General features: G+C 34.4%; 12 protein-coding genes and 1 long non-coding RNA gene across 23 annotated transcripts; 9 read left to right on the top strand and 4 right to left on the bottom strand.

Moving 5' to 3' along the window:
• Positions 1–51,506: 51,506 nt before the first annotated feature.
• wds (WD repeat-containing protein wds) lies at positions 51,507–59,263 on the bottom strand. Of its 2 annotated transcripts, none has more exons than XM_073079069.1 (8): positions 58,912–59,263; positions 58,693–58,789; positions 56,730–56,875; positions 55,043–55,187; positions 54,436–54,538; positions 53,866–54,097; positions 53,211–53,408; positions 51,507–51,826 (listed from the first exon to the last, which is right to left on the bottom strand). In XM_073079069.1, the coding sequence occupies exons 1-7, from the start codon at positions 59,038–59,040 to the stop codon at positions 53,220–53,222; spliced, it is 1,041 nt and encodes a 346-aa protein (XP_072935170.1). In that variant the 5' UTR covers positions 59,041–59,263; the 3' UTR covers positions 51,507–51,826; positions 53,211–53,219. The 2 variants fall into 2 exon arrangements, with proteins under 2 accessions (XP_072935170.1, XP_072935171.1); XM_073079070.1 differs by having other exon boundaries at positions 51,507–51,823.
• Positions 59,264–59,506: 243 nt separating this feature from the next.
• Pgk (phosphoglycerate kinase) lies at positions 59,507–66,213 on the top strand. Its single transcript, XM_073079068.1, has 10 exons — positions 59,507–59,665; positions 59,755–59,958; positions 60,201–60,427; positions 60,744–60,861; positions 61,162–61,300; positions 61,521–61,655; positions 61,951–62,072; positions 62,395–62,495; positions 63,093–63,191; positions 65,730–66,213. Exons 1-10 carry the CDS (start codon positions 59,604–59,606, stop codon positions 65,768–65,770), a joined length of 1,248 nt encoding a protein of 415 aa, XP_072935169.1. The 5' UTR covers positions 59,507–59,603; the 3' UTR covers positions 65,771–66,213.
• A 2,336-nt stretch (positions 66,214–68,549) lies between these two features.
• Pdzd8 (PDZ domain containing 8) lies at positions 68,550–97,182 on the top strand. 7 transcript variants are annotated; one of them, XM_073079064.1, is made up of 16 exons: positions 68,550–68,750; positions 73,506–73,688; positions 78,764–78,946; positions 79,254–79,446; positions 79,566–79,776; positions 80,520–80,685; positions 81,036–81,236; positions 81,996–82,193; positions 82,429–83,072; positions 83,405–83,627; positions 84,000–84,108; positions 88,106–88,231; positions 94,874–94,985; positions 95,473–95,596; positions 96,178–96,367; positions 97,005–97,182. In XM_073079064.1, the coding sequence occupies exons 2-15, from the start codon at positions 73,530–73,532 to the stop codon at positions 96,325–96,327; spliced, it is 2,799 nt and encodes a 932-aa protein (XP_072935165.1). In that variant the 5' UTR covers positions 68,550–68,750; positions 73,506–73,529; the 3' UTR covers positions 96,328–96,367; positions 97,005–97,182. The 7 variants fall into 7 exon arrangements, 4 of the variants coding, with proteins under 4 accessions (XP_072935165.1, XP_072935164.1, XP_072935166.1 ...); XR_012102829.1 differs by lacking the exon at positions 94,874–94,985 and having other exon boundaries at positions 96,182–96,367; XM_073079063.1 differs by lacking the exon at positions 94,874–94,985.
• A 3,861-nt stretch (positions 97,183–101,043) lies between these two features.
• On the top strand, positions 101,044–109,900 carry Sclp (leucine rich repeat containing protein 20 sclp). Of its 2 annotated transcripts, none has more exons than XM_073079060.1 (4): positions 101,044–101,382; positions 108,056–108,199; positions 108,722–108,889; positions 109,229–109,900. In XM_073079060.1, the coding sequence occupies exons 1-4, from the start codon at positions 101,220–101,222 to the stop codon at positions 109,393–109,395; spliced, it is 642 nt and encodes a 213-aa protein (XP_072935161.1). In that variant the 5' UTR covers positions 101,044–101,219; the 3' UTR covers positions 109,396–109,900. The 2 variants fall into 2 exon arrangements, with proteins under 2 accessions (XP_072935161.1, XP_072935162.1); XM_073079061.1 differs by lacking the exon at positions 101,044–101,382 and adding an exon at positions 107,174–107,555.
• A 1,353-nt stretch (positions 109,901–111,253) lies between these two features.
• Positions 111,254–120,096, top strand: LOC140746908 (uncharacterized). The gene is made up of 4 exons (XM_073079059.1): positions 111,254–111,443; positions 117,719–117,723; positions 118,775–118,862; positions 119,812–120,096. The coding sequence occupies exons 1-4, from the start codon at positions 111,351–111,353 to the stop codon at positions 119,884–119,886; spliced, it is 261 nt and encodes an 86-aa protein (XP_072935160.1). The 5' UTR covers positions 111,254–111,350; the 3' UTR covers positions 119,887–120,096.
• LOC140746909 (uncharacterized) lies at positions 117,842–118,686 on the top strand. Of its 2 annotated transcripts, none has more exons than XR_012102828.1 (3): positions 117,842–118,234; positions 118,342–118,414; positions 118,532–118,686. It is a non-coding gene; the product is annotated as an uncharacterized LOC140746909 (long non-coding RNA). The 2 variants fall into 2 exon arrangements; XR_012102827.1 differs by having other exon boundaries at positions 117,842–118,238.
• Positions 120,097–122,826: 2,730 nt separating the features above from the next.
• On the bottom strand, positions 122,827–172,312 carry HERC2 (E3 ubiquitin-protein ligase HERC2). Its single transcript, XM_073079057.1, has 89 exons — positions 171,900–172,312; positions 171,654–171,828; positions 171,244–171,388; positions 170,519–170,680; positions 169,958–170,227; positions 169,691–169,846; positions 169,297–169,425; positions 169,088–169,208; positions 168,690–168,858; positions 167,302–167,512; positions 166,519–166,667; positions 166,008–166,167; positions 165,509–165,606; positions 165,273–165,428; positions 165,037–165,142; positions 164,846–164,951; positions 164,090–164,306; positions 163,499–163,643; positions 163,298–163,380; positions 163,137–163,213; positions 162,909–163,045; positions 162,438–162,634; positions 161,938–162,154; positions 161,262–161,499; positions 160,741–160,911; positions 160,073–160,309; positions 159,651–159,813; positions 159,449–159,567; positions 157,814–157,986; positions 156,772–157,358; positions 156,544–156,668; positions 156,068–156,435; positions 155,638–155,804; positions 155,332–155,468; positions 154,818–155,001; positions 153,679–153,897; positions 152,919–153,037; positions 152,257–152,479; positions 151,209–151,360; positions 150,859–150,949; positions 150,559–150,710; positions 149,745–149,898; positions 148,672–148,797; positions 148,429–148,593; positions 148,230–148,334; positions 148,042–148,143; positions 147,429–147,658; positions 147,266–147,334; positions 146,509–146,680; positions 145,723–145,818; positions 144,921–145,075; positions 144,206–144,436; positions 143,804–143,923; positions 143,601–143,705; positions 143,364–143,519; positions 142,898–143,059; positions 142,353–142,583; positions 142,014–142,137; positions 141,616–141,734; positions 141,197–141,352; positions 140,632–140,872; positions 140,186–140,322; positions 139,615–139,782; positions 139,373–139,492; positions 139,118–139,253; positions 138,595–138,747; positions 137,664–137,831; positions 137,190–137,287; positions 136,011–136,167; positions 135,194–135,378; positions 134,233–134,522; positions 131,952–132,172; positions 131,704–131,798; positions 131,521–131,627; positions 131,256–131,433; positions 130,904–131,027; positions 130,646–130,775; positions 130,431–130,537; positions 130,033–130,160; positions 129,341–129,490; positions 128,883–129,005; positions 127,872–128,079; positions 126,986–127,180; positions 126,534–126,706; positions 126,277–126,407; positions 125,748–125,911; positions 125,259–125,413; positions 125,039–125,151; positions 122,827–124,847 (listed from the first exon to the last, which is right to left on the bottom strand). The coding sequence occupies exons 1-89, from the start codon at positions 172,200–172,202 to the stop codon at positions 124,676–124,678; spliced, it is 14,619 nt and encodes a 4,872-aa protein (XP_072935158.1). The 5' UTR covers positions 172,203–172,312; the 3' UTR covers positions 122,827–124,675.
• Positions 172,313–174,319: 2,007 nt separating this feature from the next.
• Positions 174,320–182,864, top strand: Atf6 (bZIP_ATF6 domain-containing protein ATf6). 2 transcript variants are annotated; one of them, XM_073079053.1, is made up of 13 exons: positions 174,320–174,474; positions 174,786–174,978; positions 175,883–176,013; positions 176,236–176,345; positions 176,692–176,782; positions 176,914–177,179; positions 177,456–177,634; positions 179,059–179,209; positions 179,546–179,643; positions 179,719–179,810; positions 179,891–180,100; positions 180,292–180,693; positions 181,042–182,864. In XM_073079053.1, exons 1-13 carry the CDS (start codon positions 174,450–174,452, stop codon positions 181,416–181,418), a joined length of 2,325 nt encoding a protein of 774 aa, XP_072935154.1. In that variant the 5' UTR covers positions 174,320–174,449; the 3' UTR covers positions 181,419–182,864. The 2 variants fall into 2 exon arrangements, with proteins under 2 accessions (XP_072935154.1, XP_072935153.1); XM_073079052.1 differs by having other exon boundaries at positions 174,336–174,492.
• Positions 182,865–183,786: 922 nt separating this feature from the next.
• LOC140746904 (uncharacterized) lies at positions 183,787–184,835 on the top strand. Its single transcript, XM_073079054.1, has one exon. The coding sequence runs from the start codon at positions 184,006–184,008 to the stop codon at positions 184,657–184,659; it is 654 nt and encodes a 217-aa protein (XP_072935155.1). The 5' UTR covers positions 183,787–184,005; the 3' UTR covers positions 184,660–184,835.
• mRpL30 (mitochondrial ribosomal protein L30) lies at positions 184,830–186,489 on the bottom strand. Its single transcript, XM_073079056.1, has 3 exons — positions 186,265–186,489; positions 185,942–186,068; positions 184,830–185,180 (listed from the first exon to the last, which is right to left on the bottom strand). The coding sequence occupies exons 1-3, from the start codon at positions 186,384–186,386 to the stop codon at positions 184,884–184,886; spliced, it is 546 nt and encodes a 181-aa protein (XP_072935157.1). The 5' UTR covers positions 186,387–186,489; the 3' UTR covers positions 184,830–184,883.
• A 604-nt stretch (positions 186,490–187,093) lies between these two features.
• LOC140746901 (uncharacterized) lies at positions 187,094–190,822 on the top strand. Its single transcript, XM_073079051.1, has 5 exons — positions 187,094–188,914; positions 189,159–189,219; positions 189,308–189,432; positions 189,543–189,739; positions 190,603–190,822. The coding sequence occupies exons 1-5, from the start codon at positions 187,329–187,331 to the stop codon at positions 190,692–190,694; spliced, it is 2,061 nt and encodes a 686-aa protein (XP_072935152.1). The 5' UTR covers positions 187,094–187,328; the 3' UTR covers positions 190,695–190,822.
• Positions 190,823–194,022: 3,200 nt separating this feature from the next.
• On the bottom strand, positions 194,023–269,543 carry LOC140746899 (GTPase-activating Rap/Ran-GAP domain-like protein 3). The gene is made up of 24 exons (XM_073079049.1): positions 269,313–269,543; positions 225,707–225,776; positions 220,265–220,357; positions 219,635–219,716; positions 214,491–214,594; positions 212,898–213,029; positions 211,098–211,224; positions 210,251–210,349; positions 208,463–208,566; positions 206,174–206,279; positions 205,256–205,398; positions 203,186–203,308; positions 201,244–201,403; positions 200,832–200,972; positions 200,224–200,487; positions 199,313–199,422; positions 199,039–199,152; positions 197,810–197,921; positions 197,473–197,562; positions 197,268–197,389; positions 196,438–196,586; positions 195,816–195,952; positions 195,253–195,379; positions 194,023–194,936 (listed from the first exon to the last, which is right to left on the bottom strand). The coding sequence occupies exons 1-24, from the start codon at positions 269,474–269,476 to the stop codon at positions 194,828–194,830; spliced, it is 2,982 nt and encodes a 993-aa protein (XP_072935150.1). The 5' UTR covers positions 269,477–269,543; the 3' UTR covers positions 194,023–194,827.
• Positions 269,544–281,493: 11,950 nt separating this feature from the next.
• Positions 281,494–283,162, top strand: Atac1 (Ada2a-containing complex component 1). The gene is made up of 2 exons (XM_073079048.1): positions 281,494–281,666; positions 281,835–283,162. The coding sequence occupies exon 2, from the start codon at positions 281,843–281,845 to the stop codon at positions 282,794–282,796; it is 954 nt and encodes a 317-aa protein (XP_072935149.1). The 5' UTR covers positions 281,494–281,666; positions 281,835–281,842; the 3' UTR covers positions 282,797–283,162.
• Positions 283,163–288,358: the final 5,196 nt, after the last annotated feature.

Below are 288,358 nucleotides of genomic sequence, written 5' to 3'. Positions count from 1 at the left end.
CCCATTACGGACCTGCTACTGGGCACGGGTCTTCTTTTAAATGAAAAAGATGGTTCCTTGAGTAGGCCAAGTGCGATTTGATAGACATCACATACATTTGAGAACTTTTTATAAAAATCTCACACACACCAAGACACACACATGCACTATTGATGTACAGGGTACTGTCCTGGCGTACAGGGCAATATTATTAACAGCCAATTTCGATACTAAAAACAAGATAAAAGTCTAAACCTTAACTTATCAGTCAAAATGGACTAAAACCTGTAAACCTTTTATTCAAATCATAACTTCTTAGATGAATCCAATCACATTCCAGCGCTCAACTTTGTCCCTAAACTACAATTCTAATAGATTCAACTGCACCCCTTCCTATTTTACTTTAGAGTTATCTCGTTACCTAATCCGATCCGAATAACTTGTCTTATAAAAATCCTTACTAATTTCTTTAACAATTAATTTCCCTTACAGATCAGCGAACAAATTAATCCATGGCTTATTCCTCCCAGGGGATAGACCGTTCCTGATGGCTCTTGACCCCAAGGGTCTTCGTAATACACGAATCCTCGAACACAAAATTACGATGGAATTAGTTTTCAGACAAAGAACAAACATTTCAATAGGAAACCGCATGCTACAATCCAGCTTTGAAGGACTTGGAATATTTGAAACGCAGCACTGTTGAAAAGCTAGTTCTGAAACTAGATACCCAGTAATTCAAATAGGAATTGTAATTTTAGCTCGAGGATTCGTAATTTAGATGCATTGTGTACTTAATGCGCATTTCATCTTTCTGAATTTATGGACCGTTGCACCCCACGTTTTTCGTTTAATTTACGACTATTATCAACTTTTTAGTACGTTTTAAAAATATCGTATAATGTTTTATTTTTTACTTTAATTCTATAGTTGTTTTATATTTTTTAGTGTTGGAGGGAGCAATTTTTTTAGATTTTATTATATTCATATTTACTCTTCGGTAATTTCAATGGTATCTATGTTTGTGTAATATCAAATATGTAGCTCATTAAAAGGGTAACATAAACCTGATTTCATCATTATTCCTTTACCCGTCTGGTCGTTTATTATCGTTTTCCTTAGCCGTTACAAATAAGAAAATAAATATAGTATTAGTCCAAGATTTTCTATTAAGTACATTGGTGGTTCACCAACGCTCTTAATTAGTAGTATTAGAAGCCGCTGCTCAAGTCACTTGTAAACGATACCGCCAAGACTCTAAGTAGAGTTTATAAAGTAAGCTGATCAGTGCTAACAAGATGTTTAACAACACATTTCTGCGTTGTCTAGGTAAACACTAGATGCAAGTAGTTTTATTCTTGGTAAGGTAAAAGGAAATTAATGGTTTTCTAGACTGATAAACATCACAACAATACATTTATTTTTAACCTCGTGCAAGGACTTCTCCATATACACGTTTGTCTTAATATCAAATGGGTTGAATGCTCGTTTCCGCGTCAATTAGCAATATAAAGTTATTCGAAGGCCAAAAATAAAAACGAAGACTAATTGTTCAAAGAACCTCCAAACCTCTTCGACGATTAAAAAAAATTACCACAAGAGCCCACGCTCAAAGCTATATTACGCTTAAGTTGACATTTTATCGAGTGCCAAGCGCAAATATATTCCACGTAATAAGCCCTAAAATGAACTCTCTTCCTACATAACTCATAGCAAGTACGTGCGTGGGAAATTTCCTCAAAATACGCCCATTGAATAACAGTCGTGAACTTTTCAAACCCCTAAATTAACCCGCGAGCTCACGTATTGGGGGACGCCGTTGCGTTCCACTTTTCCGTCAAAATCATTTACTCCCAATTGGATTTTGAATCTCTTAAAGCGAACTCTGTATGAATTTATGATATGGCAAGAATATTTACGGGTTAACTCATTACTTGTTTTAATGAATTTTATGCGAAGCAGTCTAGTAGAAAGGTTAACCCATCGTTGTTCAAATGCAATGACCAACCATTCCGCGATAAGATTTTTTTATAACAGCAGTGTTAATCCTATTCTTATTTGAGGGCGTAATTAGACAGAACTTAGTTCTTCTAGGTAAAACTTCAGGGTTACCTGAAGTTGACCGTAGAAGTAACGTAGAAGTAATCTGTGGCAGTGACAAAGTGTTAACTTATAGGTAGACGGCATTTTTGTTTGCTTCATTTCTATAAAACAATTATCGTCATCAGCGATCACGCTATCATCGTGAGTGTTTAGTAAACTCACTTGTCACATACGGTTAAGAATAATTTTGATATCTTTTTAAATTAGCTGACAGTAAAATTATTTCAGCAAGCGCTGAATATGACACATTATATTATTTTGATCTATTTATCAGAATTTAAGTATCTATCATAAAAATACTGTGAAGAGAAATTTCCACATATTCCAATAAATTATTTACGTTCAAATACCAACCTGTAGCACAACACATAGACGAGACAATAAAATAGACTTCCAGTGGACAAAACAATCACACAATAAATAATATACAGTAAATTTTTTGTGGTAAATAGAGAACTGGACAATTGAAATTAAACGCGTGAAATGAGTGAATGATTAGTCAGTACTAATATATAAATAAACGATTTTAACGTGTACATTTTGCGGTTTTGCATCAAAATAGAACTGAAAATCGGACGTTTATTTCGCACGTCTATTTCGTTACTATTTCTATGTTATTCCTACAATTCTTTATTTTATTTGGCTCGTTTGTTCTCGTAGTAACTCGCTGTGTCGGATGACGACGTTTATTACCTCCGCGATAAACGATGAGGCGGGGCCGAGAAACTTCAAGTCAAGTGCTGGTTGATCATTTTTATTCCGCTTTTACTTTTATTAACTGATCTCTTTTGCTATTTGGATATTATTACATTTACTATTGGATTGTATTAAAGGTGGTAGAACCTTTTGATTCCTTTGTGGTTCTACTACTGGAAGCGCTATCGACACACCTATTTCTGCCTAAAGACACCAATGTTAAGTCCTCTGTTTCGTGAAGAACATGGTAAAAGATACATAAGTATCAGACGTGTTTCAACTTAATCCTCATTGGTAGCTTCTGTAGTCAACCTCAGGTAAGACTAGTCTTCTCTGGGGTTGATTACAAATGGTGGCAGTAACCACCTGCCATCGGCGGCAGTAACCATTTACCATCAGATGAACTACATGTTCGTTTACTAATTCCGTATTATAGAAACAATCTAGAGAATCTAGTTACCGTCAGAAGTAGTGTATTTACTTGGCATTAACCTTGTAATATAAGATACAAACAACACACCTTAACCCTTACGGAATACGCAGTACCAAAATTCCCTAAATATGTTCGACATAATATAAATCTAAATTCTCTGATAATGTTAAATCTATACACAGGACGGCAACCACATACACCATTAAACGCCGTATCGGCCTATTTATCAGGCCCTTATGGGAATATGGATATACATAAGTAAATCGTTTTCGGATAAAAATAACTCCTCGTGAAACAAAAGTGACAATGTATTTTTTAGTCATCGTCTAACCATTGGAGAATAATGTAGTGTAACTTTAAAAAAAAATTTTTTAAGTGACATAAAGAAAGAAAAAAAATTAAGATATAATTTTCACAAGAACGGCGGAAAACGAATAACATTTACGAAAGATGGCGTCCTCGGACAAACGTAGATAAAATAGTCATAAAAATTGATTTGTCGAAAATGGAAAAAAACAATAAATCGAAAATAGCAACTTAGTACGAACGTTGCAATTAAAACTATTTAAACAATAAAATATCGTTAGGTTATTCCACGGAAATGCTGCGATATTTTTTCAAATATCGAAATATTTTATTGCTTTTTTGTGCAACATCTTAGTTCTCAATTTAATCAATATGAATGTAGTTGCCAGTATAGTATCTATTGTGAGTGTATTATTATCCTATAACCGTCCCACTGCTGGGCACGATTCTTCACGATTATACCATAGTTGACCGCTCTGTCTATGTTCAGATTGGTAGACTTACTTTTATTGATCTATCAAACATAAAGTTTCCCTTCACCGTTCAAGTAAAAATGTGTGTGCGAGACCGAAATTCATACCACTTAACTAATATATATTTTTTTTTATAATATAGTGAGGTCGGCCACAGATGCGCCGCTACCCTTGAGGACTAAGCTGGAACGCCTCGGAAAAGTATGTCTCCCTCACCACACCCTTCGAAACGAAACACAGCAGCGCTTAACACTGCCGTTATTAGGCAGAAATAGGTGTGACGGTGGTGCCGCCGGTGTCGAACCACAAAGGGTTCTATCACCTTCAAATTAGTTGGTAGTAATCATCTTTATTGTTATATTAGTAACATGTTACGCTTAGTAATATCTACAATATCAATTGTTTTTGATTTAATTCCTCTTGCCTAAGTATTGGTCTTTTGTTTCAAACTTTGTGGGATTTCATTATTTAGTTTGCTACAAGAAGTTAGTAGCTAGTTAAGATAGCCAGAATTTGAATGTACAACTGTTCGTTTTCAGATTGTGACGGCACGAAGGCCAAACTATTTCTGCCTTAAAATCGGAGTACTCTATTGCTGCTCCGTTTAGTTTACCTTTAAAACTTCAATTCAAAGCACCATACAAAACTAAGTGAGCTTTTAACATAGTAGAGTGCATGCATAGGTTCATATGCTTCACTAAATTTTTTCCCAATCTCGAAGCATATATACAACAAATTTTGCACAAGTAGCAACTTCCTGTTAGCTAAACCTGTGTTTACTGGAGTTTACTATATTATGTAAAATTTCAATTCACAACAAAATGTGCATTCTGAAGATCGAATCTGATTGAAAAATGTTTTATCAAAATGTAGTAGCAATAAAATTCCTACGTCTACGCCGCGTTAGCGCTACGATTCGCAACCGCGTATCTACAAGGTAGAGCTGGCAAAAATAGTTTTCTCAACGTCAATACGTGACTTAACTATTTTATTTATATAGGTACTAGCTGTCCCGGCAAACGTTGTGTTGCCATATAAATTAAAAAATGTTAAGGGTGAACAACCCTTATCACTTAGGGGTATAAAAAATAGATAGTAGCCAATTCTCAGACCTACTGAATATGCATATAAAATTTGGTGAAAATCGGTAAAGCCGTTTCGGATGAGTACGGTAACTAACATTGTGAATTTTATATATAAGATTTCGTAACCGCCTATCTATAACTCGCCGTTCACCGTTTACTCAACGTTGTTAAGAATAAGTGACTTGACTATTTTATTTATATATATATATTTTTTTTTTAATTTTTTTTTTCTTAACGAGGGGGAAACCTGTAAAGGTACCCGACGACGTGGGAGCGACGCCGGGTTATGTGGGATTCTTACCGCACTAAAACCCCCCCGGTGGCCGTCCTCAACGCTTGTTGGAGAACTCCGGGATCTCCGACGGAACGCAACCGGAGTCCTCCAAGCGCGATGCCCCGATCGGGCTCTGCCCTAGGGGAGCAGTTTTCGCTCCTCCCGCACCATTTGGTGTACACGACGCTATGCGACCACACATACCGCCGTCCTTCCCGGGATCGCTTACTGGACGGCTAGAGCTCCCACTCTTGCCGCCCGCAACCCCGGAAGCCCCCTTTTAGTCGCCTCTTACGACAGGCAGGAGTTACCGTAGCCCTATTCTAGTCCCGGAACTACAGGGACAATATTTTTTTTTTGCATACCTAATAGTTATTGTATAATTTTATTTAAGTATTTTTTTCTAAATTTGGCCCAAATTGAGTTACATGGATAGATTTTATTCAATATATATCATAACTCTCATGATATAAAATAAATGAAGAATATTTTTAAAACGAACATTTCATATTTAAGACTAGGTGAGAAAGTCCTGTTTAAAACTTCATTATGACCGATATGTACTCGATAACTGTACAATATACTAGCTTAATGGACTTACAAATATGAAAATAATTATGCCACTTGTCTCTCACACACACACACACATACACACACACGCACAAAAGCGAATTAAAAGATTTTCAAACGAGTACCTTAAGAAATGTTCATACATATAAAAAATATGAAATCCGCGTAGCATCCTTTACGTTAGTGCTTCGACTCGCAGGCGCATTCGCTACGAGCAAGCTAACGCTTTATCTTGTTGTTCGATAACGGCATTTTCTCCAACTGACACAAGCAATAAACGCCGTCCAATACAAGTGATAAGTGTCAATAAATGTAATTGCACTACCGTTGTTAGAAAGGAAATAATACATTTTGTCATTATACGTATGTATATCGAAAAAGTAGAAGAACATTCAGTTATCAAAATTGCTCAAAATCTATTCTATAGGAATAATAATAAAAGACTCGTTGCTAAAATTAACCTTACATATGAATACCAATTCACACTTCCTCAATAATATTAACAGTATCCTGTACATTATACTTCATTTATGCTCCCTATTGTGTGGCAGAAAGATGACAGACACAGTGATATTCGTCTGACACGTAACAGCGTCGTACCCATCTCTTGCCTAAAACTATCCTGTTTCAGTTTCGGTTTCCGTTTAGTTTAAAAAGGGTGTAAATACCGGCTCTTATTTAAACGATCATTTTAGTCCTTAGGAATGTCAACGCATCTGTGAAGTTCAAGTTAAAACCATATGTAACAGCATATGGAGTTAATCAAAGATATTCATAGGCGGCCGTGATCACTTATCATCAGTAGCCTTACCATGAGTTTTTACGTGTCGACAAATATGACTGTTTTGGTATTTGTTTACGTATTGGCCCACACTATTTCAAATCAGCGCCCCTAGCGGATTGTGTCGGAACTTGGAAATAGTATGGGCAAATACGTAAACAAATACCAAAACAGTCATATTTGTCGTCACGTAAAAACTCATGGTTAGGGTACAGGTCAGAGACACTTATCTACATAAGGTAGACTGCAAGCTCGTTTGCCATCCTAATCTTTAACAAAACCGCCCCAGACGAAACACGTTGTATCCTTAATTTTAAAAATATATCTCTCTATTTTATATATATTATTTAAAGAACCTACCTGCAGTCTTCGCGGTCGAGCGGCGTGAGGCGCGGCGGTTCGCCGTCGTCAACTTAGCGGCATGACTGCCCGGGCGGTCGGACGCACAACACCACGGCACACCACCACCACTCACCACATACTCACTGCACCGCACACACACTCACACACTGCACTTTACACCTGCAACAAGATTTCATCACTTAGTAATCGATTCTACGAGTAAGTTCATTTAAGAAGGATGTGTAAATTTTATATTAAAAAAAAACAGAAACTTCTTTGAAAGTAATTACAAATGATATTTTTGGAAACAAAAAACATGTTTTTTATTTAATTCATTTAAACGGAGAAAAGGTTATTCCGATAAAAACACTTAAAATAATGTTTGTTTTTGTGTTCGGCTCGTTCACTTAAAATAATGTTTATATTTGTGCTCGCTATATTGCAATTAAAAAAATGATTTCTAATATCAATTTCAGAATGATATAAGTTATTGAAATATAACGAAATTGATCGCTTTTAAAATAGCCTAATCACAATTGAATCATTTTAAATGGGATCTTTTATATATAACCTTACATCAAATGAAATTTACAGCTATAAGATTCAATTTAATTAGTTAAAATCGTTGGAATTGAATTATTCGACGAACGTTCTCGATACTGCCTCGGTGAACATCGTGATTTTATGTTTAAAACCAATTAATTAATATCTCTGTTATATACGTTTCTGTACCAATATTTTATTGATATTTTGGAGTACATTTGTTCAGTTTACATCTCCATAAATTGTGACAATTATTGTATGATATTGACATAGATTAGTAAAGATACTTCGCCGCCTTGAAATTGAATGATACCCCAAAAGGCTTATTTTAGTAAGTTCTTTTTTTGAATTCTTGACAAAAAAAAACATTTTTAGAGAAAATTTACGAATAAATAACCAATTTACGTAATAAATAAATAATTACTTCAAATATTTTAGGGACATTTTAGCACGGAGACGTGGCAAAACTTTTTTACGAAACTATTTCATTTCTCCAAATTTTCTTGTTAGGAGTGAGTGATCTTTACTAATCTATGGATATTGAATATAACCTGGACAAAAGTAGATAATTTTCTACCGATCGAAATTAGGATCGTGGTACAAAATCAATAAAAAAACATACACTTCAATTTGCGATAAAAACAACGATAAATTACGTAAATTCAAAAAATACTTAGCAATTCTAAAATACATACGTATGTATTTAAAATAGTTCCATTTGTTATCTGCTCTGATGCGTAACTGAATAGGTATACGGCTGTCATAAATGCGTCGGAATCATAAAATACTTCCACACGTAACGACGTAGGGGAACCGCTGGGGAAACTGTTTCAAACATATTGCTATCGTCATTAAAGGCTCGAACCACCCTCCTTGTTAGAGTTGTTTGACGAATTAAATGTACCCGTTTACGTTTAAAATGATATTGAAGTACGTAGGTAACATTGGAACATTATGTGTACTAACTAAATATTAAAAATAACAAAAAAATACAACCGACTTCTATTTCATTACAAAATAAAAAAATATTGAAATAAATGTTGATTTAGTACATATTTCTGAAGTCGGCGCTCAATATATTTCGTTGGATAACGATGTAAACAGCGTGTCTAATATGAGCACCGACTTCAGAAATATGTAAACTTTCGAAACATTGTACTGAAGCACAAGTTGACTTTGTGTGACTAATTGCTGTGTTAAATTTCGTGAACATTGTGATGTGAACCTTTTACCGGAGAAAAGTATTTTACTACTTATCCTTTTGGGGTCTGACTACATAAAATTGTTATCATTATTTCTTGTACCTACAATAGTTTTAAGTATTTGCTTTAAGGATTAATAATAAAGTGTATATATACAAAATTAATGATTTTTACAAGCAAAATAGTCTACACACTATACAATGTTATTCTTGCTTATGTAAATAAGTTCTTTTTATGATATAGGAGAAGCAGACGAGCATGCAGTCCACCTGATGGTAAGTGGCTACTGCCGCCCATGGACATCTGTAATCAACCCCCGATAGGATAAGATATTCCTACGTAAGGTCGGCCACAGATGTGCCGCTACCTCTGAGGACTAAGCTGGAACGCCTCAGAAAAGTCTATCTCTCTTATCACACCCTTCAAACCGGAACACAGCAGCGCCTAACAGTGCTGTTATTAGGTAGAAATAGGTGTGGCGGTGGTGCCGCCGGAGTCGAACCACAAAGGGTTCTACCATCTTCTAAAATTGGGGTCTGACTAAATAAAATTGTTATCATTATTTTTTGTACCTACAATAGTTTTAAGTATTTGCTTTAAGGACTAATAATAAAGTGTATATATACAAAATTAATGATTTTTACAAGCAAAATAGTCGACACACTTAATGTTTTTCTTGTGTATGTAAATAAGTATTAAACATCTCAATATCACCGACAACCTCAAATAATATGTCAGTGGCGACAACCTCATACTTAGAATTATTTTGCTAAGAAACTTCGGCTACAACCCAACTAAAAACAATAAACATATGGCTTGATCTCTTTGATTGCTTTGGTTATAACAAATTGCCACTAGTAACTTTAGGTTCACACTTCAATATGATGATGTTAGTAAACCAATATTACGTACCTAATACAAATGTCTCCGACAACCCCAAGCGGACCCTTGATAAGGGATAGTCCTGAAATTTTGGTGCGGAATTTATAATGGCAGTAAACAAAGGTGACGTTTGTGTAACGTATCTCCATTTTAATAAATTTGACAAGAACAACGTCTTAGAAACGTATAGAAATTCCAACTAGTTAATGTAAAATGTCGATTCGAATCCGAAGTATTTTAAACTATATGTGTATTATGGATGCTTTGACCACTCACAAACATTCAAAAGTAGAAAAGAGACCTAAATGTCTAGGGAAAAGAACATGAAAATTTATGTAGATTTTCAAGATTGTATTTATTATTTATTTTATGTGTTTTATGTTTTATTTTAATGTAAGTACATCGCCATCTTATGATTCTAAACTAATCTAGAAAGGCATCAGAAACTAAATTAGAACGTAATCCTTACTTACGTTGACATAAATCCTTCGACACGCTCTTGGTATCTCTTAATTCAAAATGTTATAAAATAAAGTAAAAACAATTATTATTACCTGAATCACATAATTCTACGGAGCAAAATATGATGTAAAAAAATGTATGTCTTAATATAGGATTGTCTGTTTAAGTTTTGTTATTTAATTAATTGTTTTATTAGCCCATGTTACATATCAATTACTTTAGCACATCAGTTTAAAATAGAAATTACATTCAAACTACCAAACAAAACAACCATCCAAAACAAAACAGTTTCAATCCAATATGTGGTCTGTGGTTATTACAATAGCTGCGTTCAATTTTAGCTACCGGAGCTTGAAAGCTGTCGCATCCCTAGCATAAGGTAATGGGAGCCATCCATCAATGACACTCGTAATACCATCATGGCGTAACATTTTGAAGTAACGGCCTGTATTGAAAATTATCAAGTTAGGGAAAGATGGCAACTTCTACGTTATCTGTGACAATGACAGTTCCGCGTCCCTAAAGATTTTTAAATCATCTAATAACCGTCTTTAAGGTTCCGTGTTTCAAAGGAAAAAGGAAATCCTTATCGGATCATATTTATGTCCGTCTCTTTGTCTATCAAAGGTGAAGCAATCTTAAGTGTGAAAAAATCATACTTGTAAGCAAAGGGGCTTGAAAGATATGACCACATCTATATCGCATATTTTTGCATATATTACGATTACACGAGGGAATCAAAACCTATAAAGTGCTTACTTATCCTGAGACCTAGAATCATGAAGTTTGGCAAGAAACTCTTAAAAACTAAAAATCGAAAATGTGTAGTTTAGTAACAAAAAAAACAAATTTACTATTACAAAACTTTATTTGCGGTTGGAGCTGTTATTAACTTTTTATTTGGTGATAGTACGGAACTTTCGGCCTCGGTGTGCGAGTCCAACGGGGTCGGTTTTTTATTTATTTATAATATAATTAATAAACACCGTGTTGGTAAGGCATACAATTTACAAATATGTTATCTATACAGTTACGTTTATGTTATACGTTTATGTAAAAGGTGTATTTAACTCTTAAAAAAATAAGGTGTTTTTTGTAAAAAAGAACTTCAAATCTAACAAACTCAATTGATGATTGGTAAGTATTGAGTTAAACAAAATATATTTTACGTGTCTACTTATTTTTTACTTAAAGTATCGAAACTGTCAAAATAATATTTCAATTTTATCAGACTTGTATTATATCTTAACATTCCATCAGTTCGTGTTGTTTTAAAGAAAAAGCTATAAAGCGACACAGGTACGCATGTCCTGCCTTGTAATATCATAAATAAAGACGGTAATAGCACCCCTGGGTAAGAGATTGCTAAACGAGCAATCATTCTCTTAAAGTGTTGCATTAAATTGCTTCATATTAAGATTGTTGTTTCTAACTCATAATGGAAGTACATGTATCTTATGATAATGTTTAATCTGTCCTGAATAGAATCACTCCCTTTCTTCCTGGTTATCATTGGCGACTAAAAAATTACAGCCTATCATGTCCTATGAGGGAGGACAACAGGGATGTCCAATTCAGGGTATGAACATCCAACATGAATAAAACAATCCAATATCTGAATGGAGTACCACGGCCAGGGACCTCAGAATGTCATATCACTACTCGATCACTTACAGGCTATGACATGACTAAGTACTTAGGAATAGCAACACATCTTGATGCGCTTCAGTTTGAATACTTACTACTACCACTTAGCATCAGTGGACTGCATGCTCTTGTCAATCTTATTAAAAACAAACGAGGATATGACGATCACGTAAAATTTAGGCATACTTTAACAATGTTAATTACATTATACTGTAGCATTACCATGAGTTGGCATCGAAACGCCACTATAGAAATGGTAAATAGAAAACTATTGTCATTTTGCTAGTGAATACCATAACTACTATCGTTACGGTATTTCTTGACAACGTCTGTCAAATTAATGACTCATGGGACCGAATTTGTATGGCAATAGATCATAATGACATTCGCTAGCGATTTGATTTCGATAGGTTTTTTACGTATCGAGTTACGCCACTACGGATTTTAGTTCTACGAGTAACCACCAGAGGCGCTGTAAAATTTTTCATACATTTATTTTACGCAGTCGCTAGCGAGTAATACTTTTGTAAACTCATGGTAGTCCTGCTGATAATAAATGATTACGTGCGATTATTTGATCGAGGTTTCATCACTCCAACGTAAATTATGATGCTTAATTTAATATATCAGATACATTTTCATTTAATAATTATACATTCAAGAACACTAAAACGCTGTTCGGACATTTTCTTCCTTACTTTGTGTTTACTTGGAGCGCGTAGTACTTCAGAAGCTTTTGAAGTAACAAAATGTTCATTGATTATGTCAAGTATAAAATAAAAAGGCCATCTGTCACCGTCAGCAATTATTTAGAGCATTTCCCACTTAACAGATCGCCCGCTGTTCGCTCCGAGAACAATATCGAGTTCCAATACCGACGAGTAACGAAAAGAAATCTAACGATATTTGCTCTCGAATTAATTAAAAAGATTCAGTATGAACAGTGGATTATTAATTTTGATAAAGCTTTTTAACTTAATTGTACCGATGATCTTTTATACTTTCATAATTTTTATCGACTTTTTAAATTATCGCAGAATTTTGCTTATTTACAGACTGTTTGCAGAATAAGTTGAAAATTCTTTAATATAGCTTAGTAGTTTGTTTCACATTCCAAAACAAGTGAAGGTGGTAGAATCCTTTGTGGTTCGACTCCGGTGACACCACCGCCACACCTATTTCTGCCTCATAACAGCCATTTTAGGCGATGCTGTGTTCTGTTTTGAAGGGAGTGGTAAGGGATACATACTTTTCCGGGGCGTTCCAGCTTAGTCCTTAGGGGATAGCGGCGCCTCTGTGGCCGGCCTCAGGTGGGAATATCTAATCCTATATGGGGATGATTCCAGATGCCCATGGGTGGCAGTAGCCACTTACCAGTAGGTGGAATGCATGCTCGTCTGCTACTCCTATATTATAAAAAAAATGTCTTTTTTCACTCAAATTATTTTGAGCGTATGTATGTATTGATGCATGTATGTAAAGTTCTTTGGCACGCCCTGCAGTCCAAATGACTTGAAGGATTTTAAATGATCTTTTTACATTTATTATAACGTGTCGTAAACTATATTTTTAAGCACTCGGGTTTTTTTAGTTTTATAATGAATATGTATTTTTTTTTATATAAAAATACGTACGTGTACATATAGTACATTAGTATATATCTGCTCTATTATTTATACATATCTACTAACAAGAAAATGCATCTTCATCTGACAAGAATAAATTTAATGGCGGCTGACGGGCGAGTCTTAGAAGTTGCGTTCAAAGCAAGAAAGGAAAATAGCAATAAGCATCAGATCCTCTCCTATCCTCCTATTTCTACCTTGTAATTTTAGCATTTGTGATAATATAATCTTATTTATATCTACATAAATAAACACTTAAAGTTTTTCATCTCAGTCCTTAAATAGGGTGTGATCCGTTAAATTTCTTACCCTATTCAGGCGATCTATGTCTTCCAGAGACATACTACATCTACATTCATGGGCGATGCCGATTTACGGAAAATAACCAAAACTTATTACTTTCCTCACAAAACAATGAAATGTTCAAAACAGTTACCCATTTTGCCAATATTCTCCGGATTGATAATTGACACCCAACTATCTGCGATTCTGCGGTAAAACAATTTCAATATGGACCGCGACAATTACTTTACTCTAACGAGACTTGTTAAGACTTTAGATGAGATTGGTACAATATCGTTAAATTATTTTTAACTTTCTCTAAAATATTAGTAATTATACAAAATGGTGCGCGTTCAAAGCTAGAAAAATGTTATTCAGCTGGTAAGTGATTATTCAAATTTTATCATTTTATTTTATTCCTTTTTTAAGTTATTGTGTTCCGTTTAAAATACATGTCCAGTTTGTTAAGTTTATAGAAAATTATTGAGCTGAAATAATATAAATATAAAATAATATAAAAAATAATTCATATATGAATATAAAATGTAATTCATATATTTATATTATAAGACAAGACTTATTTTATATTATAAGATACGACTGAACATGTTAAAATATAATTCACCACTTTCCGTCGTCGAAATGACACGTAGTTATCGTTAGACGAAGTTTCTAGACAATATGCTACTTTACAACAATACCTAAATCTAAGTCCTAATAAAATCGATACACATCATTAGTCTTCACATAGAAAAGCTATTAATTTTGAGCGTCAGAAAATGATCCATTGTTCTAAAATAAGTGCTTCATAAACTTGGCAGCCATTAAATTTATTATGGAATCGTTAAAAAGAAAATAAAGTGCCATTTTTACATCAACCCACATTACACGGGGAATATTAACACATTTTAGTAATAATCCAAAACATCATTACCTGCACAGGCACACATCCAAATGAACCCTGCACACAAGAATCACAGATTAAAAAGTTCACCGAGCACTGAAAAGTAAAACCATTTCGATTCGAAATTTGAATCCAACGTTCAGTCACACACCCCGCTGAGCCGCGGGCGTACGATGGCGGCAACCTCACGTCAACAGGTCGCATCCCACACTGACTGGCCCGGCTTCTCAGCGTCCCGAACGCGCTCGCGCCAAAAATAATACTCCAAAAGGACACTGGAAAGTCCCATTACTGTGTTGCTATTGGAAAATAGCTTTACCTGGTACCCCATTGTTGATTCGATGAATTGCTATAATGATTTATTCTCGGCACGCTTCGAAAAAGGCTTTTGTTCCAGAAGTCAGATTTATAAATGCATTTTTGTTATATTAAAAACGATTTGCATTTTATACATTTTGACGATAAATACTTCAATGAAAAAGATATAGCAACATTTTTAACCAATCAATATTTTAATTATGTATGTATAATAAAATTATACCATGTACATGCGTATAATAAGTCTACTGTATAATAAAAACTAATTTATAATAAGCACATACTTTGAAAAATTTCAGGTGCTTGAGGTGCCTGAGATTCGAACCTCTCATCATTCGATTAAGAGGCTCAGTTTTACACCACTAGATCTCATAACATTATAAATAAGGTTATACTTAAAACTAGAAACGCAGTGTGTCTAGTTTCAAATAAAATCTAGACCAGGCGCACAAGAAAGCTGACGAAACAGCTATATTAATTATCATTTTCATAAAAAAATGTAATTTACGTGTTTTATACACATGTGCTTTCCACTTTACCTGCATGATCGGACATCCATCTGTTTTCATAATCACAGGACATTTTACACAAATTGTTAAAGCAAATTGAATTGAATTAATCAACGGATTGTTTTTGAATAACACAATCAATATGTGAATATTGATTGAGGTCAATATCGTATAATTATAATCGGCCTATATGCTAAACAGCATCGAAGTTAGCTCGGGGGCTTAATCGTTAACTCGCTTGCGTTTACTCGTGTTAATCCAAATGGATTAATTGCTTTTTGATATCTTGTTGTTACAAATTATTACAGTACATTGACTGGTTTAAATATATCATTTTATCCATTACTAGCTGACCCGGCAAACTTCGTACCGCCTCAAAATCTATTTATCAAATATATTTCATATAAAATATAGCCTATGTTATTCGTAGATAATGTAGCTTTCGAATGGTGAAAGAATTTAAATATCAGTCCAGTAGTTTTTGAGCCTATTCATTTCAACCAAACAAACAAACAAAGTTTTTCTCTTTATAATATTAGTGTAGATTAGCCATGTATGACCATTCTAGTTTAGTCTAAAAATTAACTTATTCCCGTTTGGAAATAACGTTTACTTATATAAAGAGCCTTCTCGTAACCATATATTTTAACGAGGGCTGGAATACGGCAGGATGGAAGTAAAACTAATGTATTACTAGTTTTATTCGGCATACGTGATTATGCGATTATCATACTAATCGAATACGCGGAGGGTTTCAAGTTCGATCCCCGGCCAAGCTGATTTAATGAATGATCAATTAAATTTCTGTTCTTAATCTAGGACATAAATATAAATTTAGCATATAAATAAAGCTCTTTTCTGTGTGTATTCAGCAAAATTGTTTTAAAATACCCAAACCTGTCCTAAGACTGAGTTTGAGTATGGAACGTGCATATTTTGATATAAAAGCGCTGCAAATTCCATTTCACTGACCAATTGCTTTAATTCCGAACACGCGTTCTAAGTACGCCTGAACTTTCCAGCGAGCTAGTTATGCCCAGAAGTTTCACCGCATGAGAGCCATTGTAAAACTTTTGTGTTATTGATACGCGGATGAAAGACTGAATACCGTCTACGAGCTACGAGTCTACGAGGCTACGAGTTAGCTACGTGCTACGGTAACTTTATAACTTAGCTAATTTGCTACCTGAAAACCAGGTGTCCAGTGCAGTGGTCTTATACCGCTTGTATATTCAATTCAATTCAGTTTATTTGCAAGAACATAGTGGTATACATGGGTCTTAAAATTAACATACATTCTTATGTCCTACCCCTATGGGTGTGCAAAATTAGGTATTTATAAGGAATTAAAATATTTACAATTACCATTTATATAACTGCAATGGAAACAAAATAATAATAATAATCAATGTCAAATAATAATTGCACATAATAACAATAATTATTACATTTTCCTAGTGTTCATAACAATAGCTAGGACAATAATAAAATGCGATAAAAATGTATAAGGACGCCTTGTTCAATAATGCAAGTAAATTATTGTAATACATTGCAACATTCATGCAGTTTATAGTATTTTCTTTGATTTCAACATACGATCACTGCTCAATAATATGTTTTAACAGTACTAGTGAACAAACTACCTCAATGGTATCCTAACTGGTAAATAAAATATACTGATTTGAATACACTAATTTCAGAGTTCTATCTGAGGTCATCCACAGATGCATTTGCTGCTTTCTAAGATTAAGGTGAAACACCTCAGATCACTTCTATTATAAGGCAAAAATTGGTCTGGCCGTGGTGTCTCTGGAGTCGAACTACAAGCTACCCTCATCACATCAAATACCAAAAAAGATCAAACATCAAAAACATTAGAAAATAGCGAAATACGTAAACTTTTTTTTTTATATGCTCACAACAACAAATGTACAAGCGCTGATTATGTACATTTTACAAATGCACTACACCACGACCTACATGATTCAAAATCAACCCTTTGATTGATCGCCTCCACCGCTCCGTTTGTATTGTTTACACAAACAACCCAATTACCTTCACGGCAAGGCACTTCGTGAGTTAATGGGCATTCTAAAAATCTCTAATGAAATTTTGATTGAACGCCTAATTACTATTTTCAAAGTACGATTCCGTAGATTTATAAAAGAAATATAAAATACTCGGGAAATGAAAATTCTACGTTTGCACGCGCAATTTATGCTCACAGAATATAAAAAGCAATAATAACTAAAGATAAAGAACATTTTAACTGTTTACGCAACGTCCACGTTGTTTATTTTAAGATCTCTTTAATAAATATTCTATAAATATTATATAGCAAAAATTATATTTTTTATTAGCATTAAAACATTAGGATTCGCTTTGTTAAAACATCCGTTATTTGGTAAATCATAAAACGTATTTTTAAAGTCGATTATAAATTTAATGGAAGTAACAAAAGGAATTTGATGAGTTAAAATACGTTCATGAATTTTAGCCACTTTAGCTATCTATTTACAATACTTACTAGTCTTTGTGAATACAAGTACTATAATATCGCAAGTACTCATAATAATTTCATGCCAAATTCTTAGTCGCGTTCTCAGTTGCATGAATCGTCGTCACAACTTTTGCAAGATGGTTTCACAGTAACTTGACATGACTTTATATAGTAATATAAGTGCCATGTATAGAATATTACATAAAGTATTGCATACACGCCTTAATAATGTAAATACCAATTTTAATTTATAGGAAATTGAAGATGAACACGTTAAGTAAATCCATATTAACAAAGGTTCTTAAAAACAAACTCTTCTTATATTGAGTTCAAGTATCCGTTTCATTTGATATCATAGGAATACATAAAAAATAATGGCCTACCATCTTGGAGCGTCCGCCATATAGGATTCAGACTGACGTCACAAAGCTAATCACACATCTTCATTCAAATAAAACTTGCATATAAAATTTCAGCTTAATGAGATGCCGGAAAGTGCGTGAAATTTAAATTGAAAGAGTTGACCCTCAAATACATAAAAACAAAAAGCAGCTTGCATTCATAAGTTAATATTACCCCAAACATGCTTATATGGGAAGAATATTTCTGCATTTCTTGCTTATACTTCCACAGGCCTTTTGACTGCTCCCCGGAATAATTTTACTTTGAAGGAACGTAATTGGAGTGTTTTAGAATGGAATTCACTAAATGTCAGAAGACATATGCAAGATAATAATAATTATATGATAGAAAATTAAGGGACTTCTTGTGTTATTTCCTTCTTAATGATTATTTCCTGTCGATAGACTAAATTTACACCATAACCATCAAATTTTCCAACCCAAAACGTGGTACATTTATCTATACTTCTGTCTTTGTATGTAATGCAGTATACAAACAGATTTTTTTAAAATGACTCAAATTAAAATTCTCAAATGTTGTTATACAAATACCTATCTGCATTTAATGATGATAACGTAGCTTATACACTCTGAGCAAGGAAGTCTTCATAAATAAATTAAACATTGTTCACAAATTGTTAAAACAATACTACTAGTAACTAATCTACCTATCATCACGTCGTAGAAGTTCTTATTTAAAAATTATTGCACAGTTCTACATATCTTCATAACAACGATTTCTTCGAAGTAACTCCTGCTACTATTAAGAAACTGAAATTTCACTGAGTTTATTTTTCCCCCAAAATAAATGTTCAGTCCATTGTCAACGAGGGCGACAGTAGATAGACCTCAGAACGCAAGAATGATTTACGATCCGACTTTTTGATTTACAGAAGGAATGCCGCGTGACCCCACGGCCAATGCTGATCCCAATTTCTTTAGGGAGACTAAAGATTGAACATATTAATCTTTCGGACATTTTTTACAAAATATAAATTTGAGTATATTATTAACCAATTTGTAAAGAGTATAACTACTATCTATATAGTGAAGAACTTACTGTCATTTAATAGATTTAGGCATGTATTAAAGAAATTTATCAACAGCAAGCCACTTGCTCAAGATATATGAGTAAAAAAATAATGTGATAACATTTTTCTCATATAAATGCCACACTTAATTTTTTTCCGAAATAAATAACTTCTTTACATTCTCTCAATCAATCTAAACATGTTACAGAATGGCTAATTAATTATAATCTACTACATATATGCGACATACCATATAGCTAACCTATTTTTGCCTAATTTGCCTAGTGTTAAGTGCTCATGTGTTCTGGTTTGAAGGTAAGAGAGACATACTTTTCCGAGGCATTCCAGCTTAGTCGTCAGGGGTTGATGCGCGTCTGTGGCCGACCTTAGGTAGCAATATTAAATCCTATCTGGGATTGATAGTTCAAAATTTCAAAGAATTACTGAATTATATCAAGTTGTTTAACGAATAATTGCATTTAGCAATAAATTTGCTTTAAAAAAAATGCTATATTACTAATATGTGTATATTCATGCCAAAAGGCATACTTTTCTGAGGCATTCCAGCTTAGTCCTCAGGGATAGTGGCACATCTGTGGCCGTCCTCAGGTACGAAACTAATCTTACATGGTATTGATTACAGATTACAGTCCATTTGTACATTACAGTAGTATCCACCTACCATCAGGTACACTGCCTGCTGTCTGCTACTCCTATAATATAAAGAATATGCGTACTAATGTATATTCATGCCAAAAGGCAATCAATCAAACGCGTTGAATCACGCTGGAAGTGGCTACGAGTGTGTGTGTCAATTTGATTTCTGTAAGTCCATACGTCACGTTACGCCGCCGAAGAAAAGGGAAATTGAAACCGAAAATTGTTTATTGGCAGGAAATACGTTCTCGTAATTGATTTATGCGGGTACATTCTGTTTTTCAGACCCTAAAAAGGTATATTCATACGCGTAGGGAGCATTTATGTGAGGTTTTCGTTTGAAGCTCAAAACACATATCAATATGTTCCATTCCAAGTTATATTCATCGCCAATAAATTTTAAATGTATATTTATTTCTATCTCATACATGCATTATATAACTACTGTATTTTGATATACGGTAGAGGTAAGAGAAAACAAAAAAGGTAGTGTAGGTACTGCATGAATCACGTTAACTTTTTTATAACAGACTTAAAAAAGGAGGAGGTTTCTCAATGCGTATATATGTTTTTAATTGTAACAATTACACTAGGATGTGTATCAAAGCATTTATCAATACATTATACCTATATACGTGTTAAGAGATAAAAATATATAACTTACATTATTCCGTGTCAACACAAACTATATGAATAATAACGTACTAGTACTTAAGTAAAAGTTTCTTGAAAATTCCTCTTTACATTCAGGTTGTTTATATTTACATTTAAAGCTAGTGCATAAAATTACGACAGAGAAACGAAATAGAAGATCAAAGCAAATATTCAGAGTTCCTTCACAAGAGCGTTTCAAAGACAGCGTTGGTATTAATTTGCAATAGTGTAGTTTGATGTTCAATAACTAACTACCAGTAAAGCGGATATTTAATCTTCACTTAATTGCAAATTCTTAAAAATGAGATTTTTGATATTGTATTTTTCAATATACCCACCATTGTTCAATGTACATGTAATTAATATAAGCTTACCGGTAAGACTCAGTAAGAAATAGTTACTAATCGATTTACCGAAAAGAAGACGGGTTTATCCCGAAGTTTGCTCATAAACAAGTTTAATGCACTACAATACACCATTTTAAAATTTACACCGATAATAATAAAAGTTTGCTATATTGCTCACTATCAAAGTTTTCAGTATTTCTGTCACCCTCCTTATTATTAGTAGACTTGGTTTAAAGTTATAAGCACTCGCGTAAAGACAATAATTAAAGAGCATGTTTTTATATGAATTTAAAGTTACCATCTTTCATTTGTATAAAAGCTGTAATAGCCTAGTGGTTAAGAAACTCGGCCTTTCGATCGAGGAATGGGTTGATGATGATAATTTGTACAAAAACAATCACCAGCGTATTTCAATCATTGACCCAAAATGACATTATGGTAATAAAAATGGCGCTCATGACTTATTGTGTTAATTGTTTTCGTTGCGTTGAACAGCAGCCATCAGGCAGTAGCGGTAATTGCACAGGAATATGTATAAAGGTATGAAAGTTTACACTTCGAAATTCAAAATTTACCTCATTTGAAATCTACCTAAAACAGTCTCAAAACAAAAACATAAAACCCCGCTCCATAAAAATATAGCTTTTTTAATTGTTTAACCTAATGATTAGGTCGACGTGCTACCTGATGGAAAGTAGTCAACGCCGCCTATGGACATTTGCAACACCAAAGGAGTCGGCAATACATCGCCGGCTTTGTATGAGAACTCTTTTTGCACCTTTTTTGAAGAGACCCGTGTTAAAGCGCTCAAGGAATACCTCAGGAGGAACACCTCTTACTACCACATCTTACACGTCGACGGCAAGAACGTCCGTGCCGAACCGAACCTTGGAGGACCGCCACAAGTCTAGTTAGTGTGGATGGAACTTCATCCTTCGGCGAGTGGTGCGATGGAGGAATGGTAACGTAGGTACCAGGAGAAATAGTTTCTCGGAACTCTCACCATTGTAAAATCGGTAGAACACACAGAGGGAACGATTCGGACGCCGCGTTTCTGCACGGTGCCAGGTGGTTTAAGTTGGTATTATGCCTATGTTACTTCCATAATTGAGACGAATTTAGACATGATATTATGTTAAGATCAGTTAAGCCCTTCGAGCTGTAGGGTATGTCAAAAATAGACGTGTAAACACTATCCTCTGTACTTGAGTAATAAAAGTTCAATAGTTTTTCCATCCACCAAAATAACACAGAAGCAATAAAACCGAATCTCGTGACTTATCGCTAGACTGTTTTCGTAGCACCGAACAGCAGGTATCGGGCCTGGGCGGAAATTGCGCGGCGCGAAGCAAGGGCGATCTAATCTACCGTTGCGTGCCGCCCTCGGTCATTAACGCCATCCACTGATAGTTTCAGCTGTACTTTCAACCACGCTTTTACTTTAAAGGAAATGCCAGATAAGAAGTTCTTCTTACTGTTTTAGGGTAACATCAGATTGTTTTTAATTTTATGGAAGTAGGGCGGGTGATCTACCTTTCAGTAAATTGCAACATTACCTTAAGTTTATAAATAGCTGTATGTTCATCGTTTATAAATAAATATAGCCAAACAAACATATTTTATTGTCACATTTAAACAATTACGAGTATATTTAAAGTATCAAATTTGGTTTCGTTTTTAATTAGCCGTAACAAACAGTTTTTTTTTATAAGGGGGAACCATCAAAAGTTACAAACCTTCAAAAAGACGCCATGGGTGTGACGCCGGGTTATGTGGGATTTTTACCGCTGGATGGTTTGAACTCCCACTCTTGCCGCCCGCAACCCCGGAAGCCCCTTTTAGTCGCCTTTTACGACAGGCAGGGGATAGCGTAGCCCTATTCTGGCCCCGGTACTACAGGGTGAACAAACAGTTCTAGCCAGACTAATTAATACTTATAAATTTGCCATTTAAGCACATAACTGGACTGTTTTTGATGTATGACCGTATTATAATATGCCTACATAAAGTATTAAACCACGTCACATAACATACTTTACTTACGCAGACTTCGAGATTATTTTTCCAAAAGTTTTGATGGTTCCATATTCTTGTTTGATACTGTCATTTTTGTTATTCATCCCTGTAATACGCCCTGATATATTCAAAAGCTCGTCGATGCAGAAACCACTCAGAATTGCGAAGGTATTTTCATTAAGTTTGTTCCGTAATCCTTCTTCAAAAACTTGGAAACAAAGTAACATATGATTTTCGTAAGTACATTTTGTACTTTACGTTAAATGTAACACATTTCGTAAATTTCGTATTAAAATGCCAGAACTTACCAATGGAATACAATTATTTATTATGCAATATTCCAAGATGATATTTCATTTTTAAGCTTTTATAGTTAGTTATTTTTATGTTACCGAGTAACTGTTAAAAAAATCTAATGCAGTAAACGGTCTGGGAACGTGGTAGAAAACTAATAAAATTGCATACATTTTATATAGCAAAATAAACACTTCTGCTATTGATTACCGCAAACGTGATATGTTATCCGTTATTTTATTAGCATTAGTATTTATTATACTATAGACTTATCTTAACGACCTATTCGTTAAAAAACCCACGACAGTTTGAAACAAACCCATTAAAAAAATCTATTTTACCTCATAAAAGCAATACGACTTTATGTAAGAAACAACACACTACGTTTAATCAACGATTATCTTGGTGCAGCTTTTACCATACCGGTTTGACATAGGAACGGTCCTAGATAAAATCCCCAAACAGACTTGTACATAATGAATGTATATTTAAATTCTGGGTATTGACGATCGATCCATGTGGCTGGTTATGATATCTACGACACAGGTAATGCTGTAAAACTATTAAGTTAAAACTGTACGAATCATAGAGCGTTAATTGGAGTAAACTTCAATGCTGTTCTTGCTGCTGCCGTTCACACCATTCGGTTGAAAAATATTCAATACTCGCCCCTCATTTTGTTTTCCCCACGCGGCGTGACGTTGTCGCTACCGAGATTCATGGCATTTATGGCTCGCCGCTGGAAGCTTCGAAACTGAATCCCACAATAAATTGAAGTGGACTTGGGCGTTGCTATATAGTCTATTGCAAGTCTACCGTAAACACTAAAATATGAATTTACCCTAGTATCTTAGTATACTGAACAGGGTGGCAGCTAAAACAAAGGTCTTTTTTCAGTATTGAACTCGGTTGTTATTAATATTTTTCGTATGTTTCTTTTCCTCCTTCATTCTTTATCCTAATCCTTACTTTAAACTTCCACACTAAATATGAGTATGAAGTTCTACTTCATTATTCCTGTACCAAGTCACTAACTACGTTGACCTGTGTACAGTTAACGGAATTGATTTCAACTATAACATATGCGCATAAATTTCTGGACCACTTATGTGCACTAACATTTGCATAGTCTTTATGATACACATCACATTTCGGCACCCTTTGATAGCATACGATTATTTTGAGTGGCTCCCAAAACATTGCTGAATATACGATTCTTGTTTAGTGATATCCATAGCTATCAACCGTGTCTATGTTATGATGGAGACCCATTTATCAGGAATAATACCTTTGAAATAGTCTGTTATGTATGCTTTCATGCTATGTATGATTACGTGACGATATGATTCCAGGTTTAATCCCAGACCAAATAGATATATTGATGATGAAATTAGATGTCAATTTTGGGTATTTGCATTCGTCACTCTATGACTGGACTAGGAATTTTTATTTTAGACGCTTTCTGGAGTCATAGCCCCCACTTGGGTTCCGTGTGTCGTGGATACCATGAACATATACATAGACAGCCAACACCTTACAACAACCAAAACCCAAAGTATAAATCTTAATTCATCATTCAGATTCTGTCTCACCCGGGATTGAACCTGGAACCATCTGAGCGTAGACCGGTATAATACCACTCCACCACGCGGGTCGTCAATGTAGAAATACCTATACGAAACGTTTCAATTTAGCAGAGATACGTTTGTGGCCGGTACGTAAGACTTTAAGCCTATTAGAACCTGTTTTCCGATGGTTATGGGAAGATTCTCTCTATATTACCTCCATGAGGACTACATGCTTTGTAATAACCTAATGTAACCAGTTCCAAATAGAAAAGTTTGGCTATCAGAAATACCTAAGTTTCTCGGTGGTACTATAACTTTAATAATACCGGTTTTATAGTCATGTCATCGTTAAAATTTTATACCGATGAAAGCAAGTTTCGCTATACAGATAAATATAGTGAAGCCGTAGAGAAACAAAGTTGGTCTCAATAGGAAATTGTAGGAATTGCTTTGATATTGAACGAAGAGAGCAAACGCCGCATACGTTGCAAGTACCGTTATGAGATGAATGTTTCTTGGAAATATTAAATTGTGTATCTTTTCATATACCTACTGCGTTAGCCGCAGTCTTACTAAGAAGTCCTACCACTTATAGTTAGCATATATAAATAAGGCAACTGTATTAATATTAGAAATGGGGGAGCAACGCTGTGCTAGATAGATAGAATAAATTATTGCACACTTGCAATTGAATAAGTAACATGTGTATGTTACCTGTGTAGGTACACACACATTGAATTTCATGAAATTGAATACAGTAATGGTTAAATAATAAGTCCTAATGAAGTTCATACATTCTCATAAATCAGCTCTTGCCGGATTAAAACTTCAAAAAGTATTTTTTTTTAATATACCAAAAGATTTGTTATACAATTCAATACAAATCCTCTCTACATAGGCATAACTTTGATATACATTGGCCAATTAAGTTTTTAAGGGAATGTCATGTAAAGCTGTTATGACCTACAACTAAATGCTACGTATAACTTATAACTCAAACGATACGCGAGCTTAGTCGTAAGCTAAGCTAGTAAGAAAAGTTCCGTCACCAAAAATCCACGCAGGTAAATTTAATCACGATAACGTACTTGTGTTCCAGTAATACTCCACTGGAGTATTCCCGATATTGGCCCTGTCACGTGATTGTTCATAATGACGCGTCGCTCATACGCCATTTATTACTGCCGACACTAAACTTAATCGAAAAAGTTCGGATGACACCGCGCTAGTGTCAATCACTATTAGATTAAGGTGCGTAGACGGTTCAAGTTGTTTAGTGTGGCTCAAGTTACTATAAATAGATAGGTAAAGACAGAAAATTGGTAAGAAATTATAGCGTTATGATAAATAATTCAATGCTATTTTTCGGTGATTTAAATATCAAGCAATACATTGAGGTAATTAAAGCTACAAAGCTAAACATTATGGCATGAAAGAATCATTCGTTCTCGTCCACTCTTTATCTTTCTCTTTCTCCGTCTCATTTCTACTCCCTCTACTTTTCCTTCGCTTTATTTTTCTCGCGTTTTCAATCCCTGACCTTTACCTTTTTTCTCTTTATATCTATCTATCTCCCTCACTAGTTCTGTTTTTAACTATCTCTCGCACTCTCTCTTTATCCGCTTATTTTATTTTTATCTTATCGGGAAACAATCATAAGTTCATACATAGTCGTTCAATATGCAAGTTTCAGAGTGAATAAACATTATGTTCCAATGGTCCAGTGTAACATGCATAATAACAGAATATTCTATTCAATGTTCAATATTATATACAGGTTCGAGCTAAGCTTATAGCGCTTTCAGTGCTCCATCTGTACTCCGAGATACATAATGTAATACATTTAAATCCTAGTTGCATTGAAAATCCCGTCTAGGCGATATGACGAAAAATCGTGTAAGAAGCAAGTGGTATTTGCTAAGTAATAAACTAACTTATCCACGACAAAGTTGCAGTTATTTTTCGTTCAAAGAAGATTATCAAAGATTAGAACAAAGTCGCGTAGAATAATTAATTTTCATCATAATTGAATATATTACATCTTGGCAAAAATACGCTGACTTTTCCTACCAACAAAAATATGTAACAAAAAACAGTTACGACCAAAAGGAAAAACACATTTTCTCTTACTTCATTCTATAAGCTTTGTATTACAATATTTATTTATTGTAATCGTTTCGTACATATCCGTATTGCATAATCATCCACAATAACAATTAATTTTCACAATGCAGACTAGATTTTCTGCTCATTACTGCTGAAGCTATGAACTGTAAATCTGATACATAACTACGAGATAGTCTACCTAACTACTATTGATAATTACAATTCAGATACCTACAGATCGTAACTTCGATAAACTGGGATGAAACTAAATCGCTTGATTAATTGATATTACTGGAATATCCGTTCGCTACCATTACGTACGTGATATCGACGTGATAGTACAATAACAAACAACAATTACTAATACTATAGACATCTTTAATTAATGTAATTAACATTAAGATATTTTTTCAGTATATACCAAACGAGCGACTGCTCGACTGCATGTCGATCTAGTGGCAACTGCTGTCAGACGTCTGTAATGATTATCATATCAGATAGAATTAAAGTCCGACCTGAAGTCTTCCAAACACGTTGCCATTACAAAAAAACTGACTTGGAACGCCTCACAAAAGTGTTACTTTTACCACTAATTAAGTCTATAAGTCTATTGTTAAGTAACCTAACATACTACCATGTTATTGACCCGACTCGAAATATATTGGACCGAGGTGCAAATTAATACAATTTATATGTTATGTGTTGTAAAATGTGTATCAAAAAGAAACACGGAAACGGTACGGAAATTTTTCCGTTAGAAAACTATTTCTTCACTTGCTTATAAGTAGGTGCGCGAAAACTTGCTCAAAGAGCTACGGAGTACGCTACTTACCCTCCTCGGATACAGTAATAATGTGAAACTGAAAACTGTTTCACACGTTACGAGAAAAATTCTCTAGCGATATTTTATGCATCAGTTCTAAAGAAATTCGAATAACATTTCTAAATTTTAAACGGGTTTTTAAAAACAAGATTTTATTTCACTCTTGTACTAAATATATGGTACTTATGTAAATTAATATAAGTGATACAAGCCTAAATAAGAGTATATAGTGGCTACTTAAAGTATAGCTATAGCCAACATACGGGTATGTTTTATAACATGAACATCATGATGAGCTGATGATGTCCAATACATTCAGTATTGGACATCATCAGCTCAACCGATTGTCGCCGAAATTATGTTAAATAACCCAATCAATTGTTATTAATAATTAATCTATCCAAAGTTTTGTCTCTGAAAGATCAACACTTGCCAATTTCTTCATACCAGGAATTTGTCAAATTTAGATCTTGGATTATGAATATTTGGATAGATTGAGTATCAATTACGGTCATAAATCGGTTAAATAGAAATACCAAGTTAACATAAAACATAAAGAGAAATACTTTCATTTAGTTCGAAGTGAAAATAGTCGTAACCTTTGGTATTTACGCCTTTTGTACAAATATAGAGCTTTATTGTTTTCTTCAATTAGTTTTCGCAGCTGTTACAATATTAATTGCTAGAGGGGACATAATTATTTCGGTTAACGTTACGATCTTTTGTAGTATTGTCGTGAATGGTGTCAAAAGGAAAAGAATATTCCTTTCAGCCACCAAACTGCCTTCGGAGGTCACCTGATGCCTTCCCTATCAATCATTACTCCAAACACTTAGTCGTATGTCTTTTTTATAATATAGGAATAGCAGACTAGCATGCTGTCCATCTGATGGTAAATGGCTACTGCCGCCCATGGACATCTGTAATCAACCCAGATAGGATTAGATATTCCTACCTGAGGTCAGCCACACATGCGGCGCTACCCCTGAGGACTAAGCTGGAACGCCTCGGAAAAGTATGTCTCCCTTACCACACCATTCAAACCAGAACACAGCATCGCTTAACGCTGCTGTTATGAGGCAGAAATCTGTGCGGCGGTAGTGCTGCCGGAGTTGAACCACAAATGGTTCTACCACCTACGAAATCGAGCAGTTTTTCGTTGACTTCTTGAACTCGTTTTTTCAATGTAGTCACTACTGTATACTCCTTTTTTAACGAGGAGAGCCCATTCCATAGTGGCAGGCGGGTCAATATACATTTTTAAGTATTTTGAAAAATAGTAAAAGCTAGTACGGTATGACCACCAACCATTATGAAACGTACCACCGCCTCACCTATTTCTAGCGAGAAACAGTTCTGCGTTTCGATGACAGGATGTGGATCTATTGGCATCTATTGGCTTTAGCTAAAACCTAAGCTATTCTGTACAAAGTTGATCGAAAGTCGATGAGATGTGATCATGTGGACTGCAAGCTCGTTCGCTACTACAATGCTACTCAATTCTTATAAAAAATGACGCGTAGGTATTAATTGCGCAATCTGTTAATGCTGTTATCTTGTCGCGTATTATCGTTAAAACACAGATAAGGTACGAGTGCCGTAAATCACCGTGAGTCATATTAAATGAATAAAGTTAATATAAATACTGTAACAAATGAGACACATTTATTCGTACTTGGCAAATATTCAACATAATAGTAGTAATAGATCATCTATTTTCACAAATTGCAACGTACCTAAAATAAAATTATAAATAAGGTAGTTTTGAATTTGATACTGGATGAAATTTGTTGTTCAACACCGGTAGCACCCCCGCCACCCCAATTACTACGAGTATAGTCCGCGTAAAACTGCTAGTCCGCTCTGAATATAGAAATGAATCCCGTCGCCATAGTAAATTGTATGATTACACCTGCTCGCAACAAATTCAGAGCGAACTCGCAGAATGGCGATAACTATACCTAATAACAGCAGTGTCAAGCGCTGCTGAGTTACGGTTTGATAGCTGTGGTAGACATACATATGCGGGACATTCTAATGTAGTACTCAAGGGTAGTGACGCATCTATAGCTGACCTTATATAGGACTCTAACATTTCGTAGAGTCGTTTGTGATGGGCGAAAGTTGCCACTTACCACGAGGGAGAATGCAAGCCCGTTTTACTACTGCTATAATATAGAAAAAACATAAACCAAAAAACTAAAACTATTGTGTTTAAAACATTTTACTAAAGAAGCCATTTTTATTTTCAAATATGTCACTTCTATCCTAAAGACACGAGTTAACTACACATAATGGTGTATGAACAAAGTAAAACGGTTGCTCATATGCATTATGTAAATTACCTTCACACTTCAACGTTAATGTTGTTTCGTGTTAATATCAAAAACAAGTAACCTGTTTAAAGCCAGGATGAACATAATAAGAAGTGACACACGCCGACAAGCTGAGACACTGTAGCTAAATATATATGAGACCCTTCTCATGTACCTGCATAGTAATTATAACCTTGTTTCATCGACAACGACTAAAGAGGTATCCGTCTTAAGATTAAATAACTATTTTTTTAACATATAAGAGTAGCAGACGAACATACAGTCCACCTGATTGTAAGTGGCTACTGCCGCCCATGGACATCTGTAATAAACCCCAGATAGGATTATTATATTTCTACCTGGGGTCGGCCACAGATGCGCCGCCACCCCTGAGAACTAAGTTGGAATGCCTCGGAAAAGTATGTCTCCCTTACCACACCCTTCAAAACAGAACGCAGCAGCGCCTAACACTGCTGTTATTAGGCAGAAATAGGTGTGGCGGTGGTGCCGCCGGAGTCGAACCACAAAGGGTTCTCCACTAGTGACAAATATAATGACGCTGACACTTTTAAGATTAAAGTAGGAAACGAAAATATTCATCTGATAAGTGGCCACTGCCGCCCGTGGACAACTGTAACCAACTCTATAAAAACAGGGGTTCTACCAGAAGTAACAAATACGTTGCCATTCCTAGGGGTAGTCCCTATGATCCTCCTGAGTCCTGATGGTCACATCACATGTAAGACAGCGGGCATTCACAGCCCACGCTTTGTACACTCATAGCCCTTGACTAGGATTTCCCGAGTCGTTTTTATTATGAACACAGTGTTAATTAATCATTTTCAATCCGAACTCAGAGCCTTGTGTGTGTGTGTCATTTAACACAGTCGACAATAGTTATATTGTCGCGATCTGCATTTCTCTGCTGAATTTGTTTTTCAATTGTCCTTAAGAAGACATTATTCTCAAGTTCAGAAATCATCTTAAGTGTAATTCGAGGCTCATACTTAATAACAATTCCTGAACAATTCCTGTACGGAATGTAGAAAGTGAAAAAAACCTGTCGGCTTCTTGCCTCTTAGCCGGGATTAAAAATACTCTCCCATCTATCTTTTGCTCCAACTTAGTTCCTGAAGCACCCTGCTCACTTTGACAGCTAGCTGTAACGATATTTTATACAACACTATCAAAAATTTTTAATGCAATGTTGCAAATTTAAGATTTAAATAGCAAATTAACACGTAGTCCACCTAATGGTAAGTGGTCATTACTACTCATTGATATCTGTACCATAACCAACTGCATCTATGACAGAGGTTCTACCTGAAGCCGATATATCCATTTTTTCCTGAGGTCTAGCGAGCGCACCAAAAATCTTATTTTTGACAATTTCAACATAATAAAAATTGTCAAGGCGTGGTAGGCAAAATTTAAATAAATTTATTACTAAGAAAGTAAGACGGTCGCCTCACATCAGCGAATATTTTGCCTAAAACCAAAATATATTTACTACATAACGTAAATATTTATATATACTTACAAAATATTATTATATGCAAACATTTTCCACTGGTGATCAAACCAGGGCTTTTCTAGGAAAATACAACGTAGAAAATCTCGAGTCTATAATAAATCGGATCAAAACTGTGCGAGCCGGTGAGGGAGTCTCAAAGATGCATCGGAGTAGCGTTGTACTTCTATCTAGATAATGTTTTTTGCATAACCTTGTATTACATTATAATTTCCTGAATATTTATGTATTAGGACTAAGATATTACGTTTTTACGTCTGATGAAGATAAACCTGTGTTTTAACTATTTTATACAAAATAATAATTTCGAATTTGAGTTTTGTGTGACACAGAGACTCCCTATCACATAGATAAAGGTCAATAATTATGATATAATTACTAATAGAAATCCATATTACTATTCTAATGTGTACTAAGTACCAATTCAAAAAGTATTTGGGGTTACTTTGCAAACGGAATAGAAGTCGAGGTTAGTTAAATAAACACTCATTTTGATTTCACTTAAAACGATAACGTTGAAGTGCTTACTACAGCCTATACGAGTATCGACCGAATTAGTAGTGAAATAGACTTTATCATTACTTTTATAATTAAGTCGCGCAAAATGATTACGAGCACCTTCAACACATTTGAAAACGCAAATAAGATATCAACCGACTCTTAAATAAAATTACTTAGATGTTTTTGTATACAAAAATCGGCGAAACAATTTAAAAAACTACGTCCACTTTCTTGTAAAACAATTAATAACACCGCTGGTGCCGTGTTCTCAGTAATGAGTGTTATAAATAGGGCCTCTACGCGCACAAGATTTCAAATTAATTTTATCGTTCATCAAGCCGTTTTATGTACTGCCTTATTTCACGGTCCAAAATTTATGATCTTGAGAATGTGTTTAAATAAATTTCAATTACGGTAAATATAAATAAAACATGAATAAAATTTATAATCGCAAATGAATATTATGCATATTTAGAATCACATGTATGAGGCTCTTCTTCATTGGCATTACACGATACCGACACAATAGGAATTCAGTGGACACATAATGCTATGTAATTTTACTGTCGATTCTTACTTGCCTGGCAGGGCACTGAAATACTAGTAGTAATTCACATACACTTCATCCTTTACTAGTTCAATTGTTCTATCATTCAGATTGTACTCAAAATTACAAAGCCGCCGTGACGGAGTCGATCATAAAATGTAATAGAAATAGCTGTCGTCCCAATGAAGAAGCGCCCATAATACTACATTTTAAACCTAAACTGACTATCATTGTTCATTGAAATACGTCATACCATTCGACATACGATTTTAGGTCATGATTCGATTTGGAAAACTGCACGTGAACGTTATATACGGAAATACTTTAACATAATAATGACATCGAAATGGCTCTACAATGTCTTCATTACCAATTGAACTGAATTGGATTCAGTTTGACAAGTACTACTGTAATACATCAGTAACAATTAATACCTAAAGTTTAATTTATTTTCACAAGAATTTATTCTGTTCATAGATATGACGGATTTTAATTTTTGCTTATGTGATTGACTGCATAAGTACTTACTTATTTATCTATTTATATCTTAATAAACAGTTTACAATATGGGTCGAAAATTAATTAAACAACGCATATAACATAACGCACACACTTTGAAATTTTGAACCCCCCAATTCTTAATTTTCTACGCGTCAATTCCAATCCTTCATTTCAAATCCACATCAAAATTAAATATTGAAACTTCTCTACTATTTTAGAAATTTGCAACTAAACGACCACTACTTAAACCACAAAGCCACCATGGTTTTCTTCTTAGTGATACAGCAATCCGTTTTCTAGGAAGCAATTAGCTCCTGACCTTTACGATTCCATTAACCGCCAAACGAATAGACTGAAACAACTTGTAAGAACTAGCTGTACAAATGACAATAATGATAAATGTTCGGCAGAACTATTGCCTGGCAAATGAGAATTACTATTATAAAAACAAAAGCTTTTATTTGAAAAACGAACGGCCAAAATATACGAATCCACACAAAACAAATTGATTATTAAAAAGAAGTTACTGCAAATTAAAAAATATATAACGGAGCGTTTCAAACTGCATTTTCTCAATTTTATTAAAAATGACTTATAAATTTAACAAAATTATAATAGGGGATGTTAAATAAAAATGTAGAACCTATTATTCTAAATGTATGTTATATTTATAAGAACCTTAAATTATTATTTCTTAATATTGGTACTTAGACTAGAAATGGATTTCTGACTGGACGGGCATTAAAGTGGAGCAGAAGCGTAAAATATTCGTCATAACAAGTTTTCATAGATCGTTACTTCAAAACTTTCCACTTGGCAACTAAAATCAATTTCTGAACGCTACTTCAATCTTATCCGTCCGTATACATTTAACAACCTTAAAAAGTTTTTGTAATATTCTAGTAAGTCTTTTTTTTATGGTTAAACTCAACGATAAGTCAGACTACTTGATTGAAAGCGTCACCATCAGCTATAGACATTTGCAACACCAGAGGAGTCTCCAACGCACAGGCTTTGGAGTTGAGCTCTTTTTGCACTTTTTTTTAAGCTCCATATTATAGCGCTCCGGGAATACCTCGGAAAGCAGTACATTTAGAAAGTTTGGTACCCCCACACTATTTCCACTAGCCCGACTGTCAAAACTTGTAAATGTCCCTAAGGTCTCTAATGTAAATTAACGAGTTTTATCCAACAACAAGGTTTCACTTAACATGCCCTCCTAAATACGGAAACATTCACGATTTTACACCTATCCAAAAACCAAAAAATATTTTATATTTGTTAAACGTGGATATTTGAATAAATGTAAAAAAATGGCTTAATAGAAAAAGCTCAAGAGTTTTTCTGTAATCATAACCAAAACTATTATCGACGAAGTCACCTTCAAACAAAAAAAAATCAAAATAGATTCTTCCGTTGTGGAGCTAATAGGTATATCACATACAGACAGATTCGCATTCGATTTAAGCCTATAATACCCCTTTCTTGCGTTAAAATTTTCTTTTTCATGGTTAAATCAATTTTACTTTTATTTACACGCTTTTAACTTAGTTCAAAAATCTTTCTGCTTTCAACGCTCTGTGAATATTTTATGCCAAGCAACGTGTTTCAGACAGTCGTGTTGCATTTAGTTACTTGAAAATATTTAACAATATAAAGAAGGTTTATATACAAAGATTTACTATTCATTCATTCAAAAAGTTCTACTATTAGCAGCAGCTCGCTAATAAGTTTTTAAGCGCTTGATTGATTAAAAGGGCTTGAAGGATTTTAATATATGAGGTTTCGCTGAATTTGTCTAAATCATTGTAGTAACAGAGTAAAGTTTTAAGCAATCGGTTTTTATCAAGTAGTTAGGTGTAAACAGAAATATAAATGAATGTTTAAGTGTCAGAAAGGTATTTCAATATACTTTGAATAAAATATAATACTTTAAGTAAAATCCAGTACCTATAAGGATAACACCAAAGGCCTATATTTGTTTTGTACTCCATACAGGTTTTTGGATAGCACCAACAATTAATATCTATGCATACGTTAAACGTTTACACGAATAAATCATGTAACTAAAATACTAGGTGGCCTACTAACAACTAATGAAAAGTAATAGTCGTAATACTGCGTAAAAATCCAAATTCTTACCTAGAAGCTAAATCACTTGAAGTGGTTGCGGCAAATGCGGTCACCGTCGAATATTATGGTAGGATTCCAGTATAGGTCGACCTCCACCGAACTGGTTAATGTATGTAAGGTTTCTTATATCAAATTAAATACTCGTACGTCAAAAAATATATAGCAAGTTAGTTGACTAGAAATTTCAGTCCAGAATATGATTTTTTTAAACATTTCACTATTTTGGTTAATATAAAAATTACGTACCAATCGAAAGTATGAAGGCTGTAGTATATGCAAACGTTCGGTTGACTATTTTTCCCGTCACAACCCTTGGATAGGTAAACAAGTTGGCCTAAATTTTTTTTTTTGCCATACTATGGATTAAAATTGTTAGTCAACCCACTTATCACAACCCTTAGATAGGTAAACAAGTTGGCCTAAAATTTTTTTTTTGCCATACTATGGATTAAATTGTTGAGTCAACCCACTTACAATATACTTTTCTACATATTTAATTTGCTATAAAAAACATTTCATCCATTTAACAGCTCGGTGAAGGTCGACCTATATTGGGTTCTTAGACGATTGTGGCAAATTGCGGATTACGGTGCGAGGATCGTTACGTTTAGTATTTCGTGAATAATGCAATAAGTCGTATATCTAATGTTTGTTCTCGTTTATCTTGTTCTGCTTTGTTATTAACGAGACAGATCCGCTTATTCACTTCAAAATGTACGTAAGGAATTTAGGTCTGCTGTAGACGTGGTGTGATTTTATCTACGTTTCTCGGGTGTCTTGTGTGATTTGCTATAATTCGTATCACTTTATATTTTCGTTTTAAACAAATGAAGTCCATCTGTGCTTCGCTGGCGGCACCACCGCCTATCCGGTTTCTAAAGAATAACAGCAGTGTGAAACGCTACTGTGTTCTGAACTGATTCTTCCGAGGCATTCCAGCTTAGACCTCAGGGATAGTGACACATCTTTGGCAGACCTCAGGCAGAAATCTCATCTTACCTGTGATGATTACGGTTTTCCACGGCAGTATTCACGTACCATCAAATGCTCGTCTGCTACTCCCATAAAAAAGTTTTAATAGTGGAAATACTCTAAATAAATGTCAATAAATATCATAAAAGCTTTTCTAAACGTAATTCTTGTATATTTTTTATCTACTCCCTGCCAACCAACGCAAATTGATTGTTTTGACATGTAGATGGCAGTTGACAGTTAATTTCCTACGAACGGCCGAACAAAGCACCCTTACATGTTGTTTCAAACAATAGGAAATATTATCTACTACAATAAATCAACTTCAATGTAAATAAATCACTGAACACATCGTCACATACAAGAGATAATTTAACCGATAAAAATACCCAATAAAAATAGAACCTCTATTTATTTATTATTTTGTCACGATCATTTATAACTAGTAGAAACTATACCAACCATAGATATATTATCCTACTACCAACAGTAGTACCCTTAGAATGAGTTTTTACGTTTTTATAAAAATAAATTATATTAAGAAACAATTTTTTAACTTCGTACTGGTATTCCAAAATTTGAAACTTATCCGTACCCTTAGTATGAGTATTTACAAAAATGTCCTGATAGTCTGACAGAAATGTATTTTTGTTAAAACTCATACTAAGGGTACATCCATAGATTAGGTAAGATACTTCGCCGCCTTGAAATTGAATGAAGCCACAAACGGCTTATTTGTAAATTCTTTTTTTTAATTCTTGACAAATAAAAACATTTTTAGCGAAAGTTTACGAATAAATAACTAATACTGCGTAATTTATATAATAAATAAATAATTATTTCAAATATTTTAGGAACATTTTAGCACGGAGACGTGGCAAAACTTTTTTATGCAACTATTTCAATTGTCAAAACTGGTTACGTTTTCTTGTTAGAAGTGAGTAATCTTTACTAATCTATGGGTACATCATATAAGAATTTTGGAATACCAGTACGAAGTTAAAAAATCGTTTTTTAATATAATTTTTATTTGGTAATACAAAGTATTGCAACTTCCATTGTCATATGTTTTAACTGAATATTTATTCTAAGTACACCAATCAACATGTAAGTATATTGCTAATCCCAAACGGGAACCATGTCTAAAAAATGAATTCAAGTAACTATGATGAAGATTTTAAGAAATTTACAACAAAAGAAAGTTTCACGAAAATGGTAAGAACAAAGCTGTCTTCAAATTACAGGACTAATGGACTTCTTCGAATATGAACATGTATGTGGGAGATAAGTGAAAACGCCTTTGATATGTAATAAGTCAATTTGAAATATGCAATTTAAGAGACGGCCCATATTATTTTTCCCCATTTACCTCGTAAAAGAAAATTCCACTTATTTTACCGTGTCACTTTACGATAAAACATTTTACGAACCCATCTCATCTAAAGTTTATGTTTTAGTTATATAAAATATTTCTATATAGTCACCCGGTAGCAACGCATTTATGACCGACTTTATTCAGAACTCCTGTCCTTTTTGGAATATTCTAGATGTAAATTGGTGACCAAAACCACTTATTAAGATAAAATAAGAGTAACAGACGAGCATACGGTCCACCTAACGGTATTTTTTTATAATATAGGAGTAGCAGACGAGACACAGATAGAATTAGATATTCCTACCTGAGGTCGGCCACAGATGCGCCGCTACCCCTGAGGACTAAGCTGGAACGCCTCGGAAAAGTGTGTGTCACTTACCACACCCTTCAAAACGGAACAGCAGCGCCTAACACTGCTGTTATTAGGCAGAAATAGGTGTCGCGGTGGGGCCGCCGGAGTCGAACCACAAAGGGTTCTACCACCTTCAAAATAAATAAATACTATTCCTGCCCATGAACATCTGTAATCAACCCTAAGTAAGATTCCTACCCCAGGGCGGACCCAGATGCGCCGCTACTCCTGAGGACTAAGTTGGAATGCTGCGAAAAAGAATGTCTCCCTTAGGATATATTTTAGATACATTATATCTTTATGAATTTCGAAATAATTCCTCTATGAATATAGAATAACTTACTAATAAAAAATCTCTACTCTTGTGAATGATATGTATTAAAATTTAATGATTAACACTTTCATTTTCATTATAATTATATCCAAAATTTTCATCTCCAATGACAAAGAGTAATTAATTTCATACTAACTTTCAATTTTTTGCGCAACTCGGTCAAAACTCACAGCAAAGTATTCTAAAAACACATAATTTTAATCCATATTTAGCCCCGTGTTACACTTTTTAATAAACCGCACCACTTGCTCTACATAACGTTACCCCGACGGTACTAAATTGGAACACCTCATGTAAACTCACTTTATCACACAACAGTGTTTAGCAATCCAGGTGAAGGAGGCATTTGTCTCTGTAGTCCCGGGTCTAGAATAGGGCTACGGTATCCCCTGCTCGTAAGAGGCGACTAAAAGGGGGCTTCCGGGGTTGCAGGCGGCAAGAGTGAGAGCTCGAACCGTCCAGCAAACGACCACGGGAAGGACGACGGTATGTGTGGTCGCATACCGTCGTAAAGACTACAAGGTGTGGGAGGAGCGAAAACTGCTCCCCCAGGGCAGAGCCCGATCGGGGCATCGTGCTTGGAGGACTCCAGTTGTGTTCCGTCGGAGATCCCGGAGTTCTCCACCAAGCGTTGAGGACGGCCACCGGGGGGTTTTAGTGCGGTAAAATCCCACATAACCCGGCGTCGCTCCCACATCGTCGGGTACCTTTTGAAGGTTTCCACCTCATAAACAAAAAAAATAAAAAAAAAGTAGAAAGAAGCATTAAAAAGGTAGAACAAGTATGGTATTATTTCTAGCTTGTAGCAGTTCTTGCGTTCCTGTGGAATGGCGGATTTGGATTTGGTTTCAGATGTCCATAGTCGGCAGTGAGCATTTACTATAAGGTAGATTTACATGCTCGTTTGCTTATTAATCTTATAAAAAATATATTGCTGATATATAGCAGAGTAGGGTGTGGCGACAGACATACCATAGTCTAATAAAGCACTTTTAAAATTTATACACGCCTTTATATTTCGATAAAAAGCATCGGTATAGTAGGTACAATCCCAGCTTACAATTTTCTAAGGCAGAAAATTGTTTTTATGTAAATAACATCGTTGGTTTTTACTAAATTAGGTACAATGTAACCCTCTTCTCATATTTTTATTTCGGGTTCGTATTCAAATGTTGTCTGGAAGATGTCTTCTTAAATGACTTTGTACTTTCTTTCGTAATTGGTTTATAATAAATGATATTTTAGTAATTTTATCCAATTTAAATAACAAGAAATTCCTTCTATAATGTTATGGCACATAATAATAATGTATCTATCTATTATTAATATAAGTTAACCAGGTATTTTCACTTATAAAAATAGTAACAAAATAACGATTTACTATAATTATGTCTATTAAAAAATAGGTGTTCATATTTTTACTTTAGCTGAATTTTAACTTACTTATTTATCGGGTCACCAAATATTGTTATCAATCGTTTGAAACGATTTTAATATTGGAGATAAATTAATAATTAATAATAATATTAGGGATATATTAGAGAAAAAAAATATTTTATATTTACTTTATTTTTTAAGAGCCTGTTCGCATTTGATGATAATGCTATGAAAAATTGTAACGTACCTTAGATACGAGTACATTTAACAATTTCAAATTGAATTCTTATAAGATATTTAATCTTATAGTTTATTACTCATTATTAGAGTAATTTATATTGGATTTATGATATGATTATAATAATATTACATTTTAGTATTATATTAATATCAAATATTAATAAACTTACCTCCACACGTCATACCTTTTCCCAACAAAAATCCACGCAAATATCACAACACTTTAACTAGCTCAAACTCTTACACCATCATATTATTTTGAAATTAATATTATATTTATTAAAACACTGATACAAAATGCAATTTTTAGCTGTAAAACATCGTACAAGCCAAAAAATATTCTGAGGTTACCCACCTCAAAAATCAAAAGCTATGAATTACTTTACTACAAGAATGGCATCTGTAACTTAATTTACGAAAATAATATTAATAATCGGCTAATTACACACGGTATATTTTAAATTTCGCGGTGTTTGAGGGAATGATCCCCGAGCGTTCCAAAGCTCGCGCGGGTACAAGCAGTCGTAAGCGTCCTAGCGGTGATGTATCGCGGCACCCACTGGCCGCCGCCTCTCCGTTCACCTCTCGCACCGAGAAAACTGTTGCTTTCGGTCGAACTTTAGTTACGGGCAATTAAACCGACGGGTATTTTTCCCTGTAATTATAGTTCAGAAATAGTGATTTTGGATTTCGGAATTGAGTTAAATAAATTGTTAATGTCACTAGACTTACCCAATTACGATATCAAAATACTATTCATACATAACCTAAGTAGGGGCTAAAATTGTGATGCACTTATGTACGCTTATGTACCAATGGCAACCCTGTATGTATTATGCTACATAAATCATTATTTCATCATATTTACCAATACATGTTTTATTATTCTATTTAAATTATAATTTCAGGCCGTGAATATTACCTACAAATATAAATCTCATCTTTTGTCAATTACCAACATGTTGCTGCTCTTGAAAGTATGCCAATGCATACTGCCAACAACCCTCTTTAAAACGGAACACAATAGCAAAATCATAATTATGTAGCAGAGGTAAAAATATTCTAAAACCGTCGTACGACGCTTTCAAAAAATCCTGTCATGTTTTAGAAACATGTATATTATTTATATATACATTTATATAAAAACACTAGCTGACCCGGTAAACGTTGTGTTGCCATATAAATAAAAAAATGTTAAAGGTACCAACTCTTATCACTTAGGGGTATGAAAAATAGATAGTAGCCGATTCTCAGACCTACTGAATATGCATATAAAATTTGGTGAAAATCGGTAAAGCCGTTTCAAAGGAGTACGGTAACTAACATTGTGACACGAGAATTTTATACATATATAAGATTTATCTACTTTTATGTTGTAGCAACTTCGAAAATAACACTGGAAAATTACAGTACCTATAACTCTCTTCAGAGAAAAAGTACCAAAAATTTGGCAATTACCTTGTACCTTTTTAATTCATTTAGGTATGTCCTAATTTTTACAACGACGCAGGTGTCTCTGCGTGGATTACGAAGTGATTGATAACATGCTCTTAAATTGTACTGGCTTATATTTAAGACTTCTCAGATACATTTTAAATTAAGTTACTACTTTAAGTTACTGGAGTGCTGAGTAGTTCCGTAATCTATGGAATAATGGAGTTGCTAAATTACTTGTTACAAATATACCTACATGTTTATTTGGAAGTCATCGCTTCGCAATTACCATATATAGAGTTTTAATAAAGGAATAGTATTAATTCAAATTTTAAGTCAGGAAAATTACACGGATAATTAATCGAAATAAAAATATTTTATGAATTCATACATCTCATGCTACCGCTTCAAATATATTAGTGGTATGATTAATATGTTACGTGATATTAAGCTGTAAATCATTTTCAAATTGTTTATTAGCAAAACCAAACCATAAAACCACAATCATGTCAAGACCTTACGTAGGTATTTATTATTAATTTTCTCCGTTCCAAAATAATATAGCGGAAATTCCATTTGCGAGCTTAAAGCTCAATCACACCGCATTAGAACAAGAATGTGTGTCTCTTGGAATGCATAATTTCAATACAATAAAATTATTCGGGGTGCTAAACTGGCGACACCACAACTTTACCTTCTACCGAGTAAGGAATTAAAACAATATGTAGATAAATTAGTGGAAGAACCGTTTTTAGTACGACTTTAGAGGAACCACGACCAGATTTATTTCTGCCCTATTAGCAGGACTAAGTGCTAAAGTGTTCTGGTTTAAATGACGTGTGAGGCCTTCCAATACCTTCCTCAGGGATAGCTAAGCATTTATAGTCGACCTCAGTTTGGACTTTAATCTAACATGCGGTTGATTACCGTTGTAAGGCGTCAATTGTTTTACTAACAGGTTACTACGATTTCATTATAAAAATATATCAGATTCCATAGACAAAATTTTTGTTCTAAAACTAGAACGTTGGTACGCACAATAAGATTTATTCGCACCTTTCTTTCACAATCGATATAAATTGTTCAGAAGGCTTCGGTACCTCACGATAAGGCAACATACATTTCTATTGACATAAAGGCTGGGTCTTAAGAATGGCCTGCTCCAATTTTTATGCGAAGAATCTTTAATGTTCTTTTCCAACTTTTAGATCGTTTGTATCATTATTTTCTAGATAGATAATAAAATCAAAAAATCTACCTACTACTTAAGTCGAAAATGAAAAATATAGGGTTAAAGGCTTAATTTTTTGATTTTTACTTTATATCTATAATAAAATTAATAACTATAATAATTTTTAAGCTATGTTGAGTTGATTGACTAATGCCTATTTTATCCAGCTGTAATTAATATCCAACTGTCTTCCTGGTTAACTTCCTCCTAATTCTGTTAACGATACTAAGTAATATTTATTTTTTATATCAAGAGTAATATTAGTTATATTAACATTTAACATACCATAATCAGGCTTTAATCATTTTAATCATTCTGAGAAAGGAAGTTTTCCTAAACGCGTCTAGTATAAAAAGATTCCGACGAAATGAAAACCTCCTTTTTTTGAAGTCGGTTGAAAAGATGATTACGCAGGAAAGCAAATTGTTAAATAAGGATCCCGTTTTACTAATCTGCGTTATAATAAAATTACTCGAGTAAAATATTCTCGGATTCCATTTTAAGTTATGTTCTGCTATTATAATCGTCGACGAATAACGAGAGGGGCATGAAGCCCTCTATACAGCGTATTATAAAAGAAATTACTTTAAAGTAGAGTAATTCAAGTTCATAAAAATACTTTTTACTCGCCGTTGTTGTTCTTTTATAGTAAAATCTCAATTAAATTCCCTTTTCTAATGCCTAATTATTATGTCTTATTTAAACCATTATAAAGCACTTTGATTTCTGGCAACGCATAGGTTTCACAAAGGCCTAAGGAAGCTTTTCGTTGGTTCATGGCTTTGTCTATACTATACTATTGGCTGGCTGCAAACCTTGAGATAACTTCAATATCAATCTGTTCAAATGAGAACACAGCGGTACGTAACACTGCTACTATTAAGCAGAAATGTGTGGCGGTTTTGCCTCCGTCATACTACCAAGGCTTCCACCACGAACAGGGAGCTACTAAATAAAAAGAAAACAAATCTAAATGCATGTATGATATGCATGTATAAGTAAATGCATGCATATATAAAAATGAAAATGAATCACGAAACCAGGATTTGTTCAGGGCGAGGAAAACCCGTAATAGATTCCAAGAGTAATCCATGAATATTTAATAAAGACCGTTTGCGTTAAAATTATGAAACTCGCATATTTTTATTCGAGCAACGATCATATTTAAAAGAGCTTTGCAGAAAAAAATTTAGTTGTCGGATATTGCAAAACGACTACCGAAACCACACGCGCAGCTTGTTCGGGAAAGCTTTTGGTTTGTTCGAAATAAAAGATATTTCTTTTCTGTGCTTAGTGTACCAACATTAAGTAAGTTTTAATATATGGGTGATGTATGTGTGTCTATGTAATTCATTTGTATTTTAAATAAGGAAATATACACTTTCATTTACTTAACATTATTTGGGAGGGTTTCGAAAATTCATTTGGAATACTAATGAGGTGTGCATATTAAGGGTCTTATCACAATTCGATTAGCAAAAAAATACAATAACCATTTTTTATACTTTGACTACTGCGGTAACGAATAGATATTATTATGTTATACGTGGCTATTTTCTCGTGGTGAAAATTTGTCTTTTTGCGACATTTCTTTACACCTACGTGATTCTATAGGTATCCCAATAAAACAACATTAGCATCAATAATCAAGTACGGAGTTGAGCAGAGGTGTAGAATATTGTACCTATCGGTCTACTTAAGACGTGGCAGGAATGCGATCCTTTTCCCCCTAGAGAACCTTACATTTCCCTTATTAACTCTAGTACTGATAGCATTTTCAATTTTGTTACTTCACAACATGTCATCTTATTGCAAGCATGTTTTTATCACACAGAAAAGGAGCATCTGAAGGTGGTAGAACCCTTTGTGGTTCGACTCCGGCGGCACCACCGCCACACCTATTTCTACCTAATAATAGCAGTGTTAGGCGCTGCTGTGTTCCGGTTTGAAGGGTGTGGTAGGGAGACAGACTTTTCCAAGCCGTTCCAGCTTAGTCCTTAGGGGTAGCGGCGCATCTATGGCCGACCTCAGGTAGGAATATCTAAGCCTATCTGAGGTTGATTACAGATGTCCATAGGCGGCAGTAGCCACTTACCATCAGGTGGACTGCATGCTCGTCTGCTACTATTATATTATAAAAAAAAAGCATGAAGTCGTCTTGATGTTTACAAGAGCTGCCCATGAAAAATAAGAAGTAAAACATACCTGAGGTCAGCCACGTACGATGCGTAGCTATCTCTGAGAACTAAATTAAAACGCCCATAATAAGTAACTATGTCTATTTTCCAAACGGGTATTAGGCTGTTGTTATTAGGCAGTTAGGTGTGACGGTAGTGCCTCTGGAGTTAAACCACAGAGATATTTTACAACGTTCACGGCTCGCTGAAAGCTCTCGAAAGTCGCGTCTCCATTACCACCTTTAACCATAAATCGGCCATTGCATTTGTAGAGCGTAAAGCTGGCTGTTTTATGAGACCCACTCGTTTACTGCCCGGCAATATGTTCTACAACCATTAACTATAAAACATGTTAGAACCACGCAATAAAAGTTTTTAGTGTCATAAAAATAATCTTAAATTAAAATCTTGAGTGCAATTCGAATTAAACATCGTAATACTTACCACTACCAACGTCTATCATTACAAATAATAAAGCAAAAGTACACTATGATTACTAGATTAAAACATCAAAATAATTAATAAATGATGTTATTAATTATTATTTCATTTAAATGTACTTTATGAGTCTAAAACTATATTAGTCTATTGGTTTTACACTTTATACTCGTATATAAACGACTGCCGAATTTTTAGCATTAGATATTTAAAGTTCCATAACATCAAATGCAAAAAAAAAAGTTTTCAAAGGTATGTGAAGTCTACCAATTCGCCCTTAACCAGCGCGGTAGACTATGGCCTAATCCTTCTCATTCTGAGAGGAGACCCGTGCCCAGCAGTGGGACATTAATGGTTTGATGATGATGATGATGAACATCAAATGAATTTTAGGAACCTTATAATAAAAAATGAATTTAATTGGAAATAACATCGAACAATTGTAATTTTTTCATTTAATTTACAGACCTGTATTGGATACAAAAGAAATACCTACAGATCTGTGGTTTTGTTTCACAAAATGTATAATCGCGTGAATCATTGTTCGAATAATAGCCATTAGAACACGAATATCGGAAAAGGACTTATGAGCTTTTTTATTTCATTGACGTTACTTTTCTTCTATTTATTTTACAAGACTCCGTAGAGTCTAACGAAACGTCGTAACAAAATGTGTAAAATAACTCATATTTTTTTAACCAAATAGGTTGGCTACGTTACATACACCATCAACATAGAGCATGCATTCATGAAAATAATATTAATTATTCACGAGCTATTTGTAGAACTATCCTACAAATTCAGATAGTTAAAATTCAACGTTTGTTTAGCAAAGAGAAAAAAACTATCTCCAAAAGTGAACCGGAATATTTTCGCTTTTCGCTCACATATTTTTTGCGAGTGCGTGCAAAATATTTTTCAAAACTCGTTTTTATTCAACCTGTGTCGTGGTTCAAACACACTGCAAATACCTATATAGGTTGAATAAATATTTATAAAACATTTCCATATTGTAATTCTAAACAAATAAGGATGCAAAACTCGCATTATTTATTTTGCGTAAAATACCTATGTTGAATTATTTAGAGCACTATTTCCTATTTCCATAACTTGGTTTTGTATACAGTTAGATGCTTAAAATTTGCGTCAAGTATGAAGTAATTGAATCTTGTCTTCAGACTAGTGCTGAGAAGATTCCGTTTCCTGAAGCAATTTAAAGGCTACGATTTTGTTAGGATTAATCTGGAAATTATGAGTTTCCACATTCCACATTTTTAACAAAATTGTTAGCTTCGTTGAGGTCATAGCGCGGTACAAATAACTATTTTGTAATGAAAAATATCTACATCTTCAACATTAAATAGACAATTGTTTATATTTTTAAATTCATCTACAAGTACAACTTAAGTACAAATTTAAGTACAAATTTAAGTCCATATAATATATAACCAACTAACATTAAACTTGAAAGCACGAACTTAAACTATACCTAAGCTTAATTTCTCATTTATCCACACTTACTTAGTTACGCGAACACTTCCGCTGTAATATAATGGCACAAACTAAACCTCATTTAAGGTACATAGGTCTGATGTAAAAGGGCAGGCTTCCACCACTTGTAGAGAAAATTATCGCGAGATCAGGTAACTTTTCTCATTTACTAATTTCCCAAGTTGAGCCTCCGCTACGAAACGGCCCGCGTGATGATATTAAGAATGAAATTGCGATATGTTGAGCTAAATTGTAGAAACAACAATTTTGGAAATTCGTAAGAGACGTAAATAGGCATACACAGAGACTTATTTTCTTAAATGTCTGTCAACTGCACGAATTTATTACCGCTAGCCCAAAGTTCTTACAGTTTAACCACAGATTAATAAATAGTTTGAAGGTGGTAGAACCCTTGATGCGAAGGTGGTAGAACCCTTGGTGGTTCAACTCCGGCGGCACCACCGCCACACCTATTTCTATCTAATAACAGCAGTGTTAGGCGCTGCTGTGTTCCGGTTTGAAGGGTGTGGTAAGGGAGACAGACTTTTCCGAGGCGTTCCAGCTTAGTCCTCAGGGGTAGCGGCGCATCTGTGGCCGACCTCAGGTGGGAATATCTAATCCTATCTGGGGTTGATTACAGATGTCCATGGGCGGCAGTAGCCACTTACCATCAGGTGGACTGCATGCTCGTCTGCTACTCCTATATTATAAAAAAAAAAAAAATAGTTACTGGTTTAACATTATTCTGTACCGTTAATTTACGTAGACAATATTATCATGAAATCTAAGGTAAATATGCTAAGTGACATACATGACATTCTATCCTGACTCGCAGTATTATATTACCTAACAAATAGGTAGATAAGTGTGTACGTAGGTTTACATTTTCAATTAAATTACTCACCTGAAACTATTTCTTCGAACTAAAGCAAGAAAGAGTAAATACTAAGTAAGTATTATATTAAGGTAGCCCCATTCAGCAGAATTGAAATCCCATATTATCCCGATTGCTTTCACGTTACACTATATCAGTGATTCTCAACCTTAATCTCAATCAAACTCCGCATTCAGAATATACCACACACATGCGTGTGACAATTTGTTGTTGCCAAGATATTTTTAACATAGGTAATCTTAAGGACTAATTAATTAATTATCTAATAGTCAATTATTATCAGTGATTCAGGATCGCATAAAACGCAGGTATGTATGCTTCTTACGCGTAAATCCTTACTAAAAATATAAATCCGAAGGTAACTCTGTCTGTCTGTTTGTCTCTTCTTCACGCCTAAACCACTGAAACGATTTTAATGTTTTGTACAAAGATAATCTGAGACCCGAGAAAGGACATAGGATAGTTTTTATCCCGGAAATCCCACGGGAACTAGGGATAAGGGGACACGGGAATCGATTATTTGGAGAATCGATCTTATGGACCTAAAACTAAAAGTCGATTATTTTAATCGATATTAGTAAGGATTGAATCGTAAACTATGCATTTGATCAAGTACTGATCTTTAGCAAAGTTGTTGTCCATGAGCCCACGAAAGTTTCAGAGTTGGTACGACCAATTTTCGCCAGATGATGCCACTTTCATTCCAATGGAGGTACGAATTTTCAGTGATATATTATTTTCTTTTAAACGCGGGCGAAGCCGCGGGCAAAAACTAGTATTATATATTACGAACCGGCGCGAGTTTTCATCATAGCAAAGCTGTCACCGTTTGAGAGCCAATGTGCAATACTATTGAATCAAGCTTAAGTGGGTAAATCTGTTTTTTCTTTAATGCGTCCAGCAATCGAGTGCTTTTACCGCCGTATCGAATGTCTCTTCTTTATTTACAGATATATTGCATCTTGCTTATTAGCGAGAAATAGAGTAGGGCAAACATTGTCAAAGAAAGGAAATATTGTTTTAAAACTAAACTAATTTTCCAACTAAACAGTATTAGGTAGGTAAGTAGATTATTATCTGCATTATTATTTAGGTACAATCATAGAGTATTATAATATACATGTTAAAATAAAATGATCGATGTTGTAACCACTTAAGTCGAACACAAGTTACTTTCATCATAAGGAATTTCTTGAAATAAGTAGGTACTAACTGGTACTGAACTTAAACTTCTATGTTCGTTGAAAAGTTGGTTGGAAGACTTCTGATATTACTTTCTAAGTTTCATTTCCTGGGCTTCCTTTATGAACTCGGTACGTAATAAGTAACTACGCGGCTGTATGTATGTACTTATACTAGTAAGTGGTATAAATAACCTACAATTCTTGAATTAATATTCGAATTGTGATTACTTATTACTCATCGATACACCCATTCCCTGTGTGATATACACAGGGAATGGGTGTACCTAAAGATACCTTTTGCTACAATAAAATTGAACTATAGCCATTCTTAATATTTATTTTCTAAATTAATATACATTTATTCCGCATACATTTTTTCCGCAATTTCTCATTGGACTTCTTCAAAATCTTTACTATTTTCGTCAAAAATATTATCTTCAATGGCACGAAATGATAAGGATTTTTTCATTTGATCATTATTCGTCTTCGTATTCGAAACATAAAACAAAATGAATGCCTACATTATATTTCTTAATACTTATTAAGAGACGAAACAAGCCTTGTTGAACATAACGGTTGGAAATATTGATATCGCAACAAACAAGGCTCCGAGTCTCCCGGGGAGGCCGACCTAATTGATTTCACTTTAGCTGAAATAATACGGTTTGTGGATAATTAGATATTCCCAGTCTATTAACCACATACAATTTCCAATATAAACATACATAGTAAGCCTCTTAGTTTTATTATTATGTTGTATAAAAAGTGATACCTACAATATGTAAAAAAAATGTTCTTAACTAACGCTGGCGTTCCTCAGGGTTCTGTCCTCTCTCCCACACTATTCATTATGCATATCAACGACATGTTGCAAAAAACTGGCAGCATTCATTGCCATGTAGATAGTACGGGAGATGCTGTGTACACAGGCCGTGCAAACACCTCTCGGACTCTCGTGGAGGAAAGTAGAATAGAATCCGACTTGTGTCTGAAATCGAGGACTCTCTGGAGCAGGTCTCGACATGGGGTCGACTTAAACTTGTTGAATTCAACCCTACGAAGACACAAGTCTGCGCGTTCACCGCTAAATAAACCCCATTCGTCATAGCGCCACGGTTCCAAGGATTTCCACTCACCAATGATAAAACTATAGGGATCCTAGGAGTTGACTTATCGTGTGATGTGCAGTACCGGGGTCATTTGGACGTTAAGGCGAAGTTGGCGTCAAGAAACCTGGGCGTCTTGAACAGAGCGAAGCGGTACTTCACTGCGGGGCAACTCCTTCTGCTTTATAAGACGCGAGTTAGACCCCACATTGAGTACTGCTCGCATGTTTGGGCAGGGGCGCCCCAATACCAACTTAACCCACTTGACTCCGTGCAGAAACGCGCAGTACGCAATCGTCAACGATCCGAGGATCTACGATCGGCTAGAACCTTTAAGTTTACGGAGGGACATAGGTTCCCTTTACGTGTTCTACGGCTTTATAATGGTGAGTGTTCCGAGGAACTATTTGACGTGGTGCCTATGTCACCATTCCTCCATCGCACCACTCGCCGAAGGATGAAGTTCCATCCGTGTACCGGGACGTGTAAGATGTGGAATGAGCTTCCTCCCGAGGTATTCCCGGAGCGCTATGACATCTTCATAAAAGGTGTAATTAGAGCTCTCACTCCCGTGGCGATACTATTTAATCGTTAAATCATAAAACGACAGGGGTGTTGCGAAATCAACATTAAACCAGTGGCAGTCTAATCTTGTCTGAGGCCTGGGGCGGAATGAGGTCCCTAGTCTAAGTTGATCTAGCTTTAACAAATGTCTACAAGGGAACTTGTAGACAACTGATGACCCCCAGGATCAGAGGCCTAGGGTGAACCGCTCCTGGCGATTAGTGCAATACCTTAGTGGCTTTAAATCCAGCCTCCCATTCTAGGGGGTCCAAGGTTCAAAGCTACGGTAGGTACCTCTGATTTTTGGAAACAAAGGCCACACCTACTTCTGCCTAATAATCATATTAAGCGCTGATGTGTTCTGGTTTGAAGGGTGTGGTAAGGGAGATATACTCCTCCGAGGCATCCCAGCTTAGTCCTCAGTAGTAGCACATATCAACCCCTCCTACGTATACTATCGTAACCCACAAAAGTACCTTTTCGTTTTTATTGCATTAATTGCCTTATTGTAATGTGTTTTATCGACATAAGTAACGTTATAAAACGTATAAAATATATATACCAAATTTCGTAGATACCTGAAGTGCAGATTTTATACGTATTTTAGCATATCCGAAACTTTGAAACGCTCTCCTGTAAAGTTGTCATTTTGCAGTTACGATATTATACGTAGAAGTGGTCGATATGTGGCCTCAGGCAGGAATCGAATCTTGTTAATTACAGATGCCCACCGGCGGTAATAGCCACTTAGGTACTATCAAGTGGACTGAAATCTCGTCTGCTACTCCTATATTATGAAAAAGAAGTTCACAATAGCGTGTAGTCTACCACTAGAACTGGGCAGCATGATACTCTCCATACGAAAAATCCATGCGGGCCCATACTTTGTAGTCTCATGCTTTACTGCACTTTGTGAACTAGCATAGAATTGCGCCCTAATAGTTAACTGCATTTAAGTATTTTGTTTATTTATTTTAGGGTAATAAAACAATATATAACTACTTAATCTTTAATTGCATCCAACAAGTTATTCTTAAGCGGATCCTTAAAACTCAATCTTAACGTAAATCATAATGGCTAACATATTTCATATCTTTTTTCATTCGCATGTCAGATACAAAAATATGATTCTTATAACAACGAAAATGCACACTTTAAATGTAAGTGACTATGTGTAAAACGAATTATGCTCTGCATCCAATTGTCCATAATTTCGTAAACTAAAATAGTATCTTATATAAAACTATTCACAAGCCAAAGGCGTCCCAGGCTTTTATTTAAAGCCACACGAAAACTTCGCGGTCTGCGCAGTCTTCTGAAACAAATAAAATAAAAAAACATAATTACATAATTCAATCTATTTCATACTTTCAAAAAATATATATTTTATAATAACACACAAATACAATTGTTTTTTCATAATTTACTGAATAAAAAATACATCTATAGTCTGATTCATAATTAGGTGTCCAAAATGTAAACAAAGGTGTTAACCTATCAAGAAAATATGTTTCAAATGCTAGTTTTTTATTTTTGTCGATATTAAAATAATACAACAATACTATAATTGTAATCTAAATAAATTAAGATTAATTCACATTTTCTAATATGTGTATCACCTCAATTTCGTTACATACAGTAACAATAATAAAAAACAAAGTTTATGGTAGAAAATTAAAATGTGATAATGGTAACACAATCGGAATCCAAAAGTCCAAAACATTTCTTGTGCCGTCATTTTTAAGTTTCGTAGTTGATATTATTCATTTTCGTGATTGTGATCGTGATTGTGACTCAAATGTTTTCTCGTTTACATAACGCGTTTGTTAAATTGTGTATATTTGTTAAAGTTTTAGTTTTTTATTAAGTTTGTTAAAGTTTTTGTTTCTTGTTAATTTTGAGTGACATTTCTTTGTTTACATTTTGGACAACTAATTATGAATCGGACTATATATTTCCTGTCATATAATTTTATATTTACTTTGCATTATTTTTAAATGATTTCATTTTTGAAATAAATTTGAATTTACTTGTGAACTAATTAATCTTATTTGCAAATACAAACACCAGATAAAACATGGAAACTAATCGCATTGGATCTAGATCATTACATGCATCATAATATTCATAATGATAAACACAGCTGACCCAATTTCCTAATGGCCTAGTAACTTAAATTGTTTAAAAACAGTTTGCATAACCTAAACTGTACACTGATTACTGCAGCACAAAATAAATGCTTGTATATTGTTCTTTGTGATGTTTATATAAGTAAAAGTTAACTTTATCATTTATTTAAATAGGTACTATAGTTATTGTTTTTTTTTTAGTGGTTGTTGTGCTCAGTGTTGCATATTTATGCATCCAATTAATATAATTAAATTGTTTTATCTTGTACGTTTGTATCTCATTTAAACCAAAATTGTACACCTTTGACTGCTTATCTTCCATACTAAACAAATATTCATTCATAACCATTACCGCAGATGAGACAAGAAGGTATAATTGTATAATTAACAAACTAAAAAAGGGACATAGCCTCATAAAACAATCAAGTTTCTTATTACGGCAATTAATTACATAATTAATTACAATACAATTTGTTTTGCTGATCAATGATTAAAGATCATAATAGCAATTACATTTTTTCTATCAATTCAATTCATCCTTTTCATATACATACATACAATATTCCTCACCAGTTTAATTTAAGTATCGCTCTTCCAAAGCTTGATAGTCTTGTCGTTCTCGAGCGCTGCGGATGCTATGATGTTCTCAGTGGGATGGCAAGCAGTGCAGAGCACTGTGTCCGTGTGCCCCGAGAGCCGCTGAACAATTTCCTTTGACTGAAGATTCCAGATGTATACCAGATTGTCCTCTGAGCCTGATACTATCCACTGAAAAAGAATAATTGTCTTCTTATTTATATATTTATGCAAAGTGTATTTTAAAAAAATCTTGTATAATTATATATATTGAATTGAATCCACTTTGTAAATTTGAAATAGCATTTTATATCTTATATGGATAAATTAATTTCTGCAATTTCTTTCTCTGTAATACAGTCTTGGAAACACAAGAAACAATTTGCATTGTACTTCTCAAAGAGAAGTATTCTGATTCTAATAAATAATTCAAATAAATATTCTGATTTTGATTTTAAATGTGCATAAATATAATGGTACAAAAGAGTACTGATACTAGAATAGAGACTGCATTAATGATCAATTTCCCTTAAGAAGTAATTGCTCAAGAGCTAATTTCAAACAGTTATTTCCCATGTAGGTTTAGACGCGGGAAATTTATTTTTACCCCCAAACCAAAATGTATCGAAAATATATGAAATCAACTTACTTTTCCGCCCGTAACGCTGAAATTCGCGAAGATACAATACTTTTCGTTCTTGTGACCTGTATATGTCTTCAGGCACTTTCCTCTGCTGTAGTCCCACAGTTTGAGCGTGTTGTCCAGTGTTGCCGCCAAGATGTATTTGCCGTTTGGAGAGAACTTTACGAACGATACAGGCGGATTGTCGTCGTCTATTAGCGTTTTCAAACACTGTCCCGACGCGGTGTCCCAGATTCGACTAAAAATAAAAAGGACAAATGTGTAATGTTTGTATTACAATAACAATATTCTACCGCAATCTTAATCTAAAACTATCTAAGATCCACTTTCCGGTTTGATAAAATTCCGCGCTGTACGTATTTAAATATTCTTAAAAACTTCCGAAAGATCTCCGTTTAGTGATGTCACTAAATAATTAGCAATGTAGATAAAACGTAAAAGTTTACAAGTACTGTGAATGTTCTACTAAACTTCAATATTTTATTACTATGTTTCTCACATAATTATCAAAACTAAAGCAAATTATACCAATTACACTATGGACCTTACTAAAGTGCGTAATTCAATATCACTCACCATAATCCATCATAACTTGAAGATACAATTAAACTTCCATCTCTATTGAAATGCACTGCTGACACTGGATCTGAATGCGCTGGTAAAGTTTTCAAACATTTCCCTACAAAAAAATATAATATCATGTAGCATTATCTAAATTATTTTAATTTATCAGAATAACATGTATAAATTTGTATGAACTAAATGGAACACAGTTACATATTGAGTAAAACTCATTGAAATATAATACATGCAATAATTATATACAACATTGTTAGAAATGGTTACAAAATGCAAATTTAAATTTATGTAAATTAGTGCAATCCTACTATTTGTAATATAATTTAGGTAAGTTAATGTGCATTTAAGATTACTGCATCAACTGACTGTTCTGCTTATTAAATAAAGACGTTTTCGAAACTCATAGCCACATACTAGGATTCTTTGTCTCGTGGGTGCCACGGATATAAACATAGAAAAACACACAAACACCCAAAAATTCTAATCTAAAGATTCATCATTCAGATATCTGTCTGGCAGGAAATCTAACCTGGAAACCTCTGCGCGTCAGACCAGTATGTCGTCGAAGAATCAAGATACAGCGGTTAATATCAAAGAAACTAACCTGTTCTGACGTCCCATATTCGTACACTCTCATCGAAGCTGCCAGATACAATAAGATTGCTTTGTGGGTTGAAGTTACAGCAGAATACATAATTGCTGTGTCCTTTTAGAGTTTTTAAACATTTGCCCGAGCTTAATTCCCAAACCTGAAAGAAAGATTTTAAGGTTAATTGTTTATAATAGAATTTTGTCTTTTTTTTTCTTATTAGTTATATTACTTTCATAGAACAATTATGTATTGAATAAGTTAGATGACCTGAAGGGGATATTTATATATTCGTTATCATATCCATGGAACAGTAAATTATTGAATGAGATAAATTTTACTGATAAGGTAATTAATAATTAAATTGTGTGACATATTATGTAAAGTGATTAAAAAGATGCAGTGATAATTGTTACAACTGTGGGTTTTTAAAAACATTTTTAACAGAGTTTCAATTTAAAAACATTATCAATGTTTATAAGTGATTACAAAATTTATGTTGAATTAATAATGCATACAATTTTGTAATATGTGCACTTAATTAAATTACAAATTTTAGTTCAATTACATTGCAAATACATTATATTTTACTTATTACAATTTTAAAATTCTACTTGCATCATAACACTTGTACAATTTAAGACACACAACTCAAGTTATGCTCACACGAACTTTCTAAGCTCATCCTTCATATCAAACATTAAACAGTGTTATCAAATTTACTTAAGAAATTATCTGTAAAACATGATAAGGGGTTCAATCACTGTGGGAAATCTTGCACTACTACATATCAAGATTAGTAGTAAACATACACTACAAACTACAACAGTTGATATTTTTGGGAACCAAAACAGAAATTAGATTAATTTGAAATAATACTTACAGTATAGACATTTTATCAGAGATACTAGAAACTTTTTAATACTTTTAAAATTATCTGCAATGCCTGGCATTCTAAATGAATCTAGATAATATTTACATTACTGCTGATATGTAAACAAAGTATAGAGTACAGAGCTTATTACAATGTAGGCGACAGAAAAGCGTGTCACTAAGGTAGTAACACCTGCTATTTATATAATAGTACAGCAAAAAAATACAAGTATAATTTTTCACTGATGTAAATGAGGTCACTCATGACTAAAGACAAGCTTACTCAGCAAAAAGTATGTTGCCATGCAAAAAAAACTTATACCAAGTACAGGTGGCCTTGAGTTGTATGTCCATGGTTTAGCATTTTTTGTGTGGATTACCCACTAACTTACAATTTATATTTGCAAACTATATATTAAATTGTTACATAATACTTATACAAATGTACATTTTTCCAAAATATATACACACATATGACTTACAAGTTTTATAAATGTTTGGTATATAACAGATTTCGAATCACATATCTATACAAGTACAGGTTAATAAAAAGTAAATTGTGTTATACATCAAAGAATAAATACAATAAATAAAATTATTAATAGCCAATTTATTACCATGTATGATAGAATAGGCAGCATATTATATAGAAATTGTAGGCAAGAATTATTTAATGCATGAGAATAGATAAGCGGTAGAACTTGTTTTAGAGGGTACCACTTTAATATGTATAATGATTAACTAGTACTACCTTGTACCTAGGACTTATAGTCGTTACTATCCACCATTAAAAGCTTCAACTACAATTTTATAGTAAAATTGGTCTTACCTTTAAAGTTTTGTCATCACTGGCACTGACTATCAACCTGCTGTCTGATGACCATGCCACATCGCTGATGCCCATTTTGTGTCCCGAAATTGTCTTCTCAAATTTGCCATCATATGCACCCCACACCTTAATAAGCTTGTCAGCAGCTGAAATTGAAACAGTAAAACATGTATTCCAATTACCTTGTAAATATAAGTTACATTAATTTTATCAAGCGTTATTTAAAAAATACATATTGTAGTTACAATGAAAAATGGAAATTGAAAAGTGTGATTTGATATTAAAGGTATTAAATATCTATGAAATCTACATGAATATGAATAAAATGGAAGTATATGTCAGTAATTGAAAATAAATACCATTTTGTAATAATAATAAAATATTCATTTACTACACAATACCATAACTTATCAATAAATATATTGTCAGACTATCTCTTTGTGGTTGCCTATCTTGAGAACAGCAAAATTTCATAAAATGATATAAAATTTATAGTATGTGAACAGGACTAATTTTATGCTAAAGACTGTTCACAAACTGAGCAACAGTTTTTAATTAAACAATATGAATTTAATTAGTTTTAGTTATAAGCAGAGCTTTGTAAAACAATATAAATAAAACATACTCTCTATTAATAGTCAGTGACACAGATATTTGCCGTGTTCATCCTTTGACCTTTGTCAAACTAATTCGTACTACAACCACACATTAATTTATGTAGTTTCACATTCAACATTTTGTACTGTTGTTACAATGTGTTAAAAATGACATGTTACTTAAACTTATGCAATAGTAAATATGCAAATTGATATACTATTGTGCAATACAATTCAAGTGCAATATTCTTTGAAAAGAATAAACATAGAAAAGGATACTTTTAAAAATATACAGAAATTTGAATGATAAAATGAAATCAGAAATTGATAAAATACAAATTCTGTTTAAATTTTTGTGCATTTCCCATATCTCAAGAAATATTCAATTCAATAGATAAAACTATACCATTGATTTCTGTCTAGAATTAAGCTATAAAATTGTGCACTAAAGTTATACTTCATGCAGTAATACCTGTTAGAACTTTCAAAGAAAGTTGTAGTGTATTGCACAATACCAGCATTCAACCTGCATTCTGGCAGGCTGGTGGCTGCCATATTCATTATCATGTTATTTTGTACTTGCCCTACTTTTATGTGTGAACAATTTTCACTTAGATACATGTTCAACTTGTTGCTTGTAAGTTAATATGTGTGATGTAATATGACACAAAACACTAAGTTTAATATTATTATTATACAGCTATATAATAGAATAACTATATTTCCTTATCTAAGTAGTTCATATATATATATAGTGAATATGTATGTATAAGTATTTATATATTTATGTATATTTATATATCTATAGTATAACATATATGTTATTTTTACATCTTTTTAAGTACACACTAATACTACCATTCTGCACCCTCTATCCACTCACAGGTCTGCTGGAAGAAATTTCTGACAGAAATAAGCAGTGCCTTTGTACATATTATTTCTTTATGTGTTTGTCTTTTTTTCTTATATTGTGTGTGCATAAATAATAAATAAATAAATAAATAAATAGAATATATTTTATACTCTATTTTATAATTTCTTAAGTTATTTGTCAATCTAATAGCATTTATTTTAATACTCAATATGTACTGGAAGCTCTTATACTCAGAGTAGACTTACAAATTGGTTCTACAAAAACTTTATGTATTACGATACGATAAAGGCCATTGTTTAATCAATTACTTCCGTTTTATTAATAATTCATTAGCGACATTTGAGCTTATTGCAACGTACGCCGCGCAATGCAACGGGCGTTTCAAATTGTAACAACCAAGGGCCAAGGCAGCCAGCAATAAAATACTCGTAAACCGGCTCAATGTTTAGTTACTGATAACCGATCAAATGCACACTAATCATAATCAACTCACAGGAGCTCGCGAGCCATTCACCGTTCGGACTGAATTTCACCGACGACACAGCCTTCGTGTGCCCGGCAAGAGTGAATTTGAGTGTGTAGTTCGGCTTCTGAAAATCGATACCAAAATTAGCGCCAAATCGCACGTGCTCACACAAGAAGTTACATAAACATGTGCGACCCGCCAGATTGACGCAAGACTATGAAATGAGTATATTTCAACTGAACTTACCGCCACTGACGACTTATTCGATTGAGGAGCGCTCTGTGATAACGAATTTGGACCGGACAGATTATTTGAGGGCCCACCGAGCGTTTGGTGTGCGTTAGGATGGCCTGGCCCCGGCCCTAGCGGCACCATGTTTCAACTTTCGACGCACTTCTTTTCTTTTGTTTATTCGTCACCCAATGCAATCACTTATACACACAGAACCAGAACGTAAATAACACTTGCAAACCAATAAACCGGAAAACTTTTCACTCCCTAGCGTATTTCTATTAATTTCAACGTAGATATTCAAAGAACATTCTAAATCCGAGCGTCCCAATGCGTGCATATTTCGCGAAGAGCAAGCAATGATGCCAACATGACAGCATTAAAAGAGGCCCGCTTGCGTTCCTTACTTCGTTTTGTTTTTCCTCTACCTAAAAAAACGAGTTATCGGCTAATATCCTTCTATAAGCAAGAAAATTTTATTATTTTATTTTTTATAAAAATAAAACCCATTTTATAGTTTATACATTTTTATTATTATTTTATTGTAGAAATGTAATGAAATGATTGTTATGTATTTTTAATATGGCAAGTATGTTTGACCCTTTTGACATATACAAGGTTAAAATTGACAAATCGTAAAAACGATTAGGAAGTTGGCGATTATTTTATACAGTATTTAAGGCAAAAGTAAAAGATTTTGATACAAAATGGCTTTAAATAAGCTCAGCATCGATGCCCTGAACTTGAGCGGCAAGCGCGTATTAATGAGGTACGTAATACATTGATCATTTGCTAAGAAATTATTCCAACACATCGAAGTCGGAATAGTTGTATATTAATAATATTAAAATATTTTAGGGTAGACTTCAATGTCCCACTCAAAGAAGGAGTAATTACGAACAACCAGCGCATTGTAGCTGCTTTGGATTCGGTGAAATATGCCTTGGAGAAGGGTGCCAAATCCGTGGTTCTTATGTCACATCTCGGAAGGCCGGACGGCAATGCCAACATGAAGTACACCCTGAAACCGGTCGCTGAGGAACTTAAAAAGCTTCTAAGCAAGTAAGCTATATATAGAAAAAAAATAGGCATATAATTTTTTATACATTCATGTATCACCTATTAAACTTTTACTATATTATGTTTGCAAAAAGTTTTAGTACCTTAATATTTTGCAGAAATATTAACGATAGAATACAAAAAAAATAGAAATCCTATATATTTATACCTACTTTATCATGTACCATAAAATTCTTATTGTATTTATGAAATAATTATAACAAAAAAATATTTTGAACTTTTAGGGATGTCACATTCCTGTCTGATTGTGTTGGGCCAGAGGTAGAGGCTGCTTGCGCTGACCCCCCAGCAGGTTCCATTATCCTCCTGGAGAACCTTAGGTTCCATGTGGAAGAAGAAGGCAAAGGTGTTGATGCCAGTGGAGCCAAAGTTAAGGCTGACCCAGAAAAAGTAAAGGCATTCAGAGCCAGCCTGAGGAAGCTGGGTGACCTGTACATCAATGATGCTTTTGGTAATTATTTATAATTAGATAATTTTAATAACATAATAGTTAATTATATATATACATATATAAATAACTCATTGAAATCATTATCTATCGAGACCAATTCTATTGACAAGTTTATCAGTTGCAATTACATTGTATAAAACTAAACATATCGCTGTATGTTTACATTTTGCAGATATAAGTGTTATCAATATGATGTTCCATATTTACAATAACAATCTTTTATAAGTAATCTACAGTCAACAATTTTACTGTCATATTTAAAAAATATATTGCATTATTGTAATAATAACATTTAATTTAATTTAATATTATTTAGGTACTGCACACAGAGCCCACAGCTCTATGATGGGTGAAGGGTTTGAGCAAAGAGCCAGCGGTTTCTTGCTCAAGAAGGAACTACAGTACTTTGCCAAAGCTTTGCATGAGCCAGAAAGGTATGCAAATCTGATACACTTTTATGCTGAAAATTTTTATAATGATGATTTCCAAATAACTATAGCAAGATGTATTTGAAAAGGACTATTGTAATTATTGTATACTTCTAATCAACTTTGATAATATGGATATTAAAAATTTATAAAAGGATTAGTGTAATCTATATACTGCTACTAAAGTATGCCTTATCACTAGGCAAGAAGCTTCCCTCACTTTATAAAGATTATTTATTATGGTACCTTACAATATTTTATATGTTATTTTTTTACTGTATATTTTAATAACATTGAATATTTTAGACCATTCCTCGCTATACTTGGAGGTGCTAAGGTTGCAGATAAGATTTTGCTAATTGAGAATCTTCTGGACAAAGTCAATGAGATGATCATTGGAGGTGGTATGGCTTACACATTCCTTAAGGAGACTACTGGCATGAAGGTAAATATAGTTTTAGCTAATATTGCATTATGGATAAGATGCATATTCCTTTTAAAGAAGGAGATTTTTTGAAAAACAACAATTTAATGCAACAAACAATTTAACTGCAAAGAGATAATGAGTAATGAAAGAGACAAAGAGATAATGACATGCTGAGTAATGAAAGTTTCAATATTAATTTGGTATTAACTTTCTAAATATAATGTAATTTCTCTTTAAGATTGGCAGCTCACTGTATGACCCAGAGGGTGCTAAAATTGTAGCCAAATTGGTGGAGAAAGCCAAAACCAATAATGTGAAATTGCACCTGCCCAATGATTTTGTCATTGCCGACAAGTTTGCAGAAAATGCTGAAGTAAGTAATAATATATTATCAAAATATTTTGTATTATTATACATTTTGTATTTTTCATGCTGATATACATTTGATAACTAATTTGTTATTAATAAAGTGTCATAATTATTTTATTACCATAACACATATTACAATCCCTTCTTAAATATTAAGTACTATTGGATGTAATCTAACGTTCCATAAATGTATGTATACATAATTATAATTTGTCGATCTGAAAATAAAGTTGAAAAACATGAGATGTATATTAAGCACAAGAAACATAAAATAATGTTTTATAATTTTTTTTTTGTAGTCTCGTGAAGTCACCGCGGAGGAAGGCATTCCTGATGGCTGGATGGGTCTCGATGTTGGCACCAAGTCCAGAGCTCTCTTTGCTGAGCCTATTGCCAGGGCCAAAGTTATTGTCTGGAATGGGTAAGACATTTTCTAATATCAACAACAATTAAAATAAAATCAGAAAAAAACAGTTGTCATAAATTGTACATGTGGTATTTAAGCACAAAGCTGTTTTATTATTTTTTTCTTGCATTGTAGCATTGCTGTGTTCTAGATTGAGGGATGTGGTAGGGTACTCATTATTGAGGCTTTCCACCTTAGTCCTAAAGAATAACAAGATGTTGTGATTGTGTAACTACTACAATGTTGGACTCCAGTTTGTGTATTTCATGTTTTTCATCTCATCTTATTCCAGTGGTATTATTTAGTTAATTTCATCAAAATACAAATTATTTCGTAGACCGGCTGGCGTCTTTGAGTTCGAGAAATTTTCCGGTGGCACCCGCGCGCTCATGGACGGCGTCGTGAAGGCAACCGCTAGTGGCACTGTCACTATTATAGGTGAGTTATCCTCCAATTAATGATAAGCTATAATTAACATAAATCAACCGATTTTGATGATATGGACATTATTGTAATCTTGTGGCCTGTAGAAGAAAGGAAACAGTAAACTTAAAGATTAACCGTCGTAAAGTTAATTTAACATACTCGTGCTCCACTTTCAAACAAATTATTGATTTTTAATGCTAAGTATGATGGTATATACTTTTGTTATATGCGTCCTAGTGATGGCACATTATCGATATATGATACCCAACAATCGATTGAAAATAGTATCAATGAAAAATCAAGTCTTGCTATCATCGGCATTAACGCATATCTACGTGTCTTAAATGGAGGGAAGGGCGATGCATTCTACACAATTTAAAATATTATATAAAATGTTATAGTGAAGTAATCGTAGTCTACTCTCTACTGTATATATGACAGGTTGGTTCGCTGTCTAGCTATGGCGGCAGCAGGTGGAATGCAGCCCACCTGCTCGCCTTCTACTTCTATACTGTATAATAAAAATACATAATACATTATATTTGTTATCAATATTATAAATTGATAACCTCCTTTTGAAGTTTATTAAAAATGAAACACGATCCCCAGGTGGTGGTGACACGGCGACGTGCTGCGCCAAGTGGGGCACTGAGGACAAGGTGTCGCACGTGTCCACCGGCGGCGGCGCCTCGCTCGAGCTGCTCGAGGGTAAGCCATGACGCTCGTACTACTTTAGGGTGATAGGCGTAGGACGTGGTGATGACTTCAGTACTACTTGATTGTGGTAGGCGTAGGACGCGTTGATTACGCTCAAACTACTCGACGGTGGTAGGCGTAGGACGCGATGATGACGCTCAAACTACTTGACGGTGGTAGGCGTAGGATGTGGTGATGACTTACATATTACTTAACGGTGGTAGGCACAGAACGTGACGTGAAACAGTTTGTCGGATGAAGGAGCGCGGGCTAGGTCCGGATCCCAATTATTTATCAATACCGGTTGTTTATAATATAGCAGTATCGCATATTTATAAAATTATAATTTTATTTTCGGCCTATCCTACATTATGTCTTTTCACAGTACCCTTTAAGAACTGTATTAAGGACTGAAATTGAAATAAATTAATTATTAGTAGCTAATTAAAACAAAAACATGAAAACCGTATTCATTTATGAATTTTATTGACCAATAACCATGTTTCTATTTTGACATACATAACGTTTGTTGGACGCTCGATTAAAGCATTTTATTCATTTGACAAATCTATTTTGTTCTCGAAATGCCTATCTTTTCGTTTACATCATTTTCAAATAAGCGCGATGTGCACAAATCTACAATCTGTATACGTCCACCCTCGGAGCATAGTTCCATGCATACGTTCGTGATTTTTGGAGCGTGACTAATCTTCCTGCCCCATGGCGAGAAGGTGACTTGTCAACATCGCAACACACTACCATTACTACTATATAATAGATCATAGTGTTTTATTCATAAGGATAGAAAGGCAATATAAGTCTCTTACAATAAAAAATCTAAAAACCTTCCAATTGCGTCGAATTTTCGTGCTAGGTGTAGTGTGACACCATACGGTATATTCAATTTTTATTGTTATTTCTGTCTCATTCAGTTAGAAATCCTGTTCTTGTCATTTTCTAGTTATTGTATCAGTTATGTTTATAATTATAACATTTTATTTTGTGTAAGGTTAGCAATTCCTACCTTCCTACGTGCTTTTATCATTCATTTACGTTTTACATGTACATATTAAATTGTACGGTTCAAATTAACTGAGTAAACTAGATATTTTAATCGAAAACAAAAGTAAAGTTAAAAACAAGTTGACCGTTTAATGTGAAAAGCCATATGAAGTTAGATTAAAAATGCAAACGTAAATTGGTGTGAAGCTCTCGAGAGCAGCGATGATTACGTTTGCTGGCCATACGTATTGCACCCACGTAGTGACGTATCTACACGTATGTATGTCCACAATGCATTAATTTACTCTGAGTCGAGAGTAAGTCAGTTCTTTTAATTGTTTTTATTTTAATTCGAAACATTACTCAGTCTTATTACTATGATCTACGCTCAGCGGGGGAATATTATTTATGCTTCTACATATTTTTGGATCTGCGTATTCCCAAGTATTCAGGTGATGCTTGAGTGCTTTATATGCCTAGAAACTAATGTAAAAATCATTTATTTATTTTTACCTATATCAATAAACTGAGGCCTATTGTATATTAGAGTATTATTAAATACCGATTTCCTTTTTATATATGTACTGTAATAAATATTTACTAACTTCTAATTTTAACTGTGCCAAAGTATACATTTTAGGACATTTAAAAATTCTCAAGTTACACATCTTTCAGGTCAGTGCGTGAAAAATGTGTGTACTATGAGAATAAAAGCAAAGGTGTCGCTTTGATGGACGTTTTCAGCCTTTAGAAAACATCCTAGTTTTGTAAAATGTTGGAATTTAATTACTTAAGATAAACCGACTGACTAATCAAAAAGTATTTTTAAATAATTTTAAACTTAATTCTATTTTGTTCGCGTTTTTAAAGTCTATGGTGTCCTATATCGACTCGTGAAAATCCTATTAGTCGATTAAGGGTATTCCCAACATTTATCGGACTGGCATCGTATCGGCTTTCGTACGGAGTTATGGGACTACACTTTGCGCCATTTATTCTCGTACAGAGAGAACGAAAATAAAGAGTGGTAAACGTAAAGTTTTCATGACCAGCTCAAGTTGATTCTGCTAAACTGCCATTTCCAAGATTAGCAGACCGATCGAGGAATAACAGTTTGACTATTTATTTGTTTTCGTATCCAATTTTATAGAAAATGAAAAGTCAATTATATAAAAAAAATGAAGTTCACAAATACCCTTGGGCTGCAGTAAAGTGCAGTAAGCTTCTCAGTCATAATGCTGATCATTTCAAGAATAATACAATGCTTTATGGCTTCCTTTCATATAACAATAAACACAGCAAACAACAAAGAGGATTTTGGTCAAGTGATGACACATTAACTGTTGCGCGGTTCTGGTATCAATTCGATCACAGGATCAGGATCTCTTTAAGTGAATCGTCTGGTCACTGGAGACGTCAGGTCTCATAGGTGAATTAATTATTAAGTAATGAATTATGAGAAATACTTCAAGTATTTATACCACCTACCTAAGATTTATCGGGACGTCCAAATTTTTTTTGTATATTTACAAACATTTTTATTTTCAGGTAAAGTGCTCCCGGGTGTAGCTGCGTTGAGCGATGCTTGAACAAGAAGCCATAATAGAATTATGTCAATATGATATTTATTTTAAGGATAATAATCAAAAATTATATAAGGCATATTGCAAACTGTTTACACTTTCAAATTAATTTCGGAAAATACGGAAATTCATATTAATTCACTACTGTTCTCAATGGAAGAAAACCAATAAAGAATTTCCCATATTTAAAATTCTATATCATATCCGTGGCTGCTTGCGCAATAAGATCGCATATTACATAAGTTCGAAATTTCAGTCAGGTATATTTGCAAACGGGCCTTATGAAACTAAAATCAATGATCTTATATTGAAGAGAGTAAAGTTACCTAGACGTATGACATTATTTGCTTGTAGATATGTGATTGTTCTTAAAAGCATAATGTATCTTGCTCGTTTCGAATAGATATTTATGTACGAACGTTGTGAATAAATGTATAAAAAATCTGAAACTGTTTTAATTGTTGTTGTTATATTGTTAATTGACATGTGCTTCATTCCAATGTCGTACGATTCCAATGTAGAACTTAGTTCTCCCTTTATCTTTTAATCATGAAATTAATAATGCAACTACTTATGATATTGTACACGAATGTATATCAGATCAAAAAGGAGAAACATTTTATTCATATATGTGAGAGATTATTAACAGCAATGGTTGGCGTAGTATTCCAGTTTTAGGGTCTGCTAAAGCCCGAATTAAATGTGACGGACCAGCGACCGTAGTCCTGGTAGTACGTTGGGTCCGTCTAGTTAAATCATACCATTCTAATATTATTCAGAGGTAGCGGAGCGAATGTAATTGACTTCAGATAAAGTAACTGATGTTCTACGAGTATATGTGTGATTAGTGATAGCTTCATATCAGACAGACTCCCATTGATTTTCGGCTTAGTAGTAACGGTCATTAATCTAAAAAATCGACCGCATTTAATCTTGCATAAACCGACTTATCCGTTTAGTGGCCTAGAATAGATTCACACACTGTCCCCGTGGATATCGTAGGAGTCGAGTGATTAACTTCACTGGTTAGGTAGTTGACGGAACGAGAAGCGTCTTGTGAAGTCATATATTGAGATCGCAAACAAAGAGGTTGAACATAGTTTGACCAAGAATATGCAACTCTTATTTCTAGGGTGAGGCAATTACGATTCGGTGAAAGGGTGGGAATACCAGCTGATGTATAAGAGGTGGAACCACTGTAGTCCATGTAGTCTAGTAGAGTGGCATCGGCAGTGGATCGGTGGCAGTGCGCATTTGCTATCAAGTCTCCATGCTTTTTTGCTACTTCAGTCTTATAAATAACAAACATAAGGCGTTAACAGCAATACCATTCTTTTTAGGCGTATGTCTAGCAATAGGCTAATAAGAGCTGAAAATTTTGTGGTAACCAAACAATTTGTGACACAACACAACAACGTTAAATAAATTATTACTTAAAACAAAAAAATACGACCCTTTTAACAATTAAACTTTTCTACACTAAAGGTTCGTGTTTAGCCCTTACAAAGTTCATTTACCCATAAATGTTACAACATAAGGTTACAACTGACTACAATACCTGCGTGGATAAATGTCAATGAATTCGTTACCGGAGTTACGCTTGATATAACTTCCTATGTAACTATTTTACTACATACTAAATTACTTACTATTTTTGAATCGGTTACTCGACTCAAGATTAATGAATTGATTAATAGCTTTTAACCTTAATATGATTTTTATCGGATATAAGTCCGGTAGAGTTAAGTGTAATTTGACAGTGAAGTGTAAATTGCAATTATAAGATCCAGAAATAGAGATTTTAGAGAAAATGTAGTCTTGTAGATAAGAGTAATTCGGGCCATCTAACAGAGGGCAGAAGATATAGGTCCTCTTGTATCCAAAATGTTAACAGTATTTACAATTTACCGAATTAACTTTATTGATTGTGTACCTACAACTGATGTAAGGACTGGTAGTAAAATTTGCATGTTAAAGTTCCGGGAGTTGCTAGGTTGATAGGTTTAATTAAATTATACGTACTGTTTTTACATTGAAATATTCGGACTAAAAAAGGATAAATACCTAATGCGTTTACTCTCCTAAGTAATAACGACAGTCAGTGACTTTCTGCCTCCCTCATCTCTTTAGGTCTATCTTATCAGAATTGACCAACACGATTGACGTCAGTTGTCGTCCAATATGTGAAATCTATATACCTACTACAATGTTAGTTAGATCATAGTCTAAGAATAGAAATAGAATTCAGATGTAAGTTACTATGCTTCGTTGCTAGAATAACAAAGAAATTGGAGACAAAAAACTTAAAACGCTAACTAAGCAACGCGAACCGGAAGTTATAAAATAGGGCTCCACGTGACCTAAGCATAATTAAAAATAATTTCCATCAGATTAAAATCTCATTATCCAAATTGATACGTTTCAATTCCCAGTATCTACCTGTGCTATGTAGTTTGTTATTGGTCAAATATGGCGTATATATCGATCGGCCTTACGCGCAAGCGTCCTTGCTGACGTAGGACATTCGTGTCGATTACTAAATTATGTGGCATGTCACCTACATTTACCAGCCGATTTCTTTACATAGACTGAAAATAAGATATTAATGATGGCAACAGGTATTCGTTTGAATACGATTATCATAAACAACAACAGTTCGAACCTTGCGTCGTGGGTCTTCCAATACCTTGTCTGACTGCTGGTCCAATTGGCGAGGGTTCGCGCATGCTCTGTCAGGTTTTGTTATATCAAATGTAATTCCATAGCTAGAACATCAGTAGCCGAGAAAACCTCCAGCGCCGCCGGTTTGCCGGCTGGCGTCGTAAAATGAATTCACCTTTATTTTCACCTAAACATACGCCTCTCCTTTAGTAAACACGACGAAAATAAAAATCATATAAGAAGTTCATAGTTTCATGTCAATTGTTGTGTAGTGATTATGGATTATTATCTAGGACACTTTGTTTTTAGGTAAATCTGTTAGCAGGTGAGTGGTTCCACTAACTAGACGCACGGTTGTTATGCTTTTCTCACAGACATCATTTGTTTTTATTATAATCGCCTCATTTACATTGAATGTCGATTTTTGAAAGACATGTAAAATACATTTATTTTAGTAATGCAATTTTTGCCATTCCCTTTGTTTAATTTCGGAAATAGTATACATATTTTGTTTTTTTTTTTGTTAATAAAACAAATAGTAATGTTATTAAAATCAAATGCCAAGGACAGCACGGACGATATTAGTTTTTTCAATACTTTTGTTTCATGTTTGATTTATAACAGCAGATATTCTGTTTTGCACCACAAGTACCTAAAGGTAAAATAGTCACAGTATCCTAAGTTTTAACGTAGGAGTAGATCTTCCAGATAACCAACAAGTTCCTCTAATTCATATTACGCTATGAATTGTACGATTTATGAAAATACATTGTCAATTTATTAAAATTACACAGAATAGATACCTAATTTCGTTTAATTTATTGAAATCACGTTTTACCTAGAAATTGTTTTACTTATCTCTGCCTAGATAGGTGGTAGTCTTCTTTTGTGTAGGTGTACCTACATTGCCTGCGATTTAACAAAATGGTACCTACATACTCATATATTACGCAATTTACAATTTGCTAGATAGTAAAATCTAGATTGAAAAAAATCAATATGATCTAAGTACGATTTTTATGATTAAAAAACTTCTCGAAATCATTTGAATATGAAAGCTTTGTTACATTTAAATATATAACTATATATTTGAAATAATAACCAATGTTTAAGCTCACCTATACATATTACTACAATATAATAACTTAGTTTCAGAACAAGAAATTGTTTAATATCATTAACATTTTGGCACATACTATAACAACTCGCTGTCATAAACAAACATATATTATACAGTCCCTTAACGATCATCGTTTCCATAAACACCCTTAAACACCTCGGTAATTACGAAAATGCCTGTAGGGATATTAAATAGGTACATAAGTTAATTCACGGTAATTATATTTTATCTGCTTTAGTAGCTACATAAACATCCAAATAAATGTTAGGGTATGATTTTCTTTAACAAACATTATAAAGGATTAGATCGGTAGAAATATGACACAGATCATTGTAGTTCTGCTAAAGTAGATAAATAAAGGGATAATAAATATATGGTGGCTTCGGTGAAAACTTAAACAATTACTTTTTAACAGCTTTTAGTAGCATTATAAGTTTGCAAGAAACAACTTGTACAATGTACATTGCTGTAAACTGTGGCAATTATAACTTTATTAACATGAATTGGTTTCTCGGCAACAACAACGACAACTTTTTCGATTTGATTTTGAAAAATTAAATGATAGCGCCATGTTGTTCATATGAAATTTAAACAATAAATAGAACTTGTGGTTGATCTCAGCTTTAGTATTGAAAGCACCCAATACTTATGTGCATAATTTTCTCACATAACACTTAAACATAGGTTAGTTTATTATGAAACAAGTAAGTATATAGGTTCTAAAATGATGCACTATCTACAGTATAAAGCAACAAATGTAGAGTATCCCCCGGGCATCCAATATTCTAACAAAATCCCGGTATTATAATACCTGTAGCAAACCGTGTGATTATCCCTCGATTTGCAAGGATTTTTCCTCCGTTTAACATAATCGTCCCTAACCCTACATTTTTATTAGGTTTGAAAGGATTCGTGAAAAATATATAAAGCATTTCCTTTTCAACGTCTTAACTTACAATGTCTTTAAAGTTTCCGATCGTCTTCATATTTAGGTATATGGTGCTGTTGCAAGTCCAGCGCGAAGGACCAAAAAACTTTAACTTGTTAAGTTTGTCTTGAATTTGACTGATTGATAAAATACCTAAATATAGTTTAAATAAATTGTTCTTGAAACTTGTAATGCATGATTAGACAGCGCGCATTCCTGCTTTCGGACTAATTAAGTTATATTAAAAATACCGCGCTGCCTGCCGGCTCTCGTACCTACTCATGTGAATTGGCGGCACAGCAGAATTACGAATTACCTCGTATAATATCTAAATATAACTTAAATACTGCAGGTAAATGCAAAAGACGAAAACAAATCTCACCTACGCAACAAACATACCTACGTTATATTTAGGTAAAAGCATAGGTAAAGTTAGGTAATAGTAGCGACTACTGTTAAGGGTGTGAAAACGTTGTGGAGAACTCTCAACTATCTAGTCCACTTTTTTTTCTTTACCACAACATAATAATTGATAACCTGTATTAATTAAATAAATGCGTATCTTAAAAAAACGCCGGCGTTAACCGGGATACAAACCGACCTCCAGTGTCAAAATTCATACCATTGAGCAAGCTATCACTGTTTATAAAAGTTCTATCGAATAAAAATATTTCTATGGCTAGTACACGAGCATTTCTGTGAAACTGAATTCAAGTGCCTACCAGTGCTTGTTATATCCGAGATATGAAAATATTTTTATTTCCATTTTATAAATCGTATTTCGCTCTTTGACCCATTTAATTAATTACCTTCATAATATTATTGCACGCAATGTATCATTTTAAATCGTTTCGTTTCGTTTTTGGTCGTGAAAATTATTGGTACTTACATTTTCTCTATTCAAGTGCAAATTACGTAGCTTACGAATTACGCAAAAGATGTATCTGTAGATGGATGTGTGTGTGATTGTCTCTCTTTTCTTTTTCATGCATAGGTTGTCTGGAAGAGATTTCTACTTAGCGATAACCGCCTATTGCATACTGCTTGACCTGTTATGTATATTGCTTATTGTTAAAATTCAAGTGTAAGTGTGCAATAATAGTACATTACAATACGAGGACGAAAAATTTTTTTTTGACAAGTGTGAGTTTGCAGGCCGAGCCGCAGGCGAGGACTGCAATCACACGAGTCAGAAAAACATTTTTCGTCCGCGTGTTGTATAAAATTTTATATTACGGGGTCGGAAATGGGGGTTTTGCGCACGCGAAGCGTGCGTAAAACGTCCATTTACGCACGCCGTGATATAAAGAGTATTTTATCTTATCTAACATTAACATAATATGTTGTAGTAACTTTTCAATGACAACTAAACTTAAAGGTTTTATCACTTATTTAAGTTAATTAATACTTATTTATTGTGGGAGTGGCCTTTAATTTAATTTTACTTCATTGTCAAATATAATGAGTTGGTAGGGTAGGTTGTCTATATATATAATGGAACATTTATAAAGTATAATTTTATGCTGGATAAAAAAAAGTACCTAAAGTTGACTCTTCACCTATAGAAATACCCTTTCTCGCTTCGAAAAGAAGACCCGTGCCCAGCAGTGGGACAGTAACAATTTCTCTATTCATAGAAATACCTATTTAAAGTACCTAATATATATTTATGATTAGATTCGTACTAATAGATACATAACAACTACATGATGTGATGCTTATTAGATTCGATCAAATCCAGCCACTTATGTTAATGACATTTAATTAATTAATGCGTATTGCGAAAGGAATAGGTAATTAATTATGTAATGGATAATTTATGATCATGATCTTAGGCTAAGATAGAATATTTCGACTATCTATAGTTACATTAGATTATTGAAAGCATATATACAAGATTTATTAATTTACATTTACATTTTCTCGACTTACCAGCCTTTTTTCTGCTGTTGTCCATTGTCACATAGAACAAATAAATTTAACTTTTATCAGCGATTCTTAGATAATAGATGCTTAACCGTAAATTATTTCTTTTAGGATTTTAAAATTCATTAAATGTTCGAGTTTTGGTGGTACCTAAGATAAATTAATTAAATGAAGAACATCTATACTAAAAATCTATTTAGCTGTTCCTTTTAATAAATATTTTAGCAACACAATTTCATGATACAATGATTTCGTATACATGCTGATTGTTATCACTTCATCTGATAATCAGATCTTTCTATTTCATGAAGGTCAGGTACCTAATTGACACACTTTTTGCACACACTTGGAATATATTTACATAATGACCCATGAAGCAGGTGCATACTTACTCATAAAACCTACAGTTTTATACATCATATAATTATGTCATAGTTTTTTACATAGAACGTGTTCTGAAAGGAGACCCGTGTCCAGCAGTGGGACAGTGATGGGTTGATGATGAGGTACTAAGCCTAAGCCAAATGGATAACAGTTATAACCTTTGTGGAGAAACTTGGAACGCCTCATAGATATAAATCAGCCTAACCCTTCAAACACAACCTTGGGAGCTAAAAACATATTATATATATACTTAGTTATATTCAAATTATAGTACAATTTATCATTATTAAACTTTACTAAAGTTAGATTGAGGAAAAATATTATTTAAATCTGTTGTTAAGCTGACCAATATCTCTTTTAAGCAACCTATTGACAATTACAACGAATGCACCAGAATTTTCGTTTAACAGTCTTAATCAAATTAAATTAATTCAATGAATTAATGGTAGAACAAAGGTCGTAGTTCGACTCCGACGGCACCATCGCCACACTTATTTCTGCCTTATAACAACAGCGTAAGGGAGACATACTTTTCCGAGGCGTTCCATCTTAGTCCTCAGGGGTAGCAACGCATCTATGGCCGACCTCAGGTAGGAATATCTAATCCTATCTGGCGTTGATTACAGAAGTCCATGGGCGGCAGTAGCCACTTACCATCAGGTGGACTATATGCTCGTCCGTACTCCTATACTATAAAATTCTAAAGATCTATATTTTCCCAGTTAATTGGTTTACAAGAACCCATCATGCCGGATTGGACGTGGCTGCTTCTGGCAGCTTTCCTCGGCGCAGTTTCCGCGCTCGCTGTGCCGTTGGCTCTCCTGTTCTACTACTTCAGATCCTTCAACTTCAAGCCAAGGAACATGGATGAAACTCCCACCACACCTTATCTTACTCTGTCGCCGGTAAGAATTTAATAATTTAAAATTTTGCATCTATTCAAGCACTGCTTAGCACAGATCTCTTTTCGAGGGGAGATCTTACTAACTCATATATAGTCGAGATTGGTAGATTTCACAAGATCTGTTGTCATTAAATTTGTATTACGAAGACCGAATAACTACATTCATAGTAAAAAATCATTATAGATACCGGGACATAACTGGTATCATTGCCAAATATTTGAGAAAGTATTCACTTATACCTACTGTTAGTTGTTTTAAAAATAGGATAATATCCTATAGGTATTCCTTGGACATTATACGCGTAAATAATATTTACGAATAGCTACTAACGCTACGATAGGCAACCAATGCTACTTTTAATTAACGAATTATGTTAGAAGAAAATTATATGCCTATTTATATTACACCTTCATTAAATACTTGTAATGTTCAGACAGAACAGGTACTTAGCGAAAATTTTCAGCAAAATATATAACCTAAAATTCCTTTCAGATTTCAGTAAGTACTTACATTCAGAGTAAAATTCTTTTCACATATAAGTTCTAACATTCATTGAGATCGTTCAAAGCTCTTGGGAAATTTCGTTGAACGAAAGTTAAGACGTGTTATTTTTTAAACAGTCAAAAACTCATAGTTGAAACCAAGTATTGAAAAACTCTTGGTTGAGTGCTATCCACTTAATCTTCGACTGTAGTTGGTTTGAAGTCTCTTGACTTGAACTTGACCAGTTGAAGCCTTGCGTTCTTAAAGAATTGTTTTATTTTGAAATTCCTTTCTTAGGCAAAAATACTTTATCCATTTGTCAACGAACAATATATATGTCAAATACTAGTTATATTCATTATTAAAATTTAATCATGAAATTTAATTATTAAAATCTAAAGGAATGTAAAATAGGTTAGTATTTTACTAATATATTCTTGATATATAATGCATAAAATATAATAAATTTGACTATTTATAATAAATTTGAATTTAAAGTAATATTTTTTATTATTATTATTATTATTTATAATATAAGAGTAGCAGACGAGCATGCAGTCCACCTGATGGTAAGTGGCTACTGCCGCCCATGGACATCTGTAATCAACCCCAGATAGGATTAGATATTCCTACCTGAGGTCGGCCACAGATGCGCCGCAACCCCTGAGGACTAAGCTGGAACGCCTCGGAAAAGTCTGTCTCCCTTACCACACCCTTCAAACCGGAACACAGCAGCGCTTAACACTGCTGTTATTAGGTAGAAATAGGTGTGGCGGTGGTGCCGCCGGAGTCGAACCACAAAGGGTTCTACCACCTTCTAACTAATATTATAGTTCAGAGATCGTATTTCTGTGTATTTGAAATAAGATTTCGGATTTTATTCACAGGATATGAGAAAATAAACAGTTCAACCAAACGGTATTACGAAATTCGCTGACGCCATTATAAGGCTTCGTGATGACTTAATTAGGTAAACGAATATCGAATAACGTGGTACTATTTGATATGATATCACTAATAAACAAACGTAATATAAACAAATTGAAATAAAAGATATAGATAATTTAAAAGTTGTTATACGTGCAGCACAAGTTACGAGTAAATACTTAATCGAATATTTATAATTACAATTTAATAAAATTGAGAATAGGGCTTAGCTTCTAGTAGTAATAGGCTGGATTCTTCTAAACACACTAGATCTGCTAGACTAGATAGAGACTAGATAGATATTCTAAACACGACGAAATTAATAGAGCAATATGTACTGTAATTCGATTGGATTGTCATTCAGATACAAGCTATAAGATGTCTAGGCAATATAAACATTTTATAGGTGCTAAGATGAAGATTAGGTGTATCATTTTCTTGTACCTATGTCCCGTTTTATGACCGATCGTGAAGACATCATAAAACAAGTATTAAATAAGGAAGCCTACTTTCTGGTCCCCTCAATAAAAAGGTCATGGCGGTTCATGAAGATCGTAAATAATGTCTTGTAGATCTTAGACTTTACCACGCAGCTCTACACAGCAGTAGGCATCCCAGTTATTTTAATAATGACGTAGGTAGGTGGTACATCATTACCCAACTGCAGAGGGTAAAGTTTTTCGGGCATGACGAATATTATATGTCTCTTTCTTTTCTATATTCCTGTATAAATTGTGGCAGTCAGAATATGTTTAAGCACTCGGGTTTCTGGTTTTATAATAATTGTACAAAGAAAAAAATTAAGGTGGTAGAACCCTCAGTGGTTCGACTCCAGCGACACCACCGCCACACCTATTTCTATCTAATAACAGCAATGTTCAGCGCTGCTGTTCTCTGGTTTAAAGAGTGTGGTAAGGGAGACATATTTATTCGAGGCATTCAATCTTAGCCCTCAGTGGTAGGCGCATCTGTAGCCGACGTAAGGTGGGAATCAGGTTTCGTCTAGGATTGGTTACAAATGTCCATGGGCGGCAGTGGCCACTTATCATCAGGTGGCCTGCATGCTTGTCTGCTACTCTTTTATTATAAAATGCAATGGCATGTCTGCAATAGGCATATTCTTTCAACTAAAATGCACGTAGTAGGTACGATGCAATTTGTCTTACCAAAGCAACCAAGTGTCTACAGATAATCTGAAAACAATAATTTCACATTGTAGCTACATGTTCAATTGTCGTTTATGTTAATTACATACTTGATAAAAGCCATCAATCCTTTACCGCCTGCTCTGGGCACATATGATATGCTCGCAAATGTCTGTGTTAATTGTAATGTTACCTAACTTACGAGGAATTCCTTATCTTGTAATAAGTGGTGCACCATTTCAGGAAACCTTAAAAATAATCATCAATCCATATCTGTCCTATGTTTTGAATCGCAGAATGAAGAGGTTTCTGGCCGTAGTCCACCAAGATCTTTCCTTACGATTTTCTTCAGTGTTAAAGCAAGTGCTAATTTGTCACTAAATCAAATCATTTTGGAATTTCTCAACTCAAAATTGAAAAAAAACAAACTTTTACTCTTAAAAAATTTTGGCGAGATTTCCTTTACCTTTTATGCTTGTCGTTACAGCGACGAACGCGCCCTAAAAACGCCCCATAATTACTCTCACCCTAATTTTCTTCGAACAGAGACAAAGGGAACCAAACGCCGCATTTAATTCCGGCGTTTATGGGCGAGTTAATTTCCCAAGTTAAATTTCCTTCGCAAAGACTTACCTGGGATCCAACCAATTAAGGTTTTACAAGGTTTTATCAGGCTTATATAAAAGCCATGTAGATAACCATGTCCCTTTGTTTCGGTTGTTACGTTTTGAATTATTAATTACAGATCCACGATGTGAATCCATAACATTTTCTGTTTGATTTATTATTCTCTCCAAAGCCCCCCAGTGATCTATAGATTTTTATTTTTTATGCAGTAGTGTAATGATGTAATGATCATCACATCCATTTAATATAATTCCAAGTTCCTCGGCTAAATAAAAAAAATGTCCCACCCACTAGTTCCACACCCCCAAATCATTACACTGATTAAAGTCAACATCTGTCTACCGACTCATTGAAATTGATTCAAAGAGCTTGAGCACGGTACGCCAGCACAAAGTACACAACAAACAATAAACGGTGAGCTGCGGTAAACAACAATATGGTCGATAAACATTTGCGATTGATGCAAAGAGCTGCATCGCGACAGGCGCGTGCTGATTTTAATTTTCATGCAATTTCCGCAATGCCGCAGTCACTCGTTCGCGACCCTTCCCGATTACGAAACACATATTCAAAAAGGCTTTCTTGCACGATGTTTATACGCAACTTGATGGCGTCGTTCATTAGTGATCGTAAGGAGACTGTTAAAGATGAACGGTCAGGTGGAAATGCTTTTAACCACGGCCTATTAAAGTTCCACGACATCCTTATTTCTCCACACCAAATAAGAAGGAGCCAGGTGCATTCTTCATCAAAATTCTCCCGAATAGATTTGTTTAGATATGAATAAAGGATTTGCCTATTATTTGTTCGTAACTCGCCCAGAGGCCCCTGACTTGCTTCAGCATTATTTCAATGGTTTAACAACCGGTAAAAACTACTTCATCTGCTCGCCAAAGCATAAAAACACTTTGAAAATTACTAACGAGCGTCTATTCAAAATCAAACTGCACTTCATGTTGCGTAACTAAGATGATAGTTTAGAATTCACATATGCCTAAGTGATGTACGCACTTAAAGAAACAAGTATTACATTTTATATTTGTATAAAATAGGTACTTTTAACCATTAATCGTATGATATTCATCTGCATTATATTCATTACTCTACTAGTTCAATGACGAAATCATTTGTATTAGGTACTGAAAACTGTTTTAATTAAATTAAAGTGATAATGAAAATTTATTTATGTATGTTCCACTTCTTATACTTTTATAGGAGAATCTTAAAATCTGTACCATAGGTCTTGCACATACTTGGTAGTTTTTCTATCAATATCGGGCTTATAAAGAGTAAGTACTTGTTAGTTTACCGACTTAGAGCAAGGGGTTGGTTTTCGCAATAATGCTTAAAGACAAACAGTTATTACATAACAAAAATTAAATCTACCACGATTACGACTTGCACACTCAAAACAAGGAAAGCCATTTAATTTGCCTGAATATACACTTCAGAGCCCTACCGTAGCGAGTTTAGCACTCAGGTAAGCGAGTATTAAAATACTGTTTAGGTAAAAATATGCCGCCGAATAAATAAAAGTATTTTTAACTACGTTCAAAATAGGAGTTTGTGTTAAAAACAAAATATGAACCTAAAATTAAAATAGGACTGTTCAATACTGTCGTATTTCTAATTATGCTGATTTCAAATAAGTTTGATCATTAAACAGTATAAACATTAATGTACTAAAGCTGCTATATATAACTACTACAACTGCTTTAAATAGAGCAATATGTAGAGAAATCCTCAGGTTAGTGATAGTCCAAAAACGAGTGGCTACTGTCTCGAATGCCTATTCCCTCTTTTGACTAGATTTTCACGTATCTATAATATATAACTTAGGTTCCAAATTCATCTTACCGAAAATAGTTTAAATTTTATTTGTATTGTTTCAAGGAAATACTAAACGAGCTGACGCGCGGCGCAGGCGGTACTCCTGAAGGTGTCTTGAACGCAATGCTGCAGTTCATCTTCCAACAGAGCACCGCTGACACCCGCTGGCTGCGGCGGCGAATGGCCAATGAACTAGCCGAACTATTAGCTAAAACCTCATCCGGGAAAATATTTGAATCCTTAACGGTAAGTGAAATATTGAACCAATTCTTTTTTTTTTGCCTAATTGGTAGGTACGCTGTGTACCACGTCTTCATTATTTAAATATTATATTACTTTTACTTCTGTTTATTTAATTTAGAATGACCAGTTTATAATGACTCTTTCTTTCTTGGTGTAATTATTTCCTATGTCAGCAATTTGCTGCCGCTTTGACTTTTCTTCTAGCAACATAAAAGCAACTGGAGCCGATCCCAAAATCAATCTGTGATAAAATAAATGCCTCTTTCTTTAAGGATTTTCTAAGTTAACGTATAATATTACATTTTTCCAGCTCCGGTCATTAGAAGTTGGATCTGAATTCCCGAGCATCAATAACTTGCGTCTTCTGAGCGGGGAACTTGAAGAGGATGGAGCCAGGTTACGCTCCCTGGACCTAAGGTTCGATTTGGCCTACGACGGCAACTTCAGGATAGAAGTGGATGCTGTCATGCTTCTTGGGAAGATTGCAAATATCTCTATCACTGGTGAGTTTTTAATATCAGGGCAACTATGTACTTAAAATTGCAGATTTTGTTCAATTAACTAGGCATTGGTCTACGAAGTTGAAATTTTAATTGCATTTTTTTTTCTTTTTCTATTTCAGTTGAAAGTATAAGTGGAAGTGTGCGTCTGATGTTCCGTCGTACACCTTACACACATTGGGCACTTGCGTTCGAATCGCCACCGAAGTTAGAACTCCGTGTGCGAGGACGCTTCCAAGGAAGGCAGCTCAAGCCAAGACTGGCAGCTTTGGTGGCTGCTCACATAAGAAGGGCTGTTGCGCAAAGACATACGTTGCCAAATTATAAGATAAGGTAAAGTGGTGCAATTTTATGTATGTTAATGTAACATCGAATGGGCGACCAAACTTACTTCTATGTAAATAAATTATCTTGTTAATTAAAGTTAAAAAATCTGTTCGAGAATCGGCAATCTTGTTCGCAGAGTTGCGTGAACTTTACCAAACCGCATGTGGCTAGTATGTGTGTGTCGTAAATACCACGGACACACCCAAAAATATAAAAAATACTCCAAAGAAATATACCGGCCTCACATGTATTTAGATCTCTATCTTATTTTAACATTTGGATGTTCTGGCCGGGGTTGGAACACGAAAATCCCTAATGCGGGACGACACCATTTACACGCGAGATGGCAAGGACTATAAATCTATTAATTTTGTAAGAAACCCGTTCAGCAGTATATTAATAGTAGTTATGTGTCAAAGTTGAAACAACGTATACATACCACCAAAGACTTCCTAAAAGCTTTATTTGACATTTATTCGATTGTTAATAAACTCGTCACCAAATTATTTAAAAACCAACTTTTTATTAGCCGAGAATCTTAGCTTTCCCAGGTAAATTAACAGAAAAACAATTAAACGCAAATGAGCAACAAAAGTAGCAGAGTAACGTTCTTTACAAAGATCGGAAAATAACTACGCCGTAGACGATGTACAGTGCCCTTTTATACGCCCACTTTTAGTTAATACCCACATTTGACAATGAAATGTCCTTAATTACCTTCAGTGCTAACACTATTATATATTTTCTAGGTATAAACCATTTTTCCCGAAGTCGGAACCAGGCAGCACGGACGGGGAAGACGGTCCCACGCCGCACGGGCGGCTGACGGTGCGGCTGGTGGAGGTCACGCGGCTGCACTGGTCCGGCGGGCCCGGGATCGTTAGAGCGGCACTCGCTGTGGATTCACATGGATGGGTAGGTGCCATGGTTACATGCTCGTTAACTACACAAATAGCTAGAAAAAAATGGCTAACGTATGTGATTTTTAAATAACGGACGATTTCGCCGATGTGGTGGATTTCTAATATTGTGCCAATTTACTAACAGTTGTGCCAATTTTCCATCAAATTCTGTTATGCCTCAGATTTGTGAAAATTTTCTAACAAGTGTATCAATTTCCTAAGTTTTCCTTAATCAAGTTAGTTCTCTAACTCTTTTACCGAATTTCTAACAGTTGTGTAAAGACCAATTTGTAACAACAGTAATAACGGATTTGTTTAATACAAACTCAGAAGATATATTAAATACTAATCTCATCTTCCCAGGTATCTCTCCGTCGTGGAGTACTGGTCCTGGATATAGTGTTGCCAGCAGTCACCGGGCCTCTGGGCCTCGTGTGTTGCCAGGGCGTTGGCGTGGTACTTGTGGATACAGTCGTGCCGATGTCGCCCGCCTACCGCGCAGATTTGCGAAGAGACGACGTCGTATTGGCTATTGATAACAAACCTGTTAATAATGTGGCGCAAGTAAGTAAATAGGTGGTAGGTGGTATGAAGGTGGTAGAACCCTATGTGGTTCGACACCGGCGGCACCACCGCCAAACCTATTTCTACCTAATAACAGCAGTGTTAGGCGCTGCTGTGTTCCGGTTTGAAGGGTGTAGTAAGGGAGACAGACTTTTCTGAGGCGTTCCAACTTAGTCCTCAGGGGTAGCGGCGCATCTGTGGCCGACCTCAGGTAGGAATATCTAATCTTATCTGGGGTTGATTACAAATGTCCATGGGCGGCAGTAGCCACTTACCATCACGTGGACTGCATGCTCGTCTGCTACTCCTATATTATATTAAAAAAAAAAATAGCTATTTTATTTCATGCGTACTTTTAGAGTATCAAAGTCCAGATTTCCTGATATCTTTTTTTCTATAAAATCAAAGTAAGAAACTAGCATGCATGGAGAACTATACGCGTAGTTCCAGACGTCAGTGATTAAGTTAAAACTCCTCATTTAAGAGTCCCTGCATTATTACACCCTTCAAACAAAAATACAACAAGGACCAAGAATACTGTTATAAAAAAGAAATAGGTGTAAAGAACGTCAAGAGCGTTCTTTTTTTTATTATTGTTTACAATCGCGTAACGCATACAGCCAGTGTATATTATATAAATGCGCACTTATTATTTTATAACACATCATGAAAATAACACAAAATAATTAATTAAAATAATTCTATAATTGAATAATTTGAATATATTTCTAACATTTATGTTTATTTTTGTCTCCGCAGGTGGGCAAGTTGCTCCGCAGCGTGGAGCGTCGCGCGGTGACGGTGCGCGTGCGGCGCGGCGGCGCGGGCGGCGCGGCGCGGCGGGACGACGAGCCGAGGCGATTGCGCACCAACTTCTCCTTCCGACGCGTTTCCGAGGTCATGGAAGGGGTGCGTTTGCAAGGCATGCGGTCCGCGGTCTCTAAAAACAATTTGCAGGTATTCAATAGAAGTGTAAGGATATTATTGTAATCGTCATTTCAAAACATGCACTCGGCGGCCTCTCAGAATAATTTTACAGATTCAAATCTCAAAAACTCCGATTGAAAGGGTGATTTTATAAATTTTGATCTATTTCGCACTATATTTCCTTGCCTTCCTGCTTCCCTCGCTATATTTTTTTACATGTACCTATACATACTGAAATTTTATATCATGTATTAATTTTGCACAGGAGTCGGATTCTCCTTCAAAAACGATTGAACAACCTAGCGAGACTGACACCCCAACAAAGCAAAAGACTGAGCCAGTGCGGCAACTTTCAAAGACATCTGAACCTGTGGGTCCTGGAGCGAACTTTGGTCTTCGTAAAAGGAGGTGTTCTGTTGAAAACAAATCTTCCGACAGCTCTGCAGGAAGCACCCCGCCCGCTTCGGGCGCAAGCACTCCTCTGCGTCAAGCGACAGTCATCAACAAAACTGTCAAACATCCTGATATACCGATAATAAGAACGGACTCTACAGAATGTAAAGTTTCTGAGAAATTAGATAATGGAGTAGACGATGACGATCAGCTCTTTGAAACGGGGGGACCGAGACAGAGCGAACACGTTGAAATTTGCCAAATGTTTTGGACTAAGAGCCTTCTAGTGAAACCAATCATTCCGTTCGATGAAGAAACGGACTTTAAATTAAACGAAAATCATAAATACTTAAACATTAATGTCTGGGCAACTGTACCCGGGGAAAAGGAGGAGGTTCTATTAGGATACTTGAATATACCACTAGCGGCTCTCCTAACTGAATGTCAAGACTCAACTGTTCCACATCACATGAAAAGATACCAGTTCCTACCACCAGATGTCGATATTAAGTTTAGGTAATTTTCTTAACTGTTCAGAAATTTACGGAATCTCTTTTACAACAAATTAATTGAAAAACAAAAAAAAACAAAAAATAGCCTTATTCTCAATTACTAATGATAATTGGTTAAAAATACTGACACTGCGAGTTATTACAAACATACCTAATGCAAAATATTCCGTATAATATGGCCGATGATGAATTATAAATGACTAATTAGATGTGTGTCTTGGGTTTGAGTATTTTACACTCATCTATGGTTGTTCGTAGCACCTAGATACTACGAAGCTATGTATAAAAGCATATTCTTTAAAGTGGCCCCAATCATAGTCCCATGAATTTTTCCAGCAAAAGCCACAAGCTAGCCTCGCACGCGGGCTTCGAGCCGTGCCTGTGTTTCGGCGACGCGCTGGTGTGGTGGGAGTGGGAGGGCGCGGGCGGCGCGCGCTCGGCGCCGCGCGCGGCCCGCGGGCCCGCGCCGCCGCGGACACAGAAGCCCGTGCGGGCCGCGCATGACTTTGTGCGGACACACTTTCATAGGTCAACGCAGTGCGACTTTTGTAATAAGAAGGTAAGTTTTTAATCTATTGTAAATATACAATGAAGCGATATAAGTCCGACTCAAATGGTCGAAAATGTCCAATATCCAGAAGAACCTAGAGAGTTGAACATACCTAATTTCGTGTCATAAAGTATCTAAGTATGAAACACTTTTACCATTCTTAGTAGACCAAAGAGCAATATAAGTCGGAAATTCCTTCCTTGTTAATGACACCATTACTTTCTCCTACTCCCGGGCACAGGACTCTTTTCAGGATTAGTGCGTAAAAAGGGCATAGACGTGTCATTTTGTCATTCTATATATGTTTACCGAATCAGAGTAAACATATCGGTAAAACACGTAAATTCCCTTATATTCTTAACAAATCCAGAATATTTCCAGATCTGGCTGAAAGATGCGATGCAGTGCCGGAACTGCGGCCTTTGTTGTCACAAGAAATGCGTCACCAAATGCCAGGAGACCTCGCCTTGCGTTCCTAGACAAGACCGAGGTAAGAAACTTATTTCCTAAGTATTGTTTTCTAAGACGATATAATTCAGTGGCCCTGGACTCCCCTCCCTTTAGCATTGGTTAGAAGAGAAATAATAATAATTCCGGAATTTATCCCTTAGCAATAAAATTCAGAAGTCGATCTTAATTTTTCGCCGACGACAATTTAGTATTGTAACGTTACGTAAAATGTAATAAAATCCTCCCACACTAATATGAAGGTGAGCAATTTTTATTATATCATAAGTATCCTAGTCACACATGGAATCCACACTACCTAATATTTATATAACGAACGCCATCAAGAATACAACCACCTCGTACAAAAATAGGCCTTTTATTTCAAATAACTTCGCAAATGACTTACGGAACAACGTAAATTAGAGGTTCATTTAAAAATAAAAGCCACGAACAGCTTTACAAAATACGTTTCAAAAGCGAAGATTGACGACCTTTCATGTCTTCACTTTCTTCATTGCCGTGCTTCAATGCCTTTTTAATTATCTCCACCGGCGATCTTTGCCAAGTTTTAGGAACCGCTTGAACTACTGCATTTCCTGAAACAACATTTTATGAGTGTGACCTCATACGATGACTTTCAACTTCCTTAGCAGTTGAGCAGCTGATGAGTAGATACACTATTTTAAATGAAGAGCTTGTAGTGTAGAGAATGCGTCGACGCTGTAAGGAATAAAACGTCAATATCTATAGAATTTATGAATGCACGTATATAACAATCACATATAGTTCATTGGATCGATTCCTAACTAGACAAAGGCCTGTTTGTTTAGTGTAATTATTAGGTACAATTGGTACAAACCACTAGGCATTAAGTTCGCCCTTTGTGACCACTAGGCTTACAAAAAAGTTTAAATATAAATAAATACAAACAAAGTACCTACCGTGCATCAAATAATGTGGTTTATAAAGGAATAAACCGTAAAAGTCTTTACAAGATCTTAATGTACATTAATGTTAGTATGTTAAACCTACCCGTCTCCTAATATCTGAACTTTCAGTAGTATACGTGAACTTACGGATTGTAAGGCCACCCAAAAGTCTGATCCAAGCTTTCTTTTTTTAAAACATTAAATGGCAATTTTCAGCACAGCTTTTTTGTTACAGTTAAAATGGAATGGAACAAATGATTTGAAAACAAAAATATCCATTTGTTCAGATTTTCAAATGTTTTGCATTGTTCTCATTTAACTCCAAAAGGGCAAATTTTTGTTCCGCTTTTAACTTCTTTTGATACTTCGCCAAAATGCTCGTCGGTTTGCACGTAAACGACCGGCCCGGTCAGCGACCTTCAAAATATTACCGTTTATAATATAAGAGTATTTACTCTCCAAAATACGGTTTTAGTACCAAATAAAATAAGTATGAGTACTTTTGCTCCTTTTAAATTTTATCGTCATGAACAAAACATTTTTTAAAACAAAGCTAAACGTAATTCAAAGACAAAGCCTGTGTTTTAATCGCTAACTCGTACAAAGTTGTCTTTAATCCTGTGAATATCGGGACGTATTCAATGATTTTCTACATGATTAGTGGCCAAACTTTCGTATTACATAAATATAAATAGTAATATCTACATGACGATCATTTATTAAAATTAAAACCAAAAGACGGGAAGCCAACTTCCTCATACGTAACAATAAGTAAATATCGGTGTATCTGACTTCCATTTAAGCGTAATTACTTTGATAACGCACATTAAACTTAAAAAAAGATTGCACAATAAATAACAAAGGCACACGTCAATCACACGAGGCATTCGAACAATCCGGAGGAGCAAAAGTTGGAACAATTGCGTGAACGTTGCGGTTGTAACACGGAAGGCGAGACCGCTCTACTTTACTTTGTTTTACAGTTCTAGTGCTTCAACATTGAATGCTGACGTAACTGTTTGCGACACGAATAAAACATTCAGATGCACAATGTGTGAGCTTTTGCTGCTTTTGTTTTAGTAATGAACAGAAGTGTTGGTAAGTTAGAGATTGTTCATCATTTATGTACGAGTTTTACCTCCCTCGTGCGACGTTGTGGTTACAGATAGATCTATTGTACAAATTCTTACCTTGCCCACCGGACGTCCGCATTAAAATCCAAGCCATTCTTCATCATCAACAAGTTTTGTACCTTGGAGTTTTTATTTTGTAGCAAACGAGCTTTAATTAACGAATTAATTATAAAGAAACTTAATATTTTAGGTAGGTACAGATGACGCAAAGAATTAAATACGTACCAATCCTAATTGATCCTAGGATCCGAGATATTTCGAAATGTTAACCAATTCATGTACACCCAAATTCCTAAATCGTGCAATATACTTTTACAGCCACATTAGGCAATTTAGTGGATAAGCAAGTGTGAAAAATTATGCGATTTCACAGTAGCCGTCACTACCTTATTGCAATGGATACATATTATGCACAAGGTTGTCTATACTGCAACGCTGTCGTAAAACTATTTCTCGCATCAAACCATTTCAAGTTTATAAATACTTACACGGTATTATAGAGGACATTATAGAGGACAGACATTTCATTTTGTGAAGTTTATATACAACGATATGACAATCGTGTCTACACAAATACGTGCCTAAAGTCTCCACTGTAGGTATAGGTACATCAACATCCTATACTATCCTATACTGAGTTGTTAATTGTCAGACATAGAACTCATGCTCAGTATAAATAAGATGATACATAATTATTAGCTATCGGTAAAAAGCCGACAGGTAAAGGAGTGATACATAACTTGAGAAAAAGAAATGCAAGATGCCGTCAGACTAGGTTGATTCAGATGAGGAAAAAGCATCGGAAATTGTAGTGACTCAGACAGAATATTTGAAAGTGGTTAAACCACGGGCTACGCAATTAATATGACCTGGTATAATGGGTGCATTAATGTAAGGTAGTGAGTGACATTTACATAAAGCGTTACATTTAGTTCAGTGGCATATCAGATAAAATACCAATATTATTTAGGGTTAATATAAGTGAGCATGGGTAGCATTGACCACTTACCATGTACAGATATATATGTTGTTAATAGAATCGATAAATTGAAGTATTATTCTCATATACCAGGAAGTTTACTTTGTAAACCTGTTATTACTTTAAAACCTAGAACTAGTTAACAAAACTTAATGTTTTTTATCCCATAATCAGTCGAGATTAAGAATTAAATGGTAGTGATTATAACTCAGTCATATAAGGCATTGACCTCAAAACAACCATACGGAGAAATAAAATGATTCCTGTATGCGTCACGCGAACGGCTTTTCTTTAGCTAAGGTCGGCAATACACCTTGAGAGCAACATGTGATGTGATATATAGATATATAGCTAGATCTTACTGTTACTATAGGAAGCATCAAGCTTATTTCTAATATGGCATCAGGATCATCAAACTACTGAAGATTTATATGTATTCATAGAAGTTATAATAAATGGGAAATAGCCTAATACTTCTTTTTAAGGTATTCAAAAATAACCGATCAGATATAAATAAGTACCTATTACCTAATGATTACCTAACACTAAAAACTGGCACCCAATAATAAATGCGGGTGTCGATAATTTGGGTCTGATAATTTAATACTATCTAGAAAATATCGAATAATATTATATTCGTTTAAAGTTCTTAGTAGATATTACTGTACTTAGTATTTACCACCTCACACTCTTAAATCTTCACTTCACCCAAATAAAAGTTGAAATGTTTGTGGATAAATCGATCTCGCAAAAACATCTGATAAAGGTGAAACGTCAATGACTTTACGGGGTTAAATATACGTTTCTATTCTATAGGTAGCTAATATCACTTTAAAATAATTATATCTTTTTCTCATATAGACTCGAAAAATTACTACAAAGCGTTAACAGTAGGTTCCACATTATTTTGTAAACATGACCAATATAACATCTATACAAATCTTACGTTTGTCCCCATTTGAGAAATTCTATATTAAATTATTATTATTGTTACAGATCCATCAGGTTTAAGTTGCCAGCCGCCAGAGCTGATCATGACAGAGCCAGATTCTATTGTGGACCCGGATTCAGACGACGACGAAAAACTCGAAAGAAAGGATTCCCTAGATGTGCATGAAGAAGGTATCTACTAAAAATGTTTCTAACATTTATTCCTGACTATATTTAAGTTTAATATTAAGTATGTACATAATTAGTAAGACCTATAGATGTATGGAACTTGCTAAAGTTTGGGAAAGCATTATTTTGATTAGAGAATTGCTGTAGAGTCACTGTAAAGTAGATTAAGCGACTACTTCATTCTAAAACCATTATGAACACATCCAGAATTTCGCAAAAAAATATTAGTACACAAAGCAAAATATAAGCTATTCGGTCAGTAGCATGAATGCAATTGTAAACATTGTACTCATAAATCAATTGCATTTTGGCACCAGTCATTCTTTGCACAATAAATTTTGCGTTCATTTCTTTGTTAGAAACAACTCGCTTGTTTTGTAAAGCGTGTTTACACTTACAGTTTCCGACTCTTCATTTGTAGCAAAAAATATACTGGACTCCGCTACGAGTTCTATATTATTCGGACTTGACTATTAATAAACCGCAATACCTCGTACTTAAAATAGTATTTGAATTTGAAGAGTGTAACTATGGGAAGACACGAGGCAACCCAACATGGTCTAATGGGTATTTGTGTCCGACCTTTAGTAGGAATTCAATCTATTCAATGTGAGGTTGTTTACAGATGGCCATGGACGGCAGTTACCACCAAGTCGACCGAACGATCATTTTCAAAAAATCAATTCTATCCATGCCAACAATATGGCCACATATTGCTACTTCTATTAAATAAAAAGCATCATCATAAATTATTTCGTTGCTAATTTATATTTTTCTGTTCTTTTTTGTTTCACACAGACGAACTGTTCGAATGCTGACGAACGGCGCTTAAAACGCGTTTTTAATCTGGATACATCCGACACGTATCAACAAAAACATACTCAGGTTTTTTATTATTACTGTTAATACCTAAATCTTCATGAACTCACCCCTATTCTGGGAATCCTTTGTTCGTCCGTATTGTGTATGTTTGTTCGTCAAAGATTTATTCACCTCCGTATCCAATGTTGGCTTATTTACCATACGCTTGCTAAACCATGCGAGTAGACATGCTAGGCATCGATACTAGTATATTCAATGTTATTTTTTGAAACTACACAAAAAATTGTAACTATTCATAAAATTATACACTTCTGAAATCAAACTCATCTTGTAGGTCTTGAAGTCATGTAATAATATAGTCACATAAACGGTACAGAGTAACGATATAACAATTATACGTAAGTAAGTTCACACTAGTGATTAGAAGTATTATAACTACACAAGTATCTCCGTTATTCGACTGCTCTTGCTGAAGTCTCCGACCAGAATGTCGCTCTCTGTTAATTCGAGCGCCGCCAAGGTGTCGTCCCCACTTCACCTACCCGCATCTGTTTTTAAACTGTAGTATCAAATGAGTCACTTATTACTTTAATGTAACGTTATAAAAATGTGATATCGTTAATATCCAAGCTTCTTATTAACGACGATAACATTCGGCCGTCCTGCTCACACGTTCGTCCTCGATCGTGTATGGTCTGATGCAAGAGCTGCAAAAGAAAACCAGTTGTTTAATGCCTAAGTCCAGAAGAGTTACACATTTTCTTGTAATACCGACTCGCACGTAAGAGGCCCGAACTGTTTATCAAAAACATGGCTTAAACTCTACGCATTTTCTTGCAATACCGACTCGCATGTAAAAAGCCCGAACTGTTGATCCGAACCAAGGCTTAAACTAGGTGATGTTCATATAGAATCACACTAGTTGTGTATTACCTAGGTTATAAATCTGCCCCAACAGTGTTCACCACGGATTTCTGTTGCAGGCATAGTTCATAAGGACTCTTTACATAAATGTCATATGCGCGACAGGTATTGAAGCGAATGCATTAGACCATTGTTAAATAATAAAACACACGGTTTAAACTAGGTGATGTTCATATAGGATCACTCTAGTCATGTATCACCGCAGTTTTTATACCTTGTTTACGATAACATTCGGCCAGTGCTCAACTCAAATTTACTCTAAAAATGCAATATTCACTCAATGTAATACATCCACCCAACATACATACATACATACACCCAACCATATGCATCACCAAGAGACACCCGCGAACATTACACTGCTCGAGGCATCTGCACTAATCCATCTTAACTACAGATAAATAAAAATCAAACTAAAAAAAGTTTCCTACACCTACAGTAATGACAACATCTAGCTGCCCACTTTACTTATGTCTGGATTCTAAGTCCAATAGTTAAATCTCCAACAACTATTGATTCGATAAAGTTACGCATCAGAATAACGACGTTTATCTTATTAGTCCATTTCGGAATGCTCAACAACCTGTTCAATAACTGTTATACTGATAGATAGATAGATCTATAGTTGGCCACTAAATGAATCTGTGCGACTCAAAATACTATTATAAAATTATTTTATTACTACTTAGTACTTCTTTTAATTATTACAATGTTATTTTATACAAATAGTTGCCTTTCCAATGTACGTCTTTTATCAACTGATGAAGCAGTATCAAAATAATAATATATCGTGAATATTTGAAATGAATGATATCAAAGTTAAAGACTAAATAATGGTAAACTAACCATGAATTTCACACAATATAACACGTATAAGTTGTATGAACCCAATTTTTTTACGTTATTTATCACAAATTCAAATTATTTCTTTCAAAGTAGGGCCACATAACCCACTTTTGAAAGTCAGAAAGAAATTTCATTACATTAAATTGAATTTATATTCAGTTATAATAATACATACTATTACATGAATTTCAAAATTTAATTAACAAAGCAAAGGACCCATGCGTTCACGTCAGCGACATACTTGTCAATTGTGTATGGCTTAACTACTTAACTTTTTTTTTTTTTTTTATTTCACCAAAAGTTTTAAATTAAGATTCCCATAAGGAAGTTATAGTTTGGGCTATTTTACTGTAAAAGTTATGCATTATACTAAGGAAGATTTGCTAGACTTTACGCAAACGTCGTTTTTAAAAAAAAATCAAATAATGTTATGGAAAGAATAAACACATTAAAATGGTCCGTTAATCTAAACGGAGTTTAAACAGACCTTGTCTTACATTGAGTTCCTCGGAAGCGGATTTTTTTTCCGTAGGTAGTTATCAAACGGATAGTGTTATTGAATACACACTCGTAAACTACCTACCAAGAAAAATGACTTCAGAAACCGGCCATTATTTAACTATACTTATTTGTGTCTACAACTGATAAAAGATTTTTTTTAAACACGCTTTTATTTTTGCCACGCTTTTATTAACTTGACCTGTATGTATGTAACGGAATATTTGAATTCGATTTTTACCTACTTTGAACGGTCAGATTTATTTAAAAATTTTGAAATACCTATGACATGACATGATTTTAATAATCTTGTCCGATTCTAATTTTGTCTCATCACGATCGTCAGATTTAAAACTATAACTGTTTTACATAACATGTGGCTCCTTATCAATCACAACCTAAAATTTCTATGACCTGAAAAAGGTCTATTAAAGTTGATCATGATTTTATACCAGCCAGCCAAACAAACAGTTAGTCAAACTATCTTATGATACACCTTATTACCGAACAATTCATATTTATTATATATATTTCAAACGCCTCGGCTTCACCTGACTTTTATATAGTTTGTAATAAAAATTATATTAGTGCGTAATATCTATATAGATTATATTAATATAATATGTATCATTTACAACCAACACTCTCAAGGAGATGCTCGATGTTTCTATAGAGAAAACCTAGACATGACGCAATTGTGAACCGTATGAAATTTATATGAAAAGTAAATTATTGTATAAGAAAATCCCATCGAAATGTACCTATGCTTTTATTTGATTACATTATTATTCATTTGGCTATGATATACATATAATAAGAATGAAATCTTCACGTGTTTACATCGAATATATTTGAAAAAGAAAAATTGTCTGTCGGTTTGTATATTTGAAAATGCATTAAAACCAAAACTACGAAGTCGATGTCAAAAGTATACATTTTTTTTTTAAAAAACATTACATGACCAGGTAATGGACAATTCCAAATTACTAACGTACTCCGTGATCTTGACAGAGGGCATTGTATAATTCAAATTATATTTTGAATCCACATGAACAAAGTCGCAGGCAAGACTCGTTTTAAAAATGCAATTCAAATTATATTTTGAATCCACATGAACAAAGTCGCAGGCAAGACTCGTTTTAAAAATGCAATTCAAATTATATTCTGACTCCACATGAACAAAGTCGCAGGCAAGACTCATTTTAAATATGGTATACAAGAGACTATCTAAATTTATGTAGGCTTCAGTGACCGTTTCTCACTTAATACGTATAATAACTTAATTGCTGTAACTTGTAAATAGAACTAAGCTCAAGTTATAAAAGCATCAATTTATTATTATTATTATTATTATTTTACTTAAAATAATTTATTCTCAATCCCATACAAAGTGGATCCCGTTTATCATTTCGTAAATGGCTCACATAATTAATAATATCGATAGTCTAAGCGTCTCAACGTTTAAGGTACAAACTTCATTTACCAGTATTTGATAGTGCCCAATTTTCAAACCAAAAGGACGTGTAATGTGTCAAATTCAAATTGAAATTTAAAGATTTAAAATTACGAGATGTAAAGAAATATTAATACAAAACGAAACGTTGCATACTAAATTTAAAACAGACATTTAATATTATGTATAAGTGAGTCAGTCTGAAGTAGAATGGGAGATAAGAGAGATATTTTTATATATAATATTCCAAAGACCGCTGCGCATAAGTTTCTCAGTTTTCTTATAGATCATTAACTAATGTGCATTTATACTTTATGGGAGTCAAAACACAGTAGTACACAGTACTGCGTGAATTCGCCTAGAATTGATGGAAATCTAAATTTGGCAACGTACGTATGCTTCTTTCATAACAATTACGTATCAAGTATATGAAATCAAAAGGAAACTTTCATTGATTTATAAAATGAAAATGTGAACAATGTAGATGTGAATGCAAGTTTATTTTTAAATATAGTCAATTAATATCCAAAAAAAAAACAATAAACCTTAAACTCATTTACCATTTCCCTCCTGGGTACACTCAGCCACTCAATACCGTGGTCGTGATACTTTTTTGCAGGCAGTTAAATATGTACCACGTAGATATTATACCTTTCTGTACAATTATGAATAATCAAAATTTTGCAACTTAATAAACGTGTCACTTATATCAAGTAGGTATACTGTACTCTGTAACTGCGTTTGTTGCTACCGCATAGTCCCTTCCATACAATAAAAACAAACGCATATACGTAAACCCCGTTTGAAACATTAAAAGTTATCAAAAATAAATTCAAATCTAACCTGTATGCAATTTCTGGCGTACATTAGCCTATATTAACAACCATTAGGTTCCCATATCTATAAAGCCTGACATTTAAGATTAAAGATCCTTAAAATATTTTCATAAGTACGTGTATTTCTATATATTTCAAAGTAGGTGTAACTTTAGAACAATTAGGATTTACTTTTTACACCACAGAATTTAACCAAATGGACAGATTTACCACAAGAACTGCCTTGCAAAATTACTTTTAGACACTTCTTCACAGAAAATGCACTTATTTTGAAGTAAACACCTCAGTTTACAATGTTAACAAGTAATTTGATAAGAGTAAAGTTTGTTCACAAAATTTAAGTATATCATTTTCAGAGGGTATTAACATTTCATTGAATTACTAGTCTCAATCTATCCATTTTCTTAATTCAAATGAGTTTTCCCTTACATCAACGACATTTATCTACCCCCATTTTTACTTATTCTACCAAGATGAATTCACATATGACATAATAATGTTTTAACTCACGGTTTTTATTCCTGTGTCAAGTATGTTCGTACTTACGAATCGCCGTCCATGATTGTGAGCTGGTTCTTGTACACTTCTGATGAAATCAAACTCATCTTGTAGGTCTTGAAGTCATGTAATAATATAGTCACATAAACGGTACAGAGTAACGATATAACAATTATACGTAAGTAAGTTCACACTAGTGATTAGAAGTATTATAACTACACAAGTATCTCCGTTATTCGACTGCTCTTGCTGAAGTCTCCGACCAGAATGTCGCTCTCTGTTAATTCGAGCGCCGCCAAGGTGTCGTCCCCACTTCACCTACCCGCATCTGTTTTTAAACTGTAGTATCAAATGAGTCACTTATTACTTTAATGTAACGTTATAAAAATGTGATATCGTTAATATCCAAGCTTCTTATTAACGACGATAACATTTCTATGAGCTTAATTATGAAATACGCGTTCTTTTTAAATCCCATTCAAGTAGCGTCACCCACTGCAGAAATCCCTAAAATTACCAAAGAACCCCAAGGTAGTATGATTATATATGTTTGTCTCTTCTTATATGTATATCATACCTACAACACTCATGAATTGTTGCCCAATATTTAGTTTTAATCAACTTTGAACCCATCCAAATTATTTAATTTACAAATAGCAATTTTAGCGTCGCCTACCTTCAAATCAATTGCACTATTTTTTGTTACCTATGTAATGCAGTTAAAACTCCCCTGATTCCTGACAAATTAAGAAATTCTTTTCATTACAGCCGTTCCAATTAACGGTCTGGTTAACGTCGTGTTCAAGGATAATGGCGTGCGTTGTGTAATTGGAAGACAATGCAATACACTTCTTGATAGTTATCGAGCATCTTGTACGAGGTTACTGTTCGTCCCCCTCTCGTTTGTGAACTAACGTGTGCTTGTTACTTAATAACTCATATGTTTTAGCTAAAAAATCTTAATTACATACTCAGGATGATGAAAAACAAAGTTATTGCAAAGTTCTTGTGAAGAATCTTGCTTTTTTTATTTCCTTATTAAATTTTAACTGATTTTATTATCATGTAACAAAAATCATATAACAATGTAGCATCATCATGTTAGTAAGCACTTAAGCAAGTCTCTTTGTATAAGTAATGAAATCCTCCCATTAGGTAAAATTAAAAAAAAATCTTAAATAATTTATTAGATCAAAGAACCTATTACCTCTATGTACCTACTTTATTTATTATCTCATATCGTGATGCTCGATAAAACAACGTGTCAATCTGTTTTTGCTCCCGTAACTGTTAGACATAGAATAGAAACCCCCAATTCAGACAGGTTGGTTAACAAACCATTGATATAGAACGTGTTGTACTGGCAGGCGGGGGCGCCGTGAACGCGCTGATGGCGGGCTTGCGCCGCGCCGGCTCCGCGCACTCGCTCGCCGCTCCCAAGACCAACGCCTCATCCAGATCCCTACCCCCGTCACCGAGCCATACGCCCAGGTATCACGCTTTGTTTTATCAACGTGTCAAATCACAATATTTATTATTACCCGTCATAATAGCTGCCTTATCTGTTACCAATTTCAATTAAAATAAGTTACCTTGCCTTAGTCCGGAAGGAAACCAGTGAATGAATTAATGAGTGAATATCTTCTGTAATAATGCTATTGACGAAAAAAAGACGCTTTAAGAATAATGAGCGTGTAGGAGTAACAATATTTTATATGATACTATAATATCATAAATGGAATAATAATAGTCTAGACAATCGACGACTAACTAGATAATGTTGATAAAAATATATATTGATATTCTATCAATAAAAATGCAAACTAGAAAATTAGAATTCCTAAGTAGACAAAAAAGGTGAAAGTACTTTGAATCCTTTCAAATTTAAATTTTAGGTCCGATTACATGTGTTACACACGGAATTCGTAATGCATTCTTTATGACGTGGAGATGGCATGTATCTACGGTTCTTTTATTAGTAACAATTACGTAGCCTTTTGTTTAAAAGTAGCACAAACTAAAATCGACGTAAGAAGCGGCGTAATTTTTCAATCAGCCCTTGTGACGCAAAGGAAGCAGTCGCTGGAGTCGGGCAGCCCGTTCGGCGCGTGCGGCGCCACGTGGCTGGCGAGGGGCGGCATGAGCGAGCTGCTGCGGCCGGTGCTGAGCTGCGCGCTGCCGCCCGACGCGCTCCTAGCGGCCGCCCGGGAGTCCGCTCCTGAGCTCGCCGCTAGGCTCTCCGCTTCACAGATACACGAGATGGTATGGTTTCAAGTTTAACAATGTTTAACACGTGATTCGGTCCGATGTGATTTTGTTACAGGAAACCCCAAATTAAATGTCTGATTAGTAAACTAGTAAGCTCTAGATTACTTAATTAACTGAACAAAATTAATTATATCATTTTTTTACAATCACTACATATGTAACTCCACTCTAAATTTTATTCTAAATCATGCAACTATAAAATCATTTCGTGATTAATTATTTACTTTTACGAAAAAAATCTTTTTTAGTTATAATAGAGAGGTCCCAAATGATAATCTAGAATGTTGTCAATGTGTTATATTACTATACAACTGGCCTGACTAACTTACTTAAAACTGGTGGTAAGTTTGCCATGCGTTTCCATGACAAAAAAATTATTCCCAGCTGTTAGCTTCTCCTACTTTAATCGCGACTTAATAACAACAAGTAGTATGCAAGTATATACATCTGAAATCGTTTTGTTCCGAAATTAGCATCGATAAGTCATCCGGAGCAGGAAATATAAACTATAAACAAACAACGAAACACGCTTAAACCTGAACTCGAGGTGGAACTCCAACTAAACGACTTGTAGCCCGCCTCCTTGAGGCTAGTCTCTATGCCATATTTTGAACCCTAATTCCTTTCCTAGCTGCTAGCGGTCCGCGAGGAGCTGTCCGCGGTGGACGCGCGGCCGGAGGGCGGCGAGGCGCGCGCGGCGGCGCTCACGGCGCTCATGCTGCACTGCTGCGCCGCCGCGCAGATCGCACAGCAGCGCGCCGAACCACCCACTTGATACTATTAAACTATCTCTAACTTATTGTTCATTCTGTAACTTGTTTTATTTATACACGCCACCTCCTTTACAGGTACCTACTAATGAACATAGGTATTTTATTATTATAATGTTCAGGATGTTTATTATTTACTAATACAAAAAAAAGAATAAAGATTGTGTACAAAGATGTCCGAATTTGAAATGCGGTAAAAATATTTTGCAAAACCGTAAGGGCGGTCTGTTGTTTACGAGTTTACCTTGTCAGCAGTCTTTCTTCCTCTCTGTATACAAACAGATCCCAAACGGAATCATAACATTTCAGATGAGTTAAAATATTATTGTATTTTTTCTTTGTGAACTGGAAAAAGCTCTTAAAACATATAAATCAGACAGATAAAATTAGTAACAGTTAATAAACAGCTATTACCGACCTACATTAATATATAAGCATTAAAGATCGTTTGATACTATTAAATTTACAACTAGGTATTGGTACAACTAAACTGAACCTGAAATATATTTAAAAAAATATATTTTAAAAAAGTACCAGTTCCAACTTAGGTAATTAATATTAATCCCCACTAAATAGAGTGTTTAAATCATTCAGACGTAATAACATCAACACTGATCAATCTATAGCTTCAAATCAGATCCTTCTAAAAACATAATTCAAAACTATAACGCATTTAAGCGTTTTCCCGTACCATACGAGTTCAGATCAAAGACCTGTGCGCGTATTGAACTGCGCCGAATATCCGTTTGGAGAATTGGCCCGCGTCCAGGTTCTCCTGAAATAGCACAAAGGATCGACCTCAACTTTCGGCGATGAAAAAACTTCTGCGAAATGTCAGCGGACGGATTATGGCGGAAAATTTGGTGCGTCACCAACTGCGTGTTTACGATACCTATTCCCAATTCACGTTTGACACGCAACTGGTTTTCAACATGTTTGGAAACAAAAGCCCTGGCCTAAAAAACAAAACAACAACTAACAACAGGCTTGTTTTGATCCTTATCTATAATATTTTCAAATTCACCGCGCATTCTAGAAATTGCATAAAGGCAAGAAGATCAATTCATAATTCATATTGTAGCTAATTAGATACGTTATAACTACATAAACACCGAAAGATAATTAAAGATTATTTAGTAATATCGTACATTAATAACCTACTTATACTGGTCTTTAGTAATAGATAACAATCTAGATAGAAATTTCGATCTAACATATGTAATTCTATTACACACAAACATATTAGTCATTAGATGGCATAAGAGCTACTTGAAGCGCTTACGCTATGAAAAATGAAATGAGAACATTTCAAAATATACCGTCTATTCCTTGTGTTTTTATAATAAATCACAAAATATTTCCACTCGTAGTTGATTTGGTGTACGAAATAAAACGCAGACGTACAGAAGTAGGCCACCAGAGTAGGAAGTTGACACTTTTGGACCACTCCACAAGGACACCTTAATAATGTCAACTGCGTGTCGGAAACTTCTTGATTATTCCATATTACTGTGTCTATTAAGATAACGGGAAACTATTGTCGTATGACCTCTATAATAGTTGAAACAAAGGAACTGGGGGGTTACTACCATCTCTTAAAACAATATTATTTTAATCATACATTGAAATATCGTACACGACTTGTGTTAAGGAAGTCGTGGTACGAAACAAAATAATGTGCAATATGATACAATATTAAAACAAAACTTTCCTAAACTATGATGGTTTTTAAAAGATGGTGGTAGGCCCCCTGAGATAAACAGAAGGACTACAAATACTACCTAAGTCAATAACTTTTATTTCATAGTTAAAAACGTGACCTAGATTACAGTCTGTTGTATAGGTATATATATGTGTGAATATTATGATAAAATAAAAAAAAAAACACACAGCCGACACCTCCACAGTACCTCCTTGTTCTAGGTTGGTAGGTAGGTACTCGTAATAAAAAATAGAGATCGCTAATGCTGGTTTCATACCAGTTAAAAGCATTCCTGCTCTTCGTATGTCATGCCATAAATTATCTACACGTGACAAGTTACATTAGAGTACCTGGCAATATAGAAATGATCAAACTTAGAACATCAACGTTGTTTCAAGACACCCGCCTATCACTGTGACTATAAATAATGCTTCTATAATTAATAGCGTTAAAGATGCAATAAGTATTTATGTAATAAAATTGATAATATTATCTTATAATACAAGTCATTAGTTACGTGTATGGCACCGACACTTACCTAACAAGCAGTCATAATTTTCTAACAATCTACATGGAAATTTCAATCTAAGATGTGTATAATCTAAGATAAGTAAAATATTCTCGTTTTAACTGTTAACCGAAACTGCGTCCATCTAAATTCGGCCATTAACATACCCCCAAAAATCCTTTCCACATAGGCTCGGCATACAGGCTTGTAATAGAGAGGATTTTGGCACTGATATTGAAAGAAATGTTCTCCCGCAAGTACAAAACTATCGTAAGGAAACGTATCATTTTATATTCAATCAAGAAATCAAGGGCACTTCCTGCTGTTGACAAAATAATTAAATAAACGGGCAAAACCGGGGAGAGCTACAGTTGTTTTCCATTCAAAAACTCATTCGATTAGATAAACGCGCAGTAAAAACGTTAATATCTACTGAAATGTTTGTTTCCTCTTTAAATAAATATACGCTGATTTTAATCGGAGCACGGGACTCGGGAACACTGTTGGCAAGTATTCAAGGTTAGCCAGAGTTGAAAATTTGCGCCTCTGTTTGGCCAAGACACGAAAACAGTGCGTTGAACGAACACATTGCATGCGCGTCAAACTTTTCTAATTGACGCAACTGGTAGGAAGACATAATCTATTTTATATGAAGTCTCATGCTAAAGTTATATGACACGCTGTTGCGTGGCTGTGATTTATAATGGACATACAATCGTACAATATGTAGACATATAACGTATATACAGGTTGATTTATTTATAATTATTGTATGTATTATAGATATTACAGAGCATAATTCAGACAAGTAGCTATGTATGTATATTAATGTAAATATTGTCTTTTCGGTGTCAGAACTCTACCAACTCGCATTTATTATTTTATTTTATTTTTATTTAGTCGTAGTTTTATAGGCTGGTTGGAGCAACTAATAATGAGGTTAAGATTTCACTAACGATTTTTTTTTACCCAACCCTTGAACTAGTACTGATAATAACAGGTGTATCAAAATTATAAAGTATACAAGTCAGGTGTGTCAAAATTAACGACAGATTGTTATTTATATACTACAGCTACACTAATCATCAATCATTGAATATGGTAACAGTGCCAGTCACCAAGCCAACTTACATATTTTTAATTTATTACGTAAGGTCTTAAAAAAGTCCGACTTAATTTGCTCTTAATTAACAACATTACACATGGGTGCAAATGTGAAAATATATAAAGAATATCGTAATCAAGTTTTCGATCCGCAATATACGCATTGAGTCACATTTCACGTTGTATGATGGCTCATGTGAAGTAGGCTGGAAATATTATTCGACCGTCAAGTCCGACCATCCTTTCACATTGAACCCAACAATAATCAATTGAATCGATTACATACAATTAAGGACAAAGCCAATCTGATAACGCACCATGATTACAATACTCAATGAAAACGTGACAAATTTATATCTGAAAACAAGACGAACCCATTGTTTATTTAAACAGGAAGGGTATTTTCTTTGTGCCAGGATTTGATTGCCCCCTGTGTCTCATATATTTTCCGCGTGCTTCCGCGAGAAGCCAACTTGCGTCAACTGCGCAGCAGACAGTGCGAGCGAGAGGGACATTTGTTGTTGTTGCCTTCTCTGTCATACACCACGCTTCTTTGTTTTGGCGATGATATAAAGGCTGGTCGCGAACGCGGCGCTCGAATTTGAGATTTTGCTACCGTTCACCCAGGCGCTTTGCGTTTCGGAGCGGTGTATGGGCATACGCGTTCTTATTGAATACCTCGTGGTAGATTGACTGTCGTGTTACACTTGATAGCAGTGACCTTTGAACTGAGGAGTGCAGTGGTTATTACCAAGTGCAGTGATGAGGCCCCCACAGGAATTTGACGGAGGTGCGAGGATGCCAGCTGAAGCGGAAGAGGGTGACAGCAGGACCCCCGCAATGATGATCTGTGCACGGTTGGCTGGAAGAGCCATTATCAGAGTCGTTGGCCGCTGTGAGGATGCACAGGAAAATAGTCAGCTAGGTGGGTAAAAACAAATTTATGACACCGTATTATTAGATTTTTATACTCATTATAAATAGATAAATGATAAGATAATAATATAAAATACATTACAATCATTAACAACTAACGTTACATTACACAAAGAAAAAGTCCCCTATAATTGTTTTGTTGGTTGGTTATTTATAACTTAACAGTAATACTACCTATTTATCTGAAAAGCTAATAATTATGAATAAAATACTAGTGATATTATTTAATGCTTGAAAGTTGCAAGTTGAATGAACTCCCAAAAACACGGTTTCATAGGTACATAGTTATTATCATTAGTTGCCTTCGCGTGTAAATGTTTATATATAATATCAATCTTATCACACAAATTACCTAGTTGTGTTACCTACATAGGTAACATGCAATCGAACGTGTTTACATTATTTAAATGTTTTTAAAATAGAACGTACTTATATTTTTAAAGTCCATTGATATCATTGCCATATCGATTTTACGCGCCAACGATATATAATTTGTCAATGAAATGGAAGTGTGGCCTTGACCCACTAATTCCTAATTCACTAAACTATTAAATGGCCTACACCGTTAGGAAAAAGTATCACACATATGTGGAAGATTTCGTTATAAAGTTAATAATTAGGCTATCGTCACAATATTGCCTCAACTTACCTCATATGTAAATAATTATTTCAAATATCGAGAATAGAAATCGAAAGATTTTTATGAATGTCAACTGAAAAAAACATAAATAAATTGTTGTTTACTTTCTGGTCAAGTTACTTAACTGCTTATAGTTCATGTTGATATGGGAATAATGTTAAAGTTTTAAATACAAATACCAAAATCGCTCATTACCGTTAACGACTCTACTTGTAGAGTATTATCTTTAGTAAAACATTAAAATAACCCACCTACTCCTTTTTCTTATTCCAAAGTAAATATTATAAAACCTTTAATAATTTACATGCTATTAATCTATAATAATTCATTTACTAACATTTCAAATATGTCTACTATGTATTCGTATATGGTAAAAGGACCATGAGTCTGTAACTAGGGTACATATATGTACACACAATTCAATATCATAGAGTTAGTGGCTAGGTACTGTATATACGTTGTTAACTCCGTGGACAATGATGATTTATCTAGATTGATTATACATTTATACCCGAACAGGAAACTCTTTGTATCTCATACATTATATAGATACCTATTATGTCTTATGTATGTAATTCACGTCACATTGAATGGAAAAATAAATAGACTCTTGCATAGTTTCAATTCTATATTGTTTCGAGATTTTGTTTTAAGCATAGATATATTATCCTACTGACGTAGGGTTTTAAGTAGGTAGATATACAGAAAACAAAAACATTTTTGTGTTAGTTTTAAGAAAACGGTATAAAAACGGTAACTATTGTAACCATTAAAACGATCGAGTAGGTTAACTGTATTGGAAAAATGACGTTACCCATTGGCGTTGACAAGGATTTTTTTCATAATGATCCAATAAAAAAATATATTTATATAAATATTAGAAAGACAGACAAATATATTTATATAAAACATATAAGTAGTTATTAGGGTTAAATAATATTGTGTCGCTGAATGCATTGGTGACTCTTTTGAACTCAAAGATTCGTCGACAACAAAGACATTTCAACATGTCAACATTTGAAGGTGGTAGAACCCTTTGTGGTTCGACTCCGGCGGCACCACCGCCTCACCTATTTCTACCTAATAACAGCAGTGTTAGGCGCTGCTGTGTTCTGGTTTGAAGGGTGTGGTAAGGGAGACAGACAGATGTCAATGCGAAATAAATGTTATGTCAAAAGTAAATTATAGTAATAGGAGGACACGTAACATTTTTGGGATGATGTAAAGTACCTATCTATCTACTCTATGCGTAACATTTTGATTCGAGTGGTACATGCTGTTGGCGAGTCGCCCGTGTATTGTTATGGCTGAAAGATAAATTTGATATTTAGGATGTAATCCTTTATAATATAAAATCCTCAATTTACTAACAATGACACTAACTGGCAGCGTAACAATAGGTGGCAAAATTAGTAAAATTCCAAGCTCAGTTTAGCTTAACAATTGCAATCTCTATCACATATCCTATATTACATTTGTAATCTATCTCTAGTACTTCTTCAGTCATTAAAATTCTATCCTAACTTTATATATGATTACAAAATGCTAAGTCACCGTCGCAAATTCAAATTCTTACATGCACAGATTTTGTGCAACTTCCTATTGCACTAATAACGCTAAATAATAAGTCTTCTTTGAGTCTACAATTTTAACGATTATTATGTTGTTAGTCTAATTGCGGAACACTGTTACGTTGTCCAACTATACTTTTATTTAGATCTAATAGTATTTCACATCCGTCATTAGTTGTATTGAAATCTTTTTAGCGTACGTCGTGCTTTAAAGAAGAGTAATAAAATACTGTTGATATGGAGGTATATATTTTTGTATTAACAGGAAAATAAAAAAAATGAATGATAGCATATTTCAGCACAATTATTTGATGACACACTTAAGTATTTATAATAAACCTACTAGACGAAAGTAAAGAATTAACTTTTAATCCTGTACCTAACTACAGGACAGGTGATAGATAGTCCCGTTGATTACACTAAATTGTCGATTTCATAAGTGGCAGCAACAATAGCAGATATAAAACATTATTTTCTCTGGCAAAGGAAAATAAATCGAATTAAGAAGGTAGATATAGCTGTAGAAGTTTCAAAAAAATCTCGTATTGATGTTTGACTAGCGTGGTCCACTACAGTCTGAAAAGTCCCACTCTGGCACTATGATAGATTGATAAATAATCTTGTAATCCATAACAATTACTTGAATTTTACTTTGCGTTACACTGCTTATGTAGCAACTTCCTTTATATTCAAACTAATAAAAACATTTAGTGTGGTAACTGCTAGATACTATTTCTACAAGTTAACACGTCATCTAGGAACCGCAAGATAATTGCGATGTTAGTATATAATACGCGGTTGTAGTAACATATGTTCAAAATTGCACCTTAAGTTAATTCACGTAAGGCAGTTTTTATAACGAATTATGAGTGCTAGATAAAAACATAGGTAATTATTTGAAATATGCCTCAACTTACGTAAGGTAGATGAGTGTTCTCCATTGACCGTTGCATTCGTCTTTCGTAAACTTTACGAAGATATAGCGTAAAAATTGGGAAACCGGTTAATTAAGACGCAACCGACCCAAATTGAGCCTTTGTTATAAATTCATTTCATACAAATATATTCAGCCATTATCATACACTTAAATAATTAACACGTAAATTTTGATATGCATTAAACATCGCATGTCTTCAATTAACTTTTTATAGGCTTGATGTTTATTAAGAGCAATTATTTTAGGCAGGTAGGTAACTAAGTAATAATTCATCATTAAATCTACGTCTTATATGTATGCGCATGTGCGCATTATGTAATTTTGGTATGTAATTCATATAGTTCGAAAAAATCAAAACATTTTATTCGTAGTAGCTAGATACTCTATGGAATTACTGTTTTATGTTAATAACCTACAACCTCACGTGTTACGTTATGAAGAAGAAGCGGCGAAATAAACTCCATTACACAAATCTTTGTAACAAAGCTTTACATAATTAATTACCTCCTTAATTTACGCTTTTCACATTAGATGTGTTTGTAATAAACCATGAATAAAATAAGCTCAGATTAATAAAATATGGAATTAAAATAGTGAATTATTTCTATAAATGACACGTTTTACGTAAATTCTTTCGTTATTATAACATATATAAGTGCATATTTTAATATAATTACTGAAATTTTAATTATTTTAATGTATTAATTTAGTGCATTATTTCTTTTAAAAGGGTCTGATAGATATTATGTCTTCAAACCTATGTACGTACTTAACGTAACAATTTCCGAGAAAAGCACTTGGCTGGCTACCATAGTAAGTCGCAATTCCTAATATTAGTGCGTTATTTGTAGTTATTTGGAGAAGGCAAATGTTTATGCGCCAAGCTTTGTTTGTAGTAAAGTTAGCTCATATATTACGTACCGTGTACTACACGTATTTGTCGCCATCCAGTTCCATGGGCGCAAATATGAGAGTTTTTGTTTACGGTCGATAGGGATCTGAGCTAATATTATAACGCCATTTTTACAAAGCCATGCGGATGAGCATTCTCCACCTAAAGTCTAGACGTATGCAATATCTCGTTAGCCTCATTAGATATTTTACATCGTCGATTTTAGTCACGGATGTTCCTATGATCCTATGAATGAATCACTCATTATTTTCTAACGATGTCCTATAGGTACTAAACACAAAAAGATGTGCAAATGCATGCAATATGTACCATACACTAGATATTTATATAGGTAGGTAGGTACGTGTTTTACCGTATAAATCAATAATAATTATTAATCACAATATAAACCCCACGGTCCCCATGGCATAAAGAATAAACGAATCAAAGCCCCCTTTGATTTTTCCGTAATATATAGGAACTTGAATGACTCCTAAAAGGTACGTCGTAAATTTTCCTCATTCCGAAATCCATTCATATCATTAAAACCACGGAAGACGACGAATACAATGAACGCTTTGGAGTCGGTATCTAACGTAGCTTGTACGTAGGTACTGCGAAAGGAACTACAAAGTTAAATACGAACCTACGTCTACGAACTACTTCGTTAAGAACATAACCATTAGTTATATTAATTTTTTACCATTGATGATTGTCCCATAATCACACCGTAAAGTTATAGTTATAAAAATAATGGAGAGAGTTTGTCCTTATCTTATCTACAACGTTTCTTAGCAAGCCGTATAATGCACTAGGCACCAAATGTAGATAACAATATTAATGTAATGTTTTCCTTAATAGAATATTATGTCCATAATAAGACAAAACAACTATAAAAGTCACTGATCGTTTAATACATTTCCTAATGTAGAGTTGCAAATTAAAATACAATTCACCGAATGTTGAGTAATTTATCTATAATACATGTAGTACCTAGCAAGGAACCTAATAATTTTTAAGTATTTAGGTACTAACTACGATAGATAGAAATCGATAAGTTCAACCTTCAACCTTATTGAATTTTTAATATCTTATGTAATAAGTCACATCCCTACTTTGAACAGATGGTGGGAAACCCATGACCTTCTTAACGACAAAAATGTTGCAAACTATTCCATTATAAAAAGTTATTTTCATGGCATACCTATTTTTTGTATACTGAAAAACAGTAAAAACGAATTATCACAAAACAGGCAGAGCATAGAAAAAACACTAAAATATCTAATGTTAAACCATTAAAGTTAGCAACACTGGATAATAAAAATCACAGTCACAGATCATCATACTTTATCTGTTCAACACACCGTATTATAATTTTATTACTAAATTACAAGAAATTATTAAAGCTAAAATATATACAAATTATTTCTAATTAACAATATATACAATCAAGAGATAAAATCATAAATAAAATAAACCATCTAAAATTGCCGTGTGAGGCATGGTTCCCAAAACGCTGGCGGCGTTTCCTTGTTGAACGGCAAGGCTTAGCCTTTGAGCAAAGTAGCCGCCAGCTTTTTGGTCCCCGGAAGCAGTTACAAGTTACCGTTATTATTATTTCAAAAAATAATTATCTATGGTTTTATTATTATTATTATTATTATTTGTCAATTTTGACATTGACAAACGTCACGCTTACACATGACATTGACACATGTTTCACAATATTGAATAAGATAAACATCGAACAGTAATTTATATTTTTATTATTAAAATTATAGTTTGTTATGAAGTTACACACTTTTGCTTTAAATGCTCGAGTTTTTTAAATATTTCAGAGCTAATGCAATGTGTGTTAAGATGTACACAAATTTTAGCCTTGAGTTGAATGTAGGTTACTAAAAAGCACCTATTAATAGAAACATTTCTGGACTATACTAAAACGTGATGGAAATAGACCGTAAGACGTGAATGCTTGTGTAGAAAGCTAATGTGCGCAGTAATTTGCGTTTAGTAGTGCACGAGTTAAAAAAAGTTAGTGCTCAGAAACTTAACGCAATGGCTTTCGCAGTTACTCGTGTCATTCTACGATGTGAAAATGCGCAGGAAACGCAAGTATTAGGTAATGTTATTTGACTAACCACTTCAAATTTGAACAAGTAATTTTTGCAAATCTGCTTTGATGATCACATGGTCACCAATCCCAGCGACTTGACAGACAACAATTGCAATATAATTTCTAATTTGCATCATAATAATTAGCTAGTAAATAATTATGAACAAACCATAGCCTATCATAAGTGCTGGAACATGTAAGCCATATAAGAGAGGAGTAATGAATGTTACTCATAGTAAAAGTATAATTATTATTGAGATATAGCATATGTGAGCATACTGGGCAAATGTAACTAATGATGTAACTAATGAGTCATAACAAAACACTTATACTTATAAATAAATAAAAATATTATTTGAAATATATACTCTTTATCCTATTTAGTACTCTCAATGAACAATTAATAATAATAAATATCTTTATAAATCTCATCACAAAGCTTATGTCCTAAAAAATATTTGTTATATAAAATAAAAATAATAATGTGAACTTATATATTGTTATAGATTTGTCAGAATGTCAACTGATGCAAGTACCTGATGCAGTGTACCACCTCATGCGACACACGGAGCTGAAGAGCTGTGATCTCAGTGGGAATGTTATCACAAAAATACCACCTAAGTTTGCTGTTAAATTTAGTTTAATTACTGGTTAGTATCTACTTAGTATTTGGCCACTATTAAGCAGATCAATGTATGATATGTTTACTATTGTATATGTTATGCTTTGTAAATATCTTTGCAAAGCTTTATGATTTTTGCATATTCTTAATAATAACTATGAAGTGCAGGCTGCTAAAAAAAGGCCTATATCATACTTTTAAAGACTGCTCTGCATTCTTTAATCTTATTGTCTTTAATACACTAACTGCAAAGTATTGGGTGTGAAAAATACATTTTTAAATATCTATACTAATATTATAAAGAGGAAAACTTTGTTTGTTTGATTGTAATGAATAGGCTCAAAAACTACTGGACCAATTTTAAAAATTCTTTCACCATTCGAAAGCTACATTATCCATGAGTAACATAGGCTATATTTTATATGAAATATATGTGATAAATAGATTTTGAGGCGGTACAAAGTTTGCCGGGTCAGCTAGTAATATATATAAATAGAAACATGTGTATTTAAGAGATATCACAAGTGAAGTCTTTGCTTTATTTTTCCAGATTTAAACCTATCAAACAACCAAATGGCAAGGCTCCCTGATGAGCTGTGCACGCTGGCTTGTTTGCAACGACTGGACATCTCCCACAACACCTTTGTGGCACTTCCCCACATTGCCTTCCAGTGCCCCAGCCTCCACACACTATTGGCTCACCACAACCAAATAATTGGTACTTGATTTATTGTTTTATGATAAGTGTAAGGTAATTTAAAGACCTTATCCAGTACAATTTTTTTAACATGATTCTTATAAGAATGATATATTAAGGAATTTAAACACACTACAAGAGACTCCTGAGAGTCCTGAGACAATTATTGCAGTTGGTAAAATTGTTAAACATAATATTACAATCTAATATTATGTTAAAAAAATTAATTACATAAAAAATCTTATTATTAGTACCACAATATTTTCGTATAAACTGTGGACTTTTTTATACTTTAACCAGGCAGTGTAATATTTACAAATATGACCTTTTAAATAATAAGTTTATTTTTGTAATTTACAGAAGTGGATGTGGACAGATTGGCAAGATCAAGAGCACTTGAGTATGTAGATCTCAGTGACAACCCTATTCCTCCCAGAACATATGAAGAACTGAAACAGCTTTCAAGACCCACAATATCTATATCTGAGAGAGAGAAGGAAGATTGGGAAGAAGACATGTTAATATAAAGGACATAAGTGTTCTCTATGGACTTGTGCATTCAGGGCCAGGTGTACAGATATAGTTGTCTGCAGGGACTGGTGCAATATTCCTCCTTCTATATGAATCAACTGGCCCACACCCAGCTGTGATCTTCGTCTGTGAAAACAAGGACAATATCAACTATGTAGTGAATGCAATTTTTATGATAGAAATACTTTGCAACTTGTAAGAGTATTTGCTTATTACTTTTAAGGTGCGAAAGATTAACAAAGTGTGCTCAAAGAATGTACTTAACTAGAATAAGAAATCTTGAAATACTGTAAAATTAAGATTGTGCTTATGTGACACGCCAAAAAGTATATTTTGATCATAGATTATGACTCGTATATCGCTTGAATAATTGGATTGTATAAGGTGACATGTCTCACTGTATTGAATACTAGTCCATATTTTTATGTAAGGTTAAGATGCTTTTCTAAGATGTAATAAAAACATTTTTCTACTGAATATATACTACTTTTTTAAAAATGATATTATGACTTTATTTTAAGCAAGACTTGAGACGTAGTATTTAAAACTTTACGTTTAAATAATTGTTGTTACAGGATCATAATAAAATAGCGTAATAGCTAATATTGACCGCAACTAAATATTCTTACCTAATAAAATTATATGATAATTTGCTACATTATTGATTTCTCAATATAAGAATATCATTAATATTGTACATGTGATGTGGCATTATTTTCAAATACGTTGCTTATTTTACAATAACATTAATTGCATCCTGTGTTTAATCTAGCTATAGGAAATGAATTTTAGTTGGAAAATATCCTTGTACACTTTTCAATTTGGGTAAAATTGATCAATTATTATATTTTTACCAAATCCAAACAACTTTACAGACAACAATGTTAACCATTGTATAAAGGCATGTACAGATACACATGTCATTTCATTTAATTTTAAATAATAAGATGGTAGTAGGGGTTGCTGTTTTTTTGTGACATTTTAAAAATTAATACCTGTTTGAGCGCAAGCACTTGCCTTATATCATACGTATTTGGACTCCCTTAACAAAAAAATACGTAGTTAATATTTTATGTTCCCTATAAATATTATAATACATACAATGTTAACAACATTGCCTAATACTTACGCTAAAGTGGGGAGACATATCGTTTGTGTCTCAGTCAGTGGAAAATGTTTTAATTAACATTATCAATTTTGAAAATAATTTCGTAAAAAATACTTTTGAGCTACCGGATGTTCTTATTACTTTTATATCATGAAAAATAGTACATTACAATACGAGGACGAAAAATTTTTTTCTGACAAGTGTGAGTTTAATTTTTTTCTGACAATCACACGAGTCAGAAAAACATTTTTCGTCCGTGTGTTGTATAAAATTTTATATCACGGCGTGCGTAAATGGACGTTTTACGCACGCTTCGCGTGCGCAAAACCCCCATTTCCGACCCCGTAATATAAAATTTTATACAACACGCGGACGAAAAATGTTTTTCTGACTCGTGTGATTGCAGTCCTCGCCTGCGGCTCGGCCTGCAAACTCACACTTGTCAGAAAAAAATTTTTCGTCCTCGTATTGTAATGTACTATTATATTACGGGGTCGGAAATGGGGGTTTTGCGCACGCGAAGCGTGCGTAAAACGTCCATTTACGCACGCCGTGATATAAATATATTTTTAATATATTATCTTTAAATAAAAGCATTTAATGCAACTGTCAATGTGGTTTGATTTATTTTGTATTTCATAAAAGTATCTTAAAACTGGCTATGTACAACTATTTCAAAATATATAATACAAGTTGTCATTTTCATGTCAATCCAAATCCCACAATATTAAAGGAATTTTTAAACAGTTGTGATCATTATCTAAGAATTTTGTGTGTTTACTAAAACCAAAGATTTATATAAATGAGAAATAAATTATCTAACAAATAATAAATTTAGAAAATATGGCAGGAGGTGTAGAAGATGATCCTAAATTAAAGGGACTGAGTCGATATTTCAATAGCCAAACCAATAGAGGAAGAGCTAATGTTAGTATAGTACAAAGATATTTTAATCGCCACAAATACTTTACATCCTTTATTTATAAATTTTATCTCATAAGTCTTGATATTGCAATTGTACCAAATCTAATAAACTTTGAAAAAAATTGAATTTTAATAAGCAAAAGTTAAGTAATTTAAAAAATTATAAAGGAGTTTATAATTTAGTAGTTAATAATTTAAAGCCGCCAGTCCATCGTGTCCGTGAAACTAGCACAGCATTTGCCAGCAGAGCACTAAAAAATGAGAGTTCTATTCGCATGCACATGAGTTCTATAGTTCCTGATAGTTTTCAGGAATAGTTCTGGCGATTTCACGGAGATAAAGCAGAATGAAATAATGCTCTGCTAACTTCACACAGCAGAGCATTTTCTACAAAATTGAAAAAAAAGCTATTGATTAGTGTAATTAGCTAATACCTGGAGTTCCTAATAGTTTTCAGTGATAGTTCTCGCGAAATAAACTTAAAAAATAATTTATTGATAAAATAAATTGACAAAAATTTAACAAAAAAAAATCTGCAAAAAGCTTATTTAAAAGTGGAAACTCGTCGATTTTGCAAAGCCTAGTAATAAAATGATACATTTGTACAATAACTGACCCAGGAACTCACACTAAAGTGCCAGCACAGCATACTAGAATAGTACAAATCGGAAAGATTTTCGACAAAACTTTTTTTAATATTATTTTCACGTACCCAGGGGGAAGGAACTCAGCGGTTTTACATAGGCTAGTAATATGGCTACAATTTAAAAATATAACCAATCCCAGAACTCACACTAAAGTGCCAGCAGAGCATACTAGAATAACAAAAATCGGATGGAGTTTCGACAAATATTTTTTTTAATTATTTCCACATAACCAGATAGCGGGAACTCATCGGTTTTCTATAGACTAGTAACATAGCTACAATTTAAAAATATAACCAATCCCAGAACTTTCACTAAAGTGCCAGCAGAGCATACTAGAATAACAAAAATCAGATGGATTTTCGACAAATATTTTTTTCAATCATGTCCACGTAACCAGATGGCGGGAACTCATCGGTTTTATGTATACTAGTAACAAAGCTACAGTTTAAAAATAGAACCAATCCCAGAACTCACACTAAAGTGCCAGCAGAGCATGCTAGCATAACAAAAATCAGATGGATTTTTGACAAATATTTTTTTCAATCATGTCCACGTAACCAGATGGCGGGAACTCATCGGTTTTATGTAGACTAGTAACAAAGCTACAATTTAAAAATATAACCAATCCCAGAACTCACACTAAAGTGCCAGCAGAGCATACTAGAATAACAAAAATCGGATTGATTTTCGACAAATTTTTTTTTTCAATCATGGCCACGTAACCAGATGGCGGGAACTCATCGGTTTTATGTAGACTAGTAACAAAGCTACAAATTAAAAATATATTCAATCCCAGAACTCACACAAAAGTGCCAGCAGAGCATACTAGAATAACAAAAATCGGATGGAGTTTCGACAAATTTTTTTTTTTCAATCATGTCCTCGTAACCAGATGGCGAGAACTCATCGGTTTTATGTAGACTAGAAACATAGCTACAATTTAAAAATACAACTAATCCCAGAACTCACACTAAAGTGCCAGCAGAGCATACTAGAATAGCAGAAATCGGATGGATTTTCGACAAATATTTTTTTTTCAATCATGTCTACGTAACCAGATGGCAGGAACTCATCGGTTTTATGTAGACTAGTAACAAAGCTACAATTTAAAAATATAACCAATCCCAGAACTCACACTAAAGTGCCATCAGAGCATACTAGAATGGCAAAAATCGGATGGAGTTTCGTCAAATATTTTATTTAAATTATTTCCACGTAACCAGATGACGGGAACTCATCGGTTTTGTATACACTAGTAACATAGCTACATTTTAAAAATATAACATATCATAGAACTCACACTAAAATGCTGGCGGAGCATACTAGAATAGCAAAAATCGGATGGATTTTCAACAAATAATTGTAGCCAGTAGCCAACAATAATTGTATCTGGTTACGTGGACATGATTAAAAAAAAAATGTCGAAAATCCATCCGATTTTTGTTATTCTAGTATGCTCTGCTGGCACTTTTGTGTCAGTTCTGGGATCGGTTATATTTTTAAATTGTAGTTATATTACTAGTCTATACAAAACCGATGAGTTCCCGCTATCTGGTTACGTGGACATGATTGTAAAAAAATTTTTGTCGAAAATCCATCCGATTTTTGTTATTCTAGTATGCTCTGCTGGCACTTTAGTATGAATTCTGGGATTGGTTATATTTTTAAATTGTAGCTATGTTACTAGTCTATATAAAACCGATGAGTTCCCGTCATCTGGTTACGTGTAAATAATTTAAATAAAATATTTGTCGAAATTCCATCCGTTTTTTGTTATTCTAGCATGCTTTGCTGGCACTTTAGTGTGAGTTCTGGGATTAGTTATATTTTTTAATTGTAGCTATGTTACTAGTCTACATAAAACCGATGAGTTCTTGCCATCTGGTTACGAGGACATGATTAAAAAAAAAATATTTGTCGAAAATCCAGCCGATTTTTCCTATTCTAGTATGCTCTGCTGGCACTTTAGTGTGAGTTCTGGGATTGGTTATATTTTTAAATTGTAGCTATGTTTTTAGTCTACATAAAGCCAATGAGTTACCGTCATCTGGTTACGTGTAAATAATTTTAATAAAATATTTGTTGAAAATCCATCCGATTTTTGATATTCTAGCATGCTCTGCTGGCACTTTAGTGTGAGTTCTGGGATTAGTTATATTTTTAAATTGTAGCTATATTACTAGTCTACATAAAACCGATGAGTTCTTGCCATCTGGTTACGTGGACATGATTGAAAAAAAAATATTTGTCTTAAATCCATCCGATTTTTCCTATTCTAGTATGCTCTGCTGGCACTTTAGTGTGAGTTCTGGGATTGGTTATATTTTTAAATTGTAGCTATGTTTTTAGTCTACATAAAGCCGATGAGTTCCCGTCATCTGGTTACGTGAAAATAATTTAAATAAAATATTTGTTGAAAATCCATCCGATTTTTGATATTCTAGCATGCTCTGCTGGCACTTTAGTGTGAGTTCTGGGATTGGTTATATTTTTAAATTGTAGCTATGTTACTAGTCTACATAAAACCGATGAGTTCTTGCCATCTGGTTACGTGGACATGATTGAAAAAATATATTTGTCGAAAATCCATCCGATTTTTGTTATTCTAGTATGCTCTGCTGGCACTTTAGTGTGAGTTCTGGGATTGGTTATATTTTTAAATTGTAGCTATATTTTTAGTCTTCATAAAGCCGATGAGTTCCCGTCATCTGGTTACGTGAAAATAATTTAAATAAAATATTTGTTGAAAATCCATCCGATTTTTGATATTCGAGCATGCTCTGCTGGCACTTTAGTGTGAGTTCTGGGATTGGTTATATTTTTAAATTGTAGCTTTGTTACTAGTCTACATAAAACCGATGAGTTCCCGCCATCTGGTTACGTGGACATGATTGAAAAAAAATATTTGTCGAAAATCCATCTGATTTTTGTTATTCTAGCATGCTCTGCTGGCACTTTAGTGTGAGTTCTGGGATTGGTTATATTTTTTAATTGTAGCTTTGTTACTAGTCTACATAAAACCGATGAGTTCCCGCCATCTGGTTACGTGGACATGATTGAAAAAAAATATTTGTCGAAAATCCATCCGATTTTTGTTATTCTAGTATGCTCTGCTGGCACTTTAGTGAGAGTTCTGGGATTGGTTATATTTTTAAATTGTAGCTTTGTTACTAGTCTATATAAAACCGATGAGTTTTCGCTATCTGGTTATGTGGAAATAATTAAAAAAAAATATTTGTCGAAACTCCATCCGATTTTTGTTATTCTAGTATGCTCTGCTGGCACTTTAGTGTGAGTTCTGGGATTGGTTATATTTTTAAATTGTAGCTTTGTTACTAGTCCACATAAAACCGATGAGTTCCCGCCATCTGGTTACGTAGACATGATTGAAAAAAAAATATTTGTCGAAAATCCATCCGATTTCTGCTATTCTAGTATGCTCTGCTGGCACTTTAGTGTGAGTTCTGGGATTGGTTGTATTTTGAAATTGTAGCTATGTTTCTAGTCTACATAAAACCGATGAGTTCTCGCCATCTTGTTACGAGGACATGATTGAAAAAAAAATATTTGTCGAAATTCCATCCGATTTTTGCTATTCTAGTATGCTCTGCTGGCACTTTAGTGTGAGTTCTGGGATTGGTTATATTTTTTAATTGTAGCTTTGTTACTAGTCTACATAAAACCGATGAGTTCCCGCCATCTGGTTACGTGGACATGATTGAAAAAAAATATTTGTCGAAAATCCATCTGATTTTTGCTATTCTAGTATGCTCTGCTGGCACTTTAGTGTGAGTTCTGGGATTGGATGTATTTTTAAATTGTAGCTTTGTTTCTAGTCTACATAAAACCGATGAGTTCATGCCATCTGGTTACGTGGACATGATTGAAAAAAAATATTTGTCGAAATTCCATCCGATTTTTATTATTCTAGCATGCTCTGCTGGCACTTTAGTGTGAGTTCTGGGATTTTTTATATTTTTAAATTGTAGCTTTTTTACTAGTCTATATAAAACCGATGAGTTCCCGCTATCTGGTTATGTGGAAATAATTAAAAAAAAAAATTTGTCGAAAATCCATCTGATTTTTGTTATTCTAGTATCCTCTGCTGGCACTTTAGTGTGAGTTCTGGGATTGGTTATATTTTTAAATTGTAGCTTTGTTACTAGTCTACATAAAACCGATGAGTTCCCGCCATCTGGTTACGTGGACATGATTGAAAAAAAAAATTTGTCGAAAATCCATCCAATTTTTGTTATTCTAGTATGCTCTGCTGGCACTTTAGTGAGAGTTCTGGGATTGGTTATATTTTTAAATTGTAGCTATGTTACTAGTCTATATAAAATCGATGAGTTCCCGCTATCTGGTTACGTGGAAATAATTTAAATAAAATATTTGTTGAAACTCCATCCGATTTTTGCCATTCTAGTATGCTCTGCTGGTACTTTAGTGTGAGTTCTGGGATTGGTTATATTTTTAAATTGTAGCCATATTACTAGCCTATGTAAAACCGCTGAGTTCCTTCCCCCTGGATACGTGAAAATAATATTAAAAAAAGTTTTGTCGAAAATCTTTCCGATTTGTACTTTTCTAGTATGCTGTGCTGGCACTTTAGTGTGAGTTCCTGGGTCAGTTATTGTACAATTGTATCATTTTATTACTAGGCTTTGCAAAATCGACGAGTTTCCACTTTTAAATAAGCTTTTTGCAAATTTTTTTTGGTTAAATTTTTGTCAATTTATTTTATCAATAAATTATTTTTTAAGTTTATTTCGCGAGAACTATCACTGAAAACTATTAGGAACTCCAGGTATTAGCTAGTTACACTAATCAATAGCTTTTTTTTCAATTTTGTAGAAAATGCTCAGCTGTGTGAAGTTAGCAGAGCATTATTTCATTCTGCTTTATCCCCGTGAAATCGCCAGAACTATTCCTGAAAACTATCAGGAACTATAGAACTCATGTGCATGCGAATAGAACTCTCATTTTTTAGTGCTCTGCTGGCAAATGCTGTGCTAAGTTCACCAACATCAGTCCATCTACCTATTTTATATTATGTATCTTTAAAGAGCAAAATCTGAAGTTTGTCGTGTTTCTGCTTTGTGTGTTCTGAGGTATATTATAGTCTTTGCGTTACTCTTGATCTTAATTAAGATTTTTTTCAAATATAATCTAGGTTACCAAAGCCACTTACTCAGCACTGGCCATGTACTATATTTATCACAAGTTCTTCAAAAGCAAGAAAAAGAAAACTTAAAATGAAGAATATCTCTTGAACCAGGTGAATTTTTACCCAGGCTTTTTATTTTTATCATTATTAAGATATTAAAAATTAGCGTACCAGCTATAGTCCGATTCATAATTAGGTGTCCAAAATATAAACAAAAGTGTTGACCTATCAAGAAAATACGTTTGAAATGGTAGTTTCTTATTTTTGACGATATTAAAGTAATATAACGATAATAAAATTATAATCTAAATAAATTAATATCAATTAATATTTTCCAATATTTATATTAACTCAATTTCGTTCGATACAGTAATAATAATAAAAAACAAGGTTTATGGTAGAAAAATAAAATGTGATAATGGTAACACAATCGGGATGCAAAACATTTGTGCCGCCATTTTTAAGTTTCGTAGTTGATGTCACTTGATGTTATTCATTTTCGTGATCGTGGTGGAACTCTAATGTTTTCTCGTTTTCATAGCGAATTTGTTAAAGTTTTATTTTCATGTTAATTTATTAAGGTAATCCTATAATCCTATTTTGACAATGACATTTCTTTGTTTACATTTTGGACACCTAATTCTGAATCGGACTATAGAGTAATTTATAGATCTAAAACATAATTTAGTACTCAAAGACACTCAAAGTTTATGTAGGTATTCTTCATCGACTTTAATACTGTTAAATATAAAATTATATATTATGTGTGTGCTCGCCGAGTACAAACGAATAGGCTCGAGTATCATACGTACGTTATACGTCAAATACTCCCCTGCCAAGTCGCCACAAACACTCTTCGTTTCGGCTTGGAGTCGGTTTTTAGCGGCAAATTAAAGGATTATGTTTTTGTTTTCGAAAATAGGGTTTATATACTCGTGATTGTTCAGTGAATTACTCACCTGATTGTTCACAAGTAAGAATATCGGAATGTAGGTATGCAACTAATACAGTTCTGTATAATGTTTACCTAGTGGCGGTATTTAAACCGTGTCTTTTTTTTAATTTTGCTTATAAATGTATAAACTTTGATTTTCAGATTTTTTTCCTAATAGTATAGTATAAAATACTGTGAAGATATTTCATAACCAGCACAAAAAAACGGAACGTCCGTATGTAGTCTATTATATTATTTTTAATTCTCTTCCTATAACGTATTCTTTTTATGACTATAATTAAATAATAAAAATATAAAGATGTAGATTTGTTTTTTAATTTGATTTTTACAGTTTTCTACAGTTTTTTTCAACCGTATCTACAGTTTTGCCCTGTGCTGGGGTTGGCAACCCTGGTTCCAAATGTCAATTGATCAGCCGATCTGACATCTACTTCTAATACGCTAGTGCGCTGTTTTAGAGGTTGTAATTACATAAGTCTACAGAAAAATCAGGTAATAGTTTAAGATATATTTACAGCTCAAATAAGTAGGATTTTTTGCGCTGTTTATAAATTTTAATTTGTTAATATTATAGAATGGCCGGTGGTGAATCCGTTGACGAATCCCAATTAAAGGGCCTCTCCAAATATTTTAACAGCCAGACAAACAGAGGAAGAGCCAATGTAAGTACGAACTATAATATGAAAAAAATGCTGGGTTAAGGATTAGTCTCTAACTAATAAAACGTAATTTAATAAAAGTAATCAACTATTCCTTTACTTTATCTTTTCTACTAAAGACTAAAAGTCTATACTTTCCTGTAGAAAATTCAGTATAGTTTCGTAATCTAAGCTCAACTTTATACGTACTTCCTATGTATTATCGCGCTACATAGGAGCTTGGGCGCAAGTACCGCTGCCCCTAGTAGGTACAAGATGAGACTAAGTGGATTGAGTATTTTAATAGTTGTAATAGGTGCTACCTAGTACGGTAAAATACCTAGTCCCTGAACCTGTTCCAGTATATATGCCTCACCTCTAGTTACCTCACTCACCTTAACTCCTCAGTTTCTTAATAAACAATCATTTTCTTTTATTCACGGTGGAGGGTAATGTTATTCAAAAATATGTATGTCTCTCACTTTTTGGTACTCCCACAGTAACAAAAGGTAACATATTCTTCGAAGTCACAGTAACATATTCTTCGAATATGATGTGTTGGAATTTTCTAAATTGTGGGAGTGACATAGGCATTAATTTTAAGTCCATATTCAGATTTTTGTTTCCATAATAATACTCTATTTTCATATAAAAATTTGAAAGCTTAAAAATCAAAACTATGTTAAATTGTTCAATGTCCTAATTTTAAGATTAAATTGCTCAACTATATTTGGTGAAGCATAACCAATGGAGGATTTTCTCAGCACATTCAGGTATTGCATACAATTAAATGGACTACTTGATGATTATGAAGTTCAATAATTTGCTAAAGAACAAGGTTGAAATTGTTACATATTTGAAAGATTTACCCTATGAAAAAGTAGTATATTATAATCTCTTGCTACACTTCACTCCATATATGAATTCTATCTTCTTCCAAGTTTTATATTAATAATGTGTAATTTGATTCCAGACTGCAAAAGCCACTTATGCTGTAATGGGCGCCTTAATACTGTACTTCACACTGAAGCCAAAATCCAAGAAGTAACCAGCAAAATGTGATAGACCTTCTATTTATTTTGTTAAGTCATTTATTTTTATGATGGCAATAAATCCATTTAACATTAGGTGCATTAAAATCATATAAAAGATTTAGTGATTTTATTAGTAATTCAGACAAACCCACTAAATTGAGTTCATTTCAACCATACAATAAAAATATCCCTGTTTAGTATGAATTAAAATCATGTGAAAGTTATCTAAAGTAATTTCATTAATAATTACCAACCTGAGTCCTGTCAAGTTACAAAATAGGCTAGTTGACTCCTATCAAAATAATCAACTAAAAACTGTCTTTTAGTGCTTTTCCTAAACAATCTGAATAGATCAATATTGATTCAAGAAATTGTAGGACCATTGTGCTAACAATTGCGAATAATGATTAATACTTTGCATTATTTTAGATGATGGTTATATAAAAAATCTGAATACTTGCATTTTTGTTTATCGATTATGTAACAACATCATGACACCAATAATCTATTTACCATCTTAGCTGACAGTGTTTTCATACATCCCAAATAATACAATCTATTTATACCTAATGAAATTACTGAGGAATTATATGCAATTTAGGATTTATTTTAAACAGGGTCAACTAGCCTATTTTTCCCAATAAACAAAATTATTTATAAGAGTGAAGTCAAATAAATTAATTTATTTATATAATTAACCTTCCACATTAAACAATGGTAAATAATAGCCTTATATAGGCTAAAAATAATATATATAATAAAACAAGCATTATTGAAATAAATAATTTATTAAAATTAATATATAGGTATACATAATTCGAAAATAAATAAGCTGCACTGGACAGATTATGTCACGATTATACTTTACAGATCTTGAAGATGAGACAAGATATCTATATATACCTACATAAAATAGCTACTCTTCTTGTCTTTGGTGTACTACACTTATTCGATATGCAGTTAAGTGTAAAAAAATATTTTAAAAAGAATAATTGGAATGAATATCATGGTTAAATCAGGTCCTAAACATTTAATTTGTTTCAATATCATAAAAGTAGTCAAATTGACTATAATTTGTGCATGCTAATATTTCATGAGTACAAAATTTTACACTAAGTGAAGCACTAGCACCAGAACTATTAGAATAATAGCTTAGTGAGATCTCTACAACATTATAACTGTAGATTTTTGTGATTATTTCACTGTCGTACTATATGTCGCCTATAATGGTTCAAAATTGCATCTACTTATTATGTACAATGCTTATGTTACCAAAGCCATAATAAACAAAGTGTTGGGTGTTTAATAAGTCACAAAAATGTTGAAAACTTTTAGTTTTTCCTTCTCACTTGTTTTCTTTTCTTCTAGGCATTGTACATAATGATACAATTTTATTCATTATGAGTGACATAAGGATAATAACAATAGCACACAACATACATAGAATAAATTATAATGACAGTAAAGCTTACTTATTTTTAACGCACAAACCTAGCGGTAATACTGCAAAAGGATTAAACATCGAATTTCGTACATACATTTATCCAATATATGACGCAAACTATTTAAATATAAGACAATAAATATTATAATATAATATCATCTATGCATTGCAATATGACTAGCTTCCAATGTTTGTTCTGTAAAATGCACATTCCATTCAATCTCCTATCTATCAAACTTATCAATACAGATCACCACCATGGTCAACCTTCCATCATCACAGTTTCTTTAAGCTCCAATCGAAATAAAAGCCATGTGTGACATTTATTTCGATATGCTTCCATTTTCCAAGTTTTAGGTACAAAATGACTTACTGCGAGCTACTGGATGCTACTGGAAGCTATGTAGATTAATGAAGACTCACCATTTTGTCCAAAGAATTGCTTTTACAATATTAATTTACCGTTATTCGTTGTCCGTTAGTCATATCATACTAAGGCTCGTAAGTCATTATTCACGAAAAGTATGCGAAAACATACACTTCTCATGAATGCCTCAAAACAGTAATCATTGTGAATCGGTGGAAGAAGTGTTGAACTAAATATCCTTAGTTGATAAAATATACGAGTTAAGTTAGTTAAATAATAATAAATAGACTTGCACCAAATACAAAAATGTCACTAGATATAATATTAGGCCCTTATATATGCATTAATCTTATGGCAATAATATACATAAATAAGCAAATACATGTAAAAGTTAGAGTAGCCTACTAGTGTAATTCCAGCATCCACACACTCACTTCAATATAACAAATTTAATACAAATCCAGCAAAGCATAAGAATAATAATTATGCTGTGGATGGAATGCTAAATAGAAGAGAGCAGCGACTTCTCTTTCACATAACATTAACTTAAATTATAATATAATACACAGTATGGTGTTTTCAATTATTTTTGAGAAGTTGATTAACGCGCTACCGCGTGTTTAAATCAATACTTACATAGTCACCTTTAAATCGATGTAAACGCCTAGTACAAAAAGATCCTTAAATTTAGAACATGCAATTTAATTTATGCTCTTAGGTCAAAATATCATAAGTATTTCGATGAGTATTAAGGTAAAAGATTTTATTTTACACATTGTTCAATATCATTTTATCTTTTTGTTATCAACATTAACGTTACTATAATATTCATTTATAAGCTAATTCGCAAAATTTCATAATTATATAGCTAATGAAAATAGTATTGAATATTTAGAAGGAATACAGTTCTTTTGCACCAGTGTATGAATTTTATAAGATCAGATTTATGACGACCCGCGTGGCGGAGCGGTCACCATACCGGTCTGACGCGCAAAGGGTTCCGGGTTCGATCCCCGACCAGACAGATATTTAAATGATGAATTGAGATTTCTGTTTCTGGGTGTTTGTGTATTTGTCTATGTGTGTGTCCATGGCACCCACGACACAGGGAATCCTAGTGTGGGGCTGTGAGTGTAGAAAGCATTTTATAAAAAAAAAAAAAGATTTAATGTGGTTGCCAAAGTAGTGAAGGTGTTTGCTAACATGCAGAATGTCAACGACAGACTGACTGTAACTTACAAACAGTATGTATAGATGATTATCCATACATTTTGTATGCTTTAAGAAATACGCGTGACTTACGGACGTGTATATCGGTCTGTGGATTTACTCCTTTTCAACATGATTTTGCGTTTCTAGATTATTAAACTTTTATCAATTAATTATTACGATGTAGTCGTAATACCAGGTTTGTATGTATTTTTATTTTCAGTTAAGTATACGATATTTAATTGCATTTTAGTCTCTTAGGAATATAAATTAAATAGAACAACAATATGAGAATTTGAATATATATTAATAACTCGATCACAGCGCCAACTACTCGATCCAAATTATGTGACTTTCTTTTTTGGCACTAAACCAACTCTATATTGAGCAATATAGAAAGTGAAATATAGAAATTGTTAATAACTTGAATACCGCGTCTCTTTCCACAATAGCTATAAACTAATATATCGCAAACCAAATAATATAATGTGAATATTACCTCAGTCAGTCAAGTCGTTCACGAGTTAACCGGTGCATTGAGGTTTAGATATTAAGATAATAAAGGTAACGTAACCCTATACCTATCGATGCGGATGCGAATTGAGCTTTATATCTATGACGCTATGAGGGTTAATAACGTCTCGCGCATAAAATTAAAAACGATTTATATTTGTTGCTGAAAATAGTATTTTTAAAATAGGGGATAACATCCACTATTACTATTACTTAAAAACGGTCATGATTCAGTGATGACCCCTGAGCAACATGCGGGTGATGGTCTTGATTGAAACATCTTAAAATTTTTAAAAAATACCCATCTATTACCGAATTTATTTAAAATTAATTAGATGTTCAACTTCAGACCACTCATGCATGGTTTTTTGAGGTAATATAAATAATTCCTGATTATCTTTACTTCATTGTGACTTTAACTTCTAACTTAATACAGAAAAATTATAATATCGGGAGCCTTCACTATATCCGAAAACCGTTTTATTTTTTAAAACACTAAACTATCTATCAGCTTATGCGACGATCAGTGGTCTTTTAATATTACGTAAATCTAAGTTTTATTTTTTTACGGACTATTCAGAAGACTGCAAACAAATTTCATTGTAAAAGCATACCAGATAACATTATCTACAAATAGGAAGGTGCAATAAAGGAAGAATCTTATACAAGTGTGATCAGAGAAGTCAACTGTTAGAACGACGTGTTGTATCATTATGTTCCCAAACCCATTAACCATCACTCTATTGCACATTGTTTTAACATAAGATGGTATAATAATCATACATTATTATGATGTGCACTCTTTGATTGATCGTGTTGAGCTATGGCATTCCTTTTCTTGCACATGCACATGCACAATACACCATGTAGCCGAACACTATATTCCATACTAGTTCATGATTGGTCGATCATCACTACCTAGTGTTTACTGTTTGATGATCATATCAAACGATCAATAGCTATTGATTACTTGCCAAACTTGTGGTACACTAATTACATTTTCTGATTTTCTCGTTCGAAGACACTCATATTATCCGACTGGAATAAAAGTACCGCTGAATTCTCACAACACACCGCGTGGTTTACTTATTGCACAAATGACGTTCAATGGTCGATCAACTCAACGTGTCGGCCGACCACTCGTTCCCAGACACTCACGTGGTCCAACGTCCTCCGGCCGCGGCGGGCGGCTCGTAGGTGTCGGGGCATGTTAATCGTACAAGAATGTGATGTCCACTGTTCGGTCGTTGTGTCGAACAGTGAGCTACCGCTATAGCCAGGCGGGCTGGCGCGTGAGGGAGTAGAGCGCGGGCGGCGGCGCGGGCGCGGCGGGCGCGGCGTCCTCCGTGTCCGACTCCTCGGACGACACGCGCTCCGCCGTGCTCAGCGCCACGCGCGCGTACTCGTCCGTGTCGATGCTCTTGCAGAAGTGGATCGCATATCTAATGCAAGGGTAGTTTATTTAATAATAAAAAAAAGGTTTAAGTATCATAATTTTTAAGAATTGTATACTCTATGTTAATAGAATTTAAGTTTTGAATAATCAAATGTACTTGAACGGTATAAACCGCATGAACTATGATAACTTAATAGGAAATCGAAAATAATATTGTATTAAAAAAATGTGTCTTACCTAAGTTTGTCCCTCAAGACAGATTTACATGAATATCTTGGCATCTTGAGAAGGAAGAAACATGTGTAACTTTCTGGCAGGAAATTATCGGGAGGTTGATACTTATCTAACACCTGCAAACGATGAATACATTTTATTTTAAATATAAGTAACATTCTACAAGCAAGCATTCTAGAAATTACATACGTCATAAAGTTTGGTGCAGTTCCGTTATTGATACCTGTAACACAAAGTCCCGCTGACGGGGGTCCTGTGGCGCGCGGGGTAGTCTCGTGCGGCCCCACACGAAGCGCAAGAACAGTGCGCGCTCGCTGCCAGACAGCTCCTCCATCACCTCCCAGAACCACTGCACCAGCGGCGCCGTCGGCTCCACACCTGGATGCATATACCACACACCATTTAATACAAATAATAAGTTTTTTTCAACATAATTTGATATAATCTATACCTTAACATACTAGGTCAATCGATCGATATGAATTGAGGTACCTCCCATAAGTAAGATTCGTCACATTGCCTGTAGGCAAAAATGGTATCTTAATCTTATTTTAAAAGACATGAAAGATGGCAGAACCATTATAGTATATTGAAGCAATTCTTACGTTTACATAGATTTACATAGGCTGATTTACATAGGAGGGAAAGATATTAATCCTATGGAGTGACAACGTATCTTTGTTTGCAGTTTAGTAAAAAGGTATAAACTTGCCCTTATAAGTGGCGGAGGCGCGCAGCACGTTGACGGGGATGTCGGGCGAGCCGCACACGAGCGTCTCCAGCTCGGCGGCGGTGAACACGGCGAGGTAGGGCGCGGGCACCACGCGCGACATGCCGTCGCGGACCGCGCGCACCTGCTCATCGAACTCGTGCAACCTGACACGTCAAATCAATATTTTATAGTGTCATAAAATGTTATAAGTGGTGACAGATCGTTAACATCTTTCAACTATTAGAGATTTTAGTGCGCTTTCTATAGATCATAGTCAAGTGTAGGTAGCACGAAATTCTAAATTTTCTTTTAGGTACGCGTTTGAATGCTTTCATTAATAGAATAAATACGTACAAAAGTGAAGACAGACAGAATACGTACAGATACTGTGAAGTTAGCAACCAGCAATACTATGTTTACACTATAATCTAATCCAACTTATATTTGTTTACTACGAGAGAAGACCTGCACGTACCATTGAGAAAAATAATCATTATCATAACTAGACTGCAGTGAATGTCTACTTTACCTATACTGAAGTGCCAATTGCACGTAATCATCCTTATTCTCGGGAGTAACTCTCTTGTGGCGGGTAGACAGCGGCACCTCGTGACCCGCTGCTGAAGGTATCGAGAACGGCAGGTCGAGGTTTTGTAATTCCTTAAACCAAACGGAGTTCAATAGTGTTAAAAATGTACGAACATATAAAATCTTCAATTATTGATTGTTTATTTCATACAACAAAACAGTTGCTTGCATTTGAGCGTTGAGGTATGCGTTACAAACCTTATTAGTGCTGGTCATGTCACGGATACAGAGCAGCGCGGGCAGGAAGTCCTTATCGACCTCGGCCAGGTCCTGCGGTCGCAACACCTGGCCGGCCAGCTGCCGCCACACGCCCTCCGCCAGCGACAGCGACAGCGGCGAGCCCGTGCGGATCGCGATGCCCATCAGCACACCTGAACACAAGACAGGTCCAAACTTTAACCACAAAGTGATCTGACTGAGGATGTTATTCGATAAACAGTTACTTTGAGATTACTAATGAAGTTAAGTTATGCCCATCTGATTTAAGAGTCAATAATACACACAGTCATCTACATTATGTCAACACTTTATAGCAATTTTGTTATGTGGCTTCATAGTTTAGTGTGTGTGTAAGACTAATAGTTATATAAGACTTTATTTTTATTGTTATAATTATAATTACAAAATTAAATATTTCGTAGCTAACTTACCAAGAAATCTGAAGCAATTGAGGTGTAGCGGAGTATTGGCCACAGGGTTGAGTAGGAAGGCGTCTCGCGATGCCCCAGCGTCCCCTCGACCATTGGGTGTGGCCATCAGCAGCGGTAGAGAACCGTTTTGCAGCTCCTCGCACATCTCCGCGATACTTTCGCTATATCCACCGCCGCAATCGTCGACACTCTCACCTAAAATAAGCAAAGTTAGGAAAATGAAAGGAATTTAACATTATTTAAAAATATATTATGGAACGCTTAAAATTACTTAAGGAGTTGTATAATTTGTCTTAAACTAAGAACTATGTTAGAACGTCTTGTAGCATTAATGCTGGTATAATACTGCACAGCTAAAATAGAATGTTAATATTTTAGGAAATCTCTATGTCGTAGGTACCATAGACATAGTATTACACAGACTCAGAATAGAAATTTTAGATATTCATTTAAACATCCGCCTGGTCAGAGATGGAACTTTGAACGCTTTGTATTTCAGTCGACACGACGTCAGTTTCACGACGACATCCTCTCTCCTACATACAGGTAGTAGCATATTTAGGCATAGTTTCACTAGTAAAACTTAAAATAAACAATTCAAATTTATAATTCAAATTTCGTTTATTCAAAATTGATTCATATTGATTTTTTTTCGAACATCAACAAACTACTACCGCTTTGAAAAGTGGTTTGTTATGGAGAGGAAGAGGCGAAAGAAACCGTATGTGCGAAATTTAAAATCTTTTACAAGTATGTATGTTATGAGATGAATTGCTTAATAGTCTGTTTGTACGGGATGATGTGTTCACCCAGCGAATAAAATCCCAGTTTAAATTAAAAATATATAAATAAATAAAACTTAAAATAGCATAAATGTGACACTCACCAACAAACTTGACCTTCCACGCGCGGTGCGGCATCGCGAGCGCGTCCTGCGTGAGCGCGGGCAGCCGGGCGACCATCTGGCCGAACACGGAGCGCATGCCGTGCGGGCCCGCCAGGCCGCCGCCGCGCCGCGCCCGCCGCGCGCCCACCCGCGACAGCTCCACCACCGGCCCGTGCTGCTTGTCGCGCACCATCGTCGCCGTTATCACCTGTGGGGTCGCGTCGTGATGTATAACGTTGAATTTAAAAAGTGAGAAGTATAATAAAAAATCGACATACAATAAAAAATTGGACGATATATTATATTTTTGTTGAATTTAAAAAGTGAGAAGTATAATAAAAAATCGACATAGAATAAAAAATTGGACGATATATTATATTTTTGTTACCCGTCAAAATTCTACATATAAGATTTCATAGAAAGAAAGAAATGACAAATTTCAGTAAAACATAGGATTATTAATAATGGGCGTAAATGGATCATCACCAGTGTGTCACTAATATAAAATATACACAGATATAAATGCGATTCATATTCATATTCATATTCATTTATTTGCTTTTAAATGTGGTACAATGTGGGTTGGTAGGAGTATTACAATTTTTCTCACACTTAGCTTCAGGGAAGCATGCAAAATTTTAAAATTTCATTATAATTATATTAATAATGATTACATTTCATTTAATTATACAATATAGATTATAGTGTTTACTTCATGAGAACAATTTATATATTTAAAATGTTTGCTTTAGTTTGGTACATTTAATCATAAATAACGTCAATACTGTCAATAAATGAATCACAATGTCAATACTAATAATAATAACAATTAATATGTCAATCTTTCTTGGCTTTTGATTAGAATATTACACTCGCTTATATAAGAATATTTCTTTATAAGTGGAACACTGTTGGTACACCAGAATGTCTTACGGATAATCATATAACTTCATGACAAGAAATACATACACTTATATACCTACCTAATGAATTTGACATACAATGACTTACCTTTCTGAATGCTGCCTCTTTCACGGTATAGAAGAGTAGATTTCGTAGTTGCTCCAACGGTCCATCCAAGTTCAACATCGGAAGATGTGAACATACGAGCTGAGAGAACTGATGTAGTAACACCTAAAACATGGACAAAATAGCATAACTTCTATTTACATTATTATGTGTGTCTACGTATTTGAAATTAATGATCATTACGGACATCGGGAGAAAACCTACATACCTGAGAGATCTTTAAAAAATAAAATGTTTTTAAAGATTATGTCAAGTCTGCCAATACTTGGCCAGCGTGGTGAACTATAGCCTAATCCTACTCATTCTGAGAGGGGTCTCGTGCCCAGCAGACACAGTAACGGGTTAACAACATTACAGTGTGCTTTCTTACATAGATTAAGTTTTATACATGCAAAGTTTTCCTATTAAATAATGGTAGCAATGACCAGAGTCGTAGTTACCAATCGGTTACAAATGTAGTTGACGGGTATGTCGCGCAGCACATGGCACTCGAGCGGCGGCGGCGGCGGCGCGCGCGGCGACTTCACCGCCTCCACGCACAGCGCCACCGTGTGCGCGCTGCCGCACGCCACCTTCGTCACGCGCTTCGCCTGACAGGAACAATGATTATTTATACTAATCCACCAATAAAAACACTTGGTAAGCCTTTTTTTTTGTTGACGCGGGGGAAACCTGCAAAAGGCACCCTAGGCCGTGGGAGCGACGGCGGATTATGTGGAACTTTTACCGCACTAAAACCCCCCCGGTGGCCGTCCTCGGCGTTTGGTGGAGAACTCCGGGATCTCTAACGGAACACAACCGGAGTAAGGCTGCGAAGCCTAAGTAAATCACTTGCTTCACATTGTGATCTTTGGGATCAAATTATAACTAGTTCAGGTTGATCAGAATATTTCATACTTATAGCTTCCATTAATTATCTAGTAACAGATGAAAACATGTTTATTACCCAATTTATAAACGTAAAAAAACATATCTTCGCAAATATCGAAATAATAGGTTGTAAAAAAAATAGTACTACAGCAACTATAACACATAAAAACGTTAAAATACTTTATTGAAACTAAGTCCTACTACCCCGATATCCTATGGTATTAAACTATCCAGTAACGATTATCCCAGTATCCAGCCTTACCTGCAGCGCTGCGAGCAAACGCGGTCGTTGTGCGGCGAGCGTGGTACCGTCGCCGAGCTGCCCCTCGTCGTTGTCACCCCACGTGTACACCTCGCCCGTATCCGTGCACGCCACGCAGTGCAAACTGCCTGAAAAAATAAACAAAATACCACTATTAGGTATTGAAGTATTTTGGGACACCATAGGAGGATTTTTGTGACTATCCTATCCTATGCAACATTCTCCTTACACAAGTTAAAGACCATTTGTTAAATTATATGACTTTTTTAAATGTGTAACATATTCTGAAAAACAAAAAATTGAAAAGCAATTCAATTAATCTTAAAGTACGAAGATATAGTCAAAATTAGAACTTTAACAACATACGGGATCTTAAGTAATGTAAGAACATTTCATACCAGTAGCAATCGAAACTATCATCTTTCCCTGCATGCCCGTAACACGCATCGGTCTTCTTACGTGCTCGTAGCTGCCATGACCTAGTCTGTGATAGTCGCCTTTGCCCCTGTTAAAGATTAGTTATGATGTTAGAGATTAGTTATATATCTTACAATATTCCGTTACGAATTTAAAATTTAAAAACTTTTTAGGCCAATATTCACATATAACTTACCAAGTATAAACACTACCACACTGACACAACGCCACAGAGAACTGTGAACCACATTCTACTTTTATAACTCTTAATCCTTTCAAGCAATCGATTCGCATCGGCACCTTACAGCCCTCAGAGCCACCGCGTCCTGTGAGGAGAACAAACCCTGGCGTTAATTGTATTTACAAATGACAATAATTTGATTTTGATTGTTCGTACATTATAATACTTTATTATATTAATTAAGTTGTAACACGCTATCGTAACAAGTCTTACCTAGCTTTCCATAATCGCCATCGCCCCACGACCAAACATTATCGTCGTCAGTTATGCACAAAGTCTGTGCATCTCCGGAACCGCAGGCCACGTCTACAACGCGGTACATGGATAGAGCTTCTACCTACAAAACGAGATTATTATTAAATATATATAATACATTCTACGATCATCAAGCAGGAGGAACCAAACGATGGAATGCTCGTAATAAATAGTTTTACGTAAACCATTATTGGTTACTACAAATATTTTTAATAAAATTAGGAAAGATCTAATGAGTTAGCCTTACATCTAAAATTAAATCTTGAAAAGTCAGACTCCCTCCATTTTATTTCGGAGAAAATTAACTTACCAGTTTAGGCACAAGTTGGTCCTCAGAGTCCCCATGTCCGAGCCGTCCGTATCGTCCCTTACCCCACGTGTAGATACGTCCGCGAGCGGTCAAGCACGCCGAATGCGCGCCGCCACACGCGATGACTACTACCTCTAGTCCAGACAGCGCCGATATCAGCTTTGGACGATCGCAACTCCTGTTGATCCATTTTTTTTTAGCAAGATACCAATGTACATAACAGCAATTAAAACAGACTTAAATAGTGAAAAATTCTCTGACTTACAATCTATTGCCATGTCCGAGTTTTCCGTCTTCCCCTTCACCCCAGCTATAAACATCACCTTCGCTGGACAGCGCTAAACAATGCTTTCCACCAGAGTTACAAGCTACCTGTGTACAGAAAAAATAAGAGCCAATTTATAAACAGCCTCATTTTTTTATTGTTTGAGCAATGGTCTTCTTTTACCTTAGTGATATAAACATGTTGTAAAGCTGTTAGAAGAGTGGGTTGGTAGACGGAATCAATTCCTCCAATGCCTAAACGACCGCCAGCACCATATCCTGTAAATTATTGACGTTTTATAATACTTTTAAGGTTCGTTTGAATCTATAAAAATATATTTTATTAAAAGTATACTAGCGTCAGAATTGATATGTTAACCGTTGTATAAGTGTTTACAGTTTATTATAATTGATAGAAGTTAGTATGCTAACCGGTAGCAAAGACTCTGCCTTCAGGCGTGACAGCGAACAGCGTCTGCTCGCCGCCGACGATTTGTACGGGGTTGAGGGCGGCGAGTTGTATGCAGGGCGCCGGAGTGCGCACCTTAGCCCCCTCCACGCCGCCCAGCTGGCCGCGGTGGTTGTGTCCCCAGCCGTACACCGCGCAGCCGCGAGACTCGCCCTCCCACCACCCCTGCCAGTCCTCCGGCCGCCTGCGGGCCAAGTTCAACACTAGACACTCTTTCGGGCACAACACTTACTACGTTCACTAACTACTGAGGATAAAAAGCACTAGTCTCGATAACAACGAATTATCGACAGACGTTAGCGAACCAATTACATAGTAAATCGAGATTATAAGTTTAATGTTATTCTCCTTTGAAATTTTTGGCTTTATATTAATCTCGAAAATAAATGAATGTATAATGGAACCTTCATTTAACTCGTTATAGGCGGTGAGACAATGCATAACCTTTATTATTCACACGAGCACTTGTACATTTCAAATAAAAAGCACTCCAATAGTTTACCAACTAAAAATTGCATCCCAAAATACGTATTCCATAAAAACAAATATTAAGGAATAGCATATGTTTTCTGTTGTATCAGACCTAAAACAAAATATAATATATATTGTTTTAAAAGTGTCATGTGTCCACGTAAATAGAGTTTTTGTTGAACCTGAAATATAGATATCGTGTGGGCATGCAAAAGCGCTGCAACGCAGCACTTCCAAGTTTCTTACGATTCCTGTACGTATTGATAAAAAAAATACCCACACCATTCCCTAAAGTTATATCTTATGTTAACCTCGCAATTATTTCTTATTGTTTTATTTTACGAATGGACAGTTCAATTCATTTTATTTGTGAAGTCGATGAAACATAAGTATGGACATGAGTGGCCTTGTAAAATTTCAGTTTAGAACCCTAATTAATAAGTCGATTCTACCGTAACGTGCTGTTGAATATTTATGAGTTGGTGCTTCTTATGTGAAGTAGAGTATGGACAAACATACAATGTTAACTGATCGAATTTCTACCAAAAATGAAACAAAATTTTGTAATTTTTGTAATACTGATTATGAACAAAAATGTTACCAATTCATGCAAAGTACAAACATGCACGGTACATGCAAAACACATTTTGCGAACGAATTTGCAAACTCCCTTTTGTATCTTCCAATGTGTCGTGAGTCGTGGACTTTCTAGTGTAGTAACCGCTTAGCTCAACGATCGCTCGACACCCGATTTGACACATAGCTACACGCGTGCATTCGACATACACAATAATAAAAAGCTACTCCCTTTTGCCTCCAAAACAGTTATCGCTTGTTGTAATGGCGTGTCGAATTAACTACTTTTTTAGTCGATCAGCTCTGACAATAAATTCGGACATCTTGGAAGGAATTGGAAAGGGACACGTGTTACAGTTATAAGTAAATAATTCATTTACCTTTTTATCCAGTGCAGCACAGTCTCGTATTGCTGCCTGGTGGACCAAAGAGTATATGAACACTAGGTTTTAAGAGACTGCACTTAGGTTCTATGAGACAAATAAAAATTTGGAAATATCGTCTGCATTACTATTTTAGTTTAGTGTAAAGCATTTTGAAATATTGAGTATCTAATACTGAATGCACGCATACTTATTGCAGTAATATAACATTTAAAAAAATAAACTATAATTGTAAGAAGATCCATAATGCAAAATGTTCTGAGAATGTTAACAATATTTAAGAAAACAAAAAATCTATTGTGTATTGTTTGTGAGTGTGCAAGTCGCGACTACCTAAACGAGCAAAATGTATAATGGTTTAAAATATTCAGACAGCTCTATTTTGGGATCAGATTTATTATGTAAAATTTACATATAATAGTCCTTCAATGCGATACGGAAGCTGGCAAATGCAAAAATTTTAATAAATTCTCGAAAATGTGTTAAACATGAATGTCGATGTTAGTACGAAACATGAATCAAGAGTTTGTATTTTTTGTGAAATTGATGTTGATGTATTAAACTAGTCTATCACCTTGTTCGCACCACGCTTGAAAATTCCATTCAGTGTTAGGTCAGCTCAAACAGAGTTAATAACCATTTCGGAAGACACACGTGCAACTATGAATGTCTAGTAAAGGGCAAGTTCCATTCGCGGCAACTATGGGATCGATCGTGGGGTTTTACTTTGTACATATCCTCAGACCGTCTCCGTCGGATTGACACCGTCATCGGCTCCGCTGGATGGACGTTAGAACGTGTGTACGCTACTTACCTATTAACCCAGTGGAGTAGTTGCTCATCGTGCTGTCGCGTGAATTTGGCGTTATCTTCCCAGGGGTAGACAGAGTCGACGGTTGTTTCCTCGAGGTTGTAGACGCCGAGTTCGGCGAGCCGCTTGCGCACGTCGGCGAGGAAGGGCGTCGGCAGCGGCACGCGGCGCAGCAGCGCGTCCGCCGCGCGCATGCACAGGCAGTAGCGCTTGAACCAGCCCCATCGCAGCAGGTCCTGGTTCACCAGCGCGCTCGAGTCCAGGCGGAGGCTGCACGAAAGCCAGCATAGTTCCTGCGGTATACAAAGCATAGATTAGTAAAGATTACTCACTCCTAACAAGAAAATGTCACCAGTTGAAATTGTCACTGTCATCTATTTTCGTGTTTGAAAAATATTTAAAAAATGTAGTTTTTACATCATTTACGCATGAAACGATATTTTTCCGCACTTTTTCTTCGATTTCGTGTTTTAGCACCACATAACTGCGCATGTTGGCATTGTTCTGCATAAATTACACCATCAAAGTCATTAAATGGCTGACAGAATTATCAGCCGTTGGAGTCATTTAATGGCTTCCTTCAATTACAAGGCGGTGAGATATCTATACTTATCTATGATACAAACTTTCAAATGTATAGTATACTAATTGTGAATGATTTTGTTATTTTATTTTATAGACTTACAGAAATGTTTTATTTCAGGAACAAATGAAGATCATAGTGGACCGTTTTAACAATATGTTTATTTACAAATAATCCCATATTATTTTAATGAAACTTAAAACAGAAAAGTAAATAAAACAGATAAGATCAAATTAATAGACAACCTATTCTGAAACATTAATAAATAAATCAATGATCTATTGGAATAATTAATTAATTTTTTTCGTTCGTAATAGGAGTATAATAATAACAGTATAAAATTTATTACGTATAGATATACAATAAGCCAAATGTGGATACCTTGAGGAAGTGCGAGTACATGAGGTGCAGGCCGCAGCGCACGGCGGGGTCCTCGTAGTCGTACTGCGTGAGCAGCACCTGCGCCAGCGACTGCAGCGCGGGCGGCGTGCCGGCGATGGGCTCGCCGTGCGCGCTGCACACCACGCCGCGCAGCCGCCGCAGGCACCACACGCGCGTGCGCCACGCTACGCATACGCACATTTACTTGCTAGTTGCTATATCGGTGATTCACTGTCCTACTATCTTACCAACTTATTGTATAATTTGTGCAAATTCCGGGTGTAGTTATTAAATTTTGATTTATTCTGGGCCGAGGTTTTTGCCGAATAAAACTTGTTTCACATTATCATAATTATCTTGCTTGATTACAGTCCCAACCTCCGACACATAACCCACAGACACAAACCTACTAATAATGTCACCATGATTAAAGTAGATAAATAAATAAAGAAACGCAAGGAACGAAATATCAGGGATTTGATTTATTTTAATTCATCATCAACCCATTACTGTCCCACTGCTGGGCTCGGGTCTCCTCTCAGAATGAGAAGGATTAGGCCATAGTCCACCGCGCTGGCCAAGTGCGTATTGGTAGACTTCACATACCATTAAGATTTTTTTTTTATAAATCTCTCAGGTATGCAGGTTTCCTCACGATGTTTTCCTTCACCGTTTAAGCAAGTGATAATTTTTTTTTTTATATATTAAAAATATTTTAATTACATTCAATAAATTTCAAATTCTACAGATATCATTTGATGTAAATAATAAATTTGATGAAATTCTTTGAATTTTAGAAAACATAAAATATTCTTACACAACGTAGTCATCTGCGAGCATACAGCGAGGGCCTGTGCCAGTCTAGGCGCCAGCTGGTGGTCGTTCGATATAGTAGAGAGCAGCGGGCCGTCCAACAACCGCCACGCGAGATCCACTGACGGGGACGAAAGCACGTGTCGGTCTGAACCGCTTTCCTATACACACGCGGTGATGAACAAATAAAACGGTTTAAATTATGATTTTTTTATATGGAACCTAGCGAAAATACAATCCATCTGATGATAAGTGGTAACCTCTGAAATCAAAGCTAAAATACTTCTTGCCTATCTTACCACTTTAAATTAGAACACAGCAGCGTTCAACACTGCCGTTATAAGGCTTAAATATGTGTGGTAGAATCACCACTGCAATTCGCACCTATAGAAACCACCATTAAATTAAATAAGTCTCAATTTGATTAAATTAATAATTATTTCCTTTAGATATAAAAATCCTATTTAATTAAAAATAATTGTATAATTTATAATAACTATAATTACTAGCAGAATAAACATTAAAACAAGGTAAAAATCGATCACAGCCATCATACTGTCCTCGTAATAATATTTACAGCTTTAGCTGACACAAAAACTTATTAATTGGAGGCAACCTCCAGCTTTTGGGTCACTATCTCACTAGACTCATACATACCATGCAATATACACTGTCATGCATATGAGAACATGCACTTCCCATGAAATTTACCATCTATGACTGTCTAAACATGCATAGCATAAATTTAAAAGACTAAGCAGTTCCGTAAACAACACATTGAACAGCGATGATAAAAAAGTTATAAACGTGTACTATAGCAATGCGAGAGCATACATATGGTTATAAAAAAAAATAGGCCCGATATATCTTAACATTTAATATCAAGGTTTTTTTCATCATAATTTTATGTCACACATTAATATGGCACCAACGGAACAAATTTATAATTGTCTGGTAAATATGTTGGTGATATGGACAGAAGTAAAGTCATGGTAATGAATTTCTTGTACGTCATTTTAATAACGATTCAAAATTTAGTGCTGAACTAAGAAATTAAAAATCTAGGAAGACTTACGCTTAAGCTTAGTTAGTAGTAGGAGTGTCAATAGATATTATCGTGAAAAAAACTTGATGGCGCACAACATCAAATCGCTTAAACGTAAGATCTTGAAACTTATTTTACCGAAAAACAATGGGATGGCATTACAGGGTGTACGGTGAACCGCCATCCCCACCCGTTGACCGAGCTGTCGCTGATAAACCTCCATCGTAATTCATCACCTATAAAATGAGAAATTATTTCATTGACTTCGCGGCAACCGAAATCCGAATCCGTAATTATTATTTGTCCTTTTCAAAAAGAACATAATATATATAATAATGAATGTAGAATGTAGGTCATCTTAAATTAAGTAGCTACTTACACTGACATCAGACGAAATCTAAATAGAACAGAAGCATTACATGGATTTTGTTAATTACCCCATGTGTTTTATTTGCTATATAACATCGCTTAAAACTATGGGAATATCATATCATCAGTGCATCATAAAAAACTTACAAAGGTCACTTCAACTCTTTGATAACGCTTGAAATACTCTTTTAACTTAGTGTATCAGTATAAACCTGCGTGAGCGCAACCTGTGCCAGTATTTACCGATAACGATGACGTCATGCGACCAGTCCTGCGGGTCACGGCCGGAGCGCGTGGCGACGAGGCGGCCGCCGCCGTCCACGATGGTGACGGGGTCGTTGCGGCGCTCCGTCGAGCAGTTCTGGTCGAACACCACGCGCAGCGACACCGCCCCCGGCACACGCACCACGCCTGCCGATAACCCGCTATTATTATAAAACTTGCATCCATTTTGATCTTTGACTACTTTATAATCCCGCCGACATAGTGTGTCATTACCATTTGCATTTTAGATTGAGGTTTCCTTTTACTGAATAAAATATCAGACAAGAGACCGGTTGGACCTCTAAAAGCCGATTAATTAGTCGGCCAGCATAGGGAACTACGAATTATATTTTCATTGCCCAATTTCAATGTCCAATAAAGGGCCATTAAAGGTTTGGGATGTAATGCATCTGCGCCAACGCTTATTCGATATATCTTACTGCGACTGCATTTTTACGTCCATCAAAACCTCCATACATAAAATGTAAAACTAGAACAATCAAATGAAGATAAAATCCATATCACATTTCTCAATATATTAATAACTTTGTTATAGTCCCAGTCAAACTGCTAGTCCGCTCTGAATATAGAAACGAGTATGAAATTGTAGATATCAGCGAGACGAAGACGGCGCGACATCCCTTGGCACCCGACCGTTGCCCACTCGCGCCACAAGTACATAGCTGCGTTAGTATACCCTTACATTGCTACGGAGTATATGCTTGTAGTTGCGTTTGACCGGATTAGCTCTCTGACTGACACCTGCGCGCATTAACTTCAGAGCGGACTACCAGTTTGGCGCTGGCTATACTAATATAAACATCAAATAGACTATCAATGGATATTACACATCTCAACATATTAAGACTTTGTTACTACTAAAGTTTGATTTAAACGTAAAACGAGTTACCGTGTAGATCGGTGTCCTCCAAGTAAGGATGCGCGCTCTCCACCATGATGGGTCGCGGCGGCGCGCGGCCCGAGGCGCCCGCCGCCTCTTCCAGCTCGTTCACGCACACCTCTATCACCATGTCCGCCACCGCCGGCTTGCTCGCGCACAGTGCTGGTTGCGGAAATAAGCATATTTATAACAACGACGAGAAGTGAACAACCCAGCTGTCGTAAACTTTGGGACACAAGTTTCTTTTTTTGCTATAAATATTTCTTAAGTAAAAAAAAAAACAGTAAATCTACGTAAAATATGAATGTTAACCCTTAAGATATATCAAAACAAAGTACTTTATGTCGGCATACTTGAGATGAAAAATAACGAAACACCTCGTGAAGTGGTGGTAGTTGTACTGACATTCAAAAAGTGTTCCGTAAAGAACCTATTTTGAATAAAAAAAATTGATTAGATTTTATTTGAAATATTGCCAACACTCATAAAATGTCATAAGGTGTAATAAATGCATAATAATATATGGCCTTACCGATTAAAACATCAGTAATGGTTTTTACGGCATTATTTGCATCTGGTATCCTTCCTGCTGCAGCAAGTTTCAGAAGATCCACTAACGCTCTAGCATCAGATTCTCCCAATTGAGACGTAAAATCGTCAAGCGGTACCTGTAATCATATAAATTTGACGTGAAATCAGTTAACGTAACATATATTATAAATTTTAATAATATGCTATTATTTGCAGGACAAGTATTTGGATGGATAATACAGCAAAATAAAATTACCTTTGGCGCTTCGGCTTGTTGAACTGTCATCGTGGCAGCGGCTACCGAAACCGCACTCGAAGACATCACAGCAGAATGTCGAGACGATATTGATCCACTCAACGGACTGCTCGCCCCACTCTAAAAAGTTTTAAAGAAACGTCAATTTGATCGGTGAAATAATGACGTTATAGCAGAAAATATCTTTGGTTATTCTAGTCTCTTTAGTTAGTTAGTGTATGGTATAAGTGTAAGCTACAAACGGGTAGCGTGGTTCTGTCAGCGGGCGCCTCGCCGCCGCCGGTGCGCGCGTCCTCGATGTCGTCGTCGTCGTCCGCTTCCGCGTCCGCTTCCGCCTCCGTCTCAGTAGCCGCCGGCGCCGTCGCACTCGCCTCGTGAGCACGCAACGCCTCCACCAGCAGGATCCGTGCCTGGTACGAGTACGCAAATGGTAACCTCATTTATGTACGTTACCTCATAAATGAACATAATTAAGGTTCAATTAATTAAAAAACACAAAAGTCACACACAAACAGTTTTGTCACTTTTAGCCTTTCTAGTAAGGATGTCTGGTGCGAAAAAATGATCACAAATTCATAATTTATAAAACTTCATAAATTAGTAGAAGGTTTAATTAAAAAACAATATGTCGACTACATATTGTTTTTTAATTAATTGTAATTTTAATATCATATGTTTACACAAACATAGTATACAAAAAAATCCTTTCAGAACTTTTACTTATAAAAAAAACAAAAAAGTCTTCATTTAGTACTCGGTAAGATAATAAAATGACATATCAACCTCAACTGGATTAATTTGAGTATGACATACCTGCGTAATATGTAAAGCCAGCAATATTAGTGAGAGAGCATGTTGTACAGCAACTGGTGGTTCCAGGGCAATCGCAGCAGCGGCGAATGACGGCCTTAGTATTTTCTCTTCGACTGTCTCTTCTTCAGCATATAAACCTAATCAGGTAAATAATGATAAGGACCTACATTTCGCTTTTCACTAACTGTTTTTAAAGTTTTTCTGCTTTACCATAAAAAAAAAATAATCCATAATTAACCTAAAATCAATGCAGATTGTTCCTTACTGATTTGGTCTGTTATGTTTGTATTATGTATTATTATTATATTATGGAAAACTAAAAAAAATCTATAACCAATATTGAAAAGTACCCTATTGACAATTTACGTTACACAATTAACGTTTTGGCATTCTATCAATTATTTGAACACATAAACATTTGGTAAGCATATCTCGCAAGCACTAACCGAGACTGTGAGCGCCGAGCGGGTCCTTCGGCATGGGGAAGGAGAGCGCGCGGTTGATGTCGGGCGGCGCGGGCGCCTGGTGCGCGGCGGCGGGCGGCGGCAGCGCCCACGCGGCCGAGTGCGACGAGCCGGCCGCCGCGCGGTGCACGCCCGCCACGCCGCTCACCGCCGTCGGCCGCCGGTTCACAGACGTCGAGCCGTTGCCCTGCTGGCCGTGGTCGTTGTCGCCCCACGACCACACCTGATAGGAAACAATTATCGTACAATTTAATTAATTGCTAAACTTAAAATACATTTTATGTCGTATAATTTAAAAATTAAATTATAGTAACACAATGATTAACCAGACTTATGACTCATTTTATTATTTTCCAATGAAAACGCCAATAATTTTGGAAGAAGAAGACATCACAAACAACAACTCGCTTCAGAATTAATTTGCTACCAGTTGTGAACAAATTTAGGCAGCTATTGAAACTTGATAAATGGCGGATTTTTTTAAACATTCCCGTATTAAACAAAAGCTATTATAGTATCTGAAATGTGCTCATAAAAAATAACATACCTCTCCCTTCTGCGTGACGGCGAGGCAGTGCAGCGCGCCGACGGCGACGTGCGTGACGCGCTGTCCGCGCAGCGCCTCCACGATGGACGGCCGCCGCACGTGCGAGTCGCTGCCGTGCCCCAAGCGGAAGTAGTCGCCTTTGCCCCAGGTCCACACCTACAAAAAGAAATATTTTTTCTATATAAAACTTATGTTACTCTTCTTTCTTGTTTCTTTTCTCGATATAATTAATACATGTTTATAGCAACAACAAACTTAAAAAAACGAGATTAATTACACGTTAAAGACTCCAAATATATTAGACGCTAAACAAAAAATGATTCAGTAAACTATTCTGGACTATGTTAATAAGCTGATAATAATTTAACAAAATGAATGTATTACCTAAACATGTTTAAGAAAATAAGTATATCACTGACCTCTCCATCCTTGGTCAGAGCTAAACTGAATTGTGCACCACATTCAACCTGAATAACTTCAAGGTGGTTCAACCTGTCAATGTTCATTGGCACTGAACAACCCTCTGATCCACCGCGTCCTAAAGGAAAAAAAATCATATTATAAAAATCTGAAAGCAACTTGACCTTGTAACAAATTTATACATTTAGTTTATGATACTAAATAACTAACATCCAACATCCATTTAAAACAAAATAAAAAGCTCAACTTATCAAACACAAACAACATCTAAGAAAGTTTCTAAATTTGATTAATAGCGAATTAATCACTACTTAGCTACATATTAAATAACATTTTGTAACGCTGTCCGATTGTTAAATAAACAGGCAAATAAAAAAGAAACACGTTAAGTAATTACCCAATTTACCGAAGTCGCCATCGCCCCATGAGAAAACTTTCCCACAAGCGGTCAGCGCTAACGTTTGTGCGTCCCGCGATCCGCACGCCACTTGTATCACTTTATAGCCCACCAAACCTTCAACCTACAACGAAATACATGTCTTAGATATAGGCAATTGTCCAGTTGTTCCAACTACATTATTTTAATTAATTATTTTTCTTTAACATTATACTTTAAACATGCATATTTACAATGAATATTATGTTCTTAATAATTTACTACATAATTTATAATACTGAAATAATCCGCTAAGTTCAAAATGTTATAGATTGTTAAATGTTATTTCTAATAGCTTACCATCCTAGGCACTAACTGAGTAGCATCGTCGCCGTGTCCAAGCCTTCCATATTCTCCCAATCCCCACGTATACAGATGTCCCTTCGCGGTAACACAAGCACTATGTGCTGAACCACACGCTATGCCGACTACAATCTCGCTACTAAGAGTTTCTATGAGCCGTGGTATTTCTAACGATAAGCGGTTGCCATGTCCGAGTTTGCCGTCTTCGCCTTCGCCCCAGGAGTAAACCTGCGTAGAAATATTTTATTTTCAGAATATGTTTACGATGTCTATATAAGAGGATTTCTATATCGTATTCGATTTTTATATATTACTTTCATCACGAAATACAATATCAGCTTGACAGCTAATCTTGACCGGGTAATCTACTTTAACATAAAATATTATACAGTTTATAATTGCCAACATTACAAGTACATATACAAATAGTAATTGTTTTTTTATTTCTTTGGTGACTTATTGAAAAAAAAGTAAGTTATAAAAGTTAAACTTTATATTATTAGATTGAAGAAATTTATATTAATAGTTTCAAGAAAAGTCACCTTTCCATCAGCGGTGAGCGCGAGTGCGTGTTTGCCGCCCGAGTGCACGGCTACGCGGCGCACCAGTACGTGCGAGAGGTACGGGTTCGCGCGCGGCGTCGACACGTTGTTGCAGTTGCCCAGCCCCAGCCGGCCGTTCGTGCCTTCGCCGCATGCATACAACTGGCATAGGAATAAAAACTTATTGTAAAACGTAATGCGCAGCACAAAATTTACCAAGTACGTAAGTTGATTTTAAAGTATTTCCCGTAAGTAGCATTGGCACAGATTACAATTAAAGGTCTCTCGGTAGGTTAACACTTAACAATTTTCGTCAACTTTAACTTTGATTTGAACTATAATTTATTTTTTAACTATAATTTGAAAGAAATAAACTATTTTATTATTCATTTTGTAACAAAAGAGCCTACCATAATAATATGAACACTAGTGTTGTTAAACAAATGATCTAAAAAGTTAATCTTACCTTCCCATCATGCGAAACAATGAATAGTGTCTTGGAACCGCCAGCAATATGTATAGGCCGTAATGCGCTTAGAACTGGAGAATATACAGGCACTTTCACTTTGGAGCCTTTCACGCCGCCGAGTTGATCTTTGTCATTTAGACCCCATACATACACCTGAAATGGACACATAATTTTATACATATAACCATATGATTGTTTAATATTTTTGTATTATATGGGCACAACTACACTTACTTTAGGACAATCATCGGGTAAGGCAGGTGGATTATTATCAACCGATACTGCTGCTGGCGCTGGAGCTTCTTTTTCTAACCAATCTTCTGCTACGAAGTTCATATTCTAAAATGTAAATAAGTTTATTTGTTTATTAGTGTTAATTACGAATTTATGAGAAGGTTTACAGAGATATGATATTTTGGCAATCTTATTTTACTTACAGCTAAAGCATCTCCATAGAGAGGATTAGGTCTGAAGCCATTGATGTAAAGTCCATACACTCTGCAATCAGCATTCGTTTTGGCATTTTGGTTTATAAGGACTTCTACACATGGATAATGCTGAAATAAAAAGTTGATCGATTTTAATAAGAAAAAATCAAAAGGAGAAAAAATATTTATTTCCCAAATTCTATTTTTTCATTAATATGTACGGCACCGCGTGAGGCGCAAGTGAACAAATTAAATCATAGCATTTCAGTCATTATAATATGTGTAAGATTTTTATCTTAGAACTTCAGTATTAAATCAAGAATAGACACTTATATCAGTAACGTGCTTGCGCGAAATGCATCGCGTCACACATCACGAATATCTACAATAATAAATAACTCGAAAACTCACCTGCTTACAATCGGCGAGTAGCTGTATCTGCGCGAGGTGCATGGGCGGGCGCTCCTTGGCGGAGGTGGAGGGCGGCGTGCAGGGCACCATGTTGAGCTGCGTCATGCTGTGCTCGTCGAACGCGTGTCCGGCGCGCACGCACAGCGACGCCGCCGCGTGCACGCCGCCCGCCACGCCCAGGCCCAGGCGGCGGATGCGCACGCCGCGACGCACCTCGATGCGGATCCAGTGCTGTCACGTACGACAATGGTAAATAGCAAACATACGTACTTCCCTGCATCTAAGGTTCAAGGATTTTTACGTACATCAAGTAATAAGAGATTTTTACGTATCAAGGTATAATACTAATAGATTTAAACAATTAGCTTGGCAAACACCTTGACAACGCTATTAAATTATGTAAGAACAGATTGAAATATTTTTTTATTTAATTACTGGTAAATTGTATGTTAGGTTGCTTATTAATTACTGCGTTATTTAATACGCTCGTAATTATCACGAGAAATTTGATATCAAAATAATAAAATTAAGAAGGAAATTTATCGAGCAAAAGAATGTATAATAAATATTTTTGTTAAATATTAGAAAACATTTCGTATATGTTACAATATTTTTCTAGCCCTGTGCAAATTTTAGGTAAGGTACTAGTTTCCATGTATACATAGTTGAAATAGACGTATTCCCTCCTACATACAATACAGTATCGTATTGTTACCTGTCCAGTGCCGCTGCCGCTCTGCCAGTATGTGTGCGGCAGGCCGTCGAGCAGCCGCCTCGCGCCGCAGCCGGGCCGGCACGACGACACGCGCACGGTGCGCACCACGCCGCGCCACCCCACCGACACGCCGCCCGTACTCTCGCCCCACTCCGCTACGATCGTATTGTTTAATCGTCTAATCAATAATGTACACACGTGTTTTTTAATTAAAGCAGGAAATGAGCATGCAATGGACCTGATATTATGTGCCGACACATACAAACTAAGGTTTCTGCCGTAAGGTGACCATTATTTCTGAGAGTCTTTTCTTATTGCGTATTCATACTGAGGTAGTGTTAACGGTCTGTGAGCGACATCTTGATGACGTCAGCTATCAGCCAACGTGTTTATAAGTATTGGCTCTAGGCATTATCGTAGTAGATTTTTTTTTAAATTTCAGTAGTCGTGTCTTCCTTTACAACTATGAATCGCCGCTTATTCGTACGCTTAACTTACCTTAAACGAATAACAACAAATTTAATGTATCAGAACTACATATGAAACTAAAAAAACAATAGTATCTTACATCTGTTTTACATTCAAATGTGTTTGTGTGTACGCATTTGTGCGTATGCTAATGTGTGGATATCTTATTGTAATTCAATTACAAGTTTATTCGCAATAAGCAGGCACACTTATCGTCCGAACACTCGAGCATACAAGTGATGCGACTTGAGCAAGAAAGTCATTTCTACTCCAAAACCATGCCACTATCACCAAACACATGCGAATAGCGTTATGCTATGCGATGTATACTCACATCGATCTGTAACTAGTTCCATTTCAGTGACTTGACCCGTCCACGACGGTTGTTGTTGGAAATCTACCGTCATATCACGACCGTTGCTTGCTATTGCTGAAAACACATTTACGAGTTGTAACGAAACGTGTTAGTTTATTTATAGAACATTGATCTGTCTATAAATATTGTTAAGCATAATATGAATAGTACATGTATACACACAAATACACATACACACAATGTATACACACAAAAACCGTATAAATAAAATTGTCATTATCTCTATAGCAGGCCATTACTTGGCATAATCTTTTAAAAGTATAGGTGTAATTCTTTTTTAGTGGCAAGCTTATAATAGCGTACACAACTATGTGCGTATATTCTAGGTAAAGGGTGCCATACATGCCATCCACACATGGGCTAATCTCCGCCCAAATTTCTCAATCTTGTACAAAATTGGACACTTTTATAGTATCATACATTTGCGTATAACACGTTTGCACGATATTGTAAATAGTTTTGATTAATTGAATCACATACCTATTATATGACTTGCTTTTTGTGTAACTAAAAACATTAGAAATGTGTATTTGTTATTATTATTAATTTATTATATTTAACAATATATGCAACGATACTGTACACGTGGCTCATATTGACAAATACAGCCTACTAACACGCCGCCTAACCACTACACGTCAGAACAGTATGTGAACCTCTAACGATGCCGAGGCTGGTGTGGCCGTTGCAGCCCCACTTACTCACGGCGCCTAACCACTACATGTTTGAACAGTATGTGTGAACCTCGAACGATGCCGATGCTGGTGTGGTCGACGCAGCCCCACTTGTAGCGCGGCTGCGTGACGGCGGCGCGCACGCGCACGCGGTCGCCCACCATGAACGGCGGCGCGCCCGACACCACCTCCGCGTGCAGCGCGCGGATGCCCGCCACGCGCCCCAGCCCGCGCCACTCCACCTACAAAATATTTATGGTTCGCTTCTTCTTCAACGTCTAGTCCGTTCTGAAGTTGTTGCGCACAGTCCAAAGAGCCAATATGGTCAAACACGACTACAAGCATATACGCGTAGCAACAATAAGGGCGCACTAACGCAGCTATGTACCGCTACGTAGTGCGCTGTCTTCGTCCCGCTAATACCTACAATTTGCTGTTGCGATGCGACTCATTTCTATATTCAGAGCGGACTAGCAGGTTAGCGCGGACTCTACCAACCATGTACCATGATTTTGGCAAACAACCAATCGTATAAGTGAAAATACCAAGATCCCAAATTAATGTAAAATAACGTGTTGCGTATAAATAAGAATCCATTTATTAATAATAATATATTTTAATACGAAAATTACGAAAGTATGTCCAATCCTATTCAATTATATGCAATAGAATTTTTATGTATAACCCTTTCTTATATAAAAAAAACTTATACGATTTATCAGGTACATCGGGATTTGTATAAAATACTTAGTCCTCAAACCAATCATCCCTATTTTTAACGTTATATAAACGAGACGCGTAAATATACTTTAATTATTTCAACTTACATGCAGGAAAACGTTTTGCTTGATATCCCGTTCTATTTTCTGAACTTGACCAACATCACCCAAAGCGATCTGCAAATAGTCATAAAACATTTAAGGTTTGTTTATATACTTATTTTATTTACCTTTTGTCGTGATAGTAAGTTAGCAACGAAATAATACTTACGCTTTCGAAAGCTTTACTACATCGCACAGTCATTCCTGTGGTAATGACATCAGATAGGTATTGAGCGTACTCGTCTTCAGACGCAAAGCAACTGCGCCAACGATATGGTGTTTGTGATTTCTTATCAGGTTTAAATGGTTTTACTTCATAACTCATCTTGTCATCCATGCCTTGGAAGGGTAGTTCTAACAAATACCCAACAAGTTTATCTACTGTGGGTACAGTATTTCCTAGAAATAAAAATAATATCTATTATTTTTTTGCATGTATGCATTCCACCAAAAGGTTAGTGGCTACTGTCGCCCAAGGACGTCTGTAATCAACCCCAGATAGGATTAGATATTCCACTTAGAGGTCGGCCACAGATGTGCCGCTATGACTAAGCTGGAACCTGCCCTGAGGACCCTGAGGCATGAAGCCCTGAGGACTAAGCTGGAACGCCTCGGAAAAGTATGTGTCCCTGACCATACCCTTCAGACCAGAAGTAGGAACCGTTGCCGCCGCCGTCGAACCGCAAAGGGTTCTACCACCCTCAGAATTATTAGAATATTCATTTGAAAGGAAAAAAAATCGCATCTAATATCATAAGGCACAAGTAGAAATACTCGCTTACCTAATTTGTTAACAGCTGCAAATACAGCAGATTTTGAAAAACCCATCTCCATGACTTTTTGAATATGCGGGGAGTTAACCAGTGTGTTTAAGTCTTTGCGAGCTAAGAGTAAAATAACAATAGATCATTATTATTAACAAAAAAAGTAATAATTTATAACATTTGACACTACGAGTGGGGAAACTTACATAATGTAGAATTACTCGTTGAAGGACCGGCAGATGATTGCATTGCTGCGGTACTTTTGTTAATGACGGGTATATCGACTGGAGATTCGATATCTTTTTCGTCTCCTGTAACGACATTGATTATTAAAGCTTAATATTGCAATTAAATAGCAGGCGTAAAAATCAAAGGAAAGTTAGGAAATCAAAAACTGCAATTTACCTTGTACATGAGCAGCGAGTTTTTGCATGAGAGTGATTGCAGTGCATACGAGTTCCTTGGGCGAGTGCGCTGCAGCTAGCGGGCTTGGCCGTGTGGCTAGCGCTAGCAGTCTTCGTAGAAGCGTGCCCTCTGTACCTAACGATGACGTATTTCTGTCGTGAGTTGCTATGGGCAAAAAAAAAGAAATAAATTACAATATTAAAATGGTGTATTATGAAATTATTACTATAACTAAATTCTTACCAATATTATCCGGAGGTTGCATTAAAACTTTTCGTAGTCGTGTACGAGTATTCAAAAGGCCTCGTACAGCAGTTAATGTTAACAATTCCATTTGCTGGCGCCTGAGACCGATGACATCAATTTCAACTGAAATATATAAGAAAAAATGAATATGGAAGTGATTATTGAATGTAATTATGGAATTTGATTTAATTGTAAGAAAAATGAACAAAACAACCAAAATATAATTTCAAATGATCCTTAACTTTAGTCGCCGCAGTAATTTTGTCATAATAAGTGTAATGTCGTCATATAATAAAGTGCGAATGACAATTAAAAAAGATGAATATTGCATTGCAACGACTTTCCACAATAACAATTTTATGTGTAATTCCTGAATTCATATTTCAAATGAAATGCGTCTATATTTATAAAAAATGTGAGCCGTCACGGGACGCCTGGCAGATGTGAAACATCGACATTATTTTGTAAAAGTAATATGCAGAAAAGAACATATTGTGATAGGAACTAAATATGTCATAATGATAAAATAAAATATTACGATTTTTTTCCAGATAACGATGACTATTTATTGAATTCGATTGCGCACGGCATGCGTCGCCACGCCAGAAATCGGTTTTACGTGCGGCTATAGATGTTTCACATCAAAAAGTTGTAGAAAAAATCAAATAACACAAGTTATACGATCAAATCAAATTAATTCAAATATTATTTATTGTGAAAAATAGCTCACAATAGGTCATAATTCAAAACAAACAATTCTCTATTTTCACGCTACAAATGGGCACACAAGAATGGTATACACGTTACCCAATTAAATTATTAGTATAATGTCAATTTGGAGATTTTAGTCAAATTTCCCACTTAAAAAATAATTTATGTGATAATAACATTTGTCAGCCAGGAATTGATTAAGTCTTTTTAAATAGTCCTACATCATCAATAAAGCATCAAATATTGTGCACATGTCATACCAGGCAGCGGCTGGTGTTGTGACGCGGACGCGTTAGAAAATATTTTTATTAATACAAGTTATACAATCATATAATATTGTATATAGGTAAATGTCATACCAGGTAGCGGCTGGTGTTGCGGCGCGGGCGCGGCGGCGGCGGCGTGCGGGCCGGCGCCGAGCAGCGCGGCCGCCACGCGCAGCGCGCTCTCGCCGCCGCCCAGCGCCTGCGGCAGCCGCGCGCACTCCGCGCTCGACACCTCGCTCACTTGCGCCTATACAACGATCACACACTTTATTATGTCGTTTGTCCACCGAGAACGAGATTATTTCGGGCCGATTTTGATATATCGTGACGGTGATATTTTGTCCACCGCGACCGATATCGGCGGTTTATTTTGTTCCAGCTGTCATGCGTGTTACGCGACAATGTATGAACAAGTTCCAATATATTTTATATTGCCGGCACACGGACGGCGGACGTGCGCCGGCCAAGCGGCTATAGTAAATATATGTACGCTACTTTGGCGACGTCATTAATTATCGGTATTGGCTCGGTGACGGTGGCGGTGGACAAACAACGTTACTCCTCACGATATGCAAACAAATCAATGTTAGGGATTTAAAATAAACGTAATTGTTAGCAATTATGCAAGAGTCTCTTTACGGATGTACGGTTTATGGGTATAAGGTCGAGGAGATAATTGTTATGCCGAAAAGAAACACTATGAACTCGCACTTCATCCTTATTTTATAATTATTATGACTTTATAATTAGGACATCGGAACACGGTCCATCAAGCGAGCACGAAGCACGTGCGCATCAGTTGGAGGTCACAAAACAGAAATTTTCCTGGTATGATGAATTATAACATAAAACTTATCACACTCTGACCTGATATTTGATGATGATAAGAATAGAAAGATTTACAAACCTTGGTGGTAGTATTATCATCATGCACAACAGTGACTTTCGCGCTGGCTGACAAGTGTGTGACAATGCCGACGCGAGGCGAGCTTCCCGCGGTCACCAGCTGTCCCAGCCTCAAGCGGGGTTCCATACCACCGATGACACCCAAAGCTCCAGCTAAATTTTTTTTAGAACATGTTATGAGGCCGAAAAAATAAGCCTATTAATATAATTCAAATATAGTGTAGTTTTTTCTATAACTAGAAGAAACCAAACTGAATCTTTTTTAAAAGTATTTTATAGCAATGTGTATAGTATTACGTACCGATAAGGCACGAGTTGATAGACGGCACTTGGGGTTTCATCGTTTGCGTCATTTCTTGACTAGCATGACACCAATGCCAGTCATTTGTGATCTGTGTAATACCAGAATAATTTATTTAAGAAAATATCTACCGCTTATAAATTTTATTCCATTGTAAACTTTAAGCATTCATTATTAAATGTAAAATTGTAAAAAAATGTAAAAATGTGAAATTGTAAAATCTCTATAAACCAATGTTGTATAACATGGACAAGAACATACAATACATTGGCTAAAGGCTAAGGGCAAGCCCAATATGAGAGAATGCTAGGCATTATATAGTTCTGTCTACAGTGGTATAGCGTGGTTACCATCTGCGCGGCCATCTGCATCTTCTCGAGCAGCAGCGAGGAGATGGGCCCGTGCCACTGCGGCGCGGCGTGCAGCGCGCGCACCAGCTGCACCACCGCGCCCACCGTCGCGCCCGTGTAGCTCGCCGTCGCCGGCGCGCGCCATCTGTTGTCTGCAAGCAACATAAGAACTTATACCATAGATGTGTCATAATTTATTCTAACACCCTTTAGCTATAATCATAATAATCTTAACCTATAGTCTGATTTATAATTAGGTGTCCCAAATGTAAACAAAGAAATGTCATTGTCAGAATACGATTACAGGTATTGCAAACCCTAACAAATTAACAAGAAACGAAATCTTTTACTAATTCAACAAAAAACAAAAACTTAATAACTGCACTCAATTTAAAAAACCCGCTATGAAAACTAGAAAACATTTGAGTTCGACCACGATCACGAACATGAATAATATCAACTACGAAACTTAAAAATGGCGGCACAAACAATGTTTTGGATACCGATTGTGTTACCATTATCACAATTTAATTTTCTACCATAAATCTTGTTTTTTATTATTATTACTGTATGAAATGAAATTGAATTAATATAAATATTGGAAAATGTGAATTAATTTTAATGTATTTAGATTATTATTTTATTATCGTTATATTAATTTAATATTGTCAAAAATAAGAAACTAACATTTGAAACACATTTTCTTGATAGATCAACACCTTTGTTTACATTTTGGACACCTAATTATGAATCGGACTATAATTTTACCTACCAAAAATCGAAATTTGATACTTAATGCATAGGAAAATTGACAAATTTCAAATTTATTGGGTTAAATTCGATTAATATGTATTGTGAATGACCGGCAATAAAGAATAATATCGTGATAGGTTATCTGTAACGGTTTGAAAACCGCAGCATGCTGAAATCTTTATCCACAAATTCTAGTTGATTAATTCGGACTGTATAATTATTCAGTGCTAAATGCACGTCTGGGCGTTCACCAAATTCAGATAATACGACCATTAGAATTAAAAGCATAACTCACCAAATTCTTCCTCGCCGTTGCTTGTTGTATTGAGAAGTAATGAGTATCCCGGATGATGGAATGGTAGCGTTTGAACATATGGTCTAAGTGCAGGGTCTCCTGGATGAGTCTCGAGGCCGAGGCGACCTGCTAAAGCGAGCAACTGTGCACATACTGTGCGTCGCCACTCGGGTGGACCATTGTGTTCGCACAATATACGACGGAGGAGCCATACTGCTTGAATCTGAAATAATCTATATATTAATACATGAAGCTTTGTACCCCTAGTACGATTGACGGACGACAGCCGAGTATGAAATTTGCCACAGTTACAGTTTACATAAAGAAGATGTGCATAATGCTGATGTTTTTTTCAATAATTTATAGGAAGTACATTAAATCATAAAAAAAAATCATTACATACACTGCCACGCATTTGATACTAGCACATACATATACTATTTACTCTTATGTTTATAGTGCTTCCAGTCGCACTGTGATTACAGTAGATCTACTGTATTTTTAAAATTTTGCACCTTTATACTACTTTGCCCATACTATACTGTTTTGCCAATATACATTGTAGGAATCTGCCGTTTTTAGTTACAATGTACAATTCGGATGGTAATGAATTTATTGTTAAAACGTTATTATCTTATGTGGACTAAATCATGCTCGCTTACCTGTTGGTAAACTAAATCCTGAGTTATTGGTTTATCAGTGCAAGATATCATACTGTAGCAGAGCTCAAACCATGCGTCGGTACATAATGATACACGCATTTCAGGACTATGTGCACCAGCTGAAATTAAATAAAATATACTTATAATAAGGGATATTTAGAGCCTAGTGGTTAAGAAACGCGGCCTCTTGATCGAGGGGTCCGAGGTTCAAATCCCAGCCACGCGCCTCTGATTTTTTAAAGTTATATGCGTATTAGAAGTTAATTATCACTTGCTTAAACGGTGAAGGAAAACATCCTGAGGGAACTTGCATGCCTGAGAGGATCTTGATAAAAGACTTTTCAAAGGTATGTGAAGTCTAGCAATACGCAATTGGCCAGCGCGGTGGACTATGCCTAATCCTTCTCATTCTGAGAGGAGACCCGTGCCCAGCAGTGGGACAGTAATGGGTTGATGATGAAGGGATATATAAAAAAAAATTTTTTTTTTTTGATTTTGTAAAATAACACAATTAAATTTATCTAAAGAATAAATGAAATTAAGTTGAAATCAAATATTCTTATTCCTTTTCATGGATTCGTAGCAAGAGACATTTTAAATTATAGTAGGTATAGTCCTCGCCAAACTGCTAATCTGCTGTGAAGTTGTTTCGAGCAGGTGTAGTCATACAATTTGCTATGGCGACGCGATTCATTTCTATATTCAGAGGGACTAGCAGTTTTACGCGGACTATACTTCTGTAGTACAACGAAACACTCACCCCTGATAACAACGAGCGCGGTGTGCAGCTGGGGGCCGAACGCGATGGGCGGCACGCAGTTGGCGGTGTGCGCGAGCGTGAGCAGGCGGCGCTGCAGCGCGCACACGTTGCGGCGCGCCAGCCGCCGCGCGCCGCCCGCGCCCGCGCACAGCGCGCGCACCGCCGTCGTGCACGCCGCGCGCACCTCGTTCACCGGCCACCACTCCACGCTCACGTCCACTGCTGATGGTGAATGTTAATATTATAGTATAACAGATTATTCTATTCTGGACGTGACAAGTAGTGTCTCCTGCTAAATTATATATCGATACCTTAATTCGCAAATCAGTCAACTCCACTTTTTGTCAAAATGATTTTTTTTACTTATTTTGATTTCGTTCAACGCCATTTACTATCAAAATAAATATAAAAAACATTTTGTCAAAAAGTGAAGTTAGCTGATGTGCGAATTAAGGTATCGATATGTACTTTGGACGTCAATACACACGGCGCATTTTTATTGAAGTGCACACTTCTTTAGCGGTGTTATACACTTTTTATGAGGGGTAAAAAATGTTAAACTCGCGTCAGGACACGTCATCTGATCGAAAACTCGTAGGACGGGAGAACTACTTTATCAGCGTTGTGCACTTTTTATGATGGGTAAAAAACGTTAAACTCGCACTAGGATACGTGACCTGATCGCAAATCCGTAAGACAGAGGGAGGGTAGACCGCCGACGCGGCGTAGGAGACGAATTACCCCCTCTCTTTTTACCGCGCGGCGATAATGTGTACCTTGCGCCTGCTATTTCGTTTAAGCGGCGCAGGTCGCTTGCGCGAACGTGCATGTGTTTTTCGAATATACGTTTATACAATACTTTTATACGGATAATTAAAGCAATTCGTGCAAAATAATTCACTAACAATTCCAAAATATCAAAAATGCACAACATTAATATTCAAGTTTTCACTTCGGCCGGTACTCCTGGAGTTTAACCTGTTGATTTTTTTTTTTATAGTAGGGAGCTATAAACTTCAATATGCGTTTTTGAACATGCTATAAACAACATGCCATAAAATTAAATATATTAATTAGCAATTACAATGATGAAATATTTATTGTCCTAAAGATTCCCTATTGAAAAACGAATTACTTACAAACTCCATTAAGGGTCTCGTCAACGGAGGCTGGCGGCGAGGGCGAGCGCGCCAGCTTGAGGTCGTACTTGCCCTCCTTGCCCATGCGGTAGGAGTTGGTGCCGCCCGCGTCCCAGCACACGCGCACCCAGCCGTCCTCGCCCAGCTCGCCGATCACGCGACCCTCCGCACCCGGTGCTCCATCCTGAAAACAGATAATATAACAATTCTGATTTAGAATTATTATTGCAGTGGTAGTAATGTAAGTGTAGTAGTAGTAGTAATTTATATGGATTTGAACAGACATATTATGTGTTATAAATACCTTTTTTTATTTCGTTATTTTATTTTATTTATAGTTTATATGTTTAAACGTCGAAATATGTTCAGTAGTAATTATTTATTTGAATATATAATGTTAATTTTTATGTTAAATTTAATGGTATTTTTCATATCGAATGAATGATAAATGAAAATCTTTTTCATATCGAATTCGAAAATATTCGAATCTTTTGCGAAATCATAATTTACTAACCTGATCACCCCACTTCCAGTCTTTGCCTCTGACGACACGAGTGCCTATTTTCATCAGAGAAGCCAGTTCAGGGCCAGATAAGGAAGCTCCTCTTACACGAGCACCTATTCGCTCGTCTTCGTATATGATAAGACATTCTGTTCAAAGCAACAATTAATTAATACGATTCAAAATAAGGCATAACATATTATATTGCAGTAAAATACAACCTGTGATTTTACCCTTAAACATCATACATATACTATATTATTTAAACATTATAAAATGGTATAATCTATTATAACAAATCATTACATTTATACTAACGTTTTGGTTTATTTCCGGAACAAATAACCGAGGAGTGTTGTGAGGTATCGCCTCCTATTTGCTTCAGCAACGTCAGACAGGTACTGAGAGCTCCGCCGTTAATTAGCTGATCAATTTCTGGGCCGCTGCACCCTTCTACCAGCAACGACAGAAGTGCTATTATGAACCTAAAATATTACAAGTTTATTTTTGTAAAATTGAACTACTTCCTATTTTTATTATTAAAGACAAAAATAGCACTAGAAATATCGCCAAATTCATTCAATCAAATTTTAAGATACTTTTACGTTTTTTCCCGTTTTTCTTTTGAATCACTTAAATTTGTCTCGTTTACACATAAACAATTTTGCGAATTTTTATATCTAGTTAGCAAGTGTTCTAAAGTGCTAGCTTATTCAAATTAATATTTAAAAAAAACATGTCAACTCACCTTGCCCTAGACGGTTTATTTAACAACGCGTGAGCACCGTAATTAGCACTCATCTTCAGAGGTAAAGGATACGAATGTTCGCCTTCTATAACTTTTGCTTTTAACTCCAAAAGAACAAAGTCAAATAAAATTGATCTTTCTAATAACACCATATACTTTGTATATGGTATTACAGATTCTATGCCATCTAGAGGTTTTTTCAGAGGTATGGTGGGTTTGAGGGACACCTGGGGTACCGAATCGGCTAATGAAGCACCTAACACACCTACAAGGGCAGCATATTTGATGCTTTCTGACATAGTTTGGGAAGCATGAAGAATTTTGTTTATGATATAATAACCATTCCTTCTTATTTCTGCTCTTTGCATCTGAAAATATGAATAAATATAGTTAGTAACATGTACTACATGGAATGATACAGGATTGACCCTACAACTGTTAGCACACAAATTTTAGGAGGACAATTATTTAAATACCTGGCAATATAAAGCTCTCCTGAGGATATCAATGTCACATGACTCGTCCGTCATTACGAAGTCGATGATAGCAGTAGTCAACTTTTGTTGTTCCGGTGTCACTTCCTCTAACATCCAATACAGATCTATAAGAACATTACATAATTTCAAAGTTATTTGATGATAATAACAAAGTCATTTCATAATAAATAAATTATAAGTTATTAAGAGTATGTTTTTATTATTTACCTTTTTCTTCACATGCAAGTTTAGCTACCCAAGCATTGACAAACTTATTTCTCTCGGAGTTGTCGTCATCTTTTTCTTCATCTGCCATAATGAGCTCAGTTTTTAAATCCTCAGCTAATAATAATACTTGTTTCTCACTTTCTATTGACTCTTTCAATATGGAATTATCAGTAATATCATTCATAGAGCTTATAGATATTTCATTTGTTGGCGTCTTGTCGTCATAGTCCCTGTCCATCAGTTCGTCCTTCTCTGATAGCTTATAATCACGGCTATCATTACGCATGTCGTCAAAATTCGAAGCGTTTTTAATATCTTTCTCGAAAGGTTTCTCTCTGGTCAAGAGTTTAATTTTAGTTTGTTGGTTAACTGCGTCCTTCGTGTACGGAGCGCCCTTTTCTAGAACCTTATGTATGTCAACTTGATTCGTTGGCGTCTCATCGTTCAACCTTGTTGACATTGCAGATGAATGACCTATTACGGATTTAATCAGTAAAGCGTCTCCTTGCAATAAAGTGCCTGTGGTTTTAAGCATGCTCTTGCTTAGACTGTTCTGTCTATTTCTCAACTCCTTGGTTGTTTCAAAACTAAAAAGACACGAAATTTATTAAATACAGAATCGAATTTTAAACAATATTTCCCTTAACATATTCACACAATTGTTTATACTGTCATCTATTTATTTAGAATTTATTTGAAAGAATAATAAAAAAGACAAATTAACCTTAATACGAGTATAACGGATAATGAGAAAGATTTATTTTTTACCACGCTTTTATTAGTTTGACCTCTATGTATGTAACGGAATCTTTGAACGCAATTTTATCCACTTTGAACGGTCTGAATAATTAAAATTTTGAACAATTATCAAGAACCGATGACAATATAAATTTTTAACAATTTTATCCCATTCCCCTTATCAGGATCGTCAGGAATCAGGATTAACGACTTTCCTTGTGCGATTTTAGCGTGGTTTTTAGTTTTTAAACTATAATTATTTTTAAATATTTTAGTTTGTAATAAGTTATAGCACTATACTCACCACTTTTTGAAAGTGGGCGACTTGGCCATGTGCATGACCTTGCGGAACATCTTCTGCGTGTTGGTGAGGCGGCGGTAGGGCGGGCGCTCGCGCAGCGCCGCGGCCGCCGGCGACATCGCCGCGCGCACCTCGTGCAGCAGGAACCGCGCCTTCTCTAGGGGGGCGGCACATACCTAGGAGACCAAGTGTTTATATTTGTGAGACTTTTAACATTAAATAACTATGTTTAAACTTCAATCATTATGACCATGGCTCTCTATCAACAGCAAGCTGTGAAAGATTAATTAACATCAAGCATGTTGAAACTTAACATTACAAACATTACAGATGAAGGTACATTAGGAATTAAAACCATTAAATTTTATATCTTAATGTCTACATTAAACATTTTGTCGAGATTTATAATACGATGATGTAACTAAAACTTCTATAAACGGAGCAGTAATTTAGATATATTGTCACAAATTCGCACATTCAATTCAAACTTGAATCCTTACTAATATTATAAATCCGAAAGTAACTCTGTCTGTCTGTCTGGTTGTCTTTTCTTCACGCCTAAGCCACTGAACCGATTTTAATGAAATTTTGTACAAAGATAGTCTGAGACCCGAGAACGGACATAGGATAGTTTTTATCCCGGAAATCCCACGGGAACTAGGGATGGCGATCTAAGATCGATTAATCAGAGAAGCGATCTTTTTGACCAAAAAAGTCGATTTCTTTAATCGGTCTCCGGTAATGGATTCTACCTACGTTTGTGGGTCTTTTGGCATACTCTAAATAACCATGAGTTTAATGAGTTCTTGCAATCGGAGACGATTGCAACATTATATTTGTTTATATAGATTTATTGGGATTATAATAGGGGTGGCAATTCTTACCGGAAAAGATCGATGTTTGAATCGATTCGAATCGAAGTGCAATAAATCGATTCACAAAAAATCGAGGCCCTAAGAATCGTTCTATCTTCGATATTTTTTCGAGGATAGCGAAAAAAAAGGTTATCAGGATCAAACAAGCACTGAAATTATGTATCCGTCAGCAAATCCTTACTTCCTTACTAATCCTTACTAATATTATAAATGTGGAATTAACTCTGTCTGTCTCTTTTTCACGGCTACACCACTGAACCGATTTGAATGGAATTTTGTACAAAGATAGTCTGAGACCCGAGAAAGGACATAGGATAGTTTTTATCTCGGAAATCCCTCCAGAACGGACTCCAGTAATGGATCGATTCAGTGAATTGATCTTTCAACCCTGAAGATTGAAATTCGATTTTCGATTTTCGATTTTACCTACAGTTACTTTACTTATCCATTAGTTGATCATCTATCTTTTTATATAAAAATGAATATTTGTCTGAATATACATTTTATAGAATCGGAAACTATGCATTTGATCAAGTGATGATATTTTGCAGAGTTGTTGTCCAAGAGCCCACGAAGGTTTGGGAGTTGGTAAGACTAAATTTCGACAGATGGCACCACTGTCAATCCAATGAAAGTACGAATTTTCTGTTTTATGTATGTCATATTATATTTTTAAAATGCGGGCGAAGCCGCGGGCACCACTAGTATTTTCATAAATCAAATTTAAACAAATATATACGTATGAATACTAAAAATCACTAACCTCTTTATATCCACGAGACTGCTGCTGTCGTGTCCTTATTAAAGTCCATTTACTTTGCTGTACACATTTGACAACTTCTGACATTGCAGGCGATAGTTTAACTTCACCTTTCTCCATTTCTGAAAGCAATAAAATACACGACGTTAGTTCACATAAAGCCTTTTATGGTGTATTTAATTTAATAAATCAAAGCTTAACTCACCCGTGGTAGCAGTAGCTAAAGCATGTTCTTTTAATCCAGCATGGTATAAAAGAACAGCTAGCAACGCCCTCCTCAGTTCTTCGAGAGGATGTTCGGGTGGGAAGTGCGGCGCGCAACCTTCACGCCGCTCGCACGCCCACCAGAGATGTAATGCTAGAGGATCCTATGAATTAGAAAGTTAATAAATAAGTAAATAAAAATAAATAAATAAATGTTGTAATATTAAATGTAGCAATAAGAGTGTTATTGCAGAAAGATATGTTTACTGAGTATTTTGTTACGAGAAGAAAATCATAACGTTTGTTCATTTGATTTTTATTTTCTACACAATATTATGTTAACTAATAACGGTAGATGACACATCTTGCAAATATCCAGCTAGTAGCTAAGAAGTAAAATAAATGTCTGCATATAAAACTTACATGTAATTTAGGCTCTGCCAGAGCGAAAAGCAGCGCGTCTGCCTTCGCAGCCGAAACCGTGACATTCACTCGTAAACTGGGCTGACGGCTGACAGTGAGTTGCGGTACATTGAGTGTGATGGTGGGAGCGGGCTCACTAGTGACAGGCGCTTCACTCGCTGGACTGTTGCCGCCAGTGGAGGACCCACTGCGTGCTTCTGCTTTTTCCTCCTCAAATGGATTTGCTAGTTGATTTGTCTGAAACAAAAAAAGAGCAGAAGCTAATGTTTATTTTAAATGAGGCATAATTTTTAAACTAATTTGTTTAGTTTCATTATCCTTATGAAAACATAGAATTTTAAATTAAATTTTACACAGTTTAAAAATAAAATGTTACAAATTTACTACTTGAAGATTCTATATTTTAATATTGTAAGAGATTGGCTGTAAGCCTATCTCATTTGGGCACACTACAAGGACACACTACAAGGTCTGGGGACGGGTCTCTCAACCGCAATACGTATTTTAAGACATTACTGTGTTATAGTCCGCGCCAAACTGCTAGTCCGCTCTGAAGTCATACAATTTGCTATGGCGCGATTTATTTCTATATTCAGAGCGAACTAGCAGTTTGACGCAGATAGATAAGACATCATATTCATTGGAAGAATTACATCAATCTCCTTTACCTGCAATCCACTTTTGAGAAACACGGCCGTGGAGTAGGAAGCGGCGTCGCGTTCGACCTGTTGCTCTGGCAGCGAGCGCGCCAGACGCAGGCCGCACTGCGCCAGCCCCAGCGCCAGGTGCAGCGCGCACGACGACAGGATGTGGTGCGTGCGGAGTGTTGACGTGTTGTCCTAGAATTAAAATTGTAAACTTTGATTTTTGTTAATATTTTTAAGTCAACAAAATGAGCACGTATCATATTTGAGAAATAAAAAATAATAAGTAACTAAAAAATAAAGGTATATTTACACCTAAATAATTTTTTCCAAATTACTGTACTAAATGTGCACTGCGTATAATGTAATAAAGTGTGCAATCGTATGAACTCTTAGAGCCGATTTTAACTACACGGAACACCCTCTACTTGTGTCGTCTCATTATATTTTTAATAATATTTTTTAAGCTTTACAGTTATTTTTTTTCTATCATGTTGATAAATTACAGCTACCCCTAAGCTACACGACATTAAAACAACACTCACTTTACACTTGTAGTGGTTGATATCCTCCTCGTAAATGCCGACCACGTTGGCCTTGATTCTCCACAAGTACGCGGCGTGAGGCGGCTCGCTGAGCGCCGCCGTGGCGTCGGTGCCGCGCAGCCCGCGCACGAACTGCGTCGTAAGCTCGCTGTCGCAGTCGAACTTCTCCACGTCGTACACCACGCCAGATATCACAATCCAATCGCCGCCGTCTTTCGTGTGGTTTATGAGATCACATCTGCGTATTACGTCAGACGAATGTTATAAGTAATAAGTCAAATAAAAGTAGTAAAGACTAGTTGAATTTTTGTTTTATTTAGGCATATGTTAGCATATTAAATTTAGTTTTTTTAAAATATCCGCTTGTTAGCAGTGTCACAAATCAGTTCGTTATCCTACTCGTGACACAAGTTTAAAAGTGTAAAAAGTGCAGCAGGTGTAGTCAGAGAGCCAATGAGGTCGAACACAACTACAAGCATATACTCCGTAGCAACAGTAAGGGCACACTAACGCAGCTATGTTCGAGCGGGCAGCGAACTGGTGTCAGGGGGTCCCGCGCTGTCTCCCTTTCTATATTCAGAGCGAACTAGCAGTTTGGCGCGGATTATACTACTGTCAGCAAGAAATTCATTGGTATGTTTAAGAGCCGAAAAGATTGATGCCAACGAATACTCACTTCCTTATAATTCTACTGCTGACCATCTGCCGGCGAGTCATGAGGCCGGGCCAGCCGAGCAGGTCAGCCTCTAGTCTGTCCGCGGCCGGCAGCTTCCTGGCGGCGTGGTCGCACGCGCGCACCATCGTCACCAGCGAGTCCGCCGCGCTCTCCAGCAGGTACGGCGTGCGGGACGAACACGCGCACACCCACACCGCCAGCTCGGTTAACACGCGACCTGTCAAAATCTTAGGTCTTATAGAGCTCGCTTATTCCAAATTAAAAGTATCCCACCCATCCATGACTTATATGTAGAATACAGCAACTTTAAGATAATATTGCCACCAATACTAGATGTAAAATCTAATAAATATCCTTACAACTCCTTTACATTAAAAGCTGCTAAACTCTTATTATCTTAAACTTAAAACTTGATTCAAGCAGTAATTTATAAGGTATTCAAAATCTTTAATTTAGCCATAAAGAATATTAAGATAAAAATATGAAAACATTCTACTTACCAATAATATCAACAGTGATGATGTCACACAGTAATCTAAGTTGGAAGTTGTCCGCCTTGCGCACAGTCTGCACAAAGCACTTGAGTGTGGACTGGACGTGATTCGCTAGTAATGCCAAGTATTGCGTAAGGATTGATTTTACACCACCGCGGGTGCTTCGCCCGCCACGGATCCACATCCCTTCACAAAATATTAGCCTGGAAACAAGAAAATGACTAGTATTATTTTTCTTTAATATGATAATCGTTGCCTTGTACTGAAAATCTTCATGCCTCCAGACTTTAAGTAATGCTTAATGAGCAAAAAGGAGCAATAAATTATTATAATCGGCCGAATAGTTACTCGAATTTTCACGCCATAATTAAGCTAAACCAAGCATTTATCACATGGATTGAACTAATAGAACGTTTCATAACATTTTTAAGTAACAGGCTATAATTTAATATCATATAACAACAATTATTTAAATACCTTTGAAACCTCATCAGGAGTTCACAACTAGGGCTCACAGTATCCTTTGAATGTTCAGCTTGGCTTGTTTCTCCATTAGTGACGGACTTTAAATGCAATTGCGTTTGACAACTGGTGTTTTCTATTAAATGCTCAACCTGAAAGACAACAGAATTATTTTTTCTTACGATATTAAACTGGGTCCACATAATCCAATCCAATATAATAAATCATTGAATGAGTACAAACCAAATACATCAATGGGACACAATTTGCATTTTCAGATGCAATAGCACTTGTCATGGGATAGTCGTCTGTGAAACCACCTGTAATGAAACAGAAAATATTTCTTATACAGCTTACATGTAACTGTCAAAAAAATTGTTAATAGAAGGAGTTCAAATACAAACCTTGGCAGGGGTCAACTTGGTCATAATTTGCTGCAGTTGCCTTGCTACGTTGTCCTGTCACTATGTCCACTTGATCATATGTACTGTAAAAGATGCAAATATTATTTATTTGTGCAAAGTAGTAAAAATAGACGCAATATTGCAAAATAACGACAATAGATAATTAAATAAATTAAATGATATTTTATATGTAACACTTACTCGTCAAGTTGTAAATGATTGTACATATCAGCAGAATGAATCTGTAACGCATTTTTTAGAGCATCTTGGAGTCCTCCTCCACCAAGTAATGACCAAACGAGTAGCTCTGTCATGAAACGTGCGCCTATGCTTGTTGGCTGAGATCCTGAAATATAATACAAGGTATTTGCTGGAGATTTTATATCATTTACGTATATTCTTTTGTTAAATAATACTGATAACAATAATAACGTATTTTAGGTGTTAATAGGGTGGACTACGCTCAGTGTCTAGAAAAGCCATAAGGCTTAAAGAATGCTACAACCAGTATGATTGAACCTAGAAAAAGTCATACCACAAATTTCTAGTGTAAAATAATTCTTGTCTTCCAGCTAAATAAGAGTAAATGCTAGCTGACTTACATATAAAGTGCCCATCTTAGTCCGCAGCAGTGACAACGTATCAGTGACTGGATTAAAGTCAAACCCCTTTTTGTATCAGATTGGTTAAAGAAGTCCATCGACGGCATTGACTACTTACTATCAGTTGGACTAAACGCTAGTTTGTCACTATAATATAATAAAAAAAAGAGAGTCAGATGCAAGTAAGTACCTTGCGGCAGCAGTTCGATGAGGTGTTGCGCGCGTATCTGCGGCGTGGGCAGCAGCAGCGGCCAGGCGGCGGCGAGCGCCCGGCGCGCGGCCGCGGCCGCCGCGAGCCCCGCGCAGCCCTCCACCAGCGTGACCAGCGTGGCGTGCAGCGCGCCGCTCCAGGCCGCCGCCGCCGCGCCCGCGCCCTCCAGCCCGCGCGCGCTCTGCCACGCGTGCACCTGACCCACAAACACCAGTTACTTATTATATGGAATCTTGTGAAGTGTTAGTAGTTGTATTAATATTCAAAAAGTGCTCTGTAAAGAACCTATTTTGAATTTAAAAAAATGATTTGATTTAATAATTTGATCGTCAACTCGTTATGATCTCACCGCTGAACATGAATATTACCTCAAAATGAGACGCATACCTAACGAGCGGGGACACTTCTAACATTATCTTGTAAAGATTTCACCACTGAACATTAATATTATCTCAGAAGAGACATGTTTTAGACCGTTGTCTACCATACATAACAATGTGGAGGACGACGTATTTTTCGAAGTTACAGCAAGTCATAATACAGTTAATATAATAAAACATTATTTGAAGCTTTAATGTGATGCATAAATTATACTCGAAAAATTATAATTTCTTATTTTATTAAAGAGTGACTGACAAACACGTGGACTATTAGCCTGTGAATATGGAAGTGACAAACACTTCCCTAATAAATATGAGACTTTTGAGAATATTTGAAATAATCATAGTTACTTACTTGTAATCTAAAGAGATTCAGACAAGCTACTGCTATATATTCATTATCTTTCGCATTGGCCGTTCCACTTTCTTTAATTACGATTTTCAATAACCTATCAATAAACCTGAAAAACAACAACTCGATATGTAATTGTTCATAATATCAAATACACACAAGTACACAGAAATACACACAAAAAATATACTCACTTAAATGTATTATCAGATAAATCTATGACGTAAGGCAAGGATGTAGGCAAATCTCTGGGACTTTCCTCACTCCACACGAATATATGAGTTGAACAACTTGCTATACCTGTTTAAGAAATTCAATATTAATTGATGCAAATACCACCACCAGTGCCACCATAAGTAGTTGTATTGATATCACAAATATTAGATTGAATTATTTGACATTAAAAGTAATATGTTACAACATAAATTACCATGAATTTTATATGAAGGGTGAAAGACGTGAATGAGTTCAGGCACAGTATTGGACAATCGTGCACGTTTGTGGGTTCCCCACGCGTAGAGCGCACCCTCTGAAGATAACGCTATTCCATGTGTAGGACCTATTGACAGGTCTATAATTTTAACATCTGCAACAAAACAGGTTGGGTCAGAAATTGTAAAAGAAAATCTTATTTTATGATTAGCAAAAAAAAAATCTACCACATACCTTGTAGTGACTCTATCCGCTTTGGTATGTTATAGCTATCCAAATTACCATGTCCAAGTCTATAGTCCTCGCCTAGACCCCAAGTATAGACTTGACCTCTGCAAAAGTATTAAAAAAATTATATACCTACATATTTCCAGTAAGTCATATAAAATGTGTAGACTTAATGGATATTAGATTAGTTACGTCCACTTTATTCTATTTGACCAATCAAATAATCCTGTGAAATGAAAGCGTCATACAAATGCGACAAGTCACATTTTTGTTAAATTTGAGCGTCGGCTTTGCATGTTTGGATGTGTTAGCCACTTGACTCCTGGATTAGTCTCTGTTGTCATCTATACTAATATTATAGAGAGGTAAAGTTTGTAATTTTGATTGTTTGTTTGTTTGTAAGGTCTAATTCAACAAACAATCAGAAAGCTACACTATTCAGGAGGGCTATATTTTATTATGTTAAGACTGGGTATTGCTAGTAAGTTATATGAGTGTGGGTAACCTGTCAGTGAGCACGGCGTGCCAGCTCTCGCCGGTGCAGACGCGCACGGCGCGGCAGCCGACCAGCGCGCCGAGCTGGCGCGGCGTGCCCTGCTCGTTGTCGCCGAACACGTGCACGCCGCCCTCCCACGTGCACGCCAGCATGTAGCTGTCACCCCAGCCTGGAGGGAACAACCCATTTATCAAATTGCCACTTACATAATAAGACTTTCTCAATAATTAGTGTTCCATTCCTCAGTGTAAAGAGGCACTCGAAACGAAAAGTATTTGAAACACAGTCCACAGCGTTATTAGTGGATTAAAATAAATCCATATTAAATTAATAACAAAAAATTAACTATTTTGTCATACCAATAAGCAATTAATACCTCTGAGCCCAATTGGGTTAAACTTATACAATCATTTGATTTACATTAAATGTTGATATACAAATGAGGAAATATTGGACATTTTTTCTGAAATGTGAATCAGAAAAAAACCCGAAATTCAATAACATATTCAAAGTGTATTACCGAGCGCCACGTCGATGATCCGCTCGATGTTGTGGGTAGTGAAGGTGACGGGCTGTGGAGTAAGGCAATTCTCGATAGTGCCGTGGCCGAGGCGACCGTTCACGCTGCGACCCCACGTGTAAAGCGCGCCGCGAGACGTGATTACCGCGCTGATGAACAATAATTATATTGTTTTCTTAAATAAGATCATGTAACATTATAGCAAAAATTGAAGTACATAAATAAGAGTCTTGTATTGTTCTACATATACATGTTACCTTGTGTGTACTTTTACATTTATATTCTACTTACGCTTATGAAATCAGTTTGCATCTGACTATGGTGTCACATGAAATATTCGAAATTTATTTTTTATTTGCATGCCATTCTAATGAGATTTATAGATTCTAATGAGAAACCTTTTGTGTATTGTAATGGCTACATTTTATACAAAGAAACCAATATCAAAAGGATTTTGAAGAAGGAAGGAAGGAATTTCAAACTGGCACTTCTGTTCCTTGGAAAAATTTTAGATGTCCAAACACACTATCCTATGTGTATACTACACGAAACGTTTGTGCGGGTTTTTTCCGCTATGATAATAAGATTTTAATAAGATTTCTAAGAATCCTTTGCGTTTTGTATATTGTAATGAATACAAGAAGATAGCCACTACAAGAAGATATTCACATTTACAACATACACACACACAAGAAAATATTCATATTTACAAGAAGATATTTAGAAAACATTTACAGTATTAGTACTGTGAATATATTCACAGGCTCCCAATCTTATTCTGACCTGGACGCCGGGCCAGCACTGATCCGCACCGCGTCGTGATGCGCCAGGTGGTGTATCTGCTGCGGCACGTCCCGGGGCGCGGTGTCCCCGTGGCCGAGGCGGCCGTCGTCGCCCGCGCCCCACGACCACACGCCGCCGCACGCGCTGCGGCACAGGAAGTGCCGGCCGGCCGGGTGGCACGCCACTTGCGTTATCGTCTTGTTCTCCAAACCTAATATACGGTATAAATAATATGAATTTACACGCAAAAATCCATAGATTAGTAAAGATAACTCACTCCTAACCAGAAAATATAACCAGTTTTGACAATTGAAATTGTCACTGTCATCTATTTTCGTGTTTGAAAAATATTTAAAAAATGTATATTTTAGATCATTTACGAATGAAACGATATTTCTCCGCACTTTTTCTTCGATTTCATGTTTTTGCACCACTTAATTGCGCATGTCAACATTGTTCAGCGTAAATTACACCATAACAGAATTGTCAGCCGTTTAAGCCATTTAATGGCTTCCTTCAATTACAAAGAGTTGAGATATCTATATTTATCTCTATTTATTTATCAAAAATGACTTTATAAGCCTACATAACTCCCTGGTTCACACCTTCACATGACGAGCACATGTGCGTGATGTATTAATACTAATTGAACAAGTAAGTTTGTGACTTTTGTTGCATAAGAAAAATGCTCAGCCGTCATAGTTCAATGACTTATAACAAAATTATATAAAGCAATTTGCATACTTGATTCACAATCACACTAATAATAATTCGTATAATGTTTCAGCAAATTTTCACAGATATAATAGTTATTTATTTACGAAAATTCTATACAAAATAATATACTTAAAATTATCTATGAAATACTAAGTATGTGTAACATGTAAAAAATAATATTCTGGCAAATTAAGCCAACCAAAATTTCAAATTTATTTTTGTATAACTTTAACTTATTCCCCAGTTTATGTTCAGATAAACAACCTATTTGAACCTATTTGAGCAATGATAGCTTAGTGGTTAGGAAACTCAGCCTCTGGATCGAGGGATCCGAGGTTCAAATCCCAGGCACGTATCTCTGATTTTTCAAGATTATGTGCGTATTAGAAATTAATTATCACTTGCTAAACGGTGAAGGAAAACATCGTGAGCAAACCTGGATACCTGAGAGATTAAAAAAAAACTCAAAAGTATGTGAAGTCTACCAATACGCACTTGGCCAGCGCGGTGGACTATGGCCTAATCCTTCTCTTTATGAGAGGAGACCCGTGCCCAGCAGTGGGACAGTAATGGGTTGTTGATGATGATGATGAAACAACCTATTTTAGAAGATAGTCCGGCAGTGATTTTTAAGCACGAATCGGTGGACAGAGGGTAGATGGAATAATTACCTGGCACAAGATAAGTAATCATCGTGTCGTAGGGCACGGTGTACACGACGCCGTCGTGCGTCAGGAGCAACGCCACTTTGGCCGCACACGCTATCTGCTGGATCCGCTCGCTTCCCAAGGTTACAGGGCCATAACCAATTGATACCAACTCTTGCGCTGAATCTGTGCACTAGAATTTAAAGATGCATTGTTTTAAAGCACTAGCATATTATGTAAAGAAAAAAGTTTTATACAAAAACATGATTACTTTATTTCATTTATTTTGTTTTTATGTTTTACTATTTTAATTAAATACAAACAAATGTGCACACATAAAATTTCTAATAAAATATTAAGCACATTTTGTATCCTTAATTAATATCTACTTAGTTTTCTTTAATTGTAACTATGTTACTTACAGTGACAAATCCTTTGAGGGGAGGAAGTAGTGGAACTCCAAGCCTGTCCAGGTGACACAACAAGGCAATGCCAGCTTTCCTCACTGACATTAATCCATCACCACTTGGAATATCAAGTTCCCTAAAATGCAAAAATACACAGAGGTTATACTAAAGTATGCTTTAGTAAAATATGAGTTTCAATGATTTTATTTTTAAAATGGACATACTTAAGAAAATCTTCTGTTAGGTTGGTTTCATCAGTTGATCTTGAACTAAAGATAGGAGACGGAGCTTCGACTCGAGCCATTCTTCTTAGAAATGGTCCAAATGGTGCAGTACATTCTTCTGATACCACCCTAAAAATTAATAAATGCATAATCAATTATATTTTAATGTGCACACATTCAAAACAAACTTATATTTTTTTATGAAAGTCCTGTAATAATATTTAAACTGAGCTTTGTTCGAGTTTATACATTATATTATTGGTGAAGTAGTAACTGGTAGAAGTAATATAAAAATAATAAATGTTAAAAAAAATACAAATTTTACTGATAACAAGCATGTTCTAGTGCTCTTATTATATTTAATTTTATTCTTTATCTGCGTCATTGAAAATACCTGTTATCTTCTTGTCGCTTCTTTTTTGGTGGTAGTGTGACTAGAACATCAGCAGCCTTCAGTAATGCAGGCAACTCAGCGCGCCGTGCGCACAGCTCCACCCACGTACAAACTGAAATACGCCAGTCGCCTTCTGGTACAATAACTCCAACCTCCCTAAAAAAGAAAAATTGCTTAGTCATAGGTTTTTATATCATATACAAATATACTTTACTAAGTTGTTCGCAATATTATTTGCTTGCTTGTTAATTTCCCTGTTGTACTTACCCTGTTACAACTTGATTGAGAAATTTTGCAGCGCTGTCGACAACTTCGGCCCAGATTTTTTGCGAGCGTGGTGCCTGGTTGGCGGCACCATCTGAATTCTCATTGCCAGCGTAAAGTGCTCCATCTGGTAGTGCGCGTACAGCGTCCAAAGCGTCGCGAAGTAACGCGGAACATACGTCTGCATCTTCGCCGCAACGCCACGCGCGCCGCACGAGCGATAGGGCGAGACGAAGAGCGGCGCGGGCACCTACACGTGCTAGTCCTAAAGCACTATAAAAAAACGCAAAACACTTATGACAACATAAATAAAAATACAGACTACATTTTTGACCTAATTATTGACTTGGTTTTAACAGTGCCTTGCTATCAATGCAACTTAATTTAGCACTACTATATTTAAAAAAAAAAACATCTTGAAAACATACAATAAATTAATATCCTTACATTGTAAAATATAGTACCATTAAGATAAAAGTAGTATAGATATGTAAGGCTTTCTAACTAAATATACTATGTGAGTCAAAGATATAAACATCAACTTCACAAAACAAATTAAATTACCTTTCATCGTTCAATTCATCGCTATCTTTCTGAGCTTCTGCCCTAAGTTCACCTGGTTTTTTTAATGTGCTGACGACTTTATTGAGTGCTCTGTTGCTAAGTGTATGAGCGGGCTTCTTATCTAATTTGTTCTTCTTAATTTCTCTATGGTGGTTATAATCTCTGTAAAAAACAACAAGACAACATTATTAATAAAATATTGTCATAACCCTATCAATAATATCATTGATGAAGCACAATGGACTCTACAAAGGGCTGCTACTATGCCATGGTCTTATCTATCTACCATGGTCTATTTGTTAAATGGAATAATATATGATGAAGAAATATTATTTTTGTTTGCATTCAAATTCCATAAATAAATCACTTTATAGTTACTGTTCTATTGGAAACAAAAATACTGAAATGAACAAAATCTAATTATCAAATAATGAATCAGTTTGTCATTTTTTTAAACTAAATTATAATACTGGGCTAATTCCAATAAGAAACTTGAATTATTTTTCAAGAAATAAATGCATTTAAGTATAAATCATTGGCAAGTTGAAGGAAAAAATAAGGTATACAAGGGACAAAAGGTTGTCATGAAGAATTTTGAAGAAGAATGTCATTCTGGTACACATACTATGATTTGTCTAAAATTAGTACAAGAAACATGCATGTTTTAGAATGAAGTTAACGCAGGTAAAATCAAGATGTGTTTTATGAAAATGATAGTTAAATACCTTATTACAGCTACAAGATGCCTGTTACACAAAACAATTAAGCGGCGGATTTGGGATATGAATGGACAGCTTGCCGACGTGTTGATAGACCTCATTCGCTGCTCCCACATTAGAGATTCCATTAAGGCTTGCACACATTCTGGTCCTATAAATGATAAATTAAAACATTATAATTCAGTGTTATCATTTCCAGATGTATGGTATATGTATTATTATAGATGCTATTATTATGACTACTTTTTTGCACAGATTAATTAACAAATACTAATTGATTTAAAATAATTTGTAATTAATATCCTAAACTTGTGAAAGTTATAATTGTACACAAACATATAAAAGGACATCTCAGTGTACAGACAATTTTCAACTCCTGAAAAAAAAAAGTTCTTTGTTCTACATCAATAACTTGCCTGGATCCTGTTTCCACTTGATATCCTCTATAACCTGCAAAGCTGGTGTTGGTGGTACATTCTTGTTATCGAGGGCGACACGCAGTTCTTCTTCGTTTGAAAGAGCTGTGCAAGGATAGCACGCGCATCCTGAGTGAGGACCGCAAAGTCCATCACAACATGTGCAACTTAAAATCTACAAAGAAAGCACATAATAGTAATATCAATCTATCAAGTGTTCAATACTACAGTAAACACGATACATACCCTAAGACCGCAGTAATATTTCCCGGTATCTCCGAGCTTAGCACTAATTCCAGCACTATTGACCAACCCTTTTCTAGCGTCGAAATATATTTCTTTGTCTTGTATGAGACGGTTGAACTGACTGTTAAGGGCTTCTGGGTCTTGTAAAGCACCTTGTGAGTCAGGGTTTAGCCATTTAGAGTCTAAATGCAACTGAGGACGGAAAATGAAGGCGTCCTGTTCATGTTCTTCAGGCACCGACATTTTGGTGGTGGATTTATGGATACAATCATTAAACTCCCAGTTGCAGCAAAAATTTAACATAAATGCTGATGAATAGAAAGCCAGTTGGGCCTCCCAAATAATTCCATTGTGAAACTTAGAAAGGAAATGCAAGTTGCAAAATAATTCTCGATCGACTCCACAGGACACAATCAATCGAATCCCGACACAAACTGTCAAAAGCGAAATGTCAATAATAATGTGATGTGATTTGGTTATTGCTGCTTTAGTGCAAAATAATATTATTTTTACTTAGGAATTATAAATGAATATGATATCTTTTTAATTCTTACAATATTTTATATAGTTGATGTATAATGTATTTGTAATTAAAGTGATTATTCACTTTGTGGCAAAGGATTTCAAGTATACTATACACTTTGTTTACAAGTATTATAGCTATCCTGTATATAATAATACTCTATGATTATAACCTTATCAACTACTAGCTTCTGGCCGTGGCTTTGCTCGCAGCCAGATGTTGACTAGTGATGAGTGATGACAATGCAATGATTTGATTAGAATCAATAGGGAATATGCACATTTTTATTTTATTATTTTAAACCACTTATCACATTGTTTTAACATAGTAAAAAATATAAACAATTTTATTAGTGTGTTTGAAATATATTTTAAAAAAATATTTAAAGTATCAATAAAATTTTACACATTTGAACGCCGCCGTTTTACGCACTCTTTGAATGACGTCACGTAGCGTGATTTATATTGATATTGATGATAACTGTATGCACATAAAGGTATTATTAAACGTTTTAAGATTATAAGAAACAGATAAAGTATCTCCAAAATCGCATTTACATTTGCATTTACTGTAACAAACAATAATTTTAGGTAAATAATTTTAAAATATTGCATTGATCATCTACTTCGTTAGGTATTTATCGACTTCTACATCAAACACTATCATTTGAAACACACAAAATGCATTATAATCTATTATAATATTATAAAGATAGGTGATAGGTTGAAGGTGGTAGAACCCTTTGTGGTTCGATCTTAGGAGGGAATATCTAATCCTATCGGGGGTTGATTACAGATGTCCATGGGCGGCAGTAGCCACTTACCATCAGGTGGACTGTATGCTCGTCTGCTACTCCTATATTATAAAAAAAAGAATATTAACAAAATAAGTTATGATCAGTTAAATACTTCTGAATTGACCTATGCATAAAAAACAGTTTATTCATTTTGCATATTTTAGGTAAATAGTCCGATTGTGCTTTGAGAAAACTACTTTCAATCATTCTTCAATCACTCAATAGAACTATATAAACCAAATAAACAAATAAAAGACTAATATTAGCAAATCATGTATTTTTAATTATACAGTCCTGTAAGTTAATCAGTGCACATGTACAAGCAATAATAACACAGTCATGAAATATTTTAATTGTGTCCTATTAATTACAGAATGGGCCCTTAAAATAGAATTCTCATAGAAGTCTTATAATTCTATTCTTATCATAGACATCTATATATTATATTAAATATATGAATACTTCCACTTGCTGTTTTGTTTTGATTACGTCCCGTTCCAACTATTTGGAATTGACGAATCATTCGAGAGTTACTAAATTTATTGCTTTTTCTCAATAATACTTCTCTTACATAAATAGTATAAAATGGCATTGCTTGCAAACAGAGGATTTAAACATATAAGAATCTGCAAGTTTTTTAACGTTTATGAGATTTGGGTTTAGGAACTTGTTTAAGCAAATTTGTTAGGATATTTAGCGATCGTACTTGTACACATCGTCACTGCACACGCCTTGTAATTTGACATTCTTGCAATTGTACTAATAAAAGTTAAATAATTCCCAAGATTTCCCCTGAAGTATGTGTAGCGTCGAAGTTTATTTCTATATTTTCAATGTGTTGACGTCACGCTACGAAATGACACTTGACCGCCTGTTTTGGCGTAACGTTCCGTTTACCGTAATAAAAATATGTTTTTTATTAATAAATAGCCCTTTTTTCGAAAAAATGATCAATGAAAGGCATATATAATACGTATATGAATTCATTAAAACAGTTTCCCAAAAAGTGTCAAGTAGCCAATTATACAAGAATTGAAAAGCTGCCATTGAACACATCACTAAAATAATATATTATGTCAACGTCAAATAAACTGACAGATTATTGGGTGAATTACAATTATATACTACAGATAAAATATTGATGTAAACAGTTTCATGTGTTTGTGTGTTGGTTTGCGAAGCGGAGTGATATTAAATAGCTGAATCAGATAATACTTTGATTCCCTAATCCATGGATACGGATATAATAATCGACGGTAAATGCTGCTTAAATGGTAAAAGCTTCTTTATTCTGTAAGGACAGTGCGGTTCCGTCCAAAACAAAGATCATTGTCATCATGGTTAAACCAGCGCAATTTTCCGGTTTCCTAAGTTTAATTGTATTACCTTGTGTTAGATTTCACTTGTAGTCAAATAATACTGGTTAAAATAAGTTTCTCCGTTAGAATAAATTTCGCAAAATATAATCTCCATTCGGTTGTGAATGGTACTATTTTTTATGCCTTATCGTAATCTCGTCAGCATGGTGATAGTTCGATTATCTCAATTTTATATATAAACTTTACAGATGAGGATTTGCTTGACCAGTTGACTAAAGAATACCAATCATCATTACTGGATGCTGCCGATGCTTCACCAAGTGAAATTTTAGCAGATGTCGCGTCATTCCTAGCTGCTCCCATATCACCAGTATTGAGCGCTAAATCTTCACCGAATGACAGCAGTTACTCGGATTCTGGAAGTGAAGATGACTTTAAAACGTGAGCATATCCTATATTTCCAAAAAAAGCCTACCTTACAAAATGACCCAAACTTTATTGCAGAACATGATCATTGGTTACCGTCTATTGAAGATTAATTGCATGAAAATGTAATAGAAAATGCAAAAATATGTTACTTTTAAATCATTCTTATGTAACATATAAAAAATGTTGTCGTTGAATACCAAGCTGACATAAATAAATTCACTTTTTCAACTGAATAAACAATTTATAGCATAATAAATTAGATTTATGAGACACATTTAAACTTTCAGATGAGTAGTAAAATACATATTTAATGTTAATGGTAGGGTACCCTATCATTAACATTGAAATAATAGGTTTTTCACAGTATTACTGATCAAATTTACTGTTTTGATAAAATTATGTTGATTTCATATCTTTTCATATTTGACTTTAGTAACATTCAGTAGTTTGTATAGTCCACACTAAACTGCTAGTCCACTCCAAATATAGAAATGAGTCACGTCACAATAGCAAAAGCAAATTATAGGTGTTAGCCAGATGAAGACAGTGAGGGACCCTCCCGGCACCTGTCTGGTGCCCGCTTTTGCCTACGAGTAAATAGATATGTTACTGTGCCCTTTACGTTGCTCCGGAGTATATGCTTATAGTTGTGTGCGACCGCATTGGCTCTCTGACTGACACCTGTGCATATTAACTTCAGAGCGGGCTTGAAGTTTGGCACGGACCATACCGTGACATATATATGTGATTATACTTTGGCATGAAAAAAAATACTTTGTAGCTTCCTATAGATAGTTTTCTCTTACACATACTCCTAAAGTCCTCAGTTAGACATCCTAGATGGCAGTAACCATATAAACATTTAAAGAATACTTTGTAAGTGTACATAAATTTATAAAAGGTTGAATTTTTACAGCAATTCCAATGGACCTTCGTCATCAGAGCGACAATCATCACAATCACCATTTGATTGGTTATCCAGTTTTGATAATGAGCCCACCAATTACTTAAAGCCAGAGGATGTGGATTTATTTATACAAAAAACAGGTTTGTTAAATACAATCATGAGTGTACTAAGTTTCGAACTAAATTGTATGAATACTTATCATTTTTCAACAAAAATTATAGAAATATAATATTTCATATAACATTAAAAAGCTATTATTTTTAATGTTATATTAAATATTATATTTCTATAATTTTTGTTCATGACATTTGTACTGATCCATTATTAGTGTGAATGCAAAGTAATTAAGATTTTATTTTCAGTTCCCGTTAGTACAAATAATACAAATATACCTGCCAATGAACCCATACCAAATGCAAAATTACCTCAACGGACCGGCCCTGTGATGGCTATTGAAAATGGTATTATTAAAGTATGTAACATAATTTTTGTCTGCTTATAAATTTTGTTACAATCAGCATTGTAATATTTCTCATTTTGCAATATACTTGTTCAGTGTTTCCACATATTTCTCAAACCTTGATGTGAGAATTTTACAAACTTTAATGACTTTATTTATGTGATGATTATTCATTCAATTGCTACTTTCCATATAAACCTTTGGGAGTAGTTGATTGAAACTTATAATTTTTGGATAAATAATGCATATTAATAATATTTTGCAATACTAGTATCAGGATAAAAACATGTTACCTTTTTTATACAAAGTTATGCAAGAATAGCCTTTGAGATTGTTTCATTGTCTAACTTTGTTTTAGGGTCTCAAGATAGAAAATAAGGATTGTGATGAAGATTTATTGAAAACAAATGGGAGTTTATCATATCATAATAATAACAATTCATCTAAAGGTATGCTATATTCTATTTCCCTTTGAATCACATTAATTTCCATGTATCATTGGTTGTGCCAGTGTTCAGATATCCACTACACCTTTACTAACTAGTCACTGACTAGGAGTTAATATTATTTATGATTTCAGCAAATGACCTACATTTGTCTTATCTAACTGTAGTAAATGAAAATGTTCAACTGAATAACATTAAAAAGGAAGACAACAATATACATTTGCTTGTGGAACAGAGGAAGATTCCAACAGTAGTAAAGAGATCAACAAATTTATTGTTTCAAGAACCAAATGGATTAGTGATACCTCCAGACAGTACAAAGGCGGCTAAAATAGCTATCTTACCCTTAAAACAAAACAAACCTCACACTGACAAAGAAATCAATAGTTACCAAGTTAAGGTCTGTATGTTTAGACATGTATGTAATCCATCTAATATTTGAAAAATCTACAATAATCCTATCGCACATATTCAGTCCTATGACATAATTATTCAAAAGTTTAAATTAAAAAAAGATTTTATAATGTATTTTTTCGGTCAATCAATCAATGGGTCAAAAAAAAGATTTTATACCAACAATGTTGAATCCAAATGTTTGCCTATTACAATTATGATTTTGTATAAAATAAAAAATCTTGTAATATTTAAGCATTTTATTAATACGTAATTATTTTAGGCGTCATCACCGACTAGTATACTCTTAAGTCCTAAATTGGAATCACCGGAGTATTGTGGAATGTCTGCAAATAATACATTAAGTATAGAGGATATTATAGGTCCTATAATGGATTACTCTGAATGCACTGACGAAGAAAAACGGGCAATCAAAAAACAACAGAGAATGATTAAAAATCGGTGAGTATTTGTCGTTTCTTATCGTCGCTGTTGCATCATAAATTTGTCTTTCGTATTCACTGTATGGATGATATACTGAAAAAACAATCAAGATAATAGAGTGTAAAATAATACGAGGGTACGTTTTTAAGTTCGCGGAATGAGGGACAAGGAGCGAAAATAAAATGTCAAAATTATTTTTCTTTTTCTACATATTCTCCTGCAAGACGAATGCATTTTTCAGATCTTTGTATTAACTTATTTAAACCCTCATAAAAAAATGTTTTGTCCTTGTCGGAAAAATACGAGGAAATTGCGTCCTTTACTTCTTCGTCTGTAGAAAATTTCTTTCCACGAAGCTCTTTTTTCATCTTTGGAAAGAGATAATAATCGCTGGGAGCCAGGTCTGGACTATAGGGTGGGTGATTTAAAATATCAAAGCCCACCTTATGCAGGGCAGCCAGTGCAATACGGCTCTTGTGTACGGGCGCATTGTCGTGCAACAGCAGGACACCTCTGGATAATTTTCATCGTCTTTTTTCTTTGATGGCTTCTTTTAACCGCTCCAAGATTGTTGCGTAATATTCTCCGGTTATAGAGACACCTTTATCTTTGTAATCTATTAACAAAATTCCTTCTGCATCCCAAAAGACTGTCGCCATGAGTTTGCCGGCCGATTGTGACACCTTAAACTTTTTAGGAGGTGCTGTACCCTTTTTATGCCACTGCATGGAGTCTTGTTTAGACTCAGGTTCATAATGGTGAACCCAAGTTTCATCTCCAGTAACAATTCGATTCAGTACAATATCCTTATCTTCTCCACAGAGGTTCAAAAACGCACGGGAACATTCAACGCGCTGTTGTTTCTGAGGCGGCGTGAGCATTCTCGGCACCCACCGCGCGCTGACCTTAGTCATGCCAAGATGGTCATGCAGAATTTTAAAAATGGTTGTATCCGATACTCCAACCATTTCTGCAAGCTGTTTCTTCTTTAGCCGAGCATCTTCCAGTACTAATTTTTCGACTTCCGCTATCGTTTCCGGAATGGTCACCTCAACAGACCGTCCTGGTCGTGGGTCGTCTTCAAGTGAATCCCTGCCTTGCTTAAAAAGGTTGTTCCACTTGTAAACCATCGTTTTTCCAGGGCAAGAGTCCCCGTAAACCGATGACATCTCTTCCATTATGATTTGCACAGACATTCCTTGCTTGGTAAGGAACTTTATAACGGCGCGATGCTCGATTTTCTCCATACTTCCAATTTTCTTCCGGATTGAGTTGTTTAATTGTCGATAGTTTTAAAACTAATGATGCAATTGTGATAAAACTTTATATTTATACTATTTATGAGTCACTTAACACGTACCGCCCTTAACGAGCCCGCTATCCCCCCTCCAACCCTGCCATTCCGCGGACTTAAAAACGCACCCTCGTAACTTTATATTTAGAGAAACAGCGTGTCGGTCTCGACAAAAGAAAAAGGAGCATGTAGCTGCATTAGAACAACAGTTGTTGGAAGCGCAGCATGAGATCTCGAGGTTACGGCAAGAAAATAAACAACTACGGGAACTACTTGAGAGTAATGGGAAAGTTCGGAAAGTGAGTAATTAAGACATGTTGCATGAGATATATAAAGTTTCGCGAATTTCGGAAAGCTTTTTGTATTAATTAGTTAATGACATTAATAGAATGACCTTTTAATTTTCATTTTTTTTTCAATATAATTATGGTCAATCAATCCACTATTTAAATTGAATGTACTACAACAATACAATCTTCTCAATTCCATTCTCACATATTATTTTGTACAGACTTTGAGAGAGAGAGAGAGAGAAATTATTTACTGATAATAGAAAAAGTTGTTTGCTTTAAATAGATACATGTGTGTATAACTTTAGTTGCATGTAACTGAGTGTGGCATGTGCTTATTCACAGATACCGAGACTTAACACGTCTTTCATAGTTCCCAAAAAGAACATAGCTGTTATATTTGCTATGGTTTTCATGGTTTCAATGAACTGGAATTCTATTGGGTATGTATGAAAACTGTTCTTTTAAGATGTATATTTTTGGGAAAGTAAGTTGCTTATTTTTTTCTTTGTTTCAAGGTGGAATTCGAAGCCGTTTATCGGACCTACAAACTCGCAACCTGGTTCACGGCATTTACTATGGTCTGAAGATTCGAAAGACAGCTCAGCTGGTATGATTATTAGTTTCAGTTTGGTTATTTTTATATATTATCTATGTGAAACTTTTTAAATTCTTTATCTTATTTTTCAGAATATGATCAATTTGTGAATCGAAGCAGTGATAGTATAGATTGCAAAAATGCAACATTTAACGCTAACAACTTCCTATATATAAATCAGACAGAAAGTATAAGAATAGCAGGTGATCTGAACCGATGGATCGGAAGTGGAAAAACTCTAAATTGGACCAATTCGTCGAAGAAAAAACACCCGGTGTATGTTAAAGAAGAGAAAATAAATGGTAATAATAATACGTAGATGTATTAAATGTATTTAATTGTTTCCTTTTTGGTGGCTGATCATATTGTTTATAAATATAAACGGAGATAGAAAAATAATATCATACTGCTGTATGGGTTTTGGCCAGTATTGCTCCATAACTAAGTTATCTCTGTATATTCAACATAATTATAATAACTATTGTTGTTTCAGGTGGTTTGCTAGAAACATATAAGTTATTCAACAAGCTCAGTTTCGATAACAATGTGGTTGACATTCCTAGTTTGAACAAAAACCAAGGCAAGAATGCGAAAGACAAATCGCGGATACGACGTTTACGACGCTCTATAGCCGTGGAGAAGGTCGATGATTTTGCTGACGGTACCTTGTACTATGAAAGTCTCTACCAAAAGCCAATAAGGAAACCAATAAATGATTTCCATATAGATGACTTGAGTGAATGGAATGAACTACTCAGTGCACTGCAACGACGTGACGATACGTTCTATGTGGTGGGAGTAGGAAAAGGGGAACACCTACTGCTGCCAGCCGTGTCTCATAACATCACGCGGCCGCCGAGAATGGCGCTCATCTTGCCTGCAAGGTCTGGAAATGGTGAGTAATATACCAAACATTAATCTCCTTTTTGAAACAACAGAAATATTTCTACCCTCTGCGCCAGTTTTATGTTCCGGCTGAAGTCTGGCGCAATGCTCTAAAGGATTTTTCCTACCGATTCTGTCGGCGTTATGTACAAAATTTTGTAGGTCAGGAAAGTCTGAATAAATATTAAACGCCATGCAGTAAGTTATGTACTTATTACACAATTATATATTATTTATTTGTATACAAGTAATATTATTATTAGACTTATAGTAGGTATAATTGACTTACATAGACTCTACGTGAAAATTTGTAATCTAAATATTGGCTTGTTTGCTTACTGTATGCCTAAAATTTCAGATTCCCAAATGAACGATCACGTGACTCTGATGCAAATAGACTGTTCGGTAGTCAACACAACGCTAGTCAAGTTGAAGTCGGAAGCATTACCAGAAAGCTTGAGGAAGACCACTCTCGACTCAAAAGCTAAAGACTACGGTAATCACAAAATAGAAAACAATACCAACATTAAAGATGCAATTGATGCTAGTCTCTCTAGAATTTCACAAGATTTAAAAAGCAATAAATCAAATTCTATATACCCTCAAAAGAAACAAAGTAATGAGAAACCTAGTAATTTACATTTAAATAATAAAGATTTATTTGCCCCATACATAATTTCTAAAATTGAGAAGTCAAAAACAATTGCTCACGAAAACAATATAAAAATGGGTTAGGATAACATAGATTAAGTACGACAATAGATAAGATAGATAAAAGTAATAACCCCGAAATGTAATTGAACCATTAATCTAATAAACAAAATAAACTAGAAATACCTACATGAATTTGTCCTAAAGTAATTTGAAATTTTGAAATGGATGATACTAAGATAATTATTAAAAAAACTATTGGATTTTGGCACGAAGAGATTTTTATTACTATGGAGAGAGGTATAAGATTGGAATAAGTATCTAGTTAGAGATACATTTTTTAAATATATTATTTTTAAATTGGTTGTATTTTAAAATATTAAACAATTTAAAAATACAAACTTTTCTACCGAACAAAATAGTGGTAGTTTTGGCATTAAATCTGTTTACTTCAGACCAAATTGGTATATGTATTTATAAAATTCGAGAAATTCTAAAGTGTCATAAACATAACTTTATTTTGGACAGAGATCATTATACATTTGTAGTAAGTTATATTGTTTACAGTTTTTTATCTTGACTCTATGTGTTCAATATTTTTATCATATTATACAATGTTTTTATTTGATTTTCATTGGTCGCGAAACACTGCCCTCTATAATAATTTCAGAAATATAGACTTAATTCGCTTGCATCCAAGTTCGTACAATACAATCATGGTTTCAAGTGCAGATGTAATCTAAAATTCTTTTTAAACAAAATGTTTTATTAAGAATCCCTTCTTCTACGAAAGAATGAGTTTCTAAAAATGACACTGCGTGTTTAATATATGCTAGACTTTATTTATCCTGTACGACTTTGTGTGTAACGTCAGCATTCCTTAACTGATAATTTTAATGGTTTTGGTTTTCAGGAAAGCTACATATTATAATATTATGATAGTTAGAAATCGCAAATTGTTGGTTTATTTTATTACTTAGTTACTTTTATCAAACACATTTTAAATGGAGATTAAAAATAAAATCACAATTATTATTATACGAAGATAAATATGTTTTGTTTTTAGTAGCTCAAACCGAGGCACAACGCGACTTTTTAAAAAAGCGATTGTCAAGTTTTTTGATAACACTGATAACAGGTTCGTGATTAATTTTGGTTTGAGTTACTAATGAAGTAAGTTACTTCGTTAAGATAAATAATAAATGTATGTTGGTGCGTATTATTATTTTATTTATTTGAAAATAAACTAAATATTTATAAAAAAGGAGTCATCTACTTAGTACTTACATAATATTATTTTCAGAGTAAATAAGTTCTTAAAAATATTAAAGGCCTATTCAGAATTAATGTTTTTATATTATTTAATCTTGGTTGATTGGTTTTAAAACATAATAGTATAAGTACGTAATGTGTTGATTATCGTTATTTTTATAATAGTTATCTTGTTATTACCTATTACCTACACTTATAAGAATTTGATCAGATACAGAGATCATGTAATTAAATTTAAAATATAACATATTAAAATGACCAAGTATTTTTCATACTTACCTATCCTGTAACTACAATAACATTACCGAAACATGCGTTTTCATGTTCTTATTAGTGATCGAAGGTTTTTATATTTACATCCGTGTTACATCATATATATAAAATTCTCGTGTCACAATAATAGTTACCATACTCCTCCGAAACGGTTTTACCGATTTTCACCAAATTTTATATGCATATTCAGGTGCGAGAATCGGCTACTATCTATTTTTCATACCCCTAAGTGATCAGGGTTGTTCACCCTTAACATTTTTTATTTATATGGTAACACGACATTTGCCGGGTCAGCTAGTATATTATATTATTTATTTGAATAAGCTAGATTTATTCGTTTTGGACTTCCAAACAAAGATAGACAAGGGACACTTTAATAATCACGTACCTACCAAAAAATAAATAACCTTTGTGATTTCATTATTTCAAATAAATATAATTATAGTTTAGAAACTATAAAGCACGCTAAAATCGAACGAGGAAAAATGAGCGAATCAGACCATTCTGATGAGGGGAATTGGACAAAATTACGAAACGAGCATATTAACCTATAGTAGGTATAATAGGTAGTCGGTTCTTGATAAGTGGGTAGAAATCATTTAGTACAAAGATTCCTTTATATTATATCCTATATACAGGTCAAACTAATAAAAGCGTGGTAAAAAAAATGAGTCTAAAAATGTTTTCTGTGTGACGGTATTCGGAAATATTTGTGTTCTTTTGATTGTGGTCATTTAATGTCGATTTATTGGGGGTCGATTAATTTATTATTATTTATTTATTATATTAATTTACCTATCTGAAACTCTTAATAAAATTAAGATTATAAAAACTACACTTTATCTTATGTATACATATTAGTAAAATAAAATGTATTATGATCAATTTTTGATGACATGACAGCTGCTTCTCGTTTGAAAGTTGAAGCAAATTGACATTTGATTTGACACAGAAATGTGACATTTGAAAATAACCCGAATAACCTTAAATTTGATCCTAAAAATATTACAATACGTGTTCTATTGTAATTTTTACGTTTATTTGAGCTTCAATTACAAAAAAATACAGTGAATAAAAACTGTTACAAATGTAAAAAAATACTCCTAGAAGTGGTAGATATAAGAAAATGAATTGTCTCAGGTTACTAAGAACTGTTCGATCGCAACCTTTACTTAATATCAGTACCGTAAAGTATATCTCTCAGCATCCTCTTAAGTTTTTAGAAACTCAGGAATGGTGGAAAGAGAAGGATGACGTACCACAACGGTGGCAATTGATATACAAAGCTCCTATGGTAAATATATTGAATTATGCAAGTGCCTATTTAACATTTTCAACAGTTACTGTTGCTTGTTCGTCTCTATACTACGCTGCTTTCCTATTTGACGAGAAAACCATTAATGATCCAATCGTGGTTGGCGATGATATTGTGATAGCAAATACGGCAACGGAGGGTCTGATCTACCTTGGTGCGTTTATCGCTTTTCATGTAGCAGTCAAAATATTACTATCTAAATATGTCATAAGACTCTATAAAGATGGTGATGACTATTTAGCTGTGTTCAGAGGTAACTGGTACAATTCAGTAGTGAAGCACGAGTTTCATTTAAAGGAATTTAAAAAGTTAAATCCGTCATTAGTGATTACATGGAGTGAAGCTAGGTTTGCGCTTGGCAAGAAAAAAGGCATTTTACTTGAGAACTATTTTAAAACACCAGAACACTTCAACTACTTATTAACTAAGAAAAGATTGGACTCCAATGAAGATGAAACAAATTAACCCACAAAAATTTATACTGTAGAAAAAAAGAAAATGTGACGTAATTTAATACAAACAAGAAGGCATTTGTGTTTGAAACTAAGGAAGTATTGTAGCTCTTAGATGGCATTAATATTATGTAATATAGAATTGTATTTTTTACTTAAAGATGTAAAAATAAAAACCTGTAATCTGTGTTTGTATAATATTTATTCTAATCCTAATAATTCCTAATTCATTTTGGGCTAAAATCCTCCTGTGAAGGCATTATTCCATTTATGTCTCGAATCTCTTTTTATTGTATCAGAATTCATTTTCTTCTCGTCACCATGGAATTCTTCTAAAGCTTCTACCTGACCTTCGAGTGGCTTCAACGTTTTGGTCACAACACATTCTCCATTTTCCTTCAATACTGTATACTTGATGTCCTCTTCAGTAGGTTCTCCATATGGGAATGTGATTGGTGTAATCTTGATTAAATGTTTTACCTTCCATAACTTTGCATTTACTTCTGGTATATTTTTAACAATTGTCACTCGATTCTGAAATAAAGGTTATCTTAATCAACAATTCATAAATGACTGTCCCTATTTTAGTTCTATGGCTTTGTGTAGATTATAACTAGTCTAGGTAAGGCAATGTTTAATTGTTGTCAACTGATCTCATTTCAGGGCACAGGTTTCCTCTCAGAGTCAAAGGGTAGCAATTATTTAATGTCCTGGCCAAGAGTGAATGTAGTCCATTTGACACACCTTTAAGTACTTTTACTTAAAGAACTCACAGGCATATCAGTTTCCTCACAATGTTTTCCTTCACTATTAAAGAAAGTTACAATATATTTCATATTTTGTACATAACATTGAAAAATCAAAGGGTTTCCTGGAATTTGTCCTTGCGTTTGAATGGTTGAGTTTCTGGCCACTAGGCTATCTCTGGTAATGGTCAATATTTATATGTAACTGGTAGTGGTTCAATTTCATACATATTTTATGCTTTACATGATTTGTTAAAGCCACTGGGTCTAGTTGTAATCATTAAATAGATGTTATTGTAGTTTTTAGAGCCCATTTTGGTGGTCTAAAATTAATCAGCTTGGCCACTAATAAATACCTCTCTATATTAATCTACATATGAAAAGTAGTGTGGACCAGCTTTTAACGGTAGGAATTTTAAAATATTACAGCTAATAAAATTTACATACAAGTGTATCTATATCAAATGTTATTCAAGAACTGAGCTAAGCTTTAATTATACTAAATCATAAATCCAAACCAATTAGTTAATAATTATAATAAAAACATACTTCTTCATGAATACTGAATTCCTTTAAGATATTTTTTAACCAATAAGGTTGGTGTAAGGTTTTTTTGACTCGCTCAACCCTAAAAAGTTTAGCTGGAGTAATTTCAGGTTCCTTTTCATCGGGATGTCTGAAAATCAAATAAGCAATTAAAGGACAGAAAGTATAATTTTAAAGGAAATACTGTGAATACGATGGAATATGTAAAGCTGATTTATCGTTTGAAAACAGAATTTTGTAGGTTAATATTAGTGCTACGATTTTTAATACATGTTAATAAAAGATTTTATTCGCAAATAAATCGGAAGCAAGATTGAACGTGATACCTTGGGTAATAAGTAATTCCTCCTGGATAGCGGATTCCTCCGGGATGTTTATAGTGCTTTGCTATTCTCGTTCGAACGGAGGAGTATAATGGATTGAAAACGTTTAATAATTGTTTCTGCATTTCTTAAATTGTTATTTTTCTGTGCACTAACGAAAAATACAACCTCAAACTCCCAATAAATATGTCAATTAGGGATGTATCTATCTATGATCGATTAATTGAAAAACTAATTTTTCGACTAAAAATATCGAGCTATTTGATTTGTAAATATGTAATACTTCTTAGTTCTTTTAACTACTTCCGTAAAACTACTTCTTATTTCGTTAATTACATCAAAGAAGATTAACTTCTTAAGTCCGTAAGAACATGCTCTTTTTTGTTTTTTTCGTTGACTGAATTTTTGGCCATCACGCATGACGAATATTATTATATATTTTGAGAAATATTCCTAAAGCAAAAATATATCGATGATGACGATGCTTTTTGTTCTCGATATTTTTGTGTAGCGATTTTTCTGACTTCGAGTTGAGTCTGATTTAAAATAGATCTTTTTCAGAAGCATCACATCCCTAATACTAATTCAAATGTCATTGATGTCTAGCTCCATAGAGTCATCATAGAGTATACATTTTACGATTCTTGACTTTATGATATCTCAAATAACTTTTAATAATTTAATGTAAAATGCTAAAAAGTACTCGATTACTTGTTATATCTAATAATTGAAGAGAGAGAGTAAATCTTATTTTTTTCACAATAATAAATAAATGGATATTACATTAAATGTTGCTATAAAGAACATAAATGTAGCAACATCTATTATATTTTGATTTCAACGTCAAATCTAAACGTAAATTTAAACTTGAAGAGCGTGAAAGTTTGAAACTTTAAAAGTTTGGATTTTAAAAAGGTTTTCCTAGATTTTATATTGAAATAGTTTACATATTTTTATTAGAAAAGCTCTTGTTTGCTACTAAGATTAATGTAATCGTTTTATTAAGTTTATATCATTACTTATTGTAAAACATTTGGCCGTTCGTTTTGTTACATTGTTAAAACTTGATGAAGAGGGTGCGGTTTGTAACTCCAACAAAACGTGTTATGGATTCATTAGAAGATTACGAGTGCCAATCCCCTCGGCCCTTTGTCGAAAGGCAGATTTTAAATATTGCTCATGATGTCACTCACTCCAGACCATTGGTATTTACCAATGACCCAGTGCAAAGATATGAAAACGGTGACTGTTCTCCATACCCTAATGTAAGGAAGACTTGTTTAAATGAGATTCCAAAATTGCAAGACAGAAAGGCTCCATCCACTGACTTGGACCTTAGCATGTTAGATTACTCACAACCTAAATGTAGACCATCTTCTCCGAAACTAAACACTGTCTCTAGAGCTATTGGTCAAAATAGAAACCAGGCAATTAATTTTATAAACAGTGCTCCGATACAAGCTCCGAATAGGGTTTTAACTTCTATAGAAAATAAAACAAATTATCCTCCAAATACTCTTAGCAGGGATAATGACTTCTTTTTGAGAAGAGAGAATTTAGGAAAATTATCTCCAGATCCTATACAACGTCAATTTAGCCAATTAGGGTTGAATAAAGAGAGCAACCCCCTTTTAACAAAAAATGAGGTAATTAGAAAAGCAAAGGTTACACCTACATTATTTGGGAAAGAAAATTATGAACCTGCAAAAGTTGAAGTTAATGGTGAATGTAGATGCCATCACTGTGTAAAATCTGCTGACCATATTGTCCACAATTTGCCACAAGATATTAACAGAAATGTGCCCCAGCCACATGGGTATTATGTACAGAGAACTTATAATCCACACACATGCGTGTCTCCACCTCATAGCTGTTCTTGCAACTGTAATATGCAGATAGTACAACCTGCTTGTCATTGCAACTCACAGCCATTATTAGGGAGCAATGGCAGACAATCTCCTCTGACTCCTCAAAATGCAGTTGACAAAAAAACATGGGCTATCCAGAAGTACGAAAAGGCACAGAGAGGTGAATGTTCAGAAATTGAAAAGCCAGACAATGTTTTTAAAGAAAAAAGGGAGCCAACAGTGTCTGACTTGTTTAAGATAATCAAATTGCAGAACGAGCAGTTACAGTTGCTTCAGGAAAAGGTTGACAAATTTATTTCAGCTCATAACGAGGAAATACAAGAGAAACAAAAACTGCCTATTCAAAACTTTGTTAGTGAGCAGGTGGCCGTTCAAACTGTGAACTCGGAACAGCATAAAATTTCAATAGGAGTGATGACAAGTTTTGAGATGGTTCGCACATCTACTGTGATCAACAAAGAAATTGTAAAGCAGAGTGAAGCACAAATACAGTGTAACAGATCACAGATCAGTATTAAAGAGGTTGTTGCAAAGAAACAGACTGACAACCTGAATTTTTTAGATGGGATTCCTCCTGTCAGTAAAAATGTTGAAATGGTTCAACTAAAAGGCCTTGCTCAGACTCACCCTAATATAAATAATATCGAAGGTTGTCAATCAGAAAATATTCTTGAGGATAAAACTTTAAATGAGCTGAGCCTATATAATGTACAAGTAGACAATGCTACTACACCTCTGATGTCTCCTGAACAGAGCTTATATTTAGATATAAGAGACTATAGCGAGTAAGTGCTTATCCTTCTCTACCAATAACTGACTTAAGATCATAAAATAATAATTTAAAATTAATAAAGGATCTGTCATTCGAAGGAATCATGTACAAATTGTAATGCCTTCAAGTATGACCTTTTCTGTGCCTGAATGACAAAGGCCTTTAAAAGTAAATCCTGTAACTGTCACTCTTGCTTTATAATGTTAATACAAATTAAAATACAGTTTATACAAAGTTTATTTTTTTTCTGATTTCAGATCTGATTCAGGAAGCGATGACCAGTCCAATGTTGGATGGACATATTACAATAAAGTAATGGTATGTAAATTATTGTTAATTATTTTGGCTCTACTATCTGCCTTGTACTATCAGAGCTACTATGTATTAAATATGATTAATTTTTCAGACCCATGTGAATGGAATGCTACAAGACTCCGACATGCCCTCTTCCGCTAGTGCCCTCTACAGGCATACTAAACAAAAATGCATGCAAATGCAAATAGACAAGTCCAATGTTAGTGTTGGAAAAAGGTAAATGTTTACTAGCATTTAGCTGCTTATAACAGTTATAACAGTGCAGAAATTACTTTTGTATCTCCTTTTAAGAATTTTATTTATAATAAAAAATATTTGAATTTCAGAGTAACTTTTGGTGATGACCCTTTGGGGATTCAGCAACAATATGCTACAACTCCAACTGACACTAGTTTGAAAATCAATCAGCTAGCTGCCAAGTACTTGAAAAGCTCGCCAGGCTCTCATACCCCATCACCAAGACAGATTGGTGAAATGTCCTTTGCTACTCGAAACTACATGGAAAGGCACAAATTGTTACAAGGTATTTTACCTTTGCAAACAAATTTGTATAACCATTGCTTCTTATTTAGAAGTGTTTAGTCTTCTATAAATATTAGGGGTGTGCGAATAATTCGAACTTACGAATTATTCGTTCCGAATCGAATATTAATATTCGATTCGAAACTCGAATCGAATAATTCGAAAATTCGAATTATTCGAAAGTTCCCGAATAATTCGAAAAATTTCGAATAATTCGAAAATTTTCGAATAATCCGAAAATTTTTGAATAATTCGAATTTTTTCAGGGTTTCTTATTTTCAATTTTCGAATAAAAATTTAACAGTCAATAATCAATATACATTTTATTAAAACCATATAGTTACACAAATAGAACAATTAATATAGTTTTTTTTTTTAAATAATGAAATAATAAAAATTATATTATAGCAAATAAAGTATTGATTGCCTTTTTTTACGGCACTTCAAAAAATTACCTGAAATTCATGCTTCTAGACTAGAATACCCCCTTAATTCTTATTATATTCTTATTTGTGTAACTATATGGTTTAAATAAAATGTATATTGATTATTGACTGTTAAATTTTTATTCGAAAATTGAAAATAAGAAACCCTGGAAAAATTCGAATTATTCAAAAATTTTCGGATTATTCGAAAACTTTCGAATTATTCGAAATTTTTACGAATTATTCGAAATTTCTCGAATTATTCGAAATTTTTCGAATTATTCGAAGAATTTCGAATAATTCGAAAATTCGAATTATTCGATTCGAATTTCGAATCGAATATTTATATTCGATTCGATTCGATTCGAACGATATTCGCACACCCCTAATAAATATACATATGGACAAAGTTACATTTTAATCGTGATTTTGATTTCAGGCAACCAGTTGGGACGGGATGTGCCTATACAGTCGGATATTCCAAAATTTCTAGACATAACAGCGTTAAAACAACAACCAAAATTTATTTAGATTTTTGACGATGACTATTTGTTATTTACTTTAGTTATGTAATTATATCTTAAGATTTTGTAGAAGTTTATATTATGTATAAATATGACTTCTTAACATGTTGATAATAAATAAAACAATGAATTTTTTGAACAGACATTTATTTAAACTTCCGAGAAAATAACAGAGTATAATTCTACATTATACAAGTGTATTTGTTTCTGAACAGCTGACTTTTTAACACATTCACTATAATTAATAATTTAGGACTTAATTTTTTATACATTTAATCTTTATATTTTACATTTTCTCAGTTACTTTCAAGGACAACTTATTAAGATATACTCTTAATTATTCCAACTTATCACATACTCTTGGGAATGCTAAAGACATTTTAGGACACTAATAGTAGGCCTACATATATTAAAATTTTCTTTGTAAATATTTATGTCTTTATAATACTTGTTATAGGAGGTAATTTTTAAAATACTTATAACATTAACTTGTACTTCTTGTACTATCTTAATGCAATTACTTAAAATCATAATATTTACATTAATTCCATTTAAAATTAATGATTACATTTAAAATATTTTTATTGGTACTAGGATGAAAAGGTTTTTAAATTTCATAATAGTAATTTATAAAATCTTTAAAATAGCATTATATAATTTTTATATATCAGTATATTCTTAAAGGTTAGTATGAATTAATTAAATTACCGTTTCAGTGTATCTGCTTTTGCAAATTGTCGTATCATTTAGGGGCAAATACTTTAATAAAGTTTATCGTAAATTTACCAATAAATGGATCATTTTATATACTGAATACCACACTAAGTTGAGTATAATTTTTATGAATATATCTACGAGTATAACAGTGCAAGAACTATACTAAAATGACAACATTTTTAACGATTTTATATATGTATAAAATACTTATGTATTTCTATATTTTCTCATCAATCTTACGAGCTACGAGATGACGAAATAATAATGATAAGAAAAACTACAAAAACCTAAAATAAGCATATGCATTTTCTGGTCATAAACTTTATATACGACAATCAGTTATGTGGGTAATTCTTTCCGCACTGTTTAAGTTAATGGACAGTTTTAACGATATAGGCAATTTTTTTTGAGGAAGTAGAAGTTTAAACTTAATGTAGTATAAAAATAACTTATTGCAGTAATTAATAGATACATATGCATAAATGAAAAATATACTATAGCACTATGCACCTATATACATTAGTTTGGTTTATGCTTTGGTAAATAATAACAAAATAAGTAAAATCTAATAAAAGGTATCTCTATAGTATATTATGTTATGTTTAGTTAATTGTAAAACAAATAAGTAAATATCATAAATAATTAAAAATATTCAGTTCACTTTTTACTAGAATGGACTGTTAATTTGTTTCCTATTGATATCTAAGTACTTATAGCTTAAATGATGGACAGGGTGGTGTGTAATGTTATATACGGTGGTATTCAAGCTGGTTAGTTTGTCTTTCCATTTTCTGAATACTCAAAAAGCTAAATTTATAGGCCTAATTAGTATTCCCTCTGTCGTAGATACACATTATGCGTTGTGTGTCTGCATTACAGACCGATAGGTGACGTTGCCATGCGGGTCGTTAGTTTTTCTGATAAGAGTGCTTAACTACTAAACTACTGTAGCATTTTAGCGTAAAGGAAAATAGCGTTGTACAAATATACATTTGGTGGTAGTCGCTTACATTTTAGAAATCCGCGGCATGCTATGACCAAGGCACATGTGTATGAGATGCCTTATTTTATAAAATAAACATAATGCAATGTTTGATACGTACCATCGAATTAGCCTATGGTGTTGGATGTAGCACAGTGGTTATATGGATGATACTTTGATGTGAGTTGCATTGTAGTTGTAAGTTTCTATATTTGTTTTAGAAAATTCGACGAAAACGTAGGCGCTTCTTTTGGCGACTACTTACGGCGTAGATATCTGCTACACTACGTAGCACCTGGCTACGTACGTCGTAGCAAGAATATTAAAACTTATGCTATTTACTCATACAAGTGTCTCGTGTAGGTACTGAAAATTTGTACTGTAAGTTGAATTGTTATAATGTACTATTGACATATTATTAAATATTACGCGAATCATCTCTGTTAAAAGTAGAATCTCAGTCTGTGATACTACTATTTTGTTGGCATAATAAAACTATAGACTCATGTCTTTATATTTAAATATAGCTGAATATAATGATACGGCTCTACGCCTTTCATGACTTCATAAATACACCATTTCATTACATATACAAGTAATACAATTACAAAGTATAACAATTTACTTATAAATTTAAAAATATTATTGATATATTAAAAATGATTATTCATTACCTAAATTAAAACAGGCATCTAGCATTTTAGGAATAAACAATTGCACACAATTATTCAATAACTATAGTGATAGTACCTTCAAAAAGTCCTATAAACTAAATGTTATTTCAACATATCTACACCATAAAATGCACTAAATCTACGCACGCATTATTTACACTGAAGACGAAAAATTGTATTAACACTTAAATAAGATTTCAATTCTCTTGCATCGCATATTGTATCATACTTTAAAATCTAAAAAGGTAACGAAATTATTGGATGGCACTTCTTTTCTTGTGTCCAAAAGACAATAATAAATATTATTAAGAGATATCTCCATTAATCTAGAAAAACTATTTTACATCACTTTTTGTCTTGCATGTCACTGACCACATGTTTAAAGTTCAAGATCTGTCATTAGTTACTCGAAACTAATTGATTTCTTTAACCATATGTACATAGATACATCTAAAATAAATAATTTATGGATTTTTACGTCACAATACCATACATAATATTTTTGCAAAACTAAGTATGCAAAAAATATTATATTTATATTAAATTATAATTAATGTGATTAATTATAACTCCAGCTAAAAATTTTCGCAAATTTTATAAAATATTGGGTGGCACATACCCAATATTTAGTTTTAACTATGACATGATCTTGAGCATTAAAAGGTTTCAGTTTTAGTCCTAGAGTTAAGAAATATACTTGAGGTTACGATATTATTAACTAGATAAACGTTTAACATTTCTTAATTGCTAGTTCCTAATTAAAACGCCTATTATTTAATTTATTATAATTTGCAATAAAATTATTTTGATTTCTAATGGAAATTGAATTCTAGTGAGTATAAGAATTATACCTGTGTTTTTATTAAAATGTAGAAATAACGATGTCCTAATTATTATTACTCTCGATGGAATTTGAGCATTATTTTGTGCATTTTTAGTCTCGTAGTATAAGCCACGTTATATTAGATAAAACAATTCAAAATATAATAAAATGATTTTAAATCAATTATTAGAAATGATTGTGTTTGTAATTAAAGTGAAGGTAGAATTAGTTTTGGAGTAATAGATAGGTAGGTATACATTTCAGTAGAAAAACTGATAATTATAAATTGTGTAAATTAATATGTCACAAACGTTAAAAAATACATCGCCATAGATTTTATGTCGCGGAGATCAGATCCTCTGTCTTTGACCCTTTCTTAACTTACTGAGATCCTTCCTGATCAGATCCTTTGTCTTACCTTACTGAGATAAAATATTGGGTAACATTTTTATATAGTTTCTTAAAAATAAAGGCCTTCGGCGCAATTATTTACCTATAGGTCCTACCAATATTATATAATAAAAGCTAAACGTATATTGATGTCATTCAAAGCTTAAAATAACATACGATGAAACTTACCTAGTCAGGATTTTTATATGACAATGTCAGTTATTTTAAAACCAATACAATAAAGGTATATCTAGGTTAAAACACTATTTATAAATAGATAATATCTTCGTAACATCAATTTGTCATCACTCAATTAAATCACATTATTACTGCATCCATTATGTAGGTATTTTGTTATATTGAAACATGAAGCATTTATATACGTATCTTATTTAATTTCTTTGCTTAGTTTAATTCTTAAATATAAAACATGCAAGCTATGTGTCAGAAAATAAATAAATATAATTTGCATTTCTATGTCTGTACTTAAAATAGGTGGTATTTTGACTACTTTACACGTTTAAAAAATATTGTAAAATTGTTTTCGACTCGCTTTATGGAAGGGCCGGTTGGCCGTTGGATTCCGTGACGTCATCATCTCCTCCCCCTCTCGATTTGCTGTCCAATCTCAGTTCTGCTAGTCGTTGCCTGATGCTGTTTGGTCTGCAAATAATGACATACTGGATCTTGGAATAAATTGCTCCTTTGACGAATTCCAATACTTATAGTAGGTATTCAAAACGATATTATTTATAGTTCTTTCCATGTGTGTGTGTGTGTGTGTCACAATCACACACACACACACACACATGAAAAAAACTAAAACTTAAATGTTTTTTAATATTACTGAAAAAAGTGGTATTGATTGAAGTTCACAGTTTGTGCGTAGGGGTCTGGTATCGGATATGTTTTCACGCTAAATGAGATCATCAAGTGGGTAACCTTGTCAGATCAATGAATACATAATGCAAGTACTTACCTATCAGAGAAATACGAGGTGACGACCTGGTCCGCGGAGACGGACTGCCGCTGGTAGGTGCCGGCGCTGAGGTTGCTCTGCGGGATCTTGTAAATACGCACACACCGACCGCTGTTCTCTGGAAGCACTGTAAATTAAATTTGAATAACATAAATTTAAACCACGAACCAATTGCCATTTGTATCTTAGATTATATTCAAATTTTGTATTTTATATTTTAATTTGGTTTACAATAAACAGTCTTGTATTGCATTGTATTGTACGAAGTACGAATACACAAGCAAGAATTAATATGTATATTAGTTAAATATATGAATGAGGGTCGAATTTTTCAGCTTTTTGTTTTGTTACTTGCCAATAAATAACATTAAATTTTATGTTACTCTTATTATATAATAGTACATGATTATAATCTTACAATTATATACTAGTACACGAGTTAGCCGATTTTTCACATGTGCCTTGCATTTGTACATATGTACATGTGACAATCTAAATTTATGACGACGGCGCCCAAGGTGCATCCAATACATGTATAGATAAAATATACTTATAATGATTACCTTGCGGAGAGCTCGGTGGTGAGATGGGCGCCATGCGTTGTAGCGGTGGACGTATGTTCTCCTGGTCAGACGATATCGAGCTGCTGCGGCTCGACGCGGAGTTGTTCTCGGGCGTGCGGTTGTTTGGAAGTTCACCCCTACGGTACATTTAATGGATATATTTCACTATACGACTATACTAGAAAAAATAACATAATTATGAATCATACAAGAAATTTAAACAAGTAGATCACACGACATTGTAGTGAAGGTAAGCTAGAGGTGCCTTATTACGATGGTTCTCAACCGTGAATTATTTTCGGTTTAAGAAAATATTTTTTCTACTTTTTGGAAAAAGGTATATTGTTAGAAATAAAACATTTGTAGAATGTAGATTACGTTGATATTTGTTATAAAAAATAAAAAAAAAAAACATTTCTCACATCAATAATTTTGTGGTAGTAAAATTAACCAAACTACGATAAAGTAGTGTGGTAGAATAAGCTTCAGGGAGTCCTCGGTTATGGGGAAAGATCCTTACTCAGCGCTGCGACATGAAAGTCTCTAAGCTTATAGCGTCTCAAATAAGGAGATCAACGGCATTACTATAAAAAAATAACTGCAACAATAATTAGTGTATTACTTGTTCTCATTGTTGTCGTCCTCATCAGTGGAGTGCGCCTGCTTGGAGAACTGCCGCGCGAGCTCGTAGGAGTCGTGCAGCGCGGCGCAGGGGTCGAGCTCGCGGCTCAGCGGCACGTACTCCGGCGCGCACGCCACGTAGAATATGTCCTGGGGAACAGTTGATAATTCAATGAAAATACACTTCGAAATTAGACCATTACCATATTTTAGGGTTCCGTACCCAAAGGGTAACAACGGAACCTTATTACTGAGCCTCCGCTGTCAGTCCGTCTGTCGCAGGTCTGTCCTCTATCTTGTGAACCGTAATAGATAAACACTTGATTTTTCACATATTATGTACCTATAACGGTGGCCACTATAACAACAAATACTGAAATATATACCATATTGGAAACCGCTATTTTTCGACATTTTAGGTTTTATCCATTGAACCATAATAGGTAGACAGTTCAAATTTTCACAATGCTTTATATTAAACTTTAAATTTACTTTATAGGCTGCTATAATAACAATTCCAAAAAATTATGCGAATTTTGGTGGTACAGAACCTTCAATATACGAGTTCGACTTGCACTTGGCCAATTATTTTATTTATAAAAACTTGTCAATAAACCGACAAAAGAAAAATGGTTGACAAATAAAAGCGAAAAGTGTTATAACCTTGCCTATTAATGTGAACGTATTGTATATATATTCGCGCAGATTGTGTGGATCTAAAACTATGTACCTACCTACAAAGTTAAACAGGCACGGTCGGAAGTTAGGTGGTTGAATGAAGCACACATTTTTCAATAAATTAAAAAAAAGTGGAATAATGGTCATACTTACCCTTCGTCCACACAACATTTTCAGTCCGGGTATGCAAGCAGCGTGCACAAGAGATCCATTTGCTACCAATCGTATTTCCAGCAAGTCTTCAGCGAAAGCCATAATGTAGGGGAACGCACACACTGAAAAATTATCGATTATGTTTTAATATATTATGTTATGTACTATATTGTATTGATGGTAATTCCCGAAGGTTAGAACTTACCGACTGCAGCGGGAACGGTTGTCCAATGGAAATCGTATTCACTATCACTTTCCAATCCTTTAGTCGTTAACCTTTCAAAATGGCATGTATCTGGTAAAAACATATGCTCGTGTTAAAAATCGATTGCCGTATTTAAAAAAATATGAATGGTAAAAATGTCAATGATCACACCGTAATAAAGATATATCTACAATCATTAATATTGGAAAATATATATCGAGGTATAAGTATAAAAACTGCGTAGTTTCATCTTGATATTCAATCTGAATGATATTTAATAAAATATCTTTATTACATGTAATTGTAGGTATTATAAAGATACTATTAGTACACTTACGATTGTAGCACATTATGATCTGTCCGTCCCTCTCATCTCCAATACGTAATGCGTTCACTAAAGTCCCTCTGCGGTGTCCTATGTCTTCCGAATTTTCAGCACGTTTTACAGTCTAGAAATTACACATTATTTTTTTGGTGAGCATATATTTCTGATATAACTAAATAGTAAATATGTATGCAGTCTATTTAATGTTAGGGTGTAACCAACGACTATTAACATGTAAAACATCTATTGGAATTGGCATCCTACTTTTCTACATAAAAATAATCCTACTTTATGAATAGACGCTGTTATTTTTTTGTTTTTAAATAAAATTTCCATGACTATGTCCGTAATCCTTTGTAAGTTTGCCTTATAAATTAGAACAACAGCAAATAGGTGTGACTCTACTTGGCTCTAACTTGTTGGCTTGTTGATTTTTCTAATCTATTATAAGATTTGCCTTTTAAAATATGTATGTCTTATACCTAAGTAGTTTTTAGTTACGAAAGAATTCATTTCCAATCCAATATATAGGTACTATCCAACGGCAATTAAAACAGAAGAACTCTACGCGTAGCGTACGATAACATACGACTAGCTCTATTATTGTTGGACGTTAAATAACGTTTAGCATAAAATAAATAAAATTTAGACCAAAGTTGAACTAGAAAACAGACAAGTCTATTGTATTTACATAATTACATATGTACATATGCACATGTACGTTGAACAAGTTTACCGCGAGCTCTCTGACTGCGGTCTCAACTCTCCACCGCGCTGGTTGCCTAACTGTTATATAACCTCGGTTTACATGCAGTTACTTGTACTGCGGCAAGAATAAATAGTGAGGCAGTAATAGCCTGGTGGCATGACGCCAGAATGGGAGCCTGATTTTATATAATTCCTCTTACTTAGGAGTATGCAGGGACCTAAGACAGATTTGAGGTCCGTGCATACTTCTTTTTTGATTTTTGGATGTTTTGGGCGTATTAATGTGAAGGCAAACGTCGTGACAAGAACATAGGACCTCTGTGCCTGAGAGTTCTTCATACTGCTTTTACTATGTAAAGTATATGAATCGGCACTTGGTCAACGTATTGAACTGTGCTTTAACGATCTACATTCTAAGAGTAGGTATCGATATGACATCTAAATAGTTTAAATATAAAGCTACATAACATTCTAATGTGTTTGGAAAACAATAATGACCTTTATAGTGAAAATGAAGTAGGGAATTTAGGTACCTGTCCTGTGTGAGTCTCTAAGACTTCCCAGTGATGTTTGTACCCAACAACCATTACTCCTACTTCTCCGTCCATTAGCTTAATTAGAATTGGTGACTCGCTCAATTGTATATCCTGCAAGGATAAACACTTGTGAAGAATAATATTTTTATTAATACACGACCATCATAATATCTTAATCATTATAATTTATACCAATACAATGAACTTCTTAGTGACATTTTATTATACGCTAATTATAACATTATTTTAAAAATGGAATTCTCTGCCGTACCTTGATATGTACATACTCAAAACCCATCTCGCTTTCAGTCTTCAGTTCTTCGGCCAATAAAAGGACCCTTCTTCCTATAGCCACCGCAAGTAAAGTCTTTCCGGTATCTCCTAAGAAATAAAGCACTATTATGTACAATTATGTAATTAAATTAATAACTTAAACTAACATTTTAGGAAGAACGCCTTCTTTACTTGTATTAACGTTGTTTATTCTAGTGTTTAATTAAAAGCAAATAAGGATGTCAAAGAGACTAAGAAACGATGATTTATCTCTAAGAATTTAAACTACGTAAATAAGCAATCTTATATTTAGTTAAATCCTCTTTTCGAATCCTTTGTGCAGTGTTAAAAGATTCTACCAGCAGCAAGTAGTCTTCCCCATTCCTTTTTCTTTCTTTTTCAATTTCCGAATAAGGAATGATATAATTTTATTACATAAGTAGTTTAAAGCAGTATCTTCCTTTTCAGTTTTCTTCCTTCGATTTTATTTAACTCTTCGTTCATTATGTGCCTCACATAATGCATTTAATACTAATATGTTGATGTTTCACAGGCTTAGATTTTTTATTGTCCACAAGTGAATCGAGCAGGAGTATAAGAATTTTGCTTTTACTCTTGCATTTCCTGACATGCATAATTTTAATCAAAATTACATAGATTTATCTAAAAGAGCTATTATATAGTAACAATTCGCGGTTGGAATGCACTACTTAACCCGATGTTCTATTCTAAACACTTTTACAGAGAATCAATAAAAATATAAAGTGTTGCAGTTCAATCTCATTTATGTGTTTGATAATCTCACCATAATCACGATCGATACGTGGGTCAAAATATTGGCAATTAAGGAATCAAAACACCTTATTGTGAGTAGGGTACCTGTTATACATGAAAGTAATGTGTACCCACCAGTTTCGAGCACATCAAAGTAGTGCGCGGTCTTGGTGCGCGGCAGCCTCGCGTGCTTGCAGTCCTGCAGCGGGCGCATGGCCCAGGCGCCGGCGGCCAGCGCGGGCAGCGGCAGCGCGTACAGCCCCGCGCCGCCCGCGCCGCCCGTCGTGGAGCCGCCGCCCGCCAGCCGCGGCCCCACGCGGAACAGCCCCGCGCGCTCCGTCACCCGCGCCGCGCGCACGCAACCCTCCCAACGCAATATCACGCGCGTCGTGCCGCTTTCTAAACGGATATTCATATCGGATATATATCGATATCACTTACATAAAATGTATTTGGAATGTTTTTCGAGAAAATAAGGTTTAAGTACTTTAATTGAAATGATTGCTACGTCATCTAAGCTAAAATCATTAAATTATTCCAAAATTGATCAATTAATACCTTTGTTACTAAAAGTTGCTTTATAATTTACTACAAGTTGTATAATTTACTACTTTATAATTATAAATGAAGAAATAAAATATTTTGGTTAGATACTGGAAATGTCGATTCTTCCCTTTTGCCTTTATGAAAATCAGATTAATTTATACTTTAAAGGTTAATATAAGATTGCGTGAAAAACAAACCTTCTAGTATATAAGTGTTAGATGTAGTGGAGAGCAAGAGTCGTCCCTCAGCAAGCTGCTCCGCGCATATCGGAGTGGCCGGCAGCGGCGCCGCGCGCCACACGCGACCTTCCCACGGAGCCCGACGTGCTCCTCCTGAACCTACAGTAAAAATATATTATCGACAAGTGTTGAATTAGGTATTTCAACCATTACATTCGTTTCAATTCTAAAATTATTCATCATATTTCAATATTACCGAAAAATATAACAGAAATAATAAATAATTATTTTTATATAACACTGTACAAATGTTTAATCTTCTACGATCGAAATTACTACGATCATGATGAAAACAGAAAAAACAAAAATACGAAGTGCGTAGAACTATGTAGTTGTAGTTCTACGCGCACGTTCTACGTAGCACACTTACCCGTAGAAACCAAACTCGTAGGCGCGTCACCCCGTAGCACGGCGTCCAATTTAAGCGCTTGTCCCACATGCAGGAAACGCTCCGTGCGCGCTGCTCCTGCCCCGCCGGCACCCGCACCGCCCGACCACACGTCAGATAACGCACGCCGGGATAGCATTGGCTAGGAAACCATAAAGATTTGTAAGAAAATATTAAATATTATTTATTTTTACGTTATTTGCGTAACATATTTAGCCATTATAACTTGTTCATTGAACTCTGTTAATTGAAAACTGATGAACATAAGTTAGCATTGTAAAGTACTTAGGTAATAATTATTTCCTAAAGATAAGAGTAATAAATAAAAATAGGAAATGGAAGAGTTTGGCCGACTTATAAAGATGTACGCCCGATTTACAAGAACTTTTTAAATACTCTTTCATATTAAAAATAATTATTCAAAACGTAAAGTAATACAAGTCAAAGTTTATTTTAATGTAAGTTAAAAATAGATATCTTGATCTCCGAATATCCTAGTCTTTAAAGATTTCTTGTAATCCGTATCTAGGAAATACATAATATTTATATAGTTCATTTCAATGGCGCCGTTTCAAATAGGGTTAGAGGAAAATGTAATAAATATGCACTTAACACTTGTCTATTCCGCTGGGGAACTAATTTAATCAGTGCAGTGTCTCACTCAATGACGTCACTTAGCTAAGTGTTAAATTTTATTAAAAGAAAACGATTCTCTTCAAAGCTTTATTTGGTTGTTACTACAAAATCAATACATTGTTTGTTATTGCCAAATTCCTTATTCCATGACTAACTCATTACGTATGCTGATTGTCACAATAGATACTTATTTATAACGCGTTTTCAAGTATGAGTACATGTTTTAATAATTCTGTAGGAATCTCAGTTATTTCATCGTGTTGCGTAGTTGATCTCAGTGTTTAGGTACCTTTACGAGTACCTTTATAGAATGTATTCTACTTACTCGTAATTATAGGAGCTAGTGCGGAAAGTTTCGGTGCTCTTTCATTAGTAAACAAAACCCCAATAGAGCCATCTAGACCACTAGAGTCTTAATGAAATTGACTTAACTACGTATCGGTAGGAACTGTTGTAATTGTCAATTAACGCAAGCAAGCAACTGAGAATATTGAAAACATGTGCAAGGAAACTGGAACCGAATTTGTATTCGTATTCAAAAATAACATAACGCCCGCATCTAACACTGTCACACCGTGTCACTATCATTGTGTTGCGGGATAATAGATGACACCATTTTTGAAACACATTTTTCATATTCATGATAAGTACAAGAAAAATGTAATTCACTGATATTTTTCTTTGTAACGGTTTCCGTCGCCAAATAAGAATATCGTAGATTGTTCCTCGGAAGCACTTTCTATTTATTTCATCATTCTAAGACTAATGAACCAACAAAGCCGTTTGTGGAGGGACATCGGTCCTCTGTGGATTGTATGCCCAATTCCGGTCATCTATTTGTATGTAGAATTGTCTTCTATCTGCAATTCTGTAAGTTCCAAAACTTCGTAGTTTGTGAAAATGAAACTTTTAGTATATATTTTTTTAATACTTGTACACCTGTTTAGTGTTCATTGCACCTATGTTAATAAGTTTAATTTTTTTATCAAAAACATACATTTATAGAAAGTATTCATATAAATAATTATAATCAATTTGTATAATGTACTATATGCCTAAATACTTCATCAGGGATGAAGTGACTAAAGTGTATAATAGTTAGCGTTCCAATGTGAGCTACGTAACATATAATCTAGTAGTAATGATAGTTGATATCCTTAAGACATTGTGGTCAAAGTAGGCAGTACATGAAAACTTACACGTGATATCATCTGTAACTCTCACAAGTGCTTCTCATGATTCACACTGCAAATCTACGTCACTTATACTAGAAATATGTAAGTCTTACCACTTTGTGGTCGGAGCAGTGCTCGGCGTAGATATCTCGTATGAGCGTGTCGAGAGTGCGCTGGCGTTTCAAAGCAAACGTTGGCGTTTGAAACGCAGCTTTTTCACCGTTCATCAGTTTCACCTGTAACCATTCTTTCGTTAACAACAGGTTTATCAATAAAATAGAACAAACTTTATAAGAGTACTTATTACATTTGAAATGTTTAAGACATTAAAATAAATAATTGTTTAAATAAGTGCCTAAAAGTAAAGAATTACTCAATGTATCATTATAACTTTACGTTAATTTCCAAAAAAGATACTTAATTAACACATAACACTATTTTGTTTTACTATTTACGGGATACTTAACTATTATATTTAACAAGCCTTAGATTAATTAATGTGTTACTACGCTACGCTGGTGCTTAATACAAATTCAAGATCACTTACAAACTAGTATATACTAATTACTGAGTTTATAAAAGCGTGTTAACCCTATACTTGACATTGTGCACTTAAATGCACATTCAAATCAGATATTTTTTTTTCGAAAATGCAACATAGAATCTTATTAATAATAACTCAAAGCGACTTAGCAAACGTTTCTTTATGTCAAAAAATGAAATCTATATCTGTCTCGTTCACATATTGTCAGTGGTAAACAAAATAGCGAGCCGTCGGTCAGCGCCTGCACAACGCTCTCTAAGTATCTTATGTTATCTGAATGAAATTAAGTTATATGTACGAAATTTATATAATCTTACTTTCTGCAAGCTTTATTCAATGTTTTAGTGATATTTTTTTGGGATATAATGTTTTGAATATATAGTAATTCACGACTTTTGTTATGTGTGCATTAAAATGCACACTGCCAACGACATACAATATTACTGTTTGTCAATATTGTGTCTTTAAATGCACACTGCCAACTTTGCTACCTTATACTAAGGTTCTGCACACAAGGTAGGGGTAGCGTGAACAAAGTTCAAACAGAGTTTTTTTTTTATAATTCATGACTGAAATTAATATTTCCCCGTTACCACTAAATTTCCAGTCCTTAGCTTCCAATATTTTTTTCGGATGACTGGAGGACGAAAAATTCTAGCTTTGGTATCTAAATTGCGTAATTAAATCTGATGTAGAATCCAGCAAATCTTAGAAAGATGAATTCCAGATGTCTAGGGCTCATCAAGACGTCCCTGAACTCAAGTCCTGTCCAATCAATAGCGTCTTCTGTCAAAAATGTAAACATCTCCAATAATTACGATTCCAGAAAATCTGCAATATCAATCCCAGATAAGACCAAATTCCCACTTGAGGTCGGGCGTAGATGCGCCACTAGCCCTGAAGACTAAGCTGAAATGCCTCGGAAAAGTATATCTTTTTACCACATCCTTCAAACAAGTGTAATAAAGTCCAATCATATGCTTAAATTTAATACAACATTCTAACGGAAACATAGTTGAAGGTCTAAACAGACAAGTCGCTTTATAGCGTACAAATATGATAGGCCATCGTTAGTATTGTCTTCACAGATCTTGGACAACTTCGTTTGCAATTCCTGGTTGCTGTTTCGTCATGGGAACAGCGGTAAACAAAAATTATTGCCACTCAAAAAGTTTTGAGTCGCTTTATGTGAGAACAGCCTTTTTTTGGGAGGAGGTCTTCTAATCTCTCAACTCAACTAAAATATCTCAAAACTTGTTGAAATGTCATAACTTCAGAGACTTTTATCTTTAGTATTTTAAAAATGTATGATATTTTTTATATTTTTTAATTATTTCTTAGTTTAGTGAGTACTTGGCGGTGTGCATTTAAAGACACATATTTTTTTCTTGTGAACCTGGCAGTGTGCACTTAAAGACACATCCTATATCCTGAAAACTGAATTTCAGAGATTTTTTATTTTATTTTTCCTAATATCCTTGTAACCCAATTAACGCAGGGAAGTAGCAAAAGTATATTTTTTTTAGGATAAAATTCTCTGCCAAGTATAGGGTTAAAATAGAGTATATACTGTTACTAAGTTAATAAAGGGGCGTTAAATATAATGGTATGGTCCTTACTTTAATCTAATCTCACTTACCAAAAGGAACTCCCTGAAGAGCTGAGGGTCGTTAAACACGGGGGGACATGGCAACGATGGCCCAAACGGCGGGACGGTGTCGTCGCTGTACACACTCAGCCGGTAACCTTCACCCTCTACTTCTGATACTACGGCAAATATATCTGATTTGTTTATAGGAAAATATTTGTGCAAAACTTTTGTTTTCGTTTCTTGTTTATAAATTTTCTGTTTTATTACCAAAGGTTATATCTTAAGAAATAATAATCGGATGGATAGTTTAATAAGAAATGCTAAATTGATAAAGACTTAATTGAACCATATTACTTTTTACTCCAAATATTATATTACTACATACAATATTAGAAGAAATCTAACTCTTAAATATGTCATTCAATGCTTGGGTACACCTATCTTTAATTACAGACTGTACTTGTAAGGGAAGAGAATTTCATTTTACCTACATAAATTGTGTGATATACAGTTGTAAAATAAAATTAATTTCGCCACCGCCAAAGTAATTTAATTGCGATCGGATTTGATCTGTCATTGTTAATTACACTGCGGTTTGGACTTCGTTTGCAGCGTTTGTGGTCCTGAAATCGAATGATATGATGAATGATTCATGTCTTAAAATTACTGTTTTAATTGTATTTGCTTTAAGTAATACTCATTACAATTTTCCGTATAATGATGGATATTCAATAACCTCACATAATTATAACATTTATGCCGACGTGAATCTAGATCAAGATTGACACCGACTGAAGGAAAAAGTTGAAAAACCGATCAGAATTTTCTCTACTAAATACTTTTATTCCTCTGTAAGTTTAAAGATAAGTCGAAGTTATAGTTTAATTCATTCCCTGCCACTCACACTGAGCAGTAACGAGACCAGTAACAGTAAAAAAAATAATATGAACGTTTCAATAAGGATACGGGTGAAATGGCTCTTAACACACTGAGGATTGAACGTGTTGTGGACAGAGTCGTCTGTGAAAACAATGTTAACGATGTCGTTGCCGATGTGCCGCTTTCTCTCCAGCTGTGGACAAGGCGAATAGTCAAAAATCTACTTCAACTTTATATAAAATAAGTATAGCTATACTTATTGCTTTTGTAGTAATGTTATAACACAAGTCGTCCTCTTAAGTTATTACTGTAAAGAAACAAATATGGGAAAATGTGTTATTTTTAACTGCTTTTTATGTCCCACATAACATTGCATAACCAAAGACTTGCCCTCGTCTACTTATTACTCAGACGATTTTTGATTCATTTTCTTGTAAGTGACAGAGGTAGACAAATAGACATGAATTGTATTTCAAGTTGTAATTATCACCTACTCATAAAGGAGCTCTAAATTGAAAATGGGTTATATAAATTCAATGTAATGAAACGTGTAATGGTAGATTGAGGAGCTACACAACATATACACATTTACTCGTATTTCTAGCGTGAAACAGCTCTTGTGTTTTGGTGGAAGGACGCCGGTTACATGTGTGATCGGTTTTAGGTAAAACCCCTTGGTTGGTTATAATGTTTATGAGCGACGGAGACCATTACCACAAGGTGGACTGCATACTCGTATACTACTGTAATGTTATAAAACTGCTACTTAATAATATGTGTAATGTATATAAATTAATTGTCAAAAATTTTAAACCTCCAATTATATATTCCGACATGTTACGTAGGTAGGTATTTCAAATAACATAATTTATGCTTATTTAGTAGGATGAGCTAAATTGGAGCTAAAATCACAAAATGGGAATGAATACAAGCGTAGAATTTATTTTAGCAAAATACTTCTCCAAAAGCAGTAATGCTTGTTTCTGTTAGTTTAAATGTCTCCCATTTCTGAGTCACGTTTCCTTAGATTTGCTTTCGACAGACAATATTACTGTTTGATTGTTCCACTTACCGTTGCTATGAACCGATTATAATCGCGAATCTTTGTATAAAACTTTTAATTAAAGTTCCAAACTTTCTTACGTTTTTCTTAATGACAGTTGCTTAACAAAACTGAAATTAAGATTTAAAGATTTGAAGCGAGTTTTAAACTAACGTAGAGTTTTTATTTTGTATAATTCATATTTTTTAATTGAGTAATTATATTTACACGATATTTTTTGTTCTTATTAAAATTCTAGTTTGATTCAAATTAAGTTATAGACATACATTTTCATTTCATCCTCATTCTTGGCTCAGATTTTTAAAAACAGTTATTTTTATTAGTGTCGACTTTATGGATCATCTGAATTGACTATTTCGGTCACGTAAAATGTCTGCCAGAACGACAGAGCTACTTACCTATTTGGGTATACATAATTCTCATTGGGATTTAATGCCAGTGAGTTTAATAGCCGCTAATCAATTATGTAAATATCTCGTGCTATTCCCAAATTGAATGATGAATATTACCCACTGAATACATTAAAGTGGATCAGAAGCCTTATCTAATGAGTCGTTATCTAATTCCGGATAGAAATTGTATACCTTATTTAACTCAATACACGTATAGCAAAGGTTTAAGACGGGTGAATGAAGGGAATACTTCATCTTCATAGACAAAATTAGTGACATAATTTTTTCACTTATAAAGCTATTGTAATAAGTTTTATTACAAATGTTTTCTAAATGATGTTCATAATATAGTAGATGATGTTCATAATATAGTAGCTTTCATCTAGTTATAACAAAATTTACGGGCAAGATACTCAATGGATCTATCTGTAGTACAGTTTAAGGCCTGAAATAGTATAGAGTTAAGAATAGCAAGGATTGTCATTGATCGACCGATACATTATTATGTACTCGTATGTCGACAACCAAAGAAGCATAAAATAGTAGAATATCTTAAAATACCTTACTCAACTATGAATATAAGTAAGGCTAACCACTTTAATAACGTCCGTATAACAAAACAGTTTAGGTTGCTTGTCTCTTTATAAGTTTAATAAAAAAAACTATGGTAAGATTTTTTGTGTCTATGCGTTAAATTGGCTAATATTTCTGTTTGTTTTGTTTCTCAGACTTAAATAACTACCCTTTTATTTAATATACTTCAATAAAACAAATTGCTAAGTATTACAAAGTAAAATGATTTAAAATACCAAGAAAGATTTAAAAAAAAAGAATGCCCTAAGGGAACTAAATAGGGAATGAAAGCGTGAGTGTATTTCATACACACTTCTAATACGTTATTCGATACGATCCCACACTAACCTGTTGCTTGTTGTCTTTGGAGAAAGGCAACATCGTGGACACGTGAAACATGATCTCGTGCCCCTGATGCATCGTGTAGATGGAGTGGCTGCCCGTCATGTCACCTGTGTACACAAAATATTTTGATTCTTCGTTACAAAAGTCTACATGAAGAATTAATTAAAATCTAAAGTATCAAATTCAGAATCATCGTCATTATCCTTATCATCAGCCGGTAGTAGTTTATTGCTGGACGTGGGCCTCTTCCAAGACGCGTCTCTGAGCTTGATCATCAGCTCTCCTGATCCAGTTACTTTCCGCCACTCGGCATAGATCGTCGCGCCATCGACTCTCTTAAATCTGTTCATTCTAATTATTGTCGGATCTACGGCAGGTATGACTGGTCCATGTCACTTTAACTTGCTGGCTTTTTAAGCTTAATTTGGAAGCATCCCGAAGGTGGCCCAGCGCAATTTTATCCTTCTTCCGGCTTCCCTCTCGGTGTTATTCTTACCTAATTTCTCAATCTACCCTTGATATTCAACTTCAACAACATCGTAAAACAATTAGAGAGACATGCCATCAACGATAATTGGGCTTGGAATGTCATACGAGTTGATAATTTTCTTGGTTTTACTCAAGTTCATTTTAAAAATAAAATTATTTTAAATGAACAACACAAAAAAATGATAACGTATTTTCGTAGACTTTGAGGTACTGAAAGGGCACATTAAACAGAGCAAGCAATTTATACTATGTATAAGATACGTGCTTTAAAATGTAATTGTACTCATGTCCCGTAGATTAAATAATAACAATGATTTTTAAAGGAGGAGATTGAATATACGAAGCTTATAAAATTTTAGGGAAATGTATGTTGTAAATGTTTATTTTACTTCTTTAGGGTAATTGTACCGACATCATTCGCTGTTTTCATTATGAAAATATTGTTATGTTTCCATTGTTTTGTAATAACAATGTAAACATACATTGTCAAACACTGCAATGTGTTTACTTTAAACATTATTGTACAGAAGTTGTTAGTTGCAAACTCTAAAATTACATTGATGTCCCATATAGGTCAGCAGTTAGAACCAAATTTATTTACTTTAGCGACAACTATTATAATATTTGCTTTTAATTTATGAAACGTAAATACGAATATCTTTGTTAAATAAAATCAAGTTACTTTCGCAAGGGACGTTTTAATCCTAGTAAATGCCAGCTTGTTAGAACGTGGCTTATTATATTGACAAATAGAAAAGTATACCATTGCTAAAGTTAGTAAAGTGGAACGGAACTAAAATTTGGAAGTATCGGTGTTACAATCATCACATGGGAGTACAATAAGGAACACTTTTATCACAATCTATCTATTAATATGTAACACAGTGATGTAGTAATACCTATACGAGCAACCGTCGGCACGCGGACCGGGTTCGGCTCGATTCGACTTAGGATCTGGCCTGCGGCATGTTTTAAGGGCGATAAAATTCATACATAAAAATGCTTTTTTGTTGATATGTCTTCAGATGGTAGCTAGAATCCACGGCTTTACATATCATTAAAAGACAACGGAGGGTTTTGATGCTCCGAGCTAACAACCAATATTAACAGCGATCGCTCCATTACCTTCATAGCCTATCGTTTACATACGCAATCCATTGGGACTAGCTTCATTATAGACAATACTCAATTTAGATAGAGAGCTTATTAATCAAATAAAGGTACACTAAAAACCAACGTCCTCATAGTGAAAGTAAATTGATTTCGTTTCTGATCAAAAGAATATTGCTACAACTATGTTACCTTTGACGTCGAGTCCACCCCGAAACCGGTTCCAGCCTCTTAATCGAATTTTGTCGCCCAAAAGCGAAATAAATCGGTCCCATTTCTCGTTGCCCTTCTCTGAAAGATACGGGAGCTTTTACGTGATCCGTCATGAAAGTATATTTAAGTGACCCCTTGTTCTCCGAGCAATCTGATAGAGTGACAGAAAGTGAAGCGACCTTTGCATTGTTTGAGCGTAGTCAGGGATTCACCACATTATTCACAACCATAGCAAAAATAGAATTTTATTATTTTACCATAAAAATGTAGAGCACTTCTTATAATATCCTTGCTGATACTAGGAAGTCTTAATTGTGTACAATAGATCATTTCACAATATTTAAGTTCGAGTATATAAAATAGTAATATACTTTAAATTAAAATAATGTTTAGTTTTTAAACAATGGTGCATTTTATCAGTGTTGTTTTAAATTCGTAATTCTTCTAAAGTTATATACGACTTAAACTGATTAGGTACAGATTAATGCAAGGACTCTCCAAACTGGAAGTTACCAAAAGAGAATTTGATGAGAGAGATGGAGAGAGGAAAATTTGCACACGTTTAAAAACTTTACATATAAAAGTTGTTCTTTAATCTGTTTTCTTTTCGTTTTCCCTTTAAGTAGGTTAATGTTTAAAGGAAGGTCTTAAGATAAATAAATATGTGATATACAGATTCCTTTAGTTATATGTTTTATTTAATTTTGACGTTGTTGAATCCTAAATACTATCTTAGTGTACTCTTTTAAATTTTGTATTTCTTCTATAAATATTGTGTATGGATACATTTTTTTAAGTGTCTGGTGAAAAATTCACCGATATTCACCATTCGATAGCATTTCGTCGTCAGTTTTCTGGCCGGGCTTCATAATCATGACGCCGATCTTAAAGTTCACGGATCCTTCCTGCTCCTCCAACAGTAAAACATCTTTTTGTAGCTCCGCGCAGGTTATCTGCATCAATAAATTAACTTATTTAACACAAGAGAAATGGCGCAAATATTGTAATGAATTAAGAGCATGAAATGGACTCCTAAAGGCAAATACACTCTTTTTGGTATTATATCTTCACCAGACCTCCTAAGATTGCTGTCGGCCAAGCTTTTATTCAAATCAAATTTCGTGGGATACTACCAGATGCTAAAGATTTTTTACATGCTTGGTTCGTCATCATTAAGTTGAGAAAAGTACATAGGTATCTGATTCTGAGGTGTTAGCTTCTTGGAAAATAAAACTTATCTATTTTCATTTAAAGTTATAATTTAGTAAAGTGAAGCAAAATTTGCATGAACTGTTCAATAAAGCAAAGTACGCTTTATTGAGCAGAACGTGTATTTTCGTTTAAAATCTATTTCAGCTCGGTTGAATATTGAAATAAGTATTTATATTTTTACCCTAAAATATTTTAGATCTTTTAAGGTATTCAGAAATAATATTTGTATATTATGTCAAATAGACAAAAAATTGAATTGTACTTGTATTTTTTTCTTCTCATCATTATGTTCGTCGGTGCGCTTGTCTATATGTATACAGCATTATGTATACAGTTCACAATTTGGAGTTGTGTTCTATGAACCATTATAATTATAATGACGTACTCAATGTTACCAAAAATTAGATGTTGCGACAAAGGAATTCACAAAATTCGAGGAGATATAACCGTATAGCTACGCTTACAAAATTCTTTTTATTAATAAGTACATATCCCTTGGTAAAAAAAAACTTGAAAGTTTTATAAATTGAATGCCACCTCTTTCAATATTAAACGCAAAACTTTGAAAGCATTTAAGGCGATATAACCTAGAAACACTTTAAAGGAAAATTTATTTCAATTATGACCTCGAAAATGATATTTTAAAAATATTATGTCACTCAACTTATTTTTGTTGACAATAAAATTAATGTTATTGCTGCTACGGCATTCACAATGAACCCTGTAGTGAAGTGCGGTCCGACACGCACTTGGAGGTTTTTATCTGTAATGGTGGTGTCTGCACGAGTTTTTATAACCGTAACGCCGTTTGTCCACCGCCACCATCACCGAGCCGATACTGATAATTAATGACGGCGCCGAAGTAGCGGTACATATATTTCGCACGTCGTATTAGCGCACGTCCGTTACCGGAGCACTGTCATCCCGGCCGCCGATATTTCGAGTAGATCGGCGTGACCGCTAGATTGGCACCGAGAAATTTGACGGACCGATGTATCGGCAATATAAAACAGGTTGGAAGTGACCGAGAAACTATCGCCGTCACGTCATATTAAAATCGGCCTATTAATAACTCGTTAAAAATAATCTCGTTCTCGGTATCGACTCGGTGACGGTGGCGGTGGACAAACAGCCTAACAGTGTTATTTAAATTACTCAGTATTTGAGCTTTACATTTCCATTCTGTATTTGAGTTTTTCTTTAACAGAATTCATTATGACCAGTGAGTTGCTAATTATGGGTGTTTTACAAAGTATATGTTTGAAAAGAACGAAGACAGGTGGCAGGTTTATATAATCTAGTTAGCAATACATTGTCTAAATTGTGTTGGTTTATCTATCCTAAACATTTAAGTTGCTTTAATATAAAATTACGAATGCATAGATATAAACCATCGTATATGACAATTTTTTACCTCTCTGGGCATTTTGTCCACCTTCTCCATGGCTGTGAATTGTGCTAAAATTTGTTTCAAGGTAGGTCTTGTAGGAGGTTGACCGCCCCCTCCGCTCCACGCACTCGCTGGTAAATATATTTTATGGGCTCCCTGCATTCAAAATATAAATCTTAGTCATAATATTTACTAAACACATATTGAGATAAGTATGAATTTTATGGATATCGCATCTATCTACAACCATCGTAAGCAGTGATTTCGTTTTTTGTCTAAAGAGCTTTGTTGGTACTTAATGGCTTTCCAAACTCTTGATATGAATTTTCGATGAACCAACATGTCTTTAATAAAATTTTGATAGAACTACAGTTGAATTTCTTAAAATCTGGATTGCATGAATACAGTGACAATTTTATACTTCTATTAAATTATTTTAAGATAATTAAAGTAATTAGCTTATTTGTATTAAGTATAGGAACTTTAAGTTTGTGCATAAATTATTCTTCTTCAGTCTGCAAGTTTGTAAGAAAATGTAAGTAAATTCTGAACAAACTTGAAATTTCGTGAATGAATAGTTAATATACAGGCTACTCATCGCAAAATCTCTGAGGATAAGCATCCATTCTTAACGAAGGACATCCCTTTAGATAGAAAGGAATAAGTACTCACACTTCGATAACCGCCTTCTGGACTTATTACTTTTTTATTAAATTTATATGATAAATAAATAATAATCCATGAACTCTTATTTATATAATGTGCTGAATATAATATGCTTTGTAGACTTCTGAAATATTTGAGACTTGGGGGGCACTGCCGTGCCCCCAGATATAATATAAAAAGTTTTATTCAGTAAAACAGTATACTTGTTTCAGTATCACTAAAATAATTTTGTCATATTTTTTATTACTATTATGTAATAGAGAAATACAAAGTTTAAGTGAAATCAAAGTTCCCGATCAGAAGCCTTATTGAATAAATTTAAAGGGATATGTTCTTTGAAGAGCTTTAGTGTTATGATAGTATAAACTTTGTAGGAAAACGGAAGACAACATCTCACAATAAGAAACTTTTCCATTACTTACAAAGAGGTATGTATTTACCTCATAAATAGGCAAATATGTATGTGCCCTAATAAATATACATCGGAAAATGGTTTATGTAAATGTATAATGGAATAATAAGACATTTATTATTTGTTCATCTATATTTATCTGACTATTAAGCGATATTTGTGTTTCTGAAGGCATGAATAATTGAATAATATCAATTATTTTAAGGCAAATTTATTTATAAAAATAGTTTTGTTTAATTTTGTTGATACATAAAGTCATTCCTAATTGTAAACGTAACATTATTTATTATTCTAAAACAAACGTAAATACGTACAGTTTAGTATTCAAACTTTTTATAGTTGTGGAATTTAGATAACTACTTTGTTATTTGAATTACCTAGATGTTATTAAGATGACAACAACAAATCATGCGTTAATAAATATGTAATATGTAATGATAAAATACAACATGACGTGCCTTCGCCTTCGTGGCATAGAGTAGGTCAAATGCCATAGTAAAACCGAAAACTTCAGTCTAGGAATGTGTAGATAAACTTACCATTTTATTAAACAATATTGCACGCAAGAGTCCCGCGCCCTCTTGCACCACGCTCAGCAAATATGGCTCTCTGGCGCCGTCCACCCCGATGTAGTTTTGGTGCACTATTGACAAGAGAAATATATAAACCAACTGTAAAAACAGCAATGATATTCTAGTGTTTAAGGAACTCCTGGATGGATCGAAGGGTCTGAGGTTCAAATCCCAGACACGCACCTCGGATTTTTCAAAGTTATGTGCGTATTACAAATTAATTATCACGTACTTACACGGTGAAACATCGAGAGAAAACCTGCATACTTGAGAAATCCAAAAAAAAAGTTTTCTAAGGTATTTGAAGTCTGACAATACGCATTTGGCCAGCGCGGTGGCCTATGGCCTAATCCTTCTCATTCTGAGAGGAGACCCGTGCCCAGCCGTGGGACAGTAATGAGTTGATGATGATGATGATGATGAACTGTATAAACGTTTGGGTAATGGTATGTATGTATAATGTTTCGATGTACGCGTCTCTCTGGCTTCATTACACTGATACACTTTTATTCTGTTAACTGGAAAAATTAAGAAGATAGTCGTAGAAAACTAATTCGCAGATATTTTATTACTTTAAGTTGTCTCTACTTAACCAAATTCAAAATAATACTAAAATTAAAAAAAAGCATAGACAAAATTAACTGTTGCTAACTTCAAATTTAGAAGTACTTGCTGTTAACAGAACCAGTTTTATGTAGTTATGTTGTTAGATAAAGTTACTATTCCTACAGGTTAACAGTCCCTGTGACCCAAGGGACGGAGGTGCGGCCTACGCAGTTTACGGGATTTTCCTGTAAGGTATCCCGCTGTAGGCGCTCTGAAAACATTACTGATGTAAAGATTCAGAGAGGTATTTACTACCGGAGATACTTTTTTGGAGGCTTGGAAATGAGAATACATTTCTGCCAGCAGGAAGTGAATTTGTAAGTGCTGTTACATACAACTATATTACGCTTTCTGACGTACATCCACTATTGCGTGATATTCTATTCATATGCGCGAAGGTTTAGTGTTGTTGGTATTTAATATACACACTATAACACATATATAAAACGTCTTCCATCCTCAAAAATCCTTAACATTACATTTGTCAATAGTATAAATACTACTTTGTTTTACGAAACATCTTCCTTTAACTAAGAGATGGAAATTATGCCATATTCCTCTAGTCTGCTCTATATCTTCATCAATTTCTGCTTTATAGTAGAGATTTAGCGATGATATATTGTGCATTTAAAGGTATTCCTTTGTCTTTACATTTAGTTGTTAGGAGCGTGTTTGTGATTTAAAATGTTAACAATTCTGTTTTATTGGGTTCTTTTACCAAAGTCAATTGACGACAGAGACCTCATTGTTTTAGTTTGGTAGCATGTTTGTTTGCTGCTTACACAAAAAATAAACATCGCAAGAAAGAACTTTCCTAAATCCTGACGCAAAAAGACATGTTATTTTATTTTATGAAGCATTTTGTCTTAAAGGAGCTTTTAGCTCGGGAATTCTATCAAGTAAGCAAACTATACCTAGGACTCAGCGCCAGCGGACACTTTTAGGAAAATGTCGTAATTTGCTTTATCATTAAGGTAAAATTATTTATTAACATTGTATTGTATATAATAATTATTTCGCAAAATCATATGCGTTGAATTGTAGAGGATGTAATTCAAAAAGGACTGTATTGTGACGCACAAGTTTCTAAAGGTAACTCGAAAATAAAAATTGATAAAAAAAAATAATTATCAGACTACCTCGAGGAGCAAGTGGGCGGTAATAGTATTTTACACCATCGTATTAAATTCAGAGAATTACCTAAATGCCTTACTTATGTGACATGGTTGTAATCACGGCAAATTACTGAAGCTACTTAACTAAGCAGATACCGGAAGAATTACTGGAATGTAAGGGCTGCCAATATAATTTCCTTTATTTACCTATTTGTTTACATAATTGTATAAACCTTTTATATTAGTGTGACTTTATTACCGTTAATATAATTGTAAAATAATATATCAAATATAGATATCAAATTACTCTTGTAAGTATCTTTTCGTAAAATACTCATCAAATTCATCTTGTCAACACATTAACTGGAAAAAATATAATAAGGGTTTCTAAAGTTCGATATCGTGTAAATAAACTTGTAAAATATATCCTATTATATAAAAATATGTGCCACGTCACAGGGAGATATCGAGATATGTCTCTCTGTGACCGACATCGTAAACAAATTTACCCCTCATCAAGATAGGTAGCCCTACTCTGGATCCGTAATCCCTTCCGCTGAATATTTAAGTGGCTAGGCTATTACAAAGTTGCCTGCTTGACAACTGGAGTTAAAGCTACAGGATTATTGCTAAAATGTAGTTGTATTTCATTATGCGGTTCTACTGCGGTTCGCATGCTTGAGTTCTCACGAAATTTAACTTTTTAATCGTTTGGCGTCCATTACACGCTAACTTCGCAATAAGTTTTATCATGGTTATTTTACATTTTACATTTAGGTGACAGAAAAAAGTATGCAACCAGACCGTGTAATGACGATTGTACAAAGAAACATTAATTTTTTTTATTGTTCAACCAAGTCACTTTGTGTTTTATACATTAAAATACCGCATGTAGCTACATCAGTTCATCTACTTGGGAGTTAAAATTGTAAGTGTAACATATAGACACGGTTAAAGTAAAAGAATTCAAATATATCATCCCTTTTATACGTTAGGGGAGTTAAACATAGTGAAAACAAATAGTATTAGTTGTACCCATACCAAACAAGCATTACTCAACTGTTCCTTTTGAATGTATATTGTACACGGATCTGATATTACTGAAGCGTCTATGAAAGTCGCAACATTATATTGAATTCCCTTTGCGTGGATGTACTCATATAATGGAAGATGTCGCGGGATCACGGAATGTAATACATTTCACATGCTCAAACTCAAATGCTTTCTCATATGAGATTTCCGTAGAACATCACAAAGTTAGAAAAAAACATTTATGACATTACCATTGTTAATGTTAATCCTTATGATTACACAAAGAATTGTTTTGTTCAGAAACAACACAACGTTTGCAAATGTACACAAGATTATAAAATATTTTTTGCATTTCGCAAGTATACAACAGGTAATTCACACGAATAAGATGTAGAGACATGTTTCTATGTACGGCTAACAAATAACTTTATCCTGAAAAAATATTGCAATGTGCGCCCAGTTTAAATATGTTTCTAAATTGTGAATTAACTATTTGAAGTGATTACAAAAAATTTAAAACATTTGAAAACGGATTTTTGAGATATAGGAAATTGGGAATAAAACGTTAATGTTATTTTATTCCGTGCGAATGTTGTCAACCCCTGGAGACTCCATGCAACTAAAATCTCTCGGACTGTAGTAGATTGACTTGCGAAACTCAACTAGTTATCGTATGTAGATTCGCAATCAAACTCAATGAAAATTTAAATTATCCTGAATTTGATCACAGTTGTTAATAACAAAGTTTCAATATTAAATAATTTATTATCATAAATGTAATTTAAAGTTTTTATTATTGCAAAACTACTAGGTTTCCGTAGTCAAGTCATTAGAAGGAATTCCTTAATTTAATACGGTTTAAGGTTTGTATGAACTAATAACAATAATTATGAAGAAGAACCCTTTGTAGTTCAACTCCGGCGGCACCACCGCCCCACCTATTTCTACCTAATAATAGCAGTGTTAGGCGCTGCTGTGTTCCGTTTTGAAGGGTGTGGTAAGGGAGACAGACTTTTCCGAGGCGTTCCAGCTTAGTCCTCAGGGGTAGCGGTGCATCTGTGGCCGACCTCAGGTAGGAATATCTAATCCTATTTGGGGTTGATTACAGTCCATGTCATGATTGCAGACATGTTCATTGGCGGCAGTAGCCACTTACCATCAGGTGGTCTGCATGTTCGTCTGCTACTCCTATGTTATATAAAAAAAAAAACAAAATATCATAAGTTAAGAACGCTGTAGTTCTGCTTACTAGAAATTGTCAAATTTTGATTTTCGATGGGCAAAATTCGGATAGATTGGTTATATTAATGACGGGTGTTAGTTTGTGATCGCATCGCCCAAGTCTATGTGTTTGATCTGTCTAGACGAAGCGTATTAGGCTATACTTGGCGACAATGGAACAGAGGTCCTATATTGTGTTATCCCGTAGTTGTGTTTTACTCTAGTAGAAACAGTTTCAAATTCAAGCCAATTAAAGTTGTCTCTTTGAATATCTCTACTCCATCTAAAAAAAGGACAGATAACAAAATTCTAGTACACAATTTTAAGCGGAAAACAGCGATGTGTAACTCCATACAAAGTTAAATAAAAGATTACAACATGAATTTATATTTTCGCGAAGCGAGCGCCAAAAGTTTTAAATTGTTATAGCGCGCTAGTGTATTGTACATCTTTATAACGGCTTTGGCAGTTACTGCCGCCGACATAGTTTGTACGAGGTCGTGAACCTAATTAATATTCCAGAAAAAATCGATGTGATATCAATTAAGCCCGTTACGTCAAACTCTGTTCATTTGATTTATTATGGTAAACGTGGAACGGTGTGGAATGGACTTTATACGTAATGAGTACTGCTTTATACGTAATGAGTGGCTTAATTGCTTGTTAATAATGCAGTGTTAGGCTTTGCGTCTGAAATAAATTTGTCAGCTTTTTACAGATTATAGAGAACACATAGATACTCAGGCTATCCAACATTGTTTTTCTTCAATGTGTGATGTTTATTTAAACGCAATTTCTAATAATCATTTCAGAAAAAATACTACAAACTATTTAAATTTAAAAGTACAAGTTATTCTAAGTCCTCGTACTCTGTCAAGTTTTTGGCTTTATGAAATTAGAGATGAATACCAGAGAAAGAACATTTCTTTTTCTCATTTTGAGGTGAATACTGCTTATATTACTTACACTTAAGGTTCACTTACAGAATTAATAGGTATAAGTCCTCAAGGCTGGGGCAGATGTAAGTCAAGTGGGTTAACAAGTGCCGGTGTAATTGGGCAGCGAAAATATTCCGCCATCGTAACCATTTTTATTGTAATGAAAAATATGCAAAGATAAAGTGGGGTGGGTACTTACTTTTACCGAGGAAATATTTGAAGTACCACCGCGTTTGAAACTCGGGGTTCTCGAGGACTGGGGCGCTCGGAGGACCGAATAGCTGAAAAAACAGTTTTATTAATGTCGAACTACAACTTAACAAAATTTATACGAAACGATTCTGAGATTTATATGTCTTTATTATATACGAGCTGGTTAGCGGGATATTAGTAACAGTCTATTGGAGATAATAGCACCTATTTCTACTAGGATTATGTAGTCCTAGTAGAAATAGTGGAAATACATATTTCCGCTAAGCGACGAAAGAAAAGTATTTTCTAACTGGAAGTATACTTAAATATAACATTAATTACAGATTTATTAAATGGGTTATGAGATCACTATCATTATTGACCATCCGCCCAATTACTATCTACTTTTTCTACGACCAATTGCTTTATGCGGGTCTTTTCTAAGAATGAGAAGAGGTTATAAGTAAGTATTTTATAAATATAAATTCCTTAATTACAGCTTTCCTATTTTCTTCTAAAGCTATATTTAACTGTTCATGTTATATTTGCTATATTTAACACAACAATGCTAACCTGCTGATATTAGGAGAAAATAAGGAAATGGAGGATTTTTGAAGAATGTATATATGTAAGATACCTCGTCTTTCTCGCCCAGTGAGTTGCCATTCTCGAGTCGGTACCGTCGGGCAACCGCGTCCAACGCACTACCAGCCTCACCGGTGCCCGACAACTGCAACAAACAAAAAGGATATTTTATCAAAAAATCTGATGAAAATAGTAGTAAAAGTATGATTATATTAAGAGAAAATTCTACTTTTACTACTATTTTTTATCACGTTAACAGTTATTGGAGTTCCGTGTTGATGTTGCACAAGTAACTATAATAAAACTACCTTAAAATCGTGCAATCGTGAACTTTTCGATAAACTTCGACCTTTTCGACCAAATAACGTCGAAGATGTTCATATGACAGAAAGGAAACATTATTATATTAACTTGGAAGCAAAAGAAAAATCTTCTTAAAATAGTGTAACATACATAAATTCTACATAAATATTCTAAATTTACTAAATCCACCAACTAATTATTGACTAATTAGTCGAACGAATAAACATCATGTTTGAATAAATGCGACATGAAGCGGCGCCCATATGCCATTCCCATTAATAACCTAATGAAATTAAATATAGGTAATCAAATTAAACTTCAATTATTGATAAATTTGATTAAACATTCTAATTTTGTGTAGCAAATATTTGCCTGTGCATGTGGGTTAATTACAAAATTACAATTGTGGTGTGTGTATAACGTGTGTGTATAATAACATTGTTCAATTTCCATTCTTCTCTATAGTGCCCTTATTTAAGAAAGAAAACATACTCGGGTAACGAAATAGAGATCATGTTCTGAATTGGTACTGGTTTGTTTAGTTTTAGGTATGCCAAAATTATAGTTCTTAAGTATTTCACATATCCATAATAAAATATTAATAAATGTAATATGCTGATCAGTAAGCATATTATCTTCCTAAATCTCTATTCACCCTGCAGACATTCTTATTAGCTAGTATAAGATTATAATGCATTACTGTAATTGAATTTATTATGTATGACTGAATATTTACATTTCTATTATGTACACAAGTATATTTAGGTACTGAGAGGACGAGTAGGTACGTTATTATTGAGCGGGGATACTGAGATTTATTTTGAGAATCCTTAAGTAAAGAGATAAAGAGGCTATGGTTAAGTAATATGTATAAGACATCTAGATTATTTCAAGATAAGATTATGTAAAGTCTCGTCATAATTAACATTCGTCACAGTAACGGTCAAAGGTAGCACATACATAGAAACATAAAATGCATTTTATGTTCAGTACCCTTACCATGAGTTTGTACTATTTGACAAATGTGACTGTTTTGGTATTTGTTTACGTATTTTCCCATATAATTGCCAATCAGCGCACCAAGCGGATTATATTTGAACTTGGAAATTGTATGGACCAATACGTAAACAAATACCAAAACAGTCATATTTATCAAAACGTAAAAACTCATGGTAAGAGTACTGGTATCGCAGAATGAAGTAACTAATCCATGGGCTTAGAATTATTTTGTACAGAATACTTAAATATGATTAGAAGGTAGGTAGACAATATATCTCTTGATCAACAAGCGACTTCATTATAGGGTATTATACCTAACTCGTTTATGGCCGCCCATCGTTGAGTAGTTACTGCGCCATAAAACAGTTCATTATTAAAGATGATTAGATTAGTTACGTTCGAACAATAGATAAATCCGTTACTTGATTAAATTCGGCGTATTAATAGTTCAGCTCTTGCTATCTCATTTAAGTTTAACTTTTTTATATTTGTTACAAATTATTTAATACCTATATTAATGGTCGTCATAACCCATTTATATTTCTAATCAACTCCCAACAGGATAGTATTTCTGCTTATTAAAGCGCTCATATAATTATGTACTGGTATAAAATTTCTAATTAAGTTTAAATAGAAAACATCTCATAGATGCGATGCAATACACAAGTCTCTGAGGAATAAGTTGAAACGTTTGAACTAACAAGTATGTTTTTCCACTTTCTCATATAACCATATTTGTTATATGTATTATATAAGCTATAACACAACAGTGTACGAACACTGGCTATTGCGGATTTGTGGAAGAAATAGATATAATGTAATATTTTGATGTGTGTTGACGTAAAAAAAACCTATAACATGGAATATGTATCTAGTAGCTAAATGAAATGATAGATACCTGTATGCGCGAACTTTATTTTATGTCTAGGCAAAATTTATCGTTAAATTCGTCAAAGTCAATAAACAAAAATGTCTATTATATTTTTAAACAATAAACGATAGCATGCATAATTAAAATCTCGGTGCTCCGTTGGTAGGTTAATGCCCGCCTGAGTCTGACATCTTGAATTTGGGATATAAATGTTTGATCTGGGTATTGCGAACCTTGACCTCTGGCTAATATATCATTATTACGGCAAGAGCTGAGGTTTGTATCTCGAAGTTAAATTTAATTTGATATTGTTAGTGACACTTGAGAGATTGCCATAACAGTCAAGATTTCCATTTCTATGCCGCCTCGTGAATTAATGAAACGTCCTTGAAATACAATAAAAACAATGGTCGATAAGGTCACCTTTTTGTACCTAAGACCTACCTAAGAAATAGTTTACGTACTAAAATGTTATTAAGTACTATTTAATGAAAGCAGAATTTACATATTTAATATTAAATAGTAAGTATATTGTATATAGTGTATATTGTTGTAAGTTCCAATAAATTTCCTATATAAATAATAACAAATTCGAGCACTCAATATAAATTTAAAATTCAATCTTGTATAGAGAGTTCAACTACCTTCTAACTAATTGACACTTAACATTTGTATCGTGAAATAGATTTGAACCGCCGATCCCGTCAAACTCTACATGTAGGTAAATCTACCATTCATAAAACCTTGATTAATTGTCAACACATTAGTATAAGTTTCACATGTGCACACATCGTCAGAGGTGTGTCCTCGAGTGATATTGATTGATTTATTTGGTCTAGACTAATGAAGCAATTAGTATGCTCCGTAGACTCTTGTCACGAATTGTTCATTATTAGAACTAATGGTTGCTTCAGTTCTTTACTACTTTGCATACATCAATAGCAACCGTGAAATATGTACTTGTAAGTTAAAGAATTCGTTGTATTGTATGTTATTGTTACGTCTTAACGTATATTCATGTAATCATTATGCAAGCAATCACGTAAAATACTTTATCATATAATATTGTGGAGATATAACTAAAATTTCGATATGTATGGTTTAGTATTTTATCAGCTAGTATCACAAACAGAGTAGCTGAATACCTCAACAACATTCAATAAACATGGATCAAACAAAATACACATTCATTCGCAAGTTATAAATTAAAACTCGTGACACGTGTCAGAACATATCAAGGGGTACAATTTGAATGGCTAATTTTTCATTCAAGAGGACGCGTTGTTTGAATACGAAAATGGAACAATAAAGCGGGCATTGTTTGTATATCGTGGCCGTAGCATGTGCATGGAATAATAGTGTTTTCTGAAATGTCCATAATTTCTAGTTCCATTCATCCATCATACTACGTTTCTATTTCTACTCAGTAGGAATAAATTCCGAATATAGAAGAAATTATCAATAATCAAAGTTTAATTTTAAATAAAATAATGGCTCCAAAGGAAGGAACTACAAATTTTACGATTTGTTATTAATTGAATTTGTAATTCTGTGAATGATTTTACAAATGAGCCGCTATTAACTATTATATTGTAGAATCGCACTCAACTTACAAGTCTGGTTAATGATACTTGATTTATATTTGATAGAATTTTGTACAAAACAATCCTGGACATTTATATCATCCATCCGCAATCGACATTTCATGGTATATGGATTGACGACAAGAAAATTTTAATGCTAAAAACTCAAAAACGAAACTAATATTTTTGTAATATAAGGCAAGCATTTAATTTCAACACTTAAATCAACAATAACAACAAATTAAATCTAAATTTGTGTCGAAAGTTATAATAAAGTGAACAGTATTTTAGATGGTAGCTTCCTCGACTAAATGAACTAAACATCTTATCATAAATTATCTCCGATTAAACATTCGAATAAATATTATCGTTATACGTATTGTCCTTGCTTCACGTACTTACGTACATTACGTATGTTAGTACATACAAACATACGTCAAGCAATGGAAGAGAAGTTTCGGATATACCTAACTATGGCGTAAGTTTTCATCTGAATTCAGTTGAAGATAGACGTAAAGGAATTAACTCGTCGGAGTCGTGGGAAATTATATGTTCAGATATAAGTAGGTATAATTATGCACTCCTATCCCATTTTATTAAATCGACTCCTCTGTTACCGGATAAATGCCTACTCGAAAGATATAAAAATCACACAGTCGTTTGGGACTGTATGGTGCCATATTGATTTAAATTTCTCTCGTCTGCAAACACAACTAGAAAAAAATGGTTCCTGTCTTGATAGACACTTGATAAGTATTATTAAACTAGAATTACTGTCATATAGTATAGACTTATTTTGCCGAATGAACAGTAATGCTTAAGATATTGACCGTTTCGTCATAGCAAGCACTGATGTTCATACAATTTTCATTTCTATTCATTTCAATGTAGAAATAGCTCTTGACTGAAATAGTCGTAATTAAGTTTGTGCTGAGTCGTGCAGTACTGAAGCCGCAACGGAGTGTCACTTGTGAGAAATAGCGTCAGTTTGATGGACAGTTGTAATTTTAGAAGGTAATTTTCTTCACGCTTCTTCAGTAGTGAAGTTACAGTAGCTACTATTTTCTTAGAAATCCCTTGTTCGCTAATCTATTTCCATCCTATTTCTAAAAAACAGTTTGCATCCACGTTTATTTTTGGTTTTATAGTAGAAACAAACTTACTGTATGAGCGGTTAACATACTATCCTATGCTGTAACCATACATTATGTGTATAATGTCTCATAAACATTTTAAAGTTGCATTTATTAAACCGTTACTTATTTAAGTAAATACACAATTAAATAATGACATAATTATTATTTACTTTTGTCGCTATTAAAGCTTCTTTATTTTATTCAATCAGCTTCCCTTCATATTATTCACATTACTGAAAGCAATCAAATTATAAAAAATATTTTTTCGTACCAAAACTCTCGTAATTAAAGAGCTGACAATTGATACTGCAAATAAATTTAATTAATGCCGCTCTGAACTTTGAGCGTTGTGTACAAAGCGTTTTTTGTTCGGGTTCTGAAAATTTTAGCAATTGTTAAAATTCTTCAACATTTAATTTATACATTATTTCGACATTTCGTTTGAAGTGGCGTAGATTTTAGCTCTACGTAATGTTAATGGTTGTATTTTTACAAAAGTGAAAAGTACAATTAGATTCCATTATAATTTTATAGCAATTTAAACATTTTTGGTGACTATATTCGAGTAGAACATTTACATAATTTATAGATATATTTGTTACCTGTTCCACGGAGCCATACTGCCGGCGCGAGAAAACTCCCCGTCTGGAGATTAGCTCGCTCGCTGACGAACTGCGGACAAAATTAAATCGCGCTGTATAAATTGTATTAAAAACAAGATCTTATTCTACCCACGGTCTTATTTTTTATATTAAGTTACAAATAGTAATCTAGGATTACCTATGTTTAATTAAATTCAGCGCTTTATTTTTCTAAGACATACATGTCTTCCCGCCAGAATATCTTTTTTATTTTTTATTGCGTATATAAGTCCAACAAAACATACTGCCAGTATGATATTAGTTAAGTTCACTCACTATTAAAATCACCACACAAAATTGTACTTATGTTCTGTCGTATTTAAATAAAACAAATAAAGGCTTTTCATTCCGTAGCTACAGGGCTGATAAATTTTAGCTTCGTTAATAGGTCCATGTCGTACAATTTGGCCGGACGCTAGTTTCCCATACTATTTGCATAAACAACGCCCGCCTAAAGATTGGCTCGTTGACCGAAACCCAGCTAATGAACCACTACTAAAACTATAGGGCTATAATGTAATTAAATGGCTAGCAAATTATTCCGATAAATAACATACTCTGAAGCATGTAACTACTAATCTGTAACCTAAAATTATAGAAGTACTAGTTTTTGCCCGCGGCTTCGCCCGCGTTTAAAAGAAAATAATATGACATACTAACATACATAAAACTGAAAATTCGTACCTTCATTAGAATGACAGTGGCGCCATCTGGCGAAAATTGGTCGTACCAACTATGAAACCTTCGTGGGCTCATGGACAACAACATTGCTAAAGATCATCACTTGATCAAATGCATAGTGTACGATTCAATCCTTACTAATATCTTAAGATTAAAATAATCGACTTTTTGGTCCAAAAGATCGATTCTCCGATAAATCGATCTTAGATCGCCATCCCTAGTTCCCGTGGGATTTCCGGGATAAAAACTATCCTATGTCCTTTCTCGGGATTTAGACTATCTTTGTACAAAATTTCATTAAAATCGGTTCAGTGGTTTAGGCGTGAAGAAAAGACAACCAGACAGACAGACAGACAGAGTTACTTTCGGATTTATAATATTAATAAGGATTTATACGTACCTACTCTATACTTATTAAATGCTTGTTGTGTCTTAAAATGAACTATTTTTTCACTTATAATTTATTTAAATTAAATTAATGTTATAATTTAAAAATATCATTTTTTATTTCGTAACGTAATTATAAAATGACAGAAGTGTTTTTAATACTCTGCATCTAATTTATTCGTCCTACTGAAGAAACATATTTTAGGGTATTTCTTAAGTAAATAAGTGTAGGGATATTTGTCAATGTATACTACATTATAGGGTACATAGAATATATCGAGACATTTCGATTTTATCTATGTAAATATAATACTAAGGTCAGTTTTCCAATTATCTGGACAAAGTCCTTGAAAGTACCTTGCGTGTGTCGTCCACAATCTACATTTACGATCTAAGTTTTTGGTATTCCAGTTATAATGACCGAAAAGGAACATTTTTGATATAAGTAAACTATTTATAGAGGGTAAAAAAGTTGTTTTTGTTTTGGTTTTATTAAACCGTATGTGATATTATTAGATTTGGATACAAATATGTAGTTATTTTAAAGTCAAAGCAGAAACTCCTATTTGTTTAAATTAATAATAATATGGCGGACTTGGTGAATGGGCCGAGATATTTTGGACCGCACTAGTGTTCAAATTATATCAAGAAATAAATTGAACACAAACATACAACTAAATATACTGAAAGTAAAACAAAAACAGAACATGTTAAACGAACATAAATAAAATTAAAAAAAGGCATAAATCCTTTTATACCTTTTTTAAATTTTAATTATCAATTTATTTAACAAAATGATGAAAAAAAAATCCTGCCCATATTACTGTACTCGTTTTTAAATATTTTTCTGTACAGGTAGTATTGTTGGATATTTAAAAAAAACGTTCCCTTAAATATAGCTACGTCGTGGCGGACATATTTATATTGTACCTACGTGTGGTTAATTATAGTCCATCTTAATATACCTTTATAACCTACAATTAATATTAATTCCTGTCCGGCCATGGTGTTAACACGCTGAACGGTATTCAGTGAGGCATGAAAGGCCTCGTAAAGGTTACCCTATAAATGCCACACATTTAAGACGGGAAACATATTGTTTAAATGGAAATACCAAAGAAACATATGCTGTTAAGTGATAAACTGTGGTGATTAAAGCTACGTTCTTAGCAGACATATGTTACCTGTCATAAAAGTAATTCTGTCTGAGGTCAATTAATGGTGCGTTTATGCCGTTTAGGACAAAAATAGAATGAATCATATTATGTTTATATAATACCACATTGTTCGATGCCGCAAACAGGCAAGTACGTCGTACACCACTGTCATAAGTTTAATTACGCGTGACGATGGTGTTATCACAGTCAAATCACTCTTTCAAATTAAATGCTCTTATAAACGGTATTATAATTCACAAGATTCTCTTCATCTTGAGTTTTTTCTTCTTGAAATCTCTGCACAGGCCACATTTACGACAGCGGCAAATGCCATCGGAATAGAAATTACGGAATCACGATCTTATACTTATATTTTTAGCGTTATCCGAAAGTATAATATAAGATTGGATAATAAGTGTAGAGATGTTTACTGTTCATATGTTTATGTATGTGTGCACTGTGCATGTAGCCAACTTCCGCGAATAAATTATTTTATTATTATTATTATTATAGATGTGATTATAGATGGTAAATGGACGACCACACAGTTTATGTTACAACTTATCGTGTTGGTTTATTTATTTCATTTATTTTATTTTATAAAAATATGTATTTCAATTAAAAAAAAAAATACTAGTAGTAGTAAGCCACATATAAAGTAATTAAATATTACTGTGTATATCGATGAATTTGCTATTATTTTTTATTACAAGAAGAATTCCAACAGAAAGAAGTCTAACGATATAATTCTTAATTACAATTTTATTTAATATTCAGTCTGGAGCAGACATTTATCCGTGTGCAAAGGTGGTTTGAACGTGATGAGCAGTTCGGGACACAGCTTTACGTAAAATTAAGTACATATAGAGACTTGCTCGTTATGAGAATGCTGCGAGATGAAGCGGGACTCATTAAGTTTCTGTTGTAATGGGAGGAAATTAATTTTAGACAACAAAGCCTCATCGTTTGGTTGGATATAACCCAATCATATGTACTAAAAATGAGTATGGGTAGATTTATTGTTATTGAAAATTGTTGTGAAAATCGAACATGACATTGTTACCATGTATACGAATTTCCTAATATCCGGCTGCGGCAGAAGTAATTTTAGTTATGGTGATTGGATATCAGTTGTATTCAAGACGATATTTACTACATACGTGATCAAATGCGGTATACTTTAATTATTGTAAGTTAATAATCGCGTAATAGCAGAATGGCATGGCGTGGTATAAAATGTGAAATGAAGGAGAGAAATGAAAAATATTTCTCTACCGGACTTAGCTAAATTACACTGCCTACGCTGATGGAATAAATTCGATTTAGGAATTTAAAAAGATTTTCACGAGACAGCCTTACCCGCAGCCATACCTTGACCCTGGCGATGTTTGCAAAAATCGATATTTTCAATTGGGTTTCGGCGTTAACAGAATACAGTTCATGGAATTAAATTGGAATCTTTTTCGACTTACTCATTTGTAACAATTGATGTTCCAATTATTGAAATTCGACGAAATACTTTATTTTTGAGAATTCATAATTTACGTATTTTCGTTCAGGTAAATAGATTGTTTATCTAAGTTATTAAGTTATTCTTTAAGGGAGCGACTTAATTATATATTTTTTCATTAAAAATACCTATGTTTTAAAGACAGTAGGACTTATCGTAATGAATTATCGTGATTTTTGCCAGCTTGTCAACATAACTCTTGAACATTTTCCAATATTTTGGAGAGCATCCCTCTGAAGTTCCACAAAGAAGCGGCCCTTGTCCTTGACGGATGGCACTCGACTCTACTTAAATTTAACATGAACGCCTGCCCTTAAGATGGTGTGACGAACGACCGTCGACGATGATCTCAATGTTGAAAATGTTTAAGAACCTCTGACATTAAACTCTTAGGGACTCGTTGGAAAATTGTTGACTTAAAGAAATAATTCGTTCCAAAAATTAGAGGACTTTGCATGTAAGATTAAGAATTAATAATATAAGAACCGACGACAAAAAAAGGAAGGCATAAGCTGTCTGCCTTTATAACAACGTAACTTATTGAGGTTCTGCTTTGTATTGTACGGAACCGGCATGATTTAGACGTGTGGGGGTTGGTAATACAATATTCTACCAAATCGGTATATTTCTATAAATAGAATGTATACTTACATACTATGCAAACCGGCAAAGTTTTTTATGCTTCAGTATTTTGTTCAGAAGTTGTAGACAAGTTGAGTTCCGACTATTCAGGGTTAAACGGGAAAGACCACGTATAGAGTACAAATATAGCTTTTCTATTACTCATAGTTCAAATTAAATTAATATTCAAACAAGCCAACCAATACAATCGAACCTAAATATACAAGAACTTATGTTTACCTACACAACGTAAGCATATAAGTAAGAAACCTATTTACTTACCTATATAAATGAAGCAACTCCTTCGATACCTAAAATATTAGTCACATTAACGTTAAACAATTTTCAGGAACTGTGCGTGCCCATACATTATTTAGGCGTGTGTTCGTGGAGCAAACATAGTAATCCATTTGCAACGGAAATTAGCTTTCCGTCGTGTCACATTGTTATAGCACGGGTTTTACCCGCGGCTCCACCTGTGTGCACCATGTGACACACACACACGCAACTTATGTTCTAGGGTTCCGTATACAAACAGTAAAAACAGAACCCTATTTTTATACTTCCGCTACCAGTCCTTCTGTCTGTCTGTCATAGGGCTTTATCTCTTGAACTGTACAAGATGAGTCTTAAATTTTTGATTAATTCATTCTGAAGGAACGTTAATTTATTATTGCGATAAAAAGTACTCAATAAACTTAGTGTTAGTGTCATGGACCTGTCAAAATTGGTGGGATGGAGCTGTAAATATTATTTTTTGTGTATATTTGAAACATTAATGAAAAGTGAAAGTCTTATTTACATAACTAAACAAAACATAGGTACCAAAAATATTAAATCCTTCATATTCGATTCTTCATTATAATTCAATTTATCACCTTCCATAACATACCGGACTTCAGGACAATGTTGATAGTAGATGGTTTGACTTTACCAAATGTTAGGAATATAACGACCAAACTTTTAAAAGCTTATTGACACGAGTCTCGAAGGGTTATCGGTCCCTTACGAGAGCCTTCGTGGAACCCATATACGTAGGCATGTTCAGATTACGTAGCGGTAAACTTGACAAATATGCTATTCAAACTTGGGAATATGTTGTTAGATTCAGCGGCTAACACTTTCTCGATTAAAATACCTAAAGGAAGAACGAAGGTCGAATTAATCTACACCACTATTACAATAAAGGCTAAAATGACAAATTTATAAATTATAATATAAGGAAATATTATTATCATATTTTAAAAAAAGTTTTGATTAGGCTCGTAATTGTTCCAATCTTAGTCTCTTGTCTCAGAATAAAACTAATTTAATGTCCACCTTGCTGCCGGTGTAGCCTGGTACACTCTGAGGTTTTATAAATTCGTTTCACAGATAATCAGTAGCAAGTAATAATAAATTAGAGGTGGTCTAGTCTCACATGCGAATATTCAGTGCTTATTGTAGTGCGTAGCTACTGTACTACGTGTAATATTATTTTTAGTCTGTGTTGCAAATGTCGTTAATGTGTTATGAGTAACATGTACAATGATATTTAATGGAATAAACAGGCTCACAGTGTGGAAACCATTATAATAGAGCGAACAAACATCTTTAATACACTTTTCTTGTTTCGCATTTATTGCGTCGGTTATCGAGTTTAGGGACAGAATGTTTTCCATCACGTTTTTATATTTGTCAGTTAGCAAAAGCATGTAAAATATTGGTGGGTAAGTGGGTGTTATTGAAATTGAAATTGTCTATTAAACTAATACCTACACATACCTATACAGGTGTGTGAATACCTATGTATGCCATCTAATGGAGAAAAAAATATACGAGTGTTCCAATTTAGCAACGCCTCTGGATTTTAGTCAGAATTATAACCTTACTACTTATTGCCCCCGGCTTCGCCCGCGTTTAAAAGAAAATAATATGACATACTAACATACATATCTACATAAAACTGAAAATTCGTACCTTCATTGGAATGGCAGTGGCGCCATCTGGCGAAAATTGGTCGTACAAAATCGATTCACTACTAAAATCGATTAAAATAATCGATTGTTTGGGCCAAAAGATCGATTCTCCGATTAATCGATCTTAGATCGCCATCCCTACTTCCCGTGGGATATCCGGGATAAAAACTATCCTATGTCCTTTCTCGGGTCTCAGACTATCTTTGTACAAAATTTCATTAAAATTGGTTCAGTGGTTTAGGCGTGAAGGACAGACAGACAGACAGATAGACAGAGTTACTTTCGGATTTATAACATTTTGTAAGGATTAGTAAGGGTTTGGGTTTGATGTCCATCTGCAATGCATCTGCAACTTACCACCAGATAAACTGAAAGGTAGTGTTACAATTTTATTTTCGTTTTATGTTAAGGTTGCATATGTTTTGAAACGTAAATACATAAACAATGTACTGTATACATTAAACACCTTTAAAACACATTTAAGTTCCGAGGAAGTTAAATTCAAGTAAAACTCAGTTAAATTGAGTTTGAATCATCCCACCTGCAAACATCCATAAACGACGATAACTATCTTTTGTATAACTTTTAATTTGTTTTATGTTTAAGAAAATGTTGACCTGCTATTTAGTATTTCATTTATGATTTGAATATTAGAAGATTTTAATGGTCTAAAAACTACATACAAGAAAATTAGGGTGGTTTATTATGAGACCATTATTATTATTGTTATTCCTGTTGTCAAAATAATTTTGCACTAAGATAATGTTATATTGATCAGATTGCTAGTTCAGTATGTAATGTAAATTATAACTACTCACCGAAATTATTTTCGTAGACATAAACATAAGTAAGATATTATACAATTGCGGGCTTACTCGTACTTACTTCATGCTTTAATTTAATGGACAAAGCTTTTAAACAGACGACAAATATAAATTACAATTGATATGGGTGGCGTTACCATGAGAACCATTCGATACATACAAGCATCTAGTTAAGTGGATTTCATATCAAACTGAAGAACCTCCACACTCTTGCATAGGTTTTAAATTATTAGAAAAACGGAGTATTAATAATTATTGGTACTCCGTAGAAAACAATTGGTAATGTCTATAATAGTATTAAGAAATCGTCCAATGTCAATTTTGGTAGGCATAGGTTCGGGCGTTAAAATAAACACGATGCTTATAAATTTAATAAGTGGTTTAACCTATTAATAGTCCGGTCTATTGCTATGATAATGTTTTTAGTTTTAAGTGATGTTTCCAATTTGAAACGAAATAGATGGACTGCAAAATTAAATACGCTTTAAAATCAGTGAAGCTGCACTTTGGTTTTGGGGATTACAATTACATAGAGAAAAGATTGCACTAGCTGACTAAATTTATTTAGATTATTATATTATAATGATGGATATCTATGTGGTGGTCTAAAGGACCTCGGAACGGCTCGGTCCTCGAAGAGTATATACGAAGGCGACCGGCAGCCTTTTGTATTCGAGGGGAAGGGATTACTACGAAAGTCAGTCATGCGTAAATTCAAATGTATGAACATAATACACATCTATGTAGGCATGATAGCTATGCGACCGGCGGTAGGAATTCGGCCTTTTTTTGTTGAAGTTCTATTAGCATCTGATAACGAACTTTAGTTTTCAAAGTTGTATGCGAATTGGAAACTAATTGTCATTTATTCGAATGACACTGTTACGAGGAAGTGAACATGTTTGAGAGTTCTCGGTGATTCACGAAATCAATCAATCCGCACTAAGTTAGCGACGTGTTCTATATTATAAACCTATCTCATTATTAGGTAAGATAGCTACTTATCTAGACAGCTACCTGGATAGCGTTTAATTCTAAGAGAGTCATGCCAGTATTGGGTTATGATCCGAAAAATTACGCGTATTTATACACCTAAAAAAAAGGCGCAAAAAATCTCCGTCAAGACCGGCAATTCATTGCTGACTCCTCTGGTATTGGAAACGGCTTAGCGCTAGGTTTCAGCATATAAAATGTAAGTAACTTAATAAACGAATTATTAAATAATGAAAAAAAATATCAGGAGAGGGAGATCTACAATGACATTGCAAAGTTCTGTATATTTGTAAGATTTGTTAAACTCGGTTATGTATTAATTTCAACAACAGACATATATAATCTTGAGTTTTTGCATCGTAATATACAACCTTATTTAGTTATATTAAAAGTCACGATTTTACACTGTATATTAAAAATCCTGATTAAGTATACTGAAGACCCACTTGATCACGGTCGCTTTACGTCATCGTTTTCGTATTATACTTCAAGGGCACAAAACCAGCTCTTATAGAAGTCTTATAACCCTTGTTATAGAAAAAGTTTAAGAAGTATCGGTAAAGAATTTTAAGTAAAGAGACAATCTTAAAAAAATAACTCGGAATCAATTTAAGTTTGAAAATTAATATTCCTGATCTGTCCATCTTGAAAATCTTGTTCTAGAGGAATATAGATAGATTAAATGAAAAATTTACGTAGAACATGATAGGAGTATTTAACATTTAAGATAATTGTGCCATCGTTACTAGACAACTAGTTAAGCGGCACTTGTAAAAATGACTAATTTTTCCAGTGTGTTAATAAATCTGACTATTGCAGCAATTGAAAGCTGTAACTGACTTTGACTGACTTGACTTGATCAAATGACTCGTAAGTTTATTTTACAGCAAGTGTTTGTTTAGTAGTATTTATTTTATATGTATTCAGGGCGTCGGCTGGGAGAGTTGGTGAACACCTGCTCTTCAAAAATTATCTTACACATTGGATTCCTGCCGTTTGGCATCACTGAGAAGAGCAGTTGTAAAGTAATTCAAATCAACGTTTCATATACCAGCTATCATGGGTGCTCAGCTGGTGACTCCCTTCTTTGTTGTCATCTTCTTACTACTCGCGATCAGAGACGTTACTTTAACGGTTACTCAATTTTCTTCATAAATGAAGTAGCGCTTCAGTGACACCGATGACAGCATGTTATCAAAGATATGCAAATTTTCTTCTTCATCTGCTCTACGACCTGTATAAGACATTTAATTAAAGCTGCGACATTGAAAACTCAGGTAACGAAGGACAAGGGGAATGTTATGTAAATGAGAAAAGTAATAAATAACATATTGTAAATAAATAATATATCAATATTATAAGTAAAAGGATTTTTTTATATATTAATACACTAAAGTTCCTAAAGACATTATTAATTATTTACGTGCAAGTCAATGAATTTAAATAAAATCTGTTAAAAATCGCAGGAACTGTAGAGATCTTTCTTTTTCAAAAAGCGACGTAAAAAAAATAAATGCATCTTTCATCCAAGAGGGATGAAAGATGCATTTATTTTTTTAATATGCTGTGTTATCAATTCAAATATGTTTTACTACGATCGAAATTAGTATAGTCAATATGTAGCAACGAGTGAGAAGTAACGAAGGATGTAGCACACACATCCAGAACATAAATATTCACTTGTTTAGAATATATGAGTTTTATGTGTATAAAGTTCGCAGTGCTTGTAATTAACAAGTTGGATATGCAAATAGAGGCGGGGTTGGTAATAATGAACGTGTTTCCCCATCTGCAATCACTCGATCTACACGCGTTTATGAGGTAGCTGATATAACGACATAGACAGAGAGTTCATATAAACTTACCCTTGCTTATATTGCTTCGACCGACTTGTTATATGCTACTATAAAGTGGCTATAACAATAGTAACTATGTACTCAACATTTACATACCTATGTGTGTGCAGAAAATTTGTCTTGCTAACACACATTAATTATATTATGCATGTTATAGCTTAGCGAAAGTAATTTATGTATTGCAAATACTACGATTTTAATGTTCGTAACTAATATATTTCTAGATTTCATATTTCTGTATTCTTATTAATTTTACGGACATATCTTTGGTAATGTGAATAATATATCGTCATCCTTCTTATTTAAATAAGTATTAACAATACCCTCTGACCCTAAAATAAACCAATCTGTTTAGATTCTCGAAATAAACACGAATCTACTAGCGGTCTCTAAAAAGCACGTGGCGGTAGTTTGTTGTGACAAGCCGTATTTCCAATAACTAAGCTTAATGTACGGCACTAAAACTACAACCAGTGTTTTATGCTACGTTAGTTTATTTCCTTTGACTCAAGCATTTTTTATTGGCAAAACAAATAAGTTTTTATGATTAGCTGTGAAGCTTCGATCACTAGTGTTCTTATTAGTGATCGAAGCTGTGAAGATGCAAATGTAAGAAACGATTTTTAGATTTCGTAGTCATAACAGATTGAAAATTACTTTAATTGAAAAATAATTATATTTACTTTGCAAAGCACAAAAACATCCACCATGTATGTTACAGTACGCTCGTATATATCTAGGTAAGGATACGCTTCACCTCGGTGCACACATTTAACAACCTGTTTCTCTGTTTGTACGATATATTGGGGACTGAAATCAGTCCGTAAAAGACACATAGCTTATGCTCACTATAATAATATACAGTACCTACGACCGCAACAAACAAATGTACAAGTTGCATTGGAAATTTTGTAAAACAATCGATTCTAAATGTGCTTCATCAAAAGAGTAAATGCTTATAAGTTTAAGATGAAGTAGTTTAAACAGATAAATAAGTACTAAAATAAATTGTAAAAACATTTGTTTAAGTTAGTATTACTTAGTGAAAATTAAAAATTACGATTTATTTACATTTATCATCACTATAACTACCAAGTGTAATTTCGTTGATTAATCCGCTATTTTGTACTTTATACATGAACATATCAATTCTACACTAACTTCTAACTAGTCAATTTTAGCATATACATTTTCAATGTACGCAAGCAGTATAAAAGCGTATGCTATGGCTTTTACATCTATAGATCCATTCCTAAACAATCTGTAGAAATATGGAATTCCATTTCTTGAAAAGAATTCAAAAGATCGCCTCGGACTTATTACCTCTCGACGATTTTCTTAGCGGGAACAAAGGCAGCTTCCAAAGCTATTTTCAATATACTCATCGCAATACAAATCAGAAACGTTTCTTGAATAAAATTTTATTGTAATAACAAAACTTTGTATATACCGGTGGCAGTTCTCTACAACATCTGAGTATCGTCGACAGCCTAAAACTACTCTGCCACTGGGCTCTGGCTTTCACACAGAATGAGGGGTTTAGGTTAGGTTAGGTTAGGTTATAATCCACCTTCATGGTCAACTGTTAATTGAACCTCAAAACTTTTGTGATTTTTTTCTAAAGATCTTGCAAGCATATAGGTTGCTCAGGATTTATTCCTTCACCGATAAGCCAAGTGATTAATAATAAATTACACGTTTAGGTTACAAAATTATGTTGGTAATTTATACCCTAGCTAGAAGATCTAGGGCATAAGGCAAAGCACCTTATCAACATACCTACAATATAAGATGACTAAGTAAAAAATGAAGCACTGACCTTAATTAGTCTCATTGGCCTCAATATAACCTATCGTGACCTAAACTAACCTGACCTTAAGGTAATCCACTCTTATTATTTTACGACTTAAAACGAACCGTAAAATCAGCTTTCCGTGTTATGCATATTGACGGTGGTGACATGTTGTTACGTCGCCCATTAAGAAACTGCACAATAAAGGGCGACGATGTAGGTCAGCGAATGATGTCACTGTCATAGGGATATTATCGCATATGGAGCGATATTCAAACCTTATCTATCTATAGAATGTATAGTCATAAAATTATAGATGAACCCACGTCTCGTACTAATGTTCAATGAACTATAATTATATTGATCTTTCATAGGTTTCGAGTAAATAGGGATTCACTATTACCAAAATAGCCTCATTTAAAGGATGGGTTAGGTTAATATTTTTCGGTCACATTTTATTTAATTGCGATAAAAGATATTTTTAGTTAATGAAAGTATATTTTTAGATTAATAACACCTGATCCTGACAGTCCTGACAGTCTAGCTTTTCTTTAAGAATTTTATTGGATCTTAGCATTTATCCAGATCTCAACATAAACTTCGATAAAGACGAATTAGGCACTTTTTCCTCCTCAATAAAGATAAAAACATCCTCCTTATACGAATTATAATTATATGTATATTGACATTTGTTTTAAATACTGCATAATTAAAAATTATATGTTCATTTTTAAATACCAGTAAGTTTTAGTTACGAAAGCTTTAAAGTTACTTGTTAGCAAAGAGAATCGTAAGCAAACACATACATTATAGGATACCGTACAGCGGCATGGTTTATCTCATGAAAGCAGTCGCTAGTTGTCAAACGTAAGCCGCGGTTTGGTAATATACTTAATACTGGCTATATAACAAACTGTAATGATTCCATTTCTATTTACTAAAATACATTTCTAAGCTTCTTGATTTTTATGAAAACTTGAACGTAAATATACCTAACTATGAAGAAAGACCTATTATGAGTGTGTAGTTCGTATTTCTGTGATACCTTGTGTTAGCATAATTTTAGAAACATTCATATGTACTAACAAATTAAATATGTAAAATAAACCTACGGATTAATTTAAAAATCTCTTATTAAAATAAACTATGTTGTAAACCGAAATGCGAATTCTGTTACCCCCTAGAATCCCATTTATAGGACTGCACTCTTTAAATACTTCAAGGTAGAACCGATTTGCCCTTATTTCCTTTTCCAGGTGAGCTTCTTGCAACCAACTCCAGATGTTTAAACACATGTCAACAATATCTAATGATTCGGAAAATTTTAACAAACTACTACCAACCAAGTTATACGACAAAAGCCTGCTGCGGATATTTTACCATTTATTTTTAAATTCTAGTATAGAACATACCATGTCTTATATTCGTGTAGTGTTACGTAAGCGTGTGGAAAGTTTATTTGTTCCGCGTTGGCCTAGGCGGAAATGAATAGCGCCTGGTTGAATGGCTTCGCTGATCAATTACTCACATTTTCACACGTGAAGCAGCATTACAAAGTTGGATCGAGATATAACACTTTCATATGTATCGGCTAGAAATGGAACTTATAATCTTATGTTTTTAATTTCGGTAACTGTAAAAGTGGTCCTGTTAACTTTGTAAGGACACTACCGAAAACTTCAAAAGTCATTCATCATTAGCTTAACTACATTGTGGCTACGTTCATTCTACATTTCTACATTGTTTGTTTCGTAGTATTGACATAAAGCTTATTCAGGTGTACATTTATATCAAACGTTTTCTGTGTACACAATAATAATATCATGTATACGAGGACCTTGAGGATGCTCAATTGAGCTGTATTAAAAATAATTGCTGGTTTATATAAACTGGAATATATATTTCTCCTTTACGAACGTGTAAGATGTTACTGGTAAAAACAGCAAAAACAATTTTATTTATTCATATTTCAACTTCAATGACGTAATAACATTTCTGTTTACAATGAAAGTCGATCTTGTGAACATAACTTAATCTAGCGCAGGAGGTTTGGGGCAAATAAGAATAAAATCAGTTGAGTGTCCCACAACCCATTTCGTAGAGGTTCGAGCGTAAACACTTTTACCTAAACGAGTATTTATATCGAATAATGTTTGTTCAAGTGAAATAACTGACGCAGCCGGCAACGTCACTAAACACTTGATTTAATTCGGGGCTTCTTCTTATTAAATTCACACCCTATGTTTTAATGGTATCAGTTTGATAGGACTGAGGTCTAAGTGGATAAAATAACAGGGTAACGATGCTTTTGAATTCAAATTGAAAGTCCGGTTAGGTTAGGTTAGGTTAGGTTAGGCAAGTTAAGTTAATAAATGTTACAATGCTATATGAATCAAATTTGTTCCATTTATTATTACTATGCTGTAGATTTTGGAAGTGATATTCTCCAACATTTATTAGTAATAAATTGTAGGAGAATTAACAAAAATAATAAAATTACGTTTCGAAATGAAATACAAGTACGAAATGTGTCTGTAATGTTATGAAACGAAATTGAAAAATTCAGATACAGTATTTCGCTTACCTACGAGGAAAAAAGTGTATATAAAGTACTCTAAGAAATGCACGTTACTGCCGAAGCCGAAATACTTAATACAATTCTGTTTCCATGATTTACTGTAATGACATACATTTGTATGTAAAATGTGTCCTGGTTTCGGCTCATAACCGTCAAATGTCTTAAACATTTTCAGGCGTCTTTATCGTTTATAGCGTGTGTTACTTACATTAATAATCAACATGTTTTCATAGAAAAACTCGAGAGTGTGAAATTAAGTAGGATTTACAAAAAATCTTAAATAAACATAAAAATGGAATGTCATGCCTTACAGAATCTAACATTAATACTCGTATTTAATTTTACATGAAGCCAATTTTAAAATTCCCACCATCCTAGCAATAAACTTGGTACATCCTGACTTTAATATGCGCATTTTATCATGCAGCGCAAAATTCCATTATGTATGCAATTATTATGAACATTTTACATATATATAACGTCTTGGAATAGGAAATAAAATTAAGTTACTCTATAGCTTATGTAGCTTAGGATTGGCATATGATTACGTCATCAAACTATTTATATACTATACATAGGGATCCAATGCCCACACTATTGATATTCAATTCTCTATCTGGAGCTAATAAAAAATCCAATCAATCAAGTCGTTGGAGAGTTATCGTGATGACATACATACGAGTATATCTGAATAAGAGACCAATTGACATCGTTGAAATTTTTTTCATACGATTTTATTTTATTACCTTATTCAAAGACTAAAAGGGATGTGAAATTTATTTATTAACGTTTAAAGTTCCCTTTAAATAGTAAGTATGAATAGTATATTGTTGAGTTAAATAGTACATGTTTAAAATAAAATAAATTAATAATATAAAGAATGGTTTAAAAGTATGCCATGTTTTTTTTACAAACAATAAAACACAACTTGACGGCGCTTAAAATATGTATCATATTTATTTCTGAGGTTAAAATAATAATTATTATAAAGTAAACAAGTATTTCATTGAAAATGTACTTAGGTGACGTTAATTATATGATACACCAAATAAAATTAAAGATAAATGTAATTTTATTTAAATTATTATTTAGTTAGCCCGTTTTAAAAACGGGGTAAACTTATTTTTTTAATAAATCATACTATCCATCATGATAAAATTTTACGATCATAGTGTTAATATCGTACTGCTATGTAACTTTCATCTAACCCTTGATTTCATCGAAATCACATTCGTTTTGCACCTGACGACGGAGATGTAATCGGTATATTGAACTATTTCCGTGGACTTCGAAGACATATCGTATTTCGTTGTAGTTTGCAGTCGTGGAACTTTGTGAAAATTTACAGAATTCGCAAATAGAGTGAGTGAAAATGTGCAAGCAGAAGCAAAATTACAGGCATTTCGTTTTAATTAAGGAAGACTGGTCGCAAAATTATTTACAATATATTTTCAGCTAATTTTAAGTTCAAAATTAAATTCATCAAATAAAAATGGAACAAGAGTAGTCATTCCCGTGACTAATTAAGACGACGTTGAGGGACTCGCTTATAGTTAAAGCTTTAACAGTGCCAGTACAACTTTTTGTTTCTCCGCGATGAAAATGACAGGGAAAGTTTTCTAACGACTAACTTTACAAAACAGCTTCAATCAACGCGGGGAAAACTTGACAAAAGACTCGTTGTATAAGCATATATTTAATGTTAACGAAAAGAAGTAAATTTATGGATAGGAACAGAGAACATAAATAAAAATTTGAATTCTTTAACCTACTTTATTATCCGTATCCAATAATTTCTAATAAGTAGATACGTAGTATAATCTCCGAGGATTCAACTCCCGTCTCTAAACAGTAAAGCGAAATCCATACAACTATAGATAACACAAAGCAGAAGTAAGCCCGATACTCATACAATATAAATGTGCTGTCATAAAGTTGTAGAGAAAGAAATGTCCTTTAGAAAAGTCGGTTAAAGCTAACAGTTTTTATATTTAAAGAGCAAAAGCAAAGTTGTACTGAGAGCCAAGTTTCTCCGCCATCTGTCTGTCTGTTGAAAAATACTTATACAGCATTATCGGATATAGCTTAATAAAGGAAAACTTTTAATGCACTTCCATTACTATAATACGAAGTGTACTAAAAGACCCTGTGCAAAAGCTTGCTGAAAATTAAAACTATCTACAAAATGCTTCTTATAATCTTTTCTATGTTACTACGTGATCATACGACAGAAAAATATAAAGAAAAGACCAGAACACGAGGCGTCCGGACTTACCTCGCTAGGATTGCACATTTTTGCCTTACCACAAATTTTAAGGCACCCGTTTAGATATATTTGAAGCCAGGTTCTTTTCGCTATTTTACAATTTTCTTTTTAAAATTCGGCATAGAAAGCTAAGATTGTAGAAGGCAGTTCATTAGAAAACAAGCCACGAAAAGAGTGATAAAACAGAACAAAACATTAACTAATAGAAAAATTGGTTAAGTACCTTTCTATTATACAAAGGGGGACTTAAAATTAAGTGTAATCATACATTCAAAGTAATTGAACTTTCAAGTTACACTAACAACTCAATTTCAGCTTGTACACATCACATTTTCAAACTTATTTTATATCACTTTGTAAACTGTAATTTTAAGCGTTGTTTCTAACAAGATCACTGACCAACTTTACCCGTTTCATCTTCAGCGTTGGAACAGTATGGTGGAGGATCATCCAGGTCTATCCCAGTTGTGGGATCCCACCAGTGAGGCATGAAAAGGGTTGCAACCGGCCAGTTAAAAGTTTCTATTGTTCCTTAGTCCTTAGTTTAATTCCGGGGGCCAAGTAGGTACCGTTCAATTTACCGGTTCCAAGTGGTTGGCATTTTGCCGACGAGCTCAAGTTTACATGTGTCACATGATATTCGAAACGATTGTAGAACCGATTAAACCGCCGCAGATAAATTGAAGCTATTCCCGAATCAAACACAATAAATTATAAATTTATTCGAGCCAGTAATCGTATTGGTGGAGTAACCGAGAACTTTGTGGATTTTAATCTCCGTGATTCAAATTAAATTTTGTGCACAATGTTGCTGAATTCATAGCGAATACGCTGTAGCGTCATTTATATTTAATATCAGCTTTAAAGCTATTTAATAAAAAAAAACTATTGACATGAGTTTTATTGAAGTTTATGATACGAATGGTTATTTGTTGATCCGGGTTAGATTTGTTATCCAAAATCCTACTGAAAACAAGCTTAATATTTTGGACTTGTTTTGAAAATGCATATCATTACATATCAATATGTTTTAGCGGTAAATAATTTAATTGAATACTTCATCGTAGAAATATCATAACGATAATAGAATTGAATATTAAGTTAACTTTTTACTATATTTAACGTTAAACTTTTTATTAATTTAATTCAAGTAGACTACATCAAGCAAATAAAATAAGCTTATTTTAAAATTCATTCATCTGGTTTTAATACTCTACTGTACTAAAGAGAATCCTACGGGAGGGTTCCTGGACGGACTTCTAAATTAAGAGGATTTACTAATGCTCACGGGAGTATAATCGTCATTTCTAGGATTTTAGTAAATTCTGAATTAAAGTATCTGCCCTCTTAAAAATAGCAAATTGTACATACATATATATTTAACAAATGTGTATGGCGTCTACTCCAAATTTGATAGTACCACTACTTTCCTTTATCGAGAACTTCGTTAAAGCTGACTATGCAGTTGAGTTCAAAATGGGTGACATAAGCTTTCTACAATATCATGATCAAAGATATATATCACAGATAATATTAAAATATATACGTATATTGATATGATAAGGTAGACCATTAATTTTAACTTAAATGCACCAACGATCGTGATAGAAAATATTGTATATATACATATTGTTCTTCTAAAGATATAATCAAATTTCCCTTTATCCTTAACAATGCAAAAAGCTTAAGCTTACTACAGGCAGTAGATATTTATATAAGAGGGTTCCAAAAAGTGTAGCGAGGAAAATACTAACAAACGAGGGTTTCAAATCCCAAGAATCATATGCCTTATGGTATCGTATGTCAAGGGATAACAAGATCTCCACGAAGCTAATGACCACCTTCTTTCGTCCGACAAATGTCAACTCTCCTACACAAACGATGGTTTCTCGCGATTTGCGATTAATAAAAAGCTACTTTATTTCGTATTCTACAACAATCTTTAATGAAATGAATATTGCATTGTTTATTACGGCAGAAAAAACACAATTATTAGATATATGTACCTACATATACATTTTAATGTGATATAAGTAAATCATTTTAGAGGAAACAAAAAGACTGAAATACTTACTGACAATATGAACTGAGAAATTACCCCGGAAATTGTATTAAAAGTGCTACAAAGCATCTGTTTACAAAAATAAAATATTCATGATTTTCTGAGTGCTCCTGTTATGAAATGCTTGCTCGACAGCAATGTCTTTAATTGTATAGACGTTTCTATGATGTTGCGTTTGGAGATTTCAGCGAGTTTTGAGTACAAAATGTGTACTTGAATAAGGAAAATACAAAAGGTATAGAGATTCTAAAAACGTGAGCAGATCGTTTCTGAAAAGCTCCTACTATGTAGTATGCGTACTATCTAAAATAGTTGTGCCCATTAAAACTGTCTGGGCAAAGATAGTACCTTCCAGATCCATAACCCTCAATATATTAGTCTTTCTTATCTTCACAATCATAGGAAGCCCCCGTCATGGTTATTTAAATGGCATATGATTTGACGAGAATTCTACGTAACTTTAGAAATCACAGAAAAACATTCAAATTAAAATATGCGTCATAAGTATCCAGAAATTCTTCACTTTAAAATATTAAGAAATAAAATAAAATTACAAGTTTCTATTAAAATACTTAAATATTATATTCCCTTTGCGTTTACTGCTTTAATCTTGCTGGTGCAGTTTGTGAAAGTACCAATAAATTTTATCGGTTGATTTATTTCAGAATCAAATCCTGGAAAGCGTGAAATTCATAGCTGTCCGCGAATGCAATAAAAATACTCTGTGATCATACCAGTGTGTACTTTGCAATACGGTTGACAGAACATACACTCGTATCGCTTCTAGTTTGGTTGTGTCACATATTTTCAATCTTTTTCCAATGGAATTGAATTGAAAACTTTATAAAATACGAGTGAGAATGTATATATTTTTTTATGTATTTGAAAAATACAGATGACAATCCTCTAGGTATACAGCTTTATTATGTAGTCGTAACGAATAGAATTTACAGTCTGGGAGACGGATACGACAAAAATAAAAGTATTTTTAAGGTACTGCGTGGAATATCAAGTTAAATGATTTGCAACACGATTTACCCATTTCTACAAAAATACCATTAAGGTTTTATTTAAATGTATTTGATAAACAATAGCGACCGACGTAAATTCTTTAATTGATTGTATTTTTAAATCATAACTGTTAAAAAACAGTGCAGTATGCTGAAAATAGCATAAGGATTTCTTCTGTAAATTTAGCTCGTAATAATTATTTAAAATGGGTAAGTGCCGTCCTTAAGTGTCACCACGAGGTGCATTGTATAATAAAATTAATCGTATGTAAAAGCAGTCTATATTTTAAAATTCGTAAGGTATTAAAATAACACTTAGTTATAGCATTCATCGTGTGGGTCACAACTTTTCAGTAATTCAGCAGTGAAAATAAAATGGTCATAATATAAAGAAATAAAAATGAATGACCCAAAATAGGTCAGTATTAAAAAGTGAGTGGTCTAGTTGTTATGTGACTATGCTGAATCATGAAAATCATACATGCGGACAGGGCATTCTCAATTCGCATATTGGACACTATAAGCTTCGCCATTGCATTTCTGGCTTCGAAAAATATTGATATACGATTGAAAAAGATTATTTACCAAGTTACTTATGCAACTTAAGTATAAATACATTACAGACGAAATTGGGTAGGTATTTATTTTAAGACATATCGGTGATAATCTGACTGAAATAGAGAGCAAAAAAATTAAGTTAAACGTTAAGAACGCCTAAACAATAGACTTTTCATTCCAAGTGTGTTTGAATATATTTCTATAATATTATACATTATTTAAATTACTTTTGCTAAAATACGTCTATTATTGAATTAATTACGTAGAATATTAATTAATTGTTTAGGAATGTTTGTGAATGTTCAAATAATCCGAGAATAACATAAATTCTTGGTACGTTTATTAAATATCACGCAAACATTTATAAATAGCTTTGATTGATATTTTAAATGAACATTTACTGGAAATTGGAATTCCAGTGATATTAAATTTACCCAATCGTGTTAATTTTATTTTTAAAATACATTTTTATAATATTTTGGCCACATATAAACTACATCATTGCAAGATCAAAAAGCAATGTTTGATGTTGCTTTTGTAACAACACTTATAATAGATCTTTGTGAATAACTTGCCTGCCGTAATCAAATGTTCTATAAAATGAATATGGGTAACTACTCGTAAGATAATAAATATGTTCGTCAAGTATACACGCTCAATTCAAAACGAAGTTAGTTCAAGACAATGTGTAAATACTAAATATACACAATAATACAGTTACTATAAAGTATAAAATATATTTTTATTGTAATAGTATTCTCACCTTTCATATCTAATTCCTGATATTATCGTTAATTACCTAATGTTCCTTAGCTCGATACAAGTTTTACCACTACCCATCGTGCAGACCAAGTGCGCACGTAGACTTTACACACCTAAGAAAACAATCAGTCACAAGTCTGACCTACATACGTTTTTCACAAAGTTTTCCTTCAACAAGAAAGTAAATAATGATTCATTACTAACACATTTATTTTTCACGACTTCAAATAGTCCAAGCTTTGTAAGTAGGTACATTTCAAATCTCGGATACCAGGAAAGCAGATGTTTATACCAATCAATGATCGTTAGCGGTCTTATTGTATAAAACACATAGATCATTTACTCATTTATCACGTCGGTGCCATTGAAGGACATACTTTAAAAGCATTTTTAATTAATGATGATGGATTCAGGACAGTGATGTAGTAGGTACTTGTTGTAATTCAGAAATGTGTTTTTAATTCACAGTGATGAATGTTAAAACTTTGTTATTTATGAACCAAAAAGGTCTTTATTTCATAAACCCAAACGTATTACTAGGTTCATTATAAGTTATCCCTGTAGTGCCGGGACTAGAATAGGGCTACGGTATCCCCTGTCTATCGTAAGAGGCGACTAAAAGGGGGCTTCCGGGGTTGCGGGCGGCAAGAGTATCTAACCTACCAGTATGCTACCCCAGGAAGGACGGCGGTATGTGTGGCCGCATACCGTCGTAATCACCAGATGTTGTGGGAGGAGCGAATGCTCCCCCAGGGCAGAGCCCGATCCGGGCATCGCGCTTGGAGGACTCCGGTTGTGTTCCGTCGGAGATCCCGGAGTTCTCCAACAAGCGCTGCGGACGACCACCAGGGGGGGGTTTCAGTGCGGTAAAAATCCCACATAACCTGGCGTCGCTCTCACGTCGTTGGGTACCTTTTGAAGGATTCGCCCTCTAAAAGAAAAAAAGGTCCATTATAAGTGCCCTAAGTAGTACATACATTTGTCATAAGTATCAATAATTCACTATAAACAAACTACTGTAACACAGATACTGCTTTCTTGCCGAACCTACATCATCGAGAGTTTCACGATTATTGTCACTAACAACTAGCTTTCTATTAACTTGAGTATGTACAAGACTGTGAATACATCTAAATATGATCTAAATACACATACTTTCCTATTCCTTTTTCAAGACCTACTTCATTATTATATCTTGCCAGTTTTATTTATATGTAGAGACACAAGCCTCGACAATTTGGATGTCGAATTTTGTACCGATCTGATAAGACCAACTCATTTAACTATGCTTTGGTTGTCTCTTTTCTTGATTTTTTCCGTTACAAAAAGTTATTCTTAGCCTTCCTTTCCACATTTTCTTCCGTATAAATTATAATAGTTGCCAACACAAACTTATAGCAGAATACTGCGTATGAGCGCAAGGTACGCAAAAATTTCCACAAATGGTATCGGAATTCAATTTATCGTGAACCGATGGTATTTATAGTAGTTTTATGTGCTGGGGGCAGCGGCTTGGGAGATTTACTATAAGTACGGCTTATCTTCTGGCTATCGTACGATTTGGGAGCTAACGGGTGTTGGGGGACCAATTTTTGTACTTCTGAAACTGTAACGTTCGAATAGTACTGTTCTTATAAAACGCTGATAAGTACTTTAATTTGGTTTGACTTTTTATACACCTGCTATCATCGTCAGATGGATTGAAGCCCTAGTCCAACACGTTATCCAGGTGGATTGGCAAACTTCACACGTCCGAGTACGATTTTTTAGAAAACTCTTACACAGCGCTATGTACAGCAGCAGAATATTCAAACATAAAAACAATCAAATAGAAGTCATTTCGAGGAGCTCGAACCGCCCGGCCAGCGACCCCGGGAAGGACGGCGGTATGTGTGGTCGCATACCGTCGTACGCACCAGATGGTGTGGCGAGCGTCAAGCTCATCCGGGCAAAGCCCGACGGGGCAACGCGCTAAGAGGACTCCGGTTGCGTTCCTTTGGAGATCCCGGAGTGCTCTACGCAACGCCGAGGACGGCCACCGGGGAGGTTTTAGTGCGGTAAGAATCCCACATAATCCCGTGTCGCTCCCACGGCATAGGGTACCTTTGAAGGTTTCCCCCTCGTAAACAAAAAAAAAAGTTGTCTTCCATTGCTTTATTTTGCGGAGAAATCCATAAGAAAAATAATCACTTACGTGGACTCTAATTGATTACTTCTTCTGTGATCCAGAGTGATCATTCTCAATTAGCTAGCTTTTTAGCTTGAAGTAGTAAAATGTGCCTTAACAGAACCGAGCTTCCATTTTAATGAAATGTAACTTTTTCATTAATTTAATCTTTTTACCATCAATAATAAAGTAGGAACATCGTTATCTTCACATTGAAGACTACTTTAATGCGAAAGAGAAAAGTTAACGCCAGCAGTAAAATTACAGGCTTTCGACATAAAAAAATTAAGAAGCCCTTAGTATAAAATTTAAATTACATTCTATTGTACAACGATAGACGAGCATAGTTGATCTTACTTTTATAATATCGATACCTATATAATATCGATTATGTTTATATGAAGTATGTTAAGAATGATAAAATGAGGTTTATAAAATTTCGCATATAGTATATAACAATAGGAGGCTTTATATTTAGGCTTTGAATGGGGGAGGACTGGGGCATATTCCATATTTACCATATTAGCAGAATTCGAGAGTATAACAGATTTAATAGCTACCAGCTAGAACAAATAAAACCATAAAACTGTTATAACCGCTTTATCATTATTCTAATAACTGACATTCCAAGGACTTACAGTACCCTAAACACAACTACTTGTCTTCAAGCACATAATACGAGGATGATTCAATTACACGCAAATCACAAATTACTTCTTAAGTGACGCAAATGAATACTGACAGAGTAATAGAGCTGACATGATGTGAGTTTCAATTTGTGTCTCCTTTAATATTAAAAGGGTTACAAATGTTACAACACTTTTAATATAAAGTTTATACAAGTTTATCAGACATTTAACAGGCCTACCAAGATCGTTTGAATAACTTGGATTTTTAAGATATTTATTTTTATGTAACTTACCTACAAATGACACAATACAAGTAAATACCATTAAAAGGATCACCGTCATTATATTGTAAATAAATATACCTACACACATAACATAGGGTAGTACCACATCTGAATTTAATATGAGACTGGCAGAAAAACTCCTATCGGCTACTACAATTAATTACATTAAGCAAGTTCTCCCATTGGAATGTAATTAAAATAATATACTTGCGATAATTCCAGGATTTAAATCGTATAACTTTATAACAGTCATACATTTAAACACAACCATTGTGTTCTTAAATACCCATTCGTAATCCTAGCTCGGTAATGCTCACATATAGACGTTCCGTATATCTGATATCGGGGTTAACTCTCAGTGCGTACTTAAACATATCGTTTCAGGCAGTTAGTATAATTCTCAAATCCTCTTATGCCGTTAAACTGTATTCTACTCTAAGGGACATTTTGCGTTATCAACCAGTTTACGCGTGATAAAATTTGTACTTGAACTGTTACGTAAGTAAACTGTATAAAACTAACCTGCTTATTCTTAGAGTTATTCGAATGATTTTGAATTTCCAATAAATTGATGACTAAAGTTGAACGGATCCATAGAGAGTTTTTATTTAATGTGAAAAATGCTCTATCAAAGTTGATACATACCGATTTCCATTATTGTAAATCCTGAAATTTTAAAAACATCATTTAGAATTAACAACTTCTGTTGAGCTTTTAATTCTGCATGACAACGTACGAGTAAATGTATCTATTGACTTGTTTACCGTTGTCAGCTATGAAAGAAATAAGGGTCCATATTTATTCTGCTAACACGGAGCGTATTTTTATTGCGATACGTTCGAGCTAGCGGTGATTTATCGGCACGTATTCGTAATAGGGCCGAGTGGCCGGCTCGGGAGAAATTAACGACCACGCAAACCGATCGCTACGGTTACTGAGTGATACATTCAATCGGGTCAGGTGCGTGCTTAGTCATATGTTCTTTTAATTAATATTGGATCGTGCGTAATATTGTAATTCTACACGTTGTTTTGATTACAGGTATACCGATGTTTCTGTGCAGTGGTAATAAGATCCATATTATCTGGTGAAACCGGTTGCTACTTGCTAGTCCCTATTAAAACTTTTCGATACCAAATAATATTAATTAAGCATGTGATTTGGGATGCACGAAACCTACTCGTATCATAATATAGGTGCTTAACATTATGATAATGCAAAAAAGTAAAAAAAATATATAAGGACGCGGCAAGAAATAATAATGGACATGTCAAAAATTACAATTTTTTTATTGCATATTCGGCTTTAGATTGTCCATACGCTTATGCCTATATAAGATTTTTCTTTAAATATGCTGTATTTTACTAGATTTACCATTCGTATAAGAGAACAAGTATAACAATTACAGGAAATAGGTGTCGTAAATGCGGATATCTTTACTTATCGTTTTGTACGACGTCTTAAAAATCGCGCCACTCAGCATGAACGCGGTCATGTCTAACTTAACATCACATCTAAAAAGCAAATTTTCCGCTTTAAATAATAAGTAGGAACACAAAAAAAAAATGTTATTGTTTTTCTAACCTACAAAAGTAAGACATCAATGTTAAATCTGAGTAAGATATCAATACCGTTTTCATGTTTCCTACGTATAAAGTTGTATCTCAGACTTGTCTGGCATGCTTTTATTTGTGTTTTCACGTAGAAACAGTCATCTGTCAGTTTTTCTGGTAAATATAAATAAATATATTTAAAAATACTAGTACAAACTTTCGAAAGCTATGCTAAGCTTATAACAACATTATAAAAAAATACGTGTGGCACTCGGAGACTGCCGCGGTAAAGCTATTACATAGCATTTTTTATGCTATGAAAACGCTCAGAAGGAATTCCAGAAATACAATACATTCTTCCATAATCATCAACATTTACATTAATACATCTTTATCCACTATTTTATCATATCTCCATTATATAAGACATTGCAAATATCAGCTATAAAATATACTTCACGCAATTTTAATATTTCCGCACGGATTATAAAAAAATGTGTATTACTGCCATCTGTGTTCAAGTTGACGAATCAAGGTTATCAAATAAAATAATAAGGAATGTAAAATAATACTTTATTCAATTATATCCATATTTTTCTATTGACAGTCAACAACTCGGTTGCCTGGAGACTTGATATCCAACAAAGGTGTTATTAATTTTCGTTACGGAATTTCTCGATTCGGTCGCCGCGCTCAAAGCCCACGATAAAAGCTATGCAATAGCTTAAAAAAATATTCTTAGAATTGTATAGAGAATTATTTCTAGAGTGGTTTGAACCTTAATTAAGCGACATGTCAAAAACGCAGGTTTACAGGAGAGCGTCCTGTAAACCTGCGTTTTTGACATGTCGCTTTATATGTAGGGACCTTCGAAATATAATTAAATGCTTTGAAAAATAATACAGATTGTTACTATTTATTTATATTTTCCGTAAGCAGGGTGAACTCGATACTACTTAACCTGAATCGTGTCTTATTATGTTATCAACGTGTGCGTGACTTGCTGTTGTAATTCAAATTTACGATACGCTAATATATCTGACGTGTACGACACTTTTGATACACGTAGCCTATATTTTCTCTCATTAACCTTATCGTTTCTTTACGGACTAATCTTCGCTAATCATACGGACGTGAGAAGTTTGTTTGGACGAACTTGTTCTTGATTTGTTTAGCCAATAGTCTAAGGTGCGTATTACTTATACATATAGCTAATTTATACTACCTACGTGTAATTTGTCTGAATATAGAATTTGATCCAAAATGTTTTTGTTTCTATTCGTCATTTGCTCGTGCTTTATAATGTGTATGAAACTTATAAATAAAAGCTACCACTTTTAAACTTATTTTTTGATTCAATTAGGCTGTATTATTGATATAAAATGTTATCATGTATGTGTTTATCTATGTTATAATTCTGCTGGCAATTCAGGACAATTATAATTGCTATTGCCCCGGGTTAATTATTTAAGTACCTATATAGTTCATTTTTACAGATTTAACAAAAAATTAATTATAGAACATCGCACTTAATTCTTTACTCCAAATTATTATAAGTCTGACTTAATCTATGTGCCAGAGTTAAACGACCCAATTCTAAAAATGACTCATAAAGCTCTTAAGCGTATATGACAGAGGGATTTTAATGAAATGAAGATTAACACGACGTGAACCTTAGATGAGCTTAAAGGAGTAAAAAAATAATTGGGTAATTATTGTAACTCATTTTTTATTGGATACGAATATTTCGATACAATCATAATCATAGTTCACACTTCACTGCGTAATAGAGAAGTTTAGATTTTTAATGTGATACGCGGAAGTGAAATTCCAAAAACATTAAGTCGCCGTGTGTTATTTATAGGTACTACAAGGTACTATTTATGTTTTAATCCATTCAAACTGGTCCATGTTTTGCGTCACTCGCTCGTAGTACCGGCAACTGGGTCGAACGTATTTGTCATTTTGGCGGGCCGCGGCGCTCGTGGCGTCAAATTGCCGCCATTCGAGCGAACTCCAACGACTCGGTGAGTGAGTGATGCTCTCCATCGCAAACATTGTTAATAAATACAGCACTTAAACGCGCGCATGCATTGTTAACCTAACATTGGTTACATTGTTTAAAATATAAATTAAATTTCAATTTTGTACTACAATGTGGCAGACATTTACGTGTTGCATCTGTATAGTGATCGCTGCACCGTTAGAGTCATACCTACAGTGGCAAACAGGCTCATATAGTATGAGCCTGTTTGCTACTGATTAGCAGCTATTGTAAAAGTAGCTATTGTGGGTTACGTACCAGTAAATATATGAGCGTATTATTTACTGACCAACTGAAATGTTGCTACGGTGCTACGACGCCAGCCAAATCGCTGAACTCAACGGACTAAGAATTAGATACTTACTCCGTTGTCTTGTAGTCCGAGATGTTAACCGTCTAATTAACATGTGATTATAGAGCTGCACCGTTCATGTTAAAATAAATCACAAAGTACTAAAAATATAAACAGGATCACTTGTGTACCTGTATCAGCTAAATCAAATCAAATCAAATCAATTTTTTTTAATTTAAAATAGGTTCCTTACAGAGCACTTTTTGAATGTCAATACAAGTTGTGTAATGTGTGTGTCAATACAGCTACGTGTGAATACGGCGCTACATAGGACTGTTGGCGAGCTCTTATTGAGCGTAGCAGCGCTGGCAAACAGGAAAACGAGTGTCTGCGTTTAACCACTTTTAACAGACGTATCCGATAAATAGACTCATCTTTACTGAAGCTCATATTTTCTATGGGAAACAATAAAACTCTTCTATTACATAGTCATACAACGTATACATTTTCCTCTTACACTGTCAGTATCCGCTCTATTTATTACATTGATTACCACCCTAAAGTCAAATGCAGTAATCGTCGTCGCAGTGCGTTATAAGCTAGGCGAACTAGCATGTAGGTCGAACATTTGTGATTATCGACAGAGCATCAAATTGCCCGCACTCGACCGAAATCATCAGACGCTGACATTCAACATCGAGTTAAATTATGATTACCGGATGTATGAATAGCGTGGGTCGTAATGATAAAAACAAAGTTTGGTTTAGACGATAGGGAAGGAGATTAAAACGTAAACTTTGTTTTATTGACATTTATAACGAACTAGTTTTCACCCGCGACCTCGTTCGCGGGGACTATAAAGCAACATCGTAAATTAACTCACAAGGATCATTCACCGAGATAAAAAGTCTCCTATGTACTATTCCCTTGCATAGATTAGTAAAGATACATCGCCGCCTTGAAATTGAATAAAGCTACAAACGGCTTATTAGTAAATTCTTTTTTTGAATTCTTGACAAATTAAAATATTTTTAGAGAAAATTTACGAATAAATAACTAATATTGCGTAATTTACATAATAAATAAATAATTATTTCAAATATTTTAGGGACATGTTGGCACGGAGACGTGGCAAGACGTTTTTACGCAACTATTTCAATTCTCAAAACTGGTTACATTTTCTTGTTAGGAGTGAGTAATCTCTACTAGTCTATGTTCCCTTCTATGACTATCTGTATGCATAATGTGTATACAATCATATTTTTATATTTATAATATTAGTGGCATTATGGTAATGGATAATTACCTAACACGAATACTAATAACTTTGGAGGAAATAACTACATAAAATAACTTGGCAGCGATCGATCACGATCTAAACTAAGTTACTGATCGGAAGAGCTCTTACAATTATTTTTAGTTCGCCGGTAACGATGTAACATCAATATATTTATGGCATTGTATAAGCATAAATGGATACGTACACTTAATCCGAGTAAAATAAAGATGCGGCAATTATCTTTTATCTCATTTATTTTAAGAAAGATACATAAAAAGACGCTTTTTCAAGTTATAATAATTATTAAATTAAGCGATATTTTCGTGAAAAGTTCTATTATTATATAAAATATGCCTTTGACCAAATGCAATTTAGAAAGTCTTCCTTGTTAAGGGTGAACGCAATTAAAACATGAGAAAGAATAACTTTCCCTTTCTTTTTAAAATGCCATGCATGAAGTATATTTGCAACAGGCGTAGATACAATACAGTATGCAGAAAATATTTCAGATTTCAAACGACGCGAATGAAACTCCAAATGAAAGTTTGTCCTTACAAAAATGTATAGAAATAGATATATTTTAGTGCTTGCTGACTTTTATTTGTACTGGAAACAATAGCGTTTGATTTGCGGTTTCACTCTGCGATTCAGGCAAACGAAGGCAAACCTGTAAACCATAAAGTAACCGAATATATTATTAATGTAAGATATACTTTGTGGTACTGCACTGTTAGTCAAATAGATTTCATACCAAACTGGACCTAAAAACATTATTTTTTTTATATCCTTAATTCATTTCTTGTGTACAAACAACATACACGGTTTATTTTAAGTAAGCTGCCGAACTTCATAAGTGTGATGACCCTGTTTTTTTTATACATATAGTATAAGAGTAGCAGAGGAGCATGCAGTAAGTGGTTACTCCCGCCCATGGAGATATGTAATCAGGCCCAGATTAGATACTCCTACCTGAGATCGCCCACAGAGGCGCCGCTACTCCTGAGGACTAAGTTGGAATGCCTCGGAAAAGTTTGTTTCCCACACCCTTCAAACCAGAACACAGCAGCCTTTAACACTGCTGTTATGTGGAAGAAATTGGTGTGGCGGTAGTGCCGCCAGAGTCGAACCACAAAGGGTTCTACCACCTTCAAAGCTGTATTAGAGCAACTTAGGCAGCATCACTCCCCTCTAATATTTTTACTATGAATAATATTAATTTCTAGATTTTTACAAGAATTACAACAATTACTACGTATAAGAATAAATAAGCTTCCGAGTTAGTGCAACTTTCCTTGCTTTCAACAAGAAGATAAATGATTGCTTAGAAGTGTTGTCGATGGCCGCCCCTAAAGACATTTATTTCCTGTTTTTTTGGGTCGATGACATCTATCGAGCAATTCTTCATGTTTCAACTTATCAGGATGAGTAGCAAGAAGTTTTGAATATAGAGTGCAGATAGAAATTATATTTGATATTGCAAATCAATATTTGATCTTGAGACAGTTCAAAATACCTCATAAGACAACTGTGAACAAAATGTATGAAAGGCGTTACCCGCAGGTAGTAAACATGACAGGTAGAGGTTTGCTTTTTTATAAATTACATTATGTAAAGTATGAAATCTAATATTTTTAGATTTTAACGCGATCCTAATTTTATCACTGTTACTAAGAAGAATAGTTGTATGTTCCTCACTGTTTAAATACATTAGTCACCTTCAGATACGAAGGTTGAAAAAAACTTTTCACACAAAATTTATCTCACATCTTTATTTTATTCCCCCAAAGAAGCTGGTTCGTAACGACGTAACCCGTATAAAAAATTCGGGCATTTGTCAAGTGGTAACGCTATTTTGAGAAGATTTCGTAGATCGTGGTGAAAAAGTTATTTGGGCATACATTATTCTACTAGTAAGATGATATATTTTAAAAATAGCCATCGATGGCCACTTCTGATATAATCCGGGGTTAGGTGGATTCAATCAAGTGGAGAGAGGCTGGGAATCTCTTAAGTGATGCTTAAGCTCTACCGTCTTACCACTACGTATTAGTACTGAGTAGGTATCTATGAGTTATTACTAGATAAATATATATTTTGTTCGTAGCAGCTAACTTTTAGTGTCGATTAAAACAGTGAAGGAGAGCTTTTAGAGGTGGTGAGAGCGAGAGAGAGCGTCCAATTTTATGAGGATTCGGGAAATCTAAAACCTATACACATCAAAGATACTTCTATAGATGATATATATTTCAAAGTTACCAGAAGTACTTATGTAGTGGCAATCGATAAAGGTTCATTAACCTACACACATGTTTATATATAGATTTTATTCCTAAAGATATCTACCGTTTTCAATCAAGATCAGTATGAGAAAGTCGGAAATCGGTGTAGACCTCGCCTCTACAACTACGTCTAGAAATTTTCAATTTATGTTTTGTTCTTAGCGTAAACCTACTTTTAGTATGAATCTTTATGTAATTTCCAATTTAAACAACATTATTTGAACTCGAAATGACTTACAAAATAAATTCGAAATGGCTTGTTTTTAAATGTCTCTTTAAGACATATATTTCAAAATATAGTAAACATATGGCAGCTACATTATTTTCGTGAAAAATTGAGTCATTATCGGAAATTTTCATGAATAAAATATTCTTGCAGTAAAGATAACGGCGCGTAACGCCGTTACCGCCAACTTTTATACGGTAACGCGAACACGTCTACGCTGATTTAATTCCGCGCCACTTCCTCCCGCGAAATTTTCCAAACTGTTTAATGTCCAGGAAAATCAGTGGCTTAAGGCCCCGTTCATAACCAATTTATACGCTCATAAAATTTTACGTTTTATGTTGCGTTCATATATGATGGTAATCATTATTTCCTCTAAAGTTTAGCCAGTGTCGTATATGTCAAGGTAAATATAAAAATGAAGCACCGACATTTGTTTCGTCATTAATTTCACATAGTTATAATGGATTGCCCTCTTTTCCTTGGGAGTGTTATAATAATTATTAAAAATATATGAAAAACTTCAATGTTTAAATTGTACAAAAATAATCAGTGATAAAAAAATCACAAGCAAAAGTAGGTAATTCTTCTAAACGCAAATAGGGTTTAAACTTATCTCAAGTTACGTCTAATCCTTTTAGCCTACTCAGATATAGGTAAGGCGAGACAAGGTAAGATTTCGTTAGTTACTGTGATCTTCTCAGGGACGTAGGATGTATCACGTCACATAAATCCAATTTGCTTGATGTTTTACTCGTACATACGACCTTTTGTAACTCAAGAACATGCCCGTGCCCAAGGTATTGTATCAATCCAAATTGTGTTTTTACGACAAATCATTTTACGTATAAAATACTGCTGAGAGAACGCGGCAATTCAAAGGGAATTGTATCTATAGAAAAAGTTCTTTTTTTCATCTGAACCCATTGCAACTTAATTTTGTGAAGTAATTAAACTGAAAGTATAACTAATAACTCAGGTAATATTCAAACAATTATAGTAAAATGAAATCAGGAATTTACTAACACTCAAAACATAAGAACGAGAGAGAAGCTCTATTTAACTGTAAAATGCGTTTCTGAAATGTGTAAGTGTAAAGAATTTCCGTGCTTTTCTCCTCATGTTATTTTCCTCGATAATTACGATTATTTATTTAGCGTCCACACACACACACACAATGGAGGTTAATTTGTCTTATTTGTGTTAATTTGTATTACTTTATATATTCGAATTGATAATCAATTCGAATATTTCTTCTATGAATGAAAGATTTCTTCTATGAATGATCATAACTTCTAATACAAATATTGTAACGAGTGAAGGGCGCAGTTATATATTTACGCTGAAACACCTTTATACTCGTAAATGTATTCACACACCGACAAGATTCGCAACAATAACTCCTAGCGTTGTGAATCGTCTCCCGGCATCTGTTAATGAAGCTGAAAGTGCCTGAGGTCGAGCTCCGTGAAACAAGTCACTTCATATGCAGGTCGGGGTCAAAGTGACAGCGAACTAACTTATGCTTTCACTGTGCTAACTGAACCTCTAATTAAATTAACGAAATAATAAATTTCTATTTGATTCAAATTCTGCTAGTTTTGGGAAGGTCAAAATTATTAGAATTGGTTAGAAATAGTAGAATAAAGTAGAGATAAAAAGAGTAAAGTAGAGTAGTAAAATAGCTAAACAAACATATTACAGGATAAGTTTTAAAATGACAACATTTTTAGACAATTTTTAGATATTATGTTTCTTTACATAGTCTACAATGGGTAATTGTATCTTGATGCGCGGCAGTGCGTCCACCATGTTCGGGGTTTCAATTTACCACGAAACAAGAAATGTATGCCAATGAGTATGTTTATCTCTTTCTAGCCTGATTAAGGTAGTAGTTAGTACCATCAGTCCATTATGCGTATGCATATAGTTTTTTTTAACAAGAACGTAACTTTATGTACCTATTTGGTATTGGAACGCCAGACAAAAAGTATGGGTTCTTTTGGAACACGAACATAAATATAGCAGAGAACTAATGACATAATGATGTTTACAACTCAATACACCCTCAGAGGCACACAAACGTTAATATTAAGGAAGCTTTGAATGGGTTAATGAGGTATGTAAAGTTGTTACGCGTACACACAAATTATATTGCGCCCAATTTACAAGTGCCTACAAAGGGTGTTGTTATACACAATTCATTTGAATACGTAGGTAGAAATAAATATCGTCGAATTTCGTTCTGACTTAGGTACTTTGAATTAAACCAATTGAATAAACCAAAAGATGAATAAATAAAAAATAAGTGTGTGTGTGTCAGCTACGACGCACGATTGGAGTTTACTCCTCACGAACGAATATTTTTTCAACTTTAATCACTTGATGATTTGTTTAATAGTACATAAAAATACACGTATCAATGCATAGAAGTACAAGAAAACTTTAAAATCAAAACATTAAAACTTGATGGTTAGGTTGCTGTTTATGTACGTTGTATATAGATGTATACAATAGATGCTACTATATGCATTTATTATACAGCATGCATACCCTGTACTCGGCAGCAGTATACAAGTTGTGGCAGAACTTCGTAATACGCAGGCGCGCAACACACACGTACAAACATACGCACACATTCAACTCTCAGGCTGGAGGTAGTGAACTATACAGTGAGACTACGAAGTATCGCGCAAAGAGGAGACCCCGAGAATGAGATACGCTGTGTAATGTATTCCATCTCATTCTTTTACACGTTCAATCCTACAGATATATATGTTTGTCTCTTTCTACGTAACGCCTCAACTTTTCGTGTTACACTTGATTTTACTCCTCATAAAATTTCCGTACCGGGCCTTATAACTCAAATCGTTTCTTAAGGAGTAAACTCCAAAAAGTTAGGTCTAACAGATGATAGTATTTTTTTTATATTTTAGTAATCCGTCTATTAGCCAATAGAATTCTAGTCGTATGTTTTCTGCAACCCGAGAAATTCCGTTATTTTGTCTCTTAAAATAGCTTTGGTGATAAATGGAAAGAGACACGTACGAATATTTATTCACACCTTCAATGTATGCAGTTCTGTCGAAATACGTGCCTATAACCCGCAGAGTCCGCTTATCAACAAACCGATTAGTTTATTTGTTATGCTTACTAAAGACCCAATAATTCGTCGAATTGAAACACCGTTTATAGACAATATTATAATTTGGAATGTGAATCGCATCTATTGTTTTATACAAAATAATTAGGTACCTAGCTATTTATCTATTTTTGGTAAAGAAAAATCTCATAAACCTTATACAATAGAAGGTCAGGTGATTATGACAGGACAATGTTATGTAACTTGCATTGACAAACTAGCGACAATTATCATTCAAATGTCATAGTTTCCTTAAATTATACTTTTGAATGTTTTTGAAGATGCTATCTTAAAGTGTGCAGCTCATGAAAAAAATATATCACTAATAAATAATGGCGGCATTTCATGTCTAATTTATGTGCGCGGTAATAACTTTCGACCTTGTTAATTTGTTTAGTTTTATCATAAATCAGGGGTTTAGTTCCACCCTACTGTTCGAAATTTAAAGCCATTTCATTTAACGTCAAAGGCTTTTCCTTTCGTTTCCTTAGATAGTAAGGGAACATGTCTGAAAGTTCACCAAAAAGCTCCCAAACGTGTGAAGTCTAAATCATTTTAACCTTGAGTGGCTTTGTTGGATTTAGGTCCAATACAATCTCATAATCATTATACCTACTACTAAGAGCACTTTTTTATAACATAGGAGTAGCAGACAAGCATGCAATCCACCTGATGGTAGGTGGCTACTGCCGCCCATGGACATCTGTAATACGTAGGATTTGATATTCCTACCTAAGGTCGGTCACAGATGCGCTACTTCCTCTGAGGACGAAGCTCGCCTGGAGGAGGAACTCCTCGGAAAAGTATGTCTCCCCCACCACACTCTTCAAACCAGAACACAGCAGCGCTTAACACCGTTGTTGTTAGGCAGATATAAGTGTGGCGATGGTGCTGTCGGAGTCGAACCACAAAGGGTTCTACCACTTTTAAGATCTGTCCTTGATCCATTATTTATAGTACTGCAGCATTGTAATTCAAATTTATTAAGCCTAAGTATATTTTTACGAGGAATATGAAATACGTGACTGTTAAATGGCCGTCTCATCTGCATAACAAAAGGAAGGATACAATTAAAAATATTTTTTGACGTGACAACGTCTTAAATTAGGTTGCGGCTGGGAGTCACTTATGAAAAAGTGTAACGCCCGGTAACGTTACGATGAGTCACCGAACGAGAGAGAGGCCCGCCGAATGCCTTGCGTCTCTCTCCCACTCAACTATGATCGGTCTGCCGCGCGCGCAGCACTAGAGAATTAGGCGCATTGAAGACGTTGTCACGTAAAATCTTCGCCCGTAAAACCGACTTTACAGGCAACCATTTTTCTTGACCTAAAAGTAGTCGATTTGCATTTCAAATAAGAACTATTATTATGCCAATTTGCATTTTAACACAACAGAAATATTTTTGCACGTCTTAAAAAGCTGAGTACTCGTAAATTAGAAATATGGCGGTACATTAAGGCAAAAGATTTGTAAAATCAATTATTTAGAGTACCTAAGTCGAAACGAATTTGTCAATCAAGATTAAATTTTTGCAAATTTAAACTTCTTTCTTTGTATCTTTCTCATTCTATTATTTAGATATTATGTATGCATCGCGCAATATTAATATTGAATATTGAATTGAAAAGTATGTTTATATTTTTATCAAACATGACTCGCGATAAGTATGAATATCTGATAAAGTGGCATCACGATGAAGAATATGTAATAAGAGTACTTTACTTAATAAGCGATGAGGTAATATTGTATTTTACATAAAGAACATGGATGGAGTCTTACGACAACGTACTAGTAAATTATATACTTTAAATATCCCATTAGCTCCTAGCAATGTCGCTTACAGCAAAAGTTACACATATAAATCCATGTTTGTGTCGTCGCGTGACACAGTTTCTGGTTACAAATAAAGCAGTAAAGCGGCTGAAAGTGGTAAAGTTTGCGAAATAGTTTTCATTGAACGGGTGAGTACCTTACTTGTTAGTTGATAAGCGCGAGCAACCCGTGTGAGCTTTTAACCACACATAAACAGAAACATTACTCATTAGTTTATTATAGTTTAAGGTACTACCTAGGTGAAGAGGGTGTAGAGGTGGTGAGGTTGTGTGTGTGGTGTGCTAAGGCTGGGTTCACACGGCATTGCAGTCCATGTTTTAAGTATTCGATTGAAAACTTGGAATCGGTGGGATGTTCACACCGCTCACACGGTGAATTTTCATACGTGTAATAACTGCAGTTTTCATGTGTTGATATTTTATATTGGTATCGAAGACGGCTATCGATAAAATACGTGCGGCATTGCGCCGTGTGAATTTGACATTGTAATTCAATGCGCCATTTCATACCGATAACTTAAAGTTTACGCAATTTGCTCTACGAAATCTGGTGAATACTTGAATATCTTTAGCGTGAGCGGTATACGTTCTTTTTGTAGTATACGGTACTATGCATAATGTATGCGCCTGTTTATTCGACAAAATGTTTTGTACAAATTGCAGTATAATGTCGTGTGAACTGGGTTTAAGATGCGATGGTCGTAAACGAGGCGTCGTTACCCGGTATTGAGCATGGTCGGCCTTTGCAAGGATGCTAGTAATGATTTCATGCGAAGTTACGGTTCTACGAATAAATTTAAGCGGTCTTTTACGGTTTTCATAGAGAAGTAACAAAATAAATCTATTTACAAAAAAAAATTGAAGAAAAACAAAAGCTATAATATTAACATTAACAAAAATTAATACATACTCGTAACATGTCCATAAGGTGACTACCGTCCAGATGTAATAGTTCATAGTTTATCATAATTACAACAACAGTATTAAGTGCTCCTGCGTTCTGAAGGACGTTGTAAAGCACTTACTACGCCCATCAGAACTGGGAACAGAGGACACTTACACGGGGCTTTCCAATTTAGTCCAGTGGACACGCGGTACTTTTCGGTAGGACTCCAATTGTATTTGGAATTGATTGTAATTATCGAGGTCTGTGTAATTTAAAGGTTGAGCGTGTTTATATTTTTTCACGAGGAAACCGTTTTCATAAGAAAGCCTACAAAACATGACACATTTTAGTATAGGATTTTAATAATTACCAGCAACCCGGCCGCGCTTCGCACGGGCAAAATAGAATAAATTCTAAATTTACATGCTAGTAATGCTATCATCCCAGCTATAATGGTTCATAGTTCGCATGGCGCGACACACCTATGTCTACCATAATTACAACAACAGTATTAAGTGCTCATGCGTTCTGAAGGACGTTGTAAAGCACTTACTACGCCCCTCAGAACGGCGAATGGACGACACTTACATGAGCCTTTCCAATTTAGTCCAGCGGACATGCGGTAGGTACTTGCCGGTAGCACTCCAATCGTATTTGGAATTGATTGTAATTATCGAGGTCCGTGTAATGTAAAGGTTGAGCGTATTTATATTTTTCCCTATCGTAGACAATTTGGATTTCCGGGCGCTAAGATTTGGTAGAAGTTTAACCTTCATAATTTGTTAAAGGCTTCTCGGTACAACTGACATTACTGACAGTATTGTAAATAAGGAAATCGTTAGCCAACAAAATATGACACATTTTATTAAATGATTAAATGATTTTTATTAATTTTCCCTAAATTATCCCGTAAATTATTAATTTTCCCTTTTTATTCCTACAGCATTTAAGATGCTGCTGTTATTAAGAAGTTTATAACTCTGGGTGTCTCATCGTTACGGAAAAGAATGACTTGCCAGAATAGTGGCCTACTTCCGACCAAATTAGGTCATCGAAGATATCGGCAATGAGATGCAATGGACTACGAATCCATACAATCACGAAGGGTTTCCGGTTCTATTGCTTACTCGGGAGAGAAAAAACTTCTTCTGAAAAAGTGATTCTTGTAAGTTGGAAGAATAATGCATGAGGTTTTTGTTCGTTTAATATTATTTTTTTGATTACCGTATGACTTTTTTGTATTTTTTCTATATGATTTCAATAAACTTTTGTTAAACACGGGCACAGTGGACGTTATATCTACTAGTTAAACGACCAGAGGATTTCAAGTTCAAACCCCGCTACGCAAATATCTAGATAAGATTCTAACTCTTTCTATTTCTTCAAAATGTAGCTAGAAGCACGAATCTCGAGGTAGCAAGTAGCAGAATATCTTGCTTTTTATATACGCGGAGACTGAGATAAGCTTACTTATGAATTTCGATTAAGTTGGCGTAGTTTAACGCTGAAACTTAGTTTAATACTACTTTGGAATTATAGTTGTAACAAACTTTGTACAGTACCTATGGGTTTAGAAATTCTTTAAAATAGTACAATACGGTATGTTCGTATAAAACGTTGGCCCACAAATTTTTCGTGTACAGAAATCCTTTCATTTAGACCTATTTGCACACTTATTAGCTGAGAGCCGTAACTGAAAAATGTATTTGTTCATTTTGCATAACAAGTTGATTTCGTTTTTTATTAACATCAAAATATCTTTATTTGTAAACAAGAGCACTTCTGTTACTATTCTATTAGCTAACCTCTTGTACAGGTTAGCTAAAGATAGTTCATTTAGCGCGGTGCACGTGTGCAAATTTAGTTACCAGGGTGAAGATGTGTAGCAGAGTGCTACACGATTAGATCACTTAGGGAAATTAAAATCTTCGCACATGACGCTTTCTATACTTATTGCATTTCTAAAAATGCACTATCTAGGTTGTCGTACTGTCAGGTGGTATAACAGTGGTACAAATTTTTGCCTCTCGCGTTGGAAGTCTGAAGTTCTAAGGCAGGAAACTCCGATTTTTCGAACACTGTACTGTTTGTGACCGTATGTCGTAGATACAAATATCATAAGTAAACGGCAAAAATGCTATCGAACGCCGGAGATTTCTCTAAAAGATTAAAATGTACGTCAAGTGCTAAAAGTGCAAGCTACTCGCCACTTAACAAACAAAAATTAAATCGGGCCCTATTTTTGCTTTTGTTATGATTAATATCATGGTATTACTATTCAGTAATTCATCGATAACAGAGCTAATTTCCTAATAAAACTTTCCCATTAATCTATTTGCGTTACTGTTGCGATAAAAATTGTGTAATGCACTAAAACTTTTGAGTTCAGGGTTTACTTTATCTTTATCACCTTTAATCGCAGTAAAGTTTCATATAAACTTATTATTTCCTAATAATATTAGATAATTATTCAATAACTATAATCTGCTTGTTTCGTTTTCATTCATTTTAAAGTACTCTGAACAAACTTGAGACAAGTGATGTGAGAGTATTGACTTTCAAGGTTTACTTCTGATTAACTCCACAAACTTCGTATTGGAATCTCAATTCTCTCCCCCAAAATTACCTTTTACGTAACAAAAGACTTCTTAATAGCATTTGAAATCCAACTTAGTTCAAAACACTAAAGATACGAATACATAGTGTTTTCATTAAAATAATTATTAGGTTTTAATTTTTTATGTTACTATTTACATAAAAAATAAAACAAATATATTTCAGCATTTGTATTTCAACTACTTATTACCCAAAAAAATCTGTAACGGAATATTTACCCCTTTGATAATCTGCATGGGCAAAGAGGGGATTTTCCCGAGACCCAAATAATCCCTGAGTATCCCTCCATATGCAGACAAGGCCATAGGATATGAAAGGCTAAGAGAATAGAACGTTCCCAGCTATCATTGCATAATTTTGTAAAAAAATATCCGTCAAATTGAGAAATTCCTTTGTTGTATTCGGTTCTGCTACTCGTATTTTAACCACTCTTTTGTTTTGGTCAGCCGTTATTTTTGCCGGGTTTGATATGTTCCATTTTCACATTTTGTTCTCTTCTCCTATTGTTAAATTTGATATTCTTGAAGGTACAATAACTTTCCTTATATTATAGAAGTTTTTTTTTATAATATAGAAGTAGTAGATGGTAAGTGGCTAGGTACTGCCGCCCATGGACATTTGTAATAAATCCCAGATAGGATTAGATATTCCTACCTGAGGTCGGCTACATATGCGCCAATATATGGAAAAGTATGTCTCCCTTACCACACCCTTCTAACTAGAACACAGCACAGAAGCAGAATATGACGTGAATTGAAACATATGATAGTAAATATACCATTTTAATCTGATATGGATAGCTGAGGCAATGATAGCCAGTGGTTAAGAAACTCGGCCTCTTGATCGAGGGGTTCGAGGTTCTTCAAATCCCAGGGACGCAACTCTGATTTTCAAAGTTACTTGTGTATTAGAAATAAATTATCACTTGCTGAAACGGTGAAGAAAAGTAACACGAGGAAACCTACGTAATAATTCTATAATTATTTAAAGGTGATATTCTAATAATACTATTTATTGTTCGAATCCGGCGGCGTAGGTACCGTATTTCTGTTTTTAACATCATAATAGTCCACGCGTGGTAGTAACCAGGTAATATCAATACCACTCAAGTAATGTCAGGCCCATTTTCATTTGTTGCTTATACGAGTAACACGTAAGCTATATAGGTGCTAATAGTAGCCATATGCCAAAGTTATTTCTGTAACAACCTAACGCTGTTTGTCCACCAACCACCGATACCGACCCGATACCGATAATGTATGACGGCGCCGAAGTAGCGTACATACATTTACTATAGCAGCTTGTCCACCGAACGTCCGTCGCCCGAGGACCGTCATCCCGGCCGCCGATATTATGAGTAGATCGGCGTGACCGCTAGATCGCCACCGAGTTTTTAACGGGCCGATGAGCCGGCAATGTAAAACACATTGGAACTTGTCCATACACAGCCGTCACACGAGTGACAGCTGGAATAAAACAAACTGCCGATATCGGTCGCAGTGGACAAACTATTGCCGTCACGACTTTATTAAAATCGGCCCGAAATAATCTCGTTCTCGGAAGGTATCGGCTCGGTGACGGTGCAGTGGACAAACAGTCTTAGTCCTTTAATAATTTAACCGTTGTGGTGAGTATCTGATAAGTACTAGGTAAACATAAATTGCATAGCTATTACATACAATAATTGAACGAGCTTCATTTCAAGCAACATTTATTTCTTCTCATTCTGTTTATTCAATCGGAAGAAATGAGGGTCTAACATCACACTTCAGATCACGTAACACAAGTAATAAAAGTATAACCTACGTATTTATTTTTTATATGTAATCTAACGATAAGGCAGACGGGTTACCTGATGGAAAGTAGTCACCGTCGCCTATCTTCCGTCCTCCTGAGGGAATAACTCAGGAGGACGTTCATTCCACATTTTTCACGTATGCGGCAAAAATGAACGTTCAAACCGAACGGGTCTAGTTGATGTGGATGGAACTTCATCCTTCGGCGAGTGGTGCGATGAAGGAAAGGTGACGTAGACGTCTAAGTGGGTTTGCTTATTGCGTTTTGTCTTTCCCTCGTGAATTCTTAAAGATCCTTTTTAATGTGTGTTTAGAGCGTTTAATTACATTAAAACACATGTAAGAAGGTAGATATAGCTATTCTACAAAAGATTATTGAACCGCCGCCCTTGGGCAGCCACTGCGTGCACCGCTACCATCAATCTGAAAATCCGCCTTGCGTGCCATATTTCACAGCGGCACGATAAAGCCGAGTGACGAATACGACTAGACCTGCATTGAACTTAAAAGCTAATGGCCTGAATATAATTAGTGTTTTTTTTATATATAATAAAGGAGTAGCAGACGAGCATGCAGTCCATCTGATGGTAAGTGGCTACTGCCGCCCATGGACATTTGTAATCAACCCCAGATAGGATTAGATATTCCTATCTGAGGTCGGCCACAGATGCGCCACTACCCCTGAGGACTAAGCTGGAACGCCTCCGAAAAGTCTGTCTCCCTTACCACACCCTTCAAACCGGAACACAGCAGCGCCTAACACTGCTGTTATTAGGTAGAAATAGGTGGGGCGGTGGTGCCGCCGGAGTCGAACCGCAAAGGGTTCTACCAATATAACATAGCCCATCACTAACTACTTAACTTCGAATAATGTAAGTAGAGTCATGTAGAATCGTGGATTATGCGAACGAATAGTAATTTTAGTAAGATAATGGTTATTATTAGTATATTGGTATTATAGTAGATTACAGATGTCTATACTATTTATATGTATAGTAGTTATAAAAATAAGTACTAAAAATAAGTTTAAAGACACTAATAGAAATTTGCAGTAAAAATTGCAAACTACTAAATAAAAATTGCAAGTGACAAATTAGCTTGGTAATTTTAAGTGTATTGATTTTTTAAAGGTCACTATGAGTTTTTATTTAAGACATTTATAACTAAGAATGTATATAGGAAGATGAAATATTTCGTTGACAATAAACAAGATCTTGTTTAGCGTATTGTTGCGCTTCTTTAACTTCTTTTTCTTAAGAAACATCTGAAGCGGTCGCCGCCACAAATGCACGTTAGTGACGTATTCCAAACATAATGGAATCAAATCTAACGTAGCCCCAGGAGATGCCACAGATGAAAATATTGGAATACCTTATATAACCAAGTCGATCTAAACATATTTGATATCGTTTTTAGATCAGCAGTCCTATACTGCTGTAAAAATAAAAAGTTGAGTTGACGCTAGCGTGAAATTAAGACATAGCTTAAAGAAAACTTAAAGAAGAATCTTATAATATGACTCACAGAGCACTGCTGGCCCTCCTATGGAGGAGCTGGAGCAAGCTGCCGTCGCCGGCCGAGGAGCAGAGGCTGCGCGAGCGCGCCCTCCTCTCCTCGCGGTCCCCTCGCTCGCGCCATCTGGTCATCAACGACTCCAAACACAACATTGTGCGACCATCGCATACCATCCAAATGTTTACCTCGGTTGTGGAAAAGTCAGTTTTTCTATTTCTCGCAATTTAATATAAAGCGCTGTTTATATTGACCAAAACTCTCTCCTGAATTTTAGTTGTTTCTTAAGTGTTTTTTAATTGCAAGATCTGCTTATTAATTAATAATGAGTTATATCCATACGTATTAGTTTTGAAATGCCGTATTTTATTAAGTAACCGTAGTATTTTTTTTTACGACTTTTATTTACGACAAGGATTATTTATTTATTGTAAAATAATATTCTACCTATTGTTGGTAGATATAAAGTATCCTAACATTAATCATTCGTTCACAAACTTCACAATAAGCTTTTAAACATTTTTTATTCTACAACAACACAAGTTCAATATACTTTCCTACTTTAAAAGCACTTAGTCGAACTGTAAAAGTTTCAAGAGCTCTTACTATAATATCCTTTTGGTAAGAAATAGTATTACACTTTCTACTTAGTAACGCGAACAGATTTTATTTAGTTTTTAAGAACTGAAACTTTTTTAAGTTTAAAATTTATATGGTTGTTTTTTAAAGTTTTACGGTAAATACTCTCACTGATCAGTATTATAGCAAACGTGCTAACAGGCGCATATCACGTTAAACAACATTCACGTGTCAGTCAGCTGAGACAATAGTAACCATCCGCCACTGCACTGCAAAACAATCGCATTAGTAAATAGGGCAAACTCGTTACATCACGCCGGAAAGTCGGATCAACTTGCACAAACAATGTGTTCGAAGTAACTCTTGCACTTTACACTTCGCGAGTGTTATCGTCAGTTTAACTCAGTTCCTGTTGGTCAACTTGTTTATGTTTCCCGCGTTAGAGGGGTTGGCAGAGCGGAGGTGTGCCGCACACGGATGCCATTCAGCGACTGAGCCGAACTGCTGTGTCGCTTCAGTGAAATAACACTAGGCAGTAGGCACCCTTGCAATCCGCCCTCGCCGGGCGCTCGAATTTGCTTCAGTAGGTATAGCGTGATAAACTTTTTCAAAGTGCTTCTGGTTTGAATCCAACTTTGACGGAGCGCAGGTGAGTCGCTCGGATATTGAATTGCAGTTTGTTGTTGCTTAAATATTATTAAACTGTTGTTTTAAATAGTTTATTTTGTTAATATTTATGACCTTATTAAAAATTAAGCTTTTAAATTTGACTTGTCCTCTTGTAAATGTTCGGATATATGTATTTTATTCGTAGCTATGACGTGAAATATTAAAAAAAAAGATAAACGAACATATCAAGTTAAAAACACTCAACGAAATTGGTTTGAATAATATATGTTGACCTGTTTTTGAGATTTGGGATACTTCTTGTAATAAGCATTTTGAATATAGCGATCCTTAGAATATATGCATAATGTTAGGAATACTATGAACTTTTTGCTGTAGTTAAATAATCGTCTTATATACAGAACCCTTTGTGTGACCTCACTTTTTCTTGACTGTTAATTTTGCTTATATAAATATATAAAGATAAAACAGGTTAGTACCATTTTGTTTTGTTTATCAATGGATTTTCTTATCTTTTGACCGACTTAAAAAAAAGGAAGAGGTTCTCAATTCGTCGAAATCTTTTTATAGAAGTTCGCCGATTACTCAAACGTGCTTAGAGTGATTTGAAAAATCCTTTTGTTTCAAAGGGTATAGTTTCCAGGTGGTCCTATGTACAGGAGCTGATGATAGAATTCCAAATAAAATCGACGGAACTCTTTACGGAACTGTTTGTATTTTATTATTTCTCGTAAGGGCCTATTCATAAGGTTTAATGGTAGACCTAGTTGATTATTATGGCGATGCGTCAATTTCCGCCGGTATATTAAAAATAACAGGCAAAGTAATACTCGGCTTACGAGATTTTCGCTAATCTTTCATGAGGCCCTATTTTCCTTAATCGCGGAAATGTTTACATTAATATACCTTGTTAAGGCGTGTTTCCCCGTAATACTTAATATTATCGGTAATCGCTCGGATTTATTACGTAAATGCTGAACAGTCATCGCAACACAAAGGATACTACATTTATAATTGTCTACTGATTCAATAAAAAAATGAATAAAAAATTGTATTTATCTCTTGTATGTAATATGTAATATGTAATGTAATATGTACATTTAAATATAAGCAATTAAGCAGTAGGAGCAGTAAACAAATATCTACAATTTTTAGCGTCATAACAGAAACGATCTTGATTGCCTGTTTGATGTCGTGAGGTTCTGTAATAAACTCCGTAATTGAATTCGACATTCACTGTACACATGTTCTTCCAACTATTAATTAAGTACGGCTATATATTTACTAGTATGCGGCTAACATTGCGGTTTGATACTTGCGCTTACCGCAGAGCTCGAACTCATTGTAAGGTTGATCGCAGGTGCACTGCTCCCACTTAAGTTCTAGATTAAATGTCTGTAGATCATTTCATTGAATTACGTTTTCATTTAAACGTTGGCTAAGACCGCACGCGTTAGCTTATAAGTAAGGTAAACATTTTCAAATTAAAATGCGTATTAGCTCTACAAGTTACTGATAGATGTATGTCTAGGCTCTACATAGGCTTTTTATCTTTTATATTATAAAATGTTTGTTAGGCTTAAAGTAATTAATTTTCTCAGAAAGGAATGGAATATGTGAAACACTAAAGGAAGAGTTTGACGTCGAATGGAAGGTGTAGAAAAAGACCAAAATTCATTTCATATCAACTGAACATGCACTTTTTTAAGCTATGTCCTCAAAATTCATTTTAATCCCGGCCTTCACATCAGCTGTGACCTGGAAACATCGCAGACACTGTTCAAATAAATTGCGAACAATTTTTTGCATCTTGCGTCATAAAAAAGAGTGGCAAAAATATTGCGTAGCTACAGATTGTAGCTACGCAATATTTTTGCCACTCTTTTTACTCGCAATTAAAATACACCATAAAACGCAACTAAGTACATATAACAATAAACCTTAAAGATGCTAATGCTAATGGCTAATGTAATTAGTTTTAAAGTATTTTTCGATTATCTTTCTCCACTAGTGTACCTAAACAAAGAGACAACATTTTAACAAATTCTCTTTTGGTAGCGTGAATATAATGGTAACTTTAAATTACATATAGACATTTAAATTGTATTTATTTGCGTAGACATCCAATTCTTTACATATTCGGTTACAAATTAGGAGTCTTGGCTTTTGTCTCGTCAAATTGTGCGTTGCCTAATTGGCGTACAGAGAACTAACTGTACGCCATTAAGGCAACACACATATACACATAGAAATGTGTATATGTATGTTAGTAATTTATGTGTATGAAAACCTATCTATTTTATTATATTATTAAGGTAAATAGTTAAATACCATGTGTGAGTATAAGTTAAAAATAATTGCAATGTAATTGCATTATCGTTCAATAGAATTGAATTACTGAGAGCTAGTAGCCGAGACTCTACAAGTAAGTATGCGCCTATACTGAGAACGATCTATTTTCACACTGAACATAAATACAATTTTATGATATTATCGCCTCAATACTTTGTTTTGGTGCAACTCTTACAGTAAAACTTTTAAAATACTGCTTTCGTTCTTTCCTTCAAAAGTTTACCCTTGAATTCCCCCGTTCCCAAATCGTGAAAGGTTGATTCAAACACAAATAGGTAAACGATTTGTCCCGTTGTCAATAAGATTAAGTGTAATGTTTACTTCGCAGAGACTGGTAATTCTTTGAACTGCTGCAAATGAAATACGTGACTTCAAGCTGATCGCAGGGCGTCTCACCGTTCTCAAAGTGTCGGACATCTCTATTACCAAGTATATATGTATACACTGAACCTATTGGTCAGTGGTTACTGTAACTTTACATTGTGAACAGATATCGTCATTAGCAATCAATTACTGATCTGCAGCTGGGATGGTTCGGAACTTGTCCAATTAGAAAAAATATTAATATGGAAATAACCTACCACACTAGGAATATAGGACAAGTAGCATTCACGAACCTTTGAGGACAACATGAACAATATAAAAAGAAATAAATAAAAGAAGCAATTTTGTTTGCTACATCATACACATACAGGTACATCTGTTTGTAACAATTAATGTTATAAGCTCTCTATTTTTATGAAACGTACGTGAAATCACGTAGGTCTGTATAATCCTTACACCCTCGAAGCTTAGGTACCTAAGCAAGTTGCGCATTGCTAAAAGAGTGTTTTAAGAACTATATAGAAGTGGGTTTATAAACAAAATGATTTTGTCTCTTTTGGATTATTCGCGCGTTCAATTTCGAAAACGAGCTCTTCAGTTAAACAGACTATGCGGGTTACTGGAGCACTGTCGAGTGTTAATGTACAGATCGTAACTGTTGACAAATCAGGTCGATAAACGTGGGTCAAGTCAACGCACGCTTTATAGTCGCGAGTTGCCAAAACCTTGTGTTTAATCTTTGGAGTACTAACAGTTTGAAATTGCAGTGTAATATCATCTTCTATATCTCTACGAGTAGGTAGGTACATATAAGAATTTAAATTATCTGCAATTCTTAAACGTAAAATTATTTTAAGTACACATTAACAAAATATCGATGTGTAGTGCCAAACGAGCAAGCAGTCTAACTAAGGGTACTAAGTGGCTATTATTGCACGTGGACATCTGTAATCAATCTATCAATCTATCTTCTATCACCTACATTTATTGTCCGTAAATGAGTGTTAACATCACGAACAGTAAATATAGCTTAATTATGTAAAATTAACGAACAAGCAACTAATAACATTTAGCCAGCTTAAATTAGTAGAAAGCTGGTAAAGGACGTACTTTATGTTACATGCCAGAAGTCTAAGACCACGGCGATTATATTCGTTTTCTATTTCATGGCGAGCTATTTCCCGTGGTTTCACACAAGATTCAATTACTATTAAAGTGAATCAATATATTTTGTTGTTGTTTTATACTGCAGTTATTCTTACAAATGATATCACCTATTTCTACCTAATAACAGCAGTGTTAGGCGCTGCTGTGTTCCGGTTTGAAGGGTGTGGTAAGGGAGACAGACTTTTCCGAGGCGTTCCAGCTTAGTCCTCAGGGTAGCGGCGCATCTGTGGCCGACCTCAGGTAGGAATATCTAATCTTATCTGGGGTTGATTACAAATGTTCATGGGCGGCAGTAGCCACTTACCATCAGGTGGACTGCATGCTCGTCTGCTACTCCTATATTATATAAAAAAACTCATTTTAATAGGAAAAGCTCAAACGATATATCGTTTTCATCTTATCTTTATAAATACTGTACGGCATACGAAGAATGGCTCCTAGTTGTTTCTTACGATGGAATAACATGTTTGTCCGAAAGATCTTACGCGACATTCTCTGCGAATAACGGGGCATTTTATCGTTACCTCTCCATTTCACCATCAAACCCAGTAATCTACTTAGAAATCGTGTAATTTACTTGCGAAAAAAGAAACGTAGTATACTTAAATATATAGGCCAACTGATATAAAAAGTTTATCGTGTCTCAGAGCAGTTGCAATACTAGAAGTTGCCAAATCTGTCAGCAGCTTTCTAGGGTGGCTTTTTTGCACCCTTTTTGAAGTTCTTGGAACAGTCACTAGATTGAATTTGTAGGGTACGAGTGCCGATGTAGAACACGTAGACTCGTTAAAACGATACCGTGTTACTACGGAAGTAACACCGCTATATTTTCCTTAGCCTTGTAATTTAGTTAATTAATATTCTTAGCGCCTTTCATAACGTGAGGGCAGAATTCTCCCTTAATCAACCTTTGTGTAAATAGCAGTGAGCGAATAAAAACAGTACTAATAATTAATTTAATTATAAAGATTTTTTAGCTCTCTACCCAGTAAAAGGATTAACGGATAATAGTCGTTTGCAAATTTCCAAAATTAAAAAAAAGTACATAAAAACAAATGACCGCGTAACTCAACCCGCGTGCGTACCTACCCCAATTCAATCCTGACGATAAGAGTTTTTTCCTATTAAAAATATGTAACAGGTAAGTACTCACGGTACGCGGTTTTAACTTCATTATTGCCGATATTTCGACCCAATTGCATGGATCGTGGTCACGGCAACACTTAATAATATTACTAAATCCGCCAATATTTTGGGGACCTTTATACATGGTGCATGAAATTTAGAACTTGTGAACACCACATTTGTTTCTAGGATGAAACAACTTTAACTTTCACTAATGCCTTTTTTCGTTCCTTGTTTATAGCAATAATTTTGATTGCATCTTATTTATTTATTTACTTATGCATACATAGATAAGGGGCCGTTCAAGTATTACGTAAGCAGATTTATTACAATTATTTACCCCCCCATCCCCCTTGTCAGCAAAAGTAAGAAGAGACCCCCCCCCCTCCCCCATGCTTACGTAAACATTTTTCAATTCATGTATTTTTTTAAATTATAATTATGTTATAATTATAATTTCAAAAATGCCTAAACGTATGCATGATTTGCGGGGATCCCCGAAAATGCGTTTCGCTTTCAAGTAATGATAATGTGAGGGTTGCTATTCGTGTAAACAAGTAACACACTACCGATGACGTAATCATCATCTAGGCTCCCCTACCCCCCATGTCATCCAAAATAAGCAAAGCAAAGACCCCCTGCCCCCCTAAAAGCGCTTACGTAATACTTGAACGACCCCTAACTAATATAAAATACTTATAAATAAAATGTCGTGCAAAGGTACTACTTATTCCTAACGAAATATCTTCCAGCAGACCTGTAAAAGGAGATGGGTTAACAAATGGTGGATATGCGTGCACGAGACTGTATAAAGATAAATTGTTATAAATTTTAATCATTTTAATCATACATGTGATACCGAATAACGCCTGGAATGATATTTAACATACAAATAAACATAATATATAGATATATAAAGATATATATAGATATATAAAGATAACGGTGTAATACATATTATTATAATACAAATATAACAATAAATAATATATAATGATTTAACTAATACTCATCTTGCTAAGCTCATTCATCAAGCTTGCTCATTTTATAACAAGATGTTTGTAAACTGAATGTGATTAATTTTTAAGGTGTCTAAAGGATGTTGGACAAAAAATATTAAGCTAATATATTATCATTTTTAGTAAACAATATGTTTATGATTCGTTTTGAAATATTTATAAGTGCTTATGAGTTTTCAATAATATTCTTCCTCATGTTAAATGAAGTTAGTGTGAAATATGTTTCAACTACAAACAGATGATCAGCTTGATTCGCTCTATTCAATACGCCTGGGGCTCTGATGCATGGCTATAGTAAAGTCTAAGACGTATATCTACCAATTCATAAAGTTTGGGCTTGCTTAGTCCAATGTACAGTCATCTCCAAAAGTAGATGAACATACGAATTAAGATTACAATAATACCAATAGGTACACTCAAGCGTTTATAAGTAGCGCCATAATTAGATGAACGTCATTAGATCAGCGTAATGTTTCCAAAGAATATGAGCACTACGGTGTCAAGTAGCTGAACAATGACCTATCATATAGTGACGTTAGCTAGTTTTGGACATATCTGTGTTCAGCTACTTTTGACGCATTAGTGTTAATCTAATTATGAGGCTAGGGGTGGTCAGCTTGTCTCTGTAGTTCCGGGACTAGAATAGGGCTAGTGGTCAGCTATTTCTGAACGATTTGTTGTATTGGTATTTTTGAAACCTTAACCTCTTCACCTACTTTTGAAGCTGACTGTACAAGCCATCGATCATATGTACCAGCAATTAGTTATTGGGCAGTGATTAATTACAAAAATAGATACGATTCTTTGCTGAAGATCATAATAAATCTTGTAACTCTGTTTAGCTTCAAATGTCATAGTCATTCTCTACTGCGAGCTACTAGTGCCGTTCTACCAGATGAACAAATTTAAATCATAAATTAAAAGTTGATGATAACACTGTTATTATGATGGTGTTCCATTAATAGATGTGATGTTTTGTTTATTTTTTGGACTAATTTTGTATTCTTGTAAATATAATTTGAAAAATAAGAAATACTTTCGTATTTATTACTATGTGTTGTCAACACATAGTAATAAATGCGAAAGGATCACATTTGTAATTTACATACTATTGACCGTCGCATTGATATACAAATTATTGTGCTGGTTTACAAAATATATTCAATATCCAAGGATCCAAGGGATACGAGTACGACGGGAAATTGTTGTGAGCAGTCCAATAAATAGAGAGAGGACCAAAGGAAAATACCCGAATACATATGTATGTAGGGTCGATGGAGACACTGGCGAGGTCTAGATCCATTATGTTAAAGATGTTTTCGAGCTTGTATTTGTTCTTATACTTCATAAGGTTAATAAATTAACCTTATGAATAATAGTCTAGGTTTGACCAAACAAAACTATTTGTTTTTATTACTCTTTGTTCAAGCAATTATGCAAAAGTTATACTTTTTACTACAGCTTTGACTGTACCATTTATCAAATTAAAAAGTTATTAGTTAGCTTCTAATATGTATCTACATATGTATCTTGTAAACCTCTTTATTACAATGAATATGTTAAGAGCTATGCTTTTTCAATGCGGTATTGTTTCAAATCATCACACGAAACTAACCATGATTTATTACCATCAGAACAGCGATACCGTAGCCAGTTTCTGTCTCCATAAATAAAATCTGGCATAAAGCGGTATAACGTAGCGAAACCAAGCCTAGCATGGTGTTGGGGTCGCGTCTTGCTTTGATGTTCGCCTGTGTCCTATATGTATAACTAGCGTCATAATAAACGCAATTCTAGCCCGCCTGTTATCAATAGAGAGATGTATTCATATCTGTCTATACATTTACCCTATTACGGCAATTGTTTGTTTTTTATAATATTACTCTAGATGTGTTGTTCTATAAAATATGTATGTCAATTTCGTTGAAAAAGACGTATTTGAAATATTATTTTCTTGAATGTCCACGATAATTTATCATTTTTCACGACACGACAGTGGGGTTGGTATTGTCGGCATACGAATCTATTGTTGTACACGCTATACTGGTGGTACTGCTTATCGTGCTTTATTTTTAGATTATTTTCAAAATATTGGTGTTTCAAAAACTAGACCGATTTCTTCTTTAAGTAAAACTTTTGTCTTAACTAAATTCGAATCACAATAGATTTTCAATTATTTCAACTTCTGAATAACAGTTACATATGTGGATGAAAGTAATAGATTGGCTTAAATACTTATATACAACGTGACTAGAAACAAAATGTTGTTTGCCACGCAAACATTTGTTCCTTCGGGAATCGAACCCGCATTAGTACATTAGTAGTTCATATCAGTTGTTAGAGCGTTCACCTTTGCGATATTTGTCCGACACACGAGCTCGGTGCTGACGTCTCTGTGGTAATATAAAAGATATAAATTTATTAAAGATAAGGAGAATTTTTGTCAACATTTACAAACAAGCATATAATTTATCAATAAATACATTACCTATTAATCAATATTGAAATCAACCAATGTTGCAATACACATGAAAAGGGTTGCACTCCGTTTTCCTGGTGGTAATATCATAAGTTCGTTGATTCTCAAACCGAACCGTTATTAGATATATTGTTTTAATGAGGCAAGCAGTAAGAACACTCACTAGTAGGAATAAGTAGACTTCAGACTCAGTAGGTATGCATCTAAAAATGGCACCGTAACGTTAAGTAAATTAGATACCCAGCGAGAACGCAATAAATCTTTGGTTCCTGCAGTGAATTCAGCTTCCCGCATGCTTTTCTACATATTTTACACCCATAAAGTAATTAACATGACTTGGCACCCTCATTAGCCTGCTCGCGTTCAGAGTGAATAATTCAAAGTAACAGTGATTGTGTAAACGAAACATGATAAATGGCTGTTTGCTTTCTTTCGACCTGAATATTCAACCTACATATTTACTGGAATCAATACTTAGAGTGAAATAATAGATACGAGTAGGTAATAGGCATTCGTTTCCTTCCTTATCTCATTTAAAATAATACGTTATCCATTTAAATTATTTCACATCATCATCCATCAGTAATTGATTACTGTTCCATTACCGGAACCGAATCTTTTCAAAAAAAAAAGAAATTTGGCCATAAATGTGGCAGATTTTACCTATATAAGTACATACCCAATATTCGTCAAATTTACTGAAAACTCCCATATAATACGATTTCATTCGCTATTCAAGCAAGTGATGCTTAATGAATTTGCAATAAATATCTATGTCTAGATTCGTATATAGGATTCGTATACAGAAATAATAATAGGTAGGTACCTACACATAATACACAGTAGGTAACGTTGTCCTGCTATCAAGTAAATTGAATAAAAACCTTCGTGAAAAGACTTTTATTGGTTATCGATAGTCTATAGTAGAAACTAGACACTTAAAGTAATCAAAACAGAACAATAAAGTTTTGTCAGAACAGTTATGACAGCTTAAGTGGCCGACTCAGGAAAGGTACTGAAGTTTGTCATTGTTGGCACCTCGCCAGATTTTTGTTCTTTTGTCCCAAACGAACAAACTTTGGTCTTGAGTGTCCCGACAAATGTATCGAATGCGAAAACATCGTTACAATGACTATGCAAATTAGATATAGATAGGTAATGTACACAGACCTGTATTGTGCCTATGTATTTTGATCTTGAAGTCATAGACTTAATTATAATTAGGTTCTTATCCCTTAAATATGGAGTTCAATTCGAAGATCTCCTCTTGAAGTAAGTGGGTTTTAAACCATAGTACACCGAGCTGTCCACTTGCGGATTGGGAGACTTCACACAACTTTGATAGGTTTTTTTAAAGATCTTTCACGCGTTTAGGTTTCCTCACGATATGTTCCTTCGCCGCTATAATAATTAATTGTTATAATTAATAAATATAATTAATTGTTATTAAACACATAACTTTGAATCGTGCCTGGGTTTCGAACCGCGATTAATTTAAGGGTGAACGGCATCTATATCCCTGCGTTCACCGCGACTTGTAATATTATTTTTATTCTATACCTATACGAGTAAGTAGGTACTTATTACCTACGAAAAAATATTTCCTAAAACTTAGTTTATATTTGTGAATGTCCATTTTTTACACATTTGTTTGTAAGTTCAGAACAATTCCACCCTTTCTACGGATAACGTCCGTCCGGTAAAAAAGCCATGTCTTTTGTACGGGTTTGTAGGGCAAGGACGTTGGTGTAATTACAAGCCCCCAAGACAATAACATTTTAGACCTCGACAGTGATGACTCTTTTTAACTGTAAGAGAACATTAATGTTCGGTTGAGTTGATTAACCTAAACCACTTTAGGGGAAAAGGAAAATATATTTATGTACCTAGTAAATATTTTCTTCTGTAGCATTGGCGTAGTTTTATCATAGGATATGAATTTTTTTTATTAAATTACACCTTCTAATAAATTTATAAAAATATAGTTCGCTTGAATAAATTGTATTGTATCAGATGACAAACTCGACTAGTGGGCAGAGAACCGTGCCTAGCAAAGGCTTAGAATATTTAAGCTACGCGTGCCCAGCAATGGACAATTAGACTGAATGTAAATATTTTTTCAAGTGTCTGTTGGATTAAGTCAATTTCATGCAAACAAGTTCGCAAACTTTTTAAATACAACAAAATAACAAATTCAGATTCATCACCGTAAAGCGACATCTATGTAACAGCATACGAACTAAGTTTCAACTAAGAGGCCCTCGATGTTAGTTGCTTGCCAAAGTTGAAGTAGTTCGACTCGTGTGCGGTAGATGGCGTGGTTTCCATCTCGAAACATATCGCTTTGAAACTTTACTTCGTTGCTATTTAACATTATTTTTAACATATACATAAGTAATCAAGTATTATAAAATGCATTAAGTATTATAAAATACTTCATATTATGATACTCTGTATTTTTCTTACCTTTGTTTTTATTTCAGAACGCGACATTAGATCTTGTTTGGCATTATTTTGACATTTATAGTGACATGCGCAAAGCGCAGCATCGATTATATTGTTTGTCTTCAGAAATAAACTCCGTTTTATTTATTTATCAATAATACATACATTCCAAACTTAAAAAGGGTTGCGAAACACATTTTTTTACTTACCGCTGAGTCCATCCTTCCAGCGAGGAACTCCGATGCTCAGGTTTGCATTTAATATGTTGTACACTGTGCAGTTTGTTTTTTAACTTCACACTTAATCTTTTCGGGCTTCCAGATATTTTAACACTAGACATTATTTCTTTTAATACGTCACACAGTTTACTCTATTTTATATTACAGTTTTTAAACACAAACGACGTGTTATTTTCAGCGTTAACCATGGAGACTACGGACTGCGAAAACTCTGATTCTGAAGGTGAATTTTATTTTGAAACGGACCATTTAGCTATACGGGGCAATAAAGAATACTCTGAACTTTTAAAATACATCGTTAAACTAGAAGCACAGAAAGCGAAGGCATTACAGGATATTGAAGGTCTGGTAGAAAGTCAAAACAAAGCTTTAGCTGAACCAATAACATTTGTGAAAGATATCAAGGAAGGTAAAGTGAACTTCCCTCCGAGACAACCTATCGCAAACATCCCACAGCTTGACTGGGGAAAATATGGAATTGACACATTGAGTGAAGATCATAGTCTCAAAAATTTGAATATGGGTAAAGATGATGACGAGACCAAAGTCCGAGGACGAAAATTCACTGACAGCAAACCAGAAACATTCAACCAGTTGTGGTCGTGTGAAGAACAGAGAAGACTAGAGGAGCTACTTGAAATATACCCAGAGGTAGAACCTGGGAGGTGTAAAAAGATTGCCGATGCATTAGGTACGAGAACACCTCTTCAGGTTATGAGCAGGTTGCAGAAATATTTTGCTAAGTTAGCTAAAGCAGGCTTACCCATACCGGGGCGGGCACCCAAACGAATAAACAAGGATAAAACAAAGAACCTTTTGTATAAGAAATCTACATTTTTCCCACATTTACATGTACCAGTTAAAATGGAAGACCCTTATGATGGCAGTGAGGCATATGACTCAATATCGTTATTTGAAAACAAGAATGGTAATAAATACATGTTGGACTTATTAAAAGGGGCCAGAGAACAGAGGCTTCTTGATGAGACAACTCCTGTATTCCAAACTAACATCCTCTGTGTTGGATGTCAAAAGACAGGCTTCCTCGGAGCAAGGTGGACTGATAATGCGGGGACTGATTATTGCACAGATTGTGTTGTAAAACTTTTGCCAGCTGAAAAGCTAATACCTATTCGATAGTAACTGTTATTTTATGTAAAAACATTTTGTGTCTGTGAACAATAAACTTGAACAAGTTAAGCCATTCAGTACTATTAGAATTGAGATCTGCAAAATAGTTTCTACAACAGTTTTGTATTTTCAGATTGATTCAGTTAAGTCTGTCCTCAGCTGTAATAATTTAGTAAATCACAGTAGAGACAGTCAAGACAATTTCTATCATTTCATACACATTCTCTATTATACTTATCAAGACAATGTATTTGTAAGGACTTGATGCCTTAGAATATTTGTGTATCGCAGCCTATTTTGTTGTATATTTTGTCAGCTGCTTATATTTTAAGTAACATGTAAGGACTTTTAAAAATAAACAAAAAAATTAATATCTGCTAGTTGTTGAGTTATATTGTGTTATGGCCTTAATAAATTAGTAAGAATTTACAAATGTATGTTCAAGGATTACACCTTCACACATATGCATAATTTTGTATTTTGTATAAGGATCTCTGTTTTTACTTTCTTTGGTTGTGGTCTGGCTTCTCATTTAATGAGACTTTTTAAATATGCTTAATTAAAATCAAAATTTATTATTATCCTATGGTACTACTTTATAAATTATTTTGAATGCACATTTATATCACATAATGACAACTAATAACAATTATGCTTAAGTCTTCAACTATGCACAACTACGAAAGTAATTAAAAAGTAGACTTTTCAATATTAAGACTATTTCTATGAGAGTTTAAGCAAGTACTTATACGTTTCACGGAAATTACTAACTTGAGCAGTTACCGTCGGAATAAGCTTAATTAAGCGGAAAACGTATTTCACTTCAGCGGTTGATTAAATTTTACTAACACCTCACTGCATACTAATTGGATAAACACATTACGTATGTAAACATACGCATACGTATTCGGCACATTGAAATAGTCACGATTCCACGATTAGTTCTAATTTATTTCTTTGTTTGCTTCACTGTTTAACATAACTGAAAAAATATAAGATCGCGCGACGTCGTGTCTCTCTGATTGCGATTACAATAATAGCGTTATTGTTGGAAATGCGGGCCAAGCTTTCAGACACCAGCCCGCAGTAGTGGGGCCGGCGAGTGATGAAGAAGCACTGGCCTGGAACAATGAACACGTAGGGCTACCTCTGAATGACCACGTTGCCTTTAGCCTTTGAACCTGGCCTTTCGTTAAACAGGTTTTTTAGTTTACCCTATTATGTTTGTGTTGTGAATTTATAAAAGCGGGTAGAATCACATTCCTTACGGTAATTATTGAATTATCAAAATATGATGTTTAATTGTGTGGCATATTCTTAATGAATATTCTTATAACGTTTAATTATAATAATTTCATCTCAAATTAGTAAACGATTCGGTAACAAACAATTTTATTATTTTTTAAAATAGTGACAATTGTATATTTTCATGTTCTTTTTTTAACATGGAGAATTGAAACAAAATTTAAGTATATGTATGTTATTATATATTATTTAATCGCTTTACTTCTACACTTTAGAACCCTCGCTACGTACTTATCATTTGAATTGAGCCATTTTAATTGTCCAGAAGCAGGTTTTTATGTACAATCCCCAAAAAAATTCAAATCATTATAAGGAATGGTTATGCCAGTATTATATTATGAATGCAATAGAGGCAATGTCCACAAGATGACAGCCCTATGATCAAAGCTAGCATACCCTCTGGATAGATAGATATTCGATAGATAAATAGGCTGAAACAACGAGGGAGACTGACTCGTAATCGACATCGTGGTAGATAACACTGATACATTTGTATCGTGGTTATGATTCACTCGACCGTTCAGTTATGATTGAAAAATCTCATATAGGTATAGGAGTTCATCTGTAACTCTGTATATTTGTAAATAAATTAAATTGAAATTTCTTCGTGATTTCGGTAAATCTGACATTTCCTGACTCCTATTTATGCGGATTTGCACTTATCTTAGTGCATAACACAATGTTTTGAATCCACAGATTCATACGATTCATTCTATAAGTTATCTACTCTAGATTCCGTTCTAAGTCACGAGCAAAAGCATACAATTTTCACTAGGTTATTTATATAAGAAGCCTCTATTTATGAGCAAATTCACAAAGCAGTGCATCAGGTGACAGCTAAGTAATAAAATGTACCTAAATGTAAACTTGGCAATAAGCCATTAGTGTTGTGATGACATTTGATGAATCGACTGATCGAGGTTTGGAGGAATCAAGTTAAATTGGTACCTGTACTGGTCTTAACTGAAAATGACACATTTACGCAAATATTTTTTTATCCTTTTCTATTTTAAGACAACATTTTAACTTTAACAAAATTTTAAGCATATTTATAGATAGGTACGCACGGTTAACGTACTATTACATATGTCTAAGTTATGTACTGGATCCTAAAATAGAAAAGCTGGCGTTTTAGAAATAAAGAAAAATAGTTATTTGGCTTCGAAGCAATCTTTTAACGTTAAAAAATTAATAAATTCGAGGCAAATAGATGCCTCTTTGTTAGAGTCAAGAGCTATCTGAGCTGACACTATGAATAAAAGAATGACTGTAGCTGGCCTCGTCTGAGGCGGTTTAATAGAGCTGCCTCTAATATAAATAATTTATAGGAGAGCTTTTGTTGCTAAGTATATTGCTATATGTTTTATAAATTACTGTGTACTTTACAAATCTTATTGTAGTCTATTCTGCTTATTGTGCTTCGGATACAAAGGACTGCTTACTTCACGGCTGGTGGATGATCTGAACAATAACAAACTGGGATCAGAGGGTATAAAGACCGATCGGGGCGGTGCCAATTAGGGGATGTCTAAATCCACTAGCGGACCTTCAAAAACTGATAAATGAACGGTGAACTTTTACAGACGAATACAGTACTAAGTACCTAAATCATCTGATCAAATACCTTAGATTAAATTGGCATTTCGGTTATAAGCGATTTCAGCACTTAATCACACTACTAAGGCAAACGGACTTACCTAGTCCCGCTTTTGATTTGATTCACTGAAAATAATATAAAAAGTGATTAATCTTGGATTTATTGTGACAACAATTTTACAAAAGTCATAATTCATATTAAAAATTAAAAAAAAAACAGGATAGTGTTCGTGAATTCTTACGAAGTTATTTTAGGTAGGTATATCTAGAAAATAATAAGGCTTGAATTTCCAGTTGCTAATAACACATGTAAAGAGTTAATCATAGAACTTTACTTAATATTATTATTTGTAACCACTTCAACTTTACTGAAAGCTGAATAGATTTGTTTTAAAGTATATAAGATACTAGCTTCTGTTCACGACTTTGTTCGTGAAGATGTGGGTGAGTGAACGACGTACCTACATAAATCCTGAAAAATTGGATCTTAAATCGAGGAGGGAATTATTTTAAAACGAATTTGTAGATCGGTTTTAGGTAGAACCTGATCTGTTGCTTACAGATGTGCTTGAGCAGCAGTGATTTCTTACCATCAGATGGACTGCAAGCTCGTAATTCAATATTATAAAAAAATAAAAGCTACTATCGCTTCTTCTATTAATATTTTATGTCGCTATTGCAAGCTACGCTACAAGACTTATACAATGAGGATGATAAATAATAAGTAACGATCTCCACGGAGGCTCTCGTGGCATGTCGTAACTCACTAGTGGTATTTATCACACAAAACATAAATCCTCGCTGTAAGAATAGAATGTCCCGTTTTCCCTGGTACGAGTACCTGTACAATTATTGTACCTGTATCGTAGAATATGTACTCACTAGGTATGTCGTTTATAGGTGCCTACATAATTTTGTTTATATTGGTAGAAATCAACATGCAAGCTTATTTTTTTTATTCAGTGGAAAATTTTAAAAACGATCCAATAGAGCGAGGAATCATGCCATTTAACTATTCTTATAAAAATACAATATTATAAAAATGCTTGCATTTGTATTTTTATAGAAAGTGCACTAGTTTAATTTGGTAATTTTAAAATTAAACCTATTTACCTAAGTAGGTACCTATGAAATTTACGAAGAGTAGGTAGGCACCTGCTAATTAAATAGCACTAAATTAGCCAAATTATATCCTCTTAATGTCTCTTTAACAAAATAAATTTACATGACACTGAATTAACGAAATCTAAAAATTTAAAAATGTTATTAACTTTTGTACAAATTGGATCAGACATTCATAAATTAATTTATTTATGACGCGTGTACGTGAAGGCTGATGGTGAATGGACCCATTGTAATACCTTAACATTTTATTGAAGGGACCTTTATTGAAAATTTATTACGGTCCTTGCTTTCAATACGGTTTTCATTCCGTGGCGAATAAAAAGTGGTTTTTATTTATTTTATGTGATGCTATTTTCTCTTTCTAATTACGTTGCTGCTTAAATAAAATTTAAAAAATAAGCTTTTATCGAAATGGAATAGTTATAGGTACAATTGATTGGATTTAGATTAAACATTGTAATATCAACATAGGTAGCCATAATTATATTGTATTCTCTATATACTCGGAATTTTACCTATATGTGGACTAAGCCACAGGTTCATACATACTCATTCATAAATAAGACTATGGTGAGAGAAATACGCGAAACCTACGGGCAACTATCGTATGTACATAAGTGTACAAAAATATGATTTTTGGAACTAGATTGTCACGTGGAGTGTCACGCAAGTAATAATTAATCTGCCCTGTTTTTACCTATCAAAGATTGAATTTTGACAAAGTCTAAAATTGAAAATTTTATCAAAGTCTAAATTTGAAAAATCCGATCTTTGGCAATCCGATCGTTGGCAAAACATTTGCTAGATTGATAACAATATCTAAACTTTTATATTGTGTTTACATTAAATCTTTAAGCATTGAGTAGATTTAATTACTTCATCAGGGAATTACAAGTAAGCATACTTCTTTAATTATCCTTAATTACGAGTATGTTTAGTATGTTTAGTATTGAATAGAATCTAAATTAATAAACATGTCATTATTTTTCTTCTTTAAAATTTATTTAAATTCGTGAAGACCTTTATGACATGTTTCGAAATGAAAGCTTTCAAAAGGAATATTTTTAGCACATTTTCGCATTTTTCCCATTCATTCCAACTTGTTGTTGGACATGGTTCTAATTAGTCCAATTAGCGTCTTGTAAATACAAAACTTAGTTAAAATTCGTTCGTTAAAAGCCCGGGACTGCTTTCTTTCTTTTGTATTAATCAAATATAGCTGCCGGCGCTAACGACGCTTGGTAACGAGAAATCAATGGAGTTTCAAAATGTCAAACCTGGGGGCACCATTATATAATGTAGAAATGGTGCTCGTACTTCATTAAGATGGATTTACACTATAGGAACACCATAACTACGTATTTTTTTTATGACATTGAAGTACCAAACGAGATTTCAGTGTACCTCAAATAACATTAGAGTCCTACCTGTACCCTTACCATGAGTTTTTACATTTTGACAAATATGACTGTTTTAGTATTTGTTTACGTATTTGCTCAATCAGCGCCCCTAGCGGATTGTATCAGAACTATAGTGTCAGAAACG

The sequence above is a fragment of the Epargyreus clarus genome, unplaced genomic scaffold (assembly GCF_041222505.1).
Source record: "Epargyreus clarus isolate Ecla_fem2 unplaced genomic scaffold, WU_Ecla_fem_2.2 ptg000014l, whole genome shotgun sequence".
NCBI lineage: Eukaryota > Metazoa > Arthropoda > Insecta > Lepidoptera > Hesperiidae > Epargyreus > Epargyreus clarus.
Note: the sequence above shows the minus strand (reverse complement) of the source record. Positions and strands in the feature narration are given on the sequence as shown.

What these genes read in the sequence shown, in the direction of transcription:
- wds (XM_073079069.1), bottom strand. Translation starts at nt 59,040, where the DNA reads ATGGTGCCGCTAGGGCCGGGGCCAGGCCATCCTAACGCACACCAAACG. An exon ending in GTGATGACAAAACTTTAAAG is followed by an intron (nt 55,188 to 56,729) that starts GTAAGACCAATT and finishes TCTTTCTTTCAG; the next exon opens with GTTTGGGAATTAAGCTCGGG. An exon ending in TCAGCGTTACGGGCGGAAAA is followed by an intron (nt 53,409 to 53,865) that starts GTAAGTTGATTT and finishes ATTCTTTTTCAG; the next exon opens with TGGATAGTATCAGGCTCAGA.
- Pgk (XM_073079068.1), top strand. Translation starts at nt 59,604, where the DNA reads ATGGCTTTAAATAAGCTCAGCATCGATGCCCTGAACTTGAGCGGCAAG. An exon ending in GGCAAGCGCGTATTAATGAG is followed by an intron (nt 59,666 to 59,754) that starts GTACGTAATACA and finishes AAAATATTTTAG; the next exon opens with GGTAGACTTCAATGTCCCAC. An exon ending in AGGAGACTACTGGCATGAAG is followed by an intron (nt 61,301 to 61,520) that starts GTAAATATAGTT and finishes TTTCTCTTTAAG; the next exon opens with ATTGGCAGCTCACTGTATGA.
- Pdzd8 (XM_073079063.1), top strand. Translation starts at nt 73,530, where the DNA reads ATGCCGGATTGGACGTGGCTGCTTCTGGCAGCTTTCCTCGGCGCAGTT. An exon ending in CTGTGGATTCACATGGATGG is followed by an intron (nt 80,686 to 81,035) that starts GTAGGTGCCATG and finishes TCATCTTCCCAG; the next exon opens with GTATCTCTCCGTCGTGGAGT. An exon ending in CCTAGATGTGCATGAAGAAG is followed by an intron (nt 88,232 to 95,472) that starts GTATCTACTAAA and finishes TTGTACTGGCAG; the next exon opens with GCGGGGGCGCCGTGAACGCG.
- Sclp (XM_073079060.1), top strand. Translation starts at nt 101,220, where the DNA reads ATGAGGCCCCCACAGGAATTTGACGGAGGTGCGAGGATGCCAGCTGAA. An exon ending in ACAGGAAAATAGTCAGCTAG is followed by an intron (nt 101,383 to 108,055) that starts GTGGGTAAAAAC and finishes ATATTGTTATAG; the next exon opens with ATTTGTCAGAATGTCAACTG. An exon ending in TAAATTTAGTTTAATTACTG is followed by an intron (nt 108,200 to 108,721) that starts GTTAGTATCTAC and finishes TTATTTTTCCAG; the next exon opens with ATTTAAACCTATCAAACAAC.
- LOC140746908 (XM_073079059.1), top strand. Translation starts at nt 111,351, where the DNA reads ATGGCAGGAGGTGTAGAAGATGATCCTAAATTAAAGGGACTGAGTCGA. An exon ending in CAAACAGAGGAAGAGCCAAT is followed by an intron (nt 118,863 to 119,811) that starts GTAAGTACGAAC and finishes ATTTGATTCCAG; the next exon opens with ACTGCAAAAGCCACTTATGC.
- HERC2 (XM_073079057.1), bottom strand. Translation starts at nt 172,202, where the DNA reads ATGTTAAATTTTTGCTGCAACTGGGAGTTTAATGATTGTATCCATAAA. An exon ending in AGGATTTAGTTTACCAACAG is followed by an intron (nt 152,480 to 152,918) that starts GTAAGCGAGCAT and finishes AGATTATTTCAG; the next exon opens with ATTCAAGCAGTATGGCTCCT. An exon ending in CAATTGGCACTTCAGTATAG is followed by an intron (nt 125,912 to 126,276) that starts GTAAAGTAGACA and finishes TTGACGTGTCAG; the next exon opens with GTTGCACGAGTTCGATGAGC.
- Atf6 (XM_073079052.1), top strand. Translation starts at nt 174,450, where the DNA reads ATGGATACGGATATAATAATCGACGGTAAATGCTGCTTAAATG. An exon ending in TTGAAAATGGTATTATTAAA is followed by an intron (nt 176,346 to 176,691) that starts GTATGTAACATA and finishes ACTTTGTTTTAG; the next exon opens with GGTCTCAAGATAGAAAATAA. An exon ending in GCCTGCAAGGTCTGGAAATG is followed by an intron (nt 180,694 to 181,041) that starts GTGAGTAATATA and finishes CTAAAATTTCAG; the next exon opens with ATTCCCAAATGAACGATCAC.
- LOC140746904 (XM_073079054.1), top strand. Translation starts at nt 184,006, where the DNA reads ATGAATTGTCTCAGGTTACTAAGAACTGTTCGATCGCAACCTTTACTT.
- mRpL30 (XM_073079056.1), bottom strand. Translation starts at nt 186,386, where the DNA reads ATGCAGAAACAATTATTAAACGTTTTCAATCCATTATACTCCTCCGTT. An exon ending in GGAATTACTTATTACCCAAG is followed by an intron (nt 186,069 to 186,264) that starts GTATCACGTTCA and finishes TTTGATTTTCAG; the next exon opens with ACATCCCGATGAAAAGGAAC. An exon ending in AATTCAGTATTCATGAAGAA is followed by an intron (nt 185,181 to 185,941) that starts GTATGTTTTTAT and finishes CCTTTATTTCAG; the next exon opens with AATCGAGTGACAATTGTTAA.
- LOC140746901 (XM_073079051.1), top strand. Translation starts at nt 187,329, where the DNA reads ATGAAGAGGGTGCGGTTTGTAACTCCAACAAAACGTGTTATGGATTCA. An exon ending in CATATTACAATAAAGTAATG is followed by an intron (nt 189,220 to 189,307) that starts GTATGTAAATTA and finishes TTAATTTTTCAG; the next exon opens with ACCCATGTGAATGGAATGCT. An exon ending in AATGTTAGTGTTGGAAAAAG is followed by an intron (nt 189,433 to 189,542) that starts GTAAATGTTTAC and finishes TTTGAATTTCAG; the next exon opens with AGTAACTTTTGGTGATGACC.
- LOC140746899 (XM_073079049.1), bottom strand. Translation starts at nt 269,476, where the DNA reads ATGGTATGCGATGGTCGCACAATGTTGTGTTTGGAGTCGTTGATGACC. An exon ending in AGGAGGGCCAGCAGTGCTCT is followed by an intron (nt 225,777 to 269,312) that starts GTGAGTCATATT and finishes TTTTGTCCGCAG; the next exon opens with TTCGTCAGCGAGCGAGCTAA. An exon ending in GATCATAATGTGCTACAATC is followed by an intron (nt 197,563 to 197,809) that starts GTAAGTGTACTA and finishes TGTTTTTACCAG; the next exon opens with ATACATGCCATTTTGAAAGG.
- Atac1 (XM_073079048.1), top strand. Translation starts at nt 281,843, where the DNA reads ATGGAGACTACGGACTGCGAAAACTCTGATTCTGAAGGTGAATTTTAT.